We start from the raw sequence: 260,042 nt of genomic DNA, 5'->3' as shown, positions 1-260,042 counted from the left end.
TCCTCTCTCTGCACCTCCCCTGATCTCTCTCTTTCTCTCTCAAAACTAAATAAACATTAAAAAAAATTTTTTTAAAGAAGAACAAAAACCTCCTGAAAGGCCAGGCCTTGGACAGTGTATGACCCTTTTTTAATATAGTAGTGCTCACAGTGAAGGGCACATAACAAGCTTTTAAAAACACATAAGGGACAGAAAACTAGCCAAAATGATGGAATGAGAGAATTCTCTTCAAAAGAAATTCCAGGAAGAAATGACAGTTAAAAATTAATCAAAACAGATATGAACAATATAACTGAACAAGAATTTAGAATAGTCATGAGATTAATCCCTGGTCTTGAAAAAAGCATAGAATACAGCAGTGAATCTATTGCTGCAGAGATCAAGGAACTAAAGAAATATGATGAATTAAAAACTGCTGCAATTGAGGTGCAAAATAAAGTAGAGGTGGTGACAGCGAGGAGTGAAGAGTCAGAGGGAAGATTAAGTGAAACAGAAGATAAAATAGGGAAAAAAGATGAAGCTGAGAAAAAAGATACAGAAAATTCTGGACCATGAGGGGAGAATTAGAGAACTAAGGGATTCAATGAAATGAAACAATATCCATATCATAGGAGTTTCAGAAGAATAAGAGAGAGAGAGAAAGGAGCTGAAGGTGTACTTGAACCAATCAAAGCTGAGAACTTCCCTAATCTTGGGAAGGAAACACGCATTGAAATCCAGGAGGCACAGAGAACTCCCTTCAGACGTAACTTGAATCAATCTGCACAACATATCATAGAGAACCTGGCAAAATACAAAGGGAATTCTGAAAGAAACTAGGGATCAACAGGCCTTAATATACAAGGGTAGATACATAAATGTAGTAGCAAACTTTACTGAAACTTGGCAAGCCAGAAAGGAATGGCAAGAAATCTTCAATGTGATGAACAGAAAAAATATGCAGCTAAGAATCCTTTATCCAGCAACTCTCTCATCCAGAATAGGAGAGATAAAGGTTTCCCACACAAAAACTGAAGGAATTCATCACTACTAAAAGCCCTACAAGAGATCCTAAGGGGGACTCTGAGAGTGGAATGTTGCAAAGACAATAAAGGACTAGAGACATCACTACAAGCATGAAACCTACAGATAATACAATTCTAAACCCATATTTTTCAATAACATTGAAGGGAAATTGACTAAATGCTCTAATAAAAAGACATAGGGTATCAGAATGGACACAGAAACCCCAAGACCCATCTATGTGATGTCTATATATATTGCAATCCAGGCCTATAAGAGACTCATTTTAGACCTGAGGACATCATATTGAAAGTGACAGGATGAAGAACCATCTATCATGCTGCTGGAAGACAAAAGAAAGCTGGAGTAGCCATACTTATAGCAGACAAACAAGACTTTAAATTAAAGGCTGCAACAAGGATGAATATGGGCATTATATCATAATTATGGGGTCTATCCATCAAGAAGAGCTACCAATTATAAATGTTTGTGCACCAAATTTGGAACAACCCAAATATATAAAACAATTAATCACAAACATAACCAATTTTTTTAAATTTTTTGTAACGTTTATTTATTTTTGAGACAGAGAGAGGCAGAGCATGAACGGGGGAGGGTCAGAGAGAGGAAGACACAGAATCTGAAACAGGCTCCAGGCTCTGAGCTGTCAGCACAGAGCCCGACGCGGGGCTCGAACTCACGAACCGGGAGACCATGACCTGAGCCGAAGCCGGACGCTTAACCGACTGAGCCACCCAGGCGCCCCAAACATAACCAATTTTATTGGTAAAAATGTGGTCATTGCAGGGAACTTCAATGCTCCACTTACAACAATGGACAAATCATCTAGACAGAGAATCAGTAAAGAAAAAATGGCCTTGAGCAATACACTGGACCAGATGGACTTGACAGATATATTTAGAACTTTTCATCCTAGAGCAGCAGAATACACATTCTTCTTGAGTGCACATGAAACATACTCCAAGGTAGATGACATACTGGGTCACAAAACAGCTTTCAATAAACAAAAGAATCAAGATCATACCATGCACACTTTCAGATCACAATGCTATGAAACTTCAAATCAACCACAGGAAAAAGTTTGGAAAACCTCCAAATGCATGGAGGTTAAAGAACATCTTACTGAAGAACAAATGGGTCAACCAGGCAATTACAGAAGAAATTTTAAAATATATGGAAACAAGTGAAAATGAAAGCAAAACAATCCAAACCCTTTGGGATGCAGCAAAGACAGTCCTAAGAGGAAAAAAACATATTGCAATCCAGGCCTATCTCCAGAAACAAGAAAAATCCCAAATACAAAATCTAACCACACACCTAAAGGAACTAGAAGCAGAAGAGCAAAAACACCCCAAACACAGCAGAAGAAGATAAATAGTAAAGATCAGAACAGAAATAAACAATATAGAATCTGGAAAAACCAGTGGAACATATCAATGAACCAAGGGGTTAGTTTTTTGAAAAAAATAAACAAAATTGATAACCCCCTAGCCAGACTCCTCAAAAAGAGAGGACCCAAATAGATAAAATCATGAATGAAAATGGATTTATCAGGGGCGCCTGGGTAGCACAGTCGGTTAAGCTCAGGCAGGTCACGATCTCGTGGTCCGTGAGTTTGAGCCCCGCGTCGGGCTCTGGGCTGATGGCTCAGAGCCTGGAGCCTGTTTCCAATTCTGTGTCTCCCTCTCTCTCTGCCCCTCCCCCGTTCATGCTCTGTCTCTGTCCCAAAAATAAATAAACGTTGAAAAAAAAATTTAAAAAAGAAAATGGATTTATCACAACCAATCTCTAGAAATGCGAGCAATTATCAGGGAATACTATGAAAAATTATATGCCAAAAACTGGAAACCTGGAAAAAATGGACAAATTCCTAGACACCCACACACTACCAAAACTCAAATGGGAAGAAATAGAAAATTTGAACAAACCCATAACTAGTGAAGTTATTGAATCAGTTATCAAAAATCTCCCAACAAATAAGAATCTTGGACAAGATGGCTTCCCCGGGGAATTCTACCAGATATTTAAAGCAGAGTTCATTCTTATCCTTCTCAAGCTGTTCCAAAAAATAGAAATCAAGGAAAACTTCCAGACTCATTCTATGAAGCCAACATTACTTTGATCCCAAACAGAGACCCCACAAAAAAGGAGAGTTACAGGCCAATATCCCTGATGAACAAGGATGCAAAAATTCCCAACAAGATACTAGCAAATCAAATTCAACAGCATATAAAAAGAATTATTCACCATAGGTTTCATTCCTGTGCTGCAGGGCTGGTTCAATATTCGCAAACCAATCAATGTGATAAATCACATTAATAAAAGAAAGGATAAGAACCATATTATCCTCTCAATAGATGCAGAAAAAGCATTTAACAAAATACAGCATCCTTTCTTAATAAAAACCCTCAAGAAAGTTGGGATAGAAGGAATATCCTTAAACATAGAAAAGCTGTATATGAAAAGTCCACAGCTAATATAATTTTCAATGAGGAAAAACTGAAAGCTTTCCCCCTGAGACCAGGAACACTACAGGGATGTCCACTCTCACCACTGTTGTTTAACATAGTGTTGGAAGTCCTAGCATCAGCAATCAGACAACAAGATTAAATAAAATGCATCAAAACTAACGAAGAAGTCAAAGTTTCACTTTTCACAGATGACATGATACTCTACATGGAAAACCTAAAATACTCCACCAAAATTCTGCTAGAACTGATACATGAATTCAGCAAAGTCACAAGTACAAAATCAATGTACAGAAATCAGCTTCATTTTTATACACCAATAATAAAGCAACAGAAAGAGAAATAAACTGACCCCATTTACAATTTCACCAAGAATCATAAAATACCTAGGAATAAACTTAACCAAAGATGTAAAAGATCTCTATGCTGAAAACTATAGAAAGCTTATGAAGGAAATTGAAGACACAAAGAAATGGAAAAACATTCCATGCTCGTGGAGTGGAAGAATTAATATTGGTAAAATGTCAATTCTACCCAAAGAAATCTACACATTCAATGCAATACCAATCAAAATTGCACCAGCATTCTTCTCAAAGCTAGAACAAAAACAATCCTAAAATTTGTATGGAAGCACAAAAGACCCTGAATAGCCAAAGTAATATTGAAGAAGAAAACAAAGTAGGAGGCATCACAATCCCAGACTTTAGCCTCTACTACAAAGTTGTAATCATCAATACAGTATGGTATTAGCACAAAAACAGACGCATAGACCAATGGAATAGAATAGAGAACTCAGAATTGGACACACAAATGTATGGCCAACTAATCTTTGACAAAGTGGGAAAGAACATACAATGGAAAAAAGACAGTCTCTTTAGCAAATGGTGCTGGGAGAACTGGACAGCAACATGCAGAAGAATGAAACTAGACCACTTTCTTACACCATGCACAAAAATAAACTCAAAATGAATGAAAGACCTAAATGTGAAACAGGAAACCATCAAAACCCTAGAGGAGAAAGCAGGAAACAACTTCTTTGACCAGAGTGGTAGTTCATCACAAATCCTGAATGTTGGGTGCATGGCTGATAGATCAATTCCTCCTTGTGGGGATCCACGACCTAGTTATGGAAACAGAAAATTGAAAGGAAGGGCTATAAGGAAGGCCAAGGTTCTACATTGCTGGGAATTAAGTGTCTCACAGTTTCTTCTTCAACCAGAAGTAAGGCCAGCTCCTTCTCAAACCCTGGCATACCTACACATGGACATTCTCCTGGGCAACTTCAAGTGACCTATGCCTCTTATTGTCAACATAGTTCTGTAAGGTAAATAATGAAGCATCTTTGTCCTAACTGATGCCAGAGACTTGAGGATTTAGACAGATTCCCCGACTTAAAGGAAAGGATATTTCTCTGAGACTTTGGCTCTGACACCGAGGGAGAAACTACTTTGAAAAAAAGAAAAAGGTATTGAAATGGAAATGCAGAAGGCTAAAGTCCTTCATTATAGTTGAGAATGAAACAAAGATTAGAACGAAGTGTCTAGCACAATTTCCTGGAAAGTTCTTGTCTAAGATGTAAGAAATACCTGTGGTCAGAAACAAAATAAACCTCAAAAGGGAAACATCTTTAAAGCCTAGACTGCAGGAGGTCTGTATATTTCCTTCTGAAAGAGAGGGAAAGCTTCTGGCCTTAGCTGTTTTTCCTGCCCTTCCTATCAGGGGATAGAGGCAGCAGGGATTCAGGGGTTGGGTCCATGCTCCAGGCTGTTCCTCAAGTGTTTGGAAACTTTCCTGTGGCGCATTAGCTTTTGAATGGCCACTTTCTGCTGCTAGGTCCTAGAACATACCTCATATGCATAGATTGTGCACTCTTCATAATGAAGTCATCTAAATCAGCCAGGTGAGGAAGGAAACCTGTCTAACCATCACTACTCTTATACCAGCCAGCCAAGCATTAAGTGCTCTCTGACAGCAGGACAAATTTTCCTTTAAGTTGTCATAAACTAATGACCCTTGGTTAGCAGAGAACCAGAGTGAGAACTCACCATCAATCCCAGGGAGCTCACTGTGTGATTCACAGCCTCATTGCCCCAGCTTGGAACCCAAGTCCTAGTAAGCAAATAGCAATGGGATGGGTATGACTCTATGGAGAGCCAAAGTTTTTATTTTATAGAGAATGGAATAAAGCTGAGAACTAAATATCTCATCCAATTTGCCCTTGCCCTAGAAGTGAGGACAGCTTCCTCCCAACACTTTTGGCCCTACTGACACACAAATTTTCTGTGCTGGGAACTTTCCACTGATCTAATGTTGTCAATAAAGATCTGGAAGACAAGTTCCCAGGTCTCCTGTGGCCCACAGGTCTTCTGTGACTGCTGCCAACAGAACTCATCCAGAAACCACAATTGAAATCAGAGGGAACTGCTCTGAACCATTGGCCCTGGTTGTCCCATGGGAGATTCTAGTTTTACAGAGTAAAAGGATGGGGTGCCTGGGTGGCTCAGTAAATTATCTGATTTTGGCTCAGGTCATGATCTTGTGGTTCGCAAGTTCAAGCCCTGTATCGGCTTCTCTGAATTCAGCACAAAGTCTGCTTTGGATCCTCTGTTCCTCTCTCGGGGCTCCTCCCCTGTTTGTGCTCACTCGTGCCCTCTCTTTCTCTCTCTCTCTCATAATAAAATAAACTTTTTTTTAATGAGTAAAAGAATAGGAATACATACAGAGTGTCAATGTCCCTTATGGGATGGGATAAATGGGATAAATGGGATAAATCTGAGGATGGAGTGACTAATACAATCTCATGGCAACATGACTGTCTCAAGAATAAGAAATACTTATGGGCTATGGCAAAAGGACACCTCCATCATCTATAGTGGGAGCCCTGATAGCAAGATGCCTTTATTGTTACTTCAGAAAGGGAAAGCTTCTGGAGTTCACTGGTTTCCCTCCCCCTATCAGTGGATAGAGGCAGCAGTGATTCAAGGATAGTGGGTTTGTTCTCCAGGCTAATGCTCAAGTGGTTGGAACTGTGGTGCAGCACTTCTTGAATGGTCTCTTTTTGTGCCAAGCAGGGCTTCTAGAATACTGCACATGGGGCAACCAACTGGTCTTCAGATTGAAAGCATCTTTAATGGCGAACTACAGAGACAAATTGGCTATCTGTTCTTGTATCAGCCAGCCAAACACCAAGTATTCACTGGAAAGCAATCTTTCCTTTGGGATATCAGAAGCTGATTGGTCTTGATTAGCACAGACCACAGTCAGAGCTCATTAGGAATGGCTGGGTACTCACTATGTGAGTGACAGCATCGTTGCCTTTGCCTGGGACCCAAGACTTAGTTATCAATACAGCCAGGGAATTGGAATGGCTATACACAGGGCCAAAGCTTTTCATTTCATCAGAGAATGGGATAAAGTTGAGAATGAAATGCCTAGCTCCATGTTCCTCTTATCCCATAAGTGAGGATAGCTCCCTCCCAATATCTCTGACCCTAACTATACACAAGTATTCTTGCTGGGCACCTTGAATTGCCCTGTGCTTACCTTTGTGAGCATAGTACTGAAAGTCAATTTTTGAGGGAAATTGTGGACCTACATATCCCATAGTGATAACTTGGCCAGACTCCTGAGTTAAAATTAGATAAAATGGCTCTGAGACACTGTCCCTGAATGGGCAAAAGGGAGAATGTAGCTTGAAAACAAGGAACAGGATGGAGAAGGATACACAGAAGGCCAAAGTTCTTTATTACAGAAGAGGATGTGATATATCAAAAACTGAAGCTACTAACACAATCTCCTGACAACATGGTTGTATTAGGAGTAAGAACAATGTGTGGGCTAAGACAGATGAAAACCTCCTGCATTGCTCTTCAGAAAGAGATGGAAAGTTTCTGGTATTGCCCCTCCCCCCATCCTTTGAGGCAGTGATGATTCACAGTTAACAGGTTCTGGCTTGTGGCTGATCCTCAAATATTTGGAAAGTGGCTCTGGTGTACTAGTCCTTGAACAGGCTTTATGTACATAGCAGGTCCTGAAGAATACTGCAAATGGGTGAACTGCCTGTTCTTCGGAATGAAGGCATCTGTAGCAGCCAGTGGTTGGAGTTATGCTATCTATTACCATGCCATGTCCAGCTTTTCAAGTACCAAGTCGTCAGTGATAGGTCTGTCTATCCTTTTGTATGTCAGAAAATGATTGCTCTCAGCATGGGAGCAGAGTGGGAGCTCTACACCAATCCCTGGTTTTTCACTGAGTTATTGAGAGGCCCACAGTGCCTGGTGGGAACCAAGATATAATTAGAAAAACATCAAGAGATGTGACGCCTGGGTGGCTTAGTTGGTAAAGCAACTCACTGTTGTAAGTTCAAGCCCCACATCGAATTTTGTACTCACAGCATTGTACTCACAGACAGATGGTCTTCCTTTTTATGCCACACTCTCTCTCAAAAATAGATAAATGTTAAATATTAAAAAAGAAGAACAGCTAGAGAATGGGAAGGGACACATGGATGGCAAAAGTTCTTCATTTCCTATGAAAGTGGAATCAAACTGAGAATAAAGTAACTAGTATAATCTATATGAAGCTGTCTTCAGCATAAGAAGCATCTCTGTACTAAGAAAGGGAAAAACACCACTTGTTCTAGCTGGGAGCCCAGTCCAGAGGAAGCCTTCATCTGAAATTCAAATGAGAAAAGGTAAAACTAAGAATGTATATAGATATATACAGCTCAGTGTTTCCTTGTTCCAGAAGCAGGACTGGGTTTCTCCCAACTCTTCTGGGCCTGCCTGCATGGAAACATTCTCTCTTGGACACCTTCAAATGCCCTAGGTTTCTGATGTACATAGTTCTAACAACAATGGTGAGAGGCCCCATATTCCAGAGTCCAATGACTAGCATAAACTCAAGAGTAAGAAACACTAATTGTTTTGGTTAACAGAAACATCCACCGACTATACCTGATGCACCTATTGCAAGAAATGTTCATCCAGAACTTTAGTAGGACAGGAATTCTGACCATTGTTCTTTTTCCTGACCCTTCCATCAATTCTAGATGCAACATTCATTCAGTGTTTCAGGGTCAGTCTCCTTGCTGACCTTCAACTATTTAGAAACAGGCTCTGATGCAAGAGTCCTTGAATTAGCTATTTCTGCTCTGGTCCATCTCTTGGAGCAAAGTGCCTACGTGGGAGACTTCTGGTTTTCAGAATGAAGGCAGATCCATTAGCCAATTGAGGGACACAATCAAGGCAAACATCACCATGCCACCTGCAGCCTGCCAAGCACCACATTTCCAGTAAAAGGAGAGCAATTTTCCTTTGGTATATCAGAAATGAATTGATTTTGGTTAGCACAGGTGGTGAAGGGGAGTTCTCCATTTATCCCTGAGTGCTTTTTTATGTGACAACCCCATTTCTCCTGAGTGTGAAGAAATTGTTAGAAAATCCCCAAGTGGATGGAAACATATGGAGGGCCAGGGTTCTTAATTTTAGGAGAGAATGTTATATAACTTAGAATGCGGTGCCTAGCTTCATTTCCTCTTGCTGCAGAACTGAGGCTGGCTCCATCCAACTCTTCTGTTTCTGCCTACATGCAAACATATGGTGCTGGGATCCTTCAAATGCCCTAAGTTTTTTGTAACCAACGTAAGACTTAAAGGCAAGCCCTGTGGGCTGGCCCATGTTGCCCAACTTTTCTCTTAGTTGGGAGAACTTGGCCTGTCTCCCCAGTTGATATGAGAAGAAATTGCTCTTACATCCTGGCCCTGAATCCCCACAGTGAGTGCCTAGGTAGAAAAGGACAAGGGGATGGGAAGGAATACATCAATGGCCCAAGTTCTTCACTGCAGATGAGGATATCATAAGACTGAGAAGTAAATGAGTAGCTAAGGTTATTCTTGCCATAGAAGTGAGACCAGCTCCCTTCAGGTCCTCTGGTCTTGGCCTATATGCAGAAATTTTGTGCTAGGCACCTTCTGTAACATATTTATGAAAGGCAAGTCTCATTGCTCAACCTATTCCTGGGTATGGTGAACTCAACAAGACTTTCCAGTAAAAAGAGGAAATCTCTCTGGGATGCTGGTCATGAATGTTTCACAAGGAAGACCTAGTTTGAAAAAGAGCAAATTAATGATGGAAATGGATACACGGAGCACCAAAGTTCTCCATATCAAATGAGAATGGGATAAATCTGAGAATAAAGTAACTAGGACACTCGTTTGGAAAGCTGGCTATCTTGAGAATAAGGAACACCTCTTGGCTGGGGCAAAGAAAACCTCTATTGGCTACCATGAGAACCAGATTTGCAAGAATTCTTTATTGGGACTTCAAAAAGGGATGAGAATCCTCTGGGACTGAGTGGATTTCTTACCCTGACCTACAGCAGATACCATCGCTAGTGGTTTTAGTGTAATGGGTTTTGACACTTATGTGTTTGGAATCAGGCTCTTTAGAAGTATTCTTTGGGCAACACGCTGACCAGATCTGGGAACTAAATACCCATCTGGAAACCATTTGCTTTTCAGTAGGAAGTCATTTCAAGCAGCCAAGGGAGGGAAACAAACTGGGTATCCATCACTGTGCCTACCCAAACATGCCAAGCCCCACAAGCTCAGTAACAGCTCTTTATCTGGGAATAACAGAAACTTATTGCTCTAGGTTAGCATAGGAATGGAGTGGGAACTGTCCACCAATCCCTAGGCACTTGCTGTGTGAGTGAAAACCTTATCACATTTCAATGTGCCTCACGACCTCATTAGAAAATCAATTAGGGGATAAGAATGGATACATGATGGGCAGCAGAGAATGTGATAAAACTGAGAAGAAAGTGACAAGCTCTGTTTCTTTTCTTTCCAGAAGTGAAGATGCTTCCTCCCAATTCCTCTGGCTTTGCCTACACACCAATATTTTGTCTGGCAAACTTCAAATGCCCTGTCTTTCATTGTCAAATATTTCTAAAAGGCAAGTCAGCATGGGACTTTTTGCCCAACCGATGCCAGAGTCAGGGTAACTTGGCCAGGCACCCCAATTTAAATGAAGGGACATTGTTTTTAGGTTTCACCTTGAATTCTCCACAGTGGGGACTTACTTAAAAAAGTGAGCAAAGGGGGGCGCCTGGGTGGCTCAGTCGGTTAAGCATCCAACTTCAGCTCAGGTCACGATCTCGCGGTTTGTGAGTTCGAGCTCCACGTCGGGCTCTGTGCTGACTGCTCAGAGCCTGGAGCCTGTTTCAGATTCTGTGTCTCCCTCTCTCTCTGCCCCTCCCCCGTTCATGCTCTGTCTCTGTCTCAAAAATAAATAAACGTTAAAAAAAAATTTTAAAAAAGTGAGCAAAGGGATGGGGATGGATACACAGAAAGTCAAAATCTTTATTTCTGATAAGAATGGGATAATTCTAGCAATAAGCAAATAGCACAACCTCCTGGCAAGTTCACTGTTTTCTGAATGAACAAACACGTATGTGTTGGGTAAATGGGAATCATCCGTCTGCTAAACCTGAGAGCCCTGTCTGCAAGATCTGTGCATTCTTACCTCAGATAGGGCAAGGAGTCTTTTTGCCCTCACCTTTTTGTCCAGCCCTTTCCTTCAATGGATAATGGGAGTGGTAATTCGGTGATGGTGGTGTTGGCTCTCAGCTAACACTTAAGTGTGTTGAACTGGACGCTGGTCTTGTAAACTCCAATCCATCATTTTCTTTATTGAATAAGCTCAGGGATTGCAATGAGCTTAGGCAAAACTTCAGCTTCTAGGAATGCAGGCATTTCAGGTAGGTAAGGTCTTAGCAGGGTGACCATTCTCATGCCACCACAGCTTGCCAAGCACCATATGCTCAGTAAGAAGGTGACAGTGTATCCTCAGTGATATAAGAAACCGATTTGACCAGGTTGGCACAAGAAGGGTGTAGGATCTTGCTGCCAATTGCTGGGAGATTGCTCGCTAGGTGACAGCTGCATTGCCCCTGACTCCTTACCGCTGATATATTTACTTTGCGCTAGAAATAAGGCATGCTGTTTTCAACACTGCCCTTTTGTCCACAGGAAAACCTCTTGTGCTGAACACTTTCCAATGCCCTATGGCTCCTGTTTCCAGTGGGCAAAAGTAGTGGTGATCGGAGGGAAAATCTCAATACAGGCTAATGCCCCAGTCTGTGGGACTGGGCTCTTATTTTTTCAGTTTTTGAGTTTTCTACCTTCACCTGCTGGGGAAATGGACTGGGCATGCAGAAACAGAGTCTCAGAAAGCAGGATGCTTAGGCAGTCAATGTTGGGGGCAGAGAACACAGTAATAGTAACTGTACAAACATAAGACTTCAATGCCCCAAGTTTTTAGAAGGGCAACATTTTTTCCCTTGATATCAGAAATTATTTATTGTGGGGGTAGAAAACAACCTTCATGTATACAATACTCAATGGGAATTAATCAGACCTACCTGTGTGACTTTTTTTTCACTTCTGACTGTAGCTCTGAAGTCCACATCTCCATCAGCTTTTGCCACAGAAGTGAGACCAACTGTCTCCAGTATCACCTGCCCCAACCCACAAGCAACCAATCCTCTTGTGTGTAACACAATCAAGTCCCCAAAACCTCCTTCCCAAGTTAGATCTGGCAGACACTCCAGGGGCACCTGTTCCTCAAGCTATTCCAAATTTATGGGAGCTTGGCATGACTCCACAATTAAAATTGGAGAAAAGGCTGCCAGACTCTGGTATTGAATGTCTCACAGTGCACACACAGTTAGGGCAAGTGTAAGAGAATGAAAAAGATACACCCAGGGCTAAAGTTCTTCATTTCAGATGATAATATAATGAAGCTGTAGATAATGTTATGAGAGCAACTGCCTGGGCAAATTTGGTGTCCAAGGAGTAAGAAAGACCTGTCGCCTAAAGGGAAGTGGAACATCCACTAGCTGTACCAGGGAGATGTATAGGCAAAAGTTATGCATCCCAACTTCAAGAAGGTCTGGAATGTGCCAAGCCATCACCAGTGCCCAAGTGCTGCCTCTCTGTGGAAAGACACAGTTGTGACTTACAAGGTAGGATCTTGATCCTAGCAAGTCTGCAGAATCAGGCTCTGGTATTTTAGTCTTTGAGTATTTTTGTGCCTTCAACTGCTCAGTGAATGGACTTTACATGCACGAACCCTGAGTGTCTCAGGATTTCCTGAAAGGTATGGACAGAGAGCAGGGCAATGGTCCCATGCCAAGAGAAACACAGTTTTTACTGGCAGGAGGGAAACCTTTACTTTTTGATATCAGAAATTAATTGTTATGTGATGACACACAGTGTGAGTGAAGGCTCCCCAGGAATTACTGGATGCTGTCTGAGTGACAGTCCTGTAGCTCCTGAATTTGGCCTAGGCCCTTGCTCCAGAAACGAGATCAAATCCTTCCCAACATCATCTGCCCTTGTGAGCATGCAAACCTCCAGTACTGAACAGTTTCAAATGCCCTATGACTCCTTTTGCTAAGGTGGGTCTTGCAGAAGAGTTCCTTGGACTCCTGTTACCCAGCCTATCCCACATTACTGAGAACTAGTCACAATTCCTTGATTAAAATCATAAAATGCTCCCAGATTATGTCTGTGAATGCCCCATAATGAAATCCTCATTCATGAAAGAGCAAGGGAATCTGAAGGGATGCACTGAGGGCCAAATTTCTTCATCTGAAATGAAAATAGTATAAAGATTCAAATGAAGTCACTAGCACTTTTCCCTAGGCAAGGTTGGTGTCATCACTAACATCAGTGGGCCAGATCTAAGGGGAACATCCACTATCTACCCTTAGGAGCCCTGAGTGCAAAAGGCCTATCACTATTTTCCATTCTCTTCCCTCAGTGATAGAGTAGTGGTGATTTGGGAGTTCTTGTCTGGTTCCTGGTTGACACCCAAGGCTGTGGAAATGGGCTCTGGTCTTTTGGTTATTGAGTTTATTTTTTCTATCCTCACCTCTTCAAAGTATGGGCTTTGCATGGACAAACTGTTAGTATCTCAGAATGTAGGAAGCTCAGGAATTCCAGGAGGTTTGTAGAGAGTAGGTAGCAACCATCTGGGCCAACACACTCCTGGCAAGCACTGAATTCTCAGTAACATGACAACCTTACTTCCCCAACATCCAAAAACTAATTGCTGTGTGATAGCATACCACCAGAATGGAGCACACCTAGAGTTTCTTGTCACTGTCTGAGGACAGACCAGTCACTCCTGATTCTGGCCCCTGATCTCAATCTCTTCTTGCTCCTTAAGTAATGCAGGCTCTTTCCAGAACCACCTGCAATGAAGTGCTTTTGGTTTCTATATTCCCTACTTTATTTAAAATCTAACCTGATTACAGCATGATACATTTCTTTGGATTGTATTAACATAGGGACACATCACTCTTTGTTTTTATGTCTTTGGCTATATGGACATTATAACACTTTTGACTAAAGCGGGAAGCCTTCCAGCTGTTGAGCTTTGAGTAATTCTGTGTGATCTCCAAACAGGTAACTGATATCTTTCACAAACACAGAAATATCTAAATTCAGTCTGTCATTCGTGGTTCGTGGATTTTGTCAAATTCTACTAAATAGCACCTTGGAATGATGAGATTGAATATTTTGAAACACTTCTGATTAGAATATGTCATAAAGAAACATTGAAACTTCATGATAACACATTCTGCTCTCATATTTTTTCTTTATTCTAAATATTTTAGTAGAAAACATTTGATTTTATTCCACTACTGCTAAAATATAAGCATAAAGACAAAATAAAAACAAGCATTCTTGGGGGCGCCTGGGTGGCTCAGTCAGTTAAGCGTCCGACTTCGGCTCAGGTCATGATCTCGCGGTCCGTGAGTTCGAGCCCCACATTGGGCTCCGTGCTGACTGCTCGGAGCCTGGAGACTGTTTCGGATTCTGTGTCTCCCTCTCTCTCTGACCCTCCCCTGTTCATGCTCTGTCTCTCTGTCTCAAAAATAAATAAAATAAAATAAAATAAAATAACAAGCATTCTTGGAATAAGTGAGTTGCTCAGAATAAATCATTGGGCATTTTTTTAAAGTGTTCTTTGGAATATGTTCAACGATGATGCCTCCACCTTTGCTTTTCTTTTTCAGGATTACCTTGGTTATTTGGGGTCTTTTGTGATTCTATAGAAATTTTAGGATTGTTTATTCTACCTCTGTGAAAGATATTGGTGGTATTTTTGATAGGGATTGCATTAAACGGGTAGGTTGCTTTGGGTAGTACAGACATTTTAACAATGTTTGTACTTCCAATCCATGAGCATGGAATGTTTTCCTGTTTCTTTGGTCACTTACATTTCCTTCATAAGTTTTCAGAGTCTTAGACCTCTTTGGTTAGGTTGATTTCTAGGTATCTTATGGTTTTTGGTGCAATTATAAATGGGATCAAATCATTGACTTATTTTTCTGGGCTAGATGGGTGATGGGTATTGAGGAGGGCACTTGTTATAAGCACTAGGTGTTGTATGTAAGTGATAAATCGCTGATTTCTTATCCTGAAACCAATATTACTATGAATGCTAACTAATGAGAATTTAAATAAAAATTTGGGAAAACAAATAGAAAAAAAATGAGCAGATAATTTGGTCTTGCTATTTTTACACCTCCATTTTGACCCTGCTATCCTGACTCAGACATTTTATCTTAGAGAACATTGATCATACACACGAAAAATTTTGTTTTGGTTCTGTGCTTAATAAACATTTAAATAAATATACTAATATAGAATGTTTGTGGATAAAGTGTTTTTCAGGGAAAAAACAATAAAACATTTTAATTACTTGATCAATTTTTTTAAAATATAGCTCAATGTATCAGTTCTAGTTTATCTGCATTTATTTTATACTTAATGAAATTTTTTCAGGACCAATTAATTTGTATGTAAATGACTTGATGTTCTATCCACACCATAGTGCATTAGGTATAGACTTGGCTTTTTTAAGTTTTTGAAAGGGAAAACATATACTAAGATATTAGAGCAGGGAGACCAATGATGTTATCTCCTATGGTGGGCAATCCATAATCAGTTATAGACTAGCCATGTCCAGGTTTTATTTATATGTAAAAGAAAAAACATCTGTATCCTGTTTGTGCCACTATTCCTTTGACATGGTGCCAAATATAACAATAACCAAAGCAAGAACTTTACCATTGGATCACTGTGTGACTTTGGAGAAGATCTACGTCCTTCTGAAGGCCAGATCTCTGTATGCTTAGCAGCAAGGGCAGGTGTGGAAGCAGACTGTATGATTCTGAGATATAGTGCTTCTGCCTGATTGATATCCAAGCCCTCTCTACTGGGAACAGTAGGTGGTAGTGGGGTGGGGTTATTGCTTCAGACCTCCTTCTTGAGCAGAGTTTTTGCTACATTATCATGCCTCATAAGGCAGGGAGCACATTCATTCACTGTTGGGTTAGTGATGTCTTGCATATCCTGGTGGTGGACACAGATCTGATTTTTCTTCATTGCCTCCAAACATTTTCCTGTTTTATGAGGTTTTTATGCTTGTCTAAAGTAAACTGGTATCCTTTATACCTGCATAAAGTATATGGGTGCGGCTGAGCACTCCCCACTTGACACCCCATCCAGTGTTAGTGGAACCTAACATCACATCCTCTTGAGAACTTGCTTGTATAGTTATGTATCCAAACTCTCATTGTACAATGGGGTGACTAATCTGATCAAGAGAATAGGACTAGCCCAGGTCACAGGAGGTGGGAAGAGTCCAGTGGATAAGTCTCAGCTCTGCCTTTTTAGGCCATGGTTCAAACCCCTCCCATCATATTTGCTTTAGAAATGAGAGACTCTAATATTCTGGGAAGAATCATGCCTACTTGCTCTCCATTTGGGGTCATTTTACTATCCAAATTCCCACATATGCACTGGCACACACATACTGAAATCATGTGCAAGAAAGAGCGGACACTGGGAAGTGACAAGAGAGAAAAAAGAAAGAGGTTAGAGAGAGCTCTTCCATGGGGCAGCAGCACCCATTTTCATAGTTGCATGCTTAAAGGTCCGAAGATGGCCAAGAGATTCCTGAAGTTCATAGGTTTCTGCTAGACCCAGGCCATCCTTTGCCCAGTCTTCAGAGGAAAAGACTAGGGTATTGCAGTCCCAACTCTGTTGGCACCAAGATATGATGAGCTAACTCCCTTATTTTATACAATAGCTACAGAAGAAAAGGCTTCAGTGTTGTATAAGGTTGTGTTACCAGTGGGTCTCTCCAGAGTTCCATATAACCATAAAGTGTCAATTGGCCTTGACTATCAATGACTCACTATGTTCTGAGATATTAGAGCAATGATTTATACTTGCTGGAAGCTTTTTAGAGCCTAGAGAGGCTTGGTGACTTGGGATGGTGAGGACTTGGGAAAGGGAAGGACATGTCAGAGCACTGTACACTAAGTCTGGAGTTTAAGTACAATACCAGTCCTTGTTGGACCCTGAGGGTCTTCATTTGGAAACGGGGGGTCAGGAAAAAACTGAGAGATTTCCCCCTAAGGTCAGGAACACGACAGGGATGTCCACTCTCACCACTGTTATTCAACATGGTATTGGAAGGCCTAGGCTCAGCAATCACACAACACAAAGAAATAAAAGGCATCCAAATTGGCAACAAGGAAGTCAAACTTTCACTCTTCACAGATGACATGACACTCTATGGAAAACTCAAAAGATTTCACAAAAAAACTGCTAGAGCTGATCCATGAATTCAGCAAAGTCTCAGGATATGAAATCAATGCACAGAAATCAGTGGAATTTCTATGCATCAATAATGAAGCAGCAGAAAGATAAATCAAGGAACTGATCCCATTTACAATTGCACATAAAACCATAAAATACCTAGGAATAAACCTAACCAAAGAGATGAAAAACATATACACTGAAAACTATAGAAAGCTCATGAAAAAAATTGAAGAAGACACAAAAAAATGGAAAAATATTCCACGCTCATGGATTGGAAGAACAAATTTTGTTAAAATGTTGATAGTACCCAAAACAATCTACATATTCAATGCAATCTGTATCAAAATAACACCAGCATTCTTCACGGAGCTAGAACAAACAATCCTAAAATTTATATGGAACCACAAAAGACCCCAAATAGCCAAAGCAATCCTGAAAAAGAAAACTAAAGCTGAGGCATCACAACTCTGGACTTCAAGATTTATTACAAAGCTAGATCATCAAGACAGTATGGTACTGGCACAAAAACAGACACACAGATCAATGGAACAGAATAGAGAACCCAGGAATAAACCCACAAACATATGGCCAACTAATTTTTGACAAAGCAGGAAAGACTATCCAATAGAATAAAGACAGCCTTTTCAGCTATTGGTGTTGGGAAAACTGGACAACAACATGCAGAAAAATGAACCTGGACCACTTTCTTACACCATACACAAAAAAAACCTCAAAATGGTTGAAAGACCTAAACAGAAGACAGGAAGCCATCAAAATAATAGAGGAGAAAGCAAGAAAAAAACCTCTTTGACCTTGGCCGCAGCAACTTCTTACTCAACATGTCTACGTAGGCAAGGGAAACAAAAGCAAAATGAACTATTGGGACCGGGTCAAAATAAAAAGTTTCTGCACAGTGAAGGAAACAATCAGCAAAACTAAAAGTCAACCAATGGAATGGGAGAAGATATTTGCAAATTACATATCCGATAAAGGGTTAGAATCCAAAATCCACAAAGAACTTATCAAACTCAACACCCAAAAAACAAAAAATCCAGTGAATAAATAGGCAAAAGACATGAAAAGACACTTCTCCAAAGAAGACATCCAGATGGCCAGCCAATACATGAAAAAATGCTCAACATCACTTATCATCAGGGAAATACAAATCAAAACTACAATGAGATATCACCTCACACCTGTCAGAATGGCTGAAATTAACTACTCGGGCAATGACAGATGTCGATGAGGATGTGAAGAAAGAGGAACCCTTTTGCACTGCTGTTGGGAATGCAAACTGGTGCAGTCACTCTGGAAAACACTGTGGATGTTCCTTAAAAAATTAAAAAATAGAGCTACCTTACAACCCAGCAATTACACTATTGCACTATTAGGTATTTATCCAAAGGATAAAGGTATGCTGTTTTAAAGGAGCATATGCACCCCAAAGTTTATAGCAGTGCTATCAACAATAGCCTAAGTATGGAAAGAGCCCAAATGTCCATCAACTGATGAATGGATAAAGATGTGGTATATATCTACAATGGCGTATTACTCAGCAATCAAAAAGAATGAAATCTTGCCATCTGAAACAACATGGATGGAACTAGAATGTATTATGCTAAGGGAAATTAGTCAGTCAGGAAATACAATTATCATATGACCTCACTTATATATAGAATTTAAGATACAAAATAGATAAGGGAAGGGAAGCAAAAACAATATAAAAACAGGAGGGGGACAAAACACAAGAGACTCTTAAATATAGAGAACAAACAGGGTTGCTGGAAGGGTTGTGGGGGGGGGGGATAAGCTAAATGGGCAAGGAGCACTAAGGAGGACACTTGATGGGGCGCCTGGGTGGGTCAGTCGGTTAAGTGTCTGACTTCAGCTCAGGTTATGATCTTGCGGTCCGTGGGTTCAAACCTCATATCAGGCTCTGTGCTGGTAGCTCAGAGCTTGGAGCCTGCTGCAGATTCTGTGTCTCCCTCTCTTTCTGTCCCTCCCCCACTCATTCTCTGTCTCTCTCCATCTCTCAAAAATGACTAAACGTTAAAAAATATTTTAAAAAGGACACTCATTGTGATGAGCACTAGGTCTATAAGTAGGGGATGAATCACTAGATTTTACCCCTGAAATCATTATTGCGCTATATGCTAACTAACTGGGATGTAAATTAAAAAGCAAATTAAAAAAAAAAGTCCTATTTAACAACCAAAAAACAAAAAAACAAAAAAACAAAAGGAAATGAGTGTGCTGTGAGGATAGGCTGGGGAGTCACTGGAGGATATAAGAGGCCTCACTGAGGTGACATTTACTGGGGCCAGAATGACAAAAGAGAACCATCTGTACATGTCTGCAGTGTGTCAGGGAGAAGATATTTCTGGTTCAGAGAATAGTAGACAGAATTGAGTTTGCCCAGAAAACATTAGAAAGGTGAAAAAATGTAGTGGTGGGATCCTGGAAGGGGAGAGGCAGAGAGGAAGCAGAGGATAGACCAGATGTTGGGACTAGTAGACTGTTAGTTATCCATTCCTCTCTAACAGCATTATCCAAATACCTTGAATTGTAAAACTACAAATATTTAATAGCTCACAATTTTTGTGGGAGAGGAATCCAGGCACAACATAGCTGGGTGACACTGCTTCAAAGTCTCTATGAAGCCAGGGCTGTGATCTCAATTGAGACTTAATGGGGTGATACTTTACTCCCAAGTTCACTCACATGGGCAATGTCAGAATTCAGTTTGAACTGAGAGCCTATTTCAATCTTTTGACCTGGTAACTTGTTTGTCTTTGTCCTATATAAAGTGTTCATATGGTAGCCCCTAACTTAAGTGCTTGATTCCCAGGGGTAGAGGAGAGACAGAGGGAGGACATGAGGACAGAGAGTGAGGGGAGAGAGAGAGAGAGAGAGAGAGAGAAGAGAGAGAGAGAGAGAGAGAAGGGACAGAATGGGGGGGTAAAAGAGGAGTGGAGAGATGTAGAGAGAGATGGAGAAAGTGAAGAATTTGTGTCATGAAACCTTGAAACTGACCTCCCATCACTCTGTGTTCTGTTAGAAGCCAGTCACCAACAGCTTAGTGGCTCACTTAGTGGAGTGAAGTTTACTGACTGGACATGGATCACAGTCTGCATCCCCTGGGGAAGTCCAGGAGAGTGTGTTCAGCAGGATCACCCCAGAACTGAGAACGATGGCTACATTTTGGAAATGGCTGTAAGTGAGGAGCATCCAGCCTCACTCATCATTAGAAAAGTGAAAATAGGACAATGGATTTGGTGTCATTTCTCATCCACCAAACCAGTAAAAATATTTCACCAAACTCCCGAAACTAGAGGCCATGTTGTGCATTAGAGATAAAGGCAGTCATTTTTCAGTAGTGAGAGGGATCTCAGCTCTTTTACTGGAGCATGATTATTACTGTGATTTCAGCTGCCATCACCTTTGATTCCAGGGGGGAGGATTCTGCTTCTAGAAACCAAAGACAGTGATTAGAGATCTGAACAAAGAATTCACGTAGACACGTGTCATCTCTGCTTTGACTCTAAGAGCCCTGAATGGGATACCTCCTTCTCAGATGGAGAGGATCTGTTTCCTCTGGTAGCAGGACATAATACAGCCATTTAAAATGATGGTGTCAGAGAGAGCGTCTCATACTGTTGTCAAAACCCTTTAATGGACCATGACCAAGTAAGTGGGCTGTTAAGATTTTTTTTCTTTGTTTAATTTAAATTTTAATTAGTTAACATATAGGTTTCAGAAGCAGAATTCAGTGATTCATCACTTCCATATAACACCTAGTGCTCATCACAAGTGCCCTCCTTAATCCCCATCACCCATCTAGCCCATCTCTCACACACCTCCTTCCATCAACCCTCAGTTTGTTCTCTATCATTAAAAGTCTCTCTTTCTTCTCTTCGTCACCTTCCCATATGTTAAATTCCACATATGAGTGAAATTGTATATTTGTCTTTCTCAGATGGACTCATTTCGCTTGGCATAATACATTCTAGTTCCATCCACATAGTTGCAAAATGGCAAAACGCCATTATTTTTGATGGCTGAGTAATATTCTCATCAAGATAAAAAGTATCTGCACAGTGAAGTAAACATCAACAAAATTAAAAGCATCCTACGGAATGGGAGAAGATACTTGCAAGTGACATATTTGATAAAGGGTTAGGATCCAAAATCTAGAAACGACTAATCAAAATCAACACCCCAAATTCAAACATCCCACTTATGAAATGGGTAGAAGGCATGAATAGACATTTTCCAAAAAAACAGACACATGAAAAGATGCTCAACATCACTCATCATTAGGGAATGCAAAGCAAAACCATGATGAGATACCACCTCACACCTGTTAGAATGACTAAAATTAACACAAGAAACAACAGTTGTTGCTGAAGATATGGAAAAAAAGGAACACTCTTGCACTGCTGGTCAGAATGCAAACTAGTGCAGGCACTCTGTTATGATTTTTTTAAAGGAAAATGTTGGAGAGCACTCCTCCTTCTATGGTTACTTGTTCTCATTTCTGTATACTATTTAGGGCACTGTCAGCAGGTGAAGTTTATTCCCTATTATGAGTATAGTAAAGAAATCTAAGTGGACTTCACACCATCAGCCAAGCCCCTGCACTCTGACACTATGGCTGACCCTCAGCCTAACCCTGACCCTCAAATGACCTCCCCAGAGAGGGCATTGTGTCCTGCTGGTGGATCGGGCCCTTACTGTCTCGTGGGCCTTAACCCTAACCCTTCCCATGGATGTGGTCCTCCCAGGCCTACATTTCAAGCCTCAGAAAACAATGGATTTGGGATGCAAGACTGATTGAAGTTGATGTAACCAGGCACACAGTGGGAAACTGTGCCATTTGTCATAAGGATGGAGCCAGGAAGTACGATTTTGTGCAAAAACCTGACCCTAAGCCACACACCCTGCCTAGTTCCTGAGGCCAAAAACTAAGCTTCACCCTAACCCTTAGTGTTGCCCTCAGCTGAGCTCTCTGGGGAGGACTGGACACTGCTGGTGGATAGGCCCTCCTATCTCCCAGGCCCCAACCCCAACCCTAGCCAAGCTCTGTCCCTATCCAAGACACAGGAAGAAGGAAACAATGGATTTGGGACAAATGACTGATTCAAGATGGCTCAGCCAGATCCATAAGAAGAAATGGTGCCAGTTGCAAAGATCAGGATGGAACCAGGGAGTATGATAGTGAGTGAAAACCTAAACCTAACCCACGCCATTAGACTTCCCCTGAAGCAGACCCCAAGGCTGACCCTCACACTGAAAGTAACCATCAGCTGAGCCCTCTGTGTACATCTTTGCACTGTCAGCAGATAATCCTTTACCATTTTCCTCATCCTAACCATAATCCTAGCCATGGCCCTGGCCCTACATGGGCCTGAATGCTTGGTCTGAGGAAAAAACAGATGTGGAACACATGACTGACCCAAGATTGCTCAGCCAGGTTCATAAGAGGAAATGGTATCATTTGCAAAGACCACGATGGAACCAAAGAGTATGATTCTGGGTGAAAACCTTACCTTAAACCACAGCCTGGCCCTTCACCCAAACCAAACCCTGATGGACATCTGGACACTCCATCTCAACTGAGCCCTCTGTGTAGGTTTTTGCACTGCCAGAAGACAGGCCTTTACCATTTTCCACATCCTAACCCTAATCCTAGCCATTGCTCTGGCCCTGCTTGACCTGAGTGCTAGTTCTGAGGACACAACCAATTTGAAACACATGACTGATACAAGATGACTTGGCCAGGAACAAAGAAGGATACGATGCCATTTGCAAGGACCAGGATGCAGCCAAAGAGTAGGATTCTGAGAAAAATCCTAACTGTAGACCATATAATCAGCCTAGCCCTTGAACTGAAACCAAAGCCTGTTGTAAATCCTGACTTTTGCCTTCAACTCAGTCCTCCAGGGAGAGTTCTGCACTGCTGGTGAATTGACCCCCACAAACTGCTGGGTCCTAACCTGAATCATAGTCATTACTCTGTCCCTACCTGGGCCCAAATCCCAGGTATGACCAAACAATGAATTTGGGACACAAGACTGGTGCACAACTACTCAGCCATGAATAGAAAAGGCAGTTGTGTGTTTGCAATGACTAGGATGGAGCTTGAGCATAGATTGTGGGCAAACACTCCACCCTAACCCACACCATCACCCTTAGAGGCCTAGGAAATACAGTCCATAAGCCTCACCCTCACCTAACACTTGCCCTCAACTTAACCCTTTGGGGAGTGCTCCACATTACTGGCAAAGAGGTCACTACCATCTTCTGTTCCCTAATGCTAACCCTAGCCATGGCTCTGTTCCTACCCAAGCCAGAATACCAGGACTAAGGAAACAATGGATATGGGACACATGACTGATTCAACATTGCTCAGCCAGGCCTATAATACAAAATGGTGACATTTGGAAGATGGTGGTGTAGGAGAACGCTGGGATCACTGCGTCCTGCTGATCACTTAGATTCCACCCACGCCAGCCTAAATAACCCAGAAAACCACCAGAAGACTAGCAGAATGGATTCTCCGGAGACAAGCATAGACAAGAGGCCCACGGAAGAGGGTAGGAAGGGCAGAGAGGCGGTATGTGCTACACAGACTGGCAGGAGGGAGCCAGGGCGTTGGAGGGGCAGCCCGCCCAGCAAGGCAGAGCCCGAGTCTGGTTTGCAAAAGTGGAGGGGCTGGACATAGTGTGTTCTGACTGCCAGCGGGACTTAACATCTGGAATGTTAAGTCAACAGCTCTGCTCAGAGAGCGGGAGGGCTAGAGGACAACAGGAGGGAGAGGTGTTGAGCCCCGGAGGACAGAGTTCAGCTTGGTGGGGAACAAAGGCACTGGGAAACCCCATCTACCTTGCCCATCCCCCAGCCAGAATCCCAAAGGGAACCAGTTCCTGTCACGGAACTTGCTTGCACTGCGCAAACACCCAATGCTGTGCTTCTGTGGATCCATCCCTCTGAAGGGTCTGCCTCCCTCCCAGTGCTGCAGGGCCCCTCCTGAAGCGGATCAACAAGGGCAAAGCGAGCTGAGGCTGCCCCTCGTGCCCCTGTGCACCTTGTGGATCCACCCCAGCTAATATGTCAGATCCCATCGACATATTGCAGTACCACAAGACTGGCAGTGTGCAAGTAGCCCAGAGGCCACACCACTCCACAGCGAGTCCTGACCCTGGGAGAGGGGAAGATAAGGTACACACCAGTCTGACTGTGGCCCCAGCGGTGGACTAAGGGCAGACATCAGGTCTGACTGTGGCCCCTCCCACCAACATAAGTTACTCCAGAAAGCACAGAGGAAGAGCCCTGCAGTTCTGCACCACTCCAGGGACTATCCAAAATGACTAAACGGAAGAATTCTCAAAAGAAACTCCAAGAGTTTTGAACTGATCAAAAATGATTTAAACAATATAACAGAAAATGATTTTAAAATAATAGTCATAAAATTAATCGCTGGGATTGAAAAAAGTATAGAGGACAGCAGAGAACCTATTGCTACAGAGATCAAGGGACTAAGAAACAGTCAGAAGGAGCTAAAAAAATGCTATAAATGAGCTGCAAAATAAAATGGAGGCAACCACAGCTCGGATTGAAGAGGCAGAGGAGAGAATAGGTGAATTAGAAGATAAAATTATGGAAAAAGAGGAAGCTGAGAAGAGAGATAAAAAAAATCCAGGAGTATGAGGGGAGAATTAGAGAACTAAGTGATGCGATAAAACGTAATAACATGCACATAATTGGGATTCCAGAGGAGGAAGAGAGAGAGAAAGGGGCTGAAGGTGTACTTGAAGAAATCATAGCTGAGAACTTCCCTGATCTGGGGAAGGAAAAAGGCATTGAAATCCAAGAGGCACAGAGAACTCCCTTCAGGTGTAACTTGAATCGATCGTCTGCATGACATATCATAGTGAAACTGGCAAAATACAAGGATAAAGAGAAAATTCGGAAAGCAGCTAGGGATAAACACGCTCTAACATATAAAGCGAGACCCCTAAGACTAGTGGCAGACCTATCTACTGAAACTTGGCAGGCCAGAAAGGAATGGCAGGAAATCTTCAATGTGATGAACAGAAAAAATATGCAGCCGAGAATCCTTTATCCAGCAAGTCTGTCATTTAGATAGGAGAGATAAAGGTTTTCCCAAACAAACAAACAAACAAAAAACTGAAGGAATTCATCACCACTAAACCAGCCCTACAAGAGATCCTAAGGGGGATCCTGTGAGACAAATTACCAGAGACATCACTACAAGCATGAAACCTACAGACATCACAATGACTCTAAACCCATATCTTTCTTTTTTTATTTAAAAAAAAAATTTTTTTTTCAACGTTTATTTATTTTTGGGAGACAGAGAGACAGAGCATGAACGGGGGGGGGGGGCAGAGAGAGAGGGAGACACAGAATCGGAAACAGGCTCCAGGCTCTGAGCCATCAGCCCAGAGCCTGACGCGGGGCTCGAACTCACGGACCGCGAGATCGTGACCTGGCTGAAGTCGGACGCTTAAACGACTGCACCACCCAGGCGCCCCTAAACCCATATCTTTCTAAAATAATACTGAATGTAAATGGACTAAATGCTCCAACCAAAAGACATAGGTTATCAGAATGGATAAAAAACCAAGACCCATCTATTTGCTGTCTACAAGAGACTCATTTTAGACCTCAGGACACCTTCAGGTTGAAAGTGAGGGGATGGAGAACTATCTATCATGCTACTGGAAGTCAAAAGAAAGCTGGAGTAGCCATGCTTATATCAGACAAACTAGACTTTAAATTAAAGGCTGTAACAAGAGATGAAGGAGGACATTATATAATAATTACAGGGTCTATCCATCAGGAAGAGCTAACAATTATAAATGTCTATGCACCAAATACGGAAATCCCCAAATATATAAAACAATTATTCACAAACATAAGCCACCTTATTGATAAGAATGTGGTAACTGCAGGGCACTTTAATACTCCACTTACAGTAATGGATAGATCATCTAGACACAGGATCAATAAAGAAACAAGGGCCCTGAATGATACATTGGAACAGATGGACTTGAAAGATATATTTAGAACTCTGCATCCCAAAGAAACAGAATATACTTTCTTCTCGAGTGCACATGGAATCTTCTCCAAGATAGATCACATACTGGGTCACAAAACAGCCCTTCATAAGTATACAAGAATTGATATCATACCATGCATACTTTCAGACCACAATGCTATGAAGCTTGAAATCAACCACAGGAAAAAGTCTGGAAAACCTCCAAGAGCATGGAGGTTAAAGAACACCTTACTAAATAATTAATGGGTCAACCAGGCAATTAGAGAAGAAATTAAAAAATATATGGAAATAAATGAAAATGAAAATACAACAATCCAAACGCTTTGGGATGCAGTGAAGGCAGTCCTGAGAGGAAAATACATTGCAATCCAGGCCCATCTCAAGACACAAGAAAAATCCCAAATACAAAATCTAACCACACACCTAAAGGAAATAGAAGCAGAACAGCAAAGACATCCCAAACCCAGCAGAAGAAGAGAAATAATAAAGATCAGAGCAGAAATAAACAATATAGAATCTAAAAAAACTGTAGAGCAGACCAACGAAACCAAGAATTGGTTTTTTGAAAAAATAAACAAAATTGATAAACCTCCAGCCAGGCTTCTCAAAAAGAAAAGGGAGATGATCCAAACAGATAAAATCATGAATGAAAATGGAACTATTACAACCAATCCCTCAGAAATACAAGCAATTATCAGGGAATACTATGAAGAATTATATGCCAACAAACTGGACAACCTGGAAGAGTTCCTAAACACCCACCCACTTCCAAACCTCAAACAGGAAGAAATAGAAAGCTTGAACAGACCCATAACCAGTGAAGAAATTGAATCAGTTATCAAAAATCTCCCAACAAATAAGAGTCCAGGACCACATGGCTTCCGAGGGGAATTCTACCAGACATTTAAAGCAGAGATAATACCTATCCTTCTCAAGCTATTCAAAAATAGAAAGAGAAGGAAAACTTCCAGACTCATTCTATGAAGCCAGTATTACTTTGATTCCTAAACCAGACAGAGACCCATTAAAAAAAGAGAACTAGAGGCCAATATCCCTGATGAATATGGATGCAAAAATTCTCAGTAAGATACTGGCAAATCGAATTCAACAGCATATAAAAAGAATTATTCACCATGATCAAGTGGGATTCGTTCCTGGGATGCAGGGCTGGTTCAACATTCTCAAATCAATCAATGTGATACATCACATTAATAAAATAAAAGATAAGAACCATATGATCCTGTCAATCGATGCAGAAAGAGCATTTGACAAAATTCAGCATCCTTTCTTAATAAAAACCCTCGAGAAAGTCAGGATAGAAGGAACATACTTAAACATTATAAAAGCCATTTATGAAAAGCCCACAGCTAATAACATCCTCAAATGCGGAAAAACTAAGAGCTTTCTCCCTGAGATCAGGAACATGACAGAGATGTCCACTCTCACCGCTGTTGTTTAACATAGTGTTGGAAGTTCTAGCATCAGCAATCAGACAACAAAAGGAAATCAAAGGCATCCAAATTGGCAAAGATGAAGTTAAACTTTCACTTTTGCAGATGACATGATATTATACATGGAAAATCCGATAGACTCCACCAAAAGTCTGCTAGAACTGATACATGAATTCAGCAAAGTCACAGGATACAAAATCAGTGTACAGATATCAGTTGCATTCTTATACACTAACAATGAAGCAACAGAAAGACAAATAAAGAAATTGATCCCATTCACAATTGCACCAAGAAGCATAAAATACCTAGGAATAAACCTAACCAAAGATGTAAAAGATCTGTATGCTGAAAACTATAGAAAGCTTATGAAGCAAACTGAAGAAGATATAAAGAAATGGAAAAACATTCCATGCTCATGGATTGGAAGAATAAATATTGTTAAAATGTCAATACTACCAAAGCTATCTGCACATTCAATGCAATCCCAATCAAAATTTCACCAGCAGTCTTCTCGAAGCTAGAACAAACAAAAAATTTGTATGGAACCACAAAGGCCCCGAATAGCCAAAGTAATTTTGAAGAAGAAGACCAAAGCAGGAGGCATCACAATCCCAGACTTAAGCCTCTACTACAAAGCTGTAATCATCAAGACAGCATGGTATTGGCACAAAAACAGACACATAGACCAATGGAATAGAATAGAAACCCCATAGCTAGACCCACAAAAGTATGGTCAGCTAATCTTTGACAAAGCAGGAAAGAATATCCAATGGAACAAAGACAGTCTCTTTAACACATGGTGCTGGGAGAAATGGACAGCAACATGCAGAAGGATGAAACTATACCACTTTCTCACACTAGTCACAAAAACAAACTCAAAATGGATAAAGCACCTGAATGTGAGACAGGAAACCATCAAAACCCTAGAGGAGAAAGCAGGAACAAACCTCTCTGACCTCAGCCGCAGCAATTTCTTACTTGACACATCCCCAAAGGCAAGGGAATTAAAAGCAAAAATGAACTATTGGGACCTCATGAAGATAAAAACTTCTGCACTGCAAAGGAAACAGTCACCAAAACTAAAAGGCAACCAATGGAATGGGAAAAGATATTTGCAAATGACATCTCAGACAAAGGGCTAGTATCCAAAATCTATAAAGAGCTCACCAAACTCCACACCTGAAAAACAAATAATCCAGTGAAGAAATGGGCAGAAAACATGAATAGACACTTCTCTAAAGAAGACATCCAGATGGCCAACAGGCACATGAAAAGATGCTCAACGTCTCTCCTCATCAGGGAAATACAAATCAAAAACACACTCAAATACCACCTCACGCCAGTCAGAGTGGCTAAAATGAACAAATCAGGAGACTATAGATGCTGGTGAGGATGTGGAGAAACAGGAACCCTCTTGCACTGTTGGTGGGAATGCAAACTGGTGCAGCCGCTCTGGAAAACAGTGTGGAGGTTCCTCAAAAAATTAAAAATAGACCTACCCTATGACCCAGCAGTAGCACTGCTAGGAATTTACCCAAGGGATACAGGAGTGCTGATGCATAGGGGCACTTGCACCCCAATGTTTATAGCAGCACTCTCAACAATAGCCAAATTATGGGAAGAGCCTAAATGTCCATCAACTGACGAATGGATAAAGAAATTGTGGTTTATATACAGAATGGGGTACTACGTGGCAATGAGAAAGAATGAAATATGGCCTTTTGTAGCAACGTGGATGGAACTGGAGAGTGTTATGCTAAGTGAAATAAGTCATACAGAGAAAGACAGATACCATATGTTTTCACTCTTACGTGGATCCTGAGAAACTTAACGGAAGACCATGGGGGAGGAGAAGGGGGAAAAAAAAAGTCAAAGAGGGAGAGAGCCAAACCATAAGAGACTCTTAAAAACTGAGAACAAACTGAGGGTTGATGGGGGGTGGGAGGGAGGGGAGGGTGGGTGATGGGTATTGAGGAGGGCACCTTTTGGGATGATCACTGGGTGTTGCATGGAAACCAATTTGACAATAAATTTCATATTTAAAAAAACAAAATGTTGACATTTGCTAAGACTGTTATGGAATCAGAGAGTATGATTCTGAGTGAAAACCTAATGCTAAGCCACATCATCAGCCTACCTCTAAAGTCTACCCTAATTCTGATTGACACTCACTTTAAATGAGCCTTCCCTGTAGATTTTTCAACTGCCATCAGATAGGCCTCTAATGTTTTCCTCACCCTAACCATAACCCTAGCCATGGCCCTGACCCTACTTGGGCATAAATGCTAGTTCTGAGGACACAATGTATTTGGGACACATGACTGATGCAAGATTACTCAGCCAGAAACAGAAAAAGAAGTTGTGACATTTGCAATGACTGGGATAGAATTCAAGTGTAGGATTGTGGGCAAACACCTAATCATAACCCATTCTATCAGCCTAGTCCTGAACACAATCCATATGCCTATCCTAACACTTGCCCTCAACTCAACCCTTTGGTAGTGCTTCAAAGTACTGATGGACAGGCCACTATCATCCCCTGGTCCCACTGCAAATGGCACAATTTCCGGGGATTTGGGCCTAGGTAGGGTCAGAGTCATGACTAGAATTAGGGCTAGCACCTAGTCAGATGGTAGTTGTCAATCCACAGGCAGTGCGGAACCCTCCACAGAAGGTTGAGTTGAGGGCAATGGTCAGGGTGAAGGTCAGGCTTAAGTCTAACTGAATAGCATTTGGGCCGTTCTTCCATTGTCCCAGTGTTTTTTGAAGAATAGAGCCTGGCTTCCACTGAGATGACTGATCCACACCAACCTCCTGGTCAAATGGTGACTTGGTCTCACCACTAGTGTCTCTTTTTTTGCAGTATGTGTAGACTGAGAATCTTTAAGTTCTGCTCTTGTCTGCTCAGCAATTCCACCTTTAAGTCATTTTTTTCCCCCACATTTCACCATTAGCTGTTAGGAGGAGCTGAGCCACACCTTCCACACTTTATTTAGAAATCTCTTCAGCTAGGGGAGCTTGGGTGGCTCAGTCAGTTGAGCCTCCAACTTCGGCTCAGGTCATGATCTCACAGTTTGTGGGTTCAAGCCCTGTGTTGGGCTCTGTGCTAACAGCTCAGAGCCTGGAGCCTGCTTCAGATTCTGTGTCTTCCTCTCTTCCTGACCCTCCTCTGCTTACGCTCTGTCTCTCCCTCTCTCTCTCTCTCTCAAAAAATGAATAAACATTTAAAAATTTAAAGAAAAAGAAATTCCTTTAGCTAAACATCCAGTTTCATCACCTGCAAGGTCCACATTTCATGAAATATCAGTACACAAACACAATTCAGCCAAGTTCTTTGCCACTTTACAGCAAGGATCACTTTCCTTCAGCGTTCAACAACAAGCTCTTCATTTCTGTGTGCCATCACCAGAATGGCCTTCACTATCCATATATCTACCATTTATGACCACTAGGGGTTCTCTAAGAAGATGGAGGCTTTCTCTATAGCTCTCTTGTTTTCTTTCTGAACTCTTACCAGAATTATTTTTTAAAGGTTCATTTGTGGAAATGTAGGCATCTCATTTTCTAGCATGCATCTCAAAACTCTTCTAGCCTCAACCCATTGCCCGTTTCCAAAGCCACTTCCACATTTTTAGGTATTTATTACAGCAGTGTCCCATTTCTTGGTACCAATTCTGACTTAGTCTATTTGGGCTGCCATAGACTGGGTGGATTAAACAACAAATATTTCTTTCTTACAGTTCTGGAGACTGAGAAGTCCAAGAACAAGGCACAGGCAGATTTTGTGTTTGCTGAGAACCCTTTTTCTGTTTCACAGACCGTCATCTTCTCACTGTGTCCTCACATGCAGAAAGACAGCAAGAGAACTCTCTGGGGTCTCTTTTACAAAGGCACAATCCCGTTCATGAAGGCTGTATCCTATGACCTTAACACTCCCCAAAGCCCTACCTCCCCATACCACCACGGGGTTAGGAATTCAACATATGAATTTGGAGGAACACAAACATTCAGACCATACCAGCCTCCTTGCCATCACTTGGTATTACCAGTCTTCTAAATTTTAGTCATTCTTCACAGTGTGTGGTGGTATCATATTATGATTTTAATTTCTATTTATATTATTTTAGTTTGCCCTGAATAACTTTCTTATTGTGCAGATCTGCTCGTGAAGAATTCTCATGGTTTTTGTTTGTCTGAAGTCTTTGTCTTTAGTTTTAAGAGAGGGGAAAGGTAATTTGGGGCCTCAGTTCCTCTTACCTACTTCTCACTAAGCAGAGCTCCTATGCATCTCTGCCACATGGTTAAGAAGTTTGTGCAAAGCCCCAGATGCACTCCCTGTCCTTAGAGGCTTCTTGGAGAATCTGGCTGGGAAGTCCTGATTCCTTTGATCTCTGTTTGTGTTAGTGAATATAAGGTGGGATCTATGTGGGTTTGCAAGTGGGAGAGGGTATGAAAAAAAGAAAAGTGTGGAGTTTGGGTGGTAGGATGAGTGTGTTCATAAAACAACAGTGACTTCTTTTGTCTGTGCTCTCCTAATGGTTCTGGGACTGGGAATAATACAATTATTCTTTATCCCTTTTGTTTTGGGGTTTTCCTTGAAGTCTAATTATAGGTCAGACTGTTATTGTCTAGAATTGGGGAATGAATATCATTTCACTGTTATAAAATAACATGCAAAGAGCTGGAAACTGATTACTCCACCTGAACCTTAGGCCTCTTTTATTTGACTCCCACCGACAACCCTAATCACTTTAACAACTGAACTACTTCAATACCAGAGGAGAAATAAAGAGGAGCAAATGAGAACAAGGCAGTAGGTCACCTAAAAACATCAATATCAGACACTTCTGGTGCTGGCCCTGGGACCCCATGCCCTGGGGAGGGAAAGAGGTGTTAGGGCTGCAGCAAGAAGCTGAGATTTGGCAAAGCAGCAGAGAGCCCAACCTTTATGAATCTCCCGCCTCTCACAATTGCAACACGTAGCTCATGTTGGGCGATTAGATCCCTCTGCCTGCCCCATCATGGCACTGGAGAAGGTGCAGGGCAGTGGCTCAGGCCCTAGTTAGTAACCCCACGCTCCCGAAGTACAGTTAAGCTTTCATCAGCTAATGTGGGTGGTCAGTTTGTAGCTGGAACTCCATCCACTAGGAATGCCAGGAAGCGCGGGGCAATAGGTATCCTGGAGTTGTTCCCGGAGAGCTAGTTGCCTTTGGGGCCCTCTGCTGATATGCACCTTGCTTTTGTGCAGGAGACACTCCCACCTCGCTCTACACGCTCTTTCCTGCCTCTTGGCGGTGTTCGATGTGCGGGCCAGCTTCTTGGGTTTACTTTTCCTGGCACTGCGAGACAGCCTTGTCTCCAACCAAGAATGGGGTGGAGTTTACTCCAATTCCGTTGAAGCACACCTACTCCAGGACCAGTCTGGGCCTGGAGCGCCCTCTGGCGGTGCTGGGTGCCGGGCCTGGACCTCCGCGCACAGCGCCAGCCTTTGGGTTTGGTCTTCTGAATGCGCTGGACAGCGCCTGCCCGATGGTGGAGCTCTGAAAACCTTTCTGCCTTGATTATTACCTCACCCCTCTCCAGGTCATACACGGGGAGGCGCGACGCAGCCTTAGACAGCTGCTAGGATGGGCGTGGTGGGCGTCCAGGGAGAACCAGTGTGCTGCTAAGCATAGCTTCGTCAGTGTGGACATGTAGTTGCTGGGCCTGGAGTCATACCTGTCATTTTTCTCTCAACTGACCACTGCCAAGAGGGCTTGCTTGACCTCTTGGTGTTCCCCAGCCTCATCACCATCATAGCTGAGTCACTTCTTTTCCTGGACATTGGAGCAGGAGGGGTGTGGCTGTCTGGGGGAGCTGGGGGGGGGGTCTCCCAGAGTAGAAGGCTATCTTTACTGTGAGGAGTGTGCATGGGAGAAATTCCAGAAACTTTCACTTTTTGCTGATGTCATAATCTCTGGACCCAAAGGTAGAGGAATCAGCATGGTTTGGATATGGGTGAGATGGGGTTGAGCCCTGAAAATTGTGGAGACTTTCCATGGTCTCAGCCTCTAAACACAACTCACAGGAAAAGTCTGGATTGGGCAGTGGTGATGTCCATACTCAGAGAATTTCTACTGGGTGCCATACAGGGCACAGGATTCAAGTGTGGCCGGGACAAATCACTGACCTTCTCTGGCCTTCCCAGGTATGCGTGGACCTTCTGGAATGGCTCTGGTATGTATGCCAGAGAATGCTTCTGAGTGTTGGGTCAGGGTAGACATGTCTTAGATTTCAGGCCAGTACTGGTCTACACAGGGGCAACTGCATGCCAAGGCAGGTAGGGACCCATGCTACTTCAACACTAAAGACTGGACAGCATCCTAGGGACAGTTTGGCAAAGCCAAGGGAGGGATGGATAACTGTTCTGCCCACCTGATTGTGGCCCATAGAGGCTGATGGCAGAACCCTTTTGGAGGGGACTGAGTTTTGGGACCCTGGTCTTGAGGGACTTGGGGCCTGACACCTGCACTTATAGGGTTCGGACCCAAGTTCCAGGAATTACAGACTTTGGATATCACATAAATAACCCTCTGTAGTGCTTCAAATTACAAACATTTTTACACATGGTGTTCTCTCTGCTTCTCAACAACTCAGGAAGATAGACCTGAAAATCCACACTAACAGGTAAGGATCCTCAGAGAGGGTAAAAGTCACATAGCCAGGGAGAGGTTTGAACCAAGACTTAAACAGCTACCTTAGCCATAGCAGATTTATCCACAAAGACAATGACAGTCATGTAGGGCCCTTAGAGTAGTGGGATCCTGTGGGCTGATGGGCCAACACAAAGGAGGAGGCACTTAGGAGTGAGAATGACTTATGGCCCTAGGTGGGCACAATGTGGGGTGGGAGCCCTGGTTAGGCTGGGCAGTACTGAGGGCTTCAAGGAGACATAGGCTGTCAATAAAACACGACCGTCTATTCCTAAAGCCTGAGGTGCCACTCAAGGCCTATCACAATTCACCTATCCAGACTTACTAGGCCAGGTCCCCATCTTTGGGCCAGAGCTCACTCATCTGTTCCCTGACCAAGATATCCCACGCAGGGCTGTGACTTGGGTGAGTCAAGTGAAGAGTGTATGTTGTGAAATTTGAAGAGGCACTCTCTCAGGGCTGTGCAAGTGCAGGCTAACACCGGCAGGACCCTAAGACAGAGTCTCTTCTCTTTCACCTCTCTCTCCTGCCTTAGGTCTAAGCTTTGAACTCCCAGAGGGAAGAGGCTGTGGCTGCTACTGCCTGGGTGTCCCCAACCCAGCCTCTGGGCAGTGCAGTGCTGTCACTTGGAGCTCAATAAACATTTGGCAGTTGTCAAGTCTCATCTTTCTTCCCTGAGAGAAAAAGGGCCTATGCTGGGAAAAGCACATGTACGCCACTCGATCTAACCGATGGATCTAATTGGCCAGGGTCTGGACTTCTCATTTGCTAGACATAAGCAAATGAGATGTGGGGGGCCAGGGTAGGGGTGAGAACCCAGTGCCCTTGCAAGATTCAGAAAGTCCAAGCCAGAAGGTAAAGGACATTTAGTCCCACGTATTCTTTTTACATGTGGGGCAACAGAGCTGGAGAGTGACAGTGACTTGCTCCAAGCCACAGAGTACCTTAGAGACAGGGACAAGGCTACGTAACAAGTTCTCCGACGACAACTGTGACCTAATCCTGGAAGCCAAAGCAGCTATTGGATGCACATCGAGTGTAGCGACTGTCTACTTATCAGGACTGGAGCAATGAGCAGGATCGATCCATTGCTTTTGACTGCCAGTAAGTGCTGCTCGCCGATTGGTCCGGTTTAAGGAAACGGGGGGTGGGGGGGAGGGGCGTGCACGTGGTACCCTCCGTCAGAGACTGGCGCTTTCGGGTGAGAGTGAGGCCGGGGAGCGACCATGGCGTCGCTGAATAGTAGCGCTGTCGTCTGCGTGATTTGCTTGGAGAAACCCAAATACCGCTGCCCCGCCTGCCGCGTGCCCTAGTGAGGGTGGGGGTCGTGGGGGAGGAGGACGGGTGGGGCCTGCGGGGCGGCTCGGACACCCGGCGGGGGCTGCGGGAGGGTCCGCGCGGCTTTCCGGGCCGACGAGGTCGTGGCCTCTGTTGTTGCAGCTGCTCCGTGGGATGTTTCCGGAAGCACAAAGGTCAGGCCCTGCCCCCCTCCCCCCCCCAACTCCCGAGTGCTGGCAACCCCCGTCAAGCCCTGCCTCGCCCCAAGGGGAACCTCTATCTGTGAATGCTTCCTCGGGTTTCGAACAGTGAAAACTTCTGCTCTGCCTTTTCTTTTATAGACTTTTTTTTTTTTTTTTTTTTTTTAACAGTGAGTGGACTGCTTTGGCTGTCAGAGTCGACCCTGGTAGTTTCTTCATCTTAGTATTCTGACGCAGAAGCTGCTCTTGCTGAGGTTAACAAGAACGTTTTCTTTACTTTAAAATGTTTTGTTAGTGGGACGCCTGGGTGGCTCGGTCGGTTAAGCGTCCGACTTCGGCTCAGGTCATGATCTCACGGTCCGTGAGTTCGAGCCCCGCGTCGGGCTCTGTGCTGACGGCTCAGAGCCTGGAGCCTGTTTCAGATTCTGTGTCTCCCTCTCTGTCTGCCCCTCCCCTGTTCATGCTCTGTCTCTCTCTGTCTCAAAAGTAAAAATAAAACGTTAAAAAAATTTTTTTAAAAAATAAAATCTCCTTTAAAAAAAAATAAAAAAATAAAATGTTTTGTTAGAAACGAGGTAGATCTGTTCACCGTAAAGAGTGATTAGTCTACATTTTAACTCCAATTCGGGGTCTCTTAGCCCTCAGGGACCCTTTCCAACGACTTTATGCTGGGTTGACTCTTTTGTTAAAGTTCCTCATTGGTTTCTTGCCTCTAGTGTCCTCCCTTCCAGACTCGGACTCAGTGGTCCTTTTCAAGCTGCTTCCCTCCCCGTTTTTGTTTTTTACCCCTAATGTCCCTGGAGCATTTTCAAAGGAAACTTTTTGGTTCAAGATAGACAGGAAAGAAGTAGAACTGCTTTGCTGGAAATAGGGTTGTGGAGCCGGGATGGGTAGGCTTTGCTCTGGCAGTGCAGCCCAGGGTGGCCCAAGAACCCCTAAGGCAATCTGAGGTAATCTGGAGCTTTTAACTGTGTGGCCCTGCTGCCAAGGTTTTTCCTGAATGCACATTTGAGTAATTCATTCCCTTGAAAACTCCAGCCACTCTAGCAAAGGAAATTAGTTGGTGGTTCTTAACTTGGGTATTGCTCTCCCTAGGGAGATGCACTGTTACAATGTTTCTGTTTCACAGTAGCTGGTGAGGGTTGGGGGGCACTTCTGGCAATTGATATTGACTCAGATAAACACCCTGTGGTTTGTGAGACTCACACCATTTCGGCCCTGAATACCACAGTGCCCTTGATGAGGGAGAGACACTGGTCTTGGGAAGAAAGGCCAATCTTCTGTGTGGCATTCTTTTGTTCTTCCTCCACTTGTGTGGGCCCCAGCCTCCTGCCAGGCCTGCCCTCTCAATCAGCTGGTAGTTGCTTATCACCATGTCCTTGCACCTGACCCTATTCTTTCAGGGGTCTGGTCCAACCATAGACCTTTCCCTCTGCCAGGAATGCTCTTTCCACCTGGCAGTGCCTCCTCTTTGTCTCCCAGCCCTCTCAGGTGATGTAGATCAGACTCCTCCATCTCTCTAGCCACCATCCCTAAGACTCAGCCCATTGAGGTGGGCCTGATGACTTCCATCTGTGTAATCCCAGTGGCACGTGGCACATGCAAATTTGGTATCTGAAACTGCTGAGAAAATAGTTTGGTAATTGAAGTCAGTGTGCTACTTGATCTTGGTGAAAGCCCTGTTAAGTTCAGCAGGGTAAGGAGAATGGGGATGGACCCTCGGGTGCATGAGGCCTATTTCCTCCACCCTCTGCCAAGCTCAGGGTTGCTTGTTTTCTGGATACTGCCCTTTGATTTGAACCCTCACTTCCTTTGCATCCATCCGTCTTCATCCCCACCCACATCCCTTACCTGGAACATACCTAGGTGCTGCTGGCTTGGTGGAGAGATGTGGCCTTGTCGTTAAAGTACAAGTGACGTGCATCTGATTTGTGTCTCTTTCAGAGCAGTACAACTCTAAAACTCTTATTGAGAAAAAAAGATCAGTTGTTACTGCAAAAACTATAAAGCCTGCAGAAGACAAAGGTGGATTGGTTGATTTCAAACCAGCCAACCTAGGAAAAGGTTTCAGGTAAAAGAAGCCGAAAGGAAAGAGATGTGGGTTGGGGCAGGGAGTCAGGAATGATGGCACCTTCCTTAGCCTGGAGCACCTGTTATGTATTATAGAGCAGCCTGAAGGTATTGTTAAGGACAAGAAACAAGGGGGGCAGAGGGGATAAATGCTGTAGCTGTGGTTTGGGAATGAGGGGTGGACCCTGCTGGCAGGATCCTTCTCCAGTCATGGCTTCAGTTCTCCCTCCACAGTCCTGGCTGGAGCTGTCAGTTCACCTGAGCTAGGCTCAGATGGGCGGCTGCCTTTGGCATAGGTCACCTTCCTGCTGCTGGGGCTCCTTGGGATTTATTGGGAGAGTGGGCTGTCATCTCATCCATCTATCCAGACTTCAGTATCTCCTGGATGTCATGCCAGTCTTTGAAAGCAGTCCCTCCTGGTGCCTGAATATTCACAGCATGGGAATAGCCTGTTTCTGCCCTTTGAGAAACTTCTTTGTTGGGTTCAGGCAGTGCCAGAAATTTCTGGCCATGCTGAAAGCACAGGGCATTCATGTTAGCAGGTTTTTATAGAACACCTAGTTTTTTGGCCCCTGACAAGGCTGGAGCCATAGTGAGGGGAACTGGGGTGATAAGAATTAGAAAATCAGGCTCCTGGCCTAAAGAACACAGAAACATGTAGAACAATATGTGAATACTAGGATGTATTTATTAAAGTCACCAATTCTTTGCTTTCATTTTCATTCCCTTTCTAAAAAGAGGAATGTTGGTACAGTTATAAATTCCAGAAAAAATTACTTTTGTTTTGTCTATACCTACTTACTCCTGTCACTTGTGTGCACATTTTTAATCTACTGCAGTAGTTGTTAAAATATGGCATCTAGGTTTTGTTTCTAGTCCTAATTAGTTGTGTTCTGTATTCCTTAGATGATGATGACTCTATAGATGATTTTCTCAATAGTGATGAGGAAAAGGACAGTTTCTTTGCAGAATTTCAAGAATTTAGGTAAGTCTGTGCTGTGTTTACTTCTTTGTCAACCACTGATATATTTAATCCAATGTGTAGAATGTGATTTTGTTATTAATAATTAGTTGATCCTTGAACTGTGCAGGGGTTGCATGCCCCCCTCCCCCCCAACTATCATGCAGTTGAAAATCTATATAACTTTTGACTCTCCCAGAATTTAACTACTAATAGCCTAGTGTTGACTGGAAGCCTTACCGATAACATAGTTGATTAACACATTTTGTATATGTATTATATGCTGTCTTCTTACAATAAATAGGAAAAGGAAATGTTAAGAAAATCATAAGGAAGAGAATACACTTACAGCACTGTATTTATGGGAAAAAAATCTGTATAAGTGGGCCTGTGCAGTTCAAGCCTGTTGTTCAGGGTCAGCTGCACTTGAGTATGGCATGCAGAGCCCTTCAGTTGCATGATTCTGTGAATATTTACTCAGGGCTTCAACACCTCCCAGCCTGCCTACAACTCTCTTGCCCTGGAATCCTACTGGGTTTGTGGGTTAGCAAAATTCTCCTCCTTCAAGCCTTGGTTCAGGTTACCCTTCCTTATCTAAACTTCACTTTTTGTCTTTCTCAGAAGTAAGCATTTTTTCACCTTTCCATGGGGCCTTGTAATGTACCACTTATTTTATAGTAATTTCTCTCTCCCACACTAATTTGTAGGGCAAGGGCCTGCATTTATTCCCATGTCCCCAGTGCTCCGTATATAGTCTAGCCATTAATGTGGACAGAGCAATCCCAGGATCTGGTTTTTCAGAGGGATGTGGGTGTTAACAGTGCCCAGCATTTGTGTAGGACTGTGCGGTCAGCCCTTATAGCAGTTCTGTGTGTGATTAGTGGGCCAGTGTAATTCCTAAAGATAGATGGGAGTTTCATTGTTCTCATCGTAGGCTGACTCTGCTTGGCACCCACTCCCATGGTAGTGATTAGTTATACTGAGGGTGAAGCGGAGATATGAGGGTAGATACGAAAAGTTGTGTAAACTGCAAAAACACGCAGATATGAATGTCCATTCATTGCTACTGATCCTGCTTTGTGAGGATCAAGCACTTGCTTAAACAACATTCAGGATATGTAGTGTAACTGTCCTTACCCAGTGAGAACCTTCAGGCCTATGAAGAACAAAAACATGCCAACAGCTTAATGCTATTGTTTTCTGTATTTATCCCAGTAAGCTATTTTTTCCTAGTTGAAATGGCCTAAAGTTAAACTATTTACAGAGATGTCATGAACAAGAATCTGTGATGGCGTTTAACTTGGAAATCGTCTGATAGGCTGATCTCACCTTATTTATGTGAAGCATTGGTTCAGTTCTTGGTTTTAAAGGTTAAAGGGATACAGTTCTTGATATTGATTACATTAGATACATTTAGCTTTTAACTATCTCCATCTGTTCCACTGAACTCACATTGGCTTTCTTGTTCATTTTTAAGGGGAGTCTGCAGCATTAAGAAGCCTACTGTTCAGGGGTGCCTGGGTAGTTCAGTCGGTTAAGTGTAAGTGTCCGACTTCGACTCAGGTCATGATCTCGCAGTTTGTGAGTTCAAGCCCCACATCGGGCTCTGTGCTGACACCTCAGAGCCTGGAGCCTGCTTCAGATTCTGTGTCTCCTTCTCTCTCTGCCCCTTCCCCACTTGTGCTCTGTCTCTATCAAAAATAAATGTAAAAAAGAAGCCTACTGTTCAGTCCACACCTTAGACAGTTGATGGTCAGCCTCAATCAGGGGGACAAGGCAAAGCTCATGAGGGTCTACATGCAGGAGCCCTTGTTTGTGGAGTTTGCTGACTGCTGTTTATGGATTGTAGAACCATCCCAGGATAAGGATTCTTAAGATAGATTATTGTGTTGCTTGCTCAATCATGTGCATAGCTCTCAGAACCTGCCCACTCCTCCTCCCAGGAGAACAGCTAGTGTGGGGCCCTGAGCAGGAGTGTGACTTCCAGGGTATAGGCCAACTGACCTAGGGTAGGCTGCACAAGTCTTTATCTCAAGTCCCATGGGCGTGGATTTCAGATAAGACGTGGATACTCAAAATGGCAAACCCTTTATGGAGAGAGAACTTGACATTTAGGTGGTTGTCTTTAAATGTTTTAATTTGGGTACAGGTTAGACATCACATACAATACTGTTTGTCAAGTTTTATACCCATTTGAGTTAAAACTTGCTCATTGTTGCTAAATAAAATCAAGATATGGTTATTCTCTGGTAAATTGCATTGTTCATCCTTAGGTCATAAATGCTTGAAATTACATTAAATAAACCAACATACTAAATAAGGTTTTGTTCTTTTTAAAGGAACTAAATGCAAATAACCCAGTCGAAATTTTGGGGTTAACTTCAAGCTGACATGGCCTGTTCTGTTTGCAGGGAATCACAAGTGCCCCGGTGCAGTGATGAACCACACCAGTGAGTCGGATCTATGAAGGTAGTAAAATGTGGGAAGTTCTCCGTGGCCCTGAGGTTTCTTAGTCCTGGTTTGGTAACCGACCCATGACACCTGTCAGGGCTTGAGATGTAGATGGGAGCCCCATGCCACTGGTGGCTGTGGCAGCTCTAGGTTGCGGGCGGGAGCTGTCACTTGTTCACGTGTACTTAATGTTGCTGTGGGAGTAGTTTGGCAGCTTAGTGTTGATAGAATGTCTTTGGCAAGGCAGCTGGCAGGAAAAGGCCTTTTGGACACAAAGGCACTGAAGGATTGCTCAGCCTAGTGAGGCTAGGATGTCAGAATAACTCACATGTGGCCCAGGCTGTGTCTTTCCAGCAGAATCTGATTAAAGCCAGTAACACTGTGGAGTGAAGGTTCAGGGCAGATGTCAGCATAAGGCAGTGGAGACTTCCTGCAGTGGAACTTGATCGAGCCCTAGGGAGAGAGATACAGCTTACCTCTGGTTCCTAGGAGTGCCAGCTGTACGGGTGCCTAGAGCAAATGCTAGAAACGCAGGTATGGACAAGTACTGGTATCATTCAGTTAACGTTCTTTTCTCATTCTAAACCAGTGGCAAAGTCCAGAGTCCAAATATTTAATTTTATATTAAAATACAGAATTTCACATCCATTCTGTGTGATGCACAAGGGAGCTCTCCCCTACAAGGAGTATTTATTAACTGTCATACTCGTAAAACTGTTTACAACTGAAGAGCAAACAGTTACACTTCTGTTTATACTCTGGCTAGCCTGCATGCTGTTATGGGAGATTTCATCCAGATTATGCCCTAGAATAATTCCTCTGGTATGGAAATTCACTGTTTCCTTCTGTTTGCCTTGTCAGTGTCACTTAATCCTTGCTGTGACCCCATGTAATAGGTGAGTATTAGCCTATGTTCTACGCTGGCTGACTTTTACTCTGGCTGCCCATACTATAGAAACAGAGCTCTTGGACCACTGACTTACCTGCTTGTCATTTGCTCTGCTGAAACAGGAGATAAACCAAATGATAATTTGACAAAAGTGTTAAACCCAGTGCTATTTGAGGGAATAAGCTATCATCATAACCCAGATTTTTAAAAAGTGGGACTAATTAAGTGGAGATTCAGAGGAGATGCTAGAACACTCAGACGCAGTTTTTAAAAAGTTGAAAGGGCTCTGGAAAATTCCTAGTTGTAATGATGGTAACAACCCGCCTGCAGCCAGCTGGGAAGCGCAGGCTTCTGGTTTCCTGAGCAGCATCAGGATGGCTCTGGTCCTAACATTAGTCCTGTTCCCACTGGGGACTCATGGGCTTTGCCTCCTGCTTTCTACAAGGGACCCAGAGCCATGGTGGGCAGGACCACCATCCTGTCACACAGCTTACCTGAGGCAGTGCTCGGATGGATGTGACACCAGCTTGTTCTTGTGCCGTCTGGACTGCGTAGCTACTGGGGTTGCCCATGGGGAGCTGGAGGCAGGCCCAAACCACCAGCTTCCTCTGAAAGCCTCGTACACCCACAGCTGCATTGGCCAAGACCAGGCCCAGGGGCCAGAGGCGGATTATTGCTTCCAGGAGGCTGGTCTGTGCCTGGGGCAGCAGGAGGGAGCCCAAGGGAAGGGGAACTTGAGACACGTGTTTTTCTTGCACACCATCCAGTTCTTTAGAAGCAAGGAAGGCCATTCTGATCTTAAAAAAAGAATGCCACTTTATAGCTTTCAATTGATTAGCTCTCTTAAGGGAAACCAAAACTATCTTTAATAAAACAGCTTAACAAGGTAAACTGAAGGGCACCTGGCTAGTGAACAGCTAGATACCTTCAACTAGACTGGCACCATGTGGCAGAACTTTACATCCAAGGCAGATGTACTTAGGTCTTACATGTGCTACTTTAAAAATAATAACCTTAAGATCTAATTGATATGCCACAAAATTCACCCCTTTAAAGTGTATATATAATTCCGTGGTTTTTAGTATATTTCCAGAGTTGCTTATGCCACTCTGTGTCCAAACCACCCTGCAGTGTCGGTGGTATTTTATACAAGAGAGCATACCAGTGTGCAGTGGCAGGGTCAGCATTCCACCCTGGGGCCACCTGATACCAGACTACCCACTGCCCGTCCTGACTGCTGGAGTCAGATACTCACCCTCCATTTCTGCCATGTGCGTTTGATGGCCGTGGCAGCTGCGTGCATTCTCTGGATGTGTTTCCGAGCTAACCAAGAACGAATGGCTGAGGTGTTTTGCCCAGAAACAAAGAAGTAAATGAAATGTTTAGAACTGTTAGTAGCCTGGCTCTGCAGCAACACCCAATCTGCTGAAGAAGTTTGGAATAGATACTTTTTCAATGAATGGCTACCTTGTGCCACTATGTAGGGTAAGGAGCTAATAAAGAGAATACCTCAAGACAACCTGGCTCTGAAGAACACCCCTCACACTGTTTAGACTGGGAGAGACCCTACCTGGAAAGGCAGCTGGGAGACTTACCTGCCTCAGGCTTTGGCTGGGGCAATGCCCAGGGGAGAAGTGTCTCTTATCTGGGGAGTCTTCAGTTGAATTTGTTTGCTGGCTTTATGAATTCACAAATGGTGACCCCACCATGCACCCACATGTTGGTAAAGGTAATGACTACTGGATGGCAGACTGGTTGGCAATTTTTGTTTCCTTCTCTTGCAATTTCAGCATTTTCTGGTTCTTTATGGTACCATCATATTCAGAAAAAGGACTATTCCATTAAATATTAATATTTGGGTTCTAGAAAACTAAAAAGTTTAAAGACAAATCTAAATCTTGTTATTTCACCAACCCTGACGGTTCTATAATGTTTCCTTATGCAATTGTTTTATGCCTATACACACAGAAACACGCCTGAGGAAGGTGGCATCGCCCTTGACGTGTGGTTTGGCATCCTGGTTTGAACGGAATACTAGAAGTAGTTTTGGTTAAATTTAAGATATTATTCAAGGGGCGCCTGGGTGGCTTAGTCAGTTGGGTGTCCGACTTCGGCTCAGGTCATGATCTCGCGGTCTGTGAGTTCGAGCCCCGCGTCAGGCTCTGTGCTGACAGCTCAGAGCCTGGAGCCTGTTTCCGATTCTGTGTCTCCCTCTCTCTCTGACCCTCCCCCGTTCATGCTCTGTCTCTGTCTCAAAAATAAATAAACATTAAAAAAAACAAAAAACAAAAAAAATCTTAAAAAATAAAATAAAATAAAATAAAAATTATTCAAAAAGACTTCTTAGCTGGGGCTCCTGGGTGGCTCAGTCTGTTAAGCATCTGACTTCAGTTCAGGTTATGATCTCGTGGTTCATGAGTTCGAGCTCCGCGTTAGGCTCTGGGCTGACAGCTCAGAGCCTGGAGCCTACTTCAGATTCTGTGTTTCCCTCTCTCTCTCTGCCCCTCCCCCACTCATGCTCTGTCTCTCTCTCAAAAATAAAAAACATTAAAAAAAAAAAAAAAGATTTCTTAGCTGCATCATAAGAGCGGTCCATAATAACAGCTGTCAGATATTTGGGTTGTTATTCTAGTATTTTTATTTTCAAAATAAGACTGCTGTGAACATGGTTCCTATATCTCTTCCTTTAATGAATCAAAACTGAAGGTCAGTTTTACCTTCTTACACTCAGCAGGTAATGATTTATCATATAGGCAAAGGAAGACGGCATAAACCGCTCTCTAGGTCTGGGAAAGGGGAATTAAAGGCAAATTTATAGCCTCTGCTGCCTATAGAGCACCCCACCCTTATTTGTGGTGTGACCTGGCTTCCATTAAACTGGAGAGACACTCTGGGTGAGGTGAATCAGGATTCAAGTCCCAGGGTACCATAGGCTTGTGCTGTCAAGGTCTTGACGCTGGGACACAGCTTTAGTATATGGGGGTTCAAGCAGCAGCATTTCAAAGGAAACCTGTAGTGTGCAAGGTCTGCAGCAGCTGACAGGGACTGCATCCAGGTCCGTCTGCTGGCCTGGAACCGTGGCTGTGTGCCCAAGAGCCCCACCCCTCCTACCTGCCTGGATGAGCGTGGCGGCCTGCCTCTGCCTCTCCTGCTTGCGGTGCCGGTGTCGCCTCCAGCTTCCCTGGATGCAGCAGGCACACTGTTCTAGCACCTGGGCACGCCCACATTCCAGAAGCTCCAACTGAGAGGAGGGGTATCCACTGAAGTCTGCAGCCTCTCCTCCCACTGCCCTGAGGTGAACCCACACTTAGCGTCCTGCTAAGCAGAGCACGCAGCTAGTGAACTACCCTCCTCATCACAAACCAGCTTACCATGGAGTCAGTCATAAACACTTTGGTCCTGCCACAATGCACTGGGACTGGTGTGGCCTCGGCTGGGTCACCAGGTGTGGCTGCTGCCTGAGTTAGAGCTGGAAGAGTATGGAGGATGTCCTGGAGAAGAGGTTGCAGTGTGGCTCCCTTGGTATGTGGAGACCATTCTATGGGATGGGAGACAGAGGTCTCATCAGCTCTTGGTCATCTACACGCTTCTGTGGACTTAAGAAACTGGTTCTGGTCTCCCCCATACTCCATAGGCTTCTTTGCTGCTGTTCTTGCCTCTAACCACTTCCACCTTTTTTGGGGGCAGAGGTGACCCCTCTGTTGTTCTTCAGGCCCCTGGCTATTCTGAGGAATACCGGAAACCCCACTTGTGGCTGGCCCACAGCCTCCATTTCTGTGGGTCCCCCAGGCAAGCTGGCAAAGGGCAGCTGGTGCCTGGATTCCAACCTTCAACCAGCCAGCATCTGTTCCAAGGCCCCAAATATGCCGAGGGCCAAGCAGGGCAGGTGGACCACCCCCTAAGCCCCTCACCCCTTAACTCCCTGCCATGTATGGGAAAAGGGAGAACACCTCCCAGTCCCAGGGAGGCCCAGCAGGTCCCCATGTCACATTGTACATAGCTGGCTCTTGCAGAGGGAGGATTTACCTGAGGGCTCTGACCACCTTTTGCTGCCCAGTGCCTCTCTGGAGACAGAGGCTGCCAAAGAAGACGCCGCAGACGAGAAATCCCAAAATCAACCAGGGGCGAATGGGACTTTGGGCACAAGACACAGAGCAGTAGAGCAAATCATGAGAGGAGAGGGAAAGAGGTGGAGAAAAAGAATGAAAGGAAAGTGATAAAACTAAGCCCAAGAGAGGAAGGAAATCAGGACTGTCCCAGGCCTGACAAGCCCCAAGGTAAGGCTGTGTGGGTGCAAGCAGATGCTGCTGGGCTAGGGTCCTACTGGGCATTGGTCTCATATTCTGTCCTTGGCCTCTTCCTCCTCCACCTATGCCAGGGTCTTACCCTACATGCTGACAACCCCCAAACTGGGGCCAAGGTCCAGAGCTTTCCTTTGATATTAGGGCTTACTGAGTGCCTGGCAGACATTTCCACTGGATGACTGTAGGGACCTGGAGCTCAAGTCAGTCCTGCAGAGCTCAGCAGCTACCCCCAAGCCTCTCTACCTTCTCTCAACTCTAGTCAACCTAACAACCTCACTCCCAAGGCCTGCCATGGGCCCCCTAACAGTGGTCTCCAGAAAGCATATGGCTGACATCACTCCCTTCCTCCTCTGAGACGTCCTCATCTGCCCAGAGAATAGAGCTCTGCTCCTGTGACATGGCCTGCCTATTACCCCAGTCTCACCTCCAACTGTTCTCTGCCTTTACAAATTCTACACACACAGTGTTGTCTCCTGCCTGCAGGCCTCTGTTCAACTACCTGTCCCGTGGAATGCCCTTCACTTGGCTAATACCACTGGTCTTCAAACACCACTTCCTCCAGGAAGCCTTCCCTGATTCATACCTCCCCAGCACTACCCACAGCATTCTGTTCCTAGCTCTGCCTATCATCTTTCTCCACTGTCTTCTTTTAGTCTGTTTCCCCCAGTGAACCAAGAACCTCGAGGACAGGGCTGTGTTTTACTCCTCTCTGAATGTCCAACCCCCTAGCCCTGAGATGGCCCAGGACAGGTGCTCAGTAAACTGTGCTTGAACAAATGACTAGCAAATGGGCCCCACTTACCTGAATGTCTTTCATCAGGAGATGGGCTATGGGATCCAGGGGATGTGCGAGTACAGAGCCTTCTCAGTAATTCATATCGTTCCACGAAGTTCTGGTGAGGGATTCTAGAAGCCAAAGCAGGCAGAAGCAAACAATGAAGTGACAGCTGTGAGCCTGGGACAGCACTTGGGGCTAATCTACTCAACAACCGAGCGAGGTGCTACCATGACTGCCCACTGAATGGATGAGGTTGTGGTTGTGGAGAGACTACACAGCGGAGACCATTTTAAACTGGTCCTGCTCTTCTACAGCCTTGGTCTACCTAAACAAAGCTTCTCACTCTTTTAGTAGGGGATTTTTGGCCTGCCTCCTTCCAAACAGGCTTGCTGGCTCCTCCCCAACTGGATCACTCATACAGTCAGCCACATCTGTTGCTTCTCTGACTCCACAGCATCCCCTGCTTCCTCCTGATTTTTCTGCTCCCCTTCACCTCAACACTTAAACAGCTGATGACACCCTGTACGTATTTATACCTCCTCCTCCCGAGTCTGGCTTCTGTCCCCAACACTGTTCCAGTGTGGCTCTTGTTGCAGCCATCAGCAAACACCATGCCACCAAATCCAGCAACTGGCCTCTGGCAGGTGCCCGGCTGACCCCTGTCCCCATACAGCTCTCTCAGCCCCCAGGACCCCTGTGAGCTTGGCTTCCTCCTTCACCCACAACTCCCAAGTTGCTGGTGCTGGTTTCTCGTCATCTACCTACCCACTCTCTAAATGTGAATGTTGCTCAGTGAATGGCTTCAGACCCCTCTTCTCTCCCCACTGTGATTTCCTCCTTGCTCATGGTGTTACAACCCACCAAGGACAGATCCTCATGTACCCTCCAGTTCCTAAAGCTCTGGGCCCCAAGCCTGTCTTATAACCACTGCAAACCTGACAAGGCCACATTCCTGACTCCCCTCCTATCCCACCTCCAGCCTGTGCCTTCCCCAGACATCCTATCTCAGGGACAGGATTTCCTGATTCATCCACTTGCCTCAGATAGAAGCCTGGGAGTTATGTGTGCAACCTGGAAGCTGACTGCTCCCCTGCCCACATCCCATGATCAATCACCCTACAGTCTTGATTCTATCACAAACCACAGTCCAATTTAACCCATGTCTCTCCATTTTTCATGGTTGCCACCCTCTTGTGGCCACCATCTTGCCTATACACCTGCGCAATAGCCTCCTCACGCATCTTCTCCCTTCTCTTCTGACCCTGTGTCCAACGTCCACACGGTAGCCACAGAACATGAATGAGAGCACAGCACTCTCTCCTCACAATGTCCAGCAGCTTCCCAGCCCTCTGGAAAAACTGCCAAGTCCTCATGGGACTTCTGAGGCCCCTCTCCCCCCATTTCTCTATGTGCAGGCACTTTAGCATCTCGGTTCCTAAGCTGGAGCTTTGTGCTTGCTGTTTCCTCCCCCAAATCTTCTCAGGTTGGCCCCTTCCCTCCCCAGAGGCCTGAGCTGCTTAGAGGGGTCCATCCCCAACCAGCCCAAAGATCCTCTTCCCCATTAGTCTACCTAGCAGCACTTTGTCTCTTTCCTAGCACTGATTAACTTAATACTTCTTGTTCTTGACTCCACAGGAATGTAAGCCCCAAGAGGCAGAGGCTCACCTTCCTTATTCACTGATGCTAGCAACAGTGCCTGGTGCAAAACAGTACACAGAAAGGGAATGGATAAATGAACAAGTGAAATCTCTTGAGTTCCAGGTTGACTTCTGCAGACCTGCCTCTTTCTCTTCACCTCCACATCCTGCTCTGGGCTGGGCAGGTCTTGTCACGCCAGAGTCCCAAGCTCCACCCCAAAACTGGCCCTGCCCACTGTGGGGCCTGGCCCACTTACCGGATGGGGAAGCCAGCGGCACTGATGTGAATGGTCTCCACAAGGCCACAGGCCTCCAGCTGACTGAGGACCTGGATTGGTGAGGAGACAGGGTGGGCACCTGTGGTGTGGGACCAGCAGACCAGAAATACCACTCCTTCTGCCCTCTGAGGCTCTGGTCCGTGTGAACCTGCAGGCTGTCCTCATGCTTGACTGATGAGGGTATACTCTCCTGCTTCTGATACCGTGGAGGTAAGTGCTGGTCCTACTTCTGTCTCACCACTCCCAGCTGTGCAGAGACTCTGCCTTATAATGCAGCCTAACCCAATTTGTTTATTTATTTTTATATTTTGTGGGCAGTGGGGTAAATCATAGCTGAGGAGCAGGAGAGGTTAAATTGTAAAGATTCATTGGGACCTTAGTGGAGAAATCCTGGCCGTAAACCCTAAGGCCAGTTGACTGTGGGACACTCTCCAGCATCCAGCACTCATGCCTCATCCCCATCAGAGCCCAGTACCCTGAACAAAGGGCAGCTGCTGGCCATCAACTTTTGTGCAAATTAGAAAAAAACTACCTCTGGTCAGAAGTGGCCACACTGTGCACAGACTGCAAGATGATTCAGACCCTTCAGCTAATCACCCAATCCTCCGGGCAGCTTCAGTCTCATCAGGACACATGGACTGGTGAGCAGAATGTAAGATGCAGTGGAGGCTTCCTGGCTAGCTCACTGTGCCATGCACAGACCACAAGAACATACATGACTGTCCTGCCAAAGCAGGGGCGCAAGATGCCCTAGTGTCAAACTCAACCCAAGAGACTCGCTCTGGTCACTCCACTTGGAGCCAAAGTTCTGCCTTTCGTCCCTTCAGGGCCTTGGCCAGATAGGGCTCCCTACAAAGCAGCTCTGGCCCAGTGAATTACCTCCTCCTGGAGAAAGGTGTGCGCCTGGCCCTGGCTGTTGGGCTTGATGCAGCGAATGTAGTGGGGCGTGGTGCTATGCAGAACCTGCAGAAGCTGCTCCAGGGAGGCCTGCAGTGGGGAGAATGAGGAGCCAGACAGATTGAGGCTGCCTGTGGGCATCAGTGGGGCCCTGGTTAGTGACTGTATCAAACATCCCTTGGCAGTCTTCACAGCCCTGAGACGGATATCCTCCCAGGCCCTGGGATGATTATGGGAGGTGCTCACTGAGTCCATGCGCCCTCCTTGCCTGAGCTCCCAATGCCCCTCACCTCCACTTCTAGGGACCTTCCTGACCTGTGATCTGTACCTGGTTGGTCTCCACTCCCCACACCTCCCCCCCCCCCCCCCGCTCACCAGAACAATCTTCCTGGAAGAGAACAATCTCAGAAGCCATTCATTCAGGCAACAATTGTTCTCATTAAGCCCAGACATAGTCAGTCTGCTGCTCAGAGCCCAGGGTCTGATGGGGTCACATGAATGTGTGTTGTGCACCCCCTCAGTAGCGTGTCTGAGGCTAGGCAGGAAAGAGCTAACCAAACCTGGGCTCCACCAAGTGGTTCCACTAGGAGGTAATGATTAGGCTGAAATTTGAAGGACTAGAAGGAATCAACTAAGGAGGTGTGGAGGGTGGGAGTCTGGGATGGGGCTGGGGCTGGGGAGTGGTACAGGCAAGGGAGGGGCATCCCAGGAAGGTAGAGCAGAATGTCAAGGGTTGAGGGCAGAAAGCATAAGGTGCTGGAGGAGGTTGACAAATCTGCAAGCCAAGGACAGGGCTTGAGCAGGAACCTGGAGAGCTAGGAATGGACTGGGACACAGAGGTTCATGTAACTATTGTTCCTCCATGACCACCCTATCGGCCGTGGGTGAGAGGCCCACTGTGCCACCCATTAAGACCCTAGGCTTCCTGTCATGTCAGTTATGTCTATTTGTTGGTTTTCTGTTTTGGTCTTCCTCATGAGGCTACCAACTCCGTGCAGACTGGGACCATGTCTACTCACTTGTCAACGTTCCCCAGCAAACCACCAATCCTGGGAGGTGCTTGGTAAATATTTGAGATTGATGAGTGAATCAAGCACATTCTATCAGCACCCCCAGGACCCACCTTGAACTTGGACACCACAGTCAAAACAGGGGCTCTGCTCTGGCCAGAGGGCTCTTCCTGGGACTTCTCTTCAGGGTCCATAGGAAATAGCACCTTGAGTAGGGGGTCCTGGGATTGCTGTAGGAGGCTGGTCAGCTCAGGGGGGACAGGGTCCTATTAGCAAAGGACAAGGACAGCAAATAAGGGCAGGTGGAGTGCTACCAGGGTTGTCCCCAGGCTTGCCAGCCCTGCTCACCCAAGCCCCAGAAGAAGGGATTCTACGGGAGACCCACTGTGACATGGGTCATTTCTGGGCAGCTTATGCCTGATTAGCAGAGATGTCAGGCAGGTAGGCCAAAGAGGTGACTTGGATTCTGGGAGGATATTCAGGAGAGAGAGAATGCAAGACAAGAATCTTCCATGTATATGCAGCAATGACTCAACACCTCATTTCACGCAGGCCCCCACAGGCCGTGGCCCAGCCCCCACCTTGTTCTTCTCCACCAGACCTGCCGTGTGGTACTGCACAGGCCCTGCATAATGCACCACGATGAAGCTGGGCTCCCGGCTGAGCTTGTTGTGGCCCAGGCAGGGACTGCCTGCCAGGGCACTCTCGATGCGTGTCTGGAGCTGGGCTGCACTGCTTGGCCGATTAAGGCGGCATTCCTGCATGGGATGCAATGGACACTCAGCCACAAATATGAGACAGGCTCGCCACAACCATCATGGATCCCCCCCGCCCCCCACCAGCAGCATAGCTGTCACATAGGCATCATAGTGACCCTGAGAGGGAAGGAACATAGGGATTAGCAAACCCATTTGGCAGATGAGAAGAGAGAGACACAGAGAGGGCCTAGTATGGTGTCTGAGGCCCCAGAAAAGCCCAGAGACGAACTCTGGTGCTTAGCATACTAGTTGACCCTACCTCATTTATGAGGGAGCAGATACTGATGGGGCTTCCCTCAATGAGATCCAAACAGGCCTGGTTGTCCTGGTAGCTGACAAAGGACCAGTCCAGGCCCTCAACTGCATATTCCTCCTAGGGGACCAAAGGTGGCAGTTGGGTGGCAGGAGAAAGCATCTGTGATCTGAGGCCCAGATAGGTCATCCATGGCTGGCCTCAGTACCACAGGATATTCCAGAGCAGCATCAAATAAGGAACTAAAGGCTCTGGGTCAGACCCTGGAAGGAGCACTCCACTTCTCACCTGCTGAGCCCTCAGGTAGTGAGCCACAAAGTGCTGTTGTAGCTTCTCGTTGGCATAGTTGATGCACAACTGTTCCAGACTGTTATCGGGAAATGATTCAAATCCATATACATCCAGCAGGCCTGAGAGGACGGGGCAGAACCCATGGGGCCACTGCAGGGAGCAGGGGCAGGGGTACTACAGGAGTCCAGGGTGAAACCTCATACTTGGTACCCTGGAGAGGTTGAATGAGCAGGACACCCAGCAGTGGGCACAGTAAACACAATGCCCTGGGGTGGGTCGCATCTCCACTTCATGGCCCCTCAGAATTCAAAGCAGGAAGAAAGGCTGAATAAGGTGTGAGGGGCAGCCTAGGGAACATTTCGTGTCCAATCCAATTTAGAGGGCTTTGATCTCACCAGCCCTGTTGGTATCTAGAATTCCACTGTCTCTTGAGCAAACCTCACATCTTTGAGCTTTACTTCCTCCTCCACCTGACTACCCCACCCCAGTTCCAACCATGTTACCATGTCCCCCAAATCCCTTCTAATCTAGCCATTGTGCCTATCCCCTCACAGTTCTCCTGAGGCTGGGGCTGTTTCAGGGGAGAGGAGGGGCCCTCACAGACAGAACACCATCTGAATCTGCCTGGAGAGCTACAGATGGCTCAGATGTGGGCACCGAGAACACAGAGACACCCTTGCCCAGACACTGGTGGACAATGAGGAGATGGGGGTGCAGAGAAGGGAAAAGAGCTGCCTGGAGTTGCACACTGGACTGGACTGTTTTTTCGAAGGAGTGCTCCTGAAAGGGTGAGCCCCTGCTACCTATGAAAGTGGTCCAGGAGTCAGGGTCTGCACAGATGCTGCTATTGATCACGGATACCAGCCAGTCAAACAGCCTGTTGGGGTGGGGGTGGAGGGAGAGAGGACTCTGGTGAGAGGTCAGATAAGCCTGAGATAGCAAAACTGCTCCTCCAGCCAGGGTGCCACACTCTGAAGGGCCTGTATTCCCAGCCAGACACGCCAAAGGATCAAACCCTTTCCTCCCATTTGCTGCCCATCCCATTTTGCCCCACTACAAATGCAGGCTTGTGGTCATGCATGTTCCTAGGATGCACAAACCCGGCCTGTCCTCCCAACAAGACTGAACACACGACCGGTAGACTCTGGGGCTAGACAGGGAATGGGACTCCATCAGTCACTTGGCCGGACACCCAGCTAGTGTCTTAACTGGAAGGGAAGGGGTGAACGGGAAGGCCTAGGTGGAGTTTGCAAAGAACTGAGTTCACTGGACACCCCTGAAAACTGGACCTGTGGCACCTAGAGCTCAAGACCCTGCCACATCCCTTAGTCCTGCATAAGCAGGCCCCGAGTCACCTGAGGGCAAGGGGTACTCTGCACTCTGGAGCACCCCACCCTGAGACGGTGAGGCAGTTACTATGCTGGTGACATGTACAATACTATTAAGGAATTTCTTTCTTACGATTTTTCTTAAAGTGACTGCTCTGCAGTTTATTGCAATTCAGTCAGTTAAGGGTTTCTGCTTTTGTACCAGGGGCTCCAAGTACCTGTCTGAGGCACTGAAAACAAGTGACCTAGTGTTACAATGATCTGATGTTTATTATGTATGAAGTGCTCTATGGTTAGAGGTTCACATGATCTATGATCATCATATTTTATTTTACCGATTTTACAGTGACTTGACACAGGCTTTAAAAGTCTTTGGCATGAAATTAGCTTCAAGGCAATGGGAAAAGAGTCTCTTCCTGAATTGGGATCCGTCTGAGCCAAGCTGCCCTAGGCAATGTTCAACTCAGCAGATCTTCCCTCAGTAATGCTTCTCAAGCTCTTGACTCTTCAAGAAGTTCATGAACATGGGGGGGACCCTCTCCCCAGGTGCCCAGGTTCCCATGAGCACACACGCATGCACACGCGCGCGCGCACACACACACACACACACACACACACGTGTGTTCTGACCCATGGTTCTGGAGGATTCTGGGTCCCCTGACTCCTTACTTGGTACCCAAGGCTCCCTTACTTAGAACCCAGGGTGAGAAACCACCCTTAACCACATGGCCAGAATGTGGAGCTGCTCAAATAACCCACAAGGAAAAGGCCAGGACCCCCACCTTCACCCTGTTGTGGACTCCCATTTGCTGCACACTGTGTTGTCTGAGACTGTGGGCCACACTACTGGCCCTACCATCTATCAATTTCCCCAGGTAACATGAAGAGATGAAGTATAAGGTCACGTGGAGATTGAGGACCCTATTCACCCATAGGTCTAAACCTGGAACTCTGAGAACCCCAGATCAGCTTGGAGGCCTGATGTGCCCGTGAAGACCTAAGCAGGCTTTCCTCACCCATGGCCAAGGGCAGGGCAGGCTCCTATACTTTATTAATGAGCTGAATCTAGCCCAGAATGTGGCAACTTCCCCATGCAGAGTACTCTGGAATTAAGGTCAAAGGCCATGCCCGGGGAAAACCCAGAAGCCATTCATTCCCTGCTGTCCATTCATATGCTTTATCTGGAAGCCCTCACCGTGGGCCTGGGCCTATTGCATGATGGTGTCTGATCCAACTCCAGAGAGGGGGAGAACTTGGAAGGAGGGCAGGGCCCAGAGTGCTTACCGTGCATAGACTAGTTTGGCCAGACAGTCTCTGCGAGTGTCACACTCGGCTCGGGAGCAGGGCTTCTGGAATACCTGCTGCTGCCTGCCTGCCCTGATGGTTCTAATCTGCAGTGTCTCCAGCAATGGGTCTTCTGGAAGCTGCAGCAGTGAGGCTGATGTCCTGATAGAGCCTGAGAGGGACAAATCACCCTCCATCCAAAAAGGCCTCTTTACAAGACACTGTGAAGTCACCCAACTGGACAGAATAAACCTAGGTTCTGGTGCATGAGGAGACTTGCCCAAAGAAGAGACTGGACTTGAACCCAGGACTTATATGTCCCGGTCCACACTGCCATATGTGGGGCAAATCACTTTATAAACCCTCTCTTGTTTTCTCACCTGTAAAACAGAGATGATGCTGTTTGCCTCACCAGAGATAGGGTAAGAAGTAACATCCATGGTTTCATCAAGGGCATCCTCACATTCCAAATTTCACCCTCTGGCCTCCCACCAGGTCCCACCAGTGTTGGCCCTTTTCCAGACAGGGCATACCCTGCTCCCTGGGTGTGTGACCAAAGCTGATACACAGACCCCCATCCTTGTTCTTACACTTGGCATCGTCCATCAGCTGGCAGGACTGGGCTTCATCCTTAGAGTCAGCAAACCAGATGTTTCCGAGGTGCAGCAGTCCAGCCAGGACCTGAGCAGACAGGAGACGACATGACAGGAGCACCTTCTCAAGGGCTGAAGCCTAGCCTGGGAGAGGCCCCTCTCCTGATGAATATAATCATGAGAACAAAATAGTAACAGAAACTCCCAATTGATACCCATGACAGAAATGACACAGGGAAATGTTAAATTACAAACCTATAGGGATTTCTGGCTGGCTCAGTGAAGCATGTGCCTCTTAATCTTGGGGTTGTAAATTCAAGCCCCATGGTGAGTGTAGAGATTACTTAAAAAAATAAAATCTTTAAATCACAAGCCTATAGGCAACAGACGTAGTAAAAGAGAAAGGCAGGATGAGAATCCATGTAGTCTGACTTCAGATGTCTCCCAGGGCAGCCAGTGGGCTCCTATGTCACCCACTGTCTGTCCTTGTGCCTCCCCTCCTCCAGGAGCAAACTGTGAGAACACCACTCCTGTTACTTGTGGACCAGGCTCTTTCTGTGTGGCTGGTGGGGGTTTGGCCCTGGTTCCCTTTGGTCCTTTCTCAGCACTGCTAGGCAGCTGACAGCACAGTCCAGGATAGGATCTGTGATCTTGGTCTCCTAATAGTGGGTGCTCCCTTACCTGTACACTCACTGATCCATAAGGATGAGTCTCCAGGGGCTATAGAGAGGAGACTCATATGTCCAGCAGCTGGGGAACCCTTAGACCCTTATGGGGAGAGCAGAGCCTCTCCTACCATCCCTGTTTGGTCCCAGGCAGGGTATCTCCACATGATACCAGCTTTCAGGCCACAATCTACCTTGGAAGAAGACTGCTGTGCCCAATGGGTAGAGGGTCATGATACTGTCAAGCCAACACTCCTGTCCAGACCCCTGGTGTTGTCCACTTGTCCTGGGCTTGTTCCCATGTGCTGTCCCTGTGGCCAAACCTGATGGTGCCCATACTGGCCATGATCCCCTCCCTGCCTGAGCAGCCCCAATCCAGAGGTAGAGGTCAGTTTCCACTGTACTGCCATCTCCCTGCAGGGGTTTCTCCGTATCTGCTACCAGCCTATCCTATGTATCCCCCTCCTGTTGCTCTGGTGGGTGAGGAGGTGATGGCAGAGGGAGGTAGTGAGCCCAGTTAGCAAAGACAGAAGGGAGAAGAGAGGCCACTAGTGGGATGAGCGGCGCCCAGGTCACATGGGTCAGCACTCCATCCAAGAGGAGGGAAAGAAAGCAGAAGTCAGAATTACTACACCTGGTACAAACTGCCCTATGGTGATGTCTGACCTTGGGGAGGTTACTTTACCTCTCTAGTTTTCTCAAGCACAAAATGGGAAAAATCTCCATATACACAGGACTGTTAAAAAAAACAAATAACTAAGAGGTATGAGCATGATTTTAAAATATGAATACACTGGATGAACATGTGGTGGCATCACTTCTCTATTTTGATCACTGCAGTGATAACTGACCCAGGCACCTCGTCCTGTCCCCCGGGCCACTGTGCTAGATTTTATAATAGAGTACTGTGCACTTGATCACTGTCCTCTATGCTCTGTCCACCCTGACTCCCTGTCCAGGCTCAGGTGCACAGAGGATAGTTGACTCCTTAGAAATTACACAGTGGGGCCTAAAGTCCTAGATCCTCAGAGTTCAGAGAAGGGGCCTATGAAAGGGGCTGCCCATCCATCACATCAACCAAACGTAAGAGGTATGCCTTTTCTTCTCACCTGAAAGATGTTGTTCTGAGTGGGGATGTCAATGCCCAAATGAAGCATGGCCTCTCTGGTCACCTGGAAACAATCCTCTGAAAAAGAATCCAAATCACAGCCCAGTGTCAGCACCCGAGGTCAACAGGGGCTCCAAGGAGTGAAGAAGGCAGGCCCTATGCAGAATGTGAGTGGGTACTGATGGGCTAGCCCAGGGTGCGAGGCAAGACTCCCCCTACCTTCCAAGGTCCTCTGTGGGTTAGGTAGCCAAGAGAAGGATGCTCCCTCGGGGAGGTGCCACTGGAGCCTCTCATCCACGCTGGCTCCTTTACAGATCTGTGAGGAGGGGTGGGAGGGTGGCTGAGGTGGGGGTGTGAGGAAGACCAGGCCTGCATAAGCCTGGGGTTGTGATGAAGAGAAATGCTTTGACATTACAAGGCTGAGACGTCAGGGCATAGAGCCCAGGGCAGGTCCAGGGGCAAAAGCCCACAGTAAATATTCTAAATATCTCTGATGCAAAAAAGCCTGCTGAGGCCTGTGGTCTGATGAGGAAAGCACTCCTGTCTAGAGAGCCCCCAGTCCCCACCTGAGAGCAGGGAGATGTACTATCCATGTTCTAGGGAACCCCCAGTCTGATGGAAGACACATCAGACACAGTTCTAGGGAAGCCCTCATTCTGTTGGAAACAGTTGCCATTCTAGGAGTCTTCAGTTTGGTGAGGGTGACACAGTCCCAGTCTCAAGGACCTTTTGGTCTGACAGAGAAAGCAAATGCATCTCCATGTCAAAACCATCCTGGGAGTGGAGGTCCAACGTGAGGCAGAAGTGTTGCATAAAACTTCCAGGAATAAGGGGCGGCATCACTGAAAGCCAGGTAATGAGGCAGGCCTGGAACATAGTGGGGGTGGAGGGGAGGGTTTGGACACTCAGACCCATCTCCACTCTACATCTGGGTAGCTGTGGGCCCAGCCTGACACAAACCTGGTAGAAGATGTGGAAGTTCCTCTCACTGGAGGCCTGGCAGGTCACTCGAGTTTTCTCTAGGAGGTACGTCTGGACTGCAGCTCCAGTCATCTGCTGGGTACTGGGCACAAGCACGCCAGAGCCCATTAGTGGTCTGTTCATTCCATAGCCATTTATTAGGTACTATCTTGTCCCAGAATGCAATCTAGCCACTCCCCCCAAAGCTCTTTCACTTAAAGTGGGTGTTGAGGACAAGGACCACTCAGCAGGTCCTTAGCTGTTCTGGAACTTTCCCCTGCGACCAGCTCAGTGGACAGGACCAAGCCCTCTATATGTCATTTTGTCCCATCCCAAACCAAGAACAGAAGCCCCAGTTTCAAGTGTAGGGGTATAGTCCAGAAAGGTGGTAGTTTAACTCAAAGCCCCCGAGCAAGGGTGAAGCCGGGAGGAACTCACAGGCCATGACAAGAATACTGCCTCTGGGTCCCTGAGGCTGGAGTAGCTAGAAGTCTCTAGGTTCAAAGATCACCCTCAGGCTCATTTAGCCCACAAACATTACATGCCAAGAGGAGCAGGGTTCTGCCCATAAGGGTAGCCCAGGCTGGAGACTGCCCCAGTCACTTGCAAACTCCCCACCCCAGTCCTCCCATCAGCCAGAGTGGCAGCAGCCATTACCTGTTCAGCTGTAGCTGGATGAACTTCCCAAAGCGACTGCTGTTGTTATTCCTCAGTGTGCACGCATTCCCTACAGATCACACCTATGTTTATAACACTCCCCAACGTTTATAGGGTCCTCATGGGCCAAGGTGGGGGCTATCTCTACCTGCAAGTCACCTGAAGGCCCCTTTGTGGGTTTCCAGGTCACAGGGGACTGGACTAGAGAATGGGCACTCGGGCTTCAGCAAGTGTGTTTCAGGAGAGTTAGAACTTCCTAGCAATGAACTAGAATGAGCAAGTCTCAGTGGTCGGGGACTGTCTTCTTTGAAGGGAAAGGACCAAAATCAACAAGCTGTCACTACTGAGTTAGGTAACATCTAGTTACAACAAACCTATCTTCACCCTACATCTGGGCAGCTGTAGGCCCAGCCTGACACATCTAGGCTCGAGTCCCAACATGGACAATAACTGATGAGCATTCTTAGACAAGTCCCCTTCTTCCCTGAAGCATCAGGAAACTGTATGTAAGAACAGGGTTTGAACTAGGAGAGCCACAAAGTCCTCTCCAGCATACTGTTACATCTACCTAGGCTAGAGGAGGGGATGACTCTAGTGGAAGGAGGCCAAGGGTACCTGGAAGGAGGTTAAGGGTCCAAGGCAGTGAGTGATACACTCTCCTCTCAAAGCACTACCCCTTTCCCTGGGAGATGGCAAATCCCAGAAGAAATGGAACTGAGGTACTATACACAGGACACCAAGCTCACCAAAAGCTTCCATGACAGGGTTGGAGTTTAAGATGCGCTGTTCAATTCTCTCTGCAATTTTGTGACTCTCCAAAGATGTGGGTGAGGCAGCCACCACAGCGTAGAACTTCATCAGGCAGCGGGATGTCCATGTCTGCAGCAGAAACAACCCTGTGGGAGACGAGTCCATGTTCCCTCCCACCAGACCTCAGGATATGGTGCCCACTAGAGCCCTCTTCTCCACCAGACATGTTGCTGACCAAATGGGGGAATAGTGAATTTAACTATGTCCTTGGACAAGGCACTTCACCCATCTGTGAAATGGGAGGGTTGCTCACTTCTGCTGCTTCTAATTCCAGAGGATACCTTTAAGAAATAAAGGAAGAGGCACCTGGGTGGCTCAGTCAAATGTCTGACTTCGGCTCAGGTCATATCTCATAGCTCATGAGTTCGAGTCCTGCATTCGGCTCTGTACTGACAGCTCAGAGCCTGGAGCTTGCTTCAGATTCTGTCGCCCTCTCTCACTGCCCCTCCCCCACTTGTGCTAGCATGAGCTCTCTCTCTCAAAAATAAAGAAACAAAAAAGGTATTTAAAAAAAAAAGAACTGTTAGAATTAACCTTTTTTCAACACAATTGCAAAATTCAAATGAATTATAAGGTAGAGAATAGCTCCCAGAAGGTAGAACAAAATATTAAGAGATGGAAGAGTAAGTGAGAAAAATAAGACTATTAATTACTCAAACTTCCTACTAACAGAGAAGTTAAAGAAAGAAAAAACAGAGGGAGGAAATTATTAAATTATTAGCATAATACAAATTTCCCCAAAGAAAAGAACATGAGTTTTCAGGTTAAAAAGACCCACACAAAATATCCAGCACAATAAATGAAAAACAAAAAACAAAAAACAAAAACCATACCAAGATAAAGACTGAGTTTTTAACACCTATGGATAAAAATGAAGATTCTAAAGGCTTTTAGAAAGAAAAAACAAATCACCATTATGGACTGGGACTCTCTATCACAACACTCAAAAAATATAGAAGAAAAAACCTTATAAATTTGGAAAGAAAATGATTTCCAACCTGGAATTATATAATCCAGCCAACATATCAAGTTTGAGGCAAAATAAACATTTTCAGATGTGCAACTCAAAAATTTGCCCTCCACACACTTTTTTCAGGAAGCTACTAAAGAACGTGCTCCATAAAAACAAGGCTGTTAAAGAAGTTGAAGCCATGGGTTCCAGCAAGGGGGTTTGTCATAGGACAGAGGGCAACTGGGGAATCCCCAGAGCGAGGCAGAGAAGCTCCCAGGTAGTAATTGCATGGCAACAGCCCTTGGCAGTCCAGGCCTCCCACCAGTCCAGGTCGGAGCAGGAGATCTGGGAGCTCCAAAAGAATACCCCCATGACAAAAAAAAACAAAAAACAAACAAAAAAAAAAAACCTGATATACTTGCCATCAGGTGAGTCCAGCTTTGGTGACAAGTTTAGTAATAATAATAGGTATACAGAAACTAAACAAATGAAAAAAAAAGGGCAATTATTAAGTAGAGGGAAAGTAAAAATTATATAAGAAAGGATAGTATATTATATGGTTCTGCTGTGAATAATACATACATGGCTGTAATACTGCATATTAATTAAAAATCATGAGAGGCGCCTGGGTGGCTCAGTCGGTTGAGCATCCAACTTTGGCTCAGGTGGTGATCTCATGGTTCCTGGGTTGAGCCCCGCATCAGGCTCTGTGCTGACAGCTCAGAGCTTGGAGCCTGCTTCAGATTCTGTCTCCGTCTCTCTCTGCCCCTCCCCTGCTCACACACAGTCTCTGTCTCTGTCTCTCTCAAACATAAATAAACATTAAAAATAAAATCATGAATTTTATACATAATTACTTATGTATTTGGGGGCAGAGAAATAGGGCTAAGTCTTTTTTTTTAATTCTTTTCATGTTTATTTATTTTTGAGAGAGAGAGAGAGTGTATAAACAGGGGAGGGGCAGAGAGAGAGGGAGACACAGAATCCGAAGTGGGCTCCAGGCTGACAGCACAGAGCCCATTGTGGGGCTCGATCCCACAAACCATGAGATCATGACCCAAATCAAAGTTGGATACTTAACCGACTGAACCACCCAGGCACCTTAATCATAGTAGGAAGTGAACAGATAAGGTCAAAAACTGAAAAATTAACAATATAAGCATATTGTTTAGAAATACAGATGCAAACACCCAAATAAACTGCTAGAAGATGTGAAAGTAGTTGCCTCTGGAGAGAGGGAATAGTCTTGAGAGATATGGGGTGGGGTTGCTATTTTTCTTTGTAAGCCTTGCAGTACACTTGATTTTTGAACTATGTAACTATGCTACTACTTATTAAAAATAAATGAAAAAAAACATACAGACCCAGCACATGAACATAGTGGCTGCTCAATAAAGGGCTACAGCACTTTGGTTGCATGGGTTTCAGGCCAGGTATAGCCTCGGCGCCCCACAATTGCTCTGGAGGACAATGAACTTTCTCTAGGAGCTGGGTATGAGCTATTGTACTGGCTACCTTGATGGAGCTCTTAAAAATCCTCTCTACATCCAAGTCCAAGCTGCCTTCCCTGCAGCTTACTGTCTTCACCTGTTTCCTTGCCTATCTTTCCCAGTGGACTGAGCCCTCTAAAAGCTATATTTTGCATTTTCCATCTCTTTCCTCCCCCTGCCACTCTTCAGTGGCTAGCCGAGGCTTAGAAGCTGCCAGGTACTCAGTACTCAGCAATTCTCTCATATGTGAGTATAGGCAGAAGCAGTTTATGTTCTAAAGAATTCTTTGTGGGGATGCTTGGGTGGCTCAGTTGGTTAAGCATCCAACTTGATTTCAGCTCAGGTCATGATCTCACAGTTCATGGGATCAAGCCCTGTGTTGGGCTCTGTACTGACAGCATGAATTCTCTTTCCCTCTCTGCCCCACCCCCGTTCATGCTTTCTCTCTCAAAAATAAACTTAAAAAAAAAAAAAAAAAGAATCTCTTGTGAGGGTAAAAGCATTGTGGAAAGGGTGGGGTGGCTAGGTGAGGCTTGGCAAGAAGGTGGTGAGGCCTGGCCCATTGGCCTCCTCTGACCAGCTGTGCAACTCCTTAACCATCCCTGTGCAACATTCTGTCTCATTTGTGGTTCTGCCACCTAGGGGGCCAGTTGATCATATCAAATGCTTCTTTCCTTCGCCACAACCGGCCTGATGCACTGCCCTTGCCATCATGGGGGACCCAAGGATGCAAGTGGGCTCCTCCAATAAACCCTTTCCCACAAGTCACCCCAGCTACTTTAGAGGAGTTCTGCCATGTGCCAAGCATGCCACCAAGTGCCTATGTGCACTTGTTCATTTAACAGTCATTGGAGTCCCAGGAGTTAGGTGTTGGTCCTCCTGTCCTTATCATTTTACAAGTGAAAGAACTGAGGTTTGCAGAAGCTAAATTCCTTTCTAATGTGCTCTTAACCACTATTCTGGAATCCCAATAGCTGACCTCTGTTTCCAATGGTGTCAGAGAGGAGACCTTTTTTTTGTTTTTAACATTTTTGAAGTTTTATTTATTTATTTTTGAGAGAGAGAGAGGGGTACAGAGAATCCAAAGCAGGCACTATGTGGACAGCAGAGAGCCCAATGTGGGGCTCGAACTCACAAACCATGAGATCATGACCTGAGCCAAAGGCAGACGCTTAACCAACTGAGCCACCCAGGTGCCCCAGAGCTGAGACTTTTTTTTTGTTTTGTAATTTTTTTTAACATTTATTTTTGAGAGAGAGACAGTGCCAGCAGGTGAGGGGCAGAGAGAGAGAGAGAGAGAGAGAGGGAGACACAGAATCTGAAGCAGGCTCCAGGCTCTGAGCTATTAGCACAGAGCCCAACATGGGGCTTGGACCCACGAATCATGAGATCATAACCTGAGCCAAAATCAGATGCGTAACCAACTGAAACACCCAGGAACCCCAAGGGCTGAGACATTTGATAAGAAAAGGAAGACTGAGAAAGAAAGAATCTTACCCAGGGTTACATGGAAGAGCCTGGACTAGAACCTGTCTCCTGACTTCCTGCCCAGTGCTTGCCCACCGTTGCACAGTGACTTTCTGTTTGAGCCAGACTATCTGCCTATCTGGACTAGGCAGCAAACAACTCCACTCCTTCCTTTCTACCACCCCCACCAGTCACGAAATTGAGAGGGTGGGAAAGACGCCCTCCTTACCTTTCCAGCACCACTCTCTCCGCTGACAATGATAGACTGGTTGACTGGTTCGATCAGGCTCTGGACATTCCTATAGGTCTGTTCACCCACAGCAAAGATGTGAGGCCTCAGTTTCTAGAACATCAAGGGGTAAAAGGTCACATGAGGGAATGACTGTCTCCAAATAGTGGCTGATCCAATGATGGCTGAAATGGGGAGGCTGCCAACAGCAGTACAAGGAGGCTTCCTCTAGAAAAACTTCCTGGCTGTAACAGTGTTAGACCAAACTATGAGACCCCTATGCTGGCTATAATTACCCATCTTCTCTCAGACTGGAAGCAGTGCTGGCCTTGACCAGTCTATGACCTTAACACTGTCCTCCCATCTTATCTTAATAGTCTTTTTCTGCTATTTATTATTTTATGTTATTGTACTTTGTAGCATGCAAAGAATTTTCCTACAAGTTACTGCCTAAAAAAATCTATGCATTAGGGGCACCTGGATGGCTCAGTCGGTTAAGCATCCAACCCCAGCTCAGGTCACGAGCCTGCAATTCATGGGCTCCAGCCTCACGTCATGCCCTGTGCTGTCAGCTCAGTCTGAAGCCTGCTTCGGATTCTGGGTATCCCTCTTTCTCTGCCCCTCCCCTGCTCGCACTCATCTCTCTCTCTCTCTCTCTCTCTCTCTCTCTTCTCTCTCTCTCTCTCTCTCTCTCAAAAAGAAAAAAGCATTAAATTTTTTTTTTAAAAATCTGTGCATTAGTTACATAGCTAATCCTATTGTATAAATGAGAAATCTGAGGTTTGGAGGGGCTAAATAACCTTTCCAAGGTCTCTCAGCAAGTAAATACAACCATGTGATTTAAATTCCAAGGCCACTGTTCTTTCCATCAACAGGTATTTAATTATCCTCAATGTGCTGGGCATTAAACCAGGCACTGGGGAAATAGGTAACCATGACATGGCTTTTGCCTTTGAAGAAGGAGTCAGTGAGTGAGATATGGGCTCTCAGAGCAGACTTCCCAAGGAGTCCACTTAACCACACTTGGACACTTGGACACTTAACCACACACGAGCTTCAGGAGGGCGATGCCATCTGCATGATGCCTAGCCAGCCCAGCACTGCCCGCCTAGCAATTACCACCTACCTGAAGGGAAAAGGCACCATTCTGGATGGTGTCAGTGCCACCTGAAGGGAAAAGGCACCATTCTGGATGGTGTCAGTGCCATCCCTCTGCACCTGCCCCTGCCACCTCTTGCCTGAACTGTTAAAAGCTTCCAACTGTTCTCCCTATATCCTGTTTTACTTTCCTGAACCTAACTCCTCCAGTTCTAGTCAGTCCCTGGGGACAAAGCACTGTAGATTCACTCTGCCTGCTTCAGACCCTTCTTATCTCATCTCCCATCTCATCTACTACTTCTCTCCTTGACAGCAGCCCTCCTGCCAGCACATTTGCTCTTGCCTCTCCCTGAACACATCATGCACTTAAACACCAACTAGCCAATTCCCTGCCTGTACCATCTCCATGCCATCAGCATTTACTCCTCTCATTTTTCTCAGCAAAGAGGAACACATGCAGAGTTTTCTAGGGCAGTCCTAATCACATGTAATTTTCTTCTTTTCAAAAATGTGGTTTATTAAATACACAAATATACCTTTGTAAATTCTTTCCTATTAATAAAGTCACACATAAGACAAAAATCTATTATCCCATACCCTTATTTTAGGTTCCAAACTCAGTTAAACAAGTATTTATCTCCCACTTTGCACCTACTGTCATGTGTCCAAAATTCAATCTCCTGGTGGGCAGGGCCATGGCACCAGCAGACTCTGAACTACTGCATGGCTGGTGAATAGGTGGATAACGATGAAGATGCTATAAGGAGGCCCAGGGGGACATGGCAGAGCCCTGAGGCCCAGGAAGTGGCTGAGGCTTACCTGGGGCTGAGGAGCAGCGTGGTACTCTCTCATCAGTGCTGGTGAGTAGAGCTGAGGGACAGGCTTGAAGGGGTTCAGAGCCACCAAGGTGCAGCCAGCACTGGTGTAGAACATGTCCGCTGCGTACCGAACCTGCAAACACCTCAGGACTGAAGCAGAGGCACCTTTAGCAAACTGTGGCTCAAATACAAACATAGACAAACACTAGCCTAACAGCGCTACCTTTGCAATTAGCCAAGTGCCTTTAGATACCAGCAGCTCCCTCATGAATAGGTCCAAGATCTAATTAAGATGAGACCCAAATCCGGAGCAAAGTCTGCCCTGGGGAGCCTGGGTGCAACTGCCAGACAGAGGTCTGGAGCAGCCCATTTGGCTCCAGGTCAGGAGTCCTGTCTGCCTTGTTCTGACCAGGGGAAGCTGGCTGAATCCCCACATCACATCTCCACCCTCTTGGAGAGGGCACTTTTTTTTTTTTTTTAAGATTTTATTTTTAAGTAATCTCTACGCCCAACATGGGGCTTGACATCAAGAATCATATGCTCCACTGACTGAGTCAGCCAGGCACCCCTTAGAGATGGCACTCTTAAGGACAGGGAGGCCCATACCTGTCTCCAGCGTCACAGGATTCACCTTGGTGAGGTCATCCAGCTCGTGCAACAGGGCCTCCCTGCCCAGGAACTCCTGTAGGTCTTCTCTGAGGGATTTTCCTCCTTGGGCATCAGAGCCTGACCTGTGGCCATTAACCTGAGAGGCCATGAGAAGAGGGCCATGAAAGCTGGGACTGAGACCAGCTGGCAGCAATGTAGGGGTAGGGGCCTATATAGCAGCAAGAGAACAGGCTTCTAGTTCTACTACCTCAGACACTGATAACATAGGCTGGCTGGGGTTCATATTTCAGGTCTGCCACTTACTAAGCCTATGAACCTGGGTAAGCTACTTAACTTCACTGAGCCACAGCTTCTTCATTTGTAAATAAAAGAAAATAAAACCACTTCACTCACAGGGCTACTGGACAGAAAAATAGGAAGAGTTAGGGGCACCTGGGTGGCTCAGTCAGTTGAGCGTCCAACTCTTAATTTTGCCTCAGGTCATGATCCCAGGACTGTGCGTTGGGATCTGCGCTGACAGCGTGGAGCCTGCTTGGGATTCTCTCTCCCTCTGCCCCTTTCTCCAGCTTGCACACTCTCTCTAAAAATAATAATTTAAAGGGGCGCCTGGGTGGCGCAGTCGGTTAAGCGTCCGACTTCAGCCAGGTCACGATCTCGCGGTCCGGGAGTTCGAGCCCCGCGTCGGGCTCTGGGCTGATGGCTCAGAGCCTGGAGCCTGTTTCCGATTCTGTGTCTCCCTCTCTCTCTGCCCCTCCCCCGTTCATGCTCTGTCTCTCTCTGTCCCAAAAATAAATAAACGTTGAAAAAAAAAATTTAAAAAAAAAATAATAATAATTTAAAAAAAGAAGAGATACACAAAGCATTTAGTGCCTGGCACATAGTGTGTACTCAATAAATGAATAAATTCTATCCCCTCTCCTCTGGATGAGCTCCAGCTTTCAGGCTGGCCAGCTACCAGCCTTACTAGGCCTGGCAGGGGTGGGGCCCAAGGTTGGGGGCTGCTGTAGGGGGACACACAAAAAAAGAATCATGGTTTGGGCTTTTGAAAGAGACCATTTAGCTTGTGATAAAAAATCAGCTGTGAGGTAGCCCCACACCTTCATCACCTGGCTCTTGGGGCTTAAATTTAGCCTATTTAATTAGTTTCCTCTGCCCTGGGTCTTTTTGAGAGGGAGACTGGCTTGGAAGTTGGATGAGGTTAAGAATAGGTACCAAGAGGAAAAGGCCCTTTCTCCTTCACCCTTGCTCATCCTTTATGCCTACACTTTCCACATGTTTTCTCTTTCCATTTTCCTCTCATGGTCCCATTTCTCCTCCTATCTTTCTGAAGACTGCAGGAAAGATGGGGTGGAGAATATAAGGCAGTAGCACCTGGCTGAAATCTGCTTTTGGAGAAAGGAGTACATGATATGACCTGTGTAGGTTTCCAATGAGATTAGTGAACATTAAAAGTTCAACCCCCTCTAGCCAAGGTGGCAAGTGTCATCTGAGAGGCCCAGCAACAAGTTTCCTTCCAAAGATATTGCCTGTTTTCTGAATTTGGGCCCACCATAATCCACAAAGTAGGCTCTTGGCCTCCAGGATAAATGCTGAGGTCAGAGCATGGCTGGATCCATGCAAATCCCTCTGTTCTAGACGGGTAAAAATCACAATCTGAGCCATCATTTATGATCAGCTCTGATCCAACCAAGGAAGTAGCTAAGTATAATGGTCAAGAGCCTGGACCTGAAAGCTAGATTGCCTGGATTTGAATCCAGATTCTACCACTGCCTAGTTGTACAATGTTATGTAAGTTCCTTAATCTCTCTGTCCCTCAATTTTCCTCATCTGTAAAATGGGAATGGTGGTAGCACCTACCTCAGACACTAATAAGCACATCAAGATTTAGTGAAGGCACCTGGCATATTCCCCAAAAGTTAGCTATTATTATTCTTTTAAAAGCAGCTCTTCTTTAATTAGGCAATAATATGTCAAGGCCTAAAAACTACACATGCCTCTTAAGCCTGCAATTCTGCTTTTAGAAAACGGTCCTATGTAAAGGCCATAAGATTCAGTATATATTCAGCTATGTGTAATTGTAAAGCAAACTGAAAACAACCCAAATGACCAAATGGTAGACAATTTATAGTAAATCCTTACAATGAAGTAAAATAGGTTACAAAAAAGTATGATAGCTTCAGATGTTTTAAATATATATATTTAGGAAAAAAATACAGGATATTTTCTAAAATGTTATCTCTGGGTAGTAAAATTATGGGTAATCTTAAGGTTTATTTAGAGAGCGAGAGAGCAAGAGCACATGCATGCATGAGTGGGGAAGGGGCACAGAGAGACTCCCAAGCAGGCTCTGCACTGTCAGTGCGAAATGAAGCCCAGTGCGGGGCTTGAACCCATGAACTATGAGATTACGACCTGAGCCGAAATCAGAAGTTGGACACTTAACCAACTGAGCCACCCAGCCACCCCAATTAAAATTTAATGTTCTTTTTGCTTATATTTTCTACACCGCTTATAGTGAATGTGACCTTGAATAAGTCACTTAACCTCTCTGAGCCTTATCTCCAAAATGGGGATACAGTAGCACTGTACATATAACATTGTAACTTGTTTGAGGACTAAACAAAATTATACATGTAAGATGCTTAGCATACTATCCACTACATAGCAAGGGCTCAACACAGAGCAGCTTGCTAGTATGGTTGTGATGAACATTACTGCTTTAAAAAAAAAACAAAAATGTTTATATATTTTGAAAGAGAGAGTATGCTCGAGAGCTGGGGAGGGGCAGAGAGAGAGAGATAGAGAATCTCAATGCTGTCAACACAGAGCCCAACCTGGGACTTAATCCCACAAACTGTGAGATCATGAGCTGAGCCAAAATCAAGAGCTGGACGCTTAACCAACTGAGCTACCCAGGCACCCCATTACTACTTTCTTAATAAGAAAAAAAAAAAAAAAAGTTAAAAACAAACAGAAAAAGCCCAGAGCAGACAACTGTCTCACCGACTTCTCTGCAGTCTCAAGCCCATTTCATGACACAAAAGTCCGGAAGATGATCAAGTAGTAGTGTCTATTAGGGCTCCCTTGAGGCTGCCTGGCTTCACACTTGGTTATCCTGATTAAGTCTCAGGCATTCACCTGCCTAGGAGTCCACTAGACTGTGAGCTCCTAGAGAGCAGGTATCACCTTAAACATCTGCCTCGGCCCAGTGCCTGGCAACATTTTGTAAAAACTCAGCGAACATCTACTGGCATTCTCTGGACAGAGAGGTGCATAGGAAGGATGATATGGATAGGAGATGGGTGATTTGGAATCCTGCAAGGCTGAGGCCATAGTAGCCTTTTTAAAGAGGCAGAGGCCTGGAGTAAGGGCAGGTTTCATGTCACAATAGCAACCCCTCACTCATGATCCATTCATCAGAATTCTTCTATATTTCCACATAGACATCTTCACCCACATTTTTGCACAAGCTGACCTCTTTGCCTGGACTACTTATTTCCCTTCTCCCCCATCTACTTCCTACATATTCTTTAAGGTTCAGCTTCAAAGAACACCTCCTCTTGGAAGCCCCAGGCTTTCATTGTACCTCAACAGTTCAGGCTGGCAGGGACATTTCTCAGGACTCCCTCACTGGTTCAGGCTTATGAAATCATCAAAGTGCCCTCAGGATTCCCCTACCAATCCCATCTTACCATTCCCAGGAAAAAGAGCTAAAGACCATAATAAGAGAGATTCAAATTAGGTATCAGGAAAAGATTCTCAACGACAAATGAAAAGTGACTGGAGTGACTACATGAAAAGAGAAAAGAAGAAAAAACCTCTAAGGGATCTTTCCCTTCCAAGTCAGGGCAAGTGGAAATTTCACTCAGCCAAGTGACAGATGGGAAGGTGCCTTAGGTGCTTCAGGGCCTAGGTTACCTAAAGGTGAGGTTTTACCTGCTGGAGCATCCTGCTTCAATGTGGTCAGCCAGGGTTCTGGGTCATAGACACAAGGAGTTCTATCCACCTGGTCATGGGGGCACAGGCTGGAGCATGGGTCCAGCAAAGGGCTTAGTTCCAGAGGAATCTGAGAAGAGTCACCCCCAGAGCCTATGACATGAGAGAGAAAACAAGGGCCACACACAGGTAAGGGCTTCTCCAGAGTGACTCACTCTTGCTCCTCCCACCAAGCATGAGGAACTGCAATGAGAACCAGGGCAAGCCTGGGCAAAGAGGAAAAGTCTGTCCTATCCCCTGCCAATTAGGGAACAGGGAAAACTTTTATGACAACCTCGAGAGGCTCCCGGGGCTCCTTCAGGGCCAGTTTTACTACAGGGGTTTGAGGTAGGGCTACATAGGTTCTGAGTCAGTGTGCCATGGAGGATGAAGACACTAGGAGACAGAGAAGTCTCATGTCCTATCCTCTCCGCATCCTATTTTAGTATAGTCAGTAACTGATAGAGCAGGGAGGCTGGAGTCAATTCCTGATCCTCTAGGAAAGTTGTTGTAAGGGAGCAAAATCACAGCTCAGTCATTCATAGGAGAGCCACATCATCTTCCTGGCCCACCTTGATCCCTCATCTTGAAAATGGGGATAGTAAAATCTACCTTACAAGGTAACCTTCAGGTGGGTTGTGAAAGTCATTGATGTCATGGGAGTACAAATCTGAATATTCACTCAGAGGGGGAATATTGTTAGTACTACTCAAGACAGATAATCCATTTGGGAACACTAATCAGGTAGAACAGTCCAGTGTCAACATTAAGAAGGCAAGGATTTCAGAGGAAAATCTGTCTCAGGGACGGAGCGTTGTGAGGCTGTACCCAGGCCAATTTCTGAAAAATTGTAAATGACCCTCAGACTCAGAATTTCCCAGATCTCACACCTCCCTAGCAAGAAGGGATGAGGATGAGGGGTGTCTGTAATGAATTAACCCTGCCAGAGCCTTTTTTGAGGCTCTGAATACATCCGGCATTTGAAAGAACTCAGGGATAAGGACTTCACGGAAACTGGAAAAAGGAGAGAGGGCATCAGAAATGTGTTGGGCACATTCACCTTGGACACTAACCATATGCTGTCCAAGAGAGCCATGAGGAGGCCAACCAAGACTCAAGGAGAACAAAGCTCCCTCAACTCGAAGCTCATTTTAAGAGAGGATCAAAGGGGGAGCATAATAGGTTGTGGAGTTAGAAACGAAAGACCACAACTCCTGCAAGGCAGATCACACTAGCTCTCTAAACCTTATTCCGTTTACTCGTTGGCAAAAAGGAATACTAATATCTACACCTTAAAATGCTGAGTTAAGGATCAAATGGGCTAGTACCTCAGAAGAAGCTTTGCAAAAGTTGTTTATTACGATGCAGCGTTCGTTCATAGCCAGAGTCAAGTCAGATGAGAGCGGTTTTCTCCAGTTCTCCCAGCTCTTGCTCTCTCCAGTTTTCGCGGTTACCAGCCTAGAATTTCTGGAAAGGGTGTGACCACCGTGGGTAGAACAGCGATGGTAATGAACAGATGAAACACCAAGGCAAGAAGCAACCTGATCACTAGGCTCCTCCTCCCCAGCCTCAGGTTCCTCCTGGGCTTAGAGGGCAGTGGGAGGGCAGACGAGAAAATCTGGGTGAGGGTCCTGGGAACCCAAGGGGGGCCATCCCCAGGTTCACGGCGGGAACCAGGACTTCCTCTCTGGACCAGGTGCCGCTCCGGAAGCACCTGGCACGGGGAGAGTACGTCCTTCCCAGGAAGGTGGATGTGACCCTAGCCAAGGGCGCGGCTACCTTGACGCTTCCCGGTACCAGCCGCCCCTTCCCTGTCCCTAGGAGGACGAGGAGAGGGGCAGGAGCCGGGACTCAGCCTACCAGCTGAGACCTTTCCCCTACTTCGGGCCGCCTCCTGCCAACAAGGTGGAGAGGTGGAGGGTGACCATGGAAGGTTCTTGTTCTTGGCAGGGGCCAGGAGCTGGGCTGCCCTCTCCTGAGATAAGAGACGGTCAAAAAGGAAATGGGAAAAGGGAGAGGAAGACGCCCCCTGTTCCTCAGCGCTCCATGGACAAACCTGCCCCTTCGGGGTCGCAAAGCGCTTCGGATCTGGGCTGGGGGTGACACTCACCGGTCCCACGGCTTGAGCCACCAAGCCGACTGCGAAGGCGGGCGGGCCGGGAGAGGCGGCGGGAAGAGCCTGGGAATGAAAGGGAAGAGGAAAGGGCGGGAGCGAGCCGGGGTGGAGAGGAAGCCTGGGCGGCCGGAGCGCACGAGCTGGCTGCTGCTCTGACACAGTGGCCGGAGCGGGCCGGCTCCTCCCCCGAGGCGGGGCGCGCACCGGCGGCGCGGGGCGCACGTGGCCCGCTGGGAATGCCGGGGTCTGAGTTAGGGCTTCAGGTGGGACAAACTATTTTGAGAAGCTGGGGTAAGATGGGGATGAGCCGCAGGCCTCCCGTGTTCTGGCGGGAGAAGCAGGGCTTCCGGGGCCTCACAGGGCCGTGGGGTCCTTCAGTAGAGGACGCCGTGGTTGAACACTGAGCCGGGGCCTCAGACCCCACCACTCCGACAGAGCCCCGTCAAAGGGTTCGAGAGGGTGCGGTGAGACGCGTGACGCGCCTGCTCCGCTCGGGGCTCCTCTGACGGACCGGGACGCAGCAAGCCCACCACCGGAAAGAACAGGCATGGGGAGACATCGGGGCCGGGAATCTGGCTCCAGTCCTGGGGGGGGGGGGGGGGCGCGCGCGCAGAATCCACCCGCCAGGAAGCGCAGGCGCCCCACGTCGGCCGGAAGCCGGGCTCGGGTGGCGGAAGCGGGTTGCTCCCAGGAGGCTGTGCGGCTGCGGTGGGAGCCTGGCAGCGGGGCTCGTAGAGGGCTAAACTGCCAGGGCGCCGAGACACCGAAGGCACGTGAAGTGTAAGGGCCGCCACAGCCGTGTCAGACGGGGAAAGGACTCCTTTATTTTTAAAGGCCAGTTTTTAAAAATTTTTTAATTTGAGAAAGCAATAGAAAGTGCACGTGAGAGGGTGGGGGGACAAAGGCAGAGAGACTCTCAAGCTGGTAGAGTGGAGCCAGCCACAGGGCTCGATCCCACCATCCTGGGATCATGACCAGCCTGGAAATCGAGTCCGAGCTCAACTGACTGAGCCACCCAGGTGCGCGCCCCCACTAGTATCGGTTTGTTACAGTGAGATATTGTTGTTGGCTCAGACCATCCGGCATGTATGCATTCATTTGTTCAACATGGTTCTGGTTTAGTCAACAAACTTCTTCCTGTGTGCCACTTTTCAGACACTGATACATGACAGAAAGGTGTTTTACATCCCTTTGGACCACTAACACTAGTGTGTGCCATACACCCATGCCTCCCTGCCCTCGCCCCTTTCCCCAGTATTAGCATCCATTCTACCTATCTACACCTTAACCTGAAAACTGGTTAAAACTGGCTGTAGGGGCGCCCAGGTGGCTTTATCGTTGGGCAGTCAACTTCGACTCAGGTCGTGAGCTCGCAGCTTGGGAGTTCCAGCCCCACATTGGGCTTTCTGCTGTCAGAGTGGAGCCTGCTTCAGATCCTGTCTCCTTCTCTCTCTTCCCCTCCCTTGCTCGTGCTCTAAAAAAAAAAAAAAAAAAAAGGGAGACGACTCCTGGAGCTCTGGATGTCACTGGAGAACTAGTATTTTGTACTGGAGGCAATGGGTTCAGAGAGGCTGTTCACACAAACCGAAGTACTCCAAGGTGTACTTAAATGCCTTCTCTCCCTGTCCCTCTTGGCTTTGACTTGAAGTCATTAGTTAGGTGTATTCAATTTGTATTACAAAATCTTAATGACTTATCCTATACTTTGTAATAGGAATTCCTAGCTGACTGATAACATTTTCAGGGGTTATATCCGAAATTGCTTTTGAGTCTGCCTTATACTGAGAATAGCTAAAGGTTTTTAACCAATAATTTCATACTAGTAGTATGACATTCTTTTCCTGATGTGTTAGTGTTAGGTTTCTTCCCACAATCTTTGGAAGGAAAATCACAAATTCTAGTTTCTGCTCTGATTTGAAATCATTACAGCCTAAAGTTCTGCTCTGAAACCTAAGAATAAGGGTAAAATCCAGTAAGGTTCATATATATGTCAATTCCACAAGAACTTTGCTTTTCCAATGCATCCCTTTGCTCATTTTCACAGGAAGAAGGAAAAAAATGTCTCAGAAGCAGATGAAGGAAGCTTTTGTCAGTAACCACAATGGAACCAGCGTGCTGGAAGTCACCCAGGGCTTGTGTTTGCCTGCACTCTGTATCGTGTGCAGAGGGCTCCTCATCATTCTCTCACAGCACTTGTGTTCTTCACATACCTGGAGAACTAGATTCTTCATTGACTTTGTTTCCCTAATAATTCCCCTGGTGGCCACTTTGACCATTTTGTCTTCATTTGTCCTCCTTGAGCACCTTGCTGTAATTATCTGTGGGGCAGGGCTGTTCTATCAAATATACTGCAGGAGAACTTGTGCCAGAATGCCTGTCCAGAAAATGCTTGAAAAATTCTTGAAAATCAGTCTAGAATCTGAATACATTCCAGCCATCTCTTGTTTCCGTGTAATTAACAGTGCATTTACTGCTATTGCCATTTTGGCTGTGGACTTTCCACTTTTTCCCAGAAGATTTGCCAAAACTGAGCTCTATGGGACAGGAGCGATGGATTTTGGAGTAGGAGGTTTTATTTTTGGGACTGCAATGGTTTGTCCAGAAGTTAGGAAAAAATACACAGAAGAGTCCAGATTTTATTATCTTACAAAGTCATTGTACTCTGTTTGGCCATTAGTCTTCCTAGGAATAGGACGATTAGTCATTATAAAAGCCATAGGCTATCAGGAACATTTGACTGAGTATGGAGTTCATTGGAACTTTTTCTTTACCTTAATAGTTGTGAAACTGATAACATCATTGCTTTTGATTATTTTCCCTCTCAATAAATCCTGGATTGTGGCAATCAGCATTATTGTGTTATACCAGCTGGCCCTTGACTTTACCCCACTGAAAAGGTTAATTTTGTATGGCACTGATGGTAGTGGCACAAGGGTTGGTTTATTAAATGCCAACCGAGAAGGAATAATTTCTACCTTGGGGTATGTGGCAATTCATATGGCTGGCGTGCAAACAGGGTCATATATGCTTAAAAAAAGATCACATGTCAAAGACTGGATAAAAGGAGCCCACTGTATTTTGCTGACAGCTATTAGTCTCTTCATATCTCTCTACATAGTTCAGGTAAATGTAGAAGTAGTATCTCGGAGAATGGCCAATTTAGCCTTTTGTATTTGGATAGTTGCTTCTAGCCTGATCCTTCTTAGTAGTTTATTACTGGGTGATATAATTTTGAGTTTTGCCAAATTTCTAATTAAAGAGGCTGTGGTACCATGTTCTTGGAAACTGATCCATTCGTCTGTCACAAATAAAAAACATTTAGAATCTCTGGTCTCTGAAGCTGAAAGAAAGGAACCCAGTCTTTGTTTAATCACAGCTATGAACAGAAACCAGTTAATTTTTTTCTTGCTGTCAAATATAACTACTGGTCTGATCAACCTGTTGATAGATACATTACACAGCAGTACTTTGTGGGCCTTATTTGTGCTCAATCTCTATATGTTTACCAACTGTTTAATTATATATGTGCTACACTTGCAAGATAAGACAATAAAATTTTGGTGATCAGTATGGGTAGGAAGTACCTGTGTTAGAGCAATATTTTAGTGAGGAAGAATATTAAATGTGAAGAAAATGGGCTTTTGGCAACCCAGTGTTAACCATATTTTTTTCAACCCTCTATAAATGATGCTTAATGTTTTAATGTGTCTCAACACTATATAAAACAAACCAATAGAGAAACAAGTCTTGTGACTCGTTAGAATATTTATTAAATTTCAGTATTTTAAAGAAACTGCAGTTGTGACACTGAAAGATTGGAGGGTGAGGGGGATTTTTACTTTCTATCTTCTTATATACCATTCTGTATTTTTTTATTGTATGACATAACATTTACATGAAAACATCTCAATGTGAATTTATTGTATGACTTATAATAAAATTTACGTGAAAACATCTCAGTGTGAATTGTGGAATTGTCAACACTTCTTGCTCAATTTTAACCTTTTAAAAAAGCCTAAGTATGTGAAAGCAAGTGTTTATAATCAAATACTTAAATACTACAAAGTCAGAAAACAGTTAAATGCTCCAAATGGAATGAATTGTATGATGCAGTTTACATGCCTAGTAATTATGAGACAATAGTTTTACTTTGGGACTGATTATTTTTTTAGCCAACTCTATGCTAGGAATGATAAGCAGGTTTCCTGATATCTTGGAGCTTGCAATCTAGTGGGGAAACAGACACTGAACAATTATAAACTGTTAAGTCATGAAGTATGGGTTGCCAAGAGTGTCAAACCAAGAACTGACCTAGTAGAGTCAAAGTTTTTCCCACAGATGGTATTTCTTTAAAGATTTCATTTTTAAGTAGTCTCTACACCCAATATGGGGCTCTAACAACCCTGAGATCAAGGGTTGTGTGCTCTACAGACTAAGCCAGTTAGGTGCTCCTAGATGGTATTTTTTTGAACTAGAGCTGATGGATGGTCTGAGGACCATGTTTGTGGTTAAGGGAAGGGGTAAACAGCATTCTAGGTAGAATGTATCCTTCAGCAAAGGTCCTGAGTTGGGAGGATAACTAGTACATCTTGAAACTCAAGGCTGGAGTTCAGAAAACAGGAGAAAGTAATAAGCTAGAGAGGCAGGCAGGGGCCTTATCTCATCTACTATGTTAAAGGGAAAGAGAACCAGTGAGAAAATCATGTACTAGGCTGATTTAATACAACTAAGCTATATTAAAGTTTAATATCCTACTGAGAATTTGAGTCATTTAAAAACTCTAAGTAGATATTTGAACCAGCTGTTCAAAATGTTAAGATTTTAAAAATATAAAATTCTTAGTTTCTGATTATAATGTTCCCTGTATATTGTTTAAAGTGGGGGCGGGGGGAAGGGGCGCCTGGATGGCTTGGTTGGTTGAACGTCTGACTTTGGCTTAGGTCATGATCTCAGTTCATGGGTTCGAGCCCTGTGTTGGGCTCTGTGCTGACAGCTCAGAGTCTGGAGTCTGCTTCACATTCTGTGTCTTCCTCTCTCTCTCTGCTCCTCCCCTGCTTGCACTCTCTCAACAATAAATAAATGCTAAAAAAAAAAAAATTTTTTTTTAAGTGGAAAAAAACTAAAATCTGCCTATTTTCTATTTTCAAGTAGAAATCTAATCATTATAGAAATAGGCAAGGGTCAGAATGCTCAAGTTAATTTTATATTTGGTAAGCAACCTGGATTATTTTTGTAGTATGGGTGGAGCCTCCTCTAACATTAAATTTTCAATTTTCTGTTTTGATCAGCTGCCTCTAAATTAGTTAAAAATTTATTCCTTAAGTCGTTAAATATGACTATTACACTAATTGGTTTACTTCAATTTATTATGTTAATGGCTAATTTAGTATTTATGTGGCATTTTTGCTAACTATAATCAATGATATTTGGAATTAATCTATTATTTTTTTTAACTTTTTAATGTTTATTTATTTTTGAGAGAAAGAGAGAGACAGAACACAAGCAGGGGAGGGGCAGAGAGAGAGGGAGACCCAGAATCTGAAATAGGCTCCAGTCTCCAAGCTGGAGAGCTGAGGAGACTCTAACAATATTGTTCTCTCATTAAAAAAAAAAAGTAATTTAAATTATTTGATGACTAAATGATCACGTTGTCTAACTGGTCTGCTGCTTCTTGTAACTGCTCCTTCATTCTTTTCCGGGTCTTAAATATCTCTCAAGTTTATGTCTCACAATTACAGATAATGAATCATAACTTAAAAGAACAAAGTGTACTCTATGTTTTTTCCACCTCTAATTATGAAAGTCATGTAAGAGAAAGCTAATGAAATAGCTTAATAAAAACAAAACAATTAGTAAGAAAAGACCATGCTGACTTGGTTCTAGTTTATAGAAGAGAAAGAGATCGTTCATTTATTGAGCTCCAATGTACCAGGTATAGATACTGGGGAAACGAAAAGTAAGACAAAGTCCCTGCCTTCGAGGGGCTTATATGTAGACATTATTTTCCCTTTAAAAAAATTTAAGTGGAGGAAATGTGTCTTTTTTTTAAAATTTTATTTATTTTTGAGAGAGAATGTGTGCGAGCAGGGGAGGGGCAGAAAGAGAGGGTAACAGAGGATCCAAAGGAGTCTCCACCCTGACAGAGAGCCTGGTAGGGAGCTGGAACTCATGAACCCCAAGATCATTACCTGCATAGAAGCCAGACAATTAACTGACTGAGCCACCCAGGCTCCTTGTGTGTCTCTATTTTCAACAGACACAACAAAACTTCCCACTGTCAGCTCATGAAAAAGAAAACCAAATTCACAGATCCTCAGATTTGGACAACCACGGCAATTTAAATAAATTTACATTCTGCTATTGATTTTACTACCACATAAAACAATGTGGTTATTATCATGAAAACAACGATAAGTTATTCTAATTAGCTAATTTCCAACAGTCAATTTTTTTGAATATTTTTAAGTAATCTCTATACCCAACATGTGGCTTGAACTCACAAACCCAAGATCAAGAGTCCCATGCTCCACCAACTGAGCCAGCTAGGTGACCCTCAGCTATCAATTTGTGGAGACAGAGAAGGAAGGGGGAAAAAGAAGAGTATAATGTGGTCTAGGACCTTATTCTATCGATGATCTTAAGGAATTGACTCATTCCCATGACTTTAAATTACCCAACTTAAAACTGGAGATACCTACCAATATGTATCAATAGCTAGCTTGTGTTTGGAAGATAGCAACCAGTTTTATTTTTATTGAGCATTGATGTCCAATATGATGCATAAATCATACAAAGTTTTATTTTGCTCCCCAGGAATTTATGTGTGGTCTATGAAGATAAGAAATAATATAAGGAAAAATTAGGTCCTCTTCTTTCTCTTAAACCTAAGTAGCTTGGCAAATAGTCATATCTCATTCATGCTTGAGTTTTGGGGCTGGCTCTCACACATTAGGAACCAAATAAGAAAAAGAATGGTATTTTGTTGATGATTTATCACCTCTCCATCACTCCAACTGTTACTAGGTACCAGCAAAATGTCCTCTGCTGTTGACTGCCTTCTTTCCTGGCCTTTCCAATCCTTCAACCTTGTATTTCACAATGCCTATATTGAAATTTTAAAATAGGCAACAAATGGCTTTTTTATGTAATAACTTATTTTGTCAATTAGAGTTAAGTTCTCTAAAGGTTCTTAGGTTCTAAAGGCTCTCTAAATTCTCTAAAGGCTCTCTTCATGACTTAAGTCATGAAATATTTGCTGCAGCAGTATTGGTTTTAGCTAAAGCTAGACCAATAGTGAAAATGAGTGCCTGCTCTAAAATTAAGAAGATACATAGTTAAAACTTTTTTATTAAAATTTTTTAATGTTAATCATTTTAGAGAGACAGAGCATGAGTGGGAGAGGGGCAGAGAGAGAGGGAGACAGAATCCCAAGCAGGTTCAAGGCTCTGAGCTGTCAGCACAGAGCCAGAAGCAGGGCTTGAACTCACAGACTGTGAGATCATGACCTGAGCTGAAGTTGGACGCTTAACCGACTGAGCCACCCAGGCGCCCCCCCAATAGATAAAACTTCTAAAAATTGTTTTCCAGTGAAATAATTTTTAATTTTGTAAATGTTATTTTATTATTTTTGAGAGATAGCGCACATGCACGCATGAGTGGAGGAGGAGCAAAGAGAGAGAGGGAGACAGAGATTCCGAAGCAGGCTCCAGGCTCCGAGCTGTCAGCACAGAGCCCAACACAGGGCCCAAACCCACGAACCATAAATCATGACCTGAGCTGAAGTCAGATGCCCTACCAACTGAACCACCCAGGTGCTCCCAGTGAAATAATTTTCTAAGCATTTCCCCTCAAATACTGATTTTATCATATTTGGAGCACCCAGGCTATATCACCTTACTTGCTTGAGAAAGAACAACTTATCTAGCAAATTATCTACCTTTTTAACCTTACAGTAAGTATTCACTGAATACCTAAAAGTATGTGAAACACTGTCCAAAGATACTAAGCAGTGTGTTTAGTGGATTTAAAAGACAAACCCAGGAGCACCTGGATGGCTCAGTCAGTAGAGCATGGGACTTTTGATCTCAGGGTTGTGAGTTTGATCCATGTTGGATGCAGAGATTAGTTAATAAAAGACAAATCCAAATCAGGGAAAGTAATCGCAGATGGAAAGAGACTGTTGTGGTCTCATCATGTTTTATATTTGGGTTTTAATGCCTTTTTAAGATTTAAATCCCCAGGGTGAATACTCAGTTCTTTGCTAGTACCCAGTGTGTGGTCATTAATGAAAGTAATTAAAATCAGCACCTATATATTGAGCTTGTCATCTTCAATGTCCTTTACTAACTACAATCCAAAGGAAGCTTAAAAGGTATAAAGCTGGTGGGGGGGCGGGCACCTGGGTGGCTCAGTAGGTTAAGCATCCGACTCTTGGTTTCGGCTCTAGTCGTGATCTCTCGCTTTGTGAGATCAAGCCTGAAATCAGTCTCTGCGCTGACAGCACACAACTTGCTAGGGATTCTCTCTCTCCCTCTCTCTTTGCCCCTCCCCCACTTGCACTTTTTCTCTCTCAAAATAAATAAATAAATAAATAAAACGAGGTATAAAGTAGGTACATTAATTTAGTCTTTATAAGAGCACCTTTAGATCTTAAAACCCACAGTATTTTTTCCTAACAGGAATGTTTTTACACGAAACATCCAAAAGTCCAGATTTTGGCTATGTAATCTAACCTGTCAAAAGCTGCACGCACTTCCTATTTGTCTATCGGATCCAAGCTATCATATTGTTCTGCTCTCCTAACATGGCCAAAAGACATAAATAATACTCACTGAATAATCACACTTTTGGGACTGAACAATGATTCTTTCCGTTTATTATGTCACCTACCCTAACAGTGACAGCACAATGTCATAAGTCAACATGGCTAAAGATGCACTGTGGGGTTTTTTGTTGTGAGTCTCTAAGATTTCAGGTGATGACCAAAATACTTTTTAAAGATCAGTATCACTGCTCTAGCATACTCTACCAGGAAATATAGATCTGTCATCAGTATTAGTTTTAAGAGCAGCAAATGGATTTATCCTTAAAATCGTCAAGACTTTAATAGGCAAAATACTTCCCAACAACTATTTTGGTTTTACAACAGGCCTCCAAAGCCTTCAAGGTAGAAAATGAGTACGTGGTGGCACGCAGAGTGTAGATGAATCGTCTTTACAGCGTATCTGCTTCTCAGAAGAGGGTCGGGGGAAGGGCCTTTGGCCGGTACCAGTACTTTGCCCAAGGGAATCCGTGTCCTGAGTCCCTGTTAATATTAACCGGGCCCAAGAAGTTTCTCTGGCCAGGCTGCACACCGGCCACTTTCCAGATAGTCTCCTAGTTGCCTCTAGTGTAGCAACTAGAGCACTAACCTATCAGCACTCTAATAGTTTCCCTCAGTGGGATCTTGACGCAGTCTCAATCAGGGAAGCAGTGATGCGGCAGGCCCCTGGTCAATCAGGGTGTCAGGGAAAGCGGCGTCAAGTGCCTGGAAACCAAGATCAGTGTTTGTCTCTTACTGTCCAGACGCTCGTCTCCCCTTCCCTCACTCTCGCTTTCTGCTACCGCTCACTGCGAAAGCCTCAGCTCCTCCCCACTTACCGAAGTCCTCCCAGGGCCTCGACCCTTGGGTCGGCCCTGAGTCAGCTCGGCTCGGCTCCTTTCGGCCCTCGGGAGAGCCGTTCCCAGGCCCCTGCGGCCAGGGACAGAGGTTTGGGCCTACTCACTCCTGGCAACCCTACTTCGGATTTATTCGGGTAGCTAGACTCGGGGGAAAGGGTCGGTAACACGTTCCAGGTAGCCTGGGAAGCACCCCACCCCCTCCACCAGAATTTCGAAAGAGGCGACCCGGGAGCGTCGGTCTACAGTATCGCGAGAGGAGGCGGGGCTCCGCCCAGCGTTCTCGGCCCCTCCCTGCCCCACCCTCCCCACGTCCCTCGGCCTCCCTCCCCCACTCCCCGTGGCGCGAGCGGCTGACTGAGCCTGGAGAGGAAACGGCATTCGGAGCCGCGCTCCCGCCAAGGCCGGCCCTGACGCGGGCCTCGTCAGCCGGTAACGGGGAGCAGAGGTGGGGGTCAGGGAGGCGACCAGGAAAACGGTGAAGGTCAGAACCGAGAGGTCTCTTCCGAGGAGGGTGAGGAAGGGGTCTGCGCCTCCCTCTACAGACTCCGCAGAGCTGAGGCGGGGTCGACCCCTCCCAGGGGCGGGGTCGTGCCGGGCAACTGCAGCCCTGGGGACTGACTGGGCGGGGCGCTCCAAGAAAGGGGAGGAAGGGGTCCCCGGCGGCGGAAAGCAGGAGGTGGGCTGTGGTGCTGAGGCCGTGGGTGGGGTCCTAGAGCTGGGACTCCGGTGACGGGCTGGGGAAGCCCCGGGGCCGATGGGTCCCTTCCGCCTCTCCTTTGGACCCTGACTGGAGGCCGGCGGGGGTGGGGGCTGGGGAAGGCGAGAGGCACGAGGGGGCGGGTCCCGGCACTGCTCGGCGCTGATTGGCTGAGCGCGTGTGGAATCGGGTGATGGGAAACGCAGTCCCGCTTTCCCGTGCCCTCCTGCTCTTCTCTCCCTCCCCCCCCCCCCCCCCCCCCCCCGCTGTGGCGAAAGTGCTGCGCGGCGGCGGGTGCTTACGCTCGCGGGGTTTGGCTGTTGCAGGCAGGAGCTGGGAGGAGGCGGCAGCGGCAGCAGCAGGAGCAGCAGCAGCAGCGGCGGCAGCTGGGAGGAGGTGGTGACGGTGGCAACGGCAGCGTCGGGAACGATGGCGCGACTGGTGGCAGTGTGCAGGGACGGGGAGGAGGAGTTCCCCTTCGAGAGGAGACAGATTCCTCTCTACATAGACGACACTCTCACGGTGAGCGGGCCGGGCCGGGCTCGCAGCTCCCCTGGCAGCTGTTTCCCCTCCTCCCCCTCCCCCAGGCCGAGCGCTGCGCACTGGAGAAAGAGTGTGTTGCAACTCCTAGGCGAGGCCTTCTCTCCGGCAGGCCCCACAAACTCGCCTTTGCAGTGTGTCGCACGGTAACCTCTGCGGGCTCCTAGCCCAGCGCTCCGTAAGCATTTCGAGCCTCTCTCGCCAGGTTTTCCTTCCTTTTTGAACCCTCTTCCTTTCCCCTGCCCCTTTATGAGACGCTGCTTTTGCCAAAGCATGCGTCTCGGAGAGGGGTTGAAGGATCCTGGGCGTTTAGGGCCTATCCTTTACAGAATCCACCTACCCTCGGGGAGTCTTAATTATCTGGAAATGTCGCAGCTGCACTGCTACCTGTATATTTTCTGTCTCAATACTGTATGTAGCTCACTACAGAAGCAAAATTACTGAGGGCAGAGTGACATGCTCTTGTACAGGAAAGATTCCACTAAAATGATTTGGTTTCATTGCAAATAGTCTCATATCGCCCAGTATATTAAAACTCTTCGAAATTATTGTATTGCTAAGCCGTGACTCTTCAAAATGGGTTTTCTTGGCAATAGTTATTTTTTAGTTTACAGGTAACCTTTTCTCCTTTTGTTAATGAAGCAAAATTATTGAATGTGTAAGAGCATTATAAAAAGCTGATTGCTCATCTTGAGTGTCAAAACCCACTCAGGGTAGTTTTGTTTTTTAGAGTTGATGATAGTAGAGCATTACTGACCCTCTGCCCTGTGTTGCTGTACTATTTCCTCTGAAAGGAAATGGCAGAAATTTGAATTGAATCAGAACAGGAAATGAGTGCAGTTGCCACTATTTCTTAAGAAATGAAATGAACCTTTTCTAAATATTTTTGAAATCTGCATTTTGATGCTGCTGAAGCTTTGTATTATACATTTGCCTGTTTTGATAGGTGTAACTCAGTCTTTTCATATTATTACATTTGCCTTATTAACTGTACCTTTCTGTTTTTCAGAGGCAGTTCTGTTTTGTTGTTGAATTTTTTGGGCAAATATCGAAGTTTTTTCAAATTTTATATAAAATGCAAGTCATTGTAGAGCTGCCACTCTATGCCTTTCTGTTTGCCAGTCTCAATTAAAATTTGATTGAGCTGCAGTACTTTTAAAAGGATTAGAAGAGCTATTCAATGACTTGATTTGTTAGAACTTTTTAAGTGAAAGCATCTATACTTACCCACGTATATATTTTTTTTTCATAGAAAAAGGTAGAATGATTTGGCCTGACATAAGGTAAATAGAATTTGTGTTGGTGCATTTGAAAGTGCTTGTGTATCTTGGTTATGATTTCTGCATTTTTTGCATTAACAGTGTAACAGAATTGTATTTTAAGTTAGGAAAAAAAACAAGCACTCTGATCAAATGAAATGATGGCATTTCTCAATTTGAAAAATAATAGATGTTCATTTGTTACTTTTTTCTCTTCCAACTCTAACACAAACACTTTTTCTAGAGCACCATAGTTTGGTATCAACCTTCTATGATTATTGTCCCAGAATGTCTTTGATGTTTAAAAAAAATCTTACGGGTTTAGACATAAGATTACTTTTGAGTGTATGATATCAAAACATAGGGGAAACCAACATAAATTTGAGTTTTTATAGACACTGATTCTCTCATGTCACATAACCACTTTTTGTGTGAATGCAGCTTTGATACATCTGTCATATAGAACTTTAAAGCAGTGGGTGTTTTTATATTCTCTGTACAGTGGTATTAATTTCTAAAATTTTCCATAGAAAAAGATGGAACCTTGCACTGTGGTATATTATTGTACTTATTTCTCCAGAGAAGTTGGGATTGGATTGAACCTGGTAGTTGAGTTTTGCTTTTATTGTATTGTGGACTTGTGGCCAAAGCAAATAAAATTTAGGATTATTTAATTTAAATATCTTACAATAGCATTAATTTAGCAAAAGGTACGGTTTTTCTTGGCTTTAGATTGGTTTTTGTCACTAGGAATGAGTGGGACTATTAATTGTTTTGTCTCAGAACTTGTGCATAGTCCCTGAATGGTGGTTAGTGAAAATTCTTGTCAAGAATGCATTATATTTAAGAAAATAAGTTTCTTTCAGAACTGTTCTACCAAATACTACTTAAAAGAAGAATGCAGAGCAAACACCTGTTGGGGAAGAAGGAGGGAAGATGCCTGTAGCAGAAGTTTATGCTCTCACTGGTCCACTGATAGTTTGATGGCAGTGTATCCCTGAAGTTAACGTTTGGTCTGGTCTTTGTTCTTAGGGTCCGTAGGTATTGAAAAAACATTGTGTGATCTTTAAAGTGGTTTTAGAATTTTGTTAGGACCTAGGTGTTAAGCCTGGTTACAACTTTCACAATTCAGTTACAGATGTCGTATTGTTTTGGTAACAGAAGCTGAAACTTCTGTCCTTAGTTCAACCTGTGATTTTACATTAGGATTTGTAAAATAAAATCGAGAAGCTTGTATATGAGGATGTAGCCTCCTCTTATGTGGCATGTTGAATCCACATTTAAGACTCGTTTTGTAATTTTGTGGTTTGAATACTAGAGTACAGTGCTGATATAAGTGTATTTAAGAAAATACCAAATAACTAAGCTAGTGGAATATTTATAAAAGTGGTATGCTATATGGCCAAAATTCTTTTTGTGTTACTAGAATTATAAAATAGCAGATGGACAGATTACAGATTTTATTTTAGAGACATTTTTGAAGAATTATAGTTTTCAATTGAATAGTTTTTAAAAGAATAGTCAAAATTTATATCCTTACAAAATAGTCTTTAAAAATTACCATATAACAAAAAAATTCTCCTTAATTCTGCTTCCCAGAGATAACTAAGGATATAGCAGCATTTGCTGTAATTCTAGTCAAAGATACATAGATACAGAGTTGAGATGTATTGTCTACTAGAACATTTTATATATCGCTTTTTTTTGCTGAATGTAATACTGAGGACATTTGCTCTTCTCATTCTTAAGCACCTTTTTTTTTTCTCCAATGTTTGCTTATTTTGAGGGAGAGCAGGCATGAGCAGGGGAGGTATGGAGAGAAAGGGAGAGAGAGAAAATCCCAAGCAGGCCCCACACTGTTAGCAAGGACCCCAGTGCAGGGCTCCATCTCACTGCCTGAGGTCATGACCTGAGCTGAACTCAAGAGTGAGATGCTCAACCAACTGAGCCACCCAGGCACCCCCAAGTGGCTTTACTGACCATGTAGTAGTTTGTTGTGTAACATTCCATAATTTAATCATTTTTCCTTTGTGGATATAGGAATGATTCTATTTTTTACTATGAATAATGCTATAGGGATATAAATAAGGCATAAATTTCTCCATTAAAGTTTTTTTTTCCCTCAGGCTTTGGAACTACAGTTACTGGATCAAAGGATAAGAACCTTTTATAAAGTTCTTGACACATGATGTCAAATTGCTACAATATTGCTGGGATGCAGTTTACTCTCCTAATTCAAATAATCTAAGTGGACTAAAGACTTAGATAATATTTTTTTAAGCTTATTTATTTTTAGAGAGAGAGCATGGTGGGGGGGGGGTGGAGAGAATGAATGAATCCCAAGAAGGCTCCACACTGTCAATGCAGAGCCCTACGTGGGGCTCGAACCATGAGATCATGACCTGAGCCGAAATCAAGAGATGGATGCTTAATGGACTGAGCCACCCAGACACCCCTGATAATTTTTTTAAGTACATTTATTTATTTTGAGAGAAAGGGAGAGCAAGGAGGGGAGGTGCAGAGAGAGGTGGAGAATCCCAAGCAGGATCTGTTCTGTCAGTGCAGAGTCCTGCATGGGGCTCGTTCTCAAGAATTGTGAGATAGTGACCTGAGCCAAGATGAAGAGTGGGATGCTTAACCAACTGAGCCATCAGGTGTGACCTTGATAATGGTTTTTAACAAAGACATTAAAACATAATAAATGGTGGCATATCCACTTGGGGATTAGGTGTTTAGCATTTGTTAAATTTAGTACCTTAGTGTTTTCTTACAACTCTTAGGTATTTAATTGATTTTACCAGAGGCAATAGATGTTATAAATACCTGTGAGGATGAAGTAAAAAAGTAAAGCTAAATAATAAATAAAAATTTAATAATGTTGGTTAGAGCTTGTGAAAATGTGCTAAAAAACAGATTATTTATGGTCAGGACAGATAATTCAAGAGTGAAAGTGGGTAATGGATTCAATAAACTTTATAAGATAGTAATTGCAGGACAGTGACTGGTTCTATTTTTGGCTAGCTAGGGATAGGCAACCTCATCATGAAGCAGAACACTAATGATGCCTCTGTGAAACCACACCTGAAATATTTTACATGACTGTCTTCCTCTAGGTAACCTAGAAACTGAATATTAAGTCAAGGAAGTGGTTTTAAAGAATGGGGAAAAATAGTGCTACTATCCTCTTTGCCTTCTCTTTTTCCTTTTTTCTTACTGTCTTCTCTCAACATTAAAGAGCATGTAGTGATTGGCCAGAAAACAGCAAGGTAAAAAGCCATTACTGTAAGTTTGAAAGGCAAGGACACTTAAAATATTAAGTGCAGAGTTTGTAACCAGTGTGGTATAGATTAAGTACAAGAGAAAATTTAGTATTATCCAAGCCAGTGAAACACAGGAAAAACACGGTAATAGACCCAATCTTGACATTTATCTTTACTAGTTTGATGAAAATGAAATGATCTGAAATGAGCATTAAGAAATTTTTTTTCACCCTGTCCATTCAAACTACCTTTTAGAAAGGATTCCCAATGCAGATATTATCCCATTAAATAATACATATTTTTATTTAAAGTTTATTTGGAGAGGGGGTGGGCAGAGAGGGAGAGAGAGAATCCCAAGCAGGCTCTGCACCATTACCACAGAGCCCGATGTAGGGCTCCATATCATGAACTGGGAGATCATGATCTGAGCTGGAGTTAAGAGTTGGATGCTTAACTGACTGAGCCACCCAGACACCCCTACACTATATATATTTTAAAGGTCAGCTGGTAGGTCTCAATATGTTAGATTTGCTCTTTGATCTCTGCCTTAATTATTAAAACAATAAAACATAGTTGATAAGAATAAAAATAATTCATTTATACGGAGAATTTAGGATTTCATCTATGAACCAAGCAGGAGAGACCTTGATTTGGTTAAATAAGAGGCATTCTTTGTTCCTTAAATTGGCCGCTTTGATCTTAATTTTCTTTTTTATGGTGGCAATAGATATGTAATTGTTTGATACATTTGTACCAAACCGGTGAGAATGCAAATCAAGGTGTTAGTTGCTTACATGGTAGATTTTGAGTGTCCTGCAGTATTCTGTTATGTTACATGACTTTGAAAGTTTATCCTACACCTTTATTCTGACTTGACAGTTCAGTTTGTTTGTGTTTTAAACCGTGTAGTGATTCCAGATAACATAATGTGAGTTAATTGTTCAGTACTATTAACTATTTTTTATCTTCTACCAGTTTTCATGGATCTAATAATTGGGATTATTAATTTTTTAATTTAACTTTTTAAATTTACATTCAAATTATCATATAGTGGAACAGTGATTTCAGGATTCCTTAATGCCCCTTACCCATTTAGCCCATCCCCGCCTCCTACAACCCCTCCGGTAACCCTCGTTTGTTCTCCAAATTTAAGAGTCTCTTATATTTTGTTCCCCTCCCTGTTTTTATATTATTTTTGCTTCCCTTCCTTTATGTTCATCTGCATTGTATCTCTAATTTCGCTTAGCATAATACCCTCTAGTTCCTTCCATGTAGTTGCAAATGGCAAGATTTCATTCTTTTTGATTGCTGAGTAATACTCCATTGTATGTATATACCACATCTGTATCCATTCATCCATCAATGGACATTTGGGCTCTTTCCATACTTTGGCTGTTGTCGTAGTGCTGCTCTAAACATTGGGGTGCGTGTGTCCCTTCAAAACAGCATACCTATATCCCTTGGATAAATACCTAGGAGTGCAATTGCTGGGTCATAGGGTAGTTCTATTTTTAACTTTTTGAGAAACCTCCATACTGTTTTCCAGAGTGGCTGCACCAGTTTGCATTCCCACCAACAGTGCAAAAGAGATCATCTTTCTCCGCATCCTCACCAATATCTGTTGTTGCCTGAGTTGTTGATGTTAGGTATTCTTACAGGTGTGAGGTGGTATCTCACTGGTTTTCATTTGTATTTCCCTGATGGTGAATGATGTTGAGCATTTTTCATATGTCGGTTGGCCATCTGGATGTCTTCTTTGGAGAAGTGTCTATTCATGTTTGCCCATTTCTTCACTGGATTGTTTTTTGGGTATTGAGTTTGATAAGTTCTTTATAGATTTTGGATACTAACCATTTATCTGATAGGTCATTTGCAAATATTTTCTCCCATTCTGTCGGTTGCCTTTTAGTTTCACTGATTGTTTCCCTCACTGTGCAGAAGCTTTTTATCTTGATGAGGTCCCAATAGTTCATTTTTGCTTTGGTTTTCCCTTGCCTCCAGAGACGTATTGAGTAAGAAGTTGCTGCGGTCAGGATCACAGAGGCTTTTGCCTGCTTTCTCCTTGAGGATTTTGATGGCTTCCTGTCTTACATTTAGGTCTTTCATCCATTTTGAGTTTATTTTTGTGTATGGTGTTAAGAAAGTGGTCCAGGTTCATTTTTCTGGATGTTGCTGTTCAGTTTTCCCAGCTCCGCTTGCTGAAGAGACTGTCTTTATTCCATTGGATAGTCTTTCCTGCTTTGTCAGAGATTAGCTGGTCATACATTTGTGGGTCCATTTCTGGGTTCTCTATTCTGTCCCATTGATCTTAGTGTCTGTTTTTTGTGCCAATACCATACTGTCTTGATGATTACAGCTTTGTAATTCAGCTGGAAGTCTGGGGATTATTAATTTTTTTTTAATTTGAGTAAACACTGCTAAATATAATAGTATGGATCATTAGACTTTTTTGCCCATTTATTTCTGTCATTCTCACCAATTCATTTAGGGCCACCTAAAGCAGACCAGTGACCAGTTTTACTTAGTACTGTTGGTAAAGTTAACATATGAAAGTGCTTAGAACAATACCCAGTGTAAATGAAGCTATGCTAAATGGCTTCCTCTCTTACTACTACTCTTTGGAGATATTAATAGTAATTAACACTCTTGGAGACATTAATAAGACTATGAGAGGGAAAACTAGAGAGAAGTCGATAAACCTGAAATTCGATAATTGATCCTTGAACCTATGAGATTTGGATATATAATCTATATGAGGGAAGAAACTTCCAGAACAGTAAAAGCTATTGAGATGGAAGCATGTCTCTTGAGTACAGTATAATGAATATAGAATTGGAAGCAAGGAACACTAATTTTTCTCCTCGATAATAAACAGTATATGTGCATTGTAATAAATTTGAGAAAGGTAGGAACACATAAAGGAAAAAGTCCTCTATCTTTTCGCTGCCTAGAGATAGGCCACATCTAATATATCATGTATTTTCTTTTTCTGTAAGAAAATGCACACATACAGTCATTTGAATCATATTGTACCTGGAGTTTTTCGTTTTGTGAAATATAGTGGAGTCCTGGAGTGTTGAGTTGTTGCTTGCATCATTGTCCATCCTTCGTATCCGGTTGTCTCTACTTCACATATCCTGTACTCCCCCCCCCCCCCCCCCCTTTATCAAGTCAAGAAAAGATCAATCTATTGCTTACACTTGTCTTTGTTGTTCAGTCTTTAGTTTATTGTTAGAACAATCATGTTTTAGGGCTCTCATGTCTAATGTGGAGGAAAAAGAATGGTTACCACTATTAAAAAAGCAGGTCTTGGGGCGCCTGGGTGGCTCAGTTGGTTAAGCGTCCGACTTCGGCTCAGGTCACAATCTCGCGGTCCGTGAGTTCGAGCCCCGCGTCGGGCTCTGGGCTGATGGCTCAGAGCCTGGAGCCTGTTTCAGATTCTGTGTCTCCCTCTCTCTGACCCTCCCCCATTCATGCTCTGTCTCTGTCTCAAAAATAAATAAAACATTAAAAAAAATTTAAAAAAAAAAAAAAGCAGGTCTTTGTGGTGCTGGTTGGTGCAGGAGGAATTAGTTTTAAGATCATGTTCAACTGGTTGGGGTATTTGTAGTGTTTTGTTTTTGTCTCAAATGGGTCTTTTATCATGACTTCACTCTGTGAGTATGTGGTCCTTGTCATCTAGAAATAGAAGTTTGTCCTAGCACAGTATGTTTGATACCTTTAACAATGTTTTAGTTAAGATATAAATGTGTTACTTTATTTCATTGTTTTGAAAGGCATACTTTATTTGCCCCCACATTTTAATATCTCTGAAATTGGATGTTTCTTTCATTTGCTGACAGCTAACAGTTATAATGGCTCTTTCTCAGTGGTATGTAACTATGGTACTTCTCATAATCAGTGGTATCACAGATCAAGTGACATGTGCTAATTAGTAATTCCCCATGATCTTCCTCTGGTAGGGAATTTTGACATTTGAATAAATACCTTATATCCTTTTTGTTCATAATCAGAGCAGACATTTAGTATGTGCCCAGTACTGTTCTGAGTATTTCATATATTGTGTGTATGGTCATTTACATTATAAAAAAAACAATTTTTTTTTAAATGTTTTTTTTTTTTTCAACGTTTATTTATTTTTGGGACAGAGAGAGACAGAGCATGAACGGGGGAGGGGCAGAGAGAGAGGGAGACACAGAATCGGAAACAGGCTCCAGGCTCTGAGCCATCAGCCCAGAGCCCGACGCGGGGCTCGAACTCACGGACCGCGAGATTGTGACCTGGCTGAAGTCGGACGCTTAACCGACTGCGCCACCCAGGCGCCCCAATTTTTTTTTTTTTAGTGTTTATTTATTTTTGAGACAGAGAGCCTGAGCGGGGGAGGGGCAGAGAGAGAGGCAGACATAGAATCTGAAGCAGGCTTCAGGCTCTGAGCTGTCAGCACAGAGCCCGACACTGGGCTTGAACTCATGAACCCGTGAGATCATGACCTGAGCTGAAGTCAGACGCTTAACCGATTGAGCCACCCAGGTGCCCCATGATCATTTACATTATAAAATTTACCCTATTTTGTAGTTAAAAGAAATAGCTAAAAATATGCTTGTCTAATGTAAGATATCAGGTTATTTTACTTATTAAATGTTATTGGGCACTGCAAGAAACACTTTTAAATGTAATTTAATCCTCACAACCTACTCTATGAGATCTTAAACATTATTCCTTAAACTCATTTTACAAATGAGGAAGCTTAGAATCAAACAGGTTAAGTAACTTGCCAGAGTTACAACCTAGATTGTAAGTGGTAGAGCTGGGAGTTGAACTCTTGTTTGCCTAACTTTGGTGTCCTTGCTTCTAATTACTATACCATTTCTGGCTTTAGAAATGTGGATAACTTGAGTTTTTGTTTTGTTTTGTTTCTAACTTTTTTTGACAGGGGGCAGGACCGGGATATGCAAATCCTGCTTTAGGGGTATATTTCTGTCCTAGGAGTTTATAAAATAGTTTGTAGCATGTGTTCAAAGAAGATAAAATAATTGGTTTCATTCTTTTGCATATTAAGATGGTGATGGAATTTCCTGACAACGTACTAAATCTCGATGGGCATCAAAATAATGGTGCACAACTAAAGCAGTTTATTCAGGTAATATTTTTAAAAATCAATGTTTTAAATGGTGTATGTGTGTGTTTTGAAGAGTCATTTAAAATTTTAGCTTTAAGTATTAATACCTAGGACTCTCTAGGCCTTAAGATTGCACTGAAATTGCTTTCTTTCACTAGTGCAACAATGAATATATTTATGTTGCTGTTATGTGAAAGAGATTTGGTGATGTTATCATTTTCTGTGTCCCTAAGGCTTTAGTTTCACCAAGCCATCTTTGCTTGTTTTTGAAAGGTAAAGTATATAACTTTTCATTGAGAACTTGTTGTTTTTCTTCTGTAGTGATTGTTTGTTTGTTCAAGTAAAAAAAAAGAAAAAAAATCCTGTGCTGCAAATTTTATGATTTTTATTTAATTTTTTTGATTTCTATTTAATTTTTAAACTGATATTTTATAAAACCCTGTATGTAATCAAGATAATGGAAGGTAAATTGTTACTTCAAAATTCTTTTTCTACTTTGGAAAATGAGAGGTTGATGGTAACTGTGAGAAAATTCTTAGGAGTATCTTACTTTCCCATCCTTTTTTGGTAAAGCTGGAAGCATTATTTGTAGTATAACTAACTCCATCCAGGTAAAAGTTATTTACTAGAGTTTTGCCCGTTTCTCTACAGCTGTGGTGAGATTCTCAGTCATTTTTCTACCTTGTCATAACCAACAGATAACATTCATATGCTGCACCAGCATTTTAGTTACTCACTGTAGGCTCCTACATGGGTAAAATAGGCCTTGTTCTTTCCTACTAGTCCATAAAACACCTGCCCATACCTCCAGGTTGAGAATTGCTGCTGTACATGATCATCCTAACCTGATTCCTGTAGCTAAGCATAGTGTGTTGTTAAAAGTTGAGAGGAAGACATGGCAAAGCTGTGTTGTTCCTTTATTTTCTGCCTTTTAAAATTTTTTTTCAAGTGAGTGTACTAAGCTTAATACTCAGTGAACAAACACTAAATTTCCAGATCCAGGGCTGGTTTTCACCATGCTGGGGCACATACTGTTTAGTCCTGACAGGCTAAGCAGAGTTTTTTATACCTTAATTGCCAAAACAGGAGCTTTGTGGAGCAAATTCAGTACACCATGGGGAAAGCCGACTTATTTTTCTGACTCCGTTGCAGATATCACAAGCCCTTTCCAGGTTGTACTTACTACACAAAAATAGGAACCAGAAGTAGTCAAGAGAAATTTTATGTCTCAAGGACTGTTCTTCAATTTTCTTTCTTTCTCTCTTTCAGCGACATAGTATGCTTAAGCAGCAAGATCTAAGTATTGCCATGGTGGTGACATCACGGGAAGTATTGAGTGCACTTTCTCAGCTTGTCCCATGTGTTGGTTGTCGTCGCAGTGTGGAGCGCCTCTTTTCCCAGCTTGTAGAGTCTGGAAATCCTGCCCTTGAACCCCTGACAGTAGGTCCCAAGGGAGTCCTGTCTGTAACTCGAAGCTGCATGACTGATGCAAAGAAGCTTTATACCTTATTTTATGTACATGGGTAAGTATAACCAATGAGGGGAAGATGACTTTGTTGGTAACACTGGTAGCTTTTTTACTAAATTTGGTAGGGGCAAAGCTTTGAGTTCAACTTGAACAATTTATTGAGTATCTTTTGTGTGCCAATGACTATATGGTTTTTGTTCTCTTATGAAGAAAGGCAGGCAGTAAGCAAATATGTGATCTGTCAGGTAAGTTACAAGTAGAGGAGATGAGTGGTTGGATGGATTTAATACGGAGGATGATCAGGGAAGGCCTCTCTAATAAAATGACATTGAATGTAGACTTGAATGAAATGAGTAAGTAAACCATGTAGATATCCAGGGGAAGGAAGAGAAGGAGCCAGCAATTGTAAGGGTTCAGAGGTTGAAGTTTTCCTGGCCTGTTTGAAGAACAGTAAGGAAGCCATTGTGGCTGGAGCCAGATGAATGAAGGGAACAGTAATAAAAGACGAGACCGTGGTCACCTGGGTGGCTCAGTTGGTTAAGCGTCCAACTTTGGCTCAGGCCGTGATCTCACCATTTGTGAGTTCGAGCTCTGCATTGGCTGCCTGCTGTCAGCACAGAGCCGGCTTCAGATTCTCTGTCTCCCTCTCTCTGTGCCCCTCCTCCGCTCGCACATGTGCACACGTGTTCTCTCTCAAAAATAAACATAAAAGGGTGAGATCAGAGGAGTAATAAAAAGCCTACTTATGTAGTGCCATCCTGAGTTTTTGTTGTTGTTGCTTTTTTAATGTTTGAGAGGGAGAGGTGGGGTGGGGGAGGGGAAGAGAGAGAGGAGAGAGAATCCCAAGCAGGTGTTGTGTTGCCAGCACAGAGCCTATCTTGGGGCTTGATCCCATGGACCATGAGTTCATGATCTGAGCCAAAACCAAGAGTGGGACAGTTAACCAACTGAGCCACCCAGGTGCCCCTTTTATTGTTTTTTACTCTAAGTAAGACTGGAAGATTTGGGAGTGTTTTGAGTAGAGGAGTAACATGGTCTGACTTGAATTTTGGTTTACTTTGATCTCTGTGTCAAGAATAAGTGGAAGGGTGGTTGAAGGGCAGAGAAATAAAAGCTGTTTAATAGTCCATGCAAGAGATAATGATGACCAGTATGGTGGTCACAGAGGTAATAAGAAATGGTTGGATCCTGGATATATTTTGAGGAATGAGCCAGTAGGATTTTTTGGATAGAATGGATATGGAGGAAGGCATCAAGGATGATTCTCAGATTTGGGATCTAAAGAATAGGACTGGGGTGCATCAGTGGCTTCGTGGGTTAAGCATCCAACCCTTGATCTCAGGATCAAGAATAAAGAACAGGACAAATGGTTTCCATTACTGAGAAGGGTAAGACTAGGAGGAGCAATTTTGCAGAGCTCAATTTTGGACATGTTAAGTTTGAGATACCAATTGGACATCCAGGTAGAGTTTAGAGAGGTCTGCTCTAGAGATAAAAACGGTGTCATCAGCGTATGTATATCATATTTAAGCTATACATACAGTATTTGAGCTATATGTATGCATACGTACATAATTTAAACCCATAAGATCAAATGGTCACCAAAGTGTGAGTATAAATAGGAAAAGAGAAGAGGTCTGAAGACCAAACTCTGTTTAGAGGTGGTGGTAGAGACTTTGGAATTTTACTCTGCCTCAGAAAAGCGTTGGAACGTTTTTGAACAGAGAAGTAACATACTGTGATTTTTGTTTTGAAAACATCACTCCAGCTACTAAGCCTAGAATGTAAAGGCAAAAGGTGGAAGCAAGGAGACCATTTGGGAGGCCAGCTGTTGCAGTTGGCTGGGTGAGAGAGATGAGTTGGACCAGAGTGGTAATGGTGGAGGTGATAAGTGATTTGATTCTGGATATATTCAAAAGTTAGAGTTGACAGGCTTTGCTGATTGGTTGCATGCAGGGTGTGGATATTAGCTGTACACATTTCTATATTTGCACAAAATTTTTGTTGATGGCTTTTCCTTTTTTTTTTTTTTAGAATTTTTTAAATTTTTTATTCATTTTTGAGAGAGGGAGAGAGAGAGAGAGACACACACACACAAGAGTATGAGCAGGAGAGGAGCAGAGGAAGAGGAAGACACAGATTCCAAAGTAGGCTCCAGGTTCTGAGCTGTCTGCACAGAGCCCGATTTGGGGCTCCAACTCTTGAACTGTGAGGTCATGACCTGAGCTGAAGTCGGATGCCCAACGGACTGAGCCACCCAGGCGCCCCCTATTGATGTTTTTTTTCTTATCCAGGATAGTGCTTATTTAGATAATGTTTGCACAGGGGAAGATGGTTGAGAGATCGCAGTCAGTCATAAAATATTTGAGTGTTAGGCACACTGCTGGATACAGTGCAGATGCAGGGGTGAATGAGACAGATACAGTCTAGGGGAGTGAGTACATTGAATAGGACAGGTCTCTTCCAACATACTGACAGCCTGGGAATGGAATGGAGAGGACAAGTATACAGACTCTTCTGGGTTAGCATTTGTTTGATGAGAAATTTTCAAGGTAAGGGATATGTCTACAATACTTCATATATACTTCTCACTAAAAGGTAGTAAGTAGAAGGGATGCCTGGGTGGCTCAGTCGGTTAAGCATCCGACTTCAGCTCAGGTCATGATCTCGCAGTCCATGAGTTTGAGCCCCACATCAGGCTCTGTGCTGACAGCTCAGAGCCTGGAGCCTGCTTAAGATTCTATGTCTCACTCTCTCTCTGCTTCTCCCCCGCTCATGCCCTGTCTCTCTGCGTCTCTCAAAAATAAGTAAACGTTAAAAAAAATTTTTTTAAAGGTAGTAAGTAGAGATTTTGAAAATTCTAAAGACAAATGAATGTTAATCAGACTTTTAATGATTTATTTTTGATTAGGTCCAAACTAAACGACATGATAGATGCTATTCCAAAAAGTAAAAAGAACAAGAGATGTCAGTTGCACTCCTTAGATACACACAAACCAAAACCTTTGGGGTAAGTAGAATCAACTATTAAGATGCTTTGTGATTGTTAAGATTGTAAATGTTGATCGCATTTAGTAGAAAGAAAAAATATTCAACTAGTTTATTAGTTACACTATAACATAGGTTGAAGTAAATCTGTCTTCTAATTCTATACAGCCTTTTTGCATTGAGACTGTGTAGGGTAGGGTCTCTATAGGTCTGATTTTTTTCTTTTGAAGTTTTTTTTTTTCCTTCTGTTAAATATATTACAGAGGAAGGAGGTTGGAGATCTTTATGGAAATTTATTTAGTTAATACTTTTTTCAAAGTAGTGATACATCATTTTTTGATCTATATGATAGTCATAATGTGTAAATTATTTTTCTTGTCTTTCTTATCTCTAGGTATCCCTAATAATTTATCAAGGATTTAAAAAAAGCCTTGGATTAGTTGTAATCATATGTATTTATGCAATTTGCAGTTTTCTTCTTTTCTACAATGCCCAGGGCTGCTTTTGCCCCCGTCTCCCAGCACGTTGTCACATTTACTGCTTACAAAATTGCTTGAGGTTGAGAGTAGTGAAAGCCATGAAATTTGAAGGAGGTTTCTAAGAAGCAACTTTTGTTTTGAAGTGAATGGGATGGTATGAAAACTATATTTCTGAATTACTTAAAAAAAATTAGTTTTTTAATATCTTGTTGGTATTGTTGATATCATTGTTGTGTAGATATTTTTCTTCCTGATAAAAAGACCTGAAAGACCAGGTAGTGGTATGTTAATAATCTGTTAAGAATTTTTTCCCCTATACTCAGAAACAAATTTTTAAAAATTTTATTATGAAAACTGCCAAACATATATAGGAAAGTAGAGAGACTATTTAAGAACCGCTGCCCCCACTTCCCAGATATCTTCACCCAGATTCAGTAGTGTTATCAAGATTTGTCACATTTGTTTTATTTATCCATCTTTTTCTTTGCAGAAGTATTTTAAAATAAGTCCCAGGCATCATGCTATTTTACTCCTACATATTTCTACATCCATCTCTAAACACGTGGACATTTTTTTTGGTAATGACAGTGCCATTATAACACTTAACAAAATTAACTATAATAATCTAATACCCAGTTTAGATTTTCCCGCTGTCTCTAAAAATGTCTTCTTACGTGGATTTGTTAGAATCAGGATCCTCACAAGAATCACCAACTGCATGATATCTCTGTGAGAGTTCTCTGAACTCAGGAAAGCTCTGTACAACCTAAAGTGGTTATCTAAAGAAAATTATTATTTTACGTACCTTGTTTACCAATATCTTTATAGAGATTTCCTGACTTTTTGAAAGTAAAATTCAGTCTAATTTTCTCATGAGACAGTAACCTTTACCTGAATGTCTTGTTAGCCAAAGCCACAGAGTTGTATTGTATTATAAAAAGACTGTCTTCTGGGTTTTTTTGTTATGAATATTCTTCATTGAGGAACCAAAGATCAATAGACATCTCAATATCTTACATATCTGCTCATTGCCACCTTCCTTCAAAGATCAGTTCTTCTACTTTTGCTCTGGATTCCATCTCCTCTTGTTCTCAATGACTTTGCTTTATCATTAAGTTTATTATTAAGTTACCTACTTTTGTTAAATTGGCATACAACTATGTTTTCCTGTCATTTGGTTTAAAACAAAAACCAAACCTCCACAAACTTCCTCACATTCTCCTTCAGCTATCACCCTGCTACATCAGAAGCCAAATGTTTTAGAAGGTGGTTTGCTGAGTTATGGAATCAGTATGAGTTGATCTTGAGCACTGTCTCCTAAGGTAGCTTCAGTTATTCCCAGAAGTATGGATAGCAGGCCAGGGAGTACAGTGTACTTAGCCAAGACTCTGTCTCCTCCACTTTGGATGGTTCTGCCATTGTATGCTACCGTGACTCCATTTTACATGTTTGCATTGTTACCCACCCCCCCTCTTTCTGTTAGACTTTCTCCAGGGAAGTGTTAACAGTTGATTAGGTTATAACCTAATGAGTGGCAACAATCCAGCTCAGCCTTCCGGAGAATGTTCTTGTATCCATGCAAGTAACCCCAAGTTATTGTCTGGCTGGGAGTAAGTTTGAGATCCAAAGGAAAAGTTTAGGCTACACTTGTAGGCCTGTAGCTGATGACTGAAGGTTATCTTAGCAGTATTTATAAAATCTACCTATAGAGAGAGTAGAGTAAGAGAGAAAAATGCTGAGGAATTTAGTTTATTGGTAGAAAAGAAGCCAGTAAAGAAACTTGAGCCCCAGAGAGGTAGGAGGAAGCCAGAGGAAAAGAGTGTTTCAGGGGGACTCTGGTCAGTTGTATTGAGTGCTGCTGAGTCATCAAGGACCCAGAAGTGTCCATTGGATATAGCAACACTGTAATAATTGGTGATCTTGATGAGCAGATCTGCAGTTGAATGAAAACAATCCAGATCAGAATGGGAGAACAGTGAATGTAGTCTAAGGTGTAATGGATTAATCTGTGAGTGGAAAGTGTAGGAGTGCAAAGATTTCTTTCTCAGAAAGCTTGATCTTGAAAGGAAGGAGTGATATAAAGACATTAAGCTGAGAGAGACTGTGGATAAAATTTTGATTTGAGCTGTGGCATTTTTTAAAAGTATTTTTTAGATTAATGCTTTCATGTTCTAATATAATAGTCATTCCCCAGCCTCTGATTTCATGAGCCTTTTTCTCAACTGTGAAAACTTGAGTTTGAGGGTTAATCGGTTTTAGGAGATTATGGGTCACTCAAGCACAATTAGAAAAAGAGGAAATATGGAAGTCAAGAGTGGAAGGATGGAACATGGAAGGCAGAGCAGTGGTTGAGGTTTTTGTTTCAAGTTACATTGCTGAACCTTGCCTGAGCCCTTGTGACAGGGAATGGGGAGCTGCATTGTACATACGACCTTAGATGGTGGGCAGGGAGTTGAGAAATACCTATTTAGCTATATAGAGTAGGTTAAGTAAAGATTCAGAGGTTTTTTCCATCTCAGGCATCCAAGGTAATGAATTCCTAGGACTGTAGTGAGACCTGCAGAACAGGCAGGAGCCAGTTGTTCAGAATCATGAAATACCAAGAAGACTGTCATTGAATGGAATATAGACACACATTTCTCCTGGAATCCGCGTCTGCAACAAAGCAAAATGCATGACCAGCGCTATACTGAAACCTGTGGGGGAAGGAGAGTCTGGGAAATTTTTAGTAATTTTTAAATTATTTGTATAGTATTTACTGATACAAGTTGTATAAAGTGGTCATCTTCGTGTGCTATCTTTATTTTAGTATATGTAAAAATTTGTTTACTGTAATTAGATTAATCTGTGATTTTTTTTTTACCCCCAGCTACTTATAAATGTGAAGGTAGATAAGAGTTTTGTTGCCATGGGTTAGCTATAAAATCACATTAAGTAGATCAAAACTTGTTAGAATTTATAATTTTTGGAAGATTGATCCATTTTATGGGTGAAAATGTAATATTTTTTAGCCCTGTTGACTTTAAAGCATTCCAAGTAGATTTGCTCATAAAATGCTTAGTATCGTAATGAGATGTATCTTGATAAATGTAAATGTTGTGTCAGATAAATTTAATAGTTGAGCAAAAATTTATATATAAAGATATGAGCATATGTTTAAATAACATTTTAATTTGGTTAAAATTAATATGTAATTATATACAAATTTGCAAACTTAATCTAATAATATAAGTATTAAAGAGTTCTTGATTTTAATTTAGACTATAGAAATTATTCCTTCAGATTATCTCAGTGTCACTAAGCTTTGTACTATACTGTACTACAGTGAAGGGAGCAGTAGCAGTGTCAGTTCAGAGAAGTTAAGTACAGATAAGAGAAGTAGTGAAGACCACAGGAAGGACAGCAAGTGTAGGATCATTTTCCATTATGGACCTTTCCAGGGAACAGCCAGGTAAAATCAAGCAATCCTTTACTCTGCCTTTTTTTTAAATGTTTTACCCTTATGTATTCCTCCTTTTCACTAATACTTGTTTCTTTCTGCAGAGGTTGTTGGATGGACGTCTGGGAACTAATGTCCCAAGAATGCAGGGATGAAGTAGTTTTAATTGACTCTAGTTGTCTCTTAGAAACACTAGAAACATACCTGCGAAAACACAGGTAAGTCTTGACCTTTAGGTCATCACAGTATAGTTGGAAGGTGCTTTAATGCCCTCTTGGTCATCCAAATTGACCTGTCGCCTCTTCATATAATATCACTTCAGTCTTCCCATTAATACGTGGTACTAAGCAGAGCTTAATGTTAGGGTAAGCAGTTCCTTTATGGGATGCCTCTTAGTGTTATGTTACCCTTCTTATGTTGAACCAGCATCTCCTCTTTCTGTAATTTTTACTTTTAAATTTTATTGGCCTGTTAGTTCCAAGCCAGTAAAGTGTGCCTAATTGAGTAAAGTGTACTTAATCACTTTGGAAACTCTAGTATTCCTTGTTTTTATGATAGAAGCATTTCATGTTGTCATTTTAAAAATCAAAGTTTAATTTAGCAGCTTTCATTTAGTAATATTTTGAATTATTTCTTCTATAATTATTTGTCAAGACCTAAAAGTAGAGCTGGAATTTGTGTGCTTCATGTACTAAAAAAGTAACTTCAGGGGCGCCTGGGTGGCGCAGTCGGTTAAGCGTCCGACTTCAGCCAGGTCACGATCTCGCGGTCCGCGAGTTCGAGCCCCGCGTCGGGCTCTGGGCTGATGGCTCAGAGCCTGGAGCCTGTTTCCGATTCTGTGTCTCCCTCTCTCTCTGCCCCTCCCCCGTTCATGCTCTGTCTCTCTCTGTCCCAAAAATAAATAAACGTTGAAAAAAAAAAAAATTAAAAAAAAAAAAAGTAACTTCAGATTTTTCTTTTTAGAATACTACTTTACAAAGGAATTTTCTAAGTGTCATTAACATTTGGAAATTCGTAGGGAGGGAGAGTGCAGTAGGAAAGGAAACTGGTAAGGGAACCATCTAGAGATGGTGTTCTTGGGGGGAGTTGTACTCTTTTTAGATAAATTTGTCACATGTATGGTGTATGGTTGTGTGTTTTTTGACCTGATATATATATAATTAAATGTAAATGATAAAAAACTGGCATTTATCAAGACTGGTGTTTATATGGCAAAGAGATAATGACTTAACCTACATACTAAGGTGTTTTTTCACTTACAGTATTTCTTGTGAATTTGCCTTTTTGCTTGATTATACCCAAGAGAGTAGAGAATATGTCAAATATTTGGAGTTTTGTAGGAGAGGGATTATAGAGACACAAAACATACTTAAATATATAGGTCCATATTAGAGTCTTTCTTTCAATATGAATTGATCATTAAATATTAATTGGTCCATCCAAAAGATAGCTTTTTGGGGTAGTATATTACTAGTTATTAGAACTAATCTTTTGGAGTTTCCTGTAATGGTTGTATATATTTCCTGTATCTGGATGGCAGTGTTTTGTCTAGAAGAAGGTGGAGTCTGTTTTATAAATATCTGAAGGGTGGGGAAAAGTATAATTAAGAGAGATTGCTTTGAATCCTGGGTTACACTGATTATAACTTTGTACAAGTTACTTGACTTTTCTGTACCTCAGTTTTTTTCTTAAGACAAAAATAATGATAGTACTTAATTAATTGTAGGATTAAATTTGTCATGGGGACAGATGATACATAGTCAGGCTTAGAACAGTATCTGGTACATAGTGTAAGCACATTAGTGAATGTTTGCATGCAAGATTTGCAAGTTCCTATTCCTCTGTATCTAGTTCTTGTTTTAGGTACAGTTTGAGTTTTTGAGATGTGTAGAATCAGTTGAGAATGATTTCTAAATGTCTAAATAATGTACTTTTTTTGGCAGTTCTATTTAGTGGACTTTTCTGAACACTATAACGTGCTCAGAAGATTTGGTAACTCAGAAGATTTGATAAGATTTGATAACACTAGCCATTTAGGTATTAGGGTAGCATGTTATTAGAAATGAGGTGTTAAGAAACTGTGAAACCTCTGCCTTAAAATGTTTTTTACATTTATGTGCAAGGTTACTTTTGAAAACAGGAAAAGTCACTTTCATTCTTACAGCTACCATATAGTATTTTTAAATTGCTCTTTGCTTGTATTAACTATGGTTATATGCATACATACATTAATCAACTATGAGAATTTAAAGCAGTAAAATATGGGAGAAATATTTCAAGTTTTATTATTGCTGCTGAATAACATTTAATCATTTATTTACCTGAAAAACCATTCATTTACCTGAAAATCTTTTATAACCTGAAAACAATGAAGTGTTTGTTATTTCTGCATTTAAGTCTATTCTCTCCCTCAAGGGGAAGACTTTTTAATTGTGGTTAAAAAAAAAAACACCACAAATTGACTTCTTAAACAGTTTTTAAGTGAACATTAAGTGGCATTTAGGTCGTTGCCCCTGTATCTTAGCTATTTCTAATAATGATACAATGAACATGAGTGTAGAAATATCTCTTTGAGATCCTGTTTTCAGTTCTTTTGGATATATACTCAAAAATGGGATTACCAGGTCATATGATAGTTCTGTTTTTAATTTTTTGAGGAAATGCTATACTGTTTGCTATTATTGACAGCACTATTTTACAATTTCAGCAGCAGTGTAGTGTGCAAGGGTTCCAGTGTCTCCACATCTTTGCTAACACATGTTTCTTATTTTTTTTGGAGTGGCCATACTAATGGGTGTAAGGTAGTATTGTGTGGTTGTGATTTGCATTTCCCTAATGATTAGTGATGTTGAACAACTTTTCATGTGCTTGTTAGCCATTTGTATATCAGGAGAAATGTCTATTCATGTCTTTTGCCCAGTATTTAATTTTTGTGTTGTTATTATTGAGTTGTAGGAGTTCCTTATACATTCTAGATATTCACCCCTTATCCAGTATGTGGTTTGGAAATATTTTCTAAAAAAATTTCTTTTAGTGTTTATTTTTGAGACAGAGAGACAGAGCATGAGCGGGGGAGGGGCAGAGAGAGGGAGACACAGAATCTGAAGCAGGCTCCAGGCTCTGAGCTGTCAGCACAGAGCCTGACATGAGCTCAAACTCACAAACCGTGAGATCATGACCTGAGCGAAGTCAGACATTTAACCGACTGAGCCACCCAGGCACCCTGTTTGCAAATACTTTCTCTATGGTTGTCTTTGACTCTCTTGTTTCCTTTGCTACACAGAAGCTTTTAAGTTGGATATAGTCTCATTTGTCTGTTTGCTGTGCTTTTGGTGTCATATCCAAAAAATCATCACCTATTCAATATGAAATTTGGGGGTGGGGCACCTGTGTGGTTTAGTCCGTTAAGTGCCCGACTCTTGATTTTGGCTCAGTTCATGATCTCACAGTTCGTGAAACAAGCTTCATGTCCAACTCTGCGCTGACAATGTGGACAGAGCCTGCTTGGATTCTCTCCCTCTCTCCTCCTCCCCCACTCGCACATGCTGTCTCTTTCTCTCTCGCTCTCTCTCACACATACACACTCTCTCTCTCTCTCTCTCTCTTTCTCTCTCTCTCAAAATAAATGAACATTAAAAAAAATTTTTTCCAGGGCGCCTGGGTGGCTCAATCGGTTGAGCATCTGGCTTCAGCTCAGGTCATGATCTCACAGTCCATGAATTCAAGCCCCACGTCAGGCTCTGTGCTGACAGCTCAAAGCCTGGAGCCTGCTTCGGATTCTGTGTCTCCTCTCTCTGCACCTCCCCTGCTCACACTCTGTCTCTCTCTCAAAAATAAACATTTAAAAAAATTAAAAAAAAATTTTTTTTTCTTCCTGTGTTTTCTTCTAGGAGTTTTGTAATTTCAGATCTTAGTATTTAGGTTATAGTCTATTTTGTGTTAATTTTTGTATATTTCAGTGTTTTTGGAGCATTAATGAAAGTGCGATTTGACTTGTCAACATTATTGCCTGTGTTTACTAAGTGGACTTAGAGGGGCGCCTGGGTGGCGCAGTCGGTTAAGCATCCGACTTCAGCCAGGTCACGATCTCGCGGTCCGTGAGTTCGAGCCCCGCGTCGGGCTCTGGGCTGATGGCTCAGAGCCTGGAGCCTGCTTCCGATTCTGTGTGTCCCTCTCTCTCTGCCCCTCCCCCGTTCATGCTCTGTCTCTCTCTGTCCCAAAAATAAATAAACGTTGAAAAAAAAAAATAAGTGGACTTAGAGCTTCTATTTTAACATCTATTCATTTCAAGAAGCATACTTAGAAAGATGTGTGTATCAAACAACTGCATGGCAGTGTGAGGGTAAATACAGTAAGAAGAATAAATCACAAATATGGGAACACAGAGGAAGGCTAATTCTAGTTATGGGAATTACAGAGGGCTTCTTTAAGGATGGACATGATTTAGGCAAATGGAGAAGGATGTGGAGAGGAGTGGGGAGGAAGCAGAAGAAAAAAAGACTAAAGTAAGGACACATAAGCTATGTTCAAAAGTAGTCCATTGTCTGTACAGTATGTACAGAAAGGCAGGGTAGACTGGGAGAAGCATGAGGGAGATGGGAGTTTTGGGAAATAAGTCTGGAAATAGGTGGGGTAAGAGAGGAATTCACTGAAGGGCTTAATAAGGAGTTGGAACTTTATTTATAGACGGGAGGGGTCTTGAAGCTGAGAGTGAGATAATCAGATTTGTTTTAAAAATTTTGTTACGAGAGATGCATTGGAGCTAGAAAAAATGCAAGCAGGGAAGTCAGGAAGCTTTTAAAAAAATTATCTAGGCAGTTTAAAACAGGGCAGGAGGGATCAGAAAGAAGGGGCTGATGAGAGATGTAAGAAATAATACTGGTGTGCGTGGGTGGCTCAGTTAAGTGCCACTTTTGACTTCCGCTTGGGTCATGATCTCATGGTTTGTGAGTTTGAGCCCCAGGTCAGGGCATGCTCTTGGGATTCCCTTTCTCTCTCTCTCTCTGCCCCTCCCCTACCTGCAATCTCTCTCAAAATAAATAAACATTTTTAAAAATACTAAAAATAATAATAATACTTGATGCCATTTTGGCTCCACCCCTAAAAGAGGACCTGAGGAGAAGTTGGTAGTTAACTAAGGTTTTCTTCCTGGGTGACTGAATGGTGGTGTTCTCAACAAGTTTAGAAGGGAACATTGTCGCCCTTAGTATCGGACAGGGAGTTTAACTTGTTGCCTATTACATATCTGTGACGTCCCCCCTTTTTCAGTATGAGTTTGGCCCTGAGGCAAGGGTCTACCTGAACAAGAGCTGTAGAGGTGAGAGGCACACATGTTGGCTGAAGCCATGGGAATAGAAGTCACCTAGGGAGATGAATTTAAATTAAAGAGATCAAAATTTCTTCATTCCACTACAGCTGATCTTCCCAGAGAGAGGCAACTATTTAATATTATGAGCCTGGCTGCTTTTTTTTTTTTTTTTTTTTAACCAGACCAAGTTCTTTCTTATTCAGGAAATCAAAGATAAAGAAACAAGAAATATGTCATCATCTTCTACATTCACACTCTCTTGTACACCTTTTTTTTCTCTTCTACACTTTTGCCACATTATAAACACTTAAGTTTAGACCACATTTTATTTTATTTTATTTTTTATTTTTTTTAACGTTTTATTTATTTTTGAGACAGAGAGAGACAGAGCATGAACGGGGGAGGGGCAGAGAGAGAGGGACACACAGAATCGGAAGCAGGCTCCAGGCTCTGAGCCATCAGCCCAGAGCCCGACGCGGGGCTCGAACTCACAGACCGCGAGATCGTGACCTGAGCTGAAGTCGGCCGCTTAACCGACTGAGCCACCCAGGCGCCCCTTAGACCACATTTTAAATAAATGTTTGTTTATTTGTTTATTGGGGTGGGGGAATCCCAAGCAGCCTCCATGTTCAACATAGAGTTCAATCTCAAATGCACAGGATCATGACTTGTGCCAATATCAGGAGTCAGACACTCAACCAACTGAGCCACCTAGGTGCGTGCCCCTAAACCACATTTTTATGCATATGTTGTCAATATTATGATTGTGTATTAAGAACATACTTTTTTCTTCAGAAATATGGGTGGCTCAGTCTGTTGAGTGTCTGACTCTTGATTTTGACTCCGGTCAGCTCTGTACTGACAGCATGCAGCTTGTTTTGTATCCTCCCTCTCTCTCTGCCCCTCTCCTTCTCGTGCTCTTTCTGTCTCTATCAGAATAAATAAGTTTTTAAAAAAAAGAAGGAAATGGGGTGCCTGGGTGGCTCAGTCAGTTAAGTGTCTGACTTTGGCTAAGGTCTTGATCTCGCAGTTTGTGAGTTTGAGCCCCGCATTGGGCTCTGTACTGACAGCTCAGAGCCTGGACCCTGCTTCAATTCTGTGTCTCCCTCTGTCTCTGCCCCTTCCCTGCTCACACTCTGTCTCTCTCAAAAATAAATAAACATTAAAAAATTTAAAAAAAAAAAAAGAAGGAATTTGACCTTTTGGAAATTATTAGTAACTAAAACTCCATGTGCCACTTTCCTATTCTTTTTGCCCCCACCCTCTTCCCAATGCTTATTAGCTAGTGAGGTGTTAAAATGTTGTAGCAGAATTTCAAATCAAGTTTTACTGACTGAAGATAGCAATTATTTTCAGAGGCTGAAGGGAGAGTGATTCTTTGAGTCATTGGTTTGTAGCTTCTTGTTTTATTTCTGACCTGTATGAATTGCTCTTGAGGAAGTGATATGCTAGTCCTTGGCAACTATTTTCTGGAAATGTATGTTATGAACAAACAGTGTATATCTGCCTCATTCTTTTAGGTCCGTGTGCCTCTCTTGTTTAAAAATCATTTGCAGGGCACCTGGGTGGCTCAGTCGGTTGAGCACCCGACTTCAGCTCAGGTCATGATCTTACAATCTGTGGGTTTGACAGCTCAGAGCCTGGAGCCTGCTTCCATTCTGTGTCTCCCTCTCTCTCTGTCCCTCCCCTGCTTGCGCTGTATCTCTCTCTAAAATAAATAAACATTAAAAAAAACTTTAAAAAATCATTTGCAAATGGGTGCCTGGGTGGCTCAGTCGGTTAAGCATCAGACTCTTTATTTCAGCTCAGCTCATGATCTAAGGGTTTGTGAGTTAAAGCCCCATGTCGGGCTCTGCACTGACAGTTTGGAGCATGCTCGAGATTCTCTCTCCCTCTCTGCCCCTCCCTCCCTCCCTCTCTCTCTTTCTTTCTCCCTCTCAAAAATAAATAAGTATTTAAAAAAATCATTTGCAAGGGTGCCTTGGTGACTCAGTCAGTTAAGCATCCGACTCTTGATTTTGGCTCAGGTCATGATCTTGAGGTTTGTGATGTGAGATTGAGCCCCACATTGGACTCTGTGCTGACAGTTTGAAGCCTGTTTGGGATTCTTTTCCCCCCCTCTCTCTGCCCCTCCCCCGCTCATGTCTGTCTTTTCCTCCCTCCCCCCCTTCAAAATAGACATTTAAAAAAATAAAAATCATTTGCAAATGGAAATCTAGCTGTACTCTGTAATCCCTAAAATTGTATATATCTTACACGTGTATGTTTTAAATGTGTGTTTGGAGGATTTTTTTTTAATGCGCCATATGGGAGGGGAGTGTTATTATCTAGTACACTGTTACATGCTTTACGGAATAATTATGCAGCCTTTTCTTAATTTTGAAGTATTTCTTTTCAACAGGTTTTGCACTGATTGCAAAAATAAAGTTCTCCGAGCATACAATATCCTTATTGGTGAACTTGATTGCAGCAAAGAGAAGGGCTACTGTGCTGCACTTTATGAAGGTTTGCGGTGCTGTCCACATGAACGGCACATACATGTTTGCTGTGAAACAGACTTCATTGCACATCTTTTGGGTCGTGCTGAGCCAGAGTTCGCAGGAGGGTATGAGTATGTAATTTGCTAGAATGGGCTATCTAGCGCTTTGCTTCATTTTATTACTGAAAGTTTTATTTCCATCACCTTTTGCATCAGTACATATATATGTATAAATTCAGGTGTGCTTGTAAAGAGTTTGCTTTCTTTAAAATATGCATTTCTTAATTGACTGAATAAAAATAGAAAGTGTTCTGTGGTGTTCATTTCAGTCCTCTGCTCCTTGTTGCTTGAAGTAGACAGGCTTTTTTTTTTTTTTTTTTTTTTTTTTTTTTTTTTTTTTTTTTTTTTTTTTGGCTTTCATTATTATAGATTATCATTTTCACTTGAAAATGATTCGAGGGATTTTTTTCCCCCTCCATCCATGCATTTCCATATCTAAATTTTGTTCATTATGATGGTTTTTGCATAGGAAGAGGTCTTTGCAGCAAAGTGTTAAATATTTTACTGAATGTAATTAATGAATTGTGTATATTATCACTGAATTATATAGGAACCTAAAATTTTATCTCTGGCTTTTTTGTGAAAATAAAATCAGAAAAGGTTCATAGAATAAAATGAACCCATTTTGTTTTGTGTTTTGTGTATCAGCTCTCATTTGAGTGCCTATTTTGTGCTAGGCACATAGAACACAAAGACTTACCAGTGAAGTTCTGTGAACCCTACTACTGAAAACTAGCCTAGAGGGCTTTTGTCCATGATTGAATCACTTTCGCACTGCCTTTATCCATTACTCCTCAAAAAAAAAGAAACCTACAGAACCCAAATAGGCATTTGTTATAATTGGAAGGTGAAGGAGCTATCATGCCTCCTATGAGCTGGACACATTATATTAGACTTCTTGTGCCCAAAAACCATCTCTTTAGAGCCCCAGTTCCTGAATTATCTTATTTTTAGCAATATTAGGACTGAGTTCTGCCTGCATGTGTATTTCTCATTGGTTATGTACATGTATGCTTGTGTGTTTTTATGTACATTTAATTTGAATGTATAACTGGCTTCTTACCAGGCATGCAAATTGTGTTTAAACCCTGAACCCTCTTATCTGTCTTTTACTCTTTCAGCAAAGGGTACTAGGAATTATGTGTGATTTATTCTCCTTTACAGACGAAGAGAAAGGCATGCTAAGACAATAGATATAGCTCAAGAAGAAGTTCTGACCTGCTTGGGAATTCACCTTTATGAAAGACTGCATCGAATCTGGCAAAAACTACGAGCAGAAGAGCAAACATGGCAGATGCTTTTCTATCTTGGTGTTGATGCTTTGCGCAAGAGTTTTGAGGTAAGAATAGTGACCTGCTTCATTGTCTGAGATTGCTTGGTTAGGTTATTGGACTGAATGTTAATATAAGCTAGCAGTCTGATTTTGCCTCAGAGGGCTGTGATTCACTGATACTGGCATGGATTTGGGGGTGGATTTAGGGGAAGGGAATTAGAATTTAAGTTTGTGGATTTTGGGGGTGCCTGGGTGGCTCAGTCAGTTAAGATTCCGACTTTGGCTCAGGTCATCATCTCGCGGTCCATGAGTTTGAGCCCTGCGTCGGGCCCTATGCTGACAGCTCAGAGTCTGGAGCCTGCTTCGGATTCTGTGTCTCCCTCCCTCTCTCTCTGCCCCTCCCCTGCTTATGCTGTGCTTCTCTCTCTCAAAAATGAATAAACGTTAAAAAACATAAAAAAAAATGTTTTTGTGGATTTTCTTTGATTTTAATCCTGTTACTCTGCCAGCTTTGATATTTAGACTTTCTCAGAGTGGAAAACTGAAGTTGATTATTTAGCAGCATGTTGCTATGAAGTATAGCTAATGAAAAGGTAAAAGCAACCCAGAATAAATTTGAGACTTAATTCATGAGTCTCAGTTTGTCTGCTGATATCCAGTAGCCTCTTTATAGTGCTGGTTTTGGGTTTAGTGCTTGTGATTTGGTAACCTTCTCCCCCCGCCAGTTCTCTGTAGCACATAAAATTTTGGCTAGTGAACATTTTGTTATATTCTGAGGCATGGTTGTAACCCTTTAACTGGGTCACAGATCCCTTTTGTGAATTATATGAAAGCTATAAACCTTTTTTTTCAGAAGCCCATCTGTGAACTTTAAACGTTGTTCTGGGGAGTCTGAGATTTGTACTAGTTCTTGCTGAATGCTTTTTTTTTCTTTTCTTTTTATATGTTTGTGATTTCAGAAACTAGATCATCTAATCAGATTAAATAGTCTTCTGTTGTGTTAAGAAATGAATGTTTGCTGTGTTGGAATTGAAATTTGAAACTAGAATATTGCTGGTTTGGAAGAGGAGTGTGTGTAATAAGTCTGCCTTCCCTGTAGGGATTGGTGGTATATTCACTTCCTGTAGATTTTAAGTTGTCATCATTTAAAGTGTTAAAATTTAGGGACATCTAGGTGGCTCAATCAGTTAAGCGTCAGACTCTTGATTTCTGCTCAGGTCGTGATCTCACAGTTTGTGGGTTCGAGCCCTGCATCGGGCTCCGTGCTGATGGCGCAGAACCTGCTTGGGATTCTCTCTCTCTCCCTCTCTCTGCCCTCCCCCTGTTCATGCTCTCTTTCTTTCTCAAAATAAATAAACTTAAAAAAATAAAGTATTAAAATTTAGGGACACCTGGGTGGTTCATTCGGTTAAGCATCCAACTCTTGAATTTGTCTCAGGTCATGATTTCGTGGGGTCATGGGATCAAGCCCCATGTCGGGCTTTGTGCAAATGGCACAGAGACCGCGTGGGATTTTCTCTGTCTTCTCTCTCTGCCCCTCCCCTGCTTGTGCTCACTTGTGCTCTCTCAAATAAATAAACATTAAATAAATAAAGCATTAAAATTTAAGATTCTTTGTAGGAATGCTCTGGTAAATTGCAACATGAATTATTTGTGTGTGTGGTATCATGTAAAATTAGCAATTGAGAATTTCCAAGGAAAGTAAAGGTAGTTTTGACCAGTATTCATTCTCAACTTTGTTTTTATAATAGATGACTGTGGAAAAAGTACAGGGTATTAGCCGATTGGAACAACTTTGTGAAGAGTTTTCAGAGGAGGAACGAGTAAGAGAACTCAAGCAAGAAAAGAAACGCCAGAAACGGAAGAACAGACGAAAAAATAAATGTGTATGTGATATTCCTACTCCTTTACAAGCAGCAGATGAAAAGGAAGTAAGCCAAGAGAAGGTAGTATTCCTTAATTTTGATTCATAAATACGTAGTATTGCTTTTTGCTAGATTTTTGGCATTTTTACTATGCTTTTCCAGAATATGAGGAGCTGCAGCTTGTATATTGGCTTTTTTCCTACTATAATTGGTACAGCCAAAAATTTTAATGTCTTGTGTTTGTTTTATAATATTCAATGATTATCTTTTTACCTGATCTTAGTATGTTGTTAGATCAAAGTCCAAATATGGAAAGTTAAGTCCATGTATGACCTAGAGCAGTTCTTCTTGGTCTCAGGACCCCTTGGAATTTTTAAAAATTACAGTGCTCGGTGTGCTTTTTGTTCATGTAGATTATACATACAACATTTATTGTATTAGAAATTAAAATGGAGAAATTTTAAATCGTTAATTCTTTTTAAAAAATAATAAGCCCATTATATGTTAATATGAGTAACATTTTTTGAAAACTGTTCCAAAACAAAAAGAAGTGAGAAAGGTGGCATTATTTTATATTTTTGCAGATCTTCTAAATATTTGGTTTAAAAGGAATCAGATGGATTCTCATATCTGCTTCTGCATTCAGTCTATTTCCATATGTTGCTTGGTTGAAACATTTGAAGAAAGTCTGGCCTCACACAAAAAAGGAAGGAGTATTTTAATATAAACTTTTTCAGATAGTTGTGGATATTCTTTGGCATTACAGTTCAACAAGTGGTAGTTTCTTAAAGATTAGTTACAATGTGGAACCTGGCCCCTGTGAATGACCTTTTCGTAACTCAGTTAAATTAAAATCCACTAGTCAGTCTTGCACTTTGAATGGATCTTTAACTCATGCATGATTTTGTAACATCATGAATTGGTCATTTGAAAGTTACTGGTTTACTGAGTTATGCAGACCTTGCCAGATACTGACATTTCATTATATATATTATCACATAATCGTGTTAAAACCACTACTGATCTCATCAGAAGGGTCTTTAAGTATTGGGAAGCTTCAGGCACATTCTGCTTGTTTATACAAGTTTTCAAAATTCTGATTGTAGTTTGAAAGTTTGAGTTTTATCACAACAAATACCGTCCATTGTTTTCCTTGAGGTGATGGGCTGACTTCTTTTCTGAGAGAATGGCTTTTAAATATCCCAAGTCTGAATAACCAAAGTTTGTCTCTTCTTTCAAGCAAAATTTATGTTCCAGGATAAAAAACAGCTCGTTCAGCTTGTAATTCAAACAAGCTTCAAGTGCTTTTCCTTGAGACAGCCATTGTATTTTGGTATGCAGCAAAAGTGCTTTAAGCATCCTTCCTATTTGTCAGACATCTACTCATGAGCTGATACTTAAAAAATATTTTTACTGCTTCATCGAAGACTTTCATAAGTGAAGTATCTATTTCCTGAAAGTGCTTGACAAGTAAAAAATACACTGACTGTTAGTACAGTGTGATTGCCACTGCTTTGATTTGTGTGAAAGTACCAGCAACTTTTCCCACCATTGTTTTCGTATCATCAGTGTAAGTGTCAATATATGAAAAAGGCAAGTGACATATTAGTGTTCTGATGAAAATAGTTTTGATCTAGGGAATCCCTGGGGTCAGCAAACTACACTTTGGGAACTTCCCTCCTAAATTTTCCTGATACGATTAACTCTTAATTTGCTTTTAGTTGTTTCATAGTCTTAATGTGGGTTAGTGATTTTTCATGAGAATAATTTTTTCAGTTGGTAACCTCCTAACTCCTATTTAATTGGTTGATGTTAAGGAAAGTAAATGTAACCATATGAAGGTAAGACTTTTTACCGTCTCTCAATGTTGACCCTTAAAGGAAACAGACTTCATAGAAAACAGCTGCAAAGCCTGTGGTAGCACCGAAGATGGTAATAGTTGTGTAGAAGTAATTGTTACCAACGAAAACACATCATGTACCTGTCCTAGCAGCGGCAATCTTTTGGGGTCCCCTAAAATAAAGAAAGGTAACTAAATACAGTTTCTTCTTAAAATTAAGTCTTAAGTTTATTCTTTTTTCCTCTTAAATGGAAGAGGTTTTAGAGATCCTGTAACTTTGACACTTAATACTTCTTTTTTCTTTATGGTATTTGTTATTATTTGACAAAAACAAAAAACTATAAACCCCTCATCGTATTTTCATTATTTAGTTTACTTTCTACTTTTAGTAAGCTATCAATTTTGAAATTTTTATATTGTCTCCAGTTGGTTCATTCTTTGTTGGTATGTTAACTATAAGTCTCAACCGATTTATTTTCAGGCTTATCACCACACTGTAATGGTAGTGATTGTGGATATTCATCTAGTATGGAAGGGAGTGAAACAGGTTCTCGGGAGGGTTCGGATGTTGCTTGCACTGAAGGCATTTGTAATCACGATGAACACGGTAGGTTCAGATTAAGCTTCCAATTATTTCTACTACATGGCTGATTAAAGCACATAAGTAAGAGATTATTGATTTCTTCAGGTGACGACTCCTGTGTTCATCACTGTGAAGACAAAGAAGATGATGGTGATAGTTGTGTTGAATGTTGGGCAAATTCTGAAGAGAACAACACCAAAGGAAAAAATAAAAAGAAGAAAAAGAAAAGTAAGATGTTGAAATGTGATGAACATGTAAGTATCAGAGTTCTTAAGCCTTTGCAGTTGAGGGGAGAACAACCTATTTTCTTTGGAGTGGCAAGTCTGCAGCTTAGTTTCTGGTATTTATTTTAGAATGAGTACCTTTAGAATGCAGTTCTGTTGGCTGCTCATCTTGTGATTTGTGTGTGTGTATGTGTCTGTCTGTCTGATGTGGTCACTTGTCCAGTAATCTATGTGAGTCGTAAATCCAGTTCATTCTTTTCATAATACTTTTAAATGAATTAGCTGTGTAATCTTGAGCAGTTTGCTTGATCTTAGTTTTCCCATCTGGAAGGAAATTAATAGTCCCTATCAGATTAAGTTCTGTGAAGATGAAAGATTATATCGATGGGTTAACATATAGCATCTGGTATGTAGTAAGTGCCTACTAAGTGCCAGTTGCTGCTGTTGTTCAGTATTCCTTCTAAAAACTTAACACACTATCAGGGCCTTTTTTTCTTTCTCTAAAGAGTAATTGCTCTTATTCCCTGCCTTTTTACCTGGGTAATCCTTTGCTTGGTTTCAGATCCAAAAGCTTGGAAGCTGTATTACAGATCCAGGTAATCGAGAGACCTCAGGAAATACCGTGCACACAGTGTTTCACCGCGACAAGACCAAAGATGCACATCCTGAAAGCTGTTGCAGTCCTGAAAAGGGTGGGCAGCCACTGCCTTGGTTTGAGCATAGGAAAAATGTACCACAGTTTGCAGAACCTATAGAGCCATCATTTGGTCCTGATTGTGGAAAAGGTGCCAAGAGCTTAGTTGAACTCCTTGTAAGTAAGGATATCTTACTGATCGGTAGATGTGGGAGGGGACAATATTTGAGAATTTAAAGCTAGGAGTTGGGGAAGCTTTTAAGAAATTAAGGTCAGTCTTTCATTATTTTTGGTCTTTTCATTTCTGCTCTTCCACACGTGGTTTATGCAACTGCTCTACAGCACATTTCCTTGTCCTCCTTTGTAAAAGAGAAGAGAATAGTTGGGAAAAAGGGATAGAGTTAGCATTGTGTCCAGGAGTCTGCCTCCTTGAAGAGGGTTATTGTAAGCAAACTGCCTTTCTGAGTGGCAGCTTATGGTGTCCAGCCTTCCATACCAGGAAAAAATGTAGAATCTGAACTAGAGCCCACTTTTTACTTCTTTAGGTTCATGTAGGATAAAAGCATAACTAAACTTGCAAAATCTTTTAAGATTGACTGTAAGTCTTGGTACTTTACACGAATTATGCCTGATTCCAAGCAACCCAGTACATAGTTTGTGTGGGGCTTAGAGAAGGGGGAAGGAAAGAGAAGGGTGGTATATTCTCTTTAATAGTTAGGCTCCCAGTGGAAACAAATCCTTTAGAATAGTTTTTTATTTTTTATTTTATTTTTTATGTGGTGGTTAAGTTTCTTAAATTTTAAAAAGGTTTTATTTTACTTAATTTGTGGAGATAAAAGTTTCAACACAGGACCATCCAGTTAATAATCACATCAGTCTGGTTAAAGTTTGGTAACTAGTTGTAACCATCTCTAGTTAGTCGTTTGTTTTGCTGTAATCAGAAACATTGTTATTTTTTTAATTTTAAGTTTCTATTATTTTTTTAAAGTTTATTGTTTTGAGAGAGTGCGAGCAGAGGGAGGGTCAGGGAGAGAGGGAAACACAGAATCCGAAGCAGGCTCCAGGCTCTGAGCTGTCAGCATAGAGCCCAACGTGGGGCTCAAACTCACAAACCACAAGATCATCACCTGAGCTGAAATCGGATGCTTAGCCTTAAGACTGAGCCACCCAGGTGCCCCTCAAGTTTTTATTTAAAGTCTAGTATCTAATTAGTCATTTTCTAAGGCAAAGGTTGGGAGTCTCTTAGGCTCATAGGTCTTCTAAGACAAATTATAGATCCAGAGTTTCAAACTGAGTTAAGTTGGATTTTATTCTTACTTTGTACTTTCTAAGATGGAGTGACATTATGCTTGTTCTGTAAACAGTTCAATGAAAGACTTCATGTGACTGAATTGAAATTAAAAGGCTAGTTTGCCTGAATTTTTAGCTGTCCTCCATCAGCATAGCATTTTGCATTCTTAATTTAAGTCGTAATCTTAACTACTGCTTTAATTTGCAGGATGAGTCTGAATGTACTTCAGATGAGGAAATCTTTATCTCACAAGATGAAATACAGTCATTTATGGCTAATAACCAGTCTTTCTACAGCAATAGAGAACAATACCGACAGCATCTGAAGGAGAAATTTAATAAATACTGCCGCTTAAATGATCACAAGAGGCCCATCTGTAGTGGCTGGTTGACAACGGCTGGAGCAAATTAAATAAATAAAATAGCTCTGTCTTTCAATGAAACACTCAAGATGACTACTGCGCCTTCTCTTTCAAAAAAAAAACAACTCTTAATTTAGTGACTTATGGCAAAATTTTAAATCAATGTGATTCTTTCTTGTTTTGGGAGACGGTGGAGGTAACCTCATTAGTTCTTTCTGCAGGCTTGTGTCTTTAGTTGCGTGCTGCGCAGGCCTGCCATATGATTTAAGCCATCTCTTTTCATTAAATGTTTCTCTTCCTGTGAGACTTACTAAAGCAACTTAGTGGCAAAAAGTAATGTTGTACTTATACTTCTGTACAGAAATGACAATGAGCTGAATATATGGTTTTACAAAGTAGACATCCACTTGCAAAATGTTTGGATGTAATGTTAAAGCGCAATGTGCAAAATTTAAAATAAAGAATATTTATTAATATGCATAGTAAAAATTGGTGTACATGTTTCTACTTAATGTGTGGCAGTATTTTCATATTTGCCACTTCTGAACTTGGTATTTGACCAGTGTTGATGTTAGGATGAAGAGCAAATGAGGATAGAGATACAAATTGTTGAGGACAAAACTCTTCCCTTGACTAGAGCTGAGAAAAGCACTTTTCAATCTTTTGTTTTGAAAGAATAAATTTGCTGCAATACCCTTAAATACTGGCTAGCATCTTTCTCATGAGATTAATTGCTATTATTTAAAATTCCCTGGTATCACTTAACATAAAGTGCCTTAAATTCAGAGATTCATACTGAACTGGAAGAATGAAAACAGAACTTGGCAGAAATTTCAACCAAGGGTTGTCTGAAAAGTAATTACTTTAGCATGTAGACCTGGGACCAAAAGACTGCGCCTAGAGCTAACCACATTGCGGTCCATAAGTGCATACTCCTTATCTGGTTTCCAACAATAAAGTCACTGTGGCATTACAGTTTACTGCTTTCATGAACTGTGAGTACTGAAGGAGAGAAGAGATTCCCCCAGGAATAGCAACTTGGCTGCCATTTAAAAGGTTGAGTCAATAGTTCGATAAACACATGTGCTCAGAGCTTTGTGTCTCAATGTTGATAATATTGGTGGGCAGCAGGCAAGTAGTGGGACAGTCAATACCTCTGTGCAGTGGGGATGCAGTGAATTTTATGGGCTGTGTACCACTTAATCAGATTTCAGGTGGGCAACAGCAAAAGCTTAGATTTAATTTTTATAGTTGGTGGCATTTCTTCGATACACCTCTTCAGTTGTCTTTTCAAATCTAAGTGTTGCATAGGGATGGGGCAGAGGTAAAAATGAGTCATGACTCCTCTCTGGCCTTTGTTTACTTTCATCCTGGAATCCATAAAAAATGACTAAGGGACTCCCAGAGCCCTTGGCTCTAAGCTCAAACCTTTCTTAACCACTTGTCAAGTTTTCTCCTGAGATCCCTAAAAGCAAGGACTGGTTTTATTTTGTTTTAATCTTTATCCTTGGGCCAAACACATGAGTACTTGGTGAATGAATAAAGCAGCCTCACATACTGCTTATGCCATTGCTTGCAGTGGAGGGATTCCAGTAGTTATGCAGAGATGTGTTTTTCTTTGGAAGATAGCTATATTAAGGATGCAGATGTAAGGCAGTTTTCAGAGTTTTGATGGAACATCCTGAGTGGTCAGAGAGCAAAACCAACAACCCAAGAAGAGACAAAAGGCAGAATGGAATGAAGGCAGTTTAGGAGCACATCCCCTGGACCTAAGACTGCATGGCTTAAAGTCCAAACCATGCTTTACCCCTTTCTGTCTCAGTCACTTACAAAATGAAGCCTAATACGTAGTATCTTAAAGAGTTTATGTGCATATGCTAATATATTTAAAGTGCTTAGAAGTGCCAATTACACAGCATTCAGTAAATGTTAGCTTTTACTTTTAATCTTTGGTACACAGTGATATATTTTTTCACTGGGAGTGGGAGGGTCTAGGACAGTTGGAGACAGTAGGCCAGTAGGGATACAATCCCCTAACACACGTGTACTGGAGGGTGTTTCCATTTTTAACCTTGAGTTGTCATTCTAGTAAAGCCAAGGGATCAGGTAGGGTTGAGAGGGTAACTCAGGGATGATAGCTGAGGCACTCAGCCTTTTCTAGGCTGAATCCTTCGCATCAGCCAGAGGGCGGGCGTTGGAGTCACCTTAAGAGCCCGTAATTTCTCCTTCTTGCCATAGGGGTCAGGAACTGGGAGGGGAGACTGAACAAGGGGGCAAGAATACGAACGGCCTCGGGCCTGGAGCAAGCCCCCCCTAAACCTCGGTTTCCCTGCCCCTAAGGGAAGAGCTCATCAAAGCAGGACCACAGGCCACCCGGGAACCCTCTGCACCCGCCGGCACAGAGGAAAGCACAGTTTCCCACCTCCCGTCAGGCATGGGGCGGGGCCGGAAGAGGCGGGAAGGCCGCGACTGATTCCCGCTAGATGTGGTCGGTCGCGGAGAAGCGGGAGGGTGGAGCCCCAGCCCGGGCCGGGCAGAATGGAGGCAGGTTAAGGCGCGGCTCTGAGGGGGCGGGGGGGTGCAGATCGGCAACGGCGGCCGCGGTGGTGACCAAAATGCGTCCGAGCCCTTGCGACCCGGAGAGGAGTTCCGCGATCCAAATGTCCGTATCGCGGAGCGAGGTGGGCGGGCGGCTGGGGACCATGGCCAGGACCGGCATGGAGCCGTGGCGTGACCGGCTGGCACTGGTGACAGGAGCTTCGGGGGCATCGGCGCGGCTGTGGCCCGGGCCCTCGTCCACCAGGGACTGAAGGTAGTGGGTTGTGCCAGCCCCGTGAGCAACATCGAGGTAAGTCCCCGCCGGGGAGAGGGACCTTCTGGGAGGCGTTGTTTCCGCTGGTGTACGGTCCGGGAGGCGGAGTGGTCTGACCTAGGCTGCGACGCTGCCCCCACTTGCTGCTCCCGCAAGGCCATTTGCAACCGGATCAGACTATGAGGGATGAGATGCCTAGTAGGGCAGGCCTCTACCTTCCCTTTCAGAAGTCCCTTCTTTTAAGGAGACCCTACTCCTAACAGCCTCTACTCCAGTGTACCAACTCCTTGGCATATTTCTCCGTACCTATCTGCCTGCCCAGGTCGGCTGAGGAAAAGGGAAGCCAGAGATCAGGGCTAGCTAGGCAGCCAGGGAGAAGGAAAGAAAGCTTTCTGGCCTCAGTGGCTAAATTGGCTACTAGATTGTTTCCTCTAGTCCCCAGACTGAGTCCACAAAGCCAACCAAAGTGGCTGGCCAGCCAGATGAACAGGAACTAGAGGTTTTGATCATGATAATTTTTCACCCAGCACTGAGGGTGGGGTTGGGGTGGGAATAGAGCTTTTCAGAAGAAACTCACCCTCTCCTTCCCCAACCCCCAATTTGAGGGTTAACCCTTACCAAATGGGCCTAACAGACCAATGGGATATTTACAGATCAACCTTTCTCCAGTTGCACTGTCTTGGGTGGGACTGAGGGGTGAAATAGGGCATTGACTATGTAAGCCCTGAGGGGACAAAGCAATACGGAACTGGAACTACTGGTTTTTCTCTTAAACTAGGGTTGGGAGCCCCAAGTTGTGAGCAACAAGAGCTCAAAGAAAAAGGAAGTTGGCCATGTTGTAACAGGAAGGAAGAAGATGGGAAATTTTCATCATAGGTCATCTTTGGATTTGCACCTGACAAGATCACTCTCAGGGTTTGGGCTAGCGATTAGCTGCAGGGCTTTATCTCCACCATTGTTCAAAATCCCTGTACCAGGAGGCTTTGGGTGGGGACAGAGGGAGAAGGTGTACCAGAAGGAGGGCTTTCCCCTCCCCTTCTGCTGACCAAAGGTACACTTTATAGCCACCTAGATAGTCCCAAGGTCACCCAGCTGTACCACTGCCCTACTCTCCTCCTCCCTTTCTCCTATTCTGAGGAGTTCAGGGCCCAACCCTAGCCTTGGAGCCTAGAGGATCAGACCAGGGCTTAGACCACTGGATTCCTTAAGTCTAAAGTCACTCTTGCCTTCTCTTCCTACTACCCCAAACCAGCCAGGAAAGGGGGTCCCTGAGCTTCAAGGGGGATCCTCAGGCTGTTCACTCAGCCCCAAGATGACTCTTTTAATGAGGGGGAAATGCCTGTTCTGTGAGGGGACTGACATGGTTTCAAGTCATTTCTGAAGATAGATGAGGACAGGTGGGACAAAGAGAAGGCAGCGACAGGGAGAAAGATGTCCCCAGGCCCTTCATTCTGGCTTTCTTGCAGGGATTTGAGTCTGGAGGTGGAAGGGACAAGTTGCATGCCAGGGAAGGGGAGAATCCCAGGCTTCCTTGTGCCTAGTTTGCTTTTATCAATTGACACTAAAACAGAGTTTGAGTTCTGGCCTCCGACAGAGAGAAGCCCTATTTCCTGAGGTGGTTGTGAATAGGTGAAATTGGGTAAAGGGGGCCTTCTAAGTCCCAGAGGACCATACCTTTTGAACTCTTGGAAAGTTAAAGCAGAAAAGAGTTTCCTAGGTCACCTGAGCCAGCCCTTTATTCCCATCTTGACTTGGCGGGGAGGGAAGGGTTCCAGGCCAAGGCAACTGGCCCAAGCTGGCCTTTCTCTAGGGCACCCCCTACCACCCAACTCTCTCCCTCCTGTACATGTACAGTCACCTTTATGAGGCTCAGATGCCCACTCACTGGCCTCTAAGGCCACGGAGCTTGGTTTCTTTCTGCTTCTGAATGTCTGTATCCCTCACAACCACCTCCCAGTGGCTCTGTATTCTCAGGTCTTTCCATCTCAGGGCTCCTCCGTGTGCTGAGGTCCCTGTCGATACACTAGGGCTTCCCAGTGTCACCTGCCACCTAACTTGCTTCATCATATCTCAAGAAATTCTGGGGTAGAGTATGGTACACTGTGGGACAGAGAGAAAGAATCTGTCCTGACTTCCTGACCTTTCCTATAGGTAGGGCAAGGGGAGGCTGGCAGTTGGGCCCAATCTGAGAGCCAACTGGCTGCATTCTGTGGAGGGAGGATGACACATAAGCCCTCTGGAAGGAGCTAGATGAGGCAAGGGGAGGGGAGAGAATCCTGGCATAATCAGCTCAGTGATTCCTGGCGCTGGTAGAAGAAGCAGGGGGTGGGGTGAGAGGTGTAGCTTACCTATAAGCAGAGAAGGGGTTCCTGTTGGAGGAGAGGCAGAAGAGATGGAGATCATGCTATGCCTTGGACCACTGGCTCCCTACTCTCTTCTCAGAAATGAAGATTCAAGTTTATTGTGAGAGTCTTCCATTGACGATTTCAACTCCATTCCCAAACTCCCCTCACTCAGGGAGTGCTCTTATCCCCTGGACTTTGATCAAAGAGGACAAGTAGTCCCAACAACTATATGGCTGGAAGGTGACTGTCAAAGGAGAGAGTTCTCTGAGTGGTGACAGCAGAAGAAGACTGTCTCTGGGTGGGAAGGTGTGGGAGCCGCTCACCCCAGTTAGCCCCTTGTTGGGTTTCATAGGAGCTGGCTGCCAAATGTAAGAGTATAGGCTATCCCAGGACTTTGATCCCCCACAGATGTGATCTGTCCAGTGAGGAGGACATCCTCTCCATGTTCTTGGCTCTCTGCTCTCAGCACAGTGGTGTGGACATCTGCATCAACAATGCTGGCTTGGCCTGGCCTGACACTCTGCTCTCAGGCAACACCAGCAGCTGGAAGGACATGTTCAATGTAAGGGCTGCAGACCTGGAGTGGGGGGTTGGGAGGAGAATGGGGAGCCAGGGCTTTGTGAACCAGAGGGCTGCTCAGGATAGGACATGTAACAGGAGGGAACTTTGGCTTCATAACTGGGGCACCTTGGCTCTCCCCTTGCTTCTTTCCCTACCAGAGGCATAGTGAGTGGATGAATGGCCATATCTTTTCCATTCTTCTTTCCTCTGAGTCCCTTAAAGGGGCAGTTCTTAAAGTCCAGGCTGATTTCCTTCTACTGGAAGAAAGACTGGTAGGGAAGAGAACTGCTATTTATTGAATGTTCCCATGTGCTGGCACCGTGCTGAGTGCTTGAGAATATGGTCTTACAAGAAAAGGAACCAAGAGACAGGAGATGAGGTTCTCACCCAGCCCTGCCAGTCATGGTGTGGCTTCAGGCAGGTGGTTATTCTCTATCAGCCTTGTCACATTTAATTGGGGTGAACACACATCAATATCTGGGGCCACAAACCCCAGTATCCCCTGGGGCCAGGTAAATAGCTAAATGAGTGAAGTGAGTCAGGGGAGTCTGCAGTAAGTGGGAGAGCACATGGCCAAGTACAAGGGTGGCTGCTGAAATCCAGCATCCCTGCTGTGGAGCACTGTGGGTCCAGTGTGGCCAGATCTTATCATTTCTTTGAGAGGAGTGGAGAGCCTGGGTTTTTATGTGACATCCTACCCCTCCCATTTACCAAAACCTCAGCTCCACAAGGGCAAGGATTTTTGTCTGGTTTATTCTCTGTTATGGCCTCAGCCCATAAACACTCAATAGATATTTTTTGAGGGAATGAAAGCTTCCAGTGCACATTGGGAGTGAATTACAAATGTTTTAAAACTTTGTACAGACCAAACACAGCCTTCAGGACATGGGTTTTCAACTTCTAGACTATATTATGGGGCAATATTAGGGTATAAAAGTATCCTGAGAAGTTGAAAACAGTGTGTACATGGGATGGATCTTTTCCCCACAATTGATTTAGCACCTAAAAGTTGCTTGGGCCTAGAAATGAACAATGAACATTGAAACAGTGAACAGTGAAAATGAAGCACTATCCCTGCCCTCAGACAGCCTTCTGGGAGATCTGAGATCTTGCACATCTGTAAAATGAGGGACATATATTGAGTCCCTAAGGCCCTTTCCAGCTTCAACACTATGTAATTCTATTAGGATCGTCTTCTGAGACATCTCCACCCTCCACCCCACCAGCCTTAGGAGAATCACTCTCCTGGTCTCAGGGACCTGTTCCTCTTATTCCATCTGTCCTCAGAGTTGAGTTTTCTGCCTCATAAATACACATTGCTAAGCAGGCCAGAAAAAGGTCCTCGTGTCCTTCTGCTATGAATGCTGAGGCAGGTTCATGACGAGGGTGTTCTGTCCTGATGCCTGGCTCTGACACCTGATAAAGAGAAACATCTAATATCCTGGCTGGTCTTGTCTCTACTCAGGAGGAGAGACTTGAGGACCTGCTGAAAGCTTTATCTGTGCTTGTCCTCATGGGGCAGGGGTGTGGCTTGGCAGGAGCTTTGGAGCTGAGATACTTCTTCAGGCCTTTGTTCGATGAAGGGTGGGGATTTTGGGTCACCTCTGGCAGAGGCCAAGGAAGGCAGAAAGCCCCATGTGCTTAGGAGGTCCCCTGCCATCTTCTGACCAGCTACCCCACCCCCATAAAGAGTCTCTGTGCCTAATCTTGTAGATGGAACAGAGTCTAGAGGAAGGCATGGAAGGAAGGAAGGTCAGGCCTTCTCTACTTATAGTCTTAAGGGAGGAGATAGGAAAGGAGCAGAGAGTAGCTGGGTAAGGCAGAGAGAGGCTAGGGTCTATACTTGAGGAGAGAGATTTTTTTTTTAATTAATTAATTTATTTATTTAGGGGTTTCTTTTTTTTTTAAGCTTATTTATTAGGGGAGAGAGAGAGAGCGAGAGAGAGCGTGCTCGCATGAGTGAGGGAGGGGCAGAGAGAGAGAGACAGAGAGACAATCCCAAGCAGGCCTTGAGCTGTCAGCACCCACCCCAGTGTGAGGCTGGAACTCATGAACCATGAGACCATGACCTGAGTCAAAACCAAGAATCAGACCCTTAACTGACTGAGCCACTATTTATTTATTTTTAAAAAATGTTTATTTTGAGAGAGAGAGAACACAGGCAAGCAGGGGAGGGAGGAGGGGCAGAGAGAGAGGGAGACAGAGAATCCCAAGCAGGCCCTGCACTGTCAGCGCAGAGCCCCACATGGGGCTTGAACACACAAACTGTGAGATCATGACCTGAGCTGAAATCAAGAGTCAGATGTTTAACCTACTGAGCCACGCAGGCACACCAAGGAGAGAGATTTTTAAAGCCATTTTGGAAGGATTTTAGGCTTTTTATCTTTATTTTAATTTTTTTATTATTTTTGAGAGAGAGAGAGACACAGAGCGTGAGTGGGGGAGGGGCAAAGAGAGAGGGAGACCCAGAATCTGAAGCAGGCTCCAGGCTCTGAGCTGTCAGTGCACTCCCCCATGCAGGGCTCGAACCCACAAACCACTAGATCATGACCTGAGCTGAAGTCAGACGCTTAACTGACTGAGCCACCCAGGCGCCCTGGATTTTAGGCTTTTTAGAGAGCAAGGCCAGGGAAGCTGACCCAGATAAGAGAGGAGAGGGTATTTGAGGAAGAAAAGGAGATAGTTCTCTAAGGCAGAGGTTCTGTTGTTTGTAGAGGAGACATCCAAGACAGGGAGGTTTCCTGGGTCATGGATGAGTTTGGGAGTTTCCCACTGCTGTTTGCAGAATCTTGGACGTGGGGGTTACCTGGGGAGAGGAATTAGCACTGCTCTCAGCTGGGGCTGGTGGCTTTAGGGGGAGAGGCACCTAAGGCAAGGTACCCTGGAACCATTGTTGGTCTCAGGTAGGACCTGGACACTGTTTTGGAATGCCACTCCCCTGGACGGGCTCTGTGGCTCTATTACCTGCTCAGATGGGCCCAAGCTAGAGATACCCCACTGCCCTCCCTGGGCTGCAGGTGAACATGCTGGCCCTCAGCATCTGCACACGGGAAGCCTACCAGTCCATGAAGGAATGGAAGGTGGATGACGGGCACATCATTAATATCAACAGGTGAGGCAGGTGGACAAGGGCTAAAGCTCAGATCACCACTCACCCTCCAAGCTGAGTGATCTGTTGCAGTTCATTTGACCTCTTTGGACATCAGTTTCATTGGTGGTGAAATAGGGACTTAATACCCAGTTAACAGCCAAATGGCACAATTATGGCGAGAGAAAAATAGTGTATATCAAGTGCCAGCCCCTAGTTGGACTTCTAGGAAGAGCAGGACTTACAGGAGCTGCTTGAATAGCTGGAGCTACATCATTGGGCCACCAGGATGGCCTGTAAAGAGGTCCCCTTGAGAAGACTTTCCTGCAGCATCTAGGTGGTGGGGCTGACTGGTCCAGCAGGGGGCACTGCTGGTCCATCAGCAGCTTCACTCTCTTCTTTCCCCTCCTTTCCTCCACCCAGCATGTCTGGTCACCAAGTGTCACCCCACTCTGTGATCCATTTCTATAGTGCTACCAAGTATGCCATCACCACACTGACAGAGGGACTGAGGCAAGAGCTTTGGGAGGCCCAGACCCACATTTGAGCCACAGTGAGGGTGAGGCCTGGCCCTGGTGGGGACAGGGTAGGCACAGGCCTTCTGCACCCCACACTCATACTGTTCAGGATGCCCTGCTGGGAGTGTGAGGGGCACAGAGCTCCTGGGCTCTGCTGCTGCTGGCATGACCCTGAGTAGCCCTTTGAGCTTCATGCCACTGACTTTGAGATGGGAGGGGGCTGACCAGAAGGGAACACAGTAGGTGAGACTGAAGGAGAGCAGGGGCTGTGGGAAACCGTGGCTGTAAACCCAGACTCTGGGCTCTTCCCTGAAAGGCCACATGACCTTGGGCAACTCACTTAACCCCTCCAAGCCTCAGCCTTACTCATTTGTAAAATGGAGATGGTGATACCAACCCAGTGATGAAGTCTTAAGGGACACCATTTTGTAAAACACTTACCTGAGAAGGGCTCCATAGGTGGTAGGTGTCATTGTGATCATTGCTAGTGGCAGCTTTGGGAGGAGGAGGTGGCTGCTGGACATTGGGCAGCCATCACTGTGAAGCAGGGGGGCCCCCGTGTTTTCCATCCTGTCTCTCCCCTAAGTTTAGCTTCTGACTGGGATGGAGGCAGGGCTCAGCTCAGCTCCTGAGCAGACCCTCTCTGTTGGTCCAGTGCATCTCTCCAGAAGTGGTGGAGACACAATTCTCCTTCAAACTCCACAACAAGGACCCTGAGAAGGCAGCTTCCATCTATGAACGCATAAAGGTGAGGCCTCACTCTGAGGCCAGTGAGCCACTCACTCCCTAAGTGAATGCAGAGGGAACCCTGGCCTTTAGACCACACTCTTCTAGCCAGCCTGTCACCCCTCCTGGAGGGTTGGGGTGGGGATGAAGATGTTGGAGAGGACATCAGAGGTGGGAGGTTCACTCTGCCCTCACCATCCCTCTTTCCTCCCATACTCTCCAGTGTCTCAAACCTGAAGATGTGGCTGAGGCTGTCATCTATGTCCTCAAGCACCCTTCCACGTGTCCAGGTGAGTCTGGCCTTGACTGTCCACCCCCTGGAAGAGCCCAGACATCTCAGAGGAGGACAGCAGGGAGGCCTAGCGGGTGGGGAGAGCATCCTGTCTGCCTCAAGCCTTGTGCCTTCCAGCAGATTGGAGACATCCAGATGAGGTCCATGGAGTAGGTGATCTAGTTTCCTGTGGGGAGTTCTGTCTTCCGTCCCCATGCCTCACGGCTTAGCTCCTGCCTCTGGATTTTAGGTGTTGATTTCCAGACTCCTGGATTCTGCTTCCTCTCTCCAACCCACCAGGGGCTACAAATTTTTGGAAGTTTTTATGTCTTATCAAATTACGTCCACCACAAATATGAACAGTGGGCTGGGGAGAGGTTAGGTGTCCCCGATTGTTTTACCTGTTAACTCATTATTGGTCTGCTTCTTAGTCTTCTTGGCCTTTGTGTGCTCTCTTTGGTCTCTTCCTTTTGACCTAGGGAAGGAAGTATGGCCAAAAGGGGGGCTTCCCCCTATCTTCTTGTACCCCAACCCCTGTCCCTCAAGGAGGAGGTGGCAGAGAGAAGCCCTCACCTTCTATCTGAATAGCTATCCAAGGCCCTAGGCTTCCTCCTCTCCCTGCCCTACTACCCCTATTGCCTCTTCTCTTCACCCACCCCTGTTCTCCAGCCCAGGCTTGGCTTCTCTGCTCCCAGTGGGGTCATCACTCCACACTGACTATGGCAGCTGAATATCAGGCCCTGCCTCCCAACTGGGTTTCACTGTGATAATTAAAAAAGAAAAATTGCAACAACCTACCTTGGCTTCAGGAGTATCTTTCTGTTCTTTCTCCTTTTCTGTGATCAGGGGTGGTTGTGCCTCAGAATTTCTTCCAGGTGAGTGGGAAGGTGGGCGCTTTGGGGCATCACTCCTGGAGTGTGGATTACCTTAGGTAGCAGATGTGGGTTTGGGTTGAGTCTTGAAAATGGGTAGGAGTTTGCCAGCCAGGAAAGAGGACAACAATGGATACAAGGCCGGGAGGCCAAAAAAGCAGGCAATGTCATGGGAACAGCACAGAATGTAGTGCAGGAGTGAGATGGGGCCGAAAAGGAAGCTGCTGCCTGGATCACCAGAGGTCTGTGTGCTGAGCAAAGAGTCTGGTGATTACCTATGGGCCAAGGACATCAGTTGGCTTGTCAGCAGGTGCAGGAGAGGCACAGAGCTGTCACTTGGAGAATCAGCCGCCACGGGATAGGAAGTTACTGCTGGCGTCCTGTTGACTGATGCTGAGGGTTTGACAAGGCAGTGGAGGTGCAGAGGAGGGGCTGGATGCAGAAGCTTCTGACGAAAATCCCCAGCACCTGGTGGTGGACTGGATGTCGGGGGGGCGGGGGGGAATCACCACGACTGACCTGGTTGGAACACATCCCTTTTCAAGTGGCTTTTGCCGGTGTCTGGGTGAATGTGGCCCTCCAGCCTTCTGGGACCTCGAAAGGCACAGAATGATGCCGGTAGTAGGGGGCAGCCCAGCAGGTACAGAGAAGGCTGCGGCTCAGCTAGTCCTGCAGGAGGCGCTGTGGGCACCGCCTGGCGGTCGGGCATGCGCAGTGCGTCAGCGGGCAGGGGGCGGGCCGCCCGAACCCGGAAGCACAGTAGCCCACGTGGGAGCCGGGGAGGGGCGGCCTTGGTTAGGCTACCTGGTTGTGGGTAGTCTAAGTCGAGAATCCAGGCTATTCGTACTCTGAGGGGGCGAGGTAGAGACGGCCATCGGGTCTCCTTCGCCAATGTTGGGGACCCGGAGCGGGCCGTGGCGGGAGTGACCAATCCTGATGACGTAGCAGGGGGCATCGACCATGGCACTGCTCTGGGCCGTCAGGGGCGCGACCTCGCGGTTTTCGGGTCGCCTGCTCGCGCGTCATTCCTCTCAAGCGGCGAGGCGTGGGGAGCGGCCCGGCGGGGAGGAGCTGAGCCGCCTGCTACTGGATGACCTGGCGCGGACCCCGCGATCTGCGGAGGGACTGGAGCGTCTGTTTGGCCTGTCCCCTTGTCTCCTGGCTCTGCGAGCTGCTCGTCGCCGCGTGGCCAGGCTTCTGCTCCAGGCCGGCAAGTCAGGGTTGCAAGGGGAGCGGGCCGAGCTGCTCCGGGCGGCAGAGGCGCGTGACATACCAGTTCTGCGGCCCAGACGGCAGAAGCTGGACGCCCTGTGCCGCTACCAGGTCCACCAGGGCGTCTGCATGGAGGTGAGCCCGCTTCAGCCTCGGCCTTGGACTGAGGTCGGGGAGGCGAGGCCAGGCGACGACCCCCGGCAGCTGTGGCTTGTCCTCGAAGGGCTCCAGGATCCCCGGAACCTTGGGGGCGTGCTGCGTTCTGCTCATTTTCTCGGAGTGGATAAAGTCATCACCAGCGGGAGAAACAGGCATGGACATCCCTTAATCCCCATGTGCCCCGCTTTGGGGCACAACCGAGTTTCTAAGCACCTTGACCCTTGATCCCTCGCCCCATCGTCAGAATTCTCACCCTTAACCCTTGGGGGCCAGGGCCAGGAAGGCGGGGCGGGGAGGTGGGGGTTGGCTAGGGCAAAGCACCGGGTTTGAGATTACCCAGTTTAATGCAGGGCATGGGGAAATTTGCAGCTGCCCACTCACTCCGGTAGTCAGCAAAGCCAGCGCGGGGGCTATGGAGGTGATGGACCTGTTCTCCACTGATGACCTGGCCGGTTTTTTACAGGTAATGACGGGGAGGCGGACGGTGGGTAGAGAAGAAACGAGACAAACTCATTCTCTCCAAGGGCACTCATCCAGCAGTTGATGAAAGAAGGGGAGAGAAAGGGGAATGTTGGCATCGTTTCCTACGTCCTTCTAAATCCCTTTTGGAAGGGAAGGATTCTGGAATTTTCAAAACCATAAGGAGGGCAGAATCTGAAGTTAAAGACTTCCTAGCTTCATTCCCTTTACTGTACTCCTTCTCCAGGCATACCTCTTTGCCTTGGAGGCTAGTATACCTCAGATCCTCGCTGCCTACTAAGTACGTTTTCAGTAAATGGTGTGATGGACTGTGAGAAGCTGGTTGGCAGGAGTCATGCATTCTGAGTGGGGGCGCAGCCTGAAAGGCTCTTTGAACAAAGACAGATTCACTTATGCCTTTCTCCAGCCCACCCCCCCAACCCTACAGAAAACCAAAACCCAAACAAACCACCACCACCACCACCAACAACAACAACTTTGATATCCAGGAAGGGGTAAACCTAAGTAAAGAAACCCCTTTCCTGGTCCAGGTTTCTGTCTTCAGTTGTGCTTCTACTGATGGACACAAGGGGGCAGTCTTGCCTTGCATTTGACTGCTCCCATGACCATCTGCCCCCCAGGTCTCCCAGGCCCAGTCCTTGGATCTCTGTTCTGTATGTGTTCATTTCTTGGTTTCATCCAGTCTCAGGGCATTAAATACCACCTATGCTTGGCTGCCTCCCAAATGTATATGCTAGCCTGGATCTGACTTCTCAACCCCAGATTCGTATTATCAAGTTGCTTACTCAACAGCTTCTTTTGTGGTCTGAGGGGCATTTCAAACTTCACATTTTCGAAGCCAAGCACTTCCTTCTGTAGACTTTGCCCAACTCTATCGATGGCAACCGCATCCCTTTATTTAGGGCCAATGCTGTGGTGGCCTTGATTCTTCCTGCTTGCCATGGCCCACCCTATCCACAAATTCTTTTGGTTTTACCATGAAGGTATTTTTTTTCTTTTTTTTTTTCTTTTTTTTTTTTTTAATTTTTTTTCAACGTTTATTTATTTTTGGGACAGCGAGAGACAGAGCATGAATGGGGGAGGGGCAGAGAGAGAGGGAGACACAGAATCGGAAACAGGCTCCAGGCTCTGAGCCATCAGCCCAGAGCCCGACGCGGGGCTCGAACTCACGTACCGCGAGATCGTGACCTGGCTGAAGTCGGACGCTTAACCGACTGCGCCACCCAGGCGCCCCATACCATGAAGGTATTTTTGTATTACCACCAATCCTCCCCATCTCTGCAGCTCCCACTCTGGCGCAGGCCTCCATCATCTCTTGCCTGCGTTATTGTGGGAATGTCCCATCTCTTGCTATTGGCTCTCAACCCAGCAGGCAGAGTGATTCTGTTGAAACATGTTACTTCTCGGGGCGCCTGGGTGGCGCAGTCGGTTAAGCGTCCGACTTCAGCCAGGTCACGATCTCGCGGTCCGTGAGTTCTAGCCCCGCGTCAGGCTCTGGGCTGATGGCTCAGAGCCTGGAGCCTGTTTCCGATTCTGTGTCTCCCTCTCTCTCTGCCCCTCCCCCGTTCATGCTCTGTCTCTCTCTGTCCCAAAAATAAATAAACGTTGAAAAAAAATTAAAAAAAAAAAAAAAAAGAAACATGTTACTTCTCTGCTCAGAACCTTTCAAAGTCTTCACATCTCTCTCAGAGAGCAAAAGCCAAAGTCCTTCTAGTGGCCTTTGAGGTCCTACCTTATGTGGCTCTTTGTTCCCTCTCCTGTCTCCCTCCCTCTCGTCCTCCCTCCCCACCCGCCACCACCTTGCCACTCCACTGTTCCTCCCATGTGTCACATAAGTGCCAGCCTCAGCCTTTGCACTTAACTCATTTCTGCCTAGATTAATCTGCCCCCAGATGTATGCTTGGTACTCCTTCATCTCGTTCAGGTCTCCACTCCAGTATTGCCTCAGTGAGGCCTTCCCTGATCACCCTTCCACTGGGTAGCTGGGATTTGGGCCCATTTTGTTCTCTGCCCTGTCCCCATCACTTAGAACAGAGCCTGCCCATTCTAGAGGCTTAATAACCGTTGATGAATTGAATGGATCAGCAAGGGAATGACTATGTGCGCAAGACCAGCTCCTCAGCTGGGGCTTGAATGAAGGTTTCGTGACCTAGAACTTGATTTCTTCTTCCTCCTTTCAGGCCAGAGCCCGGGAGGGCTGGCTCGTAGCTGGCACAGTGGGCTGCCTGGGGCCTGAGATTTCCTCGTTCGCTGAGATCCCTGTCACTAGCTGCTTGGAGTTCCTCTGGGACCGGCCTACTGTCCTAGTGCTGGGTAGGTAGATGTCCCCACTTTTCCTTGTTCAGATGTGCATGTCCAGAGTGCCCATGTGTCCAACTGGGGCATCCTTAACCCTCTGCCTCTATGCCCTGCAGGTAATGAGGGATCTGGTCTGTCCAAGGAGGTACAGGCCTCCTGCCAGCTTCTCCTTACAATCCTGCCTGGCCGGCAGCTGCCCTCTGGACTTGACTCCTTGAATGTCTCCGTGGCTGCAGGTGAGTCTACTGTTGCCTGACGTCTTGCCCTCTGACCACACATGTGTAGGTGTTTTACCCTCAACAATTTTCCCTGTCTTTCTGTGCCTCAGTCACTTTATGTGCCAGATGGGGAAAATGCATCTTTTTAAAAAAAATTTTTTTATGTTTGTCTTTGAGACAGAGACAGAATGTCAGCAGGGGAGGGGCAGAGAGAGAGGGAGACACAGAATCTGAAGCAGGCTCCAGGCTGTCAGCTTAGAGCCTGATGTGGGGCTTGAACTCATGAGACATGAGATCATGACCTGAGTTGAAGTCAGATGCTCAACCGACTAAGCCACCCATGTGCCCCAAATGCATCCTTTGAGGATGAGAAGAGGGAGTGCTGACACGTGGTCCTTCCTCTTCTCCATCCTCTCTCTTCCCCTTTTGTCCTTTTGTCTGTCGGTGCAGGAATTCTTCTTCACTCCATTTGCAGCCAGAGGAAGGGTTTCTCTGCAGAGAAGAGAGAGCAACTTCTCTAAGACCCGCAAGGAACCTCAGCCACATCAGCAGGGCCCAGAGTGGCTCAGCACCCAGGACTGTCCTCAGAACCAGAACAAGAGAGGTGTAATGGGGGCTGACTTGGACTGTCTGAGGTGTGTGTGCTAGAGGGCACACACATCCACATGATCGAATATACTGGAGTCTCTTGCCTGAGAGTGCACCCAGGCCCCTGTTTACTAGGCACTATCTTTTAGGGCAGGAAGCTCTGCGATGGAGACCAAAGGGAAGTTCAGTTTCCTGTTTTGATTTTGGACATGCGGTTGGAAGTGGCAGCTTGTTAGTCTCCAAGATTGTGCTGGGATAGAGGGTCTCTTTCCTCCTGGGCCCTGCCTGGAAGTCAAGACATACAAAGGGAATTGGGCAGCCTAGTCCAGGTGTCCTATTCCTCTTGAACCAGTGTGAGAATGTAGAGGAAGGCCTCGTTCCTCTTGTGGACTAGACGGGTACAAATCCAGGCTCCAACCCTGCCTGCCCCAGTGGTGGCCTTGAGCACGAGGCTTCATCCTGCTGTCCCTCACAGGGCTCTTTGTGAGGATCCAATAAAATGTCACCTGGGCCATTCTGTCCCATTCTTCCACTAGATGGCAGCCTTGCTCTTTGATCCGTAGTCTCTTCTGGAAGTTTTTGCAGCCACCTCTGGAGATTCCTGGCTGTGGCCCCCAGAGAGGCAAGGGAAAGATTAGCAAACACCTCTCACCTTACTGGCCTTCCAGACCTCCTCACCAGTGACTCATCAGTCAGTGCACCTCTGAGAAGGGAACCAATGAACCAGAGCCCTGGCCTTTGGTTCTGTGGAGTGGTGGGGACAGTGTTGCTGTTTATTGTACAACCCACATGGATTTGGTGCTCCTCCCACAGGGTCCCACAAATGGAGCAGAAGCCCCCGGTATAAGTAGTTTAGAGCAGTCTTGGCTACCCATTGGAACCACCTGGCAATCTTTCAAAAACAACTCACACTGGGGACCCACCCCCAGAGAATCTGATGTAATTGGTCAGGGGGCAACCTGGGTATCAGGAGTTTGAAAGCCCCCCTCCTGCCCCCAAATGAGTCTAATGTGTAGCCCAGGCTGAGAACCACTGGAGTAGGGGCTCCAGTACCTCAGCAGTATTGACATTCTGGGCCAGATAACTCTTTGTTGGATGGCTTGTCCTGTGCCTCATAGTATGTTCAACAACATCCCTGGCTTCTACCCACTGGATGCCAGGAGCACCTCCTGCCCCCCAGTGTGACAACCAAAAATGTCTCTAGACGTTGCCACATGTCCCCTGGAGGACACAATCGCCCTCCTTGAGAACCACTGCTCTGGAGTATGGATCCTGGAGGACAGCAACCTAAGTTAAAGTCCTAATTGCTCTGTCACCTTGAACAAGTTCCCTTCCCACCCGAGCCTCAGTCTCCTCATTGGTGAAGGGGGATCACGAGCTCAGTGCCTTCCACACGGTAGTGCTCAGTAAGAGGTACCACTCTTTTCTCTTTGGAATGAAATTATCTTGGGATTCCCATTTAAAAAGACATTTGAATTTGTTTTAAAAGGGCCCAAGATTGCACAGGCGCCTTGGTGGCTCGGTTGGTTAAGCATCTGACTCTTTACTTCTGCTCAGGTCATGATCGCATCGTTTGTGAGATTGAGCCCCACATCAGGCTCTGTGCTGACAGGGCGGTGCCTGCTTGGGATTCTCTCTCCCTGTCTTTCTGCCTGTCCCCCCACTTGCTTGCTCCCTCTCAAAATAAATAAATAATAAAATAAAAGGGCCTAAGATTGCTTTAAAGTCAAAGTTTTTCCTCTCAAGAAAGAAGAAGAACCTTTTCATAAAACTCCATAGAGATCTCTACCACATTGGTACCCTTGAGCTGTCTGTCCCCAACTGCCACACAGATTCTGACCCTGGCATGTGTCAGCCTTGGGCATATCACACTGCCTCCCCTATCTATGCTGCACTCTTAGCCAAGATCCTAATGTGGTTTTGAACCTTGGCTACACCTTAGGTGGGGTTGGGGGTATGTGTGGTGGTGCGGAGGGGGACAGCTTTAATATTCCAGCTGCCCAGAGGCATCAGAATGATTAGATCAGAATCTCTGCAGCAGGAGCCAGGTCCCATGTTTTTTAGAGCTCCCCGGTTGATGCTAGTATGCTGCCAGATCTGAGAATCACTGGTCTTCAAGCCACCTTCTCATGTCCAAGAAACTGCTTCCAAATCATTCATACCTGTACTTTTGAGTGCATGCCTAAAAGTTTGGGCCAGTCGGCCTTTCATCTGTCCCTAGGTTCAGAAGATGGTGGGTCGAGCCCTGACTCTATTGGCTTCTTACCTGGATGCCTTCTCAGCCTCCTCATCTATAAAATGGGGATAGTGCCTTCAGTACCTGCTCCAGCCAACCCCTCCCCAACAAAGATTTGTAAAAACAAAATGAGAGAGTATCAGTAAAGAGCATTCTGTAAACCTAGGCACTGTGCACCCCAGGACTAGCACATGATAGTACAGACATGGATATAATGGCTCAGTTTATGTATCAAGTTGCCTGGGCCACAGAATGCCCAGATAGTTGGTCAAACCTTATACTCAGTGTTTCTGTTAGGGTGTTTTTGTATGAGATTGACATCTAAATTTGTAGACTGAGTAAGCCAAAGTGCCCTTTCCAGTGAGGGTGGACCTCATCCAATCAGTTGAAGACCTGAATAGAGGGAGGAAAAAAAAAAAAAAAAAAAAAAAAAGCTTCTCCCCTAAGAATTCTTCCTGCGTTTTGGAACTGAAACATGGGCTTTTTCTGGTCTCAAGCCTGCTGGCCTTTAGATGGGAACTGCGTCATCAGCTCTCCAAGGTCTCCAGCTTGCTGTTCTCTGCAGAACCTGGACTTGCCAGCCTCATAACCACATGAGCCAAGTTCTCATAATAAATAAGCATTATATGTGTGTATATAGATAAGTATACAGATATATATATATCACCTGTTTGTTCTGTTTCTATGGAGAATCCCAACTAATAGACTTGATGGAAATGAACTGAGATGTCCTGGTGTTCCCTCCATGTGGCAGTAGAGAATCGAGCTCTGCTCTCTGGGAACAAACCCATCATGGAACTAGAAGTTGGGGTTTGGGGTACTCGGGGTTCAGAGCCTGCTTTCCTGCCCATGGACTCCTATGTCATGTCTGGAACCTTATCTAACTTGCTTTGGGTATGTTGTTCAGTTTTCTGGGTCCCAGTAGTCCGAGCCATCTAGAGGGCCACTCTCGGTGCTAAAAGCCAGGCACAGGGGCTCCTCTCTGCTTCATCCTGTGGGCAGCAAGCCAACTGACCTCTGGGAAGGCAGGCTCACTTGAACTAAAAGGTATTGAGGCCATAATTACCTGCCATACACACAGGTATGTAGTTAGGTCGTGCAAACCAGGCATTTCCAAAACGAAGCACCTGAGACCCTAAGGCAAAGGATGAGGTCTGAATTTCTTTGTGGTGGCCTGATGCATACAGGCTGCTCAGCAAGTATGGTTAAATACACAGGAGCTGGGGCAGCTGTGGCTGTGGGTATGAAGGCAGAGGCAAGGTGGAGGTCCATCCTCTGCAGGGCAGGGTAAGGATGACCCTGAAGAGCCACATTTAAGAACGTGAGACTGACTGTTAAGTAGCTCTTGCTTTGAGTTCCAATTCTGACTTGCTGGTAGTGTAAATATGGACATATCCCTTAACTTTTCCAACAGCCTCCACTTCAGAGGATCAGAGTGTGGATTAAATGAGCTCACTCATGTAAAGCCCTCAGCCCAATCCTGGAGGAGCATGGCAGCTGTTTTTGCAGCACCTGAGCTGCATGGGCTCCGCTGTCCTGCCACCCTGGCCTCAATTTCCCCATAGACTCTAAGACATATTTCAGCTGCAATACACAAGGAGATGTACTCCTGAGAGCAGCTGGAGGGGGTTGGAGAGGGGAGGGGGTTGGAATGACATTGGCAAGATCCTCCTTTGTCAGGCCTCCCCAGCCAAGAGGGAAAGGGTCTCAGAAGGTTGGTATTCCAGAACAGCTGAATTGTGGCCAGCACCCCAGTCCCTTGCAGGGCTGGAAATTTGTTTGTTTGGTTGGGTTTTGGCAGTAGGGGAAATTGCCAGCTCCTTTCCCGAGGCTGAGGTCCTAAACTAGACCCTCCCCCATCACTCTTGCAGGGCCAGGCGCCAGGGATCCCCACAGTTTGTAAATGTAATCAACCTTGAGGTCTCCAGCTTCCACAGGTGCAATTAGCATGCCCATCTGCTAATCCCTGATTAATGATGTTTACAAACATGGGACTCCACTCACAGAGTTGCTCAGCCCCTCCCTCTAGGACCTGGAGGCAGGGCTCTTCCTAACACACACCCCTCCGTAAACACACATACTCTTTCAGGGCTGTGCTCCTCTCCCTCCCCTTTCCCAGGCAGGGGGCAGAGCTGGAGTCCCTCCTTGGAGTCACCTGGCCCAACTCTCATTGCACCCATGGAAAGAAGACCCAGAGAGAGCACACAGGGAGACTATGAGGTTTGGTGGTAGGGCTAGGCTCCTGTTCTTCCCTCTTTCTTACCCGTTCTGGAACCTCTGGGTACATGGGTGGGCCCGCTGCCTTTATTCACCACACCGGCTCCAGCTCTGGGGCTACACGTACATGTCTCTCTGCATGGAGGGTCCCAAGGGTTGGGATCCTCTACCTGTTCCCAGACAGAGGAACATTCCCACTCCGCCCACCTTCCCGCTGAGGACTCTTGCGGGCCCACGCCAAAAAGCACAGTAGCAAAAATATTAAGAATGCAGACTTCTGAGTCAAGAAGGTCCTGCCTCCAAATGTTGGCTCTACCTCAGGCCAGTCACTTAATCCAATTGAGCCTCAGTTTTGTCACCTATAAAATGGAGATAAGGATAGTAGGTACTACTACTACAAACATAGTTTGTGATGATTCATTACTGGATTTAGGAAATTGACTTGGCATAGTGCACGGGACATAGTAGGTGCTTAATAATACAAGCTTTTTATTGTAGGGAAGATGATGATGATGATGAAAATGAACAGAAGCATCTGAAGCTACAAAGATGCCCAGGGACTTCCTCTTCTCCCCTCACCCTCCTCTCTGGGGAGAAGGGCAGGTCCCAGCTCATTACTGGTGGGGGCTAGGGTGGAAGTGTCAGATTGGAATCACTCCTGGGTCTGTTCACAGCTTCCCTGTTTCATTAACACCTCCCTGGTGGTCTTCAGCTCATCCTCCTGGGGGAGGTGCTCCAGAAAGTTCTCACTACCCCCTACTCAGCCAGAGCTCAATGTGCCCCATTCCTAGGTCTGGAATCAGATGCACATAGAGAAGGTTTTATGTGGTAGAGAGGTGGCCACTGGCCAGGAAGCTGTCACTATCCCCTCCCCTCAGGGTCCTGGAGGCCTGGTCAGGAGACATAGTACCTGGGGCTGCCTCTTTCTTTTTCCTCCCCATCAACCTCTCATCAGTAAATTCTAGTCACCCAGCCCCACTGCATCCCAATCTGGACACTTCTTCCTTTCAAATCTGTGACTTGATGTGAGCAGCACCAGCTTGGGTTCTAATCCTGGTTCACCTTTTCCCAGCTGGATGACCTAAGGAAAATCGCTTATTTTCCAGGACATTCAGTTGCTTCTGTAAAAACAGGGACACCATACCTATAGCAGGGTAGCACAGGGCTCAGAAAATTGTAAATTCTCAATAATGCAGCCATTGTTATTTTGCAGGCACAACAACTAATCTCTGAATTATATTTTTAAATCGCAGAGCCCTGTTTAGCCAACCGGGGTGGGTGGGGGAGCAGAGCCATGTTTAGAGAAGCTCCAGTTAATTGTCCCAGTTTCTTCCCCAGACTGGGAAAAAGGAGTGGGGCTGGGCAATGAATTAGGACCAGGAGATTACTATCTTGGGCTCTGGGAAGGCTGCTTCTAAACAATGTTCCTCTCCAGACACTCCAAGAAGGATTCTGATGGAAATACTATGCCCTCTCTGTCACAATATTCCATTTCAGAGGAGACCCTTCACCAGCTGTGGGCCAGGAAGGAGGGGCTGGGCCCAGCTGCCCCCTGCCCCAACCCTGCAGCTGGCTGAACTTGGCTGGCCCTGCTTTCTCCTGCCACCTCTGTACTTCCTCTTCCCTTCAGGCTCCCAGCTCTTTTGCTGAGGTTTGTGGGTGTCAGAAGAGAGACTCCATGAGAAGTGTCACCTTTTGTGGTTGATCTGTAGTCTCAAAAAAAATGTCAGTTGGCTGAGCAGTTTCCTCTAGAAAGAAGAAACCAAGGCACAAGTCTGCATATAAGGGAGGCGGCAAGACAGTGGGCTTTGTCCCTTCTTGCAAGTAACCCCCAAGCCTCCACAGGCCTCTGTGGAGCAGACATGAAAGCCCCTCCCACCTCTAGGAATCCCCACTCCTGTCTTTTACATAATCAAGGCAGGAGTTGGCTTCACTCCTTTTATATTCCCAGGTCTCAGCCCAGGGCCAGGCACATACTGGGTATTTAAAAATCACAGATAAGCACATAAATGGGTCCTGAGGTTGGAGACTAACTGCCTCTCCCTCCTTTTCCCTATTGTGGGTTGGAGGCAAATAGCTCAATTCCAGCTGGCCCTCCCCTTCCACTTTTGGAGAAGACAAGACACAAATGATTCCCTAGCCACAGCTGCTCTTGATTCTCTGCAACAAAGGAGCTAATCGAGAGTGAGGGGATGCTCTGTAGAACCCTTCAGCCCTCGACCCTGCTGAGACCCATCTGTACCCAGGCCCTGCACAGATGCCCTTCCCATAGATGGGGGGACTAGCTGGGGGTCAGGCACAGCAAGGGGCAGGATCTTGTTTGAATCAGAGCCCTGATACCAACACACATACTTAGAACAGTCTCACTGCAGTGGGTATGGGACCCTGAAGCCATGTGCACAGCAGGGTGATGGGTGATGATGATGATGGTGATGATACTAACATTTATTATGTACTTACCGTGTGCTAACGGTTTTATGTGCCTTGTCTCATTTAGTCCTCATGATGCTTTGGGGTAGGCACTGTTATTACCTTTCGTTTATAGATAAGAAACTGGGGCCCAGAAAGGTTAAGTAACTTACCTAAGGTCATGCTGTGACAATCAGAAGGGTTTGTAGGGGGTGGGGGATGGAAGGTGGGGAGCTGAGCTTAGAAGGAGAGAACTTCCAGCTCAAGCATCAGCTAGGAGGCCTTCAGTTGAGGAGGCCAAATCTGCACACAGCCACCCTCCCCCCACCCCCACAGCACTAAACCCTCCCCCATGTAATACCCCTAGCCCCTCTCTCCACTCCACTTCTCCTGAACCATCCTGACAATCTCTAAGTGGGGCATCCTGCAGAGGGGGGTGGGGACCATGTCCTTCAGCTTGCCACGTGGCTGTGGGTGGTATGCCCAGGCTGGAGGTCAGAATACACAGCTCGAGCTACTGTGGGGTGCAGTAAAGAGCCTGGACTCCCAGAGACACCCAGATTTAGGTTTAAGTCCTGGCCCTGCTCCCAAACCAAGGCTCAGGCCTTGGTCCAGTTTCTTAACCTCTGAGCTTCATTTCCTTTCTGTAAAATGGCACCAGTAATCTTTCTCCCAGGGTTGTGCTGGGGCCTGAAAAAAGGTGCTCACGGCACATGGTAGGCCTTCAAGAACTCTTCCCAGCCTGCCTCTTCCTTCTTTCTCGGGGCTTCAGTCTGTGTCTGTCTCCTTGCCTTCCTAGCTTGGGGTCTGGTGCCTCCCCTCTCTCAGCTCTGCCTGTTTTTTTGATGATCTCTGTCATGTCTGCCTGTCACTGGGGGCTCCCTGTTGCTGCTCCCTTTCTAGGGCTCTGTCTCTATACCCTTTCTGCCCCTCTCCTTTCCTCTCCCTTGGCTCCTGATACCCTGGGGGCTGATCGATGGCAGCCGCTGGTTATCGATTGGAGTGGGCGTCCAAGTGTGGCTGCTGGAGGCCGGTATTGATGGACAGGATTGGTGCCCAGGCTGGGCGGAGTGGCAGTTGGCGAGCCTGGGGCTGCAGGGGAAGTGGGGCTCCCCCTCCCCCGCCAGGACCTGGGATGGGAGTCCTTAAAGCTGCAGACCCTGCCACTAGCATGGGGGTAGAGGATGGGACAGAAGGTCTCTGAGGACAGAAGGCCAAGGCTTGGCTCATGCTGTCACTTAACAAGATTTACTGAGCACCTACTATGTGCCAGCTGGGGATATTAGCAGTAAGCAAGTCAAAAATCAATAAGTAAAATTATGTAATGTGTTATGCAAGAAATAGAGCAGAAGGAAAAGGGTATGGAAGTGCAGTGGTTGGGAGAAGGTGCTGTTTTAAATGGTGTAGTGAGGGAGGGGCCTCCTTGAAAAGGTGACCTTTTAAGTAAAGACCTGAGGAGAGTGAAGGAGCAAGCCATTTGAGAGCATTCTGAGCAGTAGAAACACCAAATAAGTGCAAAGACCCCCTGTCGGGGGCCATGCTTCATATGCTCTAGGCTGGGGGTATGGTGTGCCTGGAGTGGGGTGAGGGATAAGGAGAGCAGGAGAAAATGGGTAGGAGAGAGAATGAGGGCAGGGGCCCTATAGGGCTTGGAGTGGACAGTCAGTCCGGGGATGACAGTTGTCCCAACTCCAGTCTGAGAGGCCTGAGCAGCTTCCACCAACGGTAGCTTCCAGAACATGGTTCTGCTGCTTCTGAAACTCCATGTGTGGAGTTTCACACCAATATCCCAGGCCCTTCACTGCTTGGTCAATGAGATAAATGCTCACAGGTTGGATTCTGTGGTTGAGTTGAGAACTCAGAGACATTTGGCAACTTGCCCCAGGTCATGAAGGAAATAGCAGAGCTGGGACTCAAATCCAGTTCTGTCTGACTCCAAAACCATTGCTTTTTCCTTCTTTCCTGGTTACCATCTTAACCATTTTTAAGTGGATAATTCAGTAGTTAAGTTTACTCACATTGTAGTACAATAGACCTGCAGATCTTTTCCATCTGAAACTGAACCAAAACTCTGTACCCATTAAATAAGAACTCCCCACTCCTCTTGCCCCAGCCCCTGACAACCATCACTGTATTTTCTATGTATCTATGTATGTGACCTTTTTTTTTTTTAATGTTTATTTTTGAGAAACAGAGAGTGCAAGAAAGGAAAGGGCAGAGTCGGGGGGACACACAGAATCTGAAGCAGGCTCCACATTTTGTTTATCCATTTATTGGTTGACTGACACTTCGGTTGCTTCCATGTCTTGCCTATGGTGAAAAATGCTGCAATGAACATGGACGTACACATATCTCTTTGAGATCCTGTTTTCAGTTCTTTTGAATATATACCTAAAAGTGGGGTTGCTGGATCATATGGTAGTTCTATCTTTATTTTTTTGAGGAACCTCCATACTGTTTTCCATAGCATCTGTAACCATTTTACCCTCCCAGCAACAGTACCCAAGGGTTCCAACTTCTTCACATCGTCACCAACACTTGTTATTTTGTTTTGCTTTGTTTTGTTTTTTGATAGTAGTCATCCTAATGGGTGTGAGGTGATATCTCATTACTGGTTTAATTTCCTTAATGACTGATGATGCTGAGCATATTTTCCTATGCTTATTGGCCAAGTGTATATCATCCTTGGTGAAATATTTATTCATGTCCTTTGCCCAAGTTTTAATTAGGTTATTTGTTGTTGCTGTTGTTTGTTGTTGAGTTGTAGGAATTCTTTATATTTTTTGGATATTAACCCCTCATCAGATGATGTTGCAAATATTTTCTCCTATTCTGTAGATTACCTTATCACTCTGTTGATTGTGTCCTCTGATGCGTTTTAAATTTTGATTTAGTCCTATTTATCTATTTTTTCTTTTTTTGCCTGTGCTTTTGCTATCATACCCAAGAAACCATCACTGAGTCCATCCAAAATTATTGTTTTTAACTACTTCTCTCCACTGTCAGGAATTCTGCCAACACCTTTAGGTCAAATTGGGCAGGCAGCGACCCAGAGGGCAGGGCTGGAACCAGTGGGAAGCTCAGGGAGACAGCAGCTCAAGCTAACAGAATTCCAGAGGCTGAATGGGGTACTTTGGAGGTAGTGAGGTCCCTGTCACTGGAGGAATATAAGCACTGAGATGACCATTCAGGTAGGATGTTGCACAGAAACTTCAGGTAGAGGACATTAAGGTTGGGTTGATGGCCTCTGATCTCTTGTAGAATTCAGCAAGGAAGGAGGGGGAGCTCAAAGCTTGCCAGTGAAGTGGGGTGGGGTGGGCAGGATGGCAGCTGACAAGTGTACCATCCTCTGTGCCTGGGGAAGTCTTGTATTGGTATCTATGTGTGGAGGAGATTCCCTGAGTTCTTGTCATGCTGGAGCCTAAACCCAAGCTCTGACCCCAGATGGCCCAAGGATCTTGGACCCCTGGGCTGGAAGATAAGAGAGATGAAGATGTGGCTCCTTCATCACCTATGAGGGGCTGCTTGTGAGCCAAATGGATGAAACAAGGACTTAAGAGCCTGGTAGACCTTGATTCAGGTACTGCCTGAGGCACTCACTGGCTGGATGAATTTGGGCAGTCTCTTTGACTTCTCTGATCCTCATCCTCATCTGAGCAAGGGGTTGCCACCTCTCTTATAGGGTTTTTTGCAGAATTACAATAACAGGTGGCTGGAGCCTGACACATCCTCAGTGAACTCCAGTGATCGCATTTAAGCACTCATAATTGCCTCTCAGCACCCTCCAAAGCCAATAACCCTGAATGGGCTATATGTTCCCTACCCTCTGGTGACCACTTCCCACTGTTCTTGGCCCTGGTCAGCCCCTCATTCCTTTTGAGGGCAGGGAAATCCAGACTCCTGGATCCAGAACCCAGCTCAGCCATGACAGATACCTGAGCTGGACCAGGGGCCCTCTCTGGGCCTTGTGGGAAGTGCTGGATGGCAGTCTGATATCCTGTCTGTTGGTCCTCTGTCTCTGCCTGTCCCTGTGGCTACTAGGCCTGGAGCTTCCTCACTCTGGTTGTGCAGTCTTTCCTAGCCAGCCCTGCATTCTGTGACCTGACTCATCTCCCACGTTGCACCCAGAAATTTCCCCCACATTACCCCCAGCCCAGCCCATCATGGAGAAAAATCAAATCTCATTAAAGGCCATTGATTTTTCTCCAAATTTGCTGTGAGTACACTTCGAGGCTTCTCAGTATTACTGTTGGTTCCCATCTTCAACCCCTCAACCACCAACATAGCTTCCTCAGGGAAATTGAGGAGCATTGGGCTGGCAGGCAATAGGGAGTGTGAGAGGTTGTAGATACTGTCTGCTGGAGCCTCCAGCCCACTCTGGCCCTTCAGCGTGGCAAGACCCTGAATATGGCACTGATTTATTTCTCTGCCTGGTTACCCCCATCTTAGGCAGAGGGGTATGTGTTTCTGCGTGTGTATGTCTGTCCTTGTTTGTTGGTGTGTGATTTTGTGTCTGCATGTGTGTCTGTGGGTGTCAGCACTGTGTCTCTGTGCACCTGTGTCTATTTCTATATCTGTGTGTGTGTCTATAAGTGCGTGTGTGTATCTGCATGAATGCAGTGTGGAGTGGAGGTCTTGGCTTGCAGTCGAACTCTGAAGGCTGTGCTGCCCATGAAACAGCCAGCCTGAAGAAGGGACTTGACTTGGGATAAACCCAAGATATGGTTCTCTTCCTAGGGGTCAAGGACTAGGTAGGGCTCTGGAGGAGGAGGGGGCACAGGCTTCTCTGCCCTCTCACATTCACCCCTGCTGTCCCTTTGTCATCTTGGAAATGGGGCACCTTGCTGACTTTGTTGCAGTATTAGGTTTGGGGTTTGGGGGCTGGTGGGAAAGATTCCCAACCTAATGTTGGGCACGAATTCTTCCCCTCCTCCAATCTAAACTAAGAGTCCCAGGTGGGCATGTTTAAGTCAAATGGCCATATATTCACCTGGTGAGTCTGGAGAGAGTAGGTTAGGAGAGAAGATGGGCAGTGAGGGTGCCAGGGAGGCTTTGTGACATGGAAGGCATTCCTGTCTGCCCGGGTCATGTTCCTAGCATAAAGTCAAACATCAAGGCCAGCCTTAATGGGGAAAAAAGTCATAAACAGGGCCCTTTGGCTTTTGGAGGGTGAAGTGACTTTCAGCTTGGCTATAGGCCGGGCCACTTGCCTCTAGCCCACCTGCCAGGGCCTAGAGGTCAGCCATGGTGCTGGACTGGCCTTCTAAACCCTAGGACACGGCTGAGCTACCCCAAGGAGCAGCCTCAATGGGGCCTCCTATAAATTTGGGGGTGGAATGGTCCCTGGTTATGCGTCCTCAATGAAGCCTCACCCACTACCCATACCCCAACCCTGTGCAAGACATGTCAGGTTCATGACTGTGAATGCATGTTCTCCCAGAGGCCTCCGCCAGGGAGCTGGGAGCAGCACTCTGGGTTCTGGGGACAGGCCAGATTTATGGCACTGGGAGAAATATTTAGGCCTGAGACAGTTTGGTTGTGTTAATTATGGAAATCTAAAGATAATCTATATTTAATGCTGAATTTTGTCAAATTTGCTAAAGAATTAGGGGAGCGTGTGCAAACAGTGACACTTCAATGAAGAACAAGGTGCAATTAAACTCTGAAATTTACAGTGGAATAATTGGAGAGCATGACAAATATAGTTATCAGCAGCAACTAATTAGGGGTCTGCTCGAGGTTTCTGGGCTTGATTAATCTCGCCTGGATGCTAATAAGTTATGCTGGGCAGCTGATACTATTTGTCGCCTCCTACTTTCCACCCTCTCTCCAGAGCTCTTGGGGATTGGGGATGTGACCCATTTGGTCCTTCCCTCTGTACAGCCTGGCCTAAAGGGGGAGAATAAGGTCACCAGAGCTCCTATGCTGAGACCCCCTTCTCCAACTAAGAATGGCATGGACACCTTGAGTGGCATGCCCCTGACCAGGCATCCTGGGGTCTTACTTGAGACTTGTTGGGATTGGGGGAAAGAGGGTTGGGGCTGAGTTTTGGGGTCTAGCTGGGCTTCAGTGGGTCATATTTCTTCCCTCCCTGTTGACATGGCTCAGCCTGACTCCCACCTCTGTCTTTTACTCTACACCTCATGGGAAGGGTCAATGAAAGCCCCTGACTCCGACTCAAGAGAGATCCATACAACCGTTCCTTGGCCAAACACCCACCTCCTCTTTCCCTGCCAGGTCTCTGCTAATCTTCCTTACTGCTGATTGTGGCCAAGCCTTAGATCCACTGACTAAAGCTTAAGCCTGTGCTGGAGCTGTTATCTAGCTGGAGTGTGGCCAGTACCCTGGGCATTGCTGCCAGGTCCAGCTGTGAAGCAAAGCCATCCCCTTCCTCTCTCTGTCTCTCATCTTGTCTCTGATTCTCTCTGCCTGATGACCCAGAAACTTCCCTGGTCTCTGTGTGACTAGTCGGGAGTCACCCCTCAAGAACTCTCTTCTCCATTGCCCACCTTTCCCTCAGAAGTTCTCCTGTCAGGTCCCCCACCTGGGGTCCCCAGGGCCATATGCATGCTGAACAGTCCCCCTTTCATCTCCTGCCTTTGCTCAATGTTGTCTGGCACAGGATGGGAACTCCAACTGGCAGCCTCAGAGGAGGTGAGTGAATCTAAAATGGGAAGTTGGATGAACGGCTTCTTTGTGGATGTCTTCAGTATGCCAGAACTCTCCAAGCGTGAGCGTGAGTGTGTGTGTCATAGGAGACTGGGACCCTGATATGGCTGGTGGAGAAGATAGCTGGGAGAAGGTGCAGAAGGAGGACAGGGGCCTCCAGAATGCCTCCCTCTGGTATCTGGGCCAGAGTGGTCCTACTCCTGGGAGAAGGAGCCATTGCTTCCTTGTGACCTCCGTTTCTCTTCCTGCTTGTGATCTGAAGAGTTTTGAGGTCAGACGCCCCTGGGCATGTGTCCCTGCCTTAGGGGTCCTGGGCTGTTCCTAACCATGTCAAGTCTTGATTTCCTTCTTGTGGAACAGGGATAATTACTTCAGGGCACTTGTCCCCAGGGTTACCAGGATCTCCAGAAAAGGGCGAGGAGCTGAGCAGGCCCTCAGTAAATGGGGCTCCCTCCCCGCTGCCTCTCTTCTTCCTTCTATCCCTCCCCTCCCCCAAATCTGAATTCCCTGAGGCTTGCACGGTTGTCCCTGTGGCTGTCAGACTCCTCCACCAGAGGGCGATAGGTGCTGCGGGCACAAGCAAAATGGACCCCAGTATAGGCTGCATCCACAATGGGCCTGCCTCGCCTGTGCTGTCTCCTGAACTTCAGGGCCGGAAGATTTGAGGTCAGGGAGTATTTTGTTCCCTTCTATGCACAGCTAACACACTCTAAGATTTGGGCGAAAATTAGAGAACAAGCTTCTTAACGTTTGTACACTGCAGCAGGTTTACCAGTCACCACTGACGTCCTGAGTCTCTGGGGCAAGGCTTAGTTGGCCCATTTTACAGATGAGGAAATATGAATTGGTCATTACTTACGTTTGCAGAGACTGGCAAGTCACAAGTGCAGAATGCATTGGATAAACCAAGGCTCAGAGCAAATTTGCTGAGGGTGAAGTGGCTTGTAAGAGGGGAGTTGGGACTCAAACCTGGGCTTCCCTGACTTCTAAGTTAGCAACTTTTCCTCTGACCCAGTTTTTCTGATCAATCAAGACTCTGGTCTAATCCCTCCTTGTCCTGTCACAGCCCCTGCTTCTGAGGCAACTGGAAATGGTGCCTTAGGCTTCAGACTCCAACCTCTAAATCCTAGGGACTGTGTGTCCGTGGATAGATCACTAGCTCCTCTGAGCCACAGCTTTCTGTAAAATGGTCAGGTGATGCTTACTCTCTTCTTTGCAGGGTATTATGGGATGAAATGAGATGATGGACACAGAGACCCCTCTCCCCTAGGATGGGCTCCCTGTGAACCTGGGCTGGACGTTCCCCCAGGGACTCTTGGTCTGTCACTTGGAGCTGAGAGGAGGAATGCAATACCCGCAGGTCGCCTTCAGCCTTTCTCTGGGGGAAGAAGAGAGATGGGGTGGGGAGGGCTCCTTTCTCAGGAACCTCCAGCCCTTGCAGCTGCTAGAAGTGATCGGGCTCCGTTGCTATGGCAACGAGGGCCAGCCGCCTGCAGAGCCTTCCCGTGCCAGCCGCCTTGACCTCACTTAGGATGATTACCTTTCGGCAAATAAAATAATTGTGTTAATAAAGAGGCTGTTCGCCCCCTCATCCCCCACCCCGCTTGGCCTGTTCCCCATCCCCACCCCGGGGAGAAAGAGAGGCTTCCCCCACCCAATTACCCCTGGCCTGTGGGATGCCTTACTCTTAAATAAGTTGTTGACGGAGATCCTGGCTGGGTTTTAATTTTTGCTGATTTTAACTACCTCCCATCCTCCCCATCTTGCTTTCTGCCTTCTTGCCCCTACGTCTTTGTTGAAGTTGTACAGTTGAGTTAATATGACTCTTCTGTCTTCCTTCCATGGGGCTTTGAGCACCCACTGGGCCTCCCAAGCTATTACAATAATAAATTCTACTTACTGTGGGCCTGCTGTGTGTTATAGCCTTTACAAGTGCTTTCACACATGTCCTCTCCTCAATCCCTACAACGGCTGTGCAAGTCACGAACTTCAATACCACTTTATAGAGGAGAAGACCGGGGCTCTGGGAGAGAATATGTTTTGTTTTTTAATTTTAACTTATTTTTATTTTTTGAAGTCTATTTACTTATTTCGGGAGGGAGAGAGAGTGAGTGGGAGAGGGGCAGAGAGAGGGAGAGAGAGAGAATCCCAAGCAGGCTCCATGCTGTCAACGTGGAGCCCAATTTGGGGCTCAAACTCACAAACCGTGAGATCATGACCTGAGCTGAAACCAAGGGTTGGCCGCTTAACTGACTGAGCCACCCAGATGCCCCTATTTATTTATTTTTAAATTGAAGTATCATCGACACACGATAGGACATTAGTTTCGGGCATACAGCGTGGTGATTCGACATCTCTGTGTGTTATGCTGTGCTCACCAGAAGTATGACTACCATCTGTCACCGAACAACACTATTACAATACCATTGACTATATTCCCTGTGCAGTACCTTTCATCCCTGTGACTTATTCATTCCATAACTGGAAGCCTATAGAAAATGTGTGTTTTGACAGGGCCAGGAACTTGGTCAGAACTCTGGATTGGAGAACAAGCTCTCCTAACAGGATATGGCCATTTAGCCTGGGAACGTTCGGTTCAGTCACTGGCAGACACACACTGGTCACTGGGCTGGGCTTCCAGAGGATCAGGGAGAAGAGATGGGCCTATCCACAGAACATGCAAGATGCAGTGTGGCCAGTGCTCAGAGAGAAAGAAAATGATGGAGCCCCAACTCAAAGTGCTGTGGAAGCAGACATCATGACAGATGCCCTGAGGGGGACAGGGAGGACAAGACTGGCAGTGGTGGAGATTCTGGTAAGTGACTGACACTTTGCTCAGTGCCTCATGTTTGTTATCCCACATGATGTTCATTACAATCCCATTTTACAGATGAGAAAATAAGGTTCAGAAGGCTTAGGTGAATTTTTCAAGGTCACACAGCTGGTAAAAAGCAAGGATTCAAACCCAGATTTGCTTGACATCCCTGCCCATGCTCAGTGCTTGTTTATCACCCTTCCTGCCAAGTCGGGGAACGAGAGGGAGAAGGCAAGGTGGGGCAGGAGAGGGGACACAAAACAGGCTTGGTGAGGCATGGAGCACAGTCTCCATATATGGATGGGTCTCTTGGACATCTAATGATGCTTTGGCCACTGTTTATTATTTTAGGCTTTTGTTAAAAATACTTGCCAAGGGGCGCCTGAATGGCTCAGTCGGTTAAGTGTCTGACTTCTGCTCAGGTTTCTCTCAAGGTTTGTGGGTTTGCGCCCTGCATGGGGTTCTGTGCTGATAGCTTGGAGCCTGGAGCCTGCTTTGCATTCTGTGTGTCCCCTCTCTCTCTCTGCCCCTCCCCTGCTCGTGCTCGGTCTCCCTCTCTCAAAAATAAACATTAAAAATTTTTAAATTTTTTTTAAAGAAAAAGAATACTTGCCAAAGAGGGGTTAACAAAATTGTAGCCAGGATTAGTATCAGCAGTCTGGACTTGAGGCCCTTTGTAAGTGTGAGGCCCAGGCCAGAAACCCTTCCTCTTCTTCAGCTCCCTACCCCCCAGAGGCCCTGCCCCAAACAAAGTGACTGGGCAGGGGCAGGCAGGGGATAGGGCGTGCGCTGGGCACACTAGGTGGCGCTCTGATATTGGTCAATCCTCTGAACGACTGGCAGTGCAGTGGCTGGAGGACTGGGCAGGAGAAGTCCCTCTTCCTGGACCTGACACCGGGAGCTAGGGCTGGGTAAAGAGGCCCTGGAGATGTCAGAAGCTGGGGATGGAGGGGGGGCGGCGGTCAGGAGCACTGTTCCAGTCATAGCTCCTAGTCATTCATGGGGCCCCAAACAGTGGGGCTGAAAGTGGAAGGGGGGCTGTGGAGGAGGGCTTGGGGGTACAGGTAAGGGGGTGAGGGAGGAGATGCCCAGCGGTGTGTGGGTGACCCTGAGTGGTGGAGGGCATTGGGAATGCTGTCCTCTCATTGATCACTACAGCCCAGGCTTCTAAACCCAGCTGCCCCTGGAGGTGGGACTGGCCTACCTCACCTGCCCTTGGAAACCTAAGACAGGTAAGAGGCTGGGAAGGCGAGGTATGTGTAAGCCTCCAGCTACTATTGAAGGAAGCCTTGGGAGATGTTGGCAAGACACAACAGGCACAGGCTCCAAAGACCTGGATTCCTGTCCCTGTTTAGCTGTGTCCTGGCTATGTGACCATGGGCAAGTCTAAGATACCTGCCTCATTCTTTGGGACATGGGGAGAATTCTCCAAGTTGGGGGCACTTGAATGAGGTCACCCACAGAGGTGCTCAGTGCACCTAGCATGGGGCTTCTCTCTTGTCCCATCAGTTTACAGAAGTGGCATCTTGGTCTCTTCGTTGCCTGCAGGCCTGGAAAATCCTCAGTGATGTTGACTGGTTAATGCCTGGGGTGAAGGCAGCTGGAGCTGCTAATGTTCCAGAGCGGGACTTCAAAACTTCACCCTGCAGGGGACCATCCTCCAGAGACCCCTGCCCTCAGAGTTTAGCCTTTCCCCTGCTTAGAAATGTGCACCTTAGAGCTGGGCCTGACCACTCCCCTGTCTCCCCCTGTAGGGCCCTCTCTGCATATCTGGGGTTCTGTGAGATCTGCAGAGAAGGGGATCCCCAGAAACTCCTGGGGGGAAGGAAGTAGAAGGGCAGACTTGCCTCCGGGCCTCTTTTCCAGTCATCTGCTTGCCTACTTCCCTCATATCTGGTATAGGTGGGGAAACTGAGGCAAGAGGGAACCATGGAGACAAACCACAAATCCCCGAATTCTGGTAGGTGTGGAAGCAAGGTGGTGAACTGACTTCCCAGCCTCTTTGGGGAACTCTGGTGGCGGGGTGCGGTGGAACTCTCAGGAAAGAGGTGTCAGATGGTTGGCTGGAGACCAAACAAAGGAGCTGGGAGAAAAGAAGGACAGGAGCAGTCTGGGATGAGTATGTCGAGGGTAAGGGGACAGATTCATTCAGTGGACAAATGTTCTGCAAATGTTTAGTGAGACACCTTATGTGGGCCAGGCACTCCTATAGGTGCTTAGGATTCAGGGGACCCAGAGGGACAAAGTCCCCACCCTGGGGGAGCGTCCATGGAATCAGGCTGCTTGAGGCTTGACTCCAGGTAGCTTCCCCCAACCACCTAACATCCCTGAGTCCCTATTTCATCATCTGTAAAATGGAGGTAAAATGTCTACCTCGCGGAACTATTGTGAATGTTGGATGCGTGGAAGGTGCTTAGCACCGGGGTTGGCATTTAATGACTGAACTGCTGTGGGTTTTTTCAGTGTTATGGTGGTCACTAGCTCCCGAGAGTGTGACCTTGAGTAGCTGCTCACCTTCCGTGAACGTTGGGTTCCTCATCTAAGAGAAGGGTTTATAATTTCTACCCTCCCCACCTCACAGGACCCTGTTGTGGGGCTTAAACCAATTGAGATAATGCATGGGAAAGATCCACGTAAATTGTGTGTGTATCAAAGACCTTAGCATTTGTGCTCCACCTATCCTTCAGGCTGCCCGAGCTGGGGAGTGTCAGTTGTGTGGTGCCCTGGCAGTTCATGTCAGGATGTTTGTTCCTAGACCTCCGGGGCTGGAACTGAGGTGCTGGTGGAAGTGTGGAGATGAGAGCCAGCCTTGAGGATTGCAGCATTTTCCCAAAGGCCTAGGGAAGTCAGTACATAAATCTCAGAGACTGAGATGGGATCAACCCTTCCCCCCACCCCAACTCCAGGCTAGAAGCTGGGCAGGGCTGTCTGCTGAAGTCAAGGGTCCTCTCTCCCCTCTGTGAGTATCCTTTTTTCTGTGAACCCTTCCCTCCCAGGCCTAATTCCTGCTGCCCAGCTACAGAACAACCCAAGGAAAAATAATACAATGGGCTTTACCCTAGAGGTTTTTGATGTCTGCCTCCCAGCATCTCATACAGAGGAGGAGAAGGTGCCTGTCACCTCCATGAGTGTTTATTAGTGCTTGGGGCTCCCTGACCCCAACTGCTCAACCAGCTGGCTGAGTGGTGGTGCTGGCCAGGGTTCAGTTTGGACTCAAACCGCAAGAGGAGACTCCCATCTGGGAGCGTTAGGATTGGGGGCAACCCTCCTCCCCTGGGAAACGAGCTGTAGGAGGCAGTGTGGTAGAATAGGAAGTGCATGGGTATTGGGGTCAGCTGGCCTGGGTTCCAGTCTCTAGTGCTGGGGGTGTCTCGGACAAGATGGGATGGTAATAGGACTCACTCTGGAGGGTGGATACACAACTTGCATGAGATCACCTGTGCAATGTACCTTAAACTGAATTCAAGCCTTGCTGTCCAGAGGGTCACTTAACTGGAATTTGGGCAGTTTTGTGGCTTCCCAACCCCCTACCCCCACTGCTTTTCTCAGTTCATTGATTGATCCATTAAGTGAAAGGCATCACAGGGAATGAGTAAGGTGCCATCCAGTTGGGGGATAGGATGTGAGCAGAAAATCCCAGAGTATACTTCCTTTCCAGGAGGACAGCAGAGAAGAAAAAGAGCTTTTCTGGCTGGGAGATACCAAGAAGGTCTCATAAAACAGGGAGTATTTCTCAGATGGCTCCAACTGCCTGACAGGTGGAGAAGAAAAGGGGTGCCTGGTAGAAGGCATGGAATGGGCAAAGGCTGGAGGTGGAAAACCTGAGGACACAGCCACAAAACTGCAAATAGATTGCTTTCCTAGAGCAAAGGGTAAGTGACATGAAACTGAAAGGGAGTTGTCCCAAATTCCTGGATTATTATCACAAAAATGTGCTATGTCAGGGAAGAGCATAGGAGGCTAAATTATTTGGATAATTACTGAAATGTTCTTTCAAATCCCTGGATCTGTTCTGCTCCCTTAAGGTGGCCCACCTCGTTTCTCCTTCCCCTCCAGAATGACAGGCTTCAAGAAATAACAGTGAAGGGAAATATCCCCCAAAGGACATCCCTTTCCCTTCTTCTTCCTCCTCTCCTTCAGCTTCCCATTGTGTCCTTGACACCATTCCCACCCCTCCAAGAAAGAAGGTTGTGTAGGAGGAACATGCAGGGGATGGTGGGGGGGTGGGGGGGCGAAGGCAGAGATAGGTGGTCTGCAAAGTGTCCTTGGATAACCAGGAGGGATGGCCTTGTGTTGGAGATGTCGGGGCCACGTTTCATGCTTGTGTCCCGGAAGGCAGATACACGTGGGGGAAGAATCCTGTTCTCTGCCAGAAATACTCATGTCGAGTGATTAACATTAAAGTGGGCTCACAACTCTTCATTCTTTCCATTATACCAAAAGAAGGGGATGGAGTTTGGGTAGCAGAGGTGGAAGAAGGAGGGGGAGAGGGAGAGGAGGCAGAGCTGCCTGCTTTATTTTTCTTATTCCTGGAGCAGGCTGGCAGAGCCTGTCCCTAACAGACAGCAGGCAGCAGGCGAGAACACAGGCTAAATGAAAAGACAACTTGGGCCCTTTCCCTCCCTGCTTCTGGCTCACTCTCTGTCTTTCTGTCTCTCTATCTCTGATTCAGGAGACAAATCCTGGGGGACTCCTAGGGCCTGCTGTGCTTCCCGTGAGTTTCATGGGGTGGGTATGATTTTGTTTCTTCTCATTTTAGACTGAGCTTGGGCTCTCTCATGCCCAGTTACTGAGTGTGGCTTTGGTTCTCTTTGAGGCACCTGGGGTGAGTAGAGAGCCCACATTTCTCTCTCATTCTTCCAGAGTCCAGCTAGTGTTCGATGGGCTGCCAGTCCTCTGTGGGGAATCTTCAAAGGGCCAGGGCCCCTCCTCCCAACCATGTCCAAAAGGATCCAAATAACTTTAATTTCTACATGTTCACCTTCCTATCAGTTCTTTCTGGAGTATCATTGTCTTCAGGGGCATTTTTGTTACTGAGTAGCTGAAAGTTCCTGGGCCCTGTGACCTGATGTAGCCTTTTTGCCACAGTGGGATGAGGGCCGTTGATCTCCCTTTACAAATGGAATCACTAAGGCTCACGAACAGTGCTAACAGCCAAGTCTGGATTTGTACACAGTTCGTGCCTTCTCTGGTGTGGGGTCTTTCCCAGGGGCTGCATGCCCTGCCTGCCCTTCCTCTGGGTTTCTTGCTTTCCCCTAACATCCACTCACATGGACATTTTCAGGTTTCAAGCCCACTGTCTTGTGATCTTAATGGCCACATGATGTCCCATTATGTTGCTGGACTGCCACTTTGGTCCCTCTTTCATTGTTGGGTGAGAGGCATCTAATTTCTTATATAATAAATGCAACTACTATTCATTTTCAAATTACATCCATTGTCTTTTTCATCCCCAGTATGTTCCAGGAGTAGGTTCAGGATTGGCAGGTGGGCTCTGCCTCTCAACCAGGGTTGGGGTGGTGGTCAGTGCTTGGTATCTTGACCCGGAGTGTGATCAATGCACTTTAGGAGGGGAATGGTGTCAAGGACACAATGGGAAGCTGAAGGAGAGGAGGGAGAAGAAGGGAAAGGGATGTCTTTTGGGGGATATTTCCCTTCACTGTCATTTCTTTAAGCCTGTCATTCTGGAGGGGAAGGAAAAACGAGGTGTGCCTCCACCCAGAAGAGGTTACAACCACCACTTTAGGAGCTGGCATGCTGGTGCAGTGTATATTCTGTGTGTGTTCTACCAGGTAGAGCCTAGACCCACGTCACTGATAACAGCACAGCTCAGCTCAGCTCGGCATTTCTCTGAGCCACCACCACATTAAAAACCCAAGGGCTGAAGTGACCCAGAGTATAAATCTCCCTCAAACATTGGCCAGGAAATTTAACATTAGCTGAATGGCCAATGTATCAATAGCTGGCTTAACACGGAACTACTAATGCATTTCCCAAAACAGGTAACAAGATTTAGAGGCTGAACATGGTTAAAAGGGATAACCATAAAGTTCAGTCTTTAGCCATAACACATCTGTTTGGTGTAAAGCATACATTTTATGAACAGAGTGGGTAATTTGAGAAAAGGGATCAACTTTAGGAAGAGACCCTTATTTCAGTCCAGTTGAAGAGAGTCTTGTGGTTCAGGTGGCAGATGGGGATGGGAACGCGTCTGGGGTGTGAGGCTCTTATGAGGTGGCAAAGGAGGGAAGCAGAGGACACTGGTCACTGTGGAGGGATGAGGAAGGGGCAGATCCTCCCAATCCAGGGGAAAGTGAAGGCACAGAGCAGGAAGGGACATGCCTGGGGTCAGGATTGGATTCCTGTGGAGTTCCAAGGATCTGAGCCAAGCTGCCTCCTGGTTTTGCAAAGCATGGATATTAATAAGGGTGATTAGTAATCATGACGTGTGAATAATAAGGGGATGGTTAATTGTCCTGGTTATGATGAACAGCAGTCACTGGGAGATGGTGGGGGAGTTGGGACCCCCCCAACACACACATAGTCACATGTGAACTGTTCTTGGCTGCTCCTTATAAGTCCACAAAGCCGGCAATGTAAAGGGGTATCAACATTTTTAAAAATGGAACCTAATAAGGCATAATTTTAAAATTCATTTGTAATTTCCTCCTATATAATATGAAAGCATATGTTCCCAGCAGAAAATTTAGAAAATACGGAAATACCAAGGAAGAAAACAAAAACCAGTATAAATACCTTGATGGATTTATCTTCTTTGTCTTCTGTGTGTATATAAACATAAACTATTTTTCAAAATAGAACAAAACACAATTAGGATTATATTCTGCATGGTATTTGGTAACTTGATTTTTTAACTTACAAACATTCATGTGTACTTCTCCATGGGATTATCTTTGAGAATATGATCTTTGTTTTATGAGGGGAACAATATTTTGGGCAAGGAGGAGCCCATTCAAAAAGAAGTGCATCCTTTCCTGTCTCCTCTGGGTGGAGAGGTGGGGGATCATCTTTAGGACTATGGGAGGGAAGTACCATGGGGCAGGCTAGCTCAGTGGACCCCTGTGGATCAGGAAATGGGCAAGGAAGGGGGGAGTGCAGTGACAGACCCTGAGCATGGAGGAGGAAAGTACCTTCTGAAAACATACAGTTGGTTTTTTTTTTCATACTCAGTTGAAAATAGACAAAGCCAGATCCTTCATTGGGCAGAACTAGGGCCCATGGTCTTGCAGTACATGGTCTTGCAGAAATCCTGAGCCTCAGTTTTTCCATCTGAATGTAGAAGAAACAGTGCCTACCTCTGGCCCACCTCCTGGAGGTCTTTCATCAAGGACTGAGATAAGACTCCCCTTAAGAATTTGAAGATCATTGAGCCTGGAGCTCCCATGAAAGGGAAAGAAAGCCAATCTCTGGGTTCTAGGGAGGGGACATCTGCGAGAAGGTGCATCCTCTTTAGGGGGCTGACTTTCCTCATGTAGGCTGTGGAGCTGCACTTGGCAGGGTCTGGTATCCTTCCAGTTCCTTCCAGTTCTGAACTCCAACTTCCTCTAATAAGCCACATTGGGCCTTGCTATAGGGAGCTTCCAGACACCTGGCTTGTTCCAGGGTGAGGGAGGATCAATAATGCTGCTGCTTCAGGGGTCCTGTTCTTGAGAAGCTTACAGGTGGAGCCACAGACTGTCCCATGGTTGGACCACTGTGGAAAGAGCATTTTCTGGTTTGACTGAAATGAGGGATTGTTATTTCACCCTTCCTAAAAATGGGAAAGCGCATGACAATGATCGTTGGCCTGACCTCAAGGGCTTTCCCACTGACACCATTCTGCTCAGCTCCACAGAGCTCTGAGGCATCCACCTCTACCTCTGCATTGCTTGGCACCCACCTCCCCAGCATTTGTGGACTGAATGAGAGGGACACCATAGGACCACTCCTATACATACTTGGCACTTTATTATTCCTAGGCAATTGTCATTCATTATTCATCCACCTTATGAATGAGATTTATCCACTATCTATTTCATGAATAGCATTCCCACTACCTGCTGGCTCTGTGGTCACCCACAAGGTGCTTCACCTCTTAGTCCTCAATGTCCTCATCTGTAAAATGAGGCTACTATAATGGTACCTATCTTGTAATATTGATGGCAGGAATAAAATGAAATAGTAAATGTATATCATCATCACTGCTACTTCTGTCCTGTGTCAGGCACTGTGGATAAAGAGGTGACTAAGATGCTGGCTCAGTTGGTAGAGCATGCGACTCTTGATCCCTGGGTTGTGAGTTCAAGCCCTACGTTGGGTGTAAAAGATTACTTTAAGAAAGAATCTCAGAGAGAGAGAGACAGATGACTAAGAGGCCTAAAACACCAATCCTGCTCTCAGGGAGCACAAAATCAGCTGCAGAAGAGCCCTCAGGTCTGGGAACACAAAGAAGAGTGCCTCCTTCCAGGTGAGTAGGATTTTGACAGGCAGCCCCCATCCCCACCCTGTGCTTGCTCCCAGCTATGGCTCCCCAGGACCCCACCCAGTGTGCAGTTTTCTCCAGTCTTTAAAAAGCTAAGCCAGCCCCTCCCCCAGTTCCCCTCTGCTGGCAGCAGCGTGGAGGCTGTTTGGAGAGGTGACAAAAAATTAAAATTAAAGCTAAATTAAAAAGAAGATTCCCATTTCCTCTCCCCATCGCACTTTCCACCTTAATTTTATCGCATCTTCCTTCTCGTTTTATTGACTTTTAGAAGCATTGCCACAAGATTTAGTGTGGAGCAGGAGGGGAGGTAATAAATGTGTACTTCTCTAGCCTCCAATTAATGCTGCCAGGGGGTGGGGCCTGGGGGAGAAGAAGGGGGCCGCCTCTGGGTGTGAAGCCCCTAGGGACAAGGAAAATCCAAGACCACAGAGGTAGGGGAGAAACACCCCCCTAAGGTGGGGGCAGTTGTTGCTTTGGGCTTTTGTCCCCTCCCTGGGCCTGTTTCCTGGTGACCCAGAGAATCAGTCCGAACTGTTCTAATCCGTGCAGGAAACAGAAATCAGAATTTACAGTCTCCCTGGGCTGGCTTTACAAACAACTCCAGAAGTCTCCCCTCCCTCAAACTCCACCCATATTTCCTAGGACGAAGATTCCCCACCCACCAAACAGATCTTTATTTAATTTAATTTTATTTCATGCTCTGTTGCTGCAAGGCAGTTTTTCCTCTCCTTTCTCCACCCTCCCTCTTTTCTTCCTCTATTTTTTTTTGCTGCCCCCCCCCATCACTAATATCATTTTTCACCCACCCACAGCGACGCTGCGTATTTTCTTCTGACCTTAATGGCCCCGGTTTCCCCTCAGTATTTAAGCGGAACAAGACAGAGGTAAGTGGCAAATAAACAGCGGTTCCTATTTACGCTGGCAATTTCTGTTGATCGTGGAGAGGCTGCCTTGAAATTAACTCTGCGGCTGTCTGCTGCGGAGGAATGTCTGCCACGCACTGAGGGCCACCGGCTCACTGCCGCCCATTACAGCCCCTCCCGGTTATCCGCCTGGGTTACAATGGAGTGGGTGGATGGGTGCGGTCAGCTGGTGCCCCAAGGTGTTCCTTCTTTTTTTTTTTTTTTTAAAAACAGGCCCCTTCACCTTCTTGGCCTTGGCCTTTAGCCTCTAGAAACCCGTGGTTGTCCCAGTGTGGTCTTGGCCAGCAGTATCAGCGTCCTTCACCAGGGAACTTGGTAGAAATTCAAATTCTCCAACCATCATGTCCCAGAAAACTCTGGGGGTAGGATCCAGCAATCTGTTATTTTTTTTTTTAACTTTATTGAGGTATAATTCACATACCATAAAGTTTACTTGTTTTAAGCATACTGTTCGATGACTTTTTAATAAGTTTACTGAGTTAGGCAACAATCCTCTGAACCCAGTTGTAGAACATTTCTATAACCCCACTAAAATCCCTAGTGTCTGTTTACAGTTAATCCCTTACCCACCCCAGCCCTAGGCAACCACTAATCTACTTTGTGTCTCCATAGATTTGTTCTGGAGGATCTTTTGAATCTCGCTTCTTTTACTTAGCATAATGTTTTGTTAATTGTTAACAGCTTTATTGATATAATCCACATTACCATACAACTCATCCATTTAAAGCGTACAATTCAATGGCTTTTTAGTACATTCACAGTTGTGCAACCATCACTGTTATCAATTTTAGAACATTTTCGTTACCCCAAAAAGAAGCCCCATACTCCTTAGTTGTCACCTCCAAATCCCCCCATCCCTTCACCCAAGGCAATCGGTAATCTACTTTCTGTTTCTAATACATTTGTCTATTTTGGATATTTTATATAAATAGAATCATATAAAACGTGGCCCTTTGTGACTGGCTTCTTTTACCTAGCATAATGTTTTCAAGGTTCATCCACATTGTAGCAGGTGCCAGTACCTTTGTCCTTTTTATTGCAAATAGCATTCCAGTGCATGAATAGGCCACATTTTGTTTATCCATTCACCACTTCATGGACTTTTGGGTTGTTTCCAGTTTTTGGCTCTCATAACAATGCTGTGAAAATTCAGTACATAAAATCCGGTACGCGTGAACATAAGAAATCTGTATTTTAATCTGATATTGCTGAACTTGAGAACCACTGCTCTAGGCCTCATCCCCCATCTCTCTTCTAGATCTTTCCTTAACTCTCCCATCTTCCAACATCAAGTGCCCTCCTTCCAGTGGTTTCCTTCTTTCATCCCCTGAACAAACATTCATATAGCACTTACTGGGTGCCCGGTTTAGGTTAGGGTGGGCTGGTGGCTAAAGGAGCAGAGAGTATTGGTCATTCCCAACTTCCTGAAGAGCAGGCTTGGGACTCCTGGGCAGTCACTTAGTGAGAAGCCCCTCCAGCACCCCAGCTCTGTCCATCCACCCCTATCCCTTTCACAGCTCCTCAGATAAGTCAAGCAGGCCTACAGGCCCCGTGACTGTGGAGTGTCACACACGCAGGCTCATCTACTGGCAGAAGTGACTGTGTATATTTCCTTAACCTCTGCTGCCTCAGTGTTCTCAGCTGGTAAAGTGCGTGTGCTAGTGCTGACCGGCAGGAATGCCTGGGTCATCACGGATTCGTGTGCAGATTCTGACTACTGTTCCGGACCCTCAACCCCACTTTTCCACTGAAAGTAGGTCACTGGGTCGACTTCAAACTCCTCCCGTTCCTACGTCCTGCCTTGTCACCTACTCCTAGTCCTTGAGCCCCCCGCCTCCCCTCCAACCTTCCTTCCCCGGAGCACACTGCCACCTCCTCCCCTCTCCCTACCGCAGCCCCCTCCAGTACTGCCCTGTTCCCCACCACTGCGCCAGAAGGCTCCAGGCTCTCCTTCCCCCTCTCACCAGGAGTGAAGCCCTGCCTGGGCGCCTGAGGCCTTGAGCTACCTTCAGAAACCTTTGAAAACGCAAGGTCTTTTGGAGCCACCGGGTCCAATCCAGACCATGCCCGCGCGGAATGCTTCTCAGCCTGGGGGAGGGGGCGGGGGGGTGGCTTGTGTACCTCCACTCCCCGGTGTTTCGGGAGCCCCTGCTCGATGCCCCGAAGCCCGCCCCGAATGTGAGGGTGTCCCGTTCTCTCTGCCAGGTGTGAAAGCAGCCCGCGGGACGCCCGCCGCCCGCCGGGGACGGCGTCTCCATCAACCCGCTCCGCTACCTGGGGGCCTTCGCTCTCGCCCCGAGCCCCTCGGTCTCGGTCTCCCCTTCTTCGACCCCTCTCGGGGAACGCTCCTTTTCCTTCCAGGCACTCCCGGGCGGCGAGCGGAGCGCGCGCGGCCGCACCTCCAGCCCGGCGGTAAAGCTCCTCATTAGCGTGTTTGTTTTTATTGGACGCACAATCGCCGTAATGGGCGCCGGGCGCGCTCTCTAATTACAGCTATGAATATTCATAGCGGGGGGCGGGTGCTCCGGGCAGGGGGAAGCCGGGGCGGGGGCCGGGGGTGGGCAGCGCACCCGGCCTGGGCTCCCGGAGAGGCGGGTGGGGTCGGGTGGGGGGAGGCGTTGGTCTCTGGGGGCCCGGAGCGCCGCGCTGGGTTCCGCGCAGGGTGGGTGGGATCACCGCCCCGGCCTGGGTCAGGCGTTCCCCGGAGCCCTCAAACCAAAGCGCCAACTTCCTCCCGCGCTCTTTTTTTTTTTTTTTTTTTCTTTTAATTTTTCATTTACTTTCACCTTGGCTGCTTGGCATGGGTGATTTGGGATCTAGAGTTGGTCCCACCGCACAGTTCGAACTCTAGCGCTTCCTACTTCCCTGGCCTCCGCCTTGGTCTTCTTGGAGGGCTCTCTCATTTTGGCTGGGCTCGGTAAAGGGGAGCGGGTGCCTTGTGAGTTAAGAGATTTAGTCACTTGTGGAATGACTTTATTTTATAGCGACTTCCTCCCCGACTGAGTGATGTTGCATGCATTGGTTGTATTTATAACTTAATAGCTTTTCTCAATTTTATTATACTTTTTATGATACTTGTGGCTTTATGGGACTTCATAATTTTTCTCAGATTCATTAAATTCAGCTGAGGGTGGAGCTAATGACAGGAGCAGGTACCGGATTACAAGATGGCAGGCTAGCAGGTAGGGTGCCGCCCTCCCCAGGCATTCGGCCTTTGACTGACTGGTGGTGGTGATGGTGATGGGTCTCTGAGGTGATCTTGGCTTCGTTTTCTCATGTGGGGCCTGGGGGTTCAAAGAGAGCCTGCCTGACAGAACCCTGTCCAGAGTTATCCCACCTTTGCTCATGGACTGCATCTGACTTGGGTCCTCTCATTCTCTCCAACAGAAATTCCCACAGCCAGAGACACTTCCAGCCCAGATGGCCAAACTTCCCATTTTACAAATGGGAAACCTGAGGCTTGGAGAGAGGCTGTTACAGAAGTAGGAACAGCAGACCCATGTCTCCATAACTCCCAGCCCAGGCCTCTTTCTCCTGGTCTCTGCTGATTCAGCAGTGGCTTCAAATACTTTAGCTTAGCCCCCAATTTCCCTCCTTCCCCCAAATTGCATGTCCTGTTAAGAGCTTCAGAGGGAGAGTACATTCACAATAGTTAACCATATGGAGCACATGCCTTATGTCCTTCAATTTTCACAGCAGTCCTGCTAGAGTAGCTACTAGTATTTATTTCCATTTTACAGATGAGGCAGCAGAGGCACAATGAAATTAGAGCATTTGCTCAAGGCAATGCTGAGGTAAAGAGGGTCAAGTCTTCTGTACTTGGCAGTGACCCCATCTATACAGTCAAAGCTCAGATTATTTGCAAATTTTCCGGATGACTTTTCTCTCCAGGAAATCTCTTTTTGCTAGGAGGAGGTGGGTAGGAAGAGCAAATAGTCTGGAGGACAATCAGAGTGAGAGCTCTTAATTCCTGAGCTGTGATCTTGGTTGAGGAAGAGGTGGGTCAACTGTGGGTGGAAATGATGGTGGGTGGCAGTGCCATAGACTCTGTCTCTGTCACCCTGGGAAACCTCTGGCATCTAGGAGGGTAGCAGCTGCTCTTACATGGATGACTTTAATTGAGTTCTAGTCCCCTGTCCTACTCAGAGTCTCCCAGGGGCCTGTAAGCCTCTTCTATTTCTGAGGCCCCAATGCATTTAAAAATGAAGAAATACCAAACATGTTTGCAAAAGTGTCATCTGATTTACATTCCACAAGTTAACACTTTTAACTCACAAAAAGACGATGCATGTAAGTGTGCCTCTCACAAAGTCATTTCATGACTGAGAAAATTATGAAGATAAGATAAGCTCCATGACAGCAGGCTTTCTGTGCCCTGGTTTGTTCCCGGCCCTAGCTCCAGCACGTGGAGCAGTATATGGCACACAGTAAGAGCTCCAGCATCTTTGCTGCTCTTCTGATGCATGAATGGTGCACTCCTGGCAGTGCAGGCCAGGTGAGACTCCAGGTTAACACCGGAAGAGAAACACCGTCTTCTTTCAGCTCTGTTGGGGAGTCCCTGTGGCTGTCAACATAACCCCATTTGGAGATCATGACAAAGGTGTGAGTTGAGACCTTCGGTGGCTATGGGACCAGAGCACAGTGGCCATCCTGCTCTGTTCCCTCCCCGCCTCTTGCCCCTCATCGGCTTTAGTGCTGCCACACTGCTTTCCTTTCCTGCTCTTCTCAGGATCTGCCTCCCTCAGGGAGTCTTCCTGGGCTGACCTTGCCAACCCATTTCCTCATGGTCAGGTTGCTCAGACCATCTCAGTCAGAGGCTCTGGACCCTTGAACTATGGACCTTGGTGGGGGAAGGAGCCCTGGAGTTCTTGCAAAGGGGTCTGCTGATTTCCATTTGTGCCTACTATTGCTGCCAACAGAGATTCTCTCTTGTTTATGTCTGTGTTTTAACTTTTTTCCCCAAGAATGTGGTGATGAGTATAATTAAAATTCCTTTAAAAGTGTGCCTGGATGGGGGCGCCAGGGTGGCTCAGTTGGTTAAGCATCCGACTGTTGATTTTGGATCAGGTCATGATCTCACGGTTCATAGATTCAAGTTCATTCGGCTCTGCACTGACAGCATGGAATCTGCTTGGGATTCTCTTTCTCTCTCTTTTTGCCCCTCCCCCACTCACACACACTCTCTCTCTCTCTCTCTCTCTCTCTCTCTCTCAAAATAAAAAAAAATAACATTAAAAAAAGTGTGCCTGTATTTATTATAGCTTTGGGCCATTAGGCACTTCTTCAACTTATGGTATTTAGAGGTAGAGCCACTAGTGTGCTTGTGAGTGCATGGCTGGTGGGGTGGTGAGTAACTTTTGGATGCTAAGAAGATCATAGGAATCTGGAGAAGTGGACAGTCCTGTTTCAGAGGATGCTATCTTGTTCTGTTCACAACCCCTCTGGTTCACCCCTCATGGGGCATGGCCATGTTGTGATGTGCATATACTTAGAAAGTGTGTTCAGTTTCTTGGATGAAACTGGCAGGAATAAGCCCCTGGGGAGGGCAGTGGTAGAAAGGGTGTGGAGTCAGGGCGCCTGGGTTTGTATCCTTGCTCTACCTGTTAACTAGTGAGTCATCTTGAGCCAAATCACAGCCTCTCCAAGCTTTGGTTTCCTCATGTAAAATGAGTGGAAGAAAACCCAGCTCACTCAAGGGGTGGTGATGACCAGGAAAAATCTTATAAATTATAAAGTGCCAAATTAGCTATCATGTGGTAACCATCACCCTTTGAATTCTTTACATGCATGCCAGGGGCACTCCACAAGTCTGCTGGATGAAATAAGAGACACAGAACAACCAGCCAAATGGAAAATGAACTGGAGTCTGTCCCTCCCTACCCCCCGCCCACCCCAGCTCCCACCTTGAAGCTCCCGTGGCTTGAGCGAGAGCTGTGCCCCAAGCCCAACCCTGCTCGGTGCCTCCATTACAGACCTCCGGTACATGGCCCTCAAGATGCATTTGTAATTTTTATTGTTATATCTTTTAATTTTATTTTGCTCTCCCTGCTGTCTTGAGCAGGGGAGATAGGGAGCTGGTATTTATGGCTGCTCCCGCGACCTACCTCTTAGAATGTATGTATCAGTTAATTTAATCTCCCCTAGTCTTATTTAAACTGTTTTCCTGATTCACTCTCTTCATTCTCCATCCACAACCCTTCCTCCCCTCCCATCCCAGCCTCTTTGCTGTGGCTGTTTCTGGGCTCTGTCCCTTTCTCCCTCCTCTTCCCCCTTCCCCTTCCCCCTTCCCCTTCCCCCTCCCCCTTCTCCTCCTCCCCCTCCCTCTCCCCTTCTCCCCCTCCCCTTCCCCTTCTCCTCCCCCTCCTCCTCCTCCCCCCTCCCCTTCCCCTTCTCCTCCCCCTCCTCCTCCTCCCCCCTCCCCTTCCCCTTCTCCTCCCCCTCCTCCTCCTCCCCCCTCCCCTTCCCCTTCTCCTCCCCCTCCTCCTCCTCCCCCCTCCCCTTCCCCTTCTCCTCCCCCTCCTCCTCCTCCCCCCTCCCCTTCCCCTTCTCCTCCTCCTCCTCCTCCTCCTCTCCTTACCCTCCCCTCCCCTGCCTTTCTCCCATTGCATCCTTCTCTTCTCTCTCCTGCCTTGTCTCTGGCCTGGGCCTTTCCAGCCCTGGGTTCTGGAAGATGAAGAGGCGTCCTACACTGAGGTTGCTACAGTATTTTTCTGGTTTTTCTGTCTCGGTCTCTCCCTCTCTCTCTCTCTCTGCCCCGGTGCCTGATTGACATTTACAAATTACCCAGCTGAAAGTGTTCAATCCCTGACCCGCCTGTTTCTGTTCAGCAATGAGTGAGATTTGCAAGCATTTTGTCATATAATTACTGCAAATCCCTTGAAAATTTCCACAACAAGGCCAGATGAATGGTAATTTGGGGGCCTCCAGCCCCCGTCGCCTTGCCAGACCACAACGGTCTGAGGCCAGAAATGCAAACCAGCCCGTGTGTGTGTGTGTGTGTGTGTGTGTGTATGTATGTATGTACTGGGGGGGCTTGGAAGGGCTTACTGGTCATTTTGTTTATTTCCCCTAGAGATTACTGGGAAAAAACTTGAACAGTGCAGACATACACACTTCTCCACTTTCCTCCTTGTGGTGTACATGCTGTAAAATATTTGGATTGGGAGATTTATTTGCTTTACACGGGTGTATTTGTGCTGATTTTATTGTATTGACTGGGTGCATTTTTTCTGCGTTCCACTACAGTTTTATTGTGTGCCAGTCTCGGGCATACATCACCTGCATTGTTTTCTGCAAAAATTACGCCCCGTTTCACTGTGTCTTGATAGGACTTACTACATTAGTACCTAAGTGGGGAGATTTGCTGTTGCCATAGCTGTCTCACTGCCTCCTCCCCGCTTCATCTGGACAGCACCAGGCACTTTGGGCCAGAGACTTAGGCACCTGGGTTTCTGTGGCCACCCTTGTGGCCCTTGGACCTAGGGAGAGGGCTGGACGATGGAGGAGGTGATTGAATTGGCCAGAGGGTTATGTGGTCATGGGATTTAGGGTGGTAGAAACCACACTGGGCAGTAGGATGAAGAGGGGATGAGGTCCTCAAAGAGGAGGGCCCTCTTAATTTGTCTGCTTTTTGCCAGCATTTGCTGGATTCATCTGTGGAGAGCATTCATGGGCCTTACATGGTATTTCCTGGGGATTAATGAGCGAAATGGAGACCACGAGTTTCACACTTAACATAGGCTGGGGTTTGGCCGATATCTTCTGGAATAGTTGTTCTCCCTATTTTACAGATGGGGAAACAGTAGCATGGAGAGACATGGTCACTTGCCCTAGATCACACATTTAGCGAATGGTGCGTGGAGATTGGAGCCCATGACTGCTTGACGCCAGGGTCTGCTTCTTACCCCTCGGGGAAGCCAGGAGGAAGGAGGCATGTACTTGGGATGGTGATTTAAAGCAGGGATGCTTCAGGCTGGAAAGGGTCTTACAAACCATCTAAGCTACCTCCTTGAAAGATGGGGAAACTGAGGCCTGGGGAGGTCACCAACTTTCCCAAACCCAAGCAGTCTGTTGGTGATTAAATGGAGGAGCCTTATTTTCCTTCTTCTCCTTGAACTGTTTATAGGTCTGGGGTCTGACTTGTGGATGTCTGTCTGGCCTGCCTGGCCCCTCCATGGTCTGAGTGTGAGTGTGTGTGTGTGTGTGTGTGTGTGCATGTCAGGCAGAGGGCAGGAGGAGCATGCTATAGTCTGATTCAGTAGGTGAGATGGGTCACTGAGGTGGACCTAGGCCCCCTGCTATTCCCCAGCATGGTAGTGGACTTGACCCGTAGCCTCTCCTCTTGGTTCCTCTACTCCATTCCTGAAGCCACCTCCTCTGTGACAGTGTTTTAGGGGTGCTCATGGATAGATTTGGGTCGGACTTGTTCCTAGAATTTTCACAGATGTCTTCTCATTTATACCCTCTAATCTTGGTGGTCAGTAAGTACAAAGGAAATGCAAAGGATTGATTTCAAAATCTCAGCCCCTCCCCCACCCCATACCACTTAAAAAAAAAACACAAAGATTATACAATCAAATTAAAAGAAAATATGTCTTCTAATAAACTGTATTTCCTCATGGTAAAGTCCCATTTTTGAGGCAAGGTTGTAATATCATATCTAGAAATGTTTTCCTTTGGGTATGAGCCGTCTCTTCCAATTAATTGTTTCCACCATTATAGCAGGAGCTTGTAAGAACAGCTTCACCTCCAGGAGGGTCCTTTGGAAGGAAGCTGCTGAACGGCAGAGGTTGGGGCTTGTCTGAGGGTAGGAGTCTGGATCCGGGGACAGCCCTTAGAGATGCTCTTGACACAGGGACCCCTGCAGGTAGGCTATGGAGGCCTCTGCTCCTCAACCCGTAGGCAGTGGCACATGCCCTGCCCTCCTGCACATATGCCTATGCATGTGACCTAGCCCCATATGCCTAGACATGCTCATACGCACAAACATCACAAACATGTAGGCAGACGAATGCCAGTTTTAGGTACTGACTCAATTATGTGAACAAATGCATGCAGACTCTTGCACGTAGTGGGCACTGCTTGCACATGTGGGTGTATATGTGTGTGTGTGTGTGTATACACATATAAGATATATATCTTTCCATCAAGTTGAAGTCAGCCCATGACTTTGGAGTCAAGAGACCAGGGTCTAGCTTTCTTCTATTGGCTGTGACTCTCTGTGACCTAATGCAATTCCTTTTCCTCTCTGGGCTCAGTTCTCTCTCAGTAGAGAATTTACTAGTCCCAACTCCCTGTGAACCCTCCTCTCTTCCGGGTTGTTTGCTTATCTCTTGCTCAGGATTTCTCAGAAGGAGGCAGGAGGTGTCTCTTTCCCCTTCCTGACCTCAAGCCCCTGCTCTGTCTTGTGGCCCTCAAGGTCTCTATACTTCCTCTGACCACTCTGTGTCCCAAAGGCCTTTCCTCCCAATGCCAAGAACCCTATGGTGTCCAGAGGAGAGCCCAGGGCAGCCATGAGCATGGGGAAGTAGGCAGCAGGTGAACTGACCATGACTCTTCCTTCTTCTCAATAGCTGCCTAGGGCATGATCAGACAGACCTGAAATTTGAGTTTGGCTGGGTAGCTGTAGGGGGTCTCCTGGGTGTCCCCACTCCAGTCCTGAACCTCCTTTCTCTGTGGGTCTCCATACAGAAGAATGGTAAATATGGCTCATCCCATCAACTTGGAGCAGAATCAGCAAAAACCCCAGAGGTGGCAGAAAAACAGACACAGGACAGAGGCCTGAGGCTCTGGAGGAGGCAGGGCCAGTCGGGACTGTTGGGATTCTCAGCCCAAGGCTTACTTGTGCTTCCCCCAGGGGGAGGTTCTTGCTCAGTTTCTCTTGACAATGCCAGGAATGGAAGTATGGAAGTTTTGAGGGGCAGGTATTGGCATTTGTGTACTAGATGGATTTATACAGCATCTCCTTCTTTACTCCCCCTAAATAACACCCTCAATGGTGTGGGGGAGGAAGGGGGAGAACAGGGTGGTAACCAGGGGCAACCCTCCTCTCCCTCCCTCATCCTGAGCTAGTGCCCCTGAAGAGCTCTCCAGGGCCAGCGAATCACCCACATAATTATCCCTGGAGGTAATGGGCTTGGAGAGGTGGGGGTGTTGGGGGCGGGCTAGGGTGGGAGGGAGCTCGGGATGAGGGGTTTGTTGAGGCTGAGGGAGCAGAGCGATCTCCCCCTCCATGGGAGGTGGACAGGGACAGGATATGGGTGCTGGGTAGGTGTGGATCCCAGCTGCTAACCTCTCCATCCCATACTCCATGTCTGCTTTTCCCATAAGAATCAGATTTGAGGGCCAAGTTTGTTTTGTTGTCTAGTTTGAAACCTGGTGTGTGTGTGTGAGAGAGAGAGAGAGAGAGAGAACAAAATAGAGGGTTGGGCCAAAATCAGCTACAAACATTTCAGGTTCTGCTTCTCTTGTTCAAACAGAAGTTGTTTCCTTGGAGAAAGTGTTGAGAGGGGGCAGTGTGGGGTCAGACTCATTCCCTTCCTGGATTTAGGAGGAAAACTATAATCAAGGCTTACAGCTTGTCACCCTCACCCCCATGACACATTTCTGTTTAGAGCTTAGAGGGTGTGTGTGTGTGTATTTGTGTGAGACAGACAGACACACAAAGAGAGACAGACAGGTAGTGAAGGGTTAAACTGGACAGGGCTTTCCAGGGTGGTGTGGAGGGGGTGATCTTTGAGGATAGAGCTAACTTCTGAGCACAGGCCCCAGATTACAAGGCGAGACTGAGACTGGGGAGCTGGCTCCAATGGCTGGTCTGTCAGCGTCTGGATGCTTCTCTGCCTCCCGCCAACCCATCCCAGCTCCAGCACAAATTTGCATTTAAATAGAGATTTTTTTTTTTTTAATGAGAAGGACCCAAGGGAGCCCCCAGACTATTAAGTTTTCTTCTGGGGGCTGTGTGGAGCCTTCTTCATTTGCCCCTCCACCCCAGTCTCCCACCCCTCCTCCCTGAACTGTCATATTATTGTGTGGCCATATATTCTGAGGGCCAGATGAGGCCCTGGCTCTGACAATCTAAGGGCACTTGTGGGGACAATGGGGCCGGTGCTCTTGGGAAGATAGAGAATGCATAGTGCTCGACCCCGATACCCCTTCCTCTTTGTCTGCTGAGGCCTGAGCACCCCATCCTTTAATCTTTCTCTACTGGCCCTGGGGGGTGGAGGGGTCTGGACTGGGGGTCCTGCCACTGGTTCTGGGCTGTAGGTGGTGGTGGCAGAATCCATGTTGCCATCATAATGGGCAAGGTACATTAATTAGGAGGCCGGAGACCTGGTTTGAGTCCTGGCTCTGCCATTTCCATGCTGTGTAACCTTGTGTAAGTCACTCAACCTCTCTGAGCCTCAGTTTCCTCATCTATAGAATGGGGATAATAATAGAAGCATCCTTAGGGGTGAATGTGCAGTTGGATGAGCTAATGTGGTAACTGGTTCAGCCCGGTGCCTAGCACAGAGCGTGCCTCGGATGATCAGATTGAAGGCATTGGCTGGAGTGAGATTTCAAGGAACAAGTCTGACGCTGTACAGAAAGAGCAGGATTTGAAGTCGAGAGACCAGGGTTTCTTTTCCTGCAGCTCTAGTTATAAACTGTGAAGCTTTCCCTGCTATGGTTGAGATTTCCTCATCAGTAAATTGGAGATTCTGAGTTAAAACTCACCCGAAAGGGCTCTTGTGAATGTCAGGAGATAGGTACTGCCAGGGCTCAGAGCCCTAGGCACCCAGTAGGTTCCCAGTAACAGTTACCTCTCCTCCACTTTCCCTTCCACAGGGTGGGCAAGATAGAAAGGTGTTCCAGGCCCTTGGGAAATGTTTGGGAGGATTGGGGCCAGGGCAGGCCCTCAGACATCTGAACCTCAAGGCAAGAGGCTGTGGGTGCCCCCTAGGGTGCCCGTCTCTGGAGCTTGGGGCTCAAAAGCCCCAGATGAGCCCTAGATGTTCCTCCCAGGGACAGCCCCTGTTGGGTGGTGACATGGCTTTGTGTGTTTAGGGGGGTCATGGGAAATGAGGAACTTGGGAGGGAAACTGAGGGAGAAAAGGTCAGCTTGAGCAGACTTCCCCCGCCCCCAGCTTCCATCACTAGTTCTGGGGGGAAGGAAATGAGACATGACAGATCTCTGGCCACCTGGAATGGGCTGAGAAGGGACACAGGGTGGGCATGGCAGGGGAAGTGTGTGTGTATCACCTGTTAATCCTGATTTACCCCTCACCCCCAACCCCAGATGCTGGTGGCCCAGATCAGTCGTGGCATCTCAACTAGCAGAGTGACAGTGACAAGTTCTGTGATTAGAAAAGCCTCCAAGGATGATCCCCCCCCACAGGCTCCTCCTCTCCCTCTTCCTCTCCTTTCATTTTTTCTTTTCTTCCCTCCCTCTTTCTCTTCCTCCTTTTCCTCTGTCTCAGTTTCTATTTCCTTTCCTTTCTTTTTTTTTTTTTTTATTTGTAAGGAAATAATGTCTCACAGACAGAGCTGAAGAGCCCCTCTGTCAGCCTGGCCAGCTCAGAATGTGCCTCTGTAAGAATCCAGAAGAGGCGATCCTCTGAGGGGACCCAGCCCTGTGGGTACAGTGCGTGCTGGTTGAGGGTGCTTTCTGTGAACAAGGCAACCTCCCACCTGATGGACCCAGCCTCATGCCAGGCGATGGCTTGGCCAGGGAAGGGAAGGCTGGACTTTAGCCCATACTTGCCCCCTTGGGCAGTGAACAGCCTCCATCCAACCCCAGCCCCGCTCCCCCTCCCACTAGGGGCCACCTCTGTCCTCATGCAGTTGCACATCCTTCACACCCACGGTTTTCTATCTGCTCCCTTCTCTTCCTCCCTCTTTGGTTCCTTTCTCTTCTTTCACCTCCTTCTTCTCTTCTCAGAGCTCATCTCTTCCCAGAACAAGTCTTACACTTGTCTTTTGAATGTCTGTGTGGCTTGGTGCGGCACATATAGTGTGTGTGTACATTGTTATCTCCTCTTGGGAGGAGTGTCTTCAAGTCTTTCTCTTAGGGCTTGGCATATAGTAGGTGCTCAAGATCGTGTGACTGGTGTGTGTGTCCATGCGTGTCTCAGCTCTCTGGACCCCCAACCATTCCCTCACTTGAGCTTGTAGGGGAGAGGAGATTCGAAGGGGGCCCCACCAGGTTGAGGCCCTGTGACCTGCCATCACCCTCTCAGTCCCTTCCTGGCCTGTTAGCTCCTCCTCCAAGATACTCAGTCTTCCCCAGAGCCCCCGAGAAGTGCAAACTGAGGGCCAGTTTTGTGCTGCCTGCCTTGGCCTCCAGGTGGGTCTCCCTCTACTTCCCTCCCCGGGGCCTCCCAAGGCCTCCCAGACCAGAGATGCTAGGGCAGGGGCAGGGGAGGGGGCGGAGAGGAGGAGGTGAGGGAGCCCAAGGAACCGGGGCAGGGGCTGACGGCCCCTGGGACCCCTTTCCACAAGGACAGAGGCGGCACCAGCTGCTCCACAGAAGAAATATTCCCCAAAGTCAGAGTGGTCGTCTCGTATTTTAAGTGGCCCTTATTTATCACCGTCCTCCTGGGCTCCCTTTCGTGGCAAATGATGATAAAAGACAGCAGTGAGGGGGGCGCGGGGGGCTGTTCCCGGCTGGCCCTGCAGCTGTCGGAGGTGGCAGCAGCAGAGGAGGTGCAGATGGGCACAGCAACACACACACACATGCAGACACAGACACACGGTACCACACATGCCAACAGCGCGCACGCACACACACACACACACACGTGCCCACGTGCAGTGACACGTATGCACACAAATTCAGCCACAACAATGACATGCCCATGAAAGCTGAATACACACACATGTACGCCCAGTGACACTCAGAGCTGTGAACATCTGGGCACACATATACCAATATGCATGTGCGGTGACAGACACACGCCAGCACATGCTCATGTGACACATACATGTACACTGACCAAAATAAGCATTCGTACACATGCCCATCCTGGGTAGTCACCCACTCCTCACACCCCCTGTGCAGATGTATTCTGAACCTTCCATGTGTCTCTGTGTGTGCGGGTGTGTGCCTTAGACGGCCTCCGCATGTGCACCCCCACTTTCTCTGCACGGCAGCCAGCAGACATGTGGACATACATGTAGTCTCACGTGTGGACATGTGCATGCACTCATAGTCCAAAAAAAAAAAGAATGAACACCAAGTCTCACCTCACACCATGCACCGAAGGTAACTCAAAATGGAACATAGACCTAAATGCAAGATGGAAAAATAGGAAAACTTCCGGAAGAAAACATGGAAGAAGGCCTTGGCAAGCTTAGGGTATGCACAGCTTTCTTAGATAGAACACAATGATAGCTGGAGATGTATAGTTTTAAGCATGAGCTTTGAAATCAGAAAACCTCTCATTGATTCCTGTTTTATTACGTAACAGGCCGCATCAACCTGGGTAAGTTAGTTACTTGCTTGCTCTGAGTCAAATGCCTAATGTATACTGAAGGTATTAATACTACCTACCTCTCCGGATGCCCACAAAGCCCAGGGAACTAATACAAGTGAAAATTAAAAGCCGTGACCTGTCACACAAAGGTTGGCTAAATAGAAAAAAATCGGTTTTGTGTGTTGTAATTATTCACACACATCTCCCTAGGTACAGCTCCTAATGGCAGTCCAGCACCCACACACCTTCCATCCCAGGTCAGGGGGTGGGGGTGGAGTGGGCAGGATGACCTTCCCCCCTACCTAGGGAAGTCCCTTTCACGTCCCACACCCTTCTCCACATTAGCCACCCAGTTGCCAATCAACCTCCCTCCCCAGCCTCAGCCCATTAGTACAGCTCCCTGGGGGAATCTATTTTTTAAAGGTTATTAGCAGATTATTGGTTCTTTATCAACCTCAGGGCCCCAATCTCCAATCTCCCAATGAAGCCATTGTCGCCTAATAAGATGCACTTGATGATCTCGGAGTGCAGGTAGTAGAGGGCCCGGTGGGGGTGGGGCAGCTGGAAGGAGGGAAGGGTTAACAGCACCGCCCCAGCCCCCCACCCCCTTGGTCCTCAAATAGCTGAACTACTGTATGTTGTAGTTTTCAACTGCAAATCATCTTTAATAGCAGACATCACGGGATGGCTCATTACATTAAGCTATTTTTCATGCTATCTGCTGTAATATCCTCTAATCCAATGCGTTTCAAATCACCTCGGGCTAAAATAAGAGACATAGCGATGTAATAGCCTAGTGTATTAGTGGGTTAATTGCCCTGTTGTACTCTTTCTAGTAGCTATCTCTGGAATGACTTCTATATTAATTGTAAATTGCTTAATACATTTAACTCCTTGCCATCACCCCGTCCCCTAACGAAGGAGGCTACTACCCAGTTGCTTGATGGGAGGGTGTGTGTGTGTATTTTCTGGGTGCTCCTGTCCAACCCTGGCCCACCTCTGTCTTCTCAGCCTCAGCTGGCAGAGCAGCTTGGAACATACTTTCCAGACTAATGAGGGGAAAGGAATGAGACAGCATTTACTGAACACCTGCTATATGCCAGGCCCTGTGCTAGGCCCTTTCACCACATGCAGTCTCCTTGGAGCCTCATAAGCCCCTGAGCAGTGGCATCATTCTCTCCAGAGGTCATGTGACTTGTTCAAGGTCACAGGGCTGAGACCTGATGAAGGTGGATTTGTGCCCAGACTTGAGGGCTTCTAGGACTATAGTGCTCGGGAGTGGGATAGGACCCTAGTAGGGCTGTGAACACTAGGTCAGCTGTGGTCAGTAGGGTCCTGGGGAGGACTTTCTGATCTGGAGGAGAGACACACAGCCCTTAACTTGAGGGGGTCCTCCATTTGATGGGGGAGACAGAAGCCTCTATTCTGGGGACACAGTCCCTGTTCTTGGGAGCACCCAATCTGATGGGAGGGATACAATCTCTGCCCTGGGGGGTGGACTCTCCAGAATGATGAGGAAAGTAATTTCTGTCCCCAGGGGGAACCCACACTCAGGGAGGGGGGGTACCAGTCCCACTCATCCACACAGAGGAAGCAGAGATAAGGTACAAATGAATCTGGATCTGAGACAGAGTGAATGGTCACTGCAAATAGTGTGCTCAGGATGAGGGCAGAACTCAGCCCCTTGGTATACCCAGCACCTCAGATCCAGACCAGGGAGGAGGGCTGGGGGGATACATGTGTCTCAGCTCAGTACCTTCTCTCCCTTCCAGCACAGGTGTTCTCTTCACTTCCCTCTGAGCTGACCCCCTCTCAGGGCTGACTGGCCGGTGTGGGCACCTCAGGCCACCACAGGGGTGGAGACCTCCTCCTGACCAGGTTCTGGTTCTAGGTGCCAGCAACCCTCCCTCCCCCCTCCCCTTCTCCACAGGGGCCTCAGGTGTCTCTCCTGTATCCACACCCCCTTGTCCTCTCTGGATGGAGGAACAGTGGAGACCCCTGAGGAGGAGGAAAGAGAAAGATCAGGGGGAGAAAGGGGTGAAGGAAGGGAGCAGGGCTAATGAAGCCATGTCAAAACAGTCACTGAGATGGGTTAAATGTTCACTGTTAGCAGATTAGCACTTTAAGGACACGCATACTCGCTGCCTTGTAAGTGACATTCACGAGGTAGTTACCGGAACAAAACCTATTCACGTTGGGTGTACTCCAGGCACATGGCTGGGCAGAGGGACCCAAATGTAAAGTTGCCGTTGCACATTCCTCGTTCCCCGCAAGCCCGGGTGTCCTTACAACCTCACTCTGGGCTGGAACCTAAACTTGAGGCTCTTGGTGAGTTTGGAGCGGGCACTGTGGCCGCCTGGTCCCGGAGATAGGTCTCTGGGACAACAAAAAGAGAGAATGAAAAGGAGGCAGGGGAAGGGGGGCGGGGAGGAAGGCAGGGGCGCAGCAGAGGGGCCGCGAGCGTCCCCTCCTCTCGGGCCTTCCCGGCGGCGGCGGCGGCTTTGTTGGCGGCCGCTCGGGAGCAACCTTGAGCGCGGGCGCTGCGACAGTGATTTAGGTGCTGGCATTGGAGCGTGAAGGTAAATGGCCACATTTCACCGTCAGAAGGTGAGCCGGCGGCGCCCGCCCCTGCCCTTCCCCCAAGGCCCCGGCGGGGTGCGGGTGGGCACTCCTCCCCTCCCTCCTTGGACCCGGGCCCCAATCCCCGGACTGGCGGAGGAGGACTCTGCCGCCCCAGCCCCTCCGCCCTAGCCCGCCTCGGTGGGAGGCTGAATGCGCTGGGAACGCCGAGGAGGGTCCCGCGCGGTACAGCCTCCTCGCCCGAGCTGCTCGGGGAGAGAGTTTTAGAAGGTTTACAGCGGAGGCACTTCAGGGCTGTCTGCTTCTGTCGGGGGAGGGGTGAGTGGGAGGCACCTCCTTGGTGCTGGTTGACGTGCAGGGCGCTCAAATACCCCATCTTAACTCCCCACGGGGGTCCCGAGGCAGGGCCTGCCTTCTGTCCACAGTGCAGATGTGGAAACTGAGGCTCAGAAGGTTAAGGGACTTGTTGAAGGCCACACAGCTGGGAAGGGGTGAGGAGGCTGGTGACGCAGGTCCGGGGGACTTCTGAGTCCGTGTTGAGCACTCTCTCCCCTGATTTATTGCCTTCAAGAACCCTGGGATCTGAAGGAGGGTGCAGGAAATGAGGCATCCAGCAAACCTCCTGCTGATTCCGGGTGTGGCTATAAAAATAACACATGTTCTTGATAGCTAAAAAAAAAAATCCAGAAATGTGGGTGTGATTAGGTAACCCTTCATTCTGACCACTCTACCCCTTCCTCCTTTTGACCCAACTTCCTTGCCTGAGTCCCCTGCCCCTCCCCCGTGGTACTGCCCTTGAACCTACCAATTCTGAGTCAAGCACATGTGAGTGCAATGCTGCGATGAGTAATTTAATTCATTTCGTTCATTTGCTGAGAAAGAGGACCAAGCTGGGACCTGTGTGCATTGCTTGAGTAGGGGCATGACATGGCAAGAGAGCCCCCAGCCCATCACTTTCCAGACTTGGGGCAGGGCTATAGAGTGAAAGGCAGAGTAGGGAGGAGGTGGGGGAAGAGTAAAGCCAGGGCTCAAGGTCTTGGCCAAGGGCGACTTCTTGCACTGCCCACCTATGCAGAGGTCTCAAGCCAGTGGAAGGGAAATGGCTTCCTGGCTCCACATGGGGAGGCTTTTATTATTATTCATAGTAGCTGATTTTCACTGGGCCCCTACTGTGTGTTAGATATACCTTTCATCATCCCAGTAACCCTGTGTGAAGTGGCTATTGTTATCCCCATTTTGTAGATGAGAATACTGAGGCCCAGGGCCTGGCTCCTGGAAGCCCTCAGCAGACACAGCTCTTACTATTCTTGGCTTTAAGTGGGTGAAGGCATCAGGATGGCACCACCTCACCTTTCAGCCTATTATTTCTGTATTCAGCTCTGAGCACCAGGGATCCAACTTCCTAGCTGGGGTTTCAAGGTACACCTCTCCCTCCCAACTTCTTCTTAATCAGCCTTTGTGCGTCCGTCAAAAATGGCCCTGGATCCGGGGAGATGCGTGTGGGAGCATGTGTGTGCGTGTAAACATGCCAGAGAGGGAGTGGGTAGCTTCAGAGATGTCGCTTGTCCTGTGAAGAAGTTCAGGCAGAGTGCAGGGATGGGTGTTCCAGAAAAGCCCTTCCCAGGACAGGGTCTGATCCTAGGTCCAGGATTTTCCTAGCTTCCACCAGAATGGGGAACTTCAGGACCCCCAACCCCCACCAACCACCATTTCTGATCTGGGAAAGTCACATGCATGGAGGTGGGCTGTGTCGGGCTAACCTCTTTTCCTTTCACTGGTCTTCACATTGGTGGCAAGACCAGGAGTCTGTTCTCTTTCTGGGTCCTCAGTTCTCTGCTGTGCCCACCCTGGTGCTTTGGTTTGCCCAGTGCCATGCTTGGTAGGGATCCAGACTGCAGCTCGTCCAACCCCGTCTTTTGAGAGATAAGGAGAGGGAGGCAAAGAAAAGGGAAGTGACTTGCACAAGGTCACACAGCGAGTTAGCGGCAGGCCTCCCCATGATGCTAGGGATGGCAGCCAGATGAGAATCTCATAGTTTTGGAGGGGTCTTAAGTATTGAGGGGTGCCCCTCCCTTCTCTTTCCTGGGGTGTTGTCAGCTTGAGCACTGGCCACCCCCTCCCCATCCCCACATACCAGGCAGAATTGTCTTAATGCAGCAAATTGTTCATATGCGTGTAAGCAAATATCTCCTGAAATTATCTCTTATCACCAAATAGCCTGCGATGCTCACCGGCTGGAGGGCTGGGGTTGTCTTTCAATCCACTGACGCTGGGGAGGGAGCAGGGGAGGGGGGCTGGCTGACACCAAAAATAAACCGGCGGAGCGGGGATGGTTGTCGCAAGGGGCAGAGCGAAGTTGTCAGGCGGCGAGAGCGTGTGAGGCGGCAGGACGATAATGTGGCATGACACTTCTGAAATGAGCGGCCCGTTGCCATGGTGAGCAGCCAGGAGGGACCGGCTCTCCCGAGGCTGAAATAAAACACGCTTTAAATGATGTTTGATTAGAATTTAGATCATGTAACCGAATACCTCAGTCCTTCTCTTCTCTGTGCTTTTTCTGCTTTTCTTCTCAGTTCTCCCTTTCTTCCCTCCATCCCCCCCTCCCTACCCCAGGGCAGACAGAGACACACACACACTCAGATGGGCTCACACCCACATACACGCACACACATGCAATGTGTACACACATGCACGCGCATGCCCTTCTCCTTCCCCTCTTCTTCCCAGTTGTTCCATACCTTGGTGGACCTTGTTTCAGAAAATCCAGCTCAGAGCAGAAGCCAAGGACCCCTTGCTGGGGTTGGGGGCGGTCACAATACTGGTCTCAGGGTCATGGGTTTGAGTCTCTGCTCTTCTGCTCTAATAACAATGATACTGAAACAATTCAAATGGCCTGAGCCTCTTGTCTGTGCAGCCCTTTATGCTCCACAAAACTCTTCCAAATGCAAGCTCATATTTTATTCTCATCACAGCCCTTTGCCTAGTTATGGTCATACCCATTTTCTAGATGAGGAAGCTGAGGCTTGAAGAGGCCAAATGTCTTTTTGGGGATGTGAGTCCAGTGCTTCTGTAGGCTGCCCTTTAGGCTCTTAGGAGAAGCCTGTCTAGGAGGAAGGAAGCACAGCCAGCTCTCTGTCCTCTGGGCCGTCAGACTTTTACTTGTGCAATGCCTTTGGTATTGGTTCTTGCCTGTGTGAACCATCGACAGGATGAGCAGAGAGGCCCTGACCTGCTTCTAGAGGAATTTGTGATTTTCTGGCTATATGCCCCACTTTTTTGTTTGGCAACAGACTTGTATTATATTTGTAGTGGTTTTTCCAGGGCATGCTGCCCACAAGGGGCAGACAGCCAATCCTGAGGCTTGAGGGCACTGCTGCTGATTACCCAGAGTAGGTAACAGAGAGCAGGCTGGCATGTATGGACAGGGCAAGCAGGGGTGCTCCTCAGAACCCCCATTATCTTGCACCCTGGACCTTCTCTGAGGCTCTGGGGAGGTTATCAGCTTCCTATTTATGTGTCAAAGAGACATGGCTTGACCCAGTGTCCATTTTCCCTAGCAGACTAATATGTCCAGATTGTCTCTCATATCAGCCAGTCTGTCCATCCATTCAGTCACTTAGCCATCACATACTTGTTCATCACCAGCCAGGACTCTTACTGGGCCTGGTTTCCACCCTTGCAAATGTGGGGCTTTTGGGGGCTAGGGGCAGGTATGTGGAGACAGACACCCAAACATACACAAGAGTGTGTGTGTGTATGCACACACACACACACACACACACACACACAATCTCCTTCAGTGGGAAGTATGAAGTGTTCTGATGGAGGAAGGAGCAAAATGCTCTGGGAGACTCTGTGTCTGCTGGGGATCAAGGAAAGCTTCTCAGAAGAGGTAATATTTGAAAGAAAAGTAGGAGTTCTCTAAGTGGTCAGACAGGAAGGGGCAGCCCAGGAGGAGAGACCTTGATGTGCAGAGATTCATTCTTCCCCAGCAGGCTAGAAGCTCCCTGGAGGGATTGTGTCTCTTCCAGAAGACTCTAAGCTTTTGAAAGGTAGAGTCTAGGAGCCTCTGTACACTTCTCCCAGACTGGGAGGGAGGATCTCCTGAGGGTAAGGTGGTGTCTTCTATTTCTTTTGCTTATTGCTCCAAAGAAAAAGGCATTTATAGTTTATTAAAAAATTTTTTTCAAAGTTTATTTATTTCTGAGAGGGGAGAGGGGCAGAGAGAGAGGGGGACAGAGGATCTGAAGTAGGCTCTGAGCTGATCATCAGAGAGCCCGAACCATGAGATCATGACCCGAGCAGAAGTCAGACACCTAACCAACTGAGCCACCTAGGTGCCCCCAGAAAAAGGCATTTATATCTTTGCATAGCCTGTTGGCTCTGCGAAAGCCGGGACCCTGCCTTATATGTATATGTATATGGCCTGCTCCTAGCCTACCTTTCTGGCCTTGGTGTCTCTCAACCTGTCCCATTCCAGACCAGTCAATTCTTGGTGCCCTTTCTTTTCCACAGCTGTGCAGACTCAGAGTGCCCTCCAGGAGTGCTCTCGCTCATCCTCTAGCCACAAATTTACTCATCCTTTTTTTTGGGGGGGGGGCGCTTAGCTCAAGTTTTCCCCACTTTGCAACACCCTTCCTCACCTGAAGGTATATGTCTTAGCTCGAACTGCCTTACAGAATATCATAAACTGGGTGGCTTGAACAACAGGAATTTATTTCTCACAGTTCTGGGAAGTCCAAGGTCAAGGCACTAGCTGATTTGGTTCCCTGGTGAGTGCCCACTTCCCGGCTTGCAGAGGGCTGCCTTCTTGCTGCAGTCTCACATGGTGGAGAGAGAGCTCTGATATGCCTTTGCTGTCTTCAAATGGCATTAATCCCTTCATGGGGCCATACCCTCGTGACCCCATTAAAGCCAATTACCTCCCCAAAGCACCACCTCCAAATACCATCACACTGGGGATTAGGACTTCGACATATGGACTTTGGGTGGACACAGATTTTCAGCCCACACAGCACGTATGTCTGTTATATGTAATTCAGATTTCCATGTTGCCTAGTTGTTTCAGGCATTTCTTCAACTTGACTGTAAGCTCCTCGAGGAGCAAACTGTAGATGGCAGTAATCGTGTGTTGACATACCTGATGGTAACAACTACCTATTACAGGACCAAAACAGAGTTTACCCCCAAGGATCCCCAGCCCTTACCCTTCTTCTGCCACCAACAGAGTTTCTATGGGCCTCTTTGGGCCCCACCTGCTCTGTCAGGGGTAGTGGGTTGGAAGGGAAATTTGAAAGAAGCCCAAAAATCTCAGATTAACTTCCTTCAGAAGAGGCAGAGCATCCCTCCTGGGTGAAGGGGTGGAAGAGGATAAAAGGCAGAGAGGAGAGCAAGGAAAGCGGGGCGCCTGCAGGGGCTGGGTTTGGTGAACACTAGGGGAGACCGAGGCACCATGGCCCAGCTGTGGGAGGTGGTGGGCGATGGAGGAAGAAGACTCCAGGGAGCACTACCTTGTTTTGGGATTCTGAATGCCCTTTGAGATGCTTGGTAAGAACTGGAGCTGCATTTCCATGTTGTGGTGGCGATGGACTGATGTTTCCCCTGAATGCAGCACCATGCAGAGCTGGCTGCAGGGCGGCCCAATGTTAGCTGCATTACGCTGTCTTTTGGGGACCACCTGCCCTGGGGCCAGGAGCTACATTTACCTGAATTGTTTCCAGTTCTCATAGCAACACAGCAAGTTCAGTGGTAGGAAAAGTCAGTTTACCAATGAGAAAACTGAAACACTGAGTTGGGGTGGGGAGAGAAGGGCTCTGGCCCTGACTTAGACCTCTAACCGTTGACCTCTAGCCCCAGAGCTCTAGCTTAGGCTGGGGCCACCATAGCCATTAAGCTCTGTTTTGTGGGAGATGTAGTAGGCTCATTAGGCTAGAAAATGATTCTATCAGCTCCACTCTGTCCATGGGGTCAAAGGTGGACCAGGCCCAGGTCTCTGTGGCCATCAGAGCCCAGATGATGTGTGTGATTTGTTAGCAGGGGAAAGCCCTCCTGTGAAGGCTGAAATGGGAAGGAATGGTGGGGGTGTTCTGGAAGATATACAGAGAGAGGGGCTGGTAACTGGATTACTGATCATGAGGCCTTGTGCCCATGGGCAATCTCGACTGCACGGCCTGTGTATCAGCAAACTTCACCTGTTAGTGTGTGGGGCCCCTTTGGTGAGGGGAAACCTTACAACTAAGAATAACTTTATTTGGGGGTGAGAGCGAGGGCTTGGTTCAGTTCAGTATGGGAAGAATGGCCAGGGCTTGGAGGTCAGAAGATCTAGGTTCTAGGCCCCCAAATTTGACTGTAGGAGATCTCGTAAATTTTGCCGTCTGCCTCAGTTTCTCCACTGATAAGTTGTGGATGCAAGAACCCCTTTTGCTCACCTCAGAGGATGCCACAGAAGCGATGGTGATTTGAGAAGTCAAGTCCACTGTTCTCATGCGAGCTTGGTGGAGTTTGGGGTCACAGTAACTCTTTAGAGGACCAGCCCATCACAGCTCACCCTGGGCATTTACAGCCCCATCAGGGTGGGTGTCATTAATGAGATCTCCAAGGGACAGGAAGGGGACCAGGCATGGTTGGAATCTGGGGAAAGACAGAGCTAGAAGAGGGGATCCTGGCTGACACAGGTTGTCATCCCTGCTATTCAGAACCCTGTGGGAGAAAGAATTCTTTGTCACCCCCTCCCCCTCTTTCAACTGACTTGGAAGCCCATAGTGAACAGTAATAGTAAAAAAAGAAACAAAAAACCAGCAGTGTACCTTATTGAGGGCTTATCGTATGTCAATCACTATTCTAAGCACTTTACCTGGATTGGCCCATTTCTTCCTCAGAACAATCTTATGTAGAGGGTACTATTTGTAACCCCACTTTATGGATGCAGGAACCAGAGCAGAGTCAGAGCTTGTAAGAGGTGGAGTCATGACTCAGTCTTGGATGGTCCAGGGCATGTATGAGTTATGCTGTCAGGAAGTAATCCTGAATCCTTTATACCTCAGAGCATTGGCTTTTCAGCTGAAGGGATCTCATGTCCCCCCTACATGCTAACACGAAGAAGAGGTCCTTTCCTCTCTCCCAAACAGAAGGCCCAGATTTGAGTTCCTTCTGGCTACTTATGTGTTCTTGGGCAAGTTAGTCCTTCTGTAAAATGGGGAGAACAAACATGTGTTGAGTGTCTATTATGTGCTACATTTAATTTAAGCCTCACAACCTTTTGAGATTGGCATTATTTCCTCCAATTTATAGCTGGGGAAGTTGAGGCACAGAGGGATTAAGCAAATTACCAAGGCCACATGAAACAGACTGAAATCGAACTTTGTCTGACTCTGGAGCTTATGCTTTTTCTGCTTCTCTTCATTCCTCAAAGTGTGATCCACAAGGCCTCAATTCTGGGGGTTGTCTATAAGTGTTACAAGAAGAAAGAAAGAAAGAAAGAAAGAAAGAAAGAAAGAAAGAAAGAAAAGGAAGAGAAGAGAAAAGGAAAGAAAGAAAGAAAGAGAAAGAAAGAAAGAAAAGGAAGAGAAGAGAAAAGGAAAGAAAAGAAAAAAGAAAAGAAAAGAAAAGGGTTCTATGATCAACTGTGTTTAGGGAAGGCTATTTTCTTTCTTTCATTCTTTCTTTGTTTTTTAAGTAGGCTCCATGTCGGATGTAAGCCTTGAACTCACACCCCTGAGATCAAGAGTGGCATGCTCTACCGACCGAGCCAGTAGGAAAGACGATTCCAAAAGTTAAGTAGATTCCTTGCTGCAAGACTTCTCAGAGCCTTTATTATGCTGGTATGTATTGGGTAGTTCCAAGAGGAGAGCCTTGTTAGTATCGACTACTTTGCCGTGAAAATTTTTGTTGAGAAGAATCTTGTGGGAGAAATGTTCCCTGGAGTTCACTTTGGGAAATGCTATGCCTCACCCTGCTACTTCCCCAATAACAATAGTGCCGACAACAGCATTAACAGTAACACTATGAAAGAGGTCATCACTATCGTGTTAGATTTGTCTCAACTGCAATGATATTTTTCTGTCCATAATATTTTGGAGCTTCTTCAGAAAATGGCCCTTCTCGTTGTCCTTGCATCTAAGCACCCTACTTCCTTTCTTGAGCTCAGGCAGTTCAAGCCTGGGGGGCTCATTGATCTTTGTGCCTGCAGCTCTTCTCACCTCTAAGCCTTTGCCTGGGCTGTGCCTGTCTGTTGTCCTCCCTTCCTCTACATCCCTGCCTTGTTCATGCGGAAAACGAGAAAGGAGTGGAGAGGGAAGTGATATGGCCAGGGGCACGTGGTGAGACAGGGATCCTGCGTCTCCTGCCACTCTTCCACAGCTCACCTCCATGGGAGGTGGAGGACCAAGCACAAGGCTGCTCTGGGTCTCTCTCTGTCCTGTGATACCTGGTTTCTGTTGTATACCGTGGAAAGCCAAGGAAGGGCTTTCTTTTGGTGTACCATATTTATTTTTTCAAAAATAGGTGTGTTGAGGGGCGCCTCGGTGGCTCAGTTGGTTAAGCATCTGACTCTTGACTTCAGCTCAGGTAATGATTTCTCGGTCCGTCCCACATCAGCTCTGTGCTGACAGTGTGGAGCCTGCTTGGGATTCTCTCTCCCTCTCTTTCTGCCCCTCCCCTGCTTGCTTTGTCTCTCTCTCTCTCTCTCTCTCTCAAACTAAATAAAAAAAAAAAGCAAGCCTTCTCCCTTACTTTTAAAAAAATTAGGTTTTATTGAGGTGTAATTTATATACCATGATATTCACCCATTATTATATTCATTTTTATTTTTATTTATTAATTTTTCTATGTTTATTTTTTATTTTTTTTAAATTTTTTTAAACGTTTATTTATTTTTGGGACAGAGAGAGACAGAGCATGAATGGGGGAGGGGCAGAGAGAGAGGAAGACACAGAATCGGAAGCAGGCCCCAGGCTCTGAGCCATCAGCCCAGAGCCCGATGCGGGGCTCGAACTCACGGACCACGAGATCGTGACCTGAGCTGAAGTCGGACGCTTAACCCACTGAGCCACCCAGGCGCCCCTCTATGTTTACTTTTTAGAGACAGCACGTGTGTATGTGAGTGGGGGGGGGGGCAGAGAGAGAGTGAGAATCCCAATCAGGGAGCCCAATGCGGGACTCGATCTCATGATCTCATGACCTCATGACTGAGATCATGACCTAAACAGAAATCAAGTCTGCCGCTTAACTGACTAAGCCACTCAGGCGCCCCTCATATTCATTTTCAAATCATTAATTGGAAAAATTTTTTACATAAGGAGCACAAATCAACACACTAAACACCTGTGCAATCACCAACCACCTCAGAAGCAACATTTCCAGTGTCCAGGACTTCCGACTGTTAGACACGCTCCCGACTTCTAACCCCACAGAGGTTTATTTTTCAAAACTCGCCAACCTTTTCTTTCCTGCTTTCCTTCCTTTTCCTCTTCCTTCCTTCTTCCCTCCCTCCTTCCCTTCCTGTCTTTCTCTCCTTCCTCTCCCCCTTCACTTCCTTCTTCCTTTCTTAGTGGAGCTACTTCCAACTAGTTTACTTGAGGTTTAGAATAAGATGCACGGTAAGGGGCGCCTGGGTGGCGCAGTCGGTTAAGCGTCCGACTTCAGCCAGGTCACGATCTCGCGGTCTGTGAGTTCGAGCCCCGCGTCGGGCTCTGGGCTGATGGCTCAGAGCCTGGAGCCTGTTTCCGATTCTGTGTCTCCCTCTCTCTCTGCCCCTCCCCCGTTCATGCTCTGTCTCTCTCTGTCCCAAAAATAAAAAAAAAAAATAAAAAAAAGTTGAAAAAAAAATTAAAAAAAAAAAGATGCACGGTTAAGAGAGAATGTGAAAGCCTTCAACACGGTGCCTAGGGAGGCAGTGAGAGGTGGGATCAGGAGGAGAGAGGCCTGACCCCTAGATTGACCACTGACAGCCATGAGGCCCGGTGCCTGTGACTGAACCTCTCCAGGCCTCAGTTTCCTTCTCTGGGAAATGGGAATAATGACTGACTTCAAAGGGTGTTGGGAAAATTACATAAGATATTTTTACCTTATGCCTAGGAAGTGTTCACAGGGCGCCTGCATGTAGGAAGTGTCAGTAAGGTTCTGCCACATAACTGCATTTTTTTTTTTAATTTTTTTTTCAACGTTTTATTTATTTTTTGGGGGGACAGAGAGAGACAGAGCATGAACGGGGGAGGGGCAGAGAGAGAGGGAGACACAGAATCGGAAACAGGCTCCAGGCTCTGAGCCATCAGCCCAGAGCCTGACACGGGGCTCGAACTCCCGGACCGCGAGATCGTGACCTGGCTGAAGTCGGACGCTTAACCGACTGCGCCACCCAGGCGCCCCCACATAACTGCATTTCTTATTAAGATGAGACTTTGTGGACATGAGGTCTGCTGCCATTATTGAGCACCTACTGTGTGTTAGGGCTTTGCCTCTCATCTGCACGGCAATCCTGCAAGGAGAGATTTTCTCCACTTTGCAGATGAGGTAATGAGGCCTGAAGAGGTAAATCCTGAAGACATAGATTTGGTAAGTGTTGGAGCTAGAGCTTGAACCCAAGGAGTTTGGCTGAGTGCCCGTGACCCTAACAACGGGGCCAGCCTTATATTCATGTCTCCTGGGCCACAGCCTTCCAAAGCCTCCTCAGGGCTGGTCTGTACCTGTGAGCCGAGTACCATCTTTTGCTGTGGAATCTTTTGTCCACGGGGTTGCCCCTCTTGACAGGCAGAGCAGTCCTCCTGGGGTCAGAGGTGGGGTTCCGGGGATAGGATGAGTTGCCCAGAGCCAGGTATTCAGGGGGCTGCTTGGTAGTGGAGGGTTCAGACTGCCCTGGATGTAGGTAGCACTGGGGCATCCTGGAAGCATGACCTTCAGCTCAGGGAAGACTCAGCGTTCCGGGCAGGGGATGGCCCTGTGGAGTCTCACTAGCCTGGGGCATTGGGGAAGAGCAGCCCACACCCAGCAGCCTCTCCTTGTAGGGCCTCACAAGGTCGGGAGTGTGGAGGAGGGCCAGAAAGGCTGGGTATAGGGTGTGCGGGTGACTCCTTTAGGTGGGGTAGGACCAAGGTGCTGTGATTTGTCCGCCACCCCTGCTGAACACTCAGTAAACACTGGGTCACAGGCGGGATTCCTGCTATGTCCCTTCCAACAGAGGGAGGGCTGGCCGGTCAGGGTCTGTGTCCTCTCCATCAGATGAGTTCCCTAGGCTGGTCCTGGGGCCCTGAGGCCTCCTTCCCACCCAACTCCTAGAACTCATGTCCCCTGGTGTGGCATCCCCAGCTGGTGTGTCAGCCAGCCCCCAACTTTTCGGTGGGCCTGGTGGGAGTGCTGACATCGCCTGCCCTCTTGCTGGCCCTGACCGTCCCTGCCCTGACCTCTGGGTTCCCCGGGGCCAGCCTGGACATCTGTATCCATCTTGCCCCAAACTCTGGAGATTCTGACACATTTCCTTTCATTGCTTCCAGCCATGTTATTTAAAGTAATTAACCTTAATTTATAAATTTTTATATCAAACTGCCTTTTAACTTTTAGAACTGGCAGGAGCGGCCTTATCCCTGGGCTCCTAATAGTTCTCCATTTAATCAAAATTCATCCATCAGGTTCCAGTGTTAAATCATCTTTTAATTGGGAGTTACATTCTGGTTAATAGTTTTATAATTCGCCTCCTCTAATAGTTTTTACCACAGGGATCTCTACTCCATTTTTCCTCACTCTATTATTGCCGCACACGGTTCTGCGGGGACGGCTTAGCCGGGCCCCGCCTCTCTGGCCTCTGCTGGCCGCCTCTTTTGTTCTTGGTGGTCTCATTAATTCCCGAGAAGAGTTCTCTTGCCTTCTCATTACGAGGGCACAAACTGCTCTCCTCGAGAGGTGCAGCTCTCTCACTGCCGTAGCTCTTGGAGCTGTGGCCCCCGCTGCCTCTCTCCAAGAGAAAGCCAGAGAGACGCAGAACCGGAGAGTGGGAGACAGAGACAGAAAGTCTGGGAATACCACAGAGAGACAATATGGAGAGGAAGGAGGGTTCTGGAGGCCGGAAGGTCAGGCCCACAGCAGACAGGCAGTTGATGGAGGAGAGACTAGCAAAGGAGTTTGCAAATGGACGCGGCCCCCCTGCACTGACTCTTTCCTGGCTCCTGCCCACCTCCCCTCAGCCATGCCCCCTTCCGTCTGGGAGTCATGATGGAAGAAGGAAAGTGGCTCTGCCTGAGACCCCAGAGTGGCTGGGGCTGCAGGATTCCTGAAGGCAGGCATGGAAGTCTAGGGCCACTCCCCATTCCCTCTGGGCTGTTTCTATTGCTGCTCCTTGAAAATATTCGCAGAGAAGCCACCAGGCCTGCTGCTAGGAGGGCAGGCGGGAAAGGGGGAAAGGGCACGCGGAGACCACACAATGGGGTGGGAGTAGAATCAGGGAGGAGGGGAGTCTAGAGCAAGAAAAGAAAGGAGATAAAAGAGAAAGAGGGGAGAGAAAAGGAAAGAAAGGAGGACAGACAGACAGAGCAGGGGTGTGGAGAAGGTAGATTGTGGTGCTCCTGTCAGGGACCCCTGGACTGCAAGCAGACATAGCTGGTGGGCAAATGTACATACACAGTGTGCACACACACGTGCCCTGCAAACCCACATACTTGCAACAGGCCTGAAACAGACCTAGAAGACACTAGTGAGGGGCACTGCTGGGCTGGGGGCCAGGCCTGGGGCCTGTGGGTGGGGGTCTCTGAGAAGGTCTGTTGGGAGAGGGTGGCCAGAAAGGGTGAGGGAGGGGTCAGGGAGAGCTGGAAGCTGGGTACCCAGGGTCCAGGCTGAGGCCACAGATGTGGGTTTCCCTGGGGAGGGGACTTGGAGGCTGGTTCAACCATGAAGTCATGTCCTACTGAGTGTCTCTCCCCAAGCCCCTCCAGTTAGTGACTTTCCATCTCAGTGGGTCTCAGCCCTGACTGCATGCTGGAGTCACCCAGGGAGTGTTTAAAATCCCAATGTCCCGGCCCCACCTCCCACACTGTGTTGGTTTTAAAATATTTCCACAACAGGGCGGCTGAGTGGCTCAGTCGGTTAAGTGTCTGATTCTTGAGGTCATGATCTCATGGTTTGTGAGTTTGAGCCCCACATCAGGCTCTGTGCTGACAGCGTGGAGCCTGTTTGTCATTCTCTCTCATTCTCTCTCTGCCCCTACCCAACTCATGCTCTCTCTCTCTCTCTCTCTCTCTCTCAAAATAAAAAAACTTAAAAAAAATTTTAAATATTTTCACAATTCCTTTGCTACTTCTCCCATCTAAAGATGAAATCAAGCTAGAATGTGGGCTCCTTCTAAGAAACAAAAAAAAGCAGAAGTGACAGTGTGCTTTAGGAGTTAGGGCATAAAAAGCACTGCGGTTTTCTCTTTGCCCTCCTTTGAATCACTCACTCAGAGAGAAGCCAGCTGCCATGTCACAGGGATGTGTAAGCAGCCCTATGGAGAGGCCCATGTGGCAAGAAACTGAAGCCTTCTGCTGCCAGCCAGGGGAGTGAGCCATCTCGAAAGCGGATCATCCAGCCACAGGCAAGCCTTCAGATGCCTGCAGCCCTGGTGGCCATCTAAACTACAACCTTGCGAGAGATCCTGAGTCAGGACCACCTGACCAGCTGCTCCCTCAAAATGCATGTGAGAGAAGAAACGTTGTTTCAAGGGGCTACATTTGGTGTGGAGGGAGGGGGGATTTGTTATGCAGCAATAGGCAACTAACACACGCTCACTCCTTCAGCTTCCCTGGCAGTGGGGCTGGACCCTGGTGTGTTTAAAATCTCCCCAGGTACCCCAGTGTGCACCCAGAGCTGAGAACCACTGCCCTAAGACCTGTGTGTGCTTCTGAGAGTGTATGTGCTGGCTGTGTGCACATGCCATGTGCATGTGTATGGGGGAGGCATTGTGTTACACACATTTGTCAGGATGTATAAGGGCCAGCACCCCTCCAGGGTGACCCCCTCTCAAAGTGAGTCAGTGCATGTGCCCCAGGTACCTGTGTCAGAGCCTGGCTCAAGAAGGTCTGGGGCATGGAAAGAGCCTTAGAGGTCTTGTGGCCGGACCCATATGGGTCATTCACTGCTTCCTCTCTGTGAACCTTTGCTGAACCTCAGTTTCCCCATTTGGGGAATGGGAACATATAGATCACCATTCTGCCCAGTCCTTGGAGGAGGCAGTATTTGTGCTGGCTGTATGCCTCCTGGCCTTGAATTGGCAATATTGTGGTAGCACCAGGACTTTTGCTGTAATGGTTCTTGGTGTAATGAAATCTGACCTGCAGCCACACAGACATGAAATCAATCCAATGTGAGGCTTCTCTGTAGGGCTGGACCTGAAGGGGGAACATTCCTAAGAGGGGGACAATTTTAGTCATGGCTGCTTTAGGCTTTGGGATCTGAGACTAACAGTCTTGACCTCCTAAATGCCAACTGGCTCCAATCGGCAGGATGAGGAGCTGGTCTTCACGTGCCAGAGAGTGAAGATGTTGCTTCTGAAGCAGGAAGCAGAATAGTTTATTTCTTTTCAGCCAAGGTAGGCTGGCAGTTCCAGCTGAGTCTAGACCTCCCCTGGCTTTGTGTCCTTGGCTGAGCTTCTTACCCTTGCTAGGCTTCCGTTTTCTCATCTCTGAAGTGTGGAGGAGCAATATTCTCCCACCTTGTACATGTGACATACCGTGTCTCTTCCCTGGGGTGAAGAGCCTGTGAGGTTGGGAGAGGGGAGACTTTGCCTTGAGGAAGCCCCCCAGGGCTCCCAACAATCTGTATACAGAACTGATTCCCAATACTGGCTGTTACTTGCTCTGTGACTTTAGGCAAGCCACTGCCGCTCTCTGGGCCTTGGTCATCATAGATAGGTAATAATGTATGCCTCATGGGGGTGTGAAGATGGAATAAGATGCTGTGTGGAGTGTGCCTTGCACGGTGACTATAGCATCCAATAAAGGGCAGATTCGCTTTTTACAAGCCTCAGTCAAACTTTTTCAGGAGGAAATGGAAAACATGCTTTCTTTTCCATGGAAAATGGCTTCCCATTTCCATGGGGGCAGGGGGAGTAAGGGGAGAAGGAGGAGGAGAGCAGCATCTGTGGTGAGCCCACCATAGGCCCCAGGAGGGCTGTGCTCAGACTTCCAGCCCATTGTGGCATTTAAACCTCATGACCATGAGGATGATTGATCTCATTTTGCCGATGAGGAAACTGAGGTTCAGGAAGGTTAAGGAACTTCCTAGCTCAGTGTCATACTGTTAAGGAATATGGAACCAGGGCTGGGGCCTAGGCCCAGTGACTGCAAAGTCTGGGCTTTTTCATGCGTACTTGAGGGCTGGGAAAAGTCAAGGCTGTGGCCCTACCTGCTCCCAATGGGGCCTTTGACCTCATTTCTTGCTCTTTCCAGAGGCTGTCACCAGGGTAGAGGTGGGTAGGTGGAAGTGATGGTGGAAGAGTCAGTGAGAGGTGTCCAGGAGTGCCCTGGAGCTTGAAGGATTTAGGTTAGACTTTCAGGAAGAATACAGGTACTGAATGCTCAGGGTGGCTGCAAGGAGCCTGTGGGGACTTCTTCCCAGGGGCACTCAGAGACTATGAGAAGTTAGGCTCCCCTCACACACAGTCAGCCTGAGCTTGGGAGGAGAACAAAGGTTGGTTCTTTGGGGAGGCAGAGGTGTCGTTAGGTTGGCCTCTGCAGGGACCTGCCAGCCAATATTGGATGGACAGGCCACCTCTGATTTTGCTGGTGCAACTAGCTGGTCAAGTTCACAGGTTCCATACACCATTTGTAAGCAGAGTGACTTTGGACAAGCCACCTAACTCCCTGTGCCTCAGTTTTCTTATCTGTTAAAATAGGGAGAAGAAAATCTGTTTCATAGGCGGTGTGAGCATTAAATGAGATAAATCCTTTATAGTGTTTAGTCAACTGCTTAACACGAGAAAAATCACCCAGTACATGGTAATCACTGTTACGAATTGTCTGAGAAGGCAAGAGGAAACAGCACACTTTTTCAACCTGGAGTCCCACCTGGCAGTGCTGAGTGGCCTATCTTTTTTTTTTTAATGTTTTATTTTTATTTTTGAGAGAGAGAGAGAGACAAAGCATGAGCGGGGAAGGGGCAGAGAGAGAGGGAGACACAGGATCCGAAGCAGGCTCCAGTCTCTGTGGTCAGCACAGAGCCCGATGCAGGGCTTGAACCCACGAACTGTGAGAGCATGACCTGAGCCAAATGCCAAAGTCGGATGCTCAACCGACTGAGCCACCCAGGCACCCCTTGAGTGGCCTTAGTCCTGCCTCTCCCCTTCTGTGAGATCTTGAAAAAATCCACAAAACCTCTCTAGGTAGTTTCTTTAACTACCAGATAGGATCTCAGTCCTGCTCTTCTGGGGGCAGAGAGACATCAATGGCCAGAAATGCGTTATATATGCTCTGCGTTGGAGCAGACAGAGTCCATCCTTCATCCTATTCACATGGCATCCCTTATGGGGCTCCCCATAATAATCTTTGTCCTCACCCCCATAATAAATTGAAAAAACATTAATTGAACCCTCCTCTGGTGCTGGGCTCTGTGCCCATGTTACCAGTAGTACTTGTTGGGCACTAGCTCTGTGTTCTTAATGCTGCAGGACCATCCATAACCTGCACAAACCTGGGAGCAAGGACAATTATTGCTCCCCCTGTATAGATGAGGACAATGCAAGCTTTGGGCTCTTAGGTAACTTGTCCAAGATCACAGAGGAATACAGGCATCCAGCTATAACTCAAACACACCCCCTTATGCCTCCAAAGCTGCATTTCTCACTCCATTCTGTTACTTCCTGCTGGATCCACAGGGCACTCCTGGGAACTCAGGGTTATTGTCATTTCTACAAATGAGCAGCCAAGATTCCCAGAAGTTTAATGTTTTGTCCAATGCCCTTCCCCTGGCAGGTGGCCCAATCCAGGTATCTCTGACCCTGCGACCCTGCTCCCTCCTGCCCTAGTGATACCTCACCCCTGTGGGACACAGATGCCTTTGGTCCTAGGATCTGTTTTCCTATTTTCTTTGATACCCTCTGTATCCCTGAGCAAGCCTTTGATTTCCAGTGATTCTGCAAGCTGGGGAGCTTTGTAACTTATAGAGTTGCCGAGGAAAGAGTTCTTGCCTGGGCCACAATCCCAGAACTGAGCTCTATGCAGTGACATCCAAGGATTGTTGAAGGAGTCACAGTCCCCACGGCACATTATCCGATGCTGGCCCTTACCTTTGACAAGTAAACTCTCACTGAGCCCATTTCACAGATGAAACAGCTGTTGCTCAGAGAGCCTGAGTTGGACCTTGTCATCGAGGAGCTGGAGCAGCTGAGACTTGGCTGACTTGGCCAATGGACCTGACTGGCTCCAGTCTCTGGCAGAACAAGAGGTGAGTGCAGGGACAGAAAAAGAGCGGGGTAGTGGGGGAAATGAAGTTCAAAGCAGAGCTGGCCCCTGGGGGTTTCAGGAGCCCCTTCATGCTTGTGGGGGTCTGAAGAAGGGGACAGAGAGATCTGTTGGCACTTTCAGTGTCCTCAGCTGCTGGCGCCAGGCTGGCACCCCCTCTCGGTGCCAGTGGGATTGGTTGCTGATTAGCCTCTTGGCCCACTCTGCTACCTTTCCAGTAGGGCTGTCCCTGAGCCCAGGGGTGATGGAACAACTGAGGTGATCAAGGGGGACCCAGCAGCAGAAGGGGAGCAGGGCAGAGAGGTTGTTCTCTTGAAATCTCAGGGCTTCTATCTCTGTCAGTTCGGGTGCGGTGCGGGAGGTGGGCGTTAGGGCCCCTCCAGCCCTTATAGAATGAAGTGTTTATTTTCCCCAGTGGGTAAAGCAGGCAGTGGAGGGTGGGGAAAGAGGAGAGGCAGAAGGAGTGGAAACTTGGAGAAACCCAGGGATGGAAGGAAAGAGACCATGGAGGCCCAGTGGCAGCCTGAAAGGGGGCTGCAGATTGTGACTGGAAGGAGAGCTTGTGTCTCTGGAGTGCTGGTGAGGCTCCAGGGTCTCCATCTCTGTGGAGAAAAAATTGGAGTCTATTGCACAGGGAGAAGGCCCAGCTTTCTCTCAAATCCCTTTTGGGGACAGAGTGGGGGAGCAGGCAGGGCTTCTCCAGGCCAGGGACCCTCCCCTTCTCCTAGTTCAGATCCAGAGGCTCTCACTCCCTACCCCAGCACCTCCCACCTTCTGGCTTTGCACCTAGGAGAAGCCTCAGGTTCCTAGAACATGATTCTCAGGATAATGGGCTGCCAGGCTTCAGCCTCACATCCAGATGGGGAAACCGAGTCCCTGGCAGGTTTGATTAGATGAGGTTGGGTTCATCTGAATTGTGGTTGAGTAGTGGCACAATCTAGAGTCCAGTGATGCCAAGTCCTGGCTGAGTTTTGGTCCTTATTATCCTTCTAAGAGGATGGAGGGACATATCCAAGCCCCTTTTTATCCCAACACCACACAGGGGACTTTCTGGGGGGAGTGAGTGAGCCTAAGAGGCAATGGGGGAGTGGAGGAAGGGCAGGATGCATTTATCAGGGGCCTCCGGGGGGCGGGCATTTTATATATGCCCTTTTGACTCATCACCATATGTGGGGCAGAAATTATGACTCCCATTTTACATGGGAGGAAAGCCAGACTTGGAAAGGTTAATTAAATGGCTCATGGTCGCTCAACCAGTGAGTGATAGCAATCAGGATTCGAATCCAGGTCTGGCCCCAAACCTGGATGCTTCCCATGCTGCTGTGTGCATGGGATTAGGAGTGGACATGGAGGGAGAGCAGCTGCCTTCAAACTGGGGCACAGGCCGGGAGTGGGGGGATTGCTGGTGTCCAACACAGCAGGGTGGGCAGATCCCTTGTGCACTCAGACCTGGAAAGCCTCAGCTAGAATCCTGGCTTTGTCGCTCCTCACATGTGTTTGGCTGGGCGAGACCCTTCTCTTCTCTGAGCCACTTGAAGGAAGATGGGGCCCTGAGGTGTCTCCGGGATGTTTGGTAAGCAAATGAATGAAAAAGCAACTCAAAGTGTGAGGAGGAAGCCCATTTATTCTAACTTGGGTCTAAGGCTGAAGTGCCACCTTTGACTGGGGACAGCATCCCTGCAGGGACCCCACCCTGAATCTCTGTCCCTCTCAACCCACCTAAATGGGGTCCCCCAGCCCTCCCTGCACATCACGTGGACACCAAGAGACCCAGCTGATAGGCAGTGGGTGGGGGTGCACATACTGGTGGCCCCAATTCGGGGGGCTGTTTGTCACACTATGGCATCTCCTTCCCTATGAAGTCACCCTGAGATCTCTCTTTCTGCGCTAGGTTAGTTGCTGTTAATTAAACCAATTGTTGGACTTAATGCCCATCCCATTAACATGTCTCCTAGACCCATTAATCACCCACCAGTGGAAGAAGGGGGTGGGAGGTGCGGGTGGGGGCAGAGGGAGGATCCTGAAAATCGAGCCTGGCAGCCTCAGGAAGAAAAGGGGCCTGAGAGACTCAAGCCCATCCCTTGTTCCCTTTGGGGAGTCTTGGAAGCTTCACTCCAGCCTCAGAATTCCCAAAGCCCGCTGCTGCTACATCCTGTGAGGTTCAACTGTGGCCTTTTGGCTGCCATGACCCTCGGGACCTCTTTACCATTCAGCTTCCCTGGGGCCTCTGGGGCAGGACTAGTGAGAGCAGAGGTGACTGCATGGGTTCAAGGGTGGGGGGGCTAAGAGCTCATTCTGGGGGTCGGGAAGGAAGGCTGGATGGGAGTGAGGGTTCCTGCTGGAGAGCCAGAGTTATCCCCTCTCCCATGCACCCATGCACATCCGTCCCAGTCCTGTTCCCTCTGCTGCTCCTTGGGGCCAGGTGGGGCTCCCCCAACACCTTGCCTCTCTGCTCAGGCTTTCCTGGGGTGGGTGGACCTAGAGGCAGATTCTGGGCCCGCAGGGGGATGCTCAGACCTCTGCTGGGCCTCCCCTTGGTGACTTCTTCCTTCCTGCCTCCCTCCTGGCAGACCTGCCCCCTCCTGGCAGTGTCAGGGGCCAGCTGGGGCAGGGAGGGAGCTAGGGTGGGGCCAGCAGAAGGTGCATAAATCATTATTGGCGAAGACCTCAGCCCTGAGCCGCCGGGTGGAGGCTGCTGCTCACGGTTCAGGCCAGGGCATAAATCATAATTCCCCTACAATAGATCCTTTTGCAGCCGCCATCAGGAAAACTGTGTTGGTTTTATCGATTTTTTGACACGGGGGCCTAGGCAGCGGGCGGCTCCTGAATCATTATGAAATGAAACTGATTAGGAATTCATGGAATACTAAATAAACTTTACGAGCCCGTTGTAAGTTTTTTGATGCATGGGGAGCGGAAAATGAAAACTAATGATATAAAAATTACACAGCGTGCTGAGTATTATTATACCGCTATTGATTTGTTTCAAACTGTACATCAAAATCGAAGAGGGCTAGGGCAGCTCCTGCAGCGATGCTGGGGGTGTTTGGACTCACTGGGGCTAGAAGACTTTTTTCCCTGTTTTTATTTATTTTTTTCTTTCTCCTTCCTCTATCCACCCTGCTCTGAAATCTGACTCCTTTCTCCCTCCCTCTGTTCTTCCAGAGAAGGCCCCAAGGGGTCACCTAGCCACCCACCCACTGAGCAGCCTCCCCCTCAGCTTGGAACCTGGACCCTGGCTCAACTTGAATTCCTGGCCTCCACTGGTCTTTTTCTCTGGAGCTGCATTTTCAGTCTGTGAGTTTTTCCTTTTCCCTTCTGCCTTTCCTTTGTCTCTCTAGGGGAGGACAGTGTGATTTGGGGGAAAGAGCTGAAGATCTGTTAGCATCTTGCTATGTGACCTTGGGTATGCCACTTTACCTCTCTGGATATCAAAAAGATCAGACTCATTAGATTGGGTTTCTCAAAGTATGGTCTGTTGACAGTCCACATGTCATCTTCAGGGCTTGTCAAAAATACTCATCTTTGGGCCCCTCCTTAGATGAAATGGCTCTGAATCTTGGGAAGGGGATCTGGGAATCTGCATTTTACTAAATACCCTACGTGATTCCCATGCATGTTTGATGTGTACAATGAGTACAGTGACATGTCTGACCCACTTATCCCTTGAGGTTATCAGAAGTGGCCTTAAAACTGTGAACATCACCCTCTGTGTTAGGCAGCTTTTGCTAGTTTATGATGCAGTAACAAACAATCCTCAAGTCTCACTGGCTTATAGGAACAAAGTTAATTTTTTGCTTACAGCCCATGACATTTGTGGCTCAGCTCTATGTATCTTCATTCTGGGTTTTAGACCGAAAAAGCAGTCCCAATCAAAGACATGTAATTCCAGCGGCACCTGGGTGGCTCAGTCAGTTGAGCGTCCAACTTCAGCTCAGGTCACGGTCTCGCCATTTGTGGGTTCGAGCCCCGCGTTGGGCTCTGTGCTGACAGCTCAGAGCCTGGAGCGTGCTTCAGATTCTGTGTCCCCCTCTCTCTCTGCCCACCCCTACTTGTGCTCTGTCTCTCTCTGTCTTTCAAAAATGAATGAACATAAAAAGAAAAAAAGACATGTTATTCCAGTGGCAGAGAGAAAAGAGCAAGAAAGATGGTGGAAATACGTGACATTGTTGAAGTTTTTGCTTGGATGTGGCATATGTCACTTCTGCTCCTACTCCATTTGCCGAAAGGAGTCATCTCTTCAAGTCCAATGTCAATGGAGCAGAAAGTACACTTCTTCCAATGGAGGGTGGGCACCAGGGAGAGGCCCCATAGGGATAAGTTGGGAGAGAAGGCTGTGGATATTGTAATATATGATACCACACCCTCCTGGTTTGGTCTTGGGTCCAGGCTTTGCCAGGATTTGGGGTCCAGCATCTTATTTGGATGGACTGGCGGGATTTGACCCAGTGCAATTAGGAATGGTGCTGGTGCTTTACAGGTGTGCCCATCCTACACAATCATGTGTCTCTGTGACAGTTGTCGACGGACTTCTTCTGCCTGCTCTGATTCTGGCCTTTCTCTCAGGGCTCCTCTGTGGGCATGCTTCAACCCTTTGTCTCTCTTTGTTTCCTTCAATTCTGCTTCCCTGCTGGAGAGGCCTGTAAACACCCACCCTGGCTCCTCAATGGAACTGCTGTAACAATTAAAATCCTCTTGTAAGAAATGTCCTTTAACCTCTAAGTTCAGAATATAAATTTAGGTTTTGTGTATTGGATTTTCTTAAAGTGGAACACACACAGTAGCTTTCTTTTTAGCAAGTGCCTGACTTTTTCACAAGAGATACTCACGAAAGTTATCTCTTTTGCTCATTGTTCTTGTTAGGTTCAACTTCATATCAGCCTGAGTCTCAGAAAGGTTGAACTCTCGCCCTGGACACATAGTGTATCATTCCCAGAATCACATTATTGCCCATCTCTGGGCATCCCCATATATACCTGATGTACAGGGATCACTTGTGGCAGGGTGGGGGGTACTGTATTGATTTGGGTCCAGGAGGTGTCAAGGATGTGAATGGCACAAGTCCTTGGGGACCTCAGTATCTCTCTGAGGACACAGAAACGTACACACACACACACACACACACACATACGCTCACTACATATACACTTTGCATACAAACCTTTTTACAACTAGACAAAATGGATCACACATGGTCCAGAAAGAACACAGGAGTAAGAGTCTTAAGGTTTGAGTTCAAATCTCAGTTCTGCTCCTAACTATCTCAGAGGCTTTGGATAAATCATTTTTTTTTCTTCTTTTTTTTAATCGCCTGAGTAACATTTTTTAAAAGATGTTTGTTTATTTTTGAGAGAAACAGTGTGAGTGAGGGAGGGGCAGAGGCGGGGACAGATGATCTGAAGCAGGCTCTGTGCTGACAGCAGAGAGCCCGATGCAGGCTTGAATTCACAAACCAAGAGATCATGACCTGAGCCAAAGTCGGATGCTTAACCAACTGAGCCACCCAGGCGCCCACTTTTTTTTTTTTTTTAAATCTGTGATTCAGTTTTCTCCCCTGCCAAAGATGGATTTGGAGTCAATCCATTTGAGGTTCCTTCCAGAAGATTAGAGTGGGCAGAGATTAACACAGTGGCACAAACCCCATAAGATACTGATACCTGTATCAGTCCCAACTCTTTTCAGTTTGGGGAAAGAAGCTGGTGGAAACCTAAACTCAAAACTGGCTTAAGCATTAAGGAGGTTATCGACTACTCAAGAGCCCAAAGGATTCTTCAGGTGCAGTGTGGTCCAGAAGTTCAGACCATATTATCAAATCTCTTTCTTTTCTCAGATCTTCTCGCCTTTCTCTAGGCTGTTTTCTTTCTCAGGCGTGCTTTCTACTCATGGTGACAAAATGGCTGCCAGTAGCACTAGGCCCACATTCTAATGGTTCAACAAAGGAAGTTTCTTCTTCCCAACAGTAACAGTAAGATTCTTAAGACTGAATTTCATTGGCCCAGCTTAGGTCACATGCTCGCTTATACACCAGTCACTACTCATTGTAGCAGACAAATGCAGGCTCCCTAGAAAGCTTGAGGTACAGTTTCAAAAAAGAGAGCTTCTGGGCAGATAAATGCCACACATGTCCATTGAAGTCCCCAAGGGAAGTGACAGTGGTGTGGGTGGAGTGGGGGCAGAATAGGTGAGGCTCTTCTGGCCCTATATCATGTCTGGAACTTTGGAGACAGGATAAAGCCCAAAGCTGGGGCTGAGGAGTCCTTCTTGTGTCAGGGGAGCTTGGAGCCAGCAGTACAGCATGGAAGCTGTCCTGGAGAAAGGGAAAGAGCACCCCATCTTCACCAGCACCATCCTCATTTCTATAAAAGCATGGTTGCTGAGTCATGAACAATGCTGGGCTCTAAAGTTCCACACCTGTATTCACATCCAACTTTACTTCTTCCCAGCTGTGTGACCCTCAGCCAATCCCCAACTCTTTGGAGCCCTGTTTCTGAGGATTGGGTGAGAAAATTTAAGTCCTGGCCCCACCCTGGCTCCTGGAAGCTGCTCAGGTAAGACTCTCTTGCCCTCTGGCTCTAGATCTTGCCCCAGATTCCTCCCAGGTTCTGAATTGATTTGTCTGCTGTTCTCCTCTCTGGTTTTTGACTGAAACCAGGACCACATCACATACACGCTTGTTGCCAGCCTTGGCACCCTGCCTGGCGCATGGTCTCAGCCCACAGAAGGCTGTGGAATAGCATAACAAGGAGCATCGGATTGGGTGATCCCCCACGCGTGGAGCCTGAATGCAGCTGGGCCCACGTCAGCCTCCTCTGTATCCCTCTGCTCGAGCTGTAGCACGTATCACAGGTGTATCCAATACCCAGAGCGCAGGCAAACAGAGTGGATTTACTGCAGTTTTCACGTGAAGACAGGGGCACAGTTGGCATCACACGCCATACCCCAAACTCATCATACCACCCACGGGTCTTCTCTGTCCTCTTCCAGATACCACTCTTCCCTTCCCCTCCCATCTCAGTTTTTTTTTAATGTTTATTTATTTTTGAGAGTGAGAGAGAAGAGAGAGCGAGCAGTGGAGGGGCAGAGAGAGAGAGGAAGAAGGAGAATCCCGAGCAGCCTCCACAATGTCAGCACAGAGCCTGACTCAAGGCTTGATCCCACGAACTGTGAGCTCATGACCGGAGCCGAAATCAAGAGTCGGACACTTAAACAACTGAACCACCCAGGCGCCCCTCCAATCTCAGTTTCTTAAACAAACACAAAATTCAAACACTTATTTTGTATGCACACGGCAAAAGAAAAGCCTGATAGGACACAGACCACCTAGCCCCATTCAACCTGCTTCACCCCCTTGTTTTCACTGTGGGCAACCACCAGGCCTCTGTGTTCCTGCATGCCCAATAGCCTCTCAAGCTGTCCCCCATGTTGATTCCCTGAGGCTCAGAGAGGGGATGTGACTTGCCCCATGTCACCCAGTCCTTACGCAGGGTTCCTCCCACTGTGCCCCAGGTTGCATGGGGAGGGGTCTAGGTTTGGCCCCCCTCCCATACCCATTTGCCCCTGTGCATGGAGATGTGGGATGGGGCAGGATTGCTCCTGGCTGGCTCCCTTTGTGGCGTTTGGGGTGATACACACACTGAATTTAGATGTGGCTCTGAGTGGGTCGTTCATTCATTCCTGACCATATCGACTGCAGAATTGAGTGCTACAAGTAAGAAGGAGTTTAGCTATTATTCTCCTACTGATTTGATTTAATGTTTGGTTTATTCCTGTCCCTCCCCACCTTCTCCTCATCAGTTTGACATTTGCATAGTGTTTCCCTGCAGTTTTGTCGAACACACGGTTTTTCCGGTAACTCCCTGCTTTGGCTTCAGTGGTTTTTTTGTGGGGGAGTTCGGAGCCCACTGAGGCCTCTTCGTGCTTCACTACCCTGAACTTTCCCTTTCCACCCGCTGTGGGGAGGGGCACATAAATAACCAGATTTCTCTGGTTCTTGCCCCTTTGTGAGCCTCTAAGATTCCCACAGCCTAGTAGCCTTCAAGTGTTTGAGTGTCCTGCGTGGGTGGGGGTGGGGATGTCTAAGAGTGCTCCTAAAGAAGTCTGCCCCCCACACTGGGGAACCTCGGCCCCTTTCACCAGACACCTCTGCCAATGCCTTGAAACCCTTAGGGTGACAGAGCTGCCCAGTGGTGAGGTGGTGTGTTCTGTCCCTAGTAACCCTCGATGCTGCTTTCTGTGAGAGGCGTCCCACCCTGTCAGGCCTCAGGGCTTATGGAAACCATGGTTGTCTTCGTTCAGCATTGCCCAGAAGCAGACCCCACGACAAGGATCAATGGAGGTGAAAGGGATATTGGGGAGTGGGTGGGATGTGCAACAGGGAAGGATACCCCCATGGGCAGTTGAGCTTAATCCCACCCAGCTCTCCAAGTTGCCTAACACACCTAAACTGCTGGGGTGAGTACCCCAGGGATGAGGGAGGGTACAGGTGGGAGCCCCCCTCCCCACTAGAAGGCTGTTGAGCTGAGAAAGGACCCAGTAGGGACAGGGAGGTCTTGGACAGAAATCTGCAGATTCCAGAGTTCCAACTCCTGTGCCTGGACTCCTCTCTTCAGCTGGCCCTAGAGCAGAGCCAGAACCAGTGGGGTGAGGTTGCAGGGAAGCAGCTAGATGCTCAAGAGGAGGCCAGCACATAGGCAAATTCGTCAGCAATAGGATGATTAAAAGTGATCAGGCAGAGGTTGAAGGATCACCTACCCAGGGAAGCCATTGGCAGAAAGCAGGGAGCTGGCATGCATTAGACACCTACTGTGTATCAGCCCTGGATATATGGGGGTAGAGTTCAAGCTCCTTAAAGGCTGGGGTCCATGCCATGTTTTATTTCTCCTTATATTCTCAGTGCTTAACATTGTGCTTGGCTTCTGGTCAGAATCCCTGGAATAACAGAAAAAAATAGTTACCATTCACCTACTAGGTACTAAGTGCCTTATATTCATTGTAGTGAATCCTAATGACAATCACTTTTGGTAGATACTATTATTCCCATTTTACAGATAAGGAAACTGAGGCACAATGGGGTTAAATGATTTGCCTGGGGTCAAACAGCTAAGTGAAAAATCAGGATTTGAACTCAGGTCCGTCTGCCTTTTAAGTGCCTGATTTTCACCCTCCTTTGTGGTATATTCCTGCGCTGGAAGGTAAGTCAGACTACAGATGTCCTTGGAAGGTCCTCCAACCTCTGAGGTTCTGTCTTGTTAGCTGCCATCCCCCTCAGCCCCCCACCAACTGCAAAGAAAAGGAAAAGTCCTTTCCTCCCCCTCAGGTGGCTTGTGGCGGATTACTTAGCGCTTGACACGGCGTGTCTCTGTGTCACTGTTCCCGGGCGGAATTAAATCAGGACAGGAAAATATTAATTTGGAGTTGGGGATGGAGGCCGCTCCTTTCCAATTACTCTCCACCCCGTCAGGCTTATCCTGGCGCAAACAAGGAAGGAGGCTGGATTAATTGCTTTGGACTCTGCCCCACTCCAGTCCCAATTACTGGGCCGGCTTGGCTCCCAGCATTATGAAGCGCACTGCTGTGCGGGAAATTGTGTGAAATTTTAACGGATTTTCAGGCGCAATAATGGAGCACAGGATTCGGGGCCAGCATTCGCTGGGCGGCGGGGCCCTCTGTGCCTCGGCTGAGGTTAAGCTGTTTGGGTTTCTTTGTGTATTAAAGGATCATCTGGTTAACCCCAAAGCCCAGGGCCACCAGAATGGTTCAGACCCTGACCCTGCAGAGGTGGGGTGGGCCTCAGGAGGACGAAGCCCACTGCCTTGATAATAATACCACTTTCTGAGCTGTACCTGTGCCAGGTGCTTAGCTACAACATCTGTAAGCTTCATCCTCTAAAGTGTGTTTTTTCTCCTCATCTTACAAAGGAAGAAAAGGGGATGCAGAGAGGTTCAGTAATTTGTGTAAGGTTACCTTGTGACTTAGTGACAAAGTCAACATCTGAACCCAGGTCTGTCTCCAAAGTTACCCTGCTTTCTGGCACCTCTTCCATCCCTCGCCTTCTATCCCTTCTTCTTCAGGATGCATTATACATGTGTCTCTCCCACCACACTTGAGCTTCAAGTGTACATCATCCTTTCTTATTCTGTCTCTGCAACTTCAGCCACTGTCAGGGGACCTGGCACACAACAGGTGCTCACGGGAGGTTTACTGAACTGCACTGAACTTGGCCAAGCTCCTCAACTCCAGCATTTGTTAATGGAATGAAGGGAGTGGGCTGATGCAACCGGAGACATCTCCAAGTCAGTGAGAACTAGCTCCATTTGAGCCCATCCGGAACCCACAGGAGGGAGTGCGTCTCCAACCCTACCGTGTACAGGTGCTAAGTGTCTCTCCTGTAGAGTTTCTGTTAATCCTCACCATGACCTTAAGAGATAGGTGGCGTCACTCACATCTGAGAGATGTAGAAATGAGGCTCAGAGAGGTGAGTGGACTTGTCTGATAAAGCTAGTAAAGGATGGCCTGATGTGCCTAAGTCTGGAGCCCCATGGCTTTGATTAGCCAGAGCTGGAAAGGCTGGGGCATGGGTTTCCACAGCTTCAGGGTTTCCACATCTTTTACAGCCATGGCACCTGTGGTTTAAACAGTAAACAGAATTCCACCTGCAGGTTTACTAAGTCAAGCTAGTAAAAGTGGAAATGCTCTGGGAAAAGAGGGACACTGGGACCCTGTATGGCAGCAGAGCAGTTGGGGGATAAGGGCAGAGCTGGCAAGAAGGATGACACTTGGAAGAAGGGATGGTGGATTGGAGCCTGGGGACATAAGCGCTATGTAGCTCACAAATCAGACTCTGGTGGGGTCCCCACTTGGAAAGAGACTCCGACTTGAGTGGCGGGGGCCCAAAGAGGAGGACCCTGCAGACAAGGAGGGTGGTGGGGGAGTGAGGGCCGGGCACACTGTGCTCATCATTAGCTGTCCGATTCTCACCTGCCCCTTTTAGCAAAAGAAGAATTAATTATGTGCAGGGGATGCCCCCTTAATGGCTATCATTTAGTTTAATTTAAGAAACAGGCCTCCCTGCAACACCCCCTCAGCCAGCAGCACCACCAATGGCAGCTGCATTGATTAATAGCCTCCTGGATACAGGAGAGCAGTGGTTCTCAAACTGGAGCGTGCCTCAGAATCTCTTGGAGGGCTCACTAAAACATGGTTCACTCGGCCCCATGCCTGGGTGGTGTGCAATAATCTGCATTTTTAACAAGTTCCCAGGTAATGCTGTTGTCACTGGGCTGGGGAACACACTTTGGAAATCACTGTAATGGAGACAGGGTTTCTTGTAGTGCCATCCCAGCACTTGAGAACTCTGTGCCTCCCTTGCCCCTGCCCCCAGGGGCCATCTAATCTAATGGGTGAGGGACATAGCCATCTCTGCCATTTTGCACCCCTCAAGTGTACCCTTTCCTCCAAAGATGTGTTAAGACAAGTGCATTTTCTCAGCATCGCCACGGCCCCTACCCTGGGCGTTTCTGTTCCACAGAGGAATGGAGGAATGCCAAGGGCTTGATTCTCTGACCAATCCGCCTAGATGCAGCCCCTCTTAGGCTGGATTTGGGGGGCTTAAGAAAGATCACTTTCCCGAGGGAAGCTGGGCCCTGTTCTGCAGGCCCTGGGCTCCTGCCCATCAGGTGAGAGAGGTCAGGCAGTGAGCCTCTCCAGGGACCTGGCAGTGGCAGGAGGGGGCCTATGATTGGAGGCTTAATTGTGGCTTCAGGACACTCCTACCCCACCCCCAACCCCAAGGATCTGGCTCTGCAGGCTTTGCCAGGACTACAATCCAGAGAGCCTGTTTGTACCTGTGTCAAGGCGAGCTCAGGAAACCTAATTAGCTGGTTTGGTGCTTTATAATTAGGTCCTTTAAAAGAATTCATAGGTGGTGATAATAGGCCATTTAGAAATCTGTTAAGCTTCGGGGGAAGTTTAAGGGAAACCTTGTAACCATGTGCACATTTGCTTTCTCTTTCCCTCCATGCCACTTCCTTCTACTTTTCTCTGTTCTTCCTGATTCTTCCTTCCGCCCTCTTTCCCCATCTGCATCCTCAGAGTTAGTCTGACTCCTCCGCTGTGCTAAATGCTGAGACCTTTTGATTGCCGCTCCAGTCAGGCAGTGGCACACACTGATTCCATTAATCCTCCCTGCAGCCCTTGGAGCGGGGTACTGTCATTATCCCCATTTGACAGGTGAGGGCAAAAAGGTGACACAACTCCTCCGAATCTACACGCCCTTAAGTAGCTGAGCTAGAAGTTGACTTCGGACAGTCTTGGCTCTTAATCCCTCACCGAGCCTCACTTTCCTCAGCCGGCATCACCCTGTCCATCCACGGCCCCCATCCTCCTTGCTCTAGTGCTTCCCGCCAGGCTGGCTGAGCTGAAGTTTTACAAATCACATTCCTGTTTTCTCAGAGAATTGGTGCCAGGGTTTCAGAGCTAACTTCAGATGAGTTTGTAATGGACAATGACTTCTAATACATTTTGCTTCCCTAGCAACTCTTCTCACTTGGATTCCTGCCAAGGTAGTGGGGTGGAAGGAGCAGGTTGAATGCTTCTCTCCGCCTGCCTCCTCCATCCTTCTTCCCTCCTTCCTTCTTCCTCCTCCCTCCCTTCCTTTCTTCCTACCATCCTCCTTTCCTTCCTTCCCTATGCTGGGCCTAAGGAGCTAAAGATGAAGTCAGCCAGTTTCTAGCTGAGGAGCCTCCATATCTGCATTAGACACCTCACCTCTGTCCCATCACCCTGTGTGTTTCCTTCAGAGCACTTGTCATCACATGAAATTCTCTCCAAGATTTGCTCACTTCTTCATTTACTTGTTTATTACCTATCTCTCCCCATCAGAATGCAAGGGCCATTGGGGGGGCAATGACAGGTCTATATGTATCTGATTCCCTGGGGCCTAGCACAGAGCAGGACTCAATTCATAGTATTGAACCTGATCTTCAGTTTCCTTATCTATAAAATGGGGATAAAAATGTCTCCTCTACAGGGCAGTGAAGTGCCTGGTACACAACAAGTGATTTGCAAATGTCAGTGCCCTCACTCCGGTCTCCTGTTCCCCTGCAGGTAAGCACTGCAGTGCCCAGAGAAGTTCTGGTACTTTAAGAACCCTTTGATGACTCCCCCCCTTTTTTTTTTAGTAATACAAATAATTTTTCTGTAAAGCAAATGAGTCCTCCTAGATTTATCTACTTTGGAAATTGGGTGTTTTTGTTTGTTTTGGGCTTTCTTAAAGTGGGCCAACTGAGTGTGTATAACTATAGAAACATATAAATGTATATATTAGTACCTTGTTACAGTAGTTCATGATTATGCAGATTCTAAGAGAGCAGGCTCAAATTATGCCTCCTTGAAGCATAACCATGACTGCAGAGATATAAAAGTCGGATACAGAACTGCTGCTCTGGAGCATGGCTGGCAGAGAACTTGCACTGAGACAGAGCTGAGATCCTCCACTTAGTAGCTGCATGACCAGTGGGCAAGTTACTGAATCTCTCCAAGACTAAGTTTTCTCTTCTGTAAACTGAAGAGGGGGGTAATATTTATATCTACCTTATAGCACAACAACCATAGTAAATGAGGCCATGAAATCAATCATTTATTGAATGAAAGCTTATTGAACAATTCTTTAATGTTTATTTATTTTTGAGAGAGAGAGACAGAGAGAGAGAGTGGGGGGGAGGAGCAGAGAGAGAAGGAGACAGAAGGTGTGGAGCTGGCTCTAGGCTGAGAGTGGGGCTTGAACTCACAAACTGTGAGATCATGACCTGAGCCAAAGTCAGATTCTTAACTGACTGAGCCACCCAGGCGCCCCACTGAACAATTTCTATATGCCCAGCACTGTTCTGAGCTTTGGTGATTCAGCAGTAAGAAAGACATTCACTGCCCCATGGGGCTTACATTCTAGTGGGAATAATGCATGTGAAGCCAGCTCAGTGAGCACTGGCCGGGAAGGTGACTGTGTTCAGAGTGGTTCTACAGTGACATGGCTTACAGATGCAGGTCTACATCTCCCCTTTCTCTGGGAGAAGAGGTACATGTGGCTGGATACATCTCTCTGTAATTGACCTATGGTGGGAGATGGCCTTGCTCCTCTCTTTCATAAGGCTTGGATTCTTTGTGTGTGTATTTTGGGAATGAGTGGGTGTGGGAGAATGTGTGGCATTCAGTAGACAGGTCTCAATCTTGTTTTTCCTAGCCCCTGTTCATATACAACTTATTTCTCTCTCTCTTATGCACGCTTCACCTTCCATGCTCTGCTTTGGCTCGCTCTGTTCCCTACTCCCAGACCACTTTCTTCCTGACTCTGTAAACTCCACCCACCCTTCAAGGTTCTCCCTCATGAAGTTGTCCCTGCATCCTCAGCTGGGAGAAATCCCTTCCTTGACTCTCCATCTTCCTCCTTTCCATGGCTTGTGTCTCTTTCCTCCCAATATCCCTTGCCTTGTTTCTGTTCCCTTTGTGGGCTGTGAACTCCTTCAGGACTAGACCCTATTCTGTTCATCTCTGTGTCCTTTGTACTGCATTGCCTTACTTGAAATAGATTCCCAACAAACATTTCTTAGGCAATTAAACAAGTGTACGGCTCAGCAGATTTATTTAGCATCATCAGACTTTACTTTTTCTGAGGGTGGGAGATCTGAGGCAGGGGCCTTATGTGAAGCAATAACAACCTTTTTTTTTTTTTTTTTTTTTGCCTGTGTGCAGAAGCACCCTTAGGTATGCTACAACTTGCTTCTCTGTGCACTCTTCACACGCATCCACAGAGCCTGGGCAGTTGTCTTGGGTGTGTATGTGTGTGTGGGGGTATGGTGGCAGCCCAGTGCCCAGTGATGGATGAGGGGGGTGGAGGTGACTTTCCCAGGGGAAGATTAGCGCCTGGCAGCTATGATTTGTCTCATGCCCTCCTGTCCTTTTGCTGGGCCCCACTGCAGAGTCATTCATTACAGAGACTGCTGTCACAGGGCTGGGGGCAGGGGCTGAAGCAATGTGTGTGTGTGTGTGGGGGGTGGCCGGTTGGACCCCTCTCCCAGACTCTCATGTCAGAGACCAGAGCCCTCTCTGTGGCCACACAGCAATCCACTGGAGGTGTAAAGAAGAGGAACAAGTTGCAATTTGCCTTTTAGAACATACCCCTGCACCCGAGGGGCGGCACTGTGTGATGGGGTGGGAGGAGTGCTCATTCATTCATTCATTCACTTGGCAAATAATTTCACTAAGTGCCCACCAGAACTTCAAGGAACTCACCATTTCTGGAGGAAGGCAGGAATGTAAACAGATAGTGTGAGGAGGGCAATAGTCTGCTGAGTCAGGTGTTCTCCACCCTGGGGGACCTAAGGGCAAGGGAGAAGCCACAGGGAATGGTGCAAAGAGCATTGAACGTGGAGGATGAAAATTTAGTCCTGAGTCTTGGCTTTATTACTTACTAGTGTTATGGCCTTGGATGAATCACTTCAAACCTGCTTCAAGCCTTAGTGCCTGCATCTATAAAATGGGGCCAATAATATGTCCTCCATCCATAAGGCTGTTTTAAAAGTGAAAATGCTGTCAAAGTCCTTTTTAAATTGGAAGGTGCCATATAGCCGTGTGAGATCATTGCTTCCTCCATTCTGCTGCTGGGATGGCGGTAGGGGTGGGGAGGAGCAGGGGGTAGGTACAGGGCAGCCAGATGAGACTACAAGAAAAAATAATACAGTGCCCTCATGTATTTATACAGCCCTCTACAGTTTACAACACAGTTTTACACTCTTATATTTCTTGGTCCTTACAAAAACCTTGCAAGCCAGGTCAAGGCAGGCATTATTAACTCCCATTTTGCAGGGCAGGAAGAAACTCTGAGGATAAATGGACCTTTGCTCAAGGTCACTCAGTTAGTAGGTGGATGAGCTAGGACTGGAATCCTGTTCTTTCTGATACTCAGGCCTCTGTGCTTTTTCCCTGTTTCTACACACCAGAGTTTCTCCTCTTTGGTAACAGCCTCCATTCATCTCTGCTTCAGTCTGGGTGGCATTACCCCCACCCTCTAAGACCCTCCTCCCATGAATTAGTACAGCGACTTCCCCATTCCCCACACCTGCATTGTGCCAACTCATGACCACTTCTGGACACAATGGTGCCAGGGAATGGGGGATGAGTGGAGAAGGATCTGTAGGTTTGAACGTTAGAGGAGAAGAGGACAAGCTGAGATTTTCCAAAATCTCTCATCCAAATCTGGCATGCTGACTGCTAAATTAGTATGGTAGGGGGAGAAGGAGAAAGCTGAGGAGAGAAGGAGGAAAGAAAAGGCAGGAAAGAAAAAAGAAAGGAAAGGAAAGGAAAGGGAAAAGGAAGTTGGGTTGGAGAGCATGAAGAGGGAATAAGGGGAGGGAGAAAATACAAGAGAATGGGGAATGACACCGAAAGGAATATGGGAGAGTGAGGAGGCAAGGGGAGAAAGGGGGAAGGGCTGAGGCCTAGGAGGCTGGGAGGGCGTTGGGGGAGGGCCAGCTCCACTCTGGCAAGGGGTGGGAGATTGAAGGCTGAATCTCAGCAGGCTGTGGAGGAGAGGAATAAGTCATAAACGCTGCGGGAGCAAAGGTCAAATATAGACTGATGGCTCCATTGTTTCCCAGCCTGTGAGGAGGACCCTGTTGGGGGTTGCTAAGATGCTTAACCCTTCCCTGTCCTGATTTTTGATGGTGAGCCTGGCATTGGGATGCAGATTGAGAAAAGTACCTGTGTGTCAGGGGTGAAGATTGTGGGGTTGGAATTAGGGTGGGACGGAGACCCCACAGGTTTGGGACTGGATCTTGGGAGAAGAGACTCAAGGGCCCTCTCCACTTCAATTCATAAGAGGTAAATAAAACCATACCACTTCTCTTTTTCTACTCATGATAGTTCTCTTTTGCATGCCTGTGGGGGCAGATTTCCTAGGAGAGAAGGAGGTTACTGGAAAATGATTCTTGAGTAACACAACAACAACAACAGCAACAAAAACAACAACAATAATAAATAGTATTAACACTAAAAAATAAATATTTACTATACTAGATCATAAAAACAAAACTAGCATCAATTAGTATTTATCATGAACACATTAATGTGTTATTATATGCGCAGTGTTTATGGTTTCCACTAACTTTAACAAACATAATATTATTCAAATCTAACAATCCTGTGTGATTGGCCTTATCATTACTGTTTGCCACTAACGGAATTGATGCTTGGACTTTTATCCACATTCTGCCAGTTAGCAGCTTTTCAAATACTAATCCACAATCTTTCTGCTATCCACAACTTTCCTTGGGCAGTATCTTAGCCACTATAGAGGGGGAAAAGAGGGACTTTGAGGACATATTTGGTTACGAAATATCTCTCACTCGTTGGGAAAGCCAAAGAGTGGGGAGAGAGGATAATGTCCATCTATGGGACAGGACTTCAGCACCACTGACAGTTCCAAGACTTAGGTGCACTGGCCCCTCTCGCCAGTCAGCTTTGCATAACCCGCCTTCTTCCAAGGAGGGGTCCATCCCCAGACCCCTTGGGCCCTCCCCAGGGAAGAGCTGGGGGCTGGATGTCAACTCCTCAAGCGCAGTAACCACCCCCAGCCCCCCCACTCCCGCACCAATGATGTATAGACTGACAAAGGACTTAATGCTGTGAATACATAAAGCGGCGGAGGCTTGGGCGGTGGAGGGTGACAGCTGCCCTTTAATGCTTGGCTTTTTAAAGATCATGGTAGAGTTCAGAAAGTATAGTCATGAGGTTTAATGATTTAATGGGGACGACTGGGGAGCAAAAATAGTTACTGCGCCCTGGGGAAAAGTGACTCCTCATACATATTACTTTAGCCTAATGGCCTATAACGCCCTCCCCCCCGCGCCCACAGGGGGAGTCACGCTACATAGCCGCTGTAATACCGAATGGCCTGATTAAATGCATATTAAACAATACTAAATTGGGGAAAAAAAAGGCAGAGGCGGTGCTAAATGTATTTATTCCGTTCTGGGGTGGGGGGAGGATGTGGCTTCTCCTCTGGTGTTGGGTGGAAGAGGTCCTCCTTCTAACCTGCTTCTCGAAAGATATGGTGCCCCAGTGGGATCCTGAGGGAAGTGGGAACCTTGGTTCTCTGGGAGGAGTTTATGGAGGGAAACACCTCCAAAAATGGGGGGACATATGAGGTTTCGAGGGTCCGAAATGCCAGGAGTAAGAAGGGCGAGCCAGACCCACCATCCCAAGAGAGACTATATGGTTCCCAGCTTGGAGACTTGTCCACAGAAATGTGGTTTGATTCTAACCAGTCGTTTTTGAGAGGCTGCTTTTCTGTAGGTTCTAGGGGTACTCTGTGGGGAGCCCAATGGGATGGCCTCTTTACCTGTAAACCATTTCCCCACAACCTTCCAACCATGATCACCAGTTTCTAAGATCTCTGGTTAGGCTAGAATGAGAATACAGCCTCAGTTCTCCAATGTACCTGCGTTCTAGAGACCATAAATGTGGATTAGAGTCACTTGGGGAGGTTAAAATGCCAGGGTCTTGGGGTTATATCTCAAGAGATTCTGATTTAATTGGCCTTGATGCAGCCCAAGTGTTGGCATTTTATAAAAGCTATCCAGGTGATTCCAATGTGCATCCAAAGTTGAGAATCACTTCAGTGGAGTGTCAGAGCTGGGAGATTCTTTGGAAAACACCTGGTTAAAGTTCTTTATTCACAAATGAGGAGTTGATGCTCAGAGAGGCCATGACTTTTCCAAGGTCCATAGGAATGGACTAGGCTCTTGTTTGCCAGCCCAATGCTCCCTTCCTTTCTTATGGTAGAATGAACAGGGCCAGTGTCAGGAGCAGTGACTATGAAAAGTCAGCATCCTGGCTCTGTAACTGTCTGCCCCTGACAGGACAAAGCCAAATATGAGCCAGGTAGACCTAAGACAGCATCTCCTCCACTGGGCTCAAGGAAGAGGGATTCTTTGTTTGGTCACTCAGCCCTGTCTGAGATGCTAACACACATGGGTCTTCTGATCCCAAGAACCTTCCAGATTACCTATCTGGCCTCAGGTACCCTATGTCCTGCTGACCTATAGGCATGAAGAACATGGACCGTGGAGCCAAGCTGCTTAGATATAAATCTTGGACCTGCAGCTTTGGGCAAGCTAATCCGTATGTGCTTCAGTTTTCTCATCTACAAAATGGGATATGAAGTACTGACCTCATAAGGTTGGTGTAAGGATTAAATAAGTTAATACATGTAAAAGTACTTAGAACAGTGTCTGGCATACAGCAACTGTTATGTAAGTGATAGCTATTGTTGATTTAACATTTTATTTTTTTTATTAAAAAAAATTTTTTTTCAACATTTACTTATTTGTTTTGGGACAGAGAGAGACAGAGTATGAACGGGGGAGGGGCAGAGAGAGAGGGAGACACAGAATCGGAAACAGGCTCCAGGCTCTGAGCCATCAGCCCAGAGCCCGACACGGAGCTCGAGCTCATGGACCGCGAGATCGTTACCTGGCTGAAGTCGGACGCTTAACCAACTGCGCCACCCAGGCGCCCCTGATTTAACATTTTAAATGTGTCTCCCTTGAGGCCCCTATCATAGACTGAAATTCATTAAATTGTTTGTGTACTTATATATGCTATTAAAATTTCTCAAGGATGGATTCTAGGGTCTGTACCTCAGGGATTTTTTTTCTCTTAGGTCCTGAGTGGCTCAGGTCCTGGTCAGGACCCAGGTAAGATCAGATGTTGCCTTTCCCCGAAGAGGAGAAGAAAAACTTTGAAGCTTGGATGACGATGGGGTAAGAAGGCCAGGAATGTAAAAAAACCAGTTCTAGGCAGCATGCCAGGATGAAGGCTCTGCCTGTCCTCTTAGAGTGTTTGAGACACTTCAGAGTACCAACGTAGATGGTGATGACTGCTAGACTTAAAAAAGCCCACTGGTGAGTATTAAATAGAGCCCTGCCGGTTAAGCGTCCGACGTCGACTCAGGTCATGATCTCGCAGTCCGTGAGTTCGAGCCCCACGTCGGGCTCTGGGCTGATGGCTCGGAGCCTGGAGCCTGCTTCCAATTCTGTGTCTCCCTCTCTCTCTGCCCCTCCCCTGTTCATGCTCTGTCTCTCTCTGTCTCAAAAATAAATAAACGTTAAAAAAAATTTTTTTTTTAATTTTTAAATAGAGCCCTGCTTCTGGCTTCCTGGTGGTAATACAGAGGAATGGGTTGTGCATGAGTGTGCATTCATCTTTTTACTTGCCTATAGCCTAACTTTGTTGAGATACAATAGTATTTCCAACCAGGCTGCTGGGTGCAGGGATACGGGCCCAGAAACCATCCAAGGCATGGGCTACAGTCCACAGTGCTCTTCACCTGCTCCTGACAATCACCTGCCCCTTGTGCCTTGGGGAGAATGACTGCCGGGAAGACACAATCTTCTCAGACTAGCTTCTCTACTTTGGGTTGTGTGATATACAGGACTCTCTCAGAGTGGCCTTTCCTGCCTCATCTCTAGTAATGACCCTTTCCAAGCCTTCTGTCCTGAACAGCAGAACACTGTCCCTCATTGGTGTTTCCCTTAGATACCTCTAATCTCGGGGCACCTGGCTGGCTCAGTCAGTGGAGCATGTGATTCTTGATCTCAGGGTTGTGAGTTTGAGCCCCATGTTGGGTGTAGAGATTACTTAAAAATAAAATATTTTTTTCTTATTTATTTATTTATTTTTATTATTTTTTAATATGAAATTTATTGTCAAATTGGTTTCCATACAACACACAGTGCTCATCCCAACAGGTGCCCTCCTCAATACCCATCACCCACACTCCCCTCCCTCCCACCCCCATCAACCCTCAGATTGTTCTCAGTTTTTAAGAGTCTTTTATGGTTTGGCTCCCAAAAATAAAATATTTAAAAAAAATTTTTTTTTCAACGTTTTTTTATTTTTGGGACAGAGAGAGACAGAGCATGAACGGGGGAGGGGCAGAGAGAGAGGGAGACACAGAATCGGAAACAGGCTCCAGGCTCTGAGCCATCAGCCCAGAGCCTGACGCGGGGCTCGAACTCACGGACTGCGAGATCGTGACCTGGCTGAAGTCGGACGCTTAACCGACTGCGCCACCCAGGCGCCCCAAAAATAAAATATTTTTGAAAAAGTTACCTCTAGTCTTGGCTCATCAAATTCTGCCCACCCTGCAAAGCCTAGGTTGAATACCGTTACCTATAGCAAGTGTCCCCTAATGGAATGGGCTTTCTCTGTCTTAACCACTTTATAGTGTTTATACTTCCGCCTCTGACTGCTCTTATTACAAACTGCATTGTACCATAGTTACCTGGGCTCTTCCTGGCTCAGCCATATACTATACTATACTCTATGCTTCTGGAGGGCATGGGGCCTTGCCTAACCAATCTGTGTGTACCCCACTCTGTAAAATCGAATGCAGAATTTATCCCAGAATTAGCATATATTGTTAGATGTATGAAGGGTTGAGTGAATGAGTGAGTCTTCTTACTTATCAAACCTCACATTAAGTAAGAATGCATGAGGGGTGCCTGGGAGTTAGCATCTAACTCCTGGTTTTGGCTCAGGTTATGATCTCATGGTTTGTGGGATTGAGCCCCAAGCAGGGCTTGCACTGGGCATGGAGCCTGCTTAGGATTCTCTCTCTCTCTCTCTCTCTCTCTCTCTCTCCCCCTCTCCCCCCACCACTCAAAATAAATAAATAAACTTTTTTAAAGAAAAAAAAGTAAGGATGCATGAATTAGCTTTCCTAGACCTGGTCAGAAAGGCTTGGAAGGGGTGGAAAACATCCTACCAGGGCAGTAAGTGGCAGAAAGCCCTCAGTTCCAACCCTAGACCATGCCTTTGGGGGAGGAAAGGGGAAAGGAAAATTGATTGATTCCTCCTTCTTATTCCACAGACACTCCTCCACACACTCACACACTGTCACACATACAGACCTGACTACCTGCCTTCCTACCTTTTTCCTCCCTCAACTGCATTTTAAATAAATGCCCATTAAAAAAATCCTCCTCTTCCCATCACTACATGAGCCAGACCCTCCCACCCCCAGGTCCCTGACGCTCTTAGATTTTCCTGCTGCCACGTTCCACCCTGAGCCATGTCTTCTAGTATTTTGCTTTCAAATTGTGTCTCCTGCCATTTGTGCCACATTTAAAATGCTAACAGTACAGAATGTCATTTACAGAACCGGGGCGTTTGCTCCGGAAAATTAATTTGACTTATTCCTTCTGCCTGTTCCTATCTCCAGGCCAATATTATGCTACTCATTCTACAAGAGTAATACTTAATGAATAGGACTATTAATAATGTCAAGGTCCGCGGGGGCCTGGCGGCTAACGGATAGGCGTAGACGGAAGGAACCCATCACCTGACTCCTGGTTTAATGTCCCATGAAAATATCAGGCACTGCAGTGTAATTATGGAGCAGGGAGAGGCGAGTGGATGACGACCCAGAGTTTCTTAAATATTTTTCAAATTAGTTGATGCTCTCCTTTTGGGGTGGAGGATGCTTGTCTTCCCCCACCCCCACCCATTTTTAGTTCTGGTATAGAAGAGGAGGTGGACTTGTTTTTATTAAACACACATACACACACACACACACACACACACAGAAAACAATGTAAAATACAGAGATGCTAATAGCTGTTCTCACCCCAACATGTTGAGACACTTGGGTATGAGAGGGAGAAGGATGGCTTAGGTTTTCATTTATTGAAAAAAAAAAAAGAAAAGTAGAATGAGATAATCTGATTTACAAAGAGAACCCCAATGATCCTTCTTTCTTCTATTCACCTCCCCCTTCCCCAGTACATGCAGAGTCACAGAGCTAACAAGGGCTTCTAGAGAGAATGTGAGTCCCCTGCAGGCCTAGACTCCCCTCCCCATCCCCACTACCCACAGTCCTAAATACACATGGAGAGGGAAGAACGTCCCTTGGTATACTACTTCTTTGCTTGAAGCCTGATTTCTTTCAAGCCCCGAGATTGTGGTGCACATGGCCACTTTTATAGAAATGGATCAGCAGTGTTGGGCAGGAGTGTGGGGCAAGGGAGGGACGGGGGGAAAGGACTGGGGGTGAGGGATTTGGGGTGTCAGTCTCACCTCATGTGTAGAAAGGGGATGAGAATATCTGTCATTCAGGATAGCGGTGAGGCCATGAGATAATGGGCATGAAGGGCCTGGGGCTGTGGCTGGCACATGAAGGGGGCTGATAATGTTAGTTTTTTTTGTCCAGTTCACAGATGGCACAGTCAGTCTCAAACAGGCAGGAACCAAGCATCTCTCCTTGGTGCAGGGGTGAACAAAGGATACACACCTCTTGCCTGGGGAAGACTAATGTATGGGAGCTTTCAGTGTAGTATGGGAACCCCTGCCCTTTAGGGGTCCCCATACTCCTATGAAGAAGTCATAACTCCTGAGCCTTAGTCAGGCCCTTAGTCTTGTGGGACAGACTCAGCCTCTGACCTGAGAGACTTCTGGTTTGTTGGAAGAACACCTGTTCTTGAGGGGATTCCAAGGAACCATAGCACCTATTGTGGGTGTGTGTGTGTGGGGGGGGAAGTCTTATGAGAGAGCTCCAGCCTCTTACCAGAGGGGAATAGAGAAACCCAGCTTCTGATTAGGGTGGAGGCCTTTGAATCTGGTCAGGGAAGCTGAGCTCCTACTCTTGAGGAAACCCTAGTCTGATAGAGGAGACACAGACTCTTGGTGGGGGGCTCCCTGTTTGATGGTGGAGACAATTCTCACCCAGGGAGCTCTAAATCTGGTGATACATGTCTAATCCTGACATAGTAAAATCCCAGTCTAATGGGGGAGACAAAGTACCTCTTGGAGAGATTTCAGTCTGATGAGACCAAAGAAGGCCCCTCTGATGGGAGGTACCAGAAACCATCTTCAGACCATCACAGACCTCTTGGCTTTAGGGAGTGCCAATATGATCAAGAAGACGCTTTTTTTCTGCAGTGACAGATTTCCCAGTCTTATTGAAGAGACATAGAACCCACTCTGGGACAGCTTTACCCTGACAGGGATGGTGGGGCAAGTAAAGGCAGGCAAACTGCTGAAATCCCAAAGGAGAATCACACACCATTCAGCTTAGTTGCGGGGAAATCAACCCAAGCCCATCAACATGGTAGATACCCTGGGAAGCTGAGCCTGCCAAACTGGAAACCTGGCCGGTTGGCTGCTTTCCTCAGTGTCTGGAGCCTCCCTTTTCAGCACCACGGCCAGCGGCCACACTGCGGGCTGTGCACCAGGGCGCTGCTCTCGCGCTGGGTGGGCTTCATGACCCGGCCAGTCTGCGTGTCTCTCCGCCCACAGGGACCCCAGGCTTGAAGGGCAGGCGTCCAGGGTGAGTGAGAGGCTATGGGGCGCCTCCCTCGCGCCTCTCTCCGTGAGTATCTGTCTCCCCCATGCGTCCACAGCTTCTAACAGAGGCGTCAGGAGTGCGTGTCAGCATCTCCCTCCTGCGTGTCTGGGCCAGCTCCTGATCCCACGAAAATGGGACATTTACCCCATCTCCTCTCCCACTTCAGGGTTAGAAAAGGTCAAGCCTTCCTCTTGGGGTCAGAAGGACTGGTCTCTCTGAAGGCCTAGGGGTGTGTGTGTGTGTGTGTGTGTAAGGGTGCTGCTTTGAACAGTCATCTTACTATTCATGTCTTCTTGGGACACTTGCAGGGCTGACTGGGAGAGGAACAGCCTCCTGAGCTCTGCTTGCCCTGCACACAGGGTCGATATCAAGCCTGAGTCTACCTCTGATCTCAAATGCTCCCCATACCCCCCAATCTGGAACTGTGTGGGGGAAGAGTCTTAGGAGAATCCTGTGCAAGAACCCTGAGGGGCTCATCCCATGCCAACTTAAGATCAGGAGATCAGGGCCTCTATAGTTACTCTGTGTCCAGGCTTTCCTCCTCATTTTGTCTCCATCACATGGCCCTTACCATCTTCCACAAAAGACATGTTCATTGCCCCTGCTCCTTTCTGCACCTGAATCTTAAGAGATCCAAGTAGTCCAACTAGACCCCTATTATTTCACTACTCATCCCCCAGCCTCTCAGAAGAAAGGTAAAACGATGATGGACCTGGACATAGACACCCCATCTCCACTCCTGCCTCCATCCTCATAAAAGGCAAATATAGAATCAGCAAAAAGAAAAAAGAGGCCAAATAAAAAGTAATAAAGTAATCCAATTAATAATTATTCTGATGGACTCATCAGAATTCACAGCTTGGCCAAGGAAAGAGTAGAAGGAGGGGGTCAGGGAGGACAAACGTGGGGGGCGCCTTCTTGTCCCTCACCCTCAGGTGAGAGTAAAAGAGCCTCCTGCCAAGTTCTCGTTTTCTCGCTTGCTCCTTTTTTTTTTTTATTTTTTTTATGGGGCATCCTGAGTGTAAAAAATATGACTTGCCTTTATGGTGCTCCAACAGGAATGAAGCTATAAAATTATGAACAGTTTTTATGACGGCTATTCGGGGGATGCTTTTATATTGATGGTATACAGCCTGAATCTGTCTTTTTTGCATCCCACCCCCCTTCCCTGGGTGGGGAGGGGAAGTCTGTGTAACTATTTTTCATGCATTTAATATATTAATTATCCGGTAAATGCTCCCCAGGCTGTGCTCGGGACATTGGAGAGTGACAGGTTCTCAGCGAGCCTCCAAAGGCAGCGCATCAGCCTGCAGTGTATTATGTCGGCGAGGTCAGGGTGGGGTTAATGTAACTTTTTATTTGCTGATTTTTCATAGGCGGGAGCAAAGCTGGGATGGAGGGAGGGAGGGAGAGGGAGGGAGAGAGGAAGGAGGGGAGGGAGGAGAAGGTGCCAGGAGAGCAGAGATAATGGTGAGGCAGATCTCTCCACCCCCAGTTCACCTCTGTCAATGCCAGGAGGTTTGATTAGGTAGGAAAGGAGCAGTGGCCTCTCCTGGCTGGCTCTGTCTCCCAATGACACACATCCATGGTGACACTTTTGAACGCTCATTGCTGCTGCTTTCACTCTATGCTCTGGGCTCAGTTTCGCTATTTGACTCCTCCCTACTCTGTGAAACCAAAACCCAGGATCTTGAGCCTGGAAAAAACCTATAAGGTTACATGGGGAGTGTCTGGCTGACTTTGGCTTGCAGCTCTCAGGTGGGTACTTGTACACAGACACTTGCACACTGCCATGTGGACTTGTGCACACACATGGCTTTGTCATATGGTTCGCACTGTCCCTCATGCTCTCACACATCAAATTCTCACATAGACCCCTTATCTATTCACAAAATACAGCTTCTGTTGATTAAATAAGGGGAGCAAGAAATGGGTCCCACTGGCCACAGTTTCTTATCTCTGTCACGACACCAGCTGCCTTGTGTCTAGAGCTGAGACCCCATCCACCCTGCAAGAAAGAAAAACTGCAAGACAATCAGCACAATTACCTCCAGGGTAAGGGGTGGTCCACAGTGCCAAATGCCAAGGTCCTCCCTGAATCTGTGTGTGTTCCAGGTCTCGTGAGGGTGAAGGTTGTTGCTTGGACCAAAAGGGGACCTGTCTATCCTTGGCCTCCTGCCCCTGGCCCTCCATCTGCCAGCCCCAAGAGGGCAGCACAGCTGGGTCTTCTCTGCTTTTACTAGTCTGTGATCCTGAGTACCTGACTCCTGGAGCCTCTATTTTTGCTTTTGTACATTTTTAAATATAAAAATTTCTAATCACTCATAAAAGTATAGATATTGTTATTATTATTTTGTTGGTATAGATACTTTTGTGTGTCAAGGCAGCACAAGGGCTGCTCTTGCTGAACCAGGAGTCCAGATGCTGGGGTTCAGGGCCTCAACTCTGCTTAGAGGTGTTGTGTGATGTCCCCTTTTTCCTTCACCAAAGATGGTAGGAAGGGTGAATACTTCTGAGACCCCGCAGACCTAACCATCCTTGTCCCATGTGGCACTGAAGCCAGTGTGTGTGTATGTATGTACGTAGGAATGAGTCCTACCCCTTTCCATGGAGAGAAGTTACGAGTTTGAGTCCTAGAGATATAGATATGAGTCTGAGTTCAGGTTCTTGCGTTGCTACTTCCTGATTTATGATCTGGGGAGAGTTTCTTCACTGCTTTCAGGCTCAGTCTTCCCATCTGTTTATTGGGGAGTAATTATATTGGGAGTGAAACCTTATAGGAATGTTGTAAAGAATGAAGAAGTTAATCGTGTAAGGTGCTTTGCTCAGTGCCTCTTATAGACACTTTTGCTATTGTTATCATGATTATTATTTAGATTCTACTCATTTCCACCTACTCATATTATCTACAACCCAACCTCTATGAGACACCTACCCCTCCAAAGATTTGCAAATTCTTCATTGCAAGTGACTATTTCCTCTTAGGCACTTGGTCTGAGTTGTGGCATATTGTGAATAGGTATATATGGTGATATCCAGTTATGGTCCAAACATCCCAGCAGGCTTAGCACACATCTGCCTTTATTTATTTATTTATTTATTTAAATTTATTTATTTTTGAGAGAGAGAGAGAGAGAGGGAGGGAGAGGGAGAAGCAGAGAGAGAGAGAGAGAGACAGAGGAAACAAGAGGGGGAGGGGCAGAGAGAGGGGAACAGAGGATCCAAAGCAGGCTCCGTGCTGACAGCAGAGAACTCAACACAGGGCTCGAACTTGTGAACTGCAAGATCATGACCTGAGATGCTTTAACCAATTGACCCATCCAGGCACCCCTGCCTTTGTTATTTTAATAAGCTAGCATAGGGTGGAGAATGAAAGAGCCACCATCACTGGCACCTGTTGAGAGCTGAGGGTGTCATGTGTATTACCTGCTTTATTTTTCCCAGTGACCACAGAAGTATATAATATTATTAAACTATCTCACTGGTGAGGGGCCTGAGGATCAGGGACATTCAGTCAATGATATGCCAGCCTGAGGTCACCCAGCTGGTAAGAACTATGGTCAGGATTCAAGGACACCCTACTCTGAAGCTCATATTCTTCCCATTCCCTCAGGCTGCCTCTCACTCTGTTTTTAAAATGATACATCAAACAAAAGCAGTGATAACAATCTGGCAAGTATACGTGCTTACAATCTGGTGGGCACTGGTGAGGGGCTTATAAGAAAGAGATGTTGTTGGAGATGTTGTTGGACTCCTCCTGGTGGAGTCTGGAGGACTTAAGGGAGATAAGACATTTATTTTATTTTATTTTATTTTATTTTATTTTATTTTAAAATCTGTTTATTTTGAGAGAGACAGAGACAGTGTGAATGAGGGAGGGGCAGAGAGGTAGGGAGAGAGAGAGAATCCCAAGCAGGCTCCATGTTGTCAGAACAGAGCCTCAACCCAACAGGGCTCAAACCCATGAAACTGAAACCATGAGGTCATGACCTGAGCCAAAACCAAGAGTCAGATGCTTAACTGACTGAGCCACCCAGGTGCCCCAATAAGACATTTAGTAATAGAAATAGTTGTGGTACCCCTATTACTACTGTGCTACTAATAACAGTGTCAGCAACAACCAGAATAATTCTTGTGTAGTCTGTGGTGGGCATTTCCCCCAGAACATTATCCCACAAAGACTCATTTTATCCTTATACCCTCACAAGATAGGTACTGTTATTACCTACTGGTCTATAGATGAGGAAACTGGAGGGCAGAGAAGTGAAGGTGCAGAGAGCTTGCCCAACTAGCAAGTGGAAGATTCTGGAACCAAGACAGCCTGACCCCAGAGGTGAAACTCTTAAGCTTGTAACCTGTCATGTGCCAGAGACCTGTCTTTTCATAAGTCCCTCACCAGTTTGGGATCCTTATTCCCATTTAAGTGTATATATATTTTGAGCCCTTAAAAATTTGGTTTATCTGGGTGCAAGTATTTAATAAAGTATTTTAAGTGTCATGTTTCTCATAATAATGGTTCTAAGAATAGTAGTTAACATTTGAGGATCTACTATGTCCCAGGCATTGTGTCAAAGGTTTTACCCTACATTACCTCATTTAAAAAAAAGTTTATTTGTTTATTTTGAGAGAAAGAGCACGTGTGCATGTGCACATGTGAGTGGGGAAGGGGCAGAGAGAGAGAGAGAAGGAGAGAGAGAATCCCAAGCAGGCTCTGCACTGTCAGTACAGAGCCTGGCATGGGGCTGAATCTCACAAACAGTGAGATCACAACCTGTGCCAAAATCAAGAGTGGGACCTTTAAGTGAGCCACCCAGGCACCCCTACATTACCTCATTTAATTTTCTCAACAACCTCATGAGGTGGGTACTGTGATTATCCCCATTTTGCAGATGGGAAACTGAGGTTTTGAAGAGGTTAAGCAATTCGCCCAAAGTTACACAATAGGTGGTGGAACCAAAACTTAAGCACAGGCAGTCTGTCTCCAGAAGCTTGAGCTAATAATTCAAAGCTCCTAATAATAAGGAAGAAGCTTGTAGAGTCAAAGGCATCAGTCAGGTGCCTGTTGCCTCCCTCCATCCCAATTGCACACTCCCCCACTTCCTCTCTCCTCCTGAGAGAGCTATGAGGTAGGGTTTTCCCAGAAACATAAATATACATACGGATTTTTTCCCCCATGAATGTGATCATTTTGTTGTATTATTCTATAGGTTACTTTCCCCTCCCCCTCATTTGATGTCAGTATATGTAGATCCATTTTATTCTTTTGACTTCTAATATTACCCAAATTCTCCCATTGTTGGACATGTGGGTTGTTTCCAATTTTTAAATATTGAATGTAATGAGCAGTGCTTCTCGGAGCATTCTAATACAGACGTTTTATGTCCATGTGCTCAATACCTACAAGTGGAACTGTTGAATGGAACAGAATGTGCCTTTAAAATGCTTATAGTTGTTGCCAAACTGTCCTCCAAAAGAGCTATATACTCTCCATCCCAAGCATGAGATGATGACCATCACCTTATAGCCTTGCCACTAATAGCTATTATACCTCTTTTATTCCTCATTTTTCTTTAGCTGACAATATGAAAAAAAACTTTGTTGTTTTAGTTTCCTTGATTACTACTGAGATTGGGGAACTTAATATTTATTTGCTATTTTTTCTATCTTCTTTGCCCCTTTTACATCTCATCTATGCATAGCCTTTGCCCATCTTTTTATTGGGTTGGGGACTTAAAGTTTTTTATAACATTATTTTTCTGAGTATGAAGGTAACACATTCTAAAGAAGAACATTAGAAACAATCATAAAGGAAAAATAGATATCACATATAAGCTCACCACCCTGAGATACCACTTGACAACATATTGATGCATTTTTGCCACTTTTTTTCCTATGCACATATATGTGCTTCTTACCCTCACTCTTAGCATAGCATGGTATATACAATCTTGTACTCTTTTTCCCACTTGACATTATAAAGGGCACATTTCCCTGTGTTGTTAAATATTTTAAACACAATTTTCATGTTTGCTAGTATTGATCAGATTGACATGTCAAAATTTACTGAACCATTATTCTAATTGCTATATAGGTTGCTTCCAGTTTTTCACTATTATAAATAATGCTATAGTGAACATCTTTATACATAAATCTCTGCCCCCAGCTCTGATTATTTCCTTAGGATAGATGCCTTGAAGTGGAATTACTGGGTCAAAGGGTATAAATTTTTAAAGATTTTTGATCCATATTGCCAAATTGCTTTCTAGAAGGGTTATATTGATTTACATCCCCACTAGCCATGTAGGAGACATACATCTGAGTGCACACATTATAATTAAAAAACAAACTTTTCAATTGGGAGGTAATTGTATCTCATTATTGTCTTAATCATCATTGTCTCTTGCAGTGACATTAAACATATTTTCTATACCTCTCAGCCATGAATTGTCTGTCCATGTTCTTTGCCCACTTTCTATTGGACTTATTTTCCCCATTTTTTTAGACAAAGAAACTGAGGCTCTGAGTAGTCAAGTAACCTTCCCACAATTACACAGCTGGCAAGAGGCAGAGCCAGAATCCAAACCTCTCCTACTCCAAATCCCCAGCTCTTGTACCACGCTCTTTCTCCTTTGCTCTAGAGCAAGAGAATGCAAACCACTGCTCAGTCTGCTGTTTTTGTAAATGAAATTATTGGAAACCAGCCATGCCCATATATGTACTATCATCTGTGGCTGCTTTTGCACTACAATGGCAGAGTCTCATAGTTCATATGTGGGACCATATGACCCACAAAGGCTAAAGTATTTACTATCTGGTTTTACAGAAATGTTTCACAGAAGATATTTGCCGACCCCTGATCCAGAGCAACGCCGTATGCCACATTTAGTAACAGCCACAGTTTAAAAAGAAACAGGTGAGGGGCTTCTAGGAGGCTTAGTTGAGCATCTGCCCTTGATTTCAGCTCAGGTCGTGCTCCCAGAATCATGGTATCGAGCCCTGAGTTGGGGTCCATGCTGAGCGTGGGGCCTGCTTGGGATTCTTTCTCCCTTGCCTCTCTACCCCGCTCATGCACTCTCTCTCTCTCTCTCTCTCTCTCTCAAAAAAAAAAAAAAGAAAGAAAGAAAAGAAAAAAACAGGTGAAACTGATTTTGAGTATACTTTGCTTAATGTAATGAAGATATTATCATTTCAACATGCAATCAACATAAAAATTAATGAGATATTTTACAATTTTTTGTACTGTCTTTGAAATCTGTTTTGTATTTTGTACTTAGAACACATCTCCATGCAGACTAGCCAAATTTCAAGTTTTCAGTAGCTACTTATGACTAGTAGCTTACCATATGGGACAGCGCAGCTTGAAAGCCCCAATTTTTTTCATCTGTGAAATAGAAACAATGCTAATATCATTCACTTCACAGGGTTGTTGCAAGACTTGAATGAAAGGCTATATGTGCGCGCAGTTTGTAAGGCACTGCATACATGCAATGGGCTATGATTATAATCATGGGGGATCCAGGGATGATTTGTCTTACTTGCTGAAGGATGGGTAGGAATTTGATAGGCAGTGAAGGTAGTTAGTTGTTGCCAAGGATGGTTCAGATGATCACACACATACACACATACCCCACATTTTTGTTTCTTCCCTTCACCGGCTCAGTGTCTCCTGCATAGTAATTGGCTTCAAGAGGGCGACAGTTATGCTCCCTGAGTCCAGGAGAGACTCTTCCATTAATTTCTTATTAATTCCTTATATGCTCCATCATTTCCTGTGGGCTGTGCCCATAGCCACTGGAGGTATCTGCCTCTGAATCACCCTGCTTGCTCTCCAGCAGAATTAAAATCTGGCTTTTTAAAATTTACTACTTCATTCATTCATCAGACATTTATTGAATACCTATTGTCTACCAGCTTCTGTGGTGAGAATTCTTATTTTATAAAGGATTTTCTCAAAACAGACATTTGCAAACAAAGTCATGGAGATTGAAATGGAAAAACAATGAAGAGGAAAATGTGTTTAGGCATAGAGCTGATGTAACATGAAATTATGCTCTGAGCTTCTCGGCAACCAGGGCAAAAAGGGAAATATATCGGATTACATCATTTCCAATCTGGGAGGCTGGGATTTTATCTGGAGAAAGAAATTGGCTAAACCAATTTTATCTGGGAGAAAAAAAAGTACGCCACTGTTTTTCAAGAGAAACAAACTGTTCCCTGGTACTACATTCAAACAGGCAGGCATCACCCGAGGCACTGCTCGGGGACTTGGAGCAGCATAATGAACAAAGCCCTTCCACTGCAAATTTACAGCAGGTGCAGCCCTGATCTTCATGTGGCTGTTTCTTGTATCTGCCCTCAATAAAAGCCGAGGGCACAATGTGAAAGCTCAGACTCAATGAAGGCGATCCTGCAAGAGACTAACCTAATGTGGTCCAGGTATGTGGTTTTCTAGGGATTTAGTTGGAAGAAGGAAAGGGTTTAGAAAGCGCACTGGAGCATATGCCCCTGCTGTCTGTCAGATCCAGTCCATCCTATTCTTTTCCTGGGGTGGGTCCTCGTCATTTCCTGCCTCCTCCCTGGTCTGCCTCCAGACTCTCCTCCACCTGGCAGCCTGTGATCTTTTAAAAAAAAATTTTTTTTCAATGTTTATTTATTTTTGGGACAGAGAGAGACAGAGCATGAACGGGGGAGGAGCAGAGAGAGAGGGAGACACAGAATTGGAAACAGGCTCCAGGCTCTGAGCCATCAGCCCAGAGCCCGACGCGGGGCTCGAACTCACGGACCGCGAGATCGTGACCTGGCTGAAGTCGGACGCTTAACCGACTGCGCCACCCAGGCGCCCCGCCTGTGATCTTTTTAATACATAGACCCTATCATCACCCCCATAGTCCACAGGCTTAAAATCCATCAATGACCCAAGTGGTGGGATTTGGGGTGGATTTGTTTGCTCTCAGCTCGGAATTTTTAGTCATTGTTTTAATTTTTTATAACAAGTGTGGATAATGCTTGTAAAAACAATAGAAAAAAAAATCTGGGTCAAGATACCCAAATGTGCCAAGATTCTAAGTGGTTAATTCTGGATGGGGTAGGGGGGAAAGGGACTGTGGTTGTTGTCTTTGTTGTCTATACTTAAGTATATTTTTAAAGTAAAGAAAAAAATGACGAATGCTTCCTTGTTGCTTTCACGTTGCCTGGCACCCACCCATTTCTCTTCTGTGCTCTGACAGTTTCCTTTGCATAGAAACCACATTTATTAGGCACCTACTCTGTGCTAAGCACTGTTGCTAGGCACTTTAGAAAAATACAAATATTACTGCATTTACTATATCACATGTTGGATCCATCTCATGGATGAAGAAACTACAGTTGTGGGGTCACAGGCTGGAAGTGACAAAAGTATGATTAGAACCTGGGCAGTGTGAAGCCAGAGTCTGAGTTTTCCTTTACATCACTGTCTCCTCTTTAGTACATTGGATCTTTTCCCTCTTTCTTTACCATAACATAGTACTTGGCATATTCCGGGTGCTTAATAAAATCTCTATTATTGAATGAAGGTATTTCCTAAATATCACTTCTGTGTTAGGATATTTCTGAAATGTTATTGATTTTTTTTCTCCCCTCCTAGCTGCCCCTCCTTCTGCCCCTCAATAGCATTGCCTCCATGGAGGGATGGGGCAGGGCAGAGGGTGGGAATCATGAGGTTTGGACTTCGGTCTTCAAAGCCTCAGGCCCTCAAGGGAATGGATCGAATTTCCTGGTTGAGAGTTGAGGCTTTGCTCTACCTCAGAAGATGAGGCCTGAGCCCAGGAAGACCCCTGAGAACTAAGAGGGTTTGGCTGAGAGGTGGGTCCAGGAAGCTGGTATCTAGATGACTTCGTGGAGAATCCCATGCCCAGATAAGAGGAATGGAGTCACTTAATATGCCTTCCATCATGGCCTGAAAGAGCACAGAACTGAAGGTGCTACTTGGGCAAGAGTGTCCTCTTAGGGGCTGTCTGGGTGGACTGACACCGTGGTGGATTGCCTGGCTCCTCCTTGGCCTTGGCACTTCGTAAGGCCCCTGTGACTTAGAAGTAAGTCTAGGATAAGGACAAGAGCTGGAGAAAACCCAGAAATGCCTGAGACTGAATGAGGAATGAGGATTCAGAATGGAAATGAAATCGCATTAAAGAAAAAGTTTTATCTTAATACTTTTTTTAAAAAGTAAACTCTATGCCACACGGGGCTTGAACTCATCACCCCAAGATCAAGAGTGGCATGCTCTACTGACTGAGTCAGCCAGGCATCCCATTTTTATCTTACACTTGAGACTGAGTCTTTGGACTGAGATGTTTACTGACTGCCCTCAGCTGGGCATTTGCTCTGGGCTGGAGAAATACATTCCCAAGGCCTCACTTCCTCTGTGCAGAAGGAGGCCTTGAATTTCAATTCATACATTGAGGATGGGGGGTGGTTCTCAGGCTTTGGAACCCAGAAGAGTGGAAGACATCCTAAGACAAAAGTTAAGGAGATGGATCAACCTTCTCCTCACCTGGAAGGTGCCCCCTCCTGTGTGTGCAGGTGAACCAGAGGGCCCCCTTGTGGGCAAACTCAGGGTTTCCCCTCAAGATAGGGCTTTTTTGTACCCATCATGCTCACAAACAGGAACTTGATTTAGACCTGCAATTCCACGCTATCAACCATGATAAGAATGATCTTGGCCTGAAAAACTTTCAGAGCAGATATGACTGGTTGCCCATATCTGCATCATTAGTGCCCCCGTGGACCGTCTCCTTCTGAGCAGCACTGCTCTCTGGGGACCTTCAAGATGAGTGAGCCGTGAAATGGCCACCCAGAGGATAAAAAAGTGGGGGGGGGGGCTGCTGAATGAAGTTACTTACCAGTGACCCTTTGCATTTGAGACTATACCTGTCAAGAACGATGAATTTGGCCTTGCCATGGTTAATGCTGTCAGAGCTTGGGCTGTGGGGGAAGGAAGGACACCACCAGTGGGCCAACAGGGTGTCTGCAGTGTGGTGAGAACATCACTTAGCTCTGGTTCAAGTTTCAACTCTGCTCCTGCCAGCTTGGGTTAGGCCACCACTTCCCCTTTCCGAGCTTAGGTGCCCTTATCTGTTGGAAATGCCTACCTTACGTGTGGAGAGGGCACTTGGGAAGCTCCCCGTGGCTTCAGCTAAGGATCTCTCATCCTATTTTATTACAGCAGCCTCATCCAGTCTTAGAGGCAACCCCGTGTCATACATGGAAATCCCTTTATCCCATGAAAATGGTGTGATTCAATGCAATTAGAATAAGGAGGGACTTGGGGGCAGCCACTAGTGGTTTTGCTGCAGCTGGAAAGCAAGTGGCCTCTTTACTACCAGGAAGCCCTGGGTGTCTCCCAGCCTAGCTGCTCACCAGGCTGGTGCTGCATCTTCTGTTTCAACCTACGCCTTCTACAAAACTAAATATTCTATACTTTGGGCTCTTCCCCTGGGGTGTGGGGAGGTTGATGTTAGTTGTGGGCCCATTCAGAACAAATTAGCTTTGAGCCTGGGATCTTTTGTCTTAGTTGGAATTTTCACAGCAAGAAACCCACTGGGGTGACAGCCTTTCCTGTACATTATCTCATTCAATCCCCAGGACACTCTGATGATGTAAGCCAAGTGGGCATTATTTTACCTTTTAAATATCTCTCTATCCTGTCCACATCTCTCCAGTGCCTCTGCCTCCTTCCTGGTCTAAGCCACTGTCAATTCTTCTTAGTCAGCTTTTTTGAGGCATAACATATTTAGTAAAGTGTGAGAACCATAAATGTGCAGTTTGATGAGTTTTTACACCAGTGTGACCACCATCCAGATGGAGATATAGAATGTTCCCAACAGGTTTCCTTCTCCTTCCTCACAGTCATTATTCTGCCCAAGGATGACAATGACTCTGACCACCCTTCTTAGAGAATACCTTTGCTCATTTTTGAACTTCATGTAAGTATCAGCTCCTATCATGTAAATAGGCATAGACAGTATGTCTTCTCTTCCATTGTGAGATCATCCATGTGGTTGTATCAGTAGATCGTTCTTTTTTCATTGCTGTATAATGCTCCAGTGTGTGGCTATACCACAATTTGCCCATTCTGCGCTTGTTGGACATCTGGGTTGTTCTCAGCTTCTCACTGTTACAAATAAAGCTCATGTCTTTTGGTGGACCTTATTCTGGGCCATAGGGCATACCCATATTTAACTTTAATAGCTATTACCAAATGTTTTTTTCCAAAGTGGTTGTACTAATTTACATTCCCACCAGCAGCGTGTGGGGGTTTCAGTCACTTCACACCCTTACTCACCCTTGGAATTGTCACTCTTTTAAATTCCAGCCATTCTGATGGGTGTGTAGCAGACTCTCATGGTTGTACTTAGTGTTTCTTCGGTGATTAATGATGTCGGGCATCCATTCATTTGCTTGTTGCAAGCCACAGTTAACGCTCTCACAGAGCATTGGGAAGGACCTAGCTGACCTTTCTACTTTGGGCCTCTCTAATCTTGTCTGCCCAGTACATCTGCAGCAAGTGGTATTCCTAACATGTAAGTTGGATCTTGCTACTGTCTTGCTTAAAACCCATCATTCTCTTGCCCTTTGGATCAAGGGCCAATCCTTGACCTGTCTCTACCTGCCCAGAACCCCTGCCCATCTCTCCAGCTTCATCTAGACCATTCTCCCTTCTTGTGCTCCAGCCATACTGGCCACCTTTGGGTGTGTGAGTTGTTCCTGGTTTTGGGCTATTAAAAATAAGCTCATATCTTTCTCCTTCTCTGCATTCAACACGTTCTATAGTTACATACTGATGTGACTACTTGATTGATGGCTGTCTCTGCCACAAGACTGTGAGCTTCATAGGAGAAAGCCTTATACTTGTCTCACTCATTATCGTATCTCTGGTACCTAATGTAGTGCCCAACATATAGTAAGTCCTCAATTAATAATTGTTGAATGAATAAATATGGCCTTAGTTTACAGAGGAAACAGTTGAGGCTCCAAGAGGAAAGGTACCTTTATTTGCATACATGGGGCTAGAAGCCAGATTTCCTGATTCTTCACTGCTCTATGTGCTGCTGGGCCCCACTGCCTCTGATAAAGCACTCTGCTGTCACTTTTGCACAATTCTAGTGTAAGGAGTGTACTATGTTATGATTATTGTCATATTATTATTGTTGCTGTTATCAGCTCCCCAGGACAGCTCCCAGAAGGCGGCGATGGGGTCTGTTTCATTCACTTTTGGATCCTCAGCACTCAGTACAGTGCCTGGAATATCAGAGATGGTTAACATCGGTTAGGTTGCTAGTTCACTATTGGTTGAATTGAAGCATTATTAGTATGGATGAGTACAAGGAAAAATGTCAGCTCCTGCTAAAAGCAGATGCTGTGGGACTGTCCACATGGTTTTATTTTGCCTGGATTTTATGGGACTGATTATTGCTCAAATTAGGAAACTTGGCGACAGGTACCTGGAAATCTGTCACAGTGCTAAATGGCATTCACTCGGACCTCAATAACTAACACTTCCTTGGGTTGCACCTAGGCAAGTCGGCTTTCATTTGCCCTCTTGGGAAAAGAGTTGGCTTGAACCAGGAAGCTGGAAACAAGAGGACACTCTAAAGGCCACAAGGCACCTACCAAGAGAATTAGGACTTTGCTCATTGTTGGCAAGCAAATTGATGCTGCTCATTGCAAATGGATCTTATTTGCTCACCATCAAGTCTTATCTGTTCATCCAAGCAGGTCTTGCTGCTGCGCCGCTTGGCAGCAGATGGGTTCCAGGGATGGCGGTTCCATGGAAGTAATAAAGTGGCGTTTCGTTTCCAATTGTCTCTCATTGAGACCTCTCGGTAATTCGGATTGATTGTCCTGTAGTCCAACGCAGGGACTGACTGAGTGAGGTTAGTCTGGGCCAGGATTTTTGTCACTGTCTCAGGAACTGAGTGATACATACAGTGAGGGGGTCCTGAGCTGCCCAGGGGACCCTATCCTTTCCAGCCAGGGGCCAAGGCGTGTGAGTGATGTGAGGGGACACTGGAAGTAGCTTCCGGACTCCTGATGCATCCCCAGGAACAGGTCTGGAACAGTCCCTATCTCCTTGCCTCTGCTGTGACCATGGTCCTCAGAATTCCCAGTGGCTTCTGGCTTTGTGTACAATGGCAATGGCTCATCCATTCTCTATGAACCACCCAACTGGGAGTCCCAATGTGCTTCCAGTGGTGCAGCTCCCATGTTCTTGCTGTGGTCTGGCCTGAGCTTGGGGTGCTCGCCTCTGGCAGAGCAGGTGGAGAAGCAATAGCTTCTTAGTCCTGAGCTGTCTTATTTGTAGATCAGGGAGAGGCAGAGGTTCTGGGATGCCGAGGGCGAAGCTGGGGTCTAGCAGGGTACTGCATACCCCTCACACCAGTAGCTGAGCCACCAGCCAGAGTCTCTGCTCAGCTCAGAACCCTCCGGCAAGTCCTGTGTTTAAAGGCCCGGGGCCCTGCCCCTGGGAGGGAAGTCAGCCTTGTGCCCCCTCATCCCCTTCCCTTTCCATTTCTGTGTGTTTTTAGTTCTCCTCCCGGCCCTGTCTCTTCTCTCACCTCCCTTCCACAGCCCCATCCCCTCAGACCCATCTACCCCTCAACCCCATCCGACTGCCAATTGAAAAGGCCTGGAAATAATGTGAAATAATATAGTTTATCACCCAGAGGCTGCTGACAGGCAGTGCGGCCACCTCTGAAAACAGGCAGGGAGGCTGGGAGGGCGAGGAAATTATAGGCTGCACAAAGGAGAAAAAGTTAAAGTGAGAGCTCCATAAAAGAAAGTGGAACTATTATACTGCAAAATGCCAACTCATTACAAAGCGGCCAAATAAGAGAGAAATACGGCACTGCCTGTAATAGCAGTTTACAAGGGAACATTGTACAGCAACAGAAGAGACGCTGCTATAATTTGCTCTAACAACTCCAATTATCCCTTTTATTGATTTGGCAACACATTTAATAGGAGTAGCCACACCTCTTCTGTTACAAATCATTAAAGGTGTTGAACGGTGTAATTTTAAAATTGTCCTCCTACGGCTGTCAGTATGACAGCATAATTCCCCCTGATTTCGGCTATGTAAACACCGAGGCACGGTCATTTCCCCCCTTACAAGGCCGGAGATGTTGTCAGCCTGGGGTTTTTGTGCAGAAACATCCATTTAATACATATCTTTTTCCCCCAGCCGGCTCTCCTAATTGCATTGAGGTTTGGTTTAGTTGTTTGTTTTTTTCCCCCCTTCTCTCTCACTCTTTCCCTCTTCTTGTGATGGGGAGAGTAGAATAGTAGAAAGAGCGAAATAAACAGGCTGTTTGGCCTTCTCTTTCTTCCCCGGCAGCCTTAATCGCTACATAAGTCTGCCGCCCCCGCCCCCGCACTTAATATCCGGACCGCAGGCCCTGCGCGCCGAGCACAGCATCCTGAGGCCACGGCGCGCCCCTCCGCCAGTGCGCCCCAGGGAGCGGACGTCGCGCACGCGCCTTGGGCAGAACTGGTGCGCGCGAGGCTGCAGAGCCTAGCGGCCAGAGGGGCGGGGGGAGGCCGGGCTGGCCCGCGCCGGGTTGACGTGGGGGTCGGGGTCAGGGTCAGGTCGGGGTCGGGGTCCGGGTCTGGGTGGGCGAAAGGCCCGCGGGGTGCGCGGGTTATCGCAGCATCGGAACAGCTGGGGCGAGGGATGCCCAAGGCTGGGCGGTAGCGGGGAGGAGAGGGCAGCGCGGCAGGGCGGGGACAGGTGGCTGGAGAAGCCCTGACAAGGGTGGAGGGGAGGGTGTGCCCTGATGGAGTCCTTTGTGGGGTGTTTACCCGAGGTGCCCCCCCCCTCGCCCACCTACTAGCTCCTTGGGGGAGTTTTGTGGGTTTTGTCACAGCTGTAACCCAGTGCTTAGCTGGGTAAGCAGGCCCTCGGTTGTTGAGGGGACAGGGAAACTCAGTTCTCAAGAGGAGCTTGAGGAAATGAGGTGACCCCGAGGGCTGCTCAGGTAGTGGGAGAGAGGGAGCAGGGGCAGGGTGGCTGTTGGGTGTCTAATCCTATGCCATGAGGTGGGGCTGTGTGGGGTGGCTGGGGCAGGCTTCTGTCCCCCTTCTCTCCCCTAAGACCACACCCAAACCCGTTCTGGTCCCCTGGGGTGGGGGTGGGGGGGCTGCGTTCAGGTATGCCAGGGGCCACCTGCTCCTACTAGGAGCCATTGGCCAGGTGCTGGGAGGAAGGGGGTGTGTTTTGAGGAGTCAGGACCGCTTTCCAGGTCCACGTCTGAGAAATCTTTGGGGAAGTTTCCCTACCCTCACTCTTACTCTGTATGATAGAGCTGGGCCTGGAGCCTCTCTGAGGGGATGTTACTTCAGGTGACTGTCGCTGGGCCAGCTTCTGGGCGGGTGATCAGAATGAAGCAGACAGCCTGCACACACCTGCTCTGTGGCCTTGAGCTCCTGCACGGGACCACTGGTATTGGACCTACGCTGCAGTACAAGGGATTTAAGTTAGACCCAAAGAATGTTAGCTCTAAGGGCTCCATGGTTCCAGATTAGGTGACTGGGACTTTCTTAAGGTGAGGAGAGCCCCTGACTCTGCACTGGTCCAACTGAAGGGCTCTTGATTTGGGGAAGCTGATGCTGACTCAAGCATGGCCATCATGGAGAATCTGCAGGAGCTGGGCCCTTGGCTCCCAGGACGGCTGAAGAATGGGAGGCAGGCCCAGCACCTGCCGTCTCCCTATCATCTACCCACACACATCTGCGGACGGACGTTGTTTGCCTTTACCGGGTCCTGGCTCTTCCCCCACCTGAGCCTGCTGCTCCCCTGAAGGAGAAAGCTTAGCTATCCCTAATCCCCACTCCCACATCCTCACAGGAGAAAGCTTTGGGTCTGCAGTCTGTACTCCTGGCAGGCAAGGGCGGTGGCGTGTGTGTGCACATATGTGTCCATGAGTGCACACCTGTGGATGCCTCTTTCTCATGCTCTCTCTAAGCACTTCTGTGTCTCTTGGCTTCTGCCTTCCTCTTTCTCAGCACCTCTGGGTTTCTCTTTGTGTCTTTTTCTCTCCAGCTGCCTTTTTGTGCTTCTCTGGGCTGCTTCTTTTCATCTTTGTGGTTTTTGCTCACTGTATTGTCATTGCCATTTTCATGCTTGCTCTCTCCCACCAGATCATGAGCTCTGCGGGGGCAAAGACTATCTTTTATCTCCCTGTGCCTGTGCATAGTAGGTGCCTAATACATTTCTGTGGGATAAGTGGGTGGATATCTGACTCTGCCCCCAAATCCCTTTTTGTCTGCCTACACCTTTCTGCATCTGTGAATCTCTCAGAAGCTAGTTTTGTGGCTCTGTGTGTAACAGTACCTGGTTTATTCTCAGGCGTATGTGTATTTCGTGGGGGTACTTTCTCTGACCTTGTCTAGGTCTTTAGGTCTGCTGGTCTGCCTAAATGTCTCTCTGCAGGTAGCCCCACGCCTCTCCCCATGTCTGCTGATCTCCAACATGGAGCACAAAGGGTGCTGTGTGCAAAGCAGGTGTCCTCCCTGGGTGTTCCTGGTGGGGGAACTGGACTTCCAAGTCTGCTCCTCTCTTCACCTGAGTGAGCTCCTCTCAGACTCTTCATCACAAGAGGCTGTGAGCACCTGAAACTGCTCACCTCCTTCTCAGCCTCGGCTTGGGTGAGCTGTGCTCCTCTCTATCTCCTCTCACGATGACCCCAATCACAGCACCTGGCCTTCTCTAATTGGCCCATGTCAGCGGAAGGGGGGAGGGAAAGCTGATGTCCAAGGAGGAAATCCCATTAGAGGAGCCAGAGCCAAGTTATTAGTGGTTAAGATGTAATTGGAGTTAGTGAATAATCTCATTCGATTCATCACATGTTTATGGCGCACCCAGCTGTGTGACCTTGGGTGAGGTGCTTCACCTCTCTGATGAAATAAGACCTCCGTGTTTGCCAAGGACCTCCGGATTTCTGGCATTCTGAGTCCCTGAAGCTGGAAGGAATCTCTCTCCACTGAGCTCTGATAACTTGCTGCTGCCTCTCTCCTGGGATGCACGCATACCTTGTCTCTGAATTATTTGTGCAGTTGTCCAAGTTCCCCTCCAAAACTCTGCACATCTCTGCACTCCTTATTCCCTACCGCTAAGTGCCTTGCACCCAGTGGGTGGTTTATCGGTGTTCTGAATGGGTGACTGAATGATTGAATGCCAGGCACTGTGATTAATAACAAAGAAATAGAATTCCAAGCCTTTGCACAATTTTGGCCCACAATTGGGTGGTAGGGAGGGGGGAGATGACCCTGCCCCTTGGTAGCTTTGTGAACTGAATTCCTCAGCCTCTTTGTGTCTGTATCTTCTCATTAATAATAGGCAACTAATAATGGCTACCACCCAAGGAGGGTTTTGTGAGAGATCGTGTGTAGAGTTAACTCCCTGATGCAGTGATTGGCACTTAATAGATTTTTTAAAAAATATTCTTGAAGTTTATTTATTTTGAGAGAGAGAAAGAGCAGGGGAGGGGCAGAGAGAGAAGGAGAGGGAGGATCCTAAGCAGGTTCCATGCTGTCAGCACAGAGCCTGATATGGGGCTCATACCCACAAAACGTGAGTTCATTACCTGAGCTGAAAACAAGAGTCAGTCGCCTAACCAACTGAGTCACCCCCGTGCCCCAGCACTTAGTAGATTCTTACTTAATATGTATTCTTGCCTGTTCCTAAGTGGAGAAGGGGCACTAATCCTACAGATATCAGTAGGAGAGACATCAGTGCTGGGTAGGTTTTTGGACTAAGGCTGGGGAGTGGTGAATCTGTATTGGGAGTGTAGATATTACTTTCTTGTGTGCCCTATGGGCTTTATGGCTTCTTTTTGTCCTCCTTTCCACAACACACATAAAAATAGCAGGGGCTCTGGGGCGCCTGGGTGGCACAGTCGGTTAAGCGTCCGACTTCAGCCAGGTCACGATCTCGCGGTCCGTGAGTTCGAGCCCCGCGTCGGGCTCTGGGCAGATGGCTCAGAGCCTGGAGCCTGTTTCCGAATCTGTGTCTCCCTCTCTCTCTGCCCCTCGCCCGTTCATGCTCTGTCTCTCTCTGTCCCAAAAATAAATAAACGTTGAAAAAAAAAAGTTTTAAAAAAAATAGCAGGGGCTCAGAAAGTATTTGCTGAATTGAGCAAATGAATCCTATTTGTGTGTGTGTGTGTGTGTGTGTGTGTGTGTGTGTGTGTGTGTGTGTTTTGGGGGTGTGTGTGTGTGGCTTAAAGACAGCAGACCCTGAATTAGGCTTCTCAGTGGAATCACTTGGGGTCTTTAAAAAATCTACTTTCCCATCCCCAGCTTCCCAAACCGCCCTCCCCATATTGATTTAGCATCCCTAGGCTTGGGCTCAGAATCCAGTATTTTTTAAAGCTGCCGAAGTGATTCTGACATATGGACAATTTGGGATACCCTGGCTTAGGACACTACCAAGATTATATATATTTAATGTACATTTATAATGTACAAATGTAATGTAAAAATGTAATGTTTGTAATGTACATAAAACAAATATATCTGGTTAAGATATAAGCACTAAACATTATTATTTGAACATTGTTTATAAAAATCTATATTCACACCCTATGTTCTCCCATGTCTCTTCAGCTACACTGGGGGTCATTTTCAGGGTAGCACTGGGGTCAGGGTGAGGAAAGATGAGTATTTAAGTGGGGCTTGGCATTGGGACTAGAGGGACAGTTTAGTCCAGGTCACAGACATGAAGAGGGTGAAAGGGAAAGCGAGCAGGCTGGAGGTTCTTTGCAAAGCTGTAGACCTTGGAGCAAGTTACTAGCCCCCACCTCCTAGAGCCTCCAAAGAGCTTCTGAGCACCCCCTCACCAGTCTTGGAAGGGGTCACAGGAGCTGGAGAAAGCAGCATTATCCCCTACAGCATGGCTGGGCTAAGGTAAAGGGTAAAGATAAGATGAAGAACTTAAAAAAAATAAGTGAAAGCTTCTTTGTGGAGATTTGAGATGTTTTTGTGTTTTTGGCATCCTTGGTTTATTGTGTTTGTTATGCTTGTCATTACAAGGCATTGCTTCTTCTACTCAAGAGTGACTAATACATGATGGGCCCCTACTGTGTGCTAACCCAACCCTGTAAGGTATACAGGTCATTATTGTTTCCACTAAACAGATGGGGACTGATGCTCAGAGACATTGACCTACTGAGTTTACACAGCCAACAAGGTCACCTCTCAGCTCTAGATGGTGATCCTAGATCTTCTGACCCTAAGGCCCATGCTTTTCCTTCATACCGTCCTGGAAAAGGCCCCAAGCCAAGGGGTGGGAGAATTCTCTCAGTGTGGCTAAGCTCCAACAGCAATGCAACTGGCTGAGTCCTGATCACTGCCTTGGTTCCCTTCATTGACTAAGTGGCTTCGGCTGGTGGGGCCTGGGGACAGAGTACCAGCTCTTGGGCCACACCCCATTTTTCTTCTGGGCCCTCATACCTCCATCCCTCTCCTGAGTCACCCCTCTTCAAGTGTGTGTCTGGTGCCCACAGAATGTCTCCTCTTCCCTCACCCTCTTCCTCCTTCCCTGTTCCACTTGACTTCCTTCCTTCATTCATTCACTCATCTCTCCACCCACTGAAACTCTTAGCAAACATTCGCCCAGCTTGACTAGGCGTGTGCTGGCATGGGCATCCAGAGCTAGGGAAGACCTGGCCCTGGCCCTGGCCCTTTAGGAGCTCTCAAGCAAGAGAGGACAGTGAATTCAATGCCAATACACTGGGATTGGCACCCTGCAGGAGGGACGTGGGCAGAGAAGGAGGAAACAGCTTCCAACTTGGCCCCATGAGAACTGTTTTTTTCATGTTGTATGTGACAAGGGTCCAGCTGGAATGGCTAGAAGTGACCACAGTGTGGCACTTTGGGGACACTGACTGTTTGGATTGCCTTGAGGATGCCCCCTGGTCAGTTGAATGGACCTCTGGTCTCCCTGGCTTGCAGGGATTCCACCTCCCCTAATCTATGCCTAGTGCCTTTCAAGAAGGCTTCTTTTTTCTGCCTTCTTTTCAGGCCCCTCAAAATGATCTGTCCTTTGAGAAGGGCTTCTCCTCCTTCTAGACTGTGTTCTTCCCTAGAATTCTGTTCTCCTGGTGTGTACACTGGTGCGTGCACGCATGTGTGCCTGCGTGTGTGTGTGTGTGTGTGTGTGTATGTGTGTATGTGAGAGAGAGAGCAGGAGGGAGAGAGAAGGAGCATGTCTTTTACATTCCATTTCTGCCTCTCTCTATCACTGGTCTTAGGTAGTAGATGAAGAGCTGGGGCCCCCATTCTAGGCCCAGAGCCCCATCCCTGCCCTGTGCAGGAGCACAATGGTACAGTAGCCACAGTAATCCTTTCTTCTGCGCAGGAGCTTGCAGCCTGGAGGGGAAGAGAAGACATGCTCATTTTGCATGATTTGAGAGCTCTCATCAGAGCCTAGAATGAGCCAGGGGGAGGAGAGGCAGGAAGTGGAGGCGGTATCAGGTATAAGGCTATGGGAAGACCAGGGGAAGAAGCATGGGGTGAAAGACCAACAGCTGTCACCTCCTTGGAAGACAAGGACCAGGGACCTTTGGCAGGAGCCAGACTCCCACCCACCTACCCCCAATGGCTGAGCCTCCAGTCCTGGGGGTGAGCTGAACTAGACCAGGTCTAGGCTGTGTCCCCCATGGGGGCAGTAGGGGTGTGGGGGAGTTCTGAAGTCTCAAGGCCAAGGGGTTAAGCCAGCAGCAGCAAAGTTTGTGGTGTCAGCCCTTTCCTATCTGCCTCTCCCTCGTCCTGTGCCCCCCCCTCTCCAGCCCCCACCCCAATCCTCCTCCTGTCCTGCTCCTCCTCCCTTTTCCATTTGGAAGAAGGAGGCTTGCTGTCTTTGTATTTTAACTGTAGCAAAAAGATTAAATTGTTTACGAGCCGGGAGCCTCGGCTGGCTGGATGAGCCGGAAGAGACAAAGATAGACATTCTAATTCTCCCCTGTTCTCCGGGCCTCCGTCCCCCTGGCTGCTGCTAATTCTTTTATCTGCCCCCAACACTCCAGGCATTATGTGCATTCATAAAAAAGGGGGGGGAGTGGAGAGAGCCCTCGCCGAAGCCAGCAAAATTACTGTTCTCTGCGCGGATTCTCCGATAGCAATCTCTTGAATGCTGATTACTTTTTTTCCCCTCTCCCGTGCCCCCTCCCCCCTTCCCCAGCACCCAACATAAGTTGGTCTTTAACCCTTTATCTTTAGCAAGCAGAAAGACACGGAAAACATCTCACTCAGTGGGTGGAAAAAAAAAAGCAAGGAAGGGGGGAGGGAGAGGAAAAAAAAAAAAAAACCCAGCACGGAGAAGAATTACTGTTATCTCCCCACCAGAAGAGGAACAGCAGAGATAAGGGAGGCCTGAAGAATTAGAAGAAACGTAGCGTTGGGGGCTCTAAATTCACGCCGAAGCTGGTTGTATTTGTCTGTCACGGGGGTTCATAATTTTCCGAGGTTGTTTTGATAGACTTATTGTGCGGACTGCATAGAAAACTCATCAGCATTTGTTGCCTCTGAGCATTATTGTCAGAGGTAACTGCGTGTCTATAGACTGGGGGAGATAATGGCTGAAGTAGAAAGCAGATAAAGCCTGGGCCCTTCTCATTAAGGACTATCTCTGCCTCCGCAGACCGGCTGGGATTGAGTGACTGGGGCAGCAGCACAGGGCATACATTATGCCAGCGAAAGCAAAAGGCGGCGTCAGGACTGCGGGCAGCCCAGTGTGAATGGCCAAGAGGGGCTCTGTCATCAGGGCCCCCAGCCCGGGTGCTCGGACGGCACCCTCAGCGTGAGAGGGTGGCTCCAGGGCTCTTGAGCCACAATGTGGCATGGCAGTGTGGCTGGTGCAGGCAGTTCTTTGGTTCAGTTCCACATGGCACAGATGAGGTCCAGAGTAGGGAATGGGCATGCTTGAGGCCCCCCAGTGAGGGAGGCTTCTGATTCTGGTGCCTTCCACCTTGGTCTGTGGCTCACATGGGGAGTCGAGAGGCAAGTTTCCCATAACCCAGACCACTGTCCACATGGAAGTGTGGAGGCTTATATTCTCTTAGCACCTAGGACCTGTGGGTCCCTCTTTCCTCCTTCTCTCCTCCCTTCCTCTAGCACATTCTTCTGGAGTGCCCCTGAGGAGCCAGGTGCCATGGAATGCTGCCAGCATGTTTTGTGTGTAAACCCGCTATCCCTCCATCTACCATGGAACCACCCTCCTTCTACCTTTCTCTTTCCCAAAAAAAGCCGGCAAAAGGGAGGAGACACATCTAGGCAGAGAGGCTCACAGATGTCCTCAAACCAAGCCCTTCTAAAGCCAGGCTGGGGTCAAGCTGTGTACTGAAATTGGAGGCCGGATTCAGCAGAACAGGGCTCTGTGTAACCTGGGATGGGGACCCTCTCTCTGGCCCTTCTATCTGTGAAATGTGGATAATAATGTAGCCCATTTCATAGGGTGGTTGTAAGGACTGATGAAATCATTTATTTAGGGAAGTCTGTTAGCACAATTACTGGACATACTAAGTGCTCAGCAAACCTGTTATTATCTTTACAATTACTGTCCGTCTTGCGGTTCTTAGGGACTTCTGTACACCCAGTGCCTTCTCCATCTGAACAAGTGACATGGGGCTCTGGAGAAAGGTGTCTCAGCTGTAGATGAATGCTTTATCCTTGTCTCCTACTCCCATAAAGGTGAGGCCTTGGTGTTTCCTGAGCCCATCCTTCTCAGCTGGCTGATGAGAGATAGGCCCAGAGAAGGAAGGGACTGGCCCAGGGCACACAGCAGGTCCCAGGCAAAACTGGACAAAGGACAGTGTCTCACAGCTCTTGGGGAGTTGCTTCCTTTTGCGACATCCTTGCCTGTTTCTGCCTGGCAGGCTGGCCAGGCAGGAGAGAGCACTGGTGCTTGTAGAGAGGCCATATCTGAGGCCATTCTGGTCTGCAGCTTGTGTAGACCTGGGCCAGGCTTAGGAATGTGAACACTTTTAGCAGTTGATCTCCTGCATTTGGTTGTCTCAGGCCAACTGAGAAGGGACATTATTATAGGCATAGGGATTTAGTGATGGGGGCGGGGGGGTGGGGATGCAGTCAGGTCAGGAGGAGGGTCCCCAGACAGAGTACCCTCATGGGGGAATGTGGTCACCTCAGGGTCGCTGGCCACAGAGTCTGCAGTGTGGACAATGGAGAGCTACCAGACATGGCTTCTCCTGGTATAACAAAGCCCCAGCATTGCCCCACTCATCCCTCCTGGGCACTTGGCCAAAGTCTGAAACTGGGCAGGGGGAAGGTTAAGGGACTCAGCATCTGTTGAGCACTGTCTACATGTCACAAGTTGTATTCTTCTTCTATCATCCTTACAACCTCCTGAGAGGAGGGCATTACCATCCCCAGTTTACAGCAAGAAAATTAAGACCCAGAGAGACATAGTTAGCAGGTTTAAGATCACAAAAATTAGTAAATCAGAATTGGGACTTCAACCCAGGACTCCCTGACTCCAGAGTTGGGATTTATCACACCTACATCTGCCCCATATCTTCCTTCTAGGACCAACTGGTTCACAGTCCTTTCCTCCCTCCCTCCTCCCTTCTCCTCCCTTCCTCCCTTCCTTCCTTCTTCCAGTATGCAACACTTATCTGGCTCCTATCATGCCCTAGTCACGGTGTTGGGTGGGTAACAGGCTGCCTGGCCTTCTAGGACTAGTGGGAAGATTGCCAACGTAAATTAGGAGAGGGAGCCAACACTGTCAAGGTAGGGAATAGGGAAAGGAGGGTCCAGGGGACAGGTGAATCAAGCCTTAAAGATCAGAAGGCAGACAATGTGGGTAAGGACATTCCATGCTGAGGGAACAGCCTGTACAGAGACCTGGAGGCAGGGAAGGAGTATGGAATGGATGTTGAGTCAGGAGTTGGGTGTTGGGAGTGGGCAGGTTGGACTGGGCCTTAAATGTCCAGGGGAAGGAGACGGGCCTTATCTAGTGCATCACTGGAACCCCCAAGGGTTCCAAATAGCTTGAAACTCTCACCTCCTGGAAAGTTGGGCTCTGCCAGTGACCACTACCCTCATCAACCCTGCCCTCCTCAACTGTCCACTAGTTCAGTGAAAGGCTGACTCCTGATGGCAGAAATTGGTAGGAGCGGCAGAATGCTGAGTGGAAAGAACACAGACTCTGGAATGCCTGAATCTCATGCACCGAGATTCAAATTTCTACTTCAAGTTGTGTGGCCTTGGGGGTCAGGAATGTAATCTCCCTAGATTCAGTTTTCTAATCTATAAAGTGGGGACAACCTCTATCTCACAGAATTACTGCAAGACTTTCCTGAGGACGGTGTGAGGAGCCTGGCATGTTGCAGCCTTGAAACAAATGCCATTTCTCCCTTTCTCTCCCCCAACCCTGTGTGCTGCCAGCACTCTTGTTGGGGCCAGGGTACTGTGGTGCCTCTGCCCTTGCCCTTCTCAAGTGAGCTCACCTGCTGGGCTCCCAGCTTGAGGCTCCAGGGAGCTCTTCTGTGGTTTGAGTCAGTCATTGTCTCCCTGTGTCCAGGAACTCCTGCCCTTTCTTGCTTTTTCTCACAATGACATCCTGGCATCCATCCCAGCCTGCCCTCCTTGGCAGGACACCTGGCATTTGCATCCCATCCCTACTCCCCAGCAGAAATACCTGTCAGCCCAGCCCTACTGTGGCCAACATCCCTGGACAGAGCTCCACCTGCCTAGACCCTCCTGTTTCCTAGACCCTCCCTCCTGCCTCTCCAGGCCAGACCTGTCCCTTGTCCACATTTCAATTTTGCTCCCTGTAACAGAGCTAGTTTCCTTACAGTCATGGCCCCTGGAAGGCCTCAGAGTCATCTTCCAGGTAAGATGGAATGGAGAGGTAGAATTAGCCATCCTGGTGGCCAGTGGACTGGCTCTAAATGAGGAAAATGGCAGGGACAGTTCAACCTAGCAGGGAGAGTTCTGGCTAAGGATCAGGAGACTTGAGTGAGTCCTGGCTAACTGGCTGTGTGTCTGTGTTAAATCAGTGGCTCTCTCTGGGCCTCAGATTATTAACCTATAATTGGAGAGGATCCATCTCTAAAGCCTGATCTGGCTCTAACGGTCTGGGATTCTAGCCCAGAAGGGCCAGAGGCCACAACAAAGGTTGCAAACTCCTTCCTCTGTGGCAGTGCAGGGGCAGCAGGGAAGCCACCCCCGCCCCCAGCTCAGCTTCGCCCCGCCCCTGCCTCCTGGACCGCTCCCTCTGCAGGATTTACAATGGGCTGAATTCATTTGCATGACAAAATTGGCTCGGGTATCCAAGTGTTGCAGGAAGACAAGTGTAACATTACGCAGAACAAGCAGCCGGGAGGAAGGTTACCGCTGCCGACAATGAGGGAACAAGCCGCCCGCCCACCCGCTGCTTCTGCCAACCTTTCATCCACTGGAGGAGTGGGGGGCTGCCCCAAGGCGGTGTCAGGGGCGGGGTGGGGGAGGGGAGGAGATGGCACCTGCCCAAGGATCTGGGGTGGGGGGACTCCTGCTCCCAGGGTCTTCCCACCATTAGGGTGAGGAGGTTTCTTCGCTATTTTTAAACGCCTATACCCTTTAAGTGGTTGCAAGATTAGTTTCCCCACTCTCAGGACTTGATAACACCAGCATTTTCTGAACCACCATCCATGTCCCTGTCCACTCATCCACCCATCCACTCACTCATTCATCCATTCACTCACTGAACCACACATCCACCATCTATCCATCCATTGACCCACCCACCCACCTACTCATCCATCCATCCATCCATCCATGCATCCACCCAATCATCCATTCATTTTTCCACATGTCCACCCACCCTTATCGACTCACCTATACACTCACTCATTTACCAATCTGTCTGTCCATCCGTATGCACCTATCCTACCCACCCTTTTTAATACACCCACCGATCCACCCACTCATCCATCCTTCCATCTATTCTTCCAACAATCCATTCATCCATCCATCCACTAATCAATTCACCCATCCACCTACCTACCTACCTACCTATCCATCCATCCATTCATCTATCCATCCATTCATCCACCCATCCATCCATCGATTCATCCTTCCACTCACCCCTTCATCCTTACACATGCCCACTCACCCTTACCCACTCATACACTTACCCATTTACCAATCTGTCTGCCCATCCATCCACCCATTCATCTACCAATCCACTCATTAACTCACCTATCCTTCCTTCCATGTCTCTAACAAAAACAGATATTGGACACTTTTTATGTGCCAGGTATAGTTCCAGACATTGCTCAGTGTCTCAGCTTCCTCCCTTATAAAATAGGAATAATAATAGTATCTACCTCACAGGGTTGATCCTGGCCCAGAGTAAGAGCTATGTAAGTGTTTTCTACTATTAATCTTATTAGGCACTGGGGACCTAAAAGTAAATAAAACATAGTTGCTGTCCCAGAAAAAATCAGAGTCTTTGGTGGGGAAAGGAGATACACGAAAATTGGAGATACACGGAAATTACAGTCCTATGTGCTCTATTATAGGGAAGTATAAGGGACTTGGGGAGTCAGAGCTGTGGCATCTTGCCTTATTTGAGACTCTGCTTGAGAGGTAGGTAGGGACAGGAAGTATTGTTATCAGCCTTCCTATGTTACAAATGAGGAAACTGAGGCTTAGGATGGCTAGCGGACTGCCCATGATCACACTCTGCAGAGTCACTAGGACTGAACCCTGTGTAGGACTGAACCCTGTGTCTTCTGATTTGGGGACATCCCAGTGGCCTGGGCCATGCTCCCCCTATCCCCTTCAGGCAGCCAAATGAGGCTCCCAAATGCTACCTGACTCTCAGCACATGAGCAGCACCATGCAGTCCAGATCTTGGAGGAAGAGGATGGCTGAGCTCTAAGGGGCCACCCAGAGTCCCCAACCCATTTGGAGCCCCTCACGTAAGGTAAAGAGGGACAGTGCGCAGATGAGATGGGTCAGCTCAGGGGACCAGAATGGGGGAGGGGAAGGCGGACATCCATTTGGTCTTTGGAATCGAGACCTGAGCAGTGAGTTCCTGGCTATGCTATGGGAAGCAATCCCAACGGTAGATGAGGCTCAACCCATGAAAGCTACAGAAAGAGCACATTTGATCATTTGTCATTACAACACTCAGATCCTCACTAGCAGAACTGCCCCTGCTGAGGTGGTCATTTTCTTCTCACTAAAAGTCTGAAAATATTAGAGATGGCAGAATGTGGTAGAAGGAGGGTGGCCTTTGGAGTGTTTCAGGCCTGGGTTTGAATCCTGGGTCACCTAACATTATCTGTATGATCTCAGGCAAGTCATTGAACTTCTCTGAGGCTGGTCTGAAAAATGAGACAAATAAACCTCCATCCCAACGTTTTGTGACAATTAAGTACTAATCACCAATGCTTATAATGTGCTTAGTAAGTCTTTCTCACAACAAATTCATAAGATGGTCTTTTAATTTTTGTAAATCAACTTTTTCTTTTGGAGTAATTTTGGATTTACAGGAACATTACAAAAATAGTACAGGGAGCTCCTGTAAGCCCCTCACCCAGTCTCCCCTATTGTTAACATTTTATGTAACCATGGTACGTTTGTCAAAACCAACATTGGCACGTTAGGTCCTTTACTTTTTATTTATCTCCATCTTACAAATGAGGTTGGGGAGCCACAGAGAGGCTGAGTTTGCAGCCCAAGATCACGCTGCATTATGATACAAAAATGAAGTAGAGTGCATGAAAGACCTATTAGAATGTCTGGCGTCAATCCCTCTCCCATTCTAGAAAAACTGGGTTGGTCCTGGGCTCCACCCTCTCTTACTAAATGGCCCTGGCAGGCTGGATCCCATCCTCTGCATCTATGTCCCTCTTCCTTGCAGGGTCATAGCAAGGAGCCACCAGAGAGACAACTTGGAGAGTATTATATAAAGAGCAGAGATTGGGGGCGCCTGGGTGGCGCAGTCGGTTAAGCGTCCGACTTCAACCAGGTCACGATCTCGCAGTCCGTGAGTTCGAGCCCCGCGTCAGGCTCTGGGCTGATGGCTCAGAGCCTGGAGCCTGTTTCCGATTCTGTGTCTCCCTCTCTCTCTGCCCCTCCCCCGTTCATGCTCTGTCTCTCTCTGTCCCAAAAATAAATAAACGTTGAAAAAAAAATTAAAAAAAAAATAAAGAGCAGAGATTGATGGAGCAGTCATAGATTACTACAATTCTGTCGAGGCTGGCTGCCTTGTCAGTGCTTATCAGCAGGCACACCGTAGGTGCTCACTAAGAATTTGTTGAATAAACAAATGAGTGAATGAATAAAGTACAGGGCATTCTGCTCTGCATAGAAGATTGAAAAGGAGCTTTTCAAAACCTAAATTCTGGAATTTTAAAATGTCCAGTCTCTTCCCTGGCCAGGCTCCCTTTTCCCTTGAGAAATGGGAATCACCAATCTGTGTCTTGCATACAGTAGGCGCTCAGTGGATGATACCAGTGCTGAGCCCTGATCTCTCCATGCACATTTTCCCTGGGTCTTAATGTCATCTCCACCTACTTAAATTTTATTTTACCTTATTGTATGTTTCTTCCAAGCTGCTTCAAATCCTTGAGGGGTGTGTGTGTGTGTGTGTGTGTGTGTGTATGTGTGGTGTGTGGTGGTACACAAAGAACCCCAAAGTTAATCAATCACTGATGGTAATGATGGTGGCATGTGTTGAAGGCGAGGTGGGTGGGTGGTCACCACCTCAAGATTCTTGGGGCCCCACGGCACCTGGGTGACTCAGTGGATTGAGTGTCTGACTCTTGGTTTTGATTCAGGTCGTGATTCCAGGGTCGTGGGACTGAGCCCTGTGTCGGGTTCCATGCTGAGTGTGGAGCTTGCTTAAGATTCTCTCTCTTTCTCCCTCTGCCCCTCTCTCACATTCTCTCTCTCTCTAAAAAAAAAAAAAAAAAAAAAAAAAAAGATTCTCAGAGCCTCTCTCCTTACAGATTTGTTATGTCCATTTGGTCACTGAGCCAACACACATGTTGAGCACCCACTATTTGCCAGTCTTATCCTGAAGATGCTCTGCTCTCAGCAGCTCAGCGCCCAGTGGAGTGGTCAGCAGAGGCCAGCCAGCGACATCAGGTGTGGTAAGGGTCTCTTGGGACCTGGCCTGGGGAGCTCCAGAGGAAGATCCTTCCTGCATGCACCCTCCACAATCAAGCATTTGGGGCTCAGTTTGGAATGTCCTCCCCACTTCTCTCCTCTGAAGTCCTTCTCATCATTCAAGGCTAACCCCTAGTCACCCCTGACCCTCCCTCATCTCCTTCTTGATTTTGTCCCCTCAGCAGCCCCAGGCACTCTCTGCCCCACAGTGTGTATTAAGCCTAAGCTGCCAGCCACCCTCAGGCTGTGTGAATCTGTCTTTTCCCCCAACAAGACTCCAAGAACCCCTGAAACAGGAATGAGGCTCCTCACCCAGCATAATCGCCAGCATGTGGGAAGCACACAAACGATGTCCTGCTCTCTCCAGCACTTGGTGTTCCGGAACATGTCTGAGATCAATCCCTACTGGCCAGCAGCCAGCACTGGTCTCAGATTCTTGGTTATAGGGTGGGCACACCAGATGGCTGGCCCCGGAGGATAGGCCAGAGCTGAGAGGGTCAGATCAGGGGACACTACTGCTCTCCCCTCTTCCATGGTGACCCAAAGAGCCCTGAGAGTAGGTTGAATTGTGTTACTCTGAAAAGATGTGTCCAAAATCTAACCTCCAGTACCTGTGAATGTGGCCTTATTGGGAAATAGAATCTTTGCAGATGTAATTAATTTAAGGATTAATTTAAGGATCTTGGATGAGGTCATCTGTAGGGTAGCCCTAAATCCAATGACTTGTGTCTTTACAAGAGAAAGAATGAGATCTGAGACACAGAGAAGCAAAGAGGTAGAGGTTGGAGTGAGGCAGCTCCAAGCCAAGGGTGGCAGTCAGCCGCTAGAAGGTAAGGAGAGAGGCATGGAGCAGATTCTCCTTCAGAGCTTCCAGAAGGAACCAACCCTGCTGATAACCTGGATTTCAGACCTCTAGACTCTAGAACCGTGAGAGGACACTGCCTGCTGTGTGAGGCACCGAGCTGGTGGGGATTTGTAGCGGGAGCCCTGGGACACTAATACAGCCCCTTTCTCCCTCACTCCGCCTGCCTCCAGCATGATTTTCTGAAGCCTCTTAGAACAAAGAGAGGACATCACCCATCCTTGCCCCTCAACCTAGATACTTCAGGGAAACCTCACAAGCAATATTGCCACCCAGATGCTCACGATTCCCAGCATGCCTTTCTCTGGGCCTCTCTCATGGAGAGTTGGACAGGTTGATTTCTAAGACACTTTCTAGCTTTGAGAGTCCATATATCTAAAAGTAAATCTTTTTCTTTTAATGTTTCTGTTTCCAGAACTTGGGGTGGGGGTAATGCAGAGAGGGCACCAGACCCTTCCCTAATGGTGGTTCTGTGCTCTGCCTCCTCTCCAACCCAGACTGTGACTAGGGATCCTATGAAATGCTGTGGTCCATTCCAATCCCATGGGCAACCCTGTCATGATGCCGTTTCTGCAACTACTTCCTTAGGCAAAAATGGGAGGCAAGGACAATGTGGGGGAGCTGCCTCAGTGTCTAGGGGCTGCAGGGATGGGTGATGCTTAACAATGAATTTAACTGGAGGCCCTTGCCTCTGCTGAGCCTCCATGCTTTCCCATATCCCCTCCCCCCACCCCATGACTTACCCACTCTTTACATGCCCCATCATTCCTTCCTTTCTGTGTTTCCTGACTGTGGGTGGGTGAGTGATGGCTATAGGTCAGATTGTGTCCCCAGCAGCCTGTTCCACCATAACCTTCCCTGTGAGCCCTGAACATCTCTGCTCATACCTGTGGGACAGTGTTTATTCCAGCAGTGATTCTCAACCCCCAGCTGCATGTCAGAATCTCCTGGGGATTTAACACATACCCATACATATCGTAACCCAGAAATCCTGGGTTAATTGCCAGGGTATTGCCTGGGCACGGGACTCCCAGGAGATTCTAATGTGCGTTCCACAGTGAGGACCACAGGAGCTGGTTGTCTCCACGTTGCTCTGTGTGTAAGGTGGGGTCCCTCCTTGCTTGAATGCTTGTTTCTCTCTTCTGCCAAGTGTGGGGTCTGAGGGTAGGGCCTTATCCAACATCATAGCCAGACCTGGCACAGGACCTGATGCATGAGCCTGGGACCCAGGGGCCCAAGCCTTCAGGGAGGGGTGGGAGAAGAGTGCCAGGATTTTACAACAGCCCTGTGAATTAGGGGGCAATACCCCAGTTTTACAAGTGAGGAAATCAGGTGGTTGCAGGGATGGCCAGGGTCAAGGATGCTGCAGAAGTGGGGAAATCCCGCTGTATGCCATCTAGCTAGGTGGACAGGGCAGGGTGGGGGCACAGTGTTAGTGAAGATGAGAGATTGCCATATAAGGAACTGAAACTCTGTCAAATCTGTGTAAAGGAAAAGGAAGGAAGAAAGGAGAAAAGGATGAAAGAAAGAGGGCATGGGGAGATTGATGGGAGGATTCAGGGGCTCTGACTCAGGCTCCCCAGTCCTCGGACCCCACCCCACCCCTGAGTCAGATGCCCTGATTCTCTGCAGGCCCCGACCTGGGCGGGGACACTCTGGAGACATGAGACTGGGGAGGCGATGGCAGGCACCCACTGGGACCGGGATGACCTCAGTAAGGAGCTTCCTCTCTCGGAACCTCACTTCTCTCTTCTGCCAAGTGAGGGGGTCCAGCTCTCAGGCTGAGCTCATCTGTGCTCCTCTGATAACAACAGTGGCACCACTTTCTGGCACTGCATCGTGGCCCAGCGGTTAAAGCAGAGCCAAGATGCCTGGGTTCTAATCCCCACTTTTTAATCTCTATGGCTTGAATGCGTTTCTCAGTGCTTCCTCAATTTTCCCATATGTGAAATGGGGATGTTAACTTTATCTCACTCACAAACTTTGCTAAGTTTGTGAATCAGAAAGGAGCTGGGGACACACAGTAAGCTCTCTATTCAGGCAGTGTTGGCCTTCATCAGCTTCCTGGTTTTGTTATTACTCTTCCTACTATGATGTCAACAGCATACCAAGCACTGCCCTAAATGTTTTATTATCCCTTAAACCTCACAGCCATCCAGAGATGAGAGGACCAAGGCTCTAAGAGATCACGTGACTGCTTAGGTCAGGTGGTTCATCAGCGGCAGAGCCCAGAGTCACCTGCCAGACTGTGTGACTTCCAACCTAACTTGAACCCAGAACAGCTTTCCAAAGACAGGGCCACCTGGGATCACCAGGAGGAAAGAACAAGCACTAATTGAGCACCTACTGTGTTCCTGTGATCAAATTTAACATTTACAACTGGCATAGCTAGTTGGTCCAATTATTCCTAATGTAAAGATGAGAAAACCAGGGCTCAGTGAGGATCATCAACTTGCCTATTATACCTGGTAGAGGAGGATTGCTACACTGGGGTGATTATACTTGGCAGCAGAGCCAGAACCTTCCCAGACTGGAGATACTTTCTGTGTGTGTGTGGGGTGTGTGTGTGTGTGTGTTGGGGGTGGAAGGGATCTTACTGCTCACACCTGCCAGGTTGTGTGAGTCTGTGAGTGTGTGGATGAGTGTGTGGATGAGTGTGGGAGCAGATATTTGCCTCTTCTTCCCACTAAACCCAGAGCAGCTCTGCTCAGATCTGAGCAGCTGAGGGGAGCAGGCAGGCCATGTGTGTGTGTGTGTGTGTGTGTGTATTTCAACAGGGATATGGGCCCTTTGTCTCCTGGGCTCTGTACACCAGGGAGATGGAGGGGGGCGTGGGGGCCACCTTGGAAGGCCTGAGAGCTGGGAGTGGGGAGGAGGGCAGGGTAGTCCATTAATGCTGCCCTCCTGGTGGGGGTGCAGATAAGTGGCCCCAGGGGGCTGTGCTGAGGACCCTCTAACTAGCTTGTTGCCATGGGGACACTGGCTATGAATACAGGCCAGGAAGTCCAGCTTGAGCCTTCCAGCCCCTCCCCTGCCTGGCAGGTGGAGACCCCCAGCTGGGGTGTGTTTGTCTGGGAAGGGGACTAAAGGGCCATCCCATCCATCCCCTCTGTTATTTAAAGCAAAGGCCTCCATTCCTTCTGCTGCCCATCTAGGAGAGCTCTCCTGGGTCAAGGGAGGAAAGGATTTTCTCCAACTTCCTGGGGAACAGTGGCCCTTGGGATTCAGGGTTGGTTTCCTGCTTCCTCAGGTCTTACTGGCAGGTGACCAGAGCAGGAAGAGAAATACATGTGGTCACACAGCTACATGTGCATTCCAGACAACACAGCTAGCTCCACCAGGAGACCAGACCTCTGCTTGCCCTGGGGACAATGAGGGCTATGGGACTTGTCCCAATTTATCTTGAGAGCCACCAACTCTCCTATCATGGGGTCTGGAATCAGAATCCTTGCGGAGGGGGTTGGGGGGAGGGGGATTGTTAACGTTTTTATTTTGAAACATTTTAAACATTAAAAACTAGAGAGTAGTTTCATGAATCCTAAATTCCTATCACTCAGTTACAATAATTATCAGCCTTGCCCATCCTGTTTCCTCTGTCCCTTCCTTTTTTTTTTTTGCTGGGGTAGTTGAAAGCAAATCCCAGATAGCAGGCCATTTCATGTGGAAATACTTCAGTATGTATTTCTCACTGATAACTGACCATGCCATGACCACATCTAACAAATGAACAGTAATCCCAGTGATGAATATTATGTAAATCTCGGTCTAACTTCAAATCCACTGTTAAATATGTGGACCCATGCTCCAAAGGTGAATAGAGGCCATGTGGCAGGGGTGGCTCTGTGCTATAGCTTTGGAGCCACCAGAGAGTGATGGGTGAATGCCTGTGGCTTTGGGAGAGTTATTTTGCTTTATGGGGCCTCAGTTTCCTCCTATGCCAGAAGAATTTACCTCTTCCAAGGCTGTTGGGAGGATTGAATGAGATTATATGTGTACAGTACTGAGTGTGCAGGGGGGACTTGGTGATCATAATGGTTCTAGAGGAAACAAGTTCAGAGGGTGACTTGTCCAAGGTCACACAGCTCAGAGTTGTGAGTCTGGGATGGAAGCACTGGTCTTCTAAGTGCGCTAGGATGTCTAACACAGCCCCTCTTCCCCATTCTAAGGCTGCCCCTGCTCACTACCACCTCACCCTACATATAGAAATGACACTGGGAGTGATTTCAACAGGTCCCTTTTTTTCTTGACAACCAGCGGGTCAGTCACGGTGGCATAGGCTGAGCAGATGATGGGACACCAGCAGACCTAGCTCCAAGACACCTAGAACAAGACCCTTCCCTCCCCTGGGCCTCAGTTTCACTATCTACACCAGGAGGTCACTGAGCTCTGCATGGTCTCCATGATGTCTTTCAGTTCTGCATTGTTCTCATCAGGATTAGTAACCCTGGGAATGTGGGGGATATTTGAGATTGAAGGGGGCATTCACAGCAGTCCAAGACCCCAGGCTATAGGACAGTGTGGAGGAGGTGAGAGAGAACATCCTGTATTGGTGAGTAGAAGTGGGGTGGCTCAGCTCAGTAGAATTGAAGCTCCCCCTTCTTCCTGGGTTGTAGGTCCCTGAAACTGTGTCTGTGACTTGCAGATTGTAAGTAGCACATAGGTGAGATACAAAATTCCACTAAAGTAATTGATAGAACTAGATAGAAGGTCAGCAAGGAAACAGAAGACTTGGAAAATCCTCTAAACCAACCAGGCCTAACAGACATAATTATCTTTTTTTAAAGTTATTTATTTTTTTGAGAGGAGAGAGAGAAAGAGAGAGAGAGAGCAGGGGAGGGGCAGAGAGAGGGGGAGAGAATCCTAAGCAGTCTCTGCAATGTCAGCAGAGAGCCCAATGTGGGGTTCAGTCCCATGAACCATGAAATCATGACCTGAGGTGAAATCAAGAGTCAGATGCTGGGGTGCCTGGGTGGCTTAGTCAGTTAAACATCTCACCTAGACTCAGGTCTGCACTGACAGTGTGGAGCCTGCTTGGGATTCTCTCTCTCTCTCTCTCTCTCTCTCTCTCTCTCCCTCTCTGCCCCTAACCTACTTGTGTTCTCTCTCTCTCTCTCTCTCTTTCTCTCTCAGAAATAAATAAATAAACTTAAAAAAAAGTAAGAGTCAGATGTTTCACTGACTAGACCACCCTGGCACCCCAACACTACTTTATAATAGTGATCTACTAGAATATTCCAGTCACCAACTACAGAGTACACATTCCCAAATGCTCATGGAATGTTTTCCAGGAAGGAGCATATCTGGGCCACAAACCAAGTTTCAATGTTTATAAAGATTTAAATCATATAAGGTATGTTCTTGGACAACAGTGGAATAAAATTAGAAATCAAGAACGGAAGGAAATTTGGAAAATTCACAAATATGTGGAAATTAAACATTGCACTCCTACATAACCAATGGGTCAAAGAAGAAATCACAAGGGAAATGAAAAAATACTTTGAGATGAATGAAAACAAAAACATAACATACCAAAGTTTATGAGATGCAGGAAAAGAAGTCCTGAGAGGGAAAATTTATAGCTATAAACACCTACAGTAAAATAGGAGATCTCAAATCAATGACCTAAGCTTTCACCCTATCAGAAAAAGAAGAGCAAACCCAAAGCAAGGAGAAGGATGGAAATCATAAAGATTGGAGTGGCAATAAATGAAATAGGTAATTTTAAAAAATAGAGAAAATCAACAAAACCAAAAGTTGATTCTCTGAAAAGATCAACAAAATTGACAAACGTTCAGCAAGAATGGCCAAGAAAAAAAGTGAGAAGACCCCAATTATTAAAATCAGTAATAGAGGCAGAGACATTACTACTGACCTTACAGAAGTAAAAAGAATTGTAACATTTTTTTGCTAAAGAGGTTGAAAAGAAGCTCCACAACCTTTCCAGAGCTGTGGAGAGAACAACCAGGAATGGTTACCAGTAGTTGCCTTCAGGGGACAGGAGGGGGGAGGAAGGGTATTTGCTTTTCATTGTAAGCCCTTATGGACATTTTTGGTTTTATTGTAAAATATAACATCTATACAGAAAAGTGAATAAAAAGAGAAGCAGTCTGCTCAGAAATTTATCACCAATGGAACACCCATGGAACCACCACCCAGGCAAGAATTAGAACATTGCCAGCTGCTGGTATGTCCTCCTCCCCTCTTCACCTAACCTCTCCTCCCCAAAGGATAGCCACCATTCTGACTTTTTTTTTTAAGTTTATTTATTTATCTTTAGAGAGAGAGAGAGTGGAAGAGGGGCAGGGAGAGAGAGAATCCCAAGCAGGCACTGCACTGTCAGCACAGAGCCTGGTACGGGGCTTGAACCCATGAACCGCGAGATCTTGACCTGAACCAAAACCAAGAGTCTGGCACTTAACTGAGCCACCCAGGCACCCCACTGCCATCCTGACTTTTATGGAGAGTACTTCCTTGCTTTCCTCGGTAGTTTTGCTATCTCTAAATACTACAGTTTGGTTTAGTTCATGTTTTGGGCTTTATATAAATCAAATCATACAGCAGGTCCTCTTTTGGGTCTGGCTTCTTACATTTAACATTATGTGTGTGAGATCCACCCACGTTGTTGCATGCAGTAGTGCGTTCATTTTCTTTGCTGTGTTGTATTCCATTTTATGCATACACCACCATTTACATGTCCATTCAACTACTAATGGAATGGGCTTCTTGGAAAACCATGTACATGAAAATAAATTGATAAAAATATTTTCAATAAAATACACATTAAAAATGGAACTCCGCGAATGTGAGTTTGATTTCATTTCTAAGACTTTCACTTTCTTTTTCTGCTCTAATCATTCATGAGACCAACGTGGGAACCAGAGAAAATAGGCCACTTAGGCAGAAGCCCAGAGGGACGAGGTCTGAAAGATATCACATGCCCATGGGGACCTCTCAGCAGCCCTCCTCCCCAATTTTCAGCTTCAGATGTGAGGAAGGTCACACAGATGGAGCACAGATCACTCAGTCCCTTCCACCCAAAGTCTACAGCTTCCTGGCACACCTAGGTGTGGGTCCAGGCAGCTGGGCAGGAGCATGTGCACACGTGTGCACACATGCACGTCCTGGAGCTGGCAGTGCCTGTAGGCACCTGACCAGCGGGCGAGGTCTTTGCATGGAGTACTTGGTGGAAGAAGAGGAGGAGGGGGGGGGGAAAAATCCCCTCATTTCTGAAGAAATGTCCCAGATTAGATTTGTAAATCAAAAACCAATATATAACATGCAAGAATTGATCTGTTTTATATTCCTCAGTTACATTTTTGTGAAGCACATTTAGAAGATTTAGAACGTATTTGCGCCTGCTGGTTGGGCCATTATATGCTTGAGTTCATACATCTATTTGTGAGGCTATAAAACAGGCATCGACTACCATGTAAATTGTGTTCTCCACAATAAATTATATGCATACTTGCAAAAATACATAACTGCCGTGGCTGGGCCAACGCGGCCAGAATACTAATGAGGGCAAAAGTTGCTTTGTCCCTCTCCTCCGGCCTAATTTAGCCTCTACATCAAAAATTATGTAGGAAAAATCACTTTATCCTCTCACTGAGAAATAAAATAGCACTCACGGGCACCCTCATCTCTTCCCACCCCCCTTCCTTTTAACCGAACACTACCATTTTCGTACTAATTTTAGCTGCTCTAGGTTTACCGGGAAGAAACCTGGCTGAACCGAAGCCAGGGAGTCACTGGGCTTTCTGCATGCACGAGAGGGCTGTCGGAGCTGGCACACACGCGTGCACACACATACACACATGTGTGCACACACATGCACATTCCCTCCTTGCAATTTAGATTCACTCATGCCAGGGCATGTTCACAACATGCAGACAGACCCACGCGCAAACGTGGAGATTTGCCCCAGACACGCATGCACCAACACTCCATAAGCACTCACCCACGTGCCATATATCCATTCCCTCTCCCTGGTACAGACTTGTATGTGTAGCGACTCACCAGAAAAAAATCAATCCAGTTCGGCTGAATTCAATTCCAATCAGTTTAGTCCAGCAAATGTTGATTGAGCACCTACTATACGTCATGAACTGCATTTGGCACTGGGAATGTTGAAATTAAAAAAAAAAAAAGACAAAACCGCAGGTCACAGTTCAGGGAAGTAAGGCAGCCTTTCCAGCAAATGCAGCAAGTCAGTGTGGTGAGGGCTGCAGCACATGTAGCGAGCCTCATGTGCACGCACTCATACTCGCACTCACACCCTGGTTAGTAGCCATACATGTACTCCAATAGTCACATGGACACATACACATATCTCTGCACACACACAAACACCACCCACATAGGTTCGTGTGTGCACACACACCACACCTACACACCAATGGGTGCATGCAAGCATCAGCATAGCCACCTTCTCGCTCTTAGTGCTGTGTGCTGATACCTGCCTGGCCTCTGTCTTCTCCGTGAGCCTGAGTTAACCCCATGCCCTGTCTGGCTTGCCCAATTCTTTGGGCTTGGCTACAGTCTACACTGGAAACAGCAACTTCCAACACTAGGTTGGCTAACATTGTTCCCACTTCTCCCAGAGGCCTCCCCCAAGGCTCCATCCTGGGGGTCTACCAGGGGACTACAGAGGAAGGAGAAGACACAAGGCAGATCTCACTTCCATGATCTCATGACAGTCGTTGGCTCATCCTAGGCCTCAGTTTACCCATTTTAAAAATGTGGGTCTTGGATAGTCTCTGAGGTCATCAACCTCCTTCCTGATGTCCACAGTTTATTGGTGAAGGTTGGGCCTCTGGCCAGGTCAGAGAGTGGAGAACAACTACAGAGCCAGCCCGAAACCAGAGAGAGCTCAGTGCAGCTCTGAGCTCCCAGGGGGCAAGACTGAGGTGGCAGCCTCGTGAGAGCACATCCTTGAGAAAAAGAGTGGCAGTATGTGATGGGGGAGAGAAGTCTTGGTGGGGCTGGGACCCAATGTGACCCAGCTCAGGTATTTATAGGTGCCAGACATGGTTCTAGTGGCATTTCATTCTATAGAAGGGTGCCAGTGGGCAGAGGAAGGGACTTGTGGGTGACCCAGTTGGTAGAGCTGTCATAATGGGAAAGGGAGTAGAGGCTCCAATGTATTTAGTTCAAATAATGATCAATGTGATTTCTGTGTGTGTGTGTGTGTGTGTGTGTGTGCACATGTGCACACGTGCATGTGTGAATGTGTGTGTGTGGGGGTGGGTGGGTGTGAATCCTCCTATTGCATTTGTGGTTTCCCTGCAGCCCTTTATCTTATCTACTCCCCTCTATCTCACCCTATTTCTTTTTCTTACCATACAATTTCCTTTTTATCTTAGCCTGCTCTTTGAGTAGCAAATACTTTCTTTTTAAAAAGTAAATAGTATTTCTATTGTGAAAAAGTACTACATGCACATGACGAAAAATTCAAATTTGTCAAAGGTGTATAGTGAAAAGGAAGTCTTTCCACCTGCCCTGACTCCCCAATTTCATAGCCATCCAGTTCCCCCTCCAGAAACTATCACTGTTATCAATATTCATGTTTTCTTTCAGAAATATAATGTGTAGGCAAGCATATCTCTCTATCATTTATATCATCTATTTATCCATCTATTTATCATCTATCTTTCTCATCCCTTTTAACACAAATGGGGGCATACTCTATGATCTAACACCTCCCCATCCCACCCCTCAACTACGTAGCTTAGAAACTGTGTCTAAGAAAAAGTTTTCCATCCACGCAGTGTCCAGCAATGGAATGCATTACGAGTTCCCCAACAATGGAGATGTGGGAGCACAGGCTAGGTGACCACTTAGAGAAAGGAAAAGAGAGAGCAGAGTCTTTGGGGGAGTGAGGTTAGATTCATGCCCTTTAGGGCTCTATCCATCAACCAGTTTCTTGAATACAAAGAGAACAGCCCTTGATCTCACTCCACCCTTTCTCCTCACCCCTTGAAGTGCCCCCCACCCTGACCCTGCAAGCTGGCCACGGTCACCAGTGTCTAAAACTGCCCAACCATGGTTTCCAGCCCTCCTGTAATTGACAAGAACCCCCCAGAGATAGCCTCTCTGTGCCAGCCACATGCCACTAAACTCCAAATTAAGAGGCCCAGCTGAGATTTCTGTCTTATTCCACCCATACCCCTGGGGCCAATCCTCTCTCATTTCAGGAGGGGAATGGAACTACAAGTTTGGATTTGGGAAGGGGGGCAAAGGGGGCTCACCACCAAAGCTGGTGCCTCTATGCTCCAGAGAGATGTGCGTGTCCTACCATGCAGCTTAAGACTTCTCCAAAACACCGTCCCCCCCAAATCCAATAAAATTGCAAATTTCACTGTATTTCACAATATCCTAAATAAACATGAACAGCATGCGTTTCTCTTCCTTGCATCAAATATTAATCTGCCCGTGGCCAGCGCCCGTTCCCCCGCGTGTGTGCGCACGCTGGGTAAACACTGGGGAGATTGTGATGCCAGACCTTCCCTTCTCTTCCCCAAGTCGAGAGCATGACAAATTTTTCTCCTAATTACACCTGCCACTGTTTGCCTTCTAATACTGTAAATCCTCCATCACATAGTTTTTCAGATTCGGGATTAGGTTCTCTTCCTGTCGTACAAATGATTGGAGGGGGCAGGGATAGGGGAATAGGTGGGGGGCAGTGTGGGCTTTGTGGCATTGCTTTTCATGATTTCTCCATGGAGGGGGTCCCCAAATCGGGCAGAGGCAGTGTTCCTGGGCTCCCGACCCTCTGTGGGGTGCACAGGAGATTTCAAGGGAGAGGGCAGAGGAGATAATGGAGAAAAGACAC

The 260,042-nt window shown here is 46.5% G+C and overlaps 5 protein-coding genes and 1 long non-coding RNA gene across 27 annotated transcripts; 5 read left to right on the top strand and 1 right to left on the bottom strand.

Annotated features, from left to right (window-relative positions):
• Nucleotides 1-35,569: 35,569 nt before the first annotated feature.
• On the top strand, nucleotides 35,570-53,209 carry LOC122485277. Of its 3 annotated transcripts, XR_006297831.1 has the most exons (8): nucleotides 35,570-35,718; nucleotides 37,829-37,955; nucleotides 38,861-38,939; nucleotides 40,393-40,455; nucleotides 41,327-41,384; nucleotides 47,689-47,859; nucleotides 48,973-49,462; nucleotides 53,016-53,209. It is a non-coding gene; the product is annotated as an uncharacterized LOC122485277 (long non-coding RNA). The 3 variants fall into 3 exon arrangements; XR_006297829.1 differs by lacking the exons at nucleotides 47,689-47,859; nucleotides 48,973-49,462; nucleotides 53,016-53,209 and having other exon boundaries at nucleotides 41,327-41,423; XR_006297830.1 differs by lacking the exons at nucleotides 38,861-38,939; nucleotides 47,689-47,859; nucleotides 48,973-49,462; nucleotides 53,016-53,209 and having other exon boundaries at nucleotides 41,327-41,423.
• MYO19 (myosin XIX) lies at nucleotides 41,032-73,265 on the bottom strand. 7 transcript variants are annotated; one of them, XM_043583849.1, is made up of 26 exons: nucleotides 72,615-73,265; nucleotides 71,833-71,971; nucleotides 70,466-70,618; nucleotides 66,527-66,665; nucleotides 65,922-66,070; nucleotides 64,005-64,118; nucleotides 59,803-59,935; nucleotides 59,057-59,126; nucleotides 58,400-58,502; nucleotides 57,659-57,755; nucleotides 57,441-57,517; nucleotides 55,664-55,754; nucleotides 55,074-55,245; nucleotides 53,265-53,338; nucleotides 52,459-52,580; nucleotides 52,177-52,290; nucleotides 51,741-51,917; nucleotides 51,273-51,425; nucleotides 50,132-50,239; nucleotides 49,232-49,302; nucleotides 47,362-47,465; nucleotides 45,627-45,793; nucleotides 45,367-45,496; nucleotides 43,511-43,596; nucleotides 42,750-43,052; nucleotides 41,032-41,819 (listed from the first exon to the last, which is right to left on the bottom strand). In XM_043583849.1, the coding sequence occupies exons 3-26, from the start codon at nucleotides 70,475-70,477 to the stop codon at nucleotides 41,691-41,693; spliced, it is 2,895 nt and encodes a 964-aa protein (XP_043439784.1). In that variant the 5' UTR covers nucleotides 70,478-70,618; nucleotides 71,833-71,971; nucleotides 72,615-73,265; the 3' UTR covers nucleotides 41,032-41,690. The 7 variants fall into 7 exon arrangements, with proteins under 7 accessions (XP_043439784.1, XP_043439782.1, XP_043439786.1 ...); XM_043583847.1 differs by having other exon boundaries at nucleotides 55,607-55,754; nucleotides 72,615-73,238; XM_043583851.1 differs by having other exon boundaries at nucleotides 42,750-42,953; nucleotides 55,607-55,754; nucleotides 72,615-72,838.
• On the top strand, nucleotides 73,138-76,574 carry PIGW (phosphatidylinositol glycan anchor biosynthesis class W). 2 transcript variants are annotated; one of them, XM_043583854.1, is made up of 2 exons: nucleotides 73,138-73,454; nucleotides 74,665-76,574. In XM_043583854.1, the coding sequence occupies exon 2, from the start codon at nucleotides 74,679-74,681 to the stop codon at nucleotides 76,182-76,184; it is 1,506 nt and encodes a 501-aa protein (XP_043439789.1). In that variant the 5' UTR covers nucleotides 73,138-73,454; nucleotides 74,665-74,678; the 3' UTR covers nucleotides 76,185-76,574. The 2 variants fall into 2 exon arrangements, with proteins under 2 accessions (XP_043439789.1, XP_043439790.1); XM_043583855.1 differs by having other exon boundaries at nucleotides 73,138-73,639.
• A 6,014-nt stretch (nucleotides 76,575-82,588) lies between these two features.
• Nucleotides 82,589-117,936, top strand: GGNBP2 (gametogenetin binding protein 2). Of its 13 annotated transcripts, none has more exons than XM_043583834.1 (15): nucleotides 82,606-82,761; nucleotides 83,304-83,499; nucleotides 93,096-93,176; nucleotides 94,425-94,678; nucleotides 97,535-97,633; nucleotides 101,416-101,541; nucleotides 101,634-101,747; nucleotides 109,239-109,448; nucleotides 110,541-110,715; nucleotides 112,401-112,595; nucleotides 114,395-114,542; nucleotides 114,836-114,961; nucleotides 115,043-115,191; nucleotides 115,724-115,972; nucleotides 117,294-117,936. In XM_043583834.1, the coding sequence occupies exons 2-15, from the start codon at nucleotides 83,407-83,409 to the stop codon at nucleotides 117,495-117,497; spliced, it is 2,223 nt and encodes a 740-aa protein (XP_043439769.1). In that variant the 5' UTR covers nucleotides 82,606-82,761; nucleotides 83,304-83,406; the 3' UTR covers nucleotides 117,498-117,936. The 13 variants fall into 13 exon arrangements, with proteins under 13 accessions (XP_043439776.1, XP_043439778.1, XP_043439773.1 ...); XM_043583835.1 differs by having other exon boundaries at nucleotides 82,606-82,791; nucleotides 109,239-109,442; XM_043583831.1 differs by having other exon boundaries at nucleotides 82,606-82,791.
• Nucleotides 117,937-118,057: 121 nt separating this feature from the next.
• On the top strand, nucleotides 118,058-128,565 carry DHRS11 (dehydrogenase/reductase 11). The gene is given in 7 exon segments (XM_043583846.1): nucleotides 118,058-120,204; nucleotides 120,207-120,295; nucleotides 122,957-123,166; nucleotides 126,183-126,277; nucleotides 126,677-126,806; nucleotides 127,427-127,519; nucleotides 127,721-128,565. Coding segments are annotated over 7 exon segments (1,113 nt in total). The 5' UTR covers nucleotides 118,058-119,930; the 3' UTR covers nucleotides 127,943-128,565.
• A 799-nt stretch (nucleotides 128,566-129,364) lies between these two features.
• Nucleotides 129,365-134,130, top strand: MRM1 (mitochondrial rRNA methyltransferase 1). Its single transcript, XM_043583845.1, has 5 exons — nucleotides 129,365-130,163; nucleotides 130,381-130,474; nucleotides 132,672-132,804; nucleotides 132,906-133,025; nucleotides 133,458-134,130. The coding sequence occupies exons 1-5, from the start codon at nucleotides 129,601-129,603 to the stop codon at nucleotides 133,526-133,528; spliced, it is 981 nt and encodes a 326-aa protein (XP_043439780.1). The 5' UTR covers nucleotides 129,365-129,600; the 3' UTR covers nucleotides 133,529-134,130.
• Nucleotides 134,131-260,042: the final 125,912 nt, after the last annotated feature.

Source organism: Prionailurus bengalensis, chromosome E1 (genome assembly GCF_016509475.1).
Source record: "Prionailurus bengalensis isolate Pbe53 chromosome E1, Fcat_Pben_1.1_paternal_pri, whole genome shotgun sequence".
Taxonomy (NCBI): Eukaryota; Metazoa; Chordata; class Mammalia; order Carnivora; family Felidae; genus Prionailurus; species Prionailurus bengalensis.
The sequence above is the reverse complement of the archived record's forward strand: the minus strand, read 5'-3'. Positions and strand labels throughout refer to the sequence as shown.

What these genes read in the sequence shown, in the direction of transcription:
- MRM1 (XM_043583845.1), top strand. Translation starts at nt 129,601, where the DNA reads ATGGCACTGCTCTGGGCCGTCAGGGGCGCGACCTCGCGGTTTTCGGGT. An exon ending in GCCTACTGTCCTAGTGCTGG is followed by an intron (nt 132,805 to 132,905) that starts GTAGGTAGATGT and finishes TATGCCCTGCAG; the next exon opens with GTAATGAGGGATCTGGTCTG. An exon ending in GAATGTCTCCGTGGCTGCAG is followed by an intron (nt 133,026 to 133,457) that starts GTGAGTCTACTG and finishes CTGTCGGTGCAG; the next exon opens with GAATTCTTCTTCACTCCATT.
- GGNBP2 (XM_043583834.1), top strand. Translation starts at nt 83,407, where the DNA reads ATGGCGCGACTGGTGGCAGTGTGCAGGGACGGGGAGGAGGAGTTCCCC. An exon ending in ACATAGACGACACTCTCACG is followed by an intron (nt 83,500 to 93,095) that starts GTGAGCGGGCCG and finishes TTGCATATTAAG; the next exon opens with ATGGTGATGGAATTTCCTGA. An exon ending in AGAGCTTAGTTGAACTCCTT is followed by an intron (nt 115,973 to 117,293) that starts GTAAGTAAGGAT and finishes TTTAATTTGCAG; the next exon opens with GATGAGTCTGAATGTACTTC.
- PIGW (XM_043583854.1), top strand. Translation starts at nt 74,679, where the DNA reads ATGTCTCAGAAGCAGATGAAGGAAGCTTTTGTCAGTAACCACAATGGA.
- MYO19 (XM_043583847.1), bottom strand. An exon ending in ACGCTGCTCCTCAGCCCCAG is followed by an intron (nt 64,119 to 65,921) that starts GTAAGCCTCAGC and finishes TTGATGTTCTAG; the next exon opens with AAACTGAGGCCTCACATCTT. An exon ending in GCCAAACTAGTCTATGCACG is followed by an intron (nt 53,339 to 55,073) that starts GTAAGCACTCTG and finishes CCACCCCAACAG; the next exon opens with GCTGTTTGACTGGCTGGTAT.